We start from the raw sequence: 286,894 nt of genomic DNA on the forward strand, positions 1-286,894 counted from the left end.
GGCCCGGCTCGGCTCTAATGAGACCCAGGGGTGATCAGATATTCACAATACGGTGATCCCTCGCTATAACGCGGTTTACTTTTCACGGTTTCGCTACTTCACGGATTTGCATTGTGCATTGCGTTCTGCATGGCTAAAAAGTCACTCCGCTTCTTCTCTACCTGTGCGTCAATAACGTTGCAGTTTAATGTACTCGTACGTAAAACAGCTTGCCAAATTTACATTACGTACGTGAAAATTCTTTTGGAATTTCGAGTTTCTCTGAAACCCATAATGTTGACGAAACGCTCTGGACCGACAAAAGCACCTGCGGCAGGGCCCAAAAGGCAGCGGAAGATGCTATCTATCGCAGATAAAGTTAAACTTCTGGAGATGCTACGGAAGGTAAAAGCTATGCGGCTGTAGGTCGGCATTACGGAATTAATTAATCTTCCGTTCGTTCCATAAAGAAGGAAGAAAAAAACATAAGGACGACAGCAGCAATACGTTTCGCAGCAGCAAGAAGGTCGCGGTGGGCGGCGCTAATCTCTGCAATTTGAAGCCTTCTGTTCACATTGATGATTAGAATTATTATTTGACAGTACAGTACAGAAGTTATTTGTTGAAAAAAACGCTTCCTAAGTACAATACTTTTATTTGTGAAACAAATGATTGAGCCTGTAAAATGGTTTGTTCTTTCTTTTCAATGTATAATAGAGTATTTAATTTTATAATAATTGTAAAAAAAAACAAAGGTTTCTAATTCACAGATTTTACCTATCACGGGTTCTTTTTGGAACGTAACCCCTGCGAAAAACAAGGGTGTACTGTATAACGCACCTTCAGCGCATTCAGGGGTGAAAACGGCTCTGCCAGAAGAAACTTTCAGAAAGTTCTGCTTCCAGTTGGATTCGGCGCCGGCGGCCAGATCGGTGACGGGATCGATTGCAACAGGGGGGACCGAAGCCTTTCGTGGACACGCTACCACACACACACACACGTGTGTTCCATAGATTACGATTAAAGTGTTGTTAACTGGCTTGAAACCTGCTGGTTCTTGTCTGGCCTTCAGGCAGAGCGAAGATTTGTTTCTTGAAAAACTTCAAATTTCACGGCCCGAGGAACTCGACCTTCAAAACGCCACCCACGTCATTACAAAGGGTGTTTTCTCTGAACGCCGTTTATGAATTTCGGGCTCAGTTTCAGGTTAATTTGACTGATTTTCTGGATGATTTTAAGCAATGATTCTTCCGTTACCGGTTAATTACTCGCCAATTTAATCCCGGAAAGTTTCAATCGTGCTATTTGCCCTGATTCCGAAAAAAACATCGAGAGAATTAGCCGGGGGGAAAAGAAAACACTTTGCTAATTAGCTGATAAAGCAGATAATTTCGAAAAAGGAGAATCAGAGTTTTTGTCTCCAAAAAAAGTATTCATCCGTCAAAAGAGGATGCAGGGGGTCCTTGACTTTTGTCGGAATTCAGTTTGCACACCGCGACAAAAAGAGATTCTCGCAGAAAGTCAGAACTCGCATGCAATACTGTGCCTGAGTTCCTGTCAGTCGCTATCCTTTCCTATCCTATCCTATCCTATCCTACACTATCCTAGAATCACAGAACATGCACAAGGTGCTGGAGATACTGGCAAATGCAAACAAAGCGGTCTTCCTCATACATGACGAAGTGTTTTTCCGATCCTATCGGCAAAAAGAAATTCGCTCTAACAACGCAAATGGTATCCAAACATGCGGGAGATGGCGACATCATTGCGGACGCCCGTGAGGAGTAGCTCGATTTAGATTTTGGGATGTCTGTGGAATCTCCGACCTGCGGGTCGACGGCGGTCGGAGGCCCGACTTTCCCCGCCTGCTTTCCAACCCCCTCGTCCATCATCACGCCGACACGCGGCCGCTTCAGGTAACAAGTCCATGATCGTTGGGGGCATGCAGGGCCACGCAGCCTCTGCGTTATGCTCCCTGTCACACACACACACACACACGCACACATGCACACACACAGTGTACAAGGTTGAAACTGTAAAACCGCATCAGCATGCGGGGACATGCTGCACGTGTGTTGCCTGTAAAGCACTTCGGGACATGTTCTCTGATCCATGACAGAGTGAAGAGCTGAGCGGGAGGCGGGGAGGTTAGGGGGCGTCGGAGGGTCGGGGGGGGGGAGACAAAGAGAGTTTGTGCGTGAAGTACACATGTGTGCCAGACTGTGGCGGAACACGGGCCGAGGCTTTGTGATTCGCCTCGCTTTTTCAATGAAATGCGAGACGCCCCGTCTTGGATTGCATTTCATCTGCTGTGACGGTTTTTCAGGGCAAAACGCGCCGAAAGACGTCAGGTTTTTTTTTTTTTTTTTCCGAATTGAAAAACGCATCCACAACATGCCGCTAGTTCATAGGGGCCCCGAAAAAGGCGAAATTTCCTGCTGTCGGGGTCTTTCTTTGCCTTTTAAGACACAAACATTAACTTTTTCATTTCTACGTCCAACTCAAGGGAACGTCTTAAAAGGTCTGATTGTCTTAAGATGAAGAAGTCAAACGCGTGCATTGACCGTATACTATATTTCTCACAGTTCGTGTCGGTCGTGTTTCCCGCAAAGTGACGGCATCCCGCCATTAGATTGCAGTGTATCCACATCAATGCTGTTTTCAACAAGTGGAGTTAAGAAATACAAATAATCCCTAAATATCCATGCGGGCAGAGAAAAGTTGATGCAGATGGAAGGCTGTTTCAAGAAAGACGGGAAGCCTAGAACGTGTTTTTTACTTGCGTTATGAGGCAGCATCGGTTGTCAGAGTACAATCTACTTCCACATTTTGACACCAAACGCGGAGCTAAGTATGCTAAAGTTAGCCTTCCAGAAAAACAACGAATTGTCCAGGAATTAAAAGCCAAACTATGATGGCGGCAGAAAAGCCGCATCCAAAAAAAACTGCAGCAGTGAAAGCTGGCTTTGCAGCAGAGCAGCTAATAAAAATATGTTTAAATCGATTCAAATGCATATGTAGCATTTTGGATTTGAATGAGTGATACATTCAGAGCTATTTGACATTAAGTAGTAGTGCATTTATTTTACATTCGGTTACATTTGTACTGTTACCATTACATGTGCTGATGTGGCCCTCGCTGCAACCGTCCACCTTCTCATGCACGTATCTGGGCAATCTAGGGTCTCCGATGGACCTCCTCGATGTTTTAAAGGTAATAAAACAGCAGAATGTGAAAGGTCGAATTTCACCGACTCACCGGAACAAGGTTGCGACACATAAAAAGAATCTCTGCATCAACGCTTTTAAGCCAAGGTTGAGAGTTTTATGAAATTAAATAGCGACGTTCTGGGACCAATCGGAGAGCGGGGCTTACGCGTTTCCGTGGGCAGGATCTGAGTGACGGCTGGCCACAAAAGCCGAGAACATTCGACGAGTGGTCTTCAACAGAACGCGGTTCTGGAGCTGTTCCGGTTTTCACGCTCCATGTTCAGTCGAGGAAAAGAGCGGCGAGCGGGAAAAAGGACGTCAAGAGGAATTCACGACACAGGCCAAAGGTTTTCGGAGGCCATCCCGAAAATGAGTGAGTAGGTTCTCGGTGAACACAATCATGTTAAAACCCTTTGTTGAAGATAATTACGGCTGATTTTTTCTATTATTTTTTTTTTGTCGGGGCCGGATGGGGGGGGGGGGCAAAGACGATGTCAATCACCTGAGGAAAACTTTGCAGAAGCGAAACTGAGTTTGTTCAAATAGATGCAAATGTGTTACGGCTCAGAAGTCGAGTTTCTGTTGGTGATGGCACAGGCGCTGCGCATGCATGCGTGTGTGTGTGTGTGTGTGTGTCACAAGGGAAAAATCAGGCAGACCCCTGGAGCAGCTGTTGTCCCGAGTGTGCCCAATGTTAAAAACACACACACAATATTCCACTGCTTGCACACTGCGTGTCGTAGGTGTCTCCTGCCTGCACCAACCTCTGCTTTTCTGTTTTGAGTTTTAACAACGGGCCAGACAACACACACAAAGGCGCGCACACACACACACACACACACACACTCCACGTGAGGTAACACACAATGAGCATTCGTATGCAACAAATAGTCAAGATTCATGGAAGGGTGTGAGCCGGTAGCTGTATGTGTGTGTGTGTGTGTGTGTGTGTGTAAGGGGACCTTTAGCAGCGCCAAATGAAATCAGAGCGGATGTTCTTTCCCGCGGTGGGCTCGCCAAAAATCCCGAAAAGACCTGAACAAAACGCGGTCAAACTCGGCGTCCGCATCCGTCCCCACTGACGTCCGTCCGCACAGTGACGCTCCTCTCCTCCAGCTCATCGTCCCTCGTTCGCTCTCACCCGAAGTCTGATTTCCCCCTGGCTCTCTGTCGTCATCTCATCTCCCCGAGGGTCGGACAGACAGATGTGCCCCCCCCGCCCTACACAACACACACACACACACACACACTAACAAACACACACACACACACAAAACAATCTGACCTGATTTCTCAGAGGAGAGAGCCTGTGAAGAGACAACAGCTGTACAGTTCAGATAAACATAAACCAGGAGATGTTTTTTTAAGAAATGCACACACACACACTCGGCTTGCCAACCACAACTAGAATATTTGGTATAAATTATCATTTGTGAAATCGTACCGCGACGGGTTAAACTTTGGGTTCGATTCTGACAGGGGGAGCCTTCTGTGTGGAGTTTGCATGTTCTTCGCGTGTCTGCATGAGTTTTCTTCAGCTGGTTAATTGAGAAAATATTGTAAAAATAGCCCAGTGAGTGAGTGAGTGATTGGTTGTTTGTCTATAAATGTGGCCCTGCGATTGACTTGCGACCAGCCCAGGATGAACCCCGGCTCTCGCCCGATGATAGCTGAGATAGGCTCCAGCAGCCCCCGCCAGCCACCGTGAGTGCCGGATAAGGATTTCCATAAGAGTTTCTTTCATAAAGTAAAAATACAAATCAGCTTGGAGATTAAAAATAATACAAAAATCTGCCTTGAATTCGTTAAACGATTCCCCATATTTTTCTGTATTTGAACGTGTGTGTGTGTCGGGGGTGCTGGAGAAACATCTCCATAAAAGGCTTCATCTGAATATGGAAAAAGTCTCTGATGTGTTCACCGGTTGAGATGGTTTTACAACCATGAGAAAATATGAGTTTGAATGCCCGTAGAACCTGTACACACCAGGCTGTCCGGCCGCACGACGTGCATTCCGGAGGTCAACCCTCCGGCTTTTTATGCCGCAGTAAATCGGTGATTCAGTGCGATAATTTCCGGACTCACCGGAACTGTGTTTTTTTTTTCCAGGGGAGAGGGATGATTCAATCCAATTCAAATCACTAATACAATTGTTTTCAGAAGCCGGAGAATATTTTTACTTTTCTGAGGCTTACAAGAATGAAAATCCATTCACAAAATAGAAAACCTTCTGTCGCCAGGTTGGTTTCCGAAAAGCCGTGAAGATGAATCATCACCATGACGATCATTACTTTATTTAGCAAATACATTGAACAGATTAGTACAACAATCACATGTTCATCGTTGTGCACATTCAGAGCGAGGTCCCGAAAAGAGGCTTTTTTTTTTCCTTTTTGCTGTTGTGCGAACAACTTCTACATTCCTCCGCATCTCTTTGATGTCAGTCATTTTTTATTTCCTGCACCTGCCAGCCACCGGTGTTTGACGGAGGGGGAGGGGGTGAGAAAGGAGGAGACGGTGTCTTAAGAACGCCAAGAGCCTGGGGCGGGAATTAAATCCTCATTAAGATCCAGCACAAACGCCTTGCTCGTCCTGGGCGCGCGTGTGTGTGTGTGCGTTTAATGCTCAGATGCATACAGATAACACGCCAAAAAATAGCCTGCTGCATCTCAAATAATGTTTTAATATCGCACTTATCAGAAGTTCCAGCTCGGTTTCTGAATTTATATATTTTTTCCCCCGCTGATAAGCTAACAAATAGAAGTCGTCTAGAGTGTTAAGAATATTGCCTTCCTCTGGGAGGTATTTCTCCAAAATGGAGTCAACTGTTCATATTTACTGGCCTGCCGTGACCAAACGCCAGCGTTCAAATGACGAATAACTGAATCACTTGAAAGATATGAACGCTCAGCTCAGCGATAATTAGAAATCCTAACATTCATTAGGGCCGCCTCGCAGTGCTCCCTTATTGTAAATACAAAAATCAATAAGCAATTAAACGTGCGGCTCTTTAATAATTAGCCGCTCGCGCTGTTGCAGTTAAAGTAAATAATCAGACTGTTGACAATTTGGAAAACGGGCAACGAGAAGACCGTCGAAAGAAGCAACACAAGCGAGGTCCGCTAAGTTGGGGAAAAAAAAAAACAAAACAGTCTTTCACCGTCACGATTGGCTGATGAGACAAGAGTGTTGTCATGGATACGGGCAGTGGAGGTTACCCAGAAACAACCAGCAGGTTGAGTGTAAAGTGGTCGGCTACCTGAGCCGGAGGCCGCTGACCACGCTGCCCCCTGGGAGGGAGGGCCGGATCGCTGGCGTGACCCGCAGGCCGCTGGGGTGAAGCCTGCAAGCAGGGCTCAAACCTCCTCACCCTCAGTTTTACCTGTTAGGATTCAGAGGATTCTCCTGACTCACAGGGTTGTCCTCCTCAGAACACTGATCAATGTTTTGGAAGGGACGGCCCGCGCGGGCATACGGCGTGGAAATGATTAAAAGGCCGCGTGAAGGCCTTCCACACATCTGCACATTCCCGCTTTGAGCCAAAACTTGGAGGGGGGGGGCTTGTAGCAGCTACTGCTTGGCGACTGCTGAAAAGCCCCGGAGTGACAGCTTTGACTCACGCCGGCCCCTTTCTACCCGATATACCAGGGGCCGGTTGGAGAAAGAGCGAAAAGCGGCGACCCGGATCAACTCTCCAGCCCGACAGCCCTCCACGGCTAACTGGCAATATTATTAGTCTGACACACACACACATTCAAAAGCACAAATTTAATCAAATGCAAAATTACTGAAAGGCCCCGAGTCCAGGATTAGCCATCAGCCACTTCAAACTTCCAATATTAACCTAATTCACGGATTTGGGTGCAAACACCTGGGACGCAACGCGTGGAAACTGATGGCCACGCAACAGGACACAGAAGTATGGTTGAGAAAGTGAGTTATGGGACAAAATGTCAGATTTGACTCATGTTCTTTTCCAGAGTCATGCCGCGATCCGTGGTCGATGTAGCCCAAGCTGTGACGGCGTGAGGAAGATGCTTGGGACTGACGCGCCCATCGCCCGGACAGGGAAAGTGTGCAAGAACGGGACGGCTCCTGTTAACACATGCAGCACCGGCCACATGCTAGTAAAAGCTCATGTATATTTCAGGATAGAAGTCAACACACAGAATATATCGCTGTTTAGAAAGAACCCGCCTCGCTTTAACCCGACGTGCGTATGCACCTCGGCTGGAAGCAGCCTTCATTATTAATATTCCATTTTCAGGCTGCGAAACTGATTAACTTTACAGTCAAAAGAAAAGGGAAAAAAAAAAAAAACAACACACTTTGGTCTCAAAATATATATGTCCCCCTATCTTTTAGAGGGAATGCACACACTCTTCTTCTTCAATCCATAAATAAATAAATAAAATCACAATTTTCTCCAACTATATTTGATGAATTGGTGGAGCTCCCCCTCCTCCCCAATGTTGCAGTGAGATATATTGTAAATGCTGAGGAGGCGCATGATGCTGAGGAGAACAGACCGGGCGTAATGCAGGCCCCGTTGACGGCTGTTCGGGGCGGATGGCGGCACAAACCTGGTAAATATTTCAAGAATGTAAAAGTACTGGTGTCTTCCCCCATATTCGCTCAGCGGGCGTGGGCAAAAAGGCTGCATGAGGACTGCCCGAAAAAAAAAAAAAAGTGAAAATATTCGTAAAATACGTACTTTTGCTACCTCTGGCCAACCTGCTGCGTACTTCTGCAAACCAAGCAGTGCTTGCACGGAGTTCTGCTGTTTTGCATGCTAACTGGAGGGGGGGGGGGGGTCAGAGACAGAGGGGTTTGTGTATTAAACTATTGTGTGAATGTAACTTGCCAACACCTGGCGTGAAGCAATTAATAGCTGGCGGAGGAAAAATCTCTCCCTGCATCTCACATTTCCATGCTGCTCTCCTACTCGGTTCATATCTGGAAGCTTTCAGGCAGGAGGCACCGCTCTTAAATTATTTGTATTCCTGTGTCATTGTGCTCGCTATGGGCACTTTTGGTTCTCGTATAAGAGCTGCTGATTCGCGCTAAAAAAAAAAAATAAAAAAAAATATGCACAATACAAATGTAACGAAACCAGACAGCCCGGATGTGGAAAAATAATTGCCAGACAGGAGACACTGACGCCTGGGTAAAAAGTCGGGGAAATAACAGGTGGTTTCTACCAGAGCGGCTCCTTTTCACACTTTTTATACAAATTTAGAACCTTAAGTGGTTTTTTTTTTTCCCTTACATTATTACAACACAAAGGATTCAATGTTCACCTAACATGGTTTGGACAGAAAGTTCTGGCAGCCGAGGAGGAAATCCCAGTAAAAACAGAAAAATCAAAAATCTTGAAGCTATAAACTGGTACCTTTGGATCATATCACGGCGTATTTCCCGGAAGGAAAGTCCATAAAACCAAGAGAAACATACAGACTGGGAACATAACATGGTAGCACCAACCTGATGAAACAAGATGACATAAGAGTCTCAGATGTGTGGCGAGGTCTGGCATGCACACGTACACACATGCGCGGGCACGCGTGCACACACACACACGTCCTGAGGCCGACCACTAAGTGAACATATGTTCTTGTGGTTGAGTAGCAACAACCTGTTTGGCGGCGAGATAACCGGCCAGCTCCCGATTTACCGCTTTTCTTCTGACAGACAAGCTTCAAGTCTCTGTGTGTGTTTGTTTAGATAATGCCGGTCCCTCTGAGGAGGAGGTGGTGACCCTGCGTCCGTCTTAATGCCCACCGTCGGATCAGAACAGCTGCAACAGCACGTCGGGTCCCCAGTCCATGGCTGTCTGCGCCACAGCGAACACGGCTGCCCCCAGCGTGGCCGACAGTCCCCACACTGCCATCTTCACCATCTTGTTGCCCCTTCCCCACAGCTGGCCTCCGTCCCGGGGCAAAGCCGCTTCCCGGCCCCTGTGCTGACCGGCTACGTGCACACAACAAGGGAAAGGAGGGGGTTGGTGAGATGGGAGGAGCAGAGACAATGGAGGGCCCGGGAGGCTCCGCGGAGCTCCGAGCAGAAACCAAAGTTTCAAACCGCATTTGGTTACTGGGATGGAAAACAGGAAAAAAAAAAAAAGGGGGGTCAAAGAATGTCAAAACACCGGGAGCAGAGACAATGCGGAAGAAGAGGCATGAATTAAACTGCACCCAAGTATTTGTTGGCTACTTTCAGGGGGCAGAAACACTATGCAGGGGGAAACAAGAAAACGAAACCCTGGGTATTGCTGCACGCAACACTACAACCTGTTGGCTAACAATGCTATGCTATTCCAGCGGTGAGTAGCAGGAGTTAAACCGCAGGAGGCGGACAACGACAATAACACACGGCAGCAATAAAGCGGACTCAAGAGGACATTTTAATAAGAAGCACGGGATCAAGTGTTGTCACATTGTAAATACTTTTATCTTTTCAGGATGTTCCTGCATCATGTACTTCACTCCCTTGTGGGTGAAGCAGAAGTGAGAGGGAGCGGCGCATTAAAAAAAGACGGAGAGCTGTGTCGCTCACTGAGTTCATAAAACATAATTCCAGTGCTCTAAATCATCTTTTGAGGTCTAAATGATTAATGGGGAAAATAAATATTAAAAAACTGCCCCAAATTGTGAAGAGAGCGAGTTAACCAGCGACCGCGGAATGCCTGCAGAGCCGGACTGCGGCTCAGGATGCAGCGCCTTGGGATTTTCGCTGTAAAACAGCCCCGGAAAAGATCTGCTGCGCTGCGAAGAAGCAGCAGATGAGAGATTTAACAGAGGCGTTTTCTTTGACCTCATACCCGATTATCATCGAGACAATCGGGCAGCATTAGGGTTGCTGCTGTTCCCCTGCGCCAGATGATGGATACACAATAGACGCAAACAAGCAGAATTTGCTAGCATTAGCTATTATCTTAACACAGGATAGCGAGCCTCGTGCCAAGGAACTTTAAAACCACCTTGTTCACGTCACCAGCTTATTTACTCGCATGTCATTGGAACAAGCAATCGTAACCGATAGCATTCTACTTCGAATGCTTACGAGATGCTAACGTTAACCTCGATTTTTGACATGAACACAAGAAAATCTATTAAAATGTATGAACATGGGTATTCTTGACACTAACATAACAAATACACAATCACAATTATTAGCCGGCCTTGCAGTGGATTTGTACTCTTATCCCCCTCCTAAGTCAAGCCCTCCGGTTCCGCAGGCTTGAATTGCGTTTTTTGCACTTTAGTCACTCTGCTTTCCGTCCGGACTGTCGGCAGCTGAAACCATTAAAACATGCAAAGCACTAATTTAAATACTGCTGCCGACGCCACGTTTGCACCTGTTGTCATTTACCCAATTATTCCGAGTTAATCCCCTGCAAAGCAAATGCCGACCAAACGTGCAGTCGCTAAGAGTTTTAAACGCATGAATTTCTGCACTTCATTAACGGATGCTTGCAAATAAGGACGTCTCTTTACGAACCGGTATTCACAGTGCGCAGAGTGAAATTGGGGAGTGATGTAGCTCGGCTCGTTCCCTGTTTATGAAGTGCTTCATCTTGGATGCTATTAATTGAATTTTGATGAAACTGCGGGGACTGCCATGCATTACACCACTTGGCCCGAGGGGAAAACATATTTCTGATTGCCTGTATATTGCAGACAATGTGTCAGAAGCCGCCGATCGGATCTGCGCAAAGACCTCCGGGAATAATCCATCTCTTTGTTCTGTTCTGGCATATTTAAAAGTGCACTTGATTGGTCTGAAGAGGGTGCTACAATATTTGTTTACTTGTTATTGATTGGCCCGGTGGAGACAGTGTTTGGGGGCGATAATGTGTTTACTGGCGCCTTGTTTGGAAGGAGGAGGAAAAAAAAAAAAAAAGCAAGGAAGTTTGAATCTTTCTCACGATTTCAGACGCGGCGTTAAGCCCACCCTTCAGTTCTCAGCGATTTGAATTCCCACTTTCACCGACCCGGCGTCTGCGGCAGTGTGCCTTGTGAGAAGCCCCTCCCAACCCCACCGATCGGCACCGGTTGCTCCCCTTACCGTGTTCTTTGGCGTTCTTGGTGAGGCGCTGGAGGACAGAGTCTGGCCTCTGATGGAGGGTGGAGAGCTGAAAGGCCTTGAAGGTGCTGATAGACAGACTGGAGGGGAGGAAAGAGGAGGAGGAGAGGGTGAGTCAGTGATCAGTGGCAGCTCTGGGGTGGAAACAGCTGGAACGATACGACAACACGGGAGAGAGTTTGGAGTAGTTCCTGAGCATTTTCGGACATTGTCTTCCCAAATCAGTCAGTCAAGGGCCTGATGTCGGTGGTGTCACTTCCTTCCCCGGACAGTGACTTAAAAGCCCGACGGACACTCGCACAGAGACGGACCCAGCAGGGGAACCACACTCGGACTAAGCTGCGGGTCGATGTCTGCGACTTCCATAAATCTAGATGCGTCTTTACAGCATCCCCTTTTGGTCGCCGAGGAAATGACATCAGACGCAAACTAAATAATACCAGAATTGGTAAATCTCCTGTCGGCTCACCTCTTGCGGGACTGCAGCGCCGCCCCTTTGGCCAGGAAGGGAGGAGGGTACTGGCTGAACAGGTCCTGGGACTGGCCGATCAGAAGCTCGTACGGAAGATCCTGGGGGATGCGGGAGAGGAGATGGTGGACCATGGCCATGTCGCACTCCGTCCGCTTCACCTCCTTCTCTCTGTGCAGCACAATCTGATGAAGCAAGGAGGAACAGAGTTTTCAGGTTCCACGTTCTCTGTGCTGCACATTTGCTTAATTCTGTGCGACTGTGGAGGAGGAGGAGGAGGAGTAAGGGCTGAAACTGGCAGATGAAGAGTTACCCCCGCCGCCCCACCCATGCTGTGCAGTATGCAGCCTTGGAGGAAACATGAACTATATTTTGCTTTGTTGTTTCACACACTTCAAACAGAACTCCCCCTCTGCCAAGCCCTTGGCGTGCGCGCACACACACGCACACGCGCACACACACACACACACACACACACACACACACACACACACACACACACACACACACACACACACACACACTCAACCCTTCTATTAAATAAAGCCTCCTTACGCGGAGTTAAAAAGAACACGTGTACACATGGAAAAATGCAAATACACACAAAACCGCACAAGTTCCAGCACTAAATGAATCTGAAAATGCAAATGGGAAGCAGCAGTGGAAAAGTGCAAGCTGCTGACCAGGAAGATGCCTTTGAACATTTAAAATATTACTGGACAGGGGTGATGTACCTGACATAAGCCATGCAGCGTATGATACACATTCAAGCCAGGGCACTATTTTCTACCACAGTGAGATGGCAACGGCTTTTGCAACTGTTGTTTAGCTCTGGAACCGTGCAAACAGTAAATTTAGCTGACTGAGACAATGATTCAACAGATAAGCTAAAAATATCCCGGTACTGTGCCGCCACATGTTATACTCAGCAGACAGGGACTACTTTGCGTCAAAAGGTAATTGTGAATTGGACACAAGAAAAATTACGAGGGGTATCCTCAAAATCTCCAGCCTTTCCAAGTTGTATCACCACTCTCCTTCCTGGTCCAGTCATGACTGTAGTGGCTCAGTCAGTGGAAAGCTTTGCTTACAAGTGCTCAATCGGCGGTTTAAAACAAATAGCCCCGTGTGCCAGGGTTTTCTGAGACTGGAAACTACAGCAGGGCTGAAACGATAGTTTTGCCAACAAAGAACTGAGATTAGAAGTCAGTCATTAGAATTCAGACTGGATGGCTGAAGAAAGTAGAACTGGGGCTGTAGTTTCTGGTTTAGCTGTGGACTCGGGCCACAAAAACATCACCGACGTTAAAGCATTTGTGCTTAAACACAATGCAGGAAAACTGGTTCATGCTTTTATTTGGAGTGTATATGTGTGTGTGTGTGTGTGTGTGTGTGTAGGGGAGAGGAGCAACTCTCTGCCAACAGAGCACAATCTGACTAAATACTTGCAATTTCATTGTAAACTCTGTTTATTTTTCCGATGCATTAAAATAGGTAACAAATTTTGGTAACAAATCTTCCGCTGTGCATTTCATTGTTACTGCTTTGGCTCGCACCGTCCCCTGAATGAAATTCTAATCTCTTTGTGGGTTATTGTTCTTAAATGCTGTCTTAACGTTTTATTTTTACTGTCTGCCGGTGGCCTGTGAATCGCCTCCCTCGTCTGAAAGGCGCAATATAAATAAACTTGCCTTGTTATCTGTCTCCCTCCGTCTCCCTCAGACATCTGTCAGGTCTCCCTGTCACTCTGTTTCCTGATGTAGTCTTCATCCTCTCCGCTCTCTTTTCCTCTTTTATCGCGCCGTGCGTCCCTCCGCTCCCCCACACACACTTTCATTCTCTCATCTGTTCATTAGAGGTACCCAATTAACAAGTCCAGTGACTTCACAGTGCTGTGTGTGTGTGTGTGTGTGTGTGTGTGCGCGTGTGTGTGTGTATCAATGCGCAAGAGTCCTGGATTACTGGGGGGAGGAAAAAAAAAAAAGAAAGAAAAAAAAAAAATCTCATTTGCTCTCAGTCATTTTCCTCGCCTTTGAAGCCGTCATACCGTAGCAGCGAGGTAGATGGGCATCATAGGGTGGGAGGCCAGGAAGAAATCATAGAGTCTCAGCGTGTGTTTAAACTCCAACAGGACGTGGCCGTACCATGTGATCAGCCAAGACAGCGCAAAGATGGTTCCCACCTCCGCTCTGAAAGGGGGGACAAAGAAAAAAAAAAAAAAGAAAAAAAAAGAAAACACAATGTCACGAGGTGGGTAAACACAACCAATCTGAGCGCCCCGACTGTGCAAGAAATCTCCCAACGTGTTTCAAACTGCAGCTTGCTTCTGTATCCTGTTGGATTTTTAAAGCCCACCCCCCTTTTGAACGCGGCCCGACAGCAACGAGTTAAGGGCTAACAAGATAAAACACAAAACTCAGTCACGCAATACCGACTAAACGTACCATTTAGAATCACCAAACACAAAAGACCAATTTCCTTCCTGCGCGGGAGCCAGAGATCACCTCACAAAAGAATTACAACTTTCTTGACAGCAATAATCCATCACCCGGGACAAAGTCTCTGCTGGCTGTTTTTTTTTTTTTTTTTTTAAATGCACGATATGAGTTGGAACAAAAGGCCGGGTGGAAAAAAAGTTGGTAGGTCCTTTCGGAAAATAACGACCCATTCTGGAGTGCGGTGTGCAAAACCAAAGAGGATTGGGGAAAAAAAAAAAAAGGTGAAGTTTCAAGCCTGATGGATGAAATATTAATGTAATATTCAATCAAACCCCGCAGCCAAATACAGACTGATGTGAGAGCTGGAAATAAGAGGGGAAAAAAAAGAAAGGGGGGTGGAATCACAATATTCAGAAACCTGTTTTTAAAATAAGTACATAACCAGAGACACAGATATAGCTCTCCCTGCTTGGTGTCTCATTGTATATTTAATGAAACGAAAAGTTGTATCTAAATCTTACATAGCAATTTTACGGCAATTTTGCCATTATCTTGTAGCTATTTCATCATGTCCTGCTCATTTTCATGTCATTTATGATAATTTCTTCCTGTTTTTAAAAGTCACTTACAGCCAGGTTTATTGGCAGCGATGATTTCTGAAAAAAACGTAAATTCCAAAATAAAAAAGAAAATGTCGTGAAAAGCAACGAATCTCCCCTGCCCCGAGTGTTTGATAATCCAAATTTAAAACCATTTCAGAAAGACACATTCAACATATGGGCTGGCCCACCCGGACGCACACACCTAATTAAAATTTCAAGTGGGAAGGGGTCAGTCATCTAAAATGTAAAACCAGCTGTGACAAGAAACCAGCCAGGTCACATGATTCCCCAGCTGAGGCGGGTTTCCCTGCAGGTGAGCATCTTGACAGCCCAGTTAACACACACACACACACGCACGCACACACACGTACACAGGGCCCCAAAGCCAAAAGTGGACGAGCCATTTAACAAAGTGGGTAAACATGCTAAGTGAGATTATCTCAGACTTGAAACACAACTGGAGGTAAATATACATTTTCTTTACCGCCATAATCTCTTTATAAACCCTTGAACAATCCCCTGATGTCTTTATCTGGAAAGTGTCGGCATAAATAGGTAGTTACTTCTGACGTTCTCAAGACACTTGGAGACTCTGAGAGGTGGCTGATAAATATTGGATAGTAACGTTTGGGGAGGGAGACAGACGAGAGCGAGGAGAAGAGGGTGGTGAACCGGGGAGAAATGCTAGAGATCAGGGGAGGCTGGGGGGGTGTGGAGGCACGAGTAACGAGTGGGTCGGAGAGATAAACAAAATTGAAAGCGAAAAATGCAGGAAAAAACAAGTGGGGGCTGGAGAGAGTAGAGAGAAGAAAGAGATAAAAAGGATGGCGAGGGGAAGAGGATGTGCACGCGTGCACACACTGAAGTAACACAGGACAGACGCTTTAAACGCATCGACGTGCTTTGATTTAAAAAAAAAAAGATCGCTGGGTGTGTCTGTTAGTATCCAAATTCTTAATGTCATGGTTTCATAATAGTACTTAAAACACCATGGATAGGAAACACCTCTGATTCATCCACTCGGCCAAATTTACTCAGGATTTACTGTTTCACTGCGGGGTCACGGGGAAAAGTCAGCCCTTTACTGCTCTCTTGTGGTTGCTTTTTGTGTTGCACTAGCAGTGGTTCTATCTGTAAGGGTACCGTATTTTCCGCACTATAAGGCGCATAGAATTATGAGGCGTACCTTCAATGAATGTCCTGTTTTAAAAGTCTTTTCATATATATATGGCGCACAACATCATTGGGCGCATAGAATAGAAACTACTGTTGTGGCTGGGGTTGCGTTCTGCATCCATAAGATGAAGCTGCGCTAAAGGGAATGTCAACAAAACAGTCAAATAAGTCAGTCAGTCAGTCAAACTTCATTAATAGAATACAAACCAACGTCCTGCCGACTACGTTCACTCCCAAAACAAGTTGATGCATTCACAATACGGTACCACAGGTACCGGTAGCTCTTACCGGTTTTTGCGGCGCCTTCGTTGAAAACAATGTTTTTCCAACTCCATTTGTCACAGTTTGAAGCGTTTCATAAAACGAAAGCACCAGAAGGACCGCCTCAAAATTCATTGATGTTGATGTTGCTAGCTAGCGCTGTTGCGTTCATTGGAATAGTGACGGTAGAGACGCTTCTACTTGCCGCTCTCTGTTCAACAACCCACTGTTCCAGTTTGTCTTCCAACTGAGGCCATCTCACTATGTTTCCTCGGAAACTCTGTTTAGACTTCTTTACTTGGTGCAGGTCATCTCATTGCTTCCTCCACGTTGGTACCATCTATTCATTAATGTTGAATTCTCTCGCTGCTGCTCTATTCCCATTTTCTACTGCCTGAGTTTGAACTCTGCGTCGAAAGCTTGTTTCTTGAAAGGTGCCATTTTGGGGTCTTTATACACACACAAGTGTGGGACTAGAATTCCCCTTTACCCTTTTTGCCGCTGCTACTTTGGCGATGCCCCCCTGACAACGGGGGTCATAATTAAACAATACTGATCCATATATTAGGCGCATCGGATTATAAGGCGCACGGTCAGTTTTTGAGAAAATTATAGGCTTTTAGGTGCGCCTTATAGTAAGGAAAATACGATACTCACAGGCAATAAACCTTGAATATGAAGTAAATTCAAGTGAAATATTATGTTGTCACTCTGGTGAAGGACAGCGTCGGCTGGTACCTGGTCATGAAATCATGGAGCTCTTTGTCAACTTGTTCCAGCAAAGGCATCAGGTAGTTGAGAATATGCTTCGTGCTGTCCATGGTCGGATCCATAAAATCCCTGGAGAAATAAAATGCCAGAAATATGCCATGCATTATGACGTGAGTCAACAGGATCCAATTTGATTCATTTTAACGTGTTGAAATGAATTAATTTAACAGAGTAGGGGCATAAATCCGTCACCTGAGGTGATATTTGGACAAAGTATCCAGCATGGCAATGGCCATCCGCTCGCCGACAACCAGCAGCAGAGTGACGGCCACGTCGTGGTATCCCTGGTAGTAGTGCAGCTGAGGGTTGCGTTTCAAGACCTCCAGTATGATATCGATCAGCTGCTCCTGAAGAACGGCCCGCTCTGTGGCCGCCATGCCTGAGAGAAGACAGGACATTTTGAAGAACTGGCGGCGTCAGATTTATTGTAGTGTGTCAAAATAAAAAGGTTTGACCTGAGCACAATAGACTGTTTCATTGGCAGCAACAAGCGAGCTCCAGCAATTCAGCTCAAAATTTATTGAGTGGAAGGCAAAGGGAAACAAAACAACTGACACCCTGTTGACAATTAGGATTTGTTTTCTCCTTGAGACGCTTCAGATTTGTTCATAAAGTTCATGCAGAAACACACCTTTGGGGAACCGCTTCATGGACCTCCTGACATCCAGGAGGACCTGGTTGTAGTCCTTGTGGTTCTTGCGAACATCTCGGCCTGCGACAGAGGAAGGTCGCCATCAGTGCAGGTCAGTTAGGTCATCATCGGGTCTGTCGGCGCTGATGGGTTCAAATACTGACCGGGCTTATAAGGCAGATCATACACGTTGATGTTCAGGAGTTTGGGCCAGACCTTCCTCCTCAGCTCGTTCGTCAGCAGGCCTCCCTGACTGGCTGCCGCCCAGCGAAGGGTCTGGATGTCCACAGGGTCGCTGTCCATGCAGAATTCAACAGTCCACCATTCAGTGTACACAGCAGTAACCCAAACGCTTTTCTCAACAGTCAAAATAAAAAAATACTTAAAACGGTTTAAATCGACAATTTTTTTTCTTAGATGTAAAGAAGCCGTGTGTTTAAATCACTTGAAGCCAATATGCAAACCAATGCTTCAAATAAGGATGTTGCTAAGCCCCCCAAAAATACTCTAAGATATTCTCGTGCAGTAAAATCCATGACAGGAATAAATTGAAACTTGCAAACATCACTCCTTAATATTGTGGAAAATCTGATCACCGCCAAAGTGTTTTCTCTTCGTTTCAGCCCAAACCCTGACGATGCCTCTCCTTGTAAATGAGATGTTTCCACATCTCCGACTTCATAGAGAAGTCTGCCGGCTGCTCTCCTGGCATCATGTGTTCGCCTAAGAAAATATAATTCCCTCTCCAGTACCCTGCGGCAATTACCAGCTAATTACACATTCCTCCCGACACCAGACTCCTGATCCTCGGCATGTTATGTGTGAAATTAGCTAAATAAGGGGTGACGGATGCTCACGGGTCTAAGGATGAATGCAAGTCATCTAATTGTGGAGAGGTTGGATAAGCGTCGGGAGGAGGAATTCCCACCCGGGAAATCCAAATGCCGTGGCCTTTTGCTCTGAGGCTAATGGAGAAATAGTGTGCTTTTTGCAAATTGCTCAAATGATTTTCAACAGGAGCCGGCAGATTAAAAATAAATACATAAATTCAGTGAGTGAAAAGCACAGTCTGTTGAAAAGGGAGCCGGTGCGCTCTGAGCGATGGCGTTCAACGCTTTAAATAACGAAAAGAGTGGGCGATAAAAACCTGTTTAAGGCCTGGTGGATCTCAGCCAGCTTCTGCTTCCTCCCGCAGCTCCGCTCTGCGAGGAAACAAGAGACAAGCCGATGAGAGGACAGAAAAGCATATAAGGGACGGTTACTGGGGAAATTACGTGGAATGTGAGATGAGGAATGGGGAAAATGTTAAATCGCTTCAAGGATACAGCCTTTTTCCACAATCCTCTTAGCTGGAAACATCTGTTTTTGGTTCAATCATAACTCTAAAAATGGTTTACATGTTTGTTTGTTTTTTTTTTTTGTTGTTCTCCACACATAGACGCCCACATTCTGCAGAATGGAGAGCAGTGTGCAAGTTATTTTACTTGAAACACAACTCCTTGTGTCAAGAATCGATGATGAGTTCATAAAAGTAACAGAAAAAGTGAAGGTGAAAATGCATCTCATGTTGCACGACCTCTATCATCCACCATCTGTTAGTGTCCGTGGGACGCGGAGCGGCTGCCACGCAGGCAACCCCGTGGAAAACACTCAAGCTGACTTCAAGATTCTGTGTGTGTGTGTCATGAGCCAGTGTGTGTGTGTCATTAGCCAAGGAAGAATGGGGGAGAGAAACAACGCAATTAGCGGACCAGCTGCGTGAAAAGAAAAAGACCGCTGGTTTTAACAAATATCATTTCGGTGAGACGTCAGTCTGGCGTGCGTCCGAGGTGTAATTTCCATTGAAAAAAAAGTATCATTGTAAGTGTTTAAATACAATTCGTCAAGTATGTTTCTATTTTAGCTTTATTTTAATTTTATCTCCGTGACAGTGGACGCCTCCGGCCGTGGTACCCGAAGTTACACCTAAGCTAGCTTACGGTTGTCGGACTCACCTCTCGCCGCCGAACCGTTCAGATTCGCCGCAACAACCGGGTTCGGTTTCTTCCTCTTGAGCCTCTTCATCCCTCCTTCGACAACCGGCCGTCAAACAACACGCTTTCCGTCCCGCCCGGCGGAGCAGAGAGGGGGACGCGTCCCAGAGTTCATCCCCCCTCGTATCTGCAGCAACGCCGACTCGCCGCTTTTCTTCTTCGGCTTCTATTTTTTGGCGACTAGGTGTCGTTGGCGCCATCTACCGGCAGGTTGTGGTATTGCAGCCACGGACGGTGACGGTTTTAAAACAATATAAGACAGGATAAACTTTATTGATCACCAAAGGATAAATGCTTTTGTCACTGCAGCGTAACAATTATAATGTCAAAAAATAAAGAAGTAAAATAAATATAAAAAAAGAGACAGAAGACAGATGAAAGCAAGACATTCACAAATAAATAGACAGCAGGGAGACCAGCGACAGAGACATCACGAGGGTGAAAGATACACAACCAGAACTAAATGACAATATAAATAAATAGAGGGACAATAGCAATTTTCTGTCTTGTCCGAAGAATGGTGCAATGTTTATCTCCCCTTGGAGCAAATGCAAACCCACCCCAGCTATTTTACTGACCCTGTTAATATTATTGGTACTAAAATCGCTTGACCTGTTTAAAAATTATTTTTCAATAAGCCAGAAGTCAACTTTATTCTCAATACTGCCATACATTCACACATGCAGAGCATTGAAATAGAGTAACTCTAAGACCCACAGTGCAAAAGTATAAAAAAGTATAACATGATTTGTCACAGAGAGCAGCAAACAATGCCAAATTATGCTGAGGCAGCTATGGTTAGGTTCGATTGTTAAAGTGACAGGAGTGCTAAGGCGCAGTTGCAAGAAAATAAGAAAGAAAAGTAACAGCAGTATAAAAGTGCAGTCGCATCAATAGTTTTACAGTGCATTTTTTCATTTAAGTGAATGAGTAAGTGAGTCCATGAAAAAGTTCTTATGGCAGGTGCTTGACGACAGTCCAATGTGTGTGTATTTTAAAAAAAAAAAACACTTCCATTCACAGAGTCACTGAGGAGTCAATAAAAATGACATTTTCTGTCCTGCAGTACAGAAAAACACAGTTCACATATAAAAATGTGCAAACAATTTTATCGGGCTCAGAGAAAAGCGACCCCCCTTTGATAAGTTATCTTGCCAAACATGTTTCTAATCAATCTATCATCTCTGCGGCTGTGGGCATGTTCATCTTGGGACACATAAACAGTGGGTGGGGTCTTGGCAACCTTGTCTGTTCATTTTTTAGCACAATGACTTTGATGGCTGCAAGTGTTCATCATGTGGCCTCTATCTGTCTACCTAATTACATTTTTATAACCATAAGAGGTTTATGTAATGATTTTTGCACCACAATTAGCATGCTAATGCCTCGGGCAGTGTGTGTGTGTTTGCTATCGAAGGTGAATGAATACTGTGCTTGTAATGTTTTTGGCAATGGCTCCCCAATGTATAGGAATTTTAATTCACTTCACTCTTTATTTTTCTTAAACCTGATCGATAGCTCCGACTTGAGTCCTCTATCTATGCAAGAATGTTGTTGAAGCCTTTCCAAAAAAAATCATTAGCTGGCAGACGTGAGCGGGCATTTCCAGCCTGGAAGCAAAAAATAAAATAAAATAAATAAGGCTTGGTCGATGCAACCCATTGCAAGAATAACGTCTTGACGTCACAGAGTCGTTTCACGACAAGAATTCGTAAGGATCAAAGACATTTGAGAAAATTCTATGAACATTATTTTTCCCTGAGCAGGAATGAAAATCAATTTTGAAATCTTTCCAGATTTAAAAAAAAAAAAAAAGATTAGTTGGAAGACGTGTGGACTTTTCCTGCCTGGACGGAGAACAGTAATAAGTTAATAAATAAATTTAAATAATGCAACCCGCCACAAGAAGAAAGTCTCAACTGAATTGAAGACATGTTTTGAAAAATAAATCAACATTATTTTTCCCCTGTTTACGGTCAGTGACGTCACGGCCCGGAAGGCTAATGCTAATGGTTCGAACCCGGAAGTGTCGGACCTCAGTCCGGATCGGGGGATTTCGGCCGGGGAACGCCAACCTGGCAACCCGGTCGCCAACTGCACCTTGAACCGAAGCGGCGCGATGATACCCACGCCTTCCACGGTTATCAGGCGTGGGGGGGACGTCGTTCCCCGGGAGCTTCTCTTCACTGACGAGGTCGGTCCGACCGACGGGGTGCGGGGCTGGGGGCCCCCGGGGAAGGGGGGATTTTACGGAGAGAAGCCGCAGAGATGAGCGACCGTGCGGAGGCGAGAGGGCCGGCAGCCCGCCAGAGGAGGACCACCATCTCCGGCGGAGGAGCCGCCGCCGTCCGGCAGGTGAACGGAGGCAGGGGGAACGGAGGCCGGGAGAAACCGTCGCTCCGCGGAGGCAAGCAGGGGACCGGGGAAGAGGCTGCCGGACACGCCGGGAAGAACGGCAGCGTGACCGGGCGGCAGCGACCGCGGGGCGGCCCCGGGACGCAGGCGAGTGCGGCGGAAGACGTCACCGACGGACTCAGGTACCACCGACGACCGGTCGGCTTTATGGAAACCGGGATACACTTTATCATCTATTTAAGATAAATAAATACAAATACATTAAAACAGAATTTTGAAATGATCACAATCACATTTTCTTTCATTTTTTTTTGTTATTAGTATTTTTTTCATCCAGACGTGTATATTTCTCAACATGCGTGAACACCATTGCATTGCGTGGGTTGATCACGTATTTTCCCATGAGTAAGTTCTCAGTCAGCCTTTCCCCTGAAAGGAAATACAAACATTAAAAAAAATGACACACCAGCACACACCCCTCCGCAACCACTATTATTTTACTGTACTTTCATTTCACCGTGATTTATTTCAAAAGGTCCAGGAAGTGTTTTAATCCTTGGCGTGGTAACCCGTGATTCAAGAAGGTCAGATGAGGAGAGAAATCTGTTTTGTTTTTTTTGCAGCTGCCACGTCCTGCAGGAGTCCCTGCTCAGCTCCGCCAGCGGTTACAGCAACTACCGAGGAATCCTCAACTGGTGCGTGGTCATGCTGGTGAGTTTAGGAACACATATTTTGTAGCTTCAGGCCAGAAAAAGCCAGTCCCTGCATCCACCAATTTAAATCCATCATTACAAATTGAACATTTCCACAAAGTGAACGCGCTCGGGGTGCGGCATCACAGCGGCCCCGTGGTTAGTGCTTCCGCCTCATAGCAATGAGGTCCCTGGTTCGACAGGAAGTTGATGTGGAGTTCGCATGTTCTGCGGTTTCCTCCCGCTAACCAAAAACATGCAGAAGATTCATTAACAGCCCTAAATAGTCCAGTGTGTTGATGTGCATGAGAGGGTGATATGTGACTTGTATGCCTGCCAACTTGTCTGAAGACACCCCTCATGCCAAAGATACTGGGTTAACAGCAATAGTCCTGATCATTTTTAAAACCTGAGCACTGTGTGCAGGTATTTCTCTCTGCTCATGAACACCCAAACCCCCTTTGCACCCGGGGGGGGGGGGGGAGGTCTCAGCAAAGGGATTAAACACTTCCGCTCAGACCACTGGCGCTGTTTGGTGTGTATTTGTGTGTTTATGAATCAGCCTAATTTAGCAGTTCTGTAATAGGATTAATGTTAATCTCTGAAAAGTTGATGTGGCGCCGAGGTCCACGGCCATGACCGCGGCCGCAGCCATCTTGAGGGAACATTCGGGATTAAGCCTTTAGTTAAGTGGAACGTCGGGAACCGTGTGTGTGCTTGCGTATTGACAGCACGCCATGTAGCTTCTTTCTAAAAATCTAGGAAAGACTTAAATTCCTCTAATCCCATGCACATTACCGGAGATGTTGTTTTCTTTTTCAAACTTTATCTTTGTCCTGTGGTTGGTCGGGATCGGAGAGGTTCCTCGAACAGACTGACGCCCGCCGGTCATTGTAGGAAAATACCTCATCTAAATCTTAGAGGGTAAAACAAAACTATCTCTTTTCTCGACCTTCGCCCGGTGACCTTTCGCTGTCCTTTCGCTGTTGATGCCACCAGAGCATTCGGACCTCGGGGCCCTCGGGTCGAAGGCCGAGTTTTCGCATAAGATCATGTTAGTTCAGTTTATAATTGGTCGAGCCGGAGGACTCACCGGTAGAAAATGTCAGAAATCACCCACGCTAAAGCTCCCAATGAGCAGGAGGCTTGACATTTTGTCATGACTGGTTCTTTTTGCGAGCCAGCAGCTGGCAGGAAAGACACTCGGCTTGGCGTCGTCAGCGTTTCCGGACATTTATTTTTTCCTAAAATGTCCAAACTGAGCTGTTTCAATTACTGTGAGTTATCACCATAGGATCCCACGCACCCTTTTTCTTGGCGGGGCTCGTCTGTTAAAGTATTTCGATAAAGATCGACGGTCGGCGTGAGGCGCGCTGTCGGAAGCCGTCAGAACCGGACTATTCCGGTTGTCGGTCTTGACCAGAAGCCTATGCGTGTTCACTAATCTTGGCCAGCCGTAATTGGACGAGACTCCTCTGTGACCAAATCACTGCGTTTCACTGAAGTTATGCAGCAAAAGATGAGGTCAAACACAAAGTTTTGGCCTTGAGCAATTTCCCGGCCGCTCTGTACACATAAGAAACTTTCTTTCCCTGACAAACATTTCAAAACTCCCCTTCGGCGGCCGTCCTCCCTTCTCCGCTCTAGAGGTCACGGAAAGCAAAGGTCAGCGGTGATTTCAGACCCGGCGGCGGCGCTGCGTCAGCAGAGACCCTCCTCCTATCCTTATCCGAACCGCTCCAGAGATCTCATTCGTTGGATATCGCCCTGGAATGTTGTGTTATCGAACAGATCCGTTCCTCCGTATCGATTCTGCAGCGACTTTTATTGCCGTCATCCTTTATCTATGGTGATAAAGCCGGACTTGGACCTTTTAGATACACAATATAACAATAAATTTGCTGTGAGTGAAACTTTTTAAATGTGTAAAAATCAACTAAAGGTAACAAGAAATTCGGCGTTGTACCTGGAGCGGATAGGCGCAAGAAAAGATCTTATTTTTCCGAAAGTGGAAAAACTAATCATATTTAATTCATCATCTTCTTATTTTTTTGAACAGACATTCACTGCTTTCTCTTCTCCAAATTAGAAAGGAAAAAAATGTCTTGCTCCTTGATGTTATTTTTTTTCCTCTTTTAAATTGCTGTCATAAAAAAAAAGGATGAAAAATGGTAGTTTGTCACTTTTCTCAGTCATTATAACCCAAAGAAATGGCCAGATGTGGAGTTTGTCCCCAAAATACCTGCACTTTGGAGATGCCTCTTGTTCGCCACCGGGGGGCGCTGTCGAGGCTGCTCACTGTCTTTCACCTGTCCGCCCGTTCCAGGTGCTGAGCAACGCACGTCTCTTCTTGGAGAACATCATCAAGTAAGCTTGCGCTGCAGAGAAAACCCAAATTCACATTGAGTCAACCCAAAATCAACTTCTAACACGGCGTTTTTAAAACATTTCTCCTCCCTCGAAGGTACGGAATCTTGGTGGACCCTATCCAGGTGGTCTCGCTCTTCCTGAAGGACCCCTACAGTTGGCCCGCCGCTTGTCTCATCATTGGTAGGAAGCATTGATTAATCTTACATGTCTCACAAATGTGAAGTGAAGGACCGATCGATTAGTCATTAATCTTTGCTGTTTTTCAGCCTCTAACGTCTTCGTCCTTGCGGCCTTGTACACGGAAAGGCGTCTGGCCGTGGTGAGTCCCCATAAACGCACATCCGGACATGGAGCGCAAAGCCGATCAGAAAGTGTCCGAAAAAATGGACACATTTCGCAACGTTAGAATCCATGGAGTCAATGAATTCGGTTTCATCATTTAACCCCCAGAGAGAGTGCGGGATTGTGTTGGGTTTCAGTCAGCGCTGACCTTTCACCCTTATCACATTTCTCATTCTAGATTAGCCCATTTATTAGGTACACCTAGGTGAGCCGTACTGGTTTTACTAAAAAGGTGTCCTATGTTGTTTTTTTTTTTTTTTTAATCCTGCTTAAAAGCTCACACTCAGCCACGGCAAAGCAAAGATCAGACCGCTTTTGCGGAGGTTTCGTACCAACCTAGGAGGAATATGCTAATTTTAACCGCAGCTCCTGGTGTATTCCCTGGCGGACCGGTTTGCACCAGTTCACATGACGGGGATGGATGTAATGCAGGAGAGTTTTGTCACCCACTTTAAAAATATCCCGCTTTCACAACCGTTAATGAAGGATTTGCCCTCGCTGGTGTTTCCCCAGACTTCTCCTAAAACTGGGTGAAACCTGACAACTTCTCTATTCTTTCCAGGGGACCATCTCTCAAACCACCGGACTGGTTCTCCACGCTCTGAACCTTGCAGCCCTGTTGATGTTTCCCTCTGCCGCCGTGTTCACCGTCACCTCCATGACCCCCGGTAGGCAACGATCGCCGCGCTCACGTGTCCTAATGCCGCAGGAACGGCATCGCTGAGTGATCATCATACTGTATGTGTGTGTTGGTGCCAGTGGGTGGTGTCCTCTCTTTAGGGATCTACACCGTGCTGTTCCTCAAGATGTACTCTTACCAAGACACCAACAGGTGGTGTCGAGAAATCAGACAAGCCAAAGCCAAGAGACTAACACGGTCCTACTCCTGTAAGTGTGTGGAGGTCCTGCTAGATCCAGTAACAAGGGGCACAGAGACCTTGTGAGACTGAACAGGAATTTTAAAACAAATTATCTATCACGTGTATCACGATGTTCTTTCTATTCGGTCCGTCCAATCCAAGATGAAATAAAAGGAAATGTACTTGTATTGAAATCCACATAAGCTACGATATCTGCGTCTCCTTGGAGACGTCTGGGAACTGTCCAATCACAGGTCTCCGTCCCTTTGTGCATCAACCTGGGGTTATCAGTTGTTCTATGTGTCCATCTAGTAAGATGAGACAGTTGAAGGGTTTGGCTGATAGGTGGGGGGGTTGGATCTACCAGCAGCTCTCAATGTGTGTGTGTGTGTGTGTGTGTGTGTGTGTGTGTGTGTGTGTGTGTGTGTGTGTGTGTGTGTGTGTGTGTGTGTGTGTGTGTGTGTGTGTGTGTGTGTGTGTTTTTAAGGTCCATCGGTGGCCCAGTCCAACGGTTCAACAGTGCACACTCATGTCTCGTACCCAGGCAATCTGACCCACAGAGGTAACCTCGGTGTCTGCAGAGAGAACACACACATATATTTTGCGTGCGTGTCCGTGTGTGTGTGTGCGTGCGTGTCATATATTGCAAGCCCCCCCTCAATTTCATCTTTCATTTCCAGACATGTACTATTTTGTCTTTGCGCCAACTCTCTGCTACCAGCTCAACTTCCCGCGGTCGCCACGGATACGCAAGCGGTTCCTCATGAGACGGCTTTTTGAAATGGTAAACGTCCCCGCGGCGTCTGACGCCACCTGCCGTAACGGACCAGAAAGAGAGGGGTGTTTTAAAGCTTTTCTATTTTCTCTCAGGTTTTCTTTATGCAGCTGTTGGTGGGATTAATCCAGCAGGTAGGTCGAAGGTCGCCGCGGCGGAAACCGGCCCTCGCCATGATAGGCATTTCAAACTAAAGCGCCTCGTGCTCCTGCCTTTCAGTGGATGGTTCCCACCATACAGAACTCCATGAAACCATTCCAGGTGACGACAAGTTTGCACAATATTCTCAGTTATCTTCCAGAAAAAGCAGCAGAGAGCAAGAATAATGGATTTTCTTCTCGTCCGTCAAAGGAAATGGACTTATCCAGGATGGTGGAGCGCCTCCTCAAACTGGCGGTGAGTGCCGAAGACGCGCAGGAAGCGGCGGCGATCCCGGTAACTTACCCCCCCCCCCCCCCCCACGCCTCCTCCAGGTCCCCAACCACCTGATATGGCTGATCTTCTTCTACTGGTTTTTCCACTCCTCGATGAACTTTGTCGCGGAGCTGCTGCAGTTCGGAGACCGGGAGTTCTACAGGGACTGGTGGTAAGAGACCACAGAGGACATGCACACACACACACACACACACACACACATACACTGCGACACGCTATCCAAATATCAACGTCCAGCTGAGCGCCTGCCGGCGAAACACACTGGAAAATTCTCACAGGAGCCAACATTTACATCAAACTGCAGGAGACTGATAACGGCTGTCAGATTGATTCATCTGGTTATGAGGAGTACGGAGTGTTGTTACCATGGTAACAATACACAGTCACATCCAGCTGTCAGGGAGTCGCAGACGTGCACTCGGAAAGTACTTCCATCAGCCCCCCCCCCCCCCTTTTTTTTTTTTTTTTTTTTTTTTTTTTAAAAAGCCCCTTATATTTGTCAAATGAGCGAAACATGTCCTCGTCATTCAAACATCCCGTCAGAACCTTCAACCTCTTTCAGGAACTCCGAGACCGTCACGTATTTCTGGGCCAACTGGAACATCCCGGTTCACAAGTGGTGCCTGAGGTGAGAACCGCGGCCGGCCCGTGTGGGGGGGGGGGAAACCGGGAAGAGAGAATTTTAGGATTTTCTTTTTTTTTTTTGTTGTTGTTGTTTAACGTTTGTGTGGCAGGCACTTCTATAAGCCGATGATGAGGAAAGGGGTCAACAAGTTCTGGGCTCAAACCGCCGTCTTCATGGTGTCGGCCTTCTTCCACGAGGTAATCCCAGCCGCCTCCGTGTGGAAGCGGCGCTCAGGCGTTCTGCTGACGCGACAGAAGGTCTTGCACCGATTTTCCAAGGGGTCTGTCGTTAAGCGATTTAGTCGTTTAAGGAAACACCGTTTCTTCCGTTTTACCCTGCAGTATTTGCGCACATATCGTACCATTTTTACCGTGCTATTTTACCTTTCCTTTTCCTAGAACAGGGGTCAGGAACCTGTGGCTCTTCTGGTGATGCCATATGGCTCCCGGACAATTTTGAGTTGAAAAAGAAAAAAATCAGTTTGGAACTGATTTTAAAATACTTGTGATATTTCTTCATCATAATTTTAGGGTTAGATGGAGAAAGTTGTGGCGACCCCTGAAGGGAAAAGCCGAAAGAAGAGGAAGAAGAAGATTTCTTCATAATACTGTGTCATTTTAAAGTAAACAGAAATTAGTTTCGAAGATAAATTTCACGGGTCACCTGTCGGTCGGGTCGGGAACCGTCGGCTTCCGAGCACGTCTGGGTCATTGTAAAGGTGAAGAAATTAATTTTATCAAATAGCCAACTACTTTATCCGCATCAACCCTCGTAACGGAAAAGATGGCGACAAAGAAAAAAAAAGACGATGATTACCGTGCATTCCAGGCTGCGTGGACAGAGGAATTTGCATTTGGATCTGCGGTATGTCTAATATGCTATGATAAAACTGCATAGATGAAACGGTCAAATATAAAGCAGCACTTTGAGCAAATCCATGCAGCACCAGAGGTTGCATTAAAAGTAAGACGTATTTCATTTTTTGTGCGTTAAAAATACTATATGGCTCTCGATGAAATATAGGGCTTTTGTGGCTCCACCAGTCAAAAAGGTTCCCGACCCCTGTCCTAGAATGTGTGTATTTGCATGAATATTGGCCAATTCTAAGCACGGGTAAGCGCGCACAATACTTACTCACAACACTGCTGCAAGTGCATTCTGCACACATTATGATTAAGTTAGATAAATTTAATTGAGTTATCGTTAAGCAAGGAGCACCTGTAGGCAAGGTTGCTCTATTTTTCCAAGAAATGCACCAAAGATGAGCTTTCTCTTCTTAACCTGCCTGCGTTGTGTAACTGGCCAGTACCTGGTGAGCGTCCCCCTCAAGATGTTCCGGCTCTGGGCCTTCATGGGCATGATGGCTCAGGTGAGGCTCAAACATAAAGTGGGTTTTCTTGCTGCTCCGCGGTGGGAATCTGGGAATCACACATTTCGCCGTCTCTCCCGCGAACCCCCTCCTCTCAGGTTCCTCTGGCTTGGTTCGTGGGTCGCTTCCTGAACGGGAACTACGGCAACGCCGCCGTGTGGATCTCCCTCATCATCGGCCAGCCGGTGGCCGTGCTGATGTACGTCCACGACTACTACGTCATCCACTACGGGAGCAGCACCTAGGATAGCACGAACACACACACACACACACACACATAGGGCCAGGCGAGCAGGGCTGGCGTGGCGTGTCGTTCCTCATGCCTAAAGAAGAACTCGGTGACTGAGCGTACGGAAGGAGGAGCGGTTTAAAACCCGGACGTGATGTGTGACGGTTTTCATTTTCGCACAAAAGAGAAGTGGGCCGACATTTTCCAGGAAGTGGTCTTTCCCGGTGGATTTTTCACCCGACATTCCACGGCCGCCTCACGTCGGCCGCTTTAACGGAACAGCCTGTTTTTAACGTGTTTTTTTTTTAATGTCATCAGATGTTTATAAACGTATAATTACACACCCTTCTACATCTTATCCGCCAGAGGAGGATGAAGCGTGACAGTCGGTTGCGAATTTTATTTTCGGACACAAGGTGGCCGAGCCGGGACGAGGCCGCCGGCTCTGCGGTCGAGGTCATTTGCAAACAACTTTCCGTTTTGAAGCGTTTCAAGTCGTCCTTGAAGAATCCCAGAGGTTTCTAAAGTGAGAGGAGAAATTAAGGGAAACTTCTTTTACTATTTTTGCATCTTTGCGGCCACGTGGCAGGGCCCGATGCTCCCTGCTGAGCCCACTCAGCCCCGAATAGGGAGGAAACGTCAAACCCGTTACCATGGTAACCGAGGCGTCTCCCCCCTCCCCCCAACTCTGCTGCATTTAGGGTCTCACGTTTTATTTGCTGCTTTCGTTCGTCAGCAGCGTGCAGTCTTTAAATCTATAAACTTTCATGCAACCCGCCGGCCCAATAAGTATTGCACTGAACTGAAGCGCATGCTGTGAATGAAAGCAATATATATATAAAAAGATGTATTTCTATCAATATTTTAACCTGCATCGCTGTGATTGTATTATTGGATATACATATTTATCTTTATTTGCTCTGTGGTATTTAAATCATCGCTTCCATTGGGAACCTTTGATTCTGCAGAATTGTCTTCCCAAAGTTTATTTGTCAGTGGGAGTTTATTTTAACATGTCAACCTCAGCGGTAATATTGTATCAATATAATACTGAATGTCAGCAGATGATCAATAGATTTGTTTTCCCAGGCAACGGATGCCAAAAGTCCGTCCAGCGTTCCCTCCTGGTCAGTCAGACTTTGCAGAAATCTCGGATTCTATTACTTTTTTTTTCTTTTTTCCAAAAAAGATGATCAAATAGAAGTCTAAGTGCCTGCTTTTATAAAAAATGAATTACTCCACCGTTATTAAGAACTGAAACAAGGCTAAAACACTTTGTTTGCCACCCCGTGCTGCATTCAAGGACCTGATTCTCACCAGGAGGGAAGTCTCTTTTGCTTTTTTTTTATCCCCCCAAATCATGCAACCCTTTGGATCCACTTTCTTTACCCTAAGCTTTTATTTTGACTGTGAATTGTTTCAGAGGAGGGGTTCTTCTGAGCTGAAGGCAGCTGTGACGGCTTTCACGTTTGTGCCGCTCAAAAGCAAACTTTGCAGGAACACTATGTTTTCGGAGCAATTGGTGTACATACCTCCTCTGCAACTGCCAGGGACCGGCCGTCCGGGTTGATGATTCCCCAAATGAATATTTATCTTCGACGTTTTTTTCATCCAGAAGGACCGGATCCTGGGGAGAAAAAGCCCGAAACCTTGAAGGGCATCATTAACGGCCAAAGAGAAACGTAGCACTGCCCTTATTCTTTCTGGTTTTGAGACGCTGCAGATGTCGAGGACTGAAAACACTTGCAGGGCAAACCGAATGTAGGACTTCACTTCCTCAAACTGTAAAGGGGGAAAGACCCCAGGCAGCAGAATGACTGGGTTTGTGTCTAATAATAAAAGACTGCAGGTTTCTGGGTCAATTTGTCTCCTTTTTTCTGGGATGGGAGTGTTTTATCTGTCTTTTAATCGCAGAAAAAATCCAGCCTTAGCGTTGTCAGCTGTTTTGCCACCATAGAATAAGAACAACTTTATCCCGAAGGAAATTGTTGTGCCAGAGTTTCAAGTAAAACATAACAATATAAATAATAGTTGGAAATTGTATAAACAGTAAAAAAAAAAAAGGGGGAGAGAATAAGAAATACAAATAAAACTATAAAGTGTCAAAGTCAAGGCTATAAAGTTTTTAGGTCTTAAGTGCAAAGATCTGAAGATTCCCTGCAGCTGAAGGAAGAGGAATTAAAAAGTTTGATAGCACTGAATGTACCATAAATAAAGTTATAATATAACTTAAGTCAAGGAGGGCACTGATAAATCTATAAATCGGAAAAAAATCATAATTGCTTCCATTGGGATTCAATTCACCGATATATTTCAGGTTTATTTTAAAGTATATACTTAATTTTTAATGCGTTTATCGATTTGTTTCTCGATTTTGAAAGAATCGGGCAGCAGAGAGATGGCGCTTAACACGAGCCTGTAACCTGAATCATTTCCGGTCCTGACCTCTGACACAAAACACTTATTCTCACATGCACAACGTTTCGAGCAGAAAATAAGCTTTTCCTCTGATACTTACCGGAGTTACGTGTTAAATATATTATTGTGGCGCCATGTTTAAAGAGGGTTTTTTTTTATGCTTAAGAAGAATGCGAGAATAGGTATTTTGGGTTATATATGAATTAATCATCTTTTTTTGGATGGGGGGGGTCATTTTTCGATGTGCGTATTTTTTTTAAAATCCAAAAAGTCAAAACTTTTTTTTAATCCAGCACCCATGCCTAACTGGGCAGCGGACGTGCATGTGTTTTTCTTTTCTGACTCCCCGACCTCTGACCTCTCCGTTTAAATTCAAATTTAACTGTTTACACTTTTCCCGTCCTTAAATCAGATTTCTGTCCCATAAACAACAGAAAAAAAAAAAAAAAAATCATTCCAGTCAAACAAAATCACCTGATTCTTCCAGGTCAGGTTTCTGCCACCATCTGCAAAGCACAGCTTTGCTAGCGATGTTGATATGACCATATTTAATCCCCGACCACAACAACAGTCTCCAGAAATAGGCCTCTGACACACAGCTGGCGGCACATCTCGACTCTCGACCCGTTCACGCGCTAAATCCTCAAGAGGGCCATTGGAGGAGATTCTGTCCGCGGCGGCGACCGGCGGGATATTTCTCCCTGCGATTTCAAATATTTGAACAAGGAGAGAAACACTCGATCAAACACTAGCCAGGCACTTGAAGGCACCGCGTAAATTTCAAATTCCTTATTAAACAGGCAGCTCCGGCCAAAACAACCCCAGAGCGTCGGGCCCCCGGGGGCAGTTTATGTGATATTCTGGCACTTTCTATACACCCTTACACACACACACAACTGGACAATGAGATTAAAAGACACGAACGTCTGCCTCTGTGGTAATTTATGTCGGTGTGTTTTATGAGGAAGGGTCACTTTAAATGGTATTTTTGTGTCGGAATGAACGTTAAAAATACTTTAAATGTCCTGTCTACGTGTGTGTGTGTGTGTGTGTGTGTGACGTAATGCTCTTTGGGCTGGCAGCTCTGTGGAAACATGCACAGAAACTGTTTATATTTCTTTGTGGGCTTCTCTCTATTATTCCCGTCCATCCTCTCCTTCCTCTTCCTCCTCCTCGCTAATGGAGACGGAGACAAACAGGAGGTGGAGGAGCGTCCGACCCCCCACAGGACCACCCAGGGACTGAGATGTTATTTAAAAAAGGCTAACAGAAACAAAGAGTCCCCCTGGACGCTGCCCTCCTCAGTCCGGTCCAAACGGTTGCCCCCGGCAACACAGACAGTCATCACCAGTCTTAATTTCTTTCCTTTTTTTTTAACTTTTTACTTTAAATTATTATTTAATTCCTCCATAATGAATAAGACAAGATAAGATAATTATACTTTATGGATCTCCATCGGTGAAATTTGCTTGTCACAGCAGCTCTACTATGAATATAAATATAAATATAAATACACTGCTCGAAAAAATAAAGGGAACACTTAAAAAACACATCCTAGATCTAAATGAATGAAATATTCTTATGAAATACTTTGCTCTTTACACAGTTGAATGTGCTGACAACAAAATCACACAAAAATGATCAATGGAAATCAACTGTATCAACCCATGGAGGTCTGGATTAGGAATCACACTCAAAATTAAAGTGTAAAAACAAACTCCAGGCTGATCCAACTTTGATGTAATGTCCTTAAAACAAGTCAAAATGAATCTGTGTTGCTTCCTGAGTGGACACTATGATTTCACAGAAGTGTGATTGACTTGGAGTTACATTGTGTTGTTCAAGTGTTCCCTTTATTTTTTTGAGCAGTATATATTGTGGTCATCGCTATTGTCACTGTATTCATATTGCTGTTTAGTTCTGGTTGTCTATTTTTCAGACTTACTGTTCCTTTATGTTCCATTATTATTATTATCCACATGTCCATTATTATCCCTGATGTTGCTGTTGTTGTTCTCCCTGCTGTCTATTTATTCATGATGTCTTTGCTATCTGTCTTCTATTGTCTCTCTATTCATATTTTTATTTATATTTATATTCATATTCCTATTATTTCATATTATATTCATCATAAATGTTACGATAAATTAAGTTTATCTTATCTTATCTAAAAATGTTAAAAAAAAATATATATATGTACATATATATATATGAATATAGATATAAAATATCAATAAAATGTAGAAAATAAATAAAAGAGACACTTAAAGAATGGCCACAACAGGGATAAAAATAAACAGGATGAGAAAATAAAAGAAAAATTTAAAGGATGAAGACGTCAACAAAGATAAAAGTAGTTATTTAGTTTACCTTAAAAAAAACTGGGATTGGGTCTCGGGTGATCCCTCGCCATTTCACGCTCCTCCTCCGCCTCCCCTTCGGTGTTTGCCGTCTCGTCCCGGGCAGGTGGAGACCTGGGGGGGGTCTGGGATGTAAAAAAAAAACAAAAATATAGTCAAGATGGAGGAGGAGGAGGAGGAGGAGGAGATGAGGAGGACCGTCTGGAACCGCCCACAGGGACTCACAGCTGGTTCCTCTCCTCCTCACCAGCGACCGACTTCAGGAGCGCCGGCGAAGACGAAAGCGGGGACCCTCCGGAGCCGGGACTGCGCAGGGAACCAGGGGATCACCCCTTCACCCGTCCCTCGCCGAGGTGAGTCCCTCACTCAGCGAGCCGAAGGAGAGATTCTTCCTTCCATCTTCATCATCCACCATCATGGCCTTCTTACACCTGTCAATCAAAACCCTTTTTTTTAATATCTCCTTCTGATTGCAAATCTGAGATGAAGACAACTTTTTTTTTTTTTTTTTTTTTCCTTTCAAAAATCTGGCCGTGCCTTCTGAACCGTGTTTTCTGGAAGTGTCCATCCGGTGGTGAAGAGTGGAAAGAGCTTCCTCGGCCGGTTTATCCGTCTCTGGTCTTCATAAGGAACCGGCTCTGACAGAACAGGGCTTTTAAACGCTCATCCGTCACTTTAAGAAGCCTCGCTCGCCCCGTCGAGGACGTCTGACAACCCAGACAGGGACCTCTTCTTCTTCACCTTCTTCATCTAACCCTCTCCTCTGCATCTCCTTCCTGTCCTCTTTTCCTCCATCCATAAATTTCCTCCAGGCCTCCAGCCTGGCAGTTCCACCCTGTGGATCTTTCCGCCCAGATCTTCACCGCCCGTCCGCGTCCAAACCATCTCCATCTGACTTTTCCCTCCAGAACATCTCCCGGACTCGTCCCCGATTCCCATCCGAACCCCCTGATTGCTTTCACCCCACTTTTTCCATCCACCCGTTCTTCACGTCTCCTCCACGATCCTCCAACCGGCTCCTTGCTCTCATTCTACCTTAAAAAAACACAATCTCAACACTTTGTACCGTAAGACGATGCGAAATTCAGAGAGTTGATCATGTCGGGCGGGGATTAATAGCGGATTAATAACAGGGATTAGATCTGGATTACCTCAGAGCCCAGTTCCTCTTCTTCTGTTTTTTCTCCCCATCAGGTGACTCATCTAACATTTCATCTTCGGTGATGGTTGCTAATGTCGAGCGTTTCCCGTCCCTTCGCCCGGCCGTGTATTTCGTTTTCCCGCAAATCCACAGGTATAATCCGGGCTCGAGACGCTTTTTTCTCTTTCGGACGCTGAAAAAAAAAAAACAACCTAGATTGTGATGTTATCAGAACAGTTTATATTCTTTAAAAAGTCCACACATGCAAGTGCTAACAGGAAGTGCGAACTAGTTAGCTTTCAATAAATTATCGATTTATTGTTTTATATTTAGTATTTAGTATTTATATTTAAGAAATTATTCATCCAACGCAAATAATGTGTCTTCCTATGTCTATGTGGGCCCATTCGATGGCAACGGGTAGTGAATTAACCTGTGCATCTGTGTATCAGAGTGATTAGTGACGCTTTGAGTGGTACATTTTTAAAATAAAAAGTACTTGTATCTGTGTAAACAAACAGGCAGCATTGTTGAAAACTACCAAGACGAGTGAGAAAGCAGTGAAAGCTTGCTACAAAGTTGCTGAACTCATCTCTAAATCCAAACAGCCACACACCGTAACAAAACATTAATACTACTTGCCGGCAAAATCATTGTAGAAGAAATGCTCGGCTCTGGCGTTGATAAAGAAATAGCCAGAGTTCTTTCAAATAATACCATTTTCAGACATATTGATGACATGTCTTCGGACTTTGCAAAAAAGTGTTCTGGAAAAGTTGCACATCGGTGGGAAATTTGCATTGCAACTTGAGGAAGCTACAGATATTAGATATATCAGATTTCACACGAAGTAAATTTCATTCTAACTCGTTAAAAAATGTTTTTGACATGTTTATTCGGTGGTGTGCCGTGTGATTTTTCCAATGTAAAATATGTGCCGTGGCTCAAAAAAGGTTGGGAAACACTGGTCTAGAAGAAGAACCAACGACGGAGTGACCCTCCCAAACTCTTGTCGAAATCTTTTTGTGGCAACCGGACTTGAATTTCTTCGCTTGAAAAATCAATGAATGAATAAACGGAACTGTCGATTCATCTGGAACGGCCAGTTGCAAATCCAAATTTAAAACCGAAGACGTTTCGGCTGGGGAACGACGCAGTCGTGGGAGCGCAGACTCTGACAAGGCCGTTACGGAAAAACGTTTTTTAAAAAAAAAAACCAAACAAACAAAAAACGATCGGTATCCGAGCGTTATCGCCCGACGGGACGCGTCAATTCATCACAAGAGCCGCCCTTTCACGACAAGACAATCACAACATGTGCTAAACGCCCGCCATTTCACATGTGTTGAAAGCAGCACGCGGGGTCACACGCGTCAGACTGTTTAGAGCGTCACATCCCTCCAGCCTGGTTATGGAGATTGATGGCGTTCGTCTCCGCCGTGTTTATACCTGGAGGATCCCCTGTGTCTGAATATGCCGACTCTAAGATGATTTGTAACCGTGCGTGAGTCCGTAGTTTATCACCCCGGTTTCTTAATTTTTCCCGCTTCAGCCCCCCCCCTGCCCATCTCCCTCCGCCTCCATGAACAACAGCACCGTTGACGCCATTAACTGCAGCGCCTGGGATCAGCGCTGGGGGGCGCCGTACCTGCACCGGCTGGCCCACCTGGACGTGCAGCTGTACCGCGACTTCTACGCCGTGTGGGTTTCCCTCATGGTGAGGAATATGTTTTTTTTTTTATTTTTAGGGGAGGGTTTTGGTCGGCGAGCCCCGACGGCTTCTCCCTCTCGCCGCAGGTGTGCAACTGCCTGATGCTGGTGGTCGGCGTGGCGCTCAACGGCCTGGCCCTCTACGTGTTCTGCGGCGCGGCGGCCCAGGGTTCGGCCTCGGTGGTCTACACCATGAATCTGGCGATCGCCGACCTGCTGGTGGCGCTGTCGCTACCCGCCCGCATCGCCCTGTACCACAGCGGGGGCAGCTGCGTGGCCTGCTCCTACATCCACACCTTCAGCTACTTTGTCAACATGTACTGCAGCATCCTCTTTCTCACCAGGTGTGTGTCGTTGCACGGCTTGTTTATGTCAAGAAAGTGGGGAAAACGTTTGAAATGTAAATAACCAAAAGGAGTCAAACTAAAAGCAGTCAATTACAATTAAATTAAAACTGTATTAATATTTCATTTATAAATACATATATAATATGTATCAAATCTTCAAATATCAAATACTATATTATAAAACATTCTTAATAATAATATAATATATGAATATTATAGTATAATATCAAAGTACATTATATAATATCATATTATAATTTAATTTTATAGTATATCATAAATATATTATATTATAATTTGATATTATAGTTTATTATATAATATAATATGAGATGAGAACAACTTTATTTATCGCAAAGGAAATTGTTGTGCCAGAGGTTCAAGCAAAAACATAACAGTAATAGATAATAGTAGGAAGGAGGGAGAATAAGAAATACAATGAAATTTAAATTGTCAAGGTTAAGGCTATCAAGTGTTTTAAGGTCTTAAGTACAAATTTATATATAATATATATGTAATATATTATATATATAATAATATAATAATATATGTATAATATATAATATTATATATATAATATGATCATATATGATATTATATTATAATTTGATATTATAATTTGATATTAAAGTATATTATATATAAATCTTATAAAATATACACTTAATCTATATTTTTACAATTTATATTATATATATGTCACATTTGGTCCAAAGGTGCTAAAACTGAGATCCAACAGTCCCTGAACGCCCCCTCTGGCCCCTCAGTGCACCCCTTGGGTTCAACAACTTTTTAGGTGTTTTTTGGGGGGGGGGGGTTTGGGTGCGGTGTGACGCCGGAGGTCGAGTGATCATCCTTAAAACCCAACAATTCTGGTTTGATTCGCGTCTCCTCCTAGTGTGTTGGAGTGTTGCAGATAGACGGCAGCCAACTGCTCATGGGTTAAATGCAGGAATTCCCCTATGAAAGTATAAATTGTTATTATTCTATTCTGAAACTCTGACTCAATTACCTTCTGCTCTCCTCCTTTTCTTCTCCTTCTTCTTATGAACTCCTCCCCCGCCACCAGCATCTGCATCGATCGCTACCTGGCTGTGGTGCACGCGTCCAGCACGCTCCACCGCTGGAGGACGGCGGGGGCGGCCAGGTGTATCAGCGCCACCGTCTGGCTGATCGCGGTCGTGGTCACCTACTCCTTCCAGGTGAGGGCCGTCCAACGGCGAACACACCGAGATCCCCGAAGCGTGGATTCGCTGCGAAGAAAAAAAGGAAACCGTGGTGTTTATAACTCAGTAGCTATAGCGGCGCTAGGTCAAGTGTGCGTCTCTTGACCCTCCTCGTCTCCATCTTCAGACCACCGCTCTGGAGTTGGGCACCTCCTGCGTGCTCCTCCCGGCCCTCTTTTACCTCACCATCCTGGAGTTCCTGCTCCCCCTGCTGGCCGTGGTGGGCTTCACGCTGCGGGTGGCGTGCTTCCTGTCCTCCGGCCAGGGTCTGGTGCCCCAGCAGGGCCGCGCGAGGCGGGCCCGCGCCGTCCGCCTGCTCGCCGCCGTCCTGCTGGTCTTCACCGTCTGCTTCACGCCGTTCCACGTGCGGCAGGTTCTCGTCTACTTCAGGGTGAAGCTCAAAGAGGAAGGGCCGTGGCGGGGGGCCGAACACGTGCTGGCTTATCACATCACCGTGTCTTTGAGCAGCCTGAACAGCTGCCTGGACCCGGTGGTGTACTGCTTCGTGACGGACAGCTTCAAGCGAGCCTGGAGGACCAGGAGGAAGGGCGCCAGGGAGGGGGACGGGGAAGCGGCCGTGGAAACCGGCGCGGCGGAGTTGAAGTGCCCGGGGATGGCGTTGGCCGTCGCCCACAGCGTGACCGCGCTCACCCTCAACAGCATCCCCATGGCTGCGGCCAGCGTGCAGCAACCGGCTTAGAGGAGCAGCCCACGCCGGCAGGGGAGGAAAGAGAGAGACGTCAACAAATACCTTCTTTCTCAGAAGAGCAAATCCCTCCGTCCGTCTCTTCGTCGCCGAGGATCGAGCGCCGGATTGTAGAATAACATTGCGGTGCAGAAAATGCACTTCCTCCATCTGTAGGCCTTTCTAACAAAGTGTATAACAGCATTAGACGAGTAGGATTTAAGTAAGTCGAAACCCCGGAGGTCATCGCTATGGTTACCGGGTAAAATGAAGGAGTAGATTTGACGTTTTTGCAATCAATTGAATTGGATTCGCAGTATCACATCTAAAAGTACGAGGTCAGAAGGGCTTCGTGCTGACAAAATATATCGTAAATACACAGGTTATAACATCCTTACTATACACACCTGTTTAATATCACCCGGCACTTTTATCATTATGTGTTATCTTTTGGTTTTGACACTGTTGCTTTAAAACTATCGCTTGGGTGTTGAGTTTGTAAAGAATGTGCAATTTACTCATTTAGTCGTCAGCGGCGGCGGCCCAGCAGAGGACAGTGTTTCCCTGCAGAGCTCGGCGTCGCACCCGTAGAATCTGCAGAAATTATAATTACTGTGCTTGGAGTCGCTTGGAAAAAATGTTTGCATATTTGAACAGAGCAAGAATGCATGTGTGTGTGTAAGAGAAATTCTCAGTGCCGGCTTGTTGCCTAGTGTGAGAAACACACACAAACACACACCTATTTAAATGGTCATCCAGAGTGTATCCATTTCCTGCCGTTGATGCAGCGAGGAATCATGGGAGTTGAAGTCCTGCTCCTAATCACGTCATGTTATATAACAACCCTGAAATCACATCATAACGTTTCCCTTTGTTGTTGTGAAAAACAGCTGAATTTTGTTACGAGCTGCACAGACAACATCACTGCAGTGTGGAAAAACAAGAACTCGTGTTTTATAAGAAATTATGCAAACATAAAGGTATTTGTTACAGCAGGGTTTAATTTAGCGAGATCATAAAAAAAAAAAAAAAAAAAAAAGGCCTCCACGGTGGCTGACTCGCACGTGTAACGGTTTCAAACCCTCCTGCTCCCCCGTCCCGTTAAATACCGTTGACGTTGCGCCACGTATTACCTTTTTGGTCGGGTTGCCGTGGCAACACGCGATATCAAGTTCAATCAACATAGAAATGTCCGATCGGTGGACGGTGACTTCCAAGTTCTGGAGTTAATGTGGATTCTGGGATGTGATGAAAATGGCATGAGTAAGGACTTCCAGGGAATAAACACAACACACACACACACACACACACACACACACGCATGCACACATGCATGCACATGCAGATCAAATTGCTGTTTTTGTAGGACTGTCCAATCAAAATTGCAGGTATTTTTACAGGCTAAGAAAAAGAGGAGCAGCAAATCGACAACAACCCGACTGGATTGGAGGCCCGACGGCTCGCTGACCTTTAGGTTTGAAGGAAACGCGCTTTCCCCGACAGGAAGTGTCCGTCACGGCGGCTGCGGGAGACCTCATTTTAAAAGGCATTCCCCTTTTATTCCTCTTGCAGGTTATTACAGTTCACTTCTGTCATGTTCTGGGCCAATTACTTCATACCTCTGCTAAAGTACATGTCACACACACTCTCTCTCTCTCTCTCTTTCTCTCTCACACACACACACAAACACACACACGGAGTCAGCTGGCCCTTGTAGTCACATGATGAGTCTGGGCTAGACACACTCCAGTTTCAAGTTCCTTCTCTGGTGTCTGTCTGGAAAAAGAGCAGGGCATTGACCCTGACAGAGAGTGTGTGTGTGTGTGTGTGTGTGTGTGTGTGTGTGAAGTCCAATTCTGCACCCGCAGCAGACCCCGTCTCTGAAAGGGAGGACGTTGGAAGCGGCAGGTTTCTTCATCTGCCGTAGCACCCGAAATCTTCAAACGGCACATTTTATTATCATTATTACTTATTATTCTATCATTTCCTCTTCTTTCCTGTTTTATGAAGCTCACAAACCATTTCCCTGGACTGCCTCAAGTCTCAACTCCGCAGGTTCTACCATTCCTGGCAGCAAACGTGACCTAAATCTCCCCGAGAGGAGGGCTCGGCTCCACGGGAAATACGAAGATGTTCTTGTTTTAGTTAAACGGCGGCGCCTCGATCCGACAGCTGTTCCTGATATTTGTTCCGTCCGACCGGCAGCGTCCGCTCATTCTCGCAGCTCCTCCCGATCCGGTCCGCTCAGAGGTCGCCCGGGAACCCCGAGAGCGTCGTGACAAAAGATCGTTTCGACAGATCGGTGCCGGGAAGCCCACGAGCGCGACGTTTTCCCCGCTTTTGGCTCTTGGAACCCGCTTCGGAAGCGTTTATCGGGGTCGTAAAACAAATCCTCCCCTGTCTGAGAACATCTGCCCTCCAACTCTTTGTCTGTTCCCCCTCAAACAAAGTTGTCCGCCTTATTCTAATGCGATTTCGGCCCCCGCGATTTTTGATTTGATTATTCTTAACAGAATTTTTCCACTTTTTCTTGCGAAAGATCCACGTCCATCGTCGTCACGACGGGTTGACGGGCCGGCTGCCGAGGGTTACCTCCCCGTCCGTTCCTTACATTTCAGCGGTGCCGTGACAAAAAAAAAAAAAACTCCCTCGACCGGATTACAAGAGTGAATTTCATTATCCTCTCATGTGAATTCGATTAGCCGTTTTAAATCAATCTGACGCGGATGTTTTCGAGGCCCGTCTAAAACATCGGCGGGAGCAAATTAAAAAGTCCCGTTGACGCTTTTCCACTCGCTGAACGCTGGATGAATCTAACCTGGATTTAACGCTGTTTAACGGCGCGGATCCTGATTGGCCAGCGACAAATGCGGGTTTTTAAACGACAACACTTGGTGATTTAAATCTTCCTCTCCTTCAGGCCGCTCCCCTCAGGGGTCGCCACAGCCAATCGTCTGCCTCCGTCTAAACCCTCTCCTCCGCGTCCTCTCCAGTTTCAGAAACAAAAACCATCTCTGTTTATCTCCTGGACATCGGATGGACTCCTTCCCCATCCGATCCGTCGTCCCCGTTTCCAAAGAGGAACCTCTGCATCTTCATCTGCGCCGCCTCTTTTCCTCAACGTCTATAACCTTGTCGCAAAATCGAGCCAACATAGAGGCGCTGACAGCGGACGACCGACACCGTCGAAGAATGAAAAAGCAGAGTCGGTGTTGGTTTTGCCTCTGAACAGATTTTTTTTTCTTTTTTTTTTTTTTTTTTTAAAGGTGCATTCCATACAGTGTTTCATCCAGAGTCCTGCACGAGGAGGCCCCGGCATTTCAACAGAACGTAAAGAAATATACAGTCTTTGTAAAGAAAAAACAAAACTAACAAAAATAATCATCTTTTTTTTCATAGCAGCAAAAAAAGAAGGAAACTAAAAGAGAAATATGTATATTTACAACTTTTTTTCTTTTTTCCAAAATAACAAGGCATATAATATAGTACACTGCGCATACTTACTTTCCCATTCTTTGAGCGTTTGTCTGATTTAATCTCAGTGAAGATCAGAGTGTGTAGGCATCTTTCACCTCCTTCATCCACACACACACACACACACACACACACACACACACACACACACACACACACACACGGGTCAGCATAGGCAGAGCCACGCATGCACGCGCCCACACACACACATACACACGTGCAGGCCATTTAAATGCGCACGCAGGCGGGCGGGACTGACTGCGTGACCAAAAGGAAGGGAGAAAAAAAAGAAAAAAAAAAAAAAGGAAGAAGGTGAAACGGCATCGTAACATTCAGCGGGACGGTGGAGCCAACATGGCCGCCACTGAAAAAAAAAGTGCAAAGGCTGACTCCGATGTTTGGCTCTGCCTGAGACAGGAGAACAAATTTTTTTTTTTGGGGTGGGGGAGGAGGCAGAGACTGGTAAGTGACCCACCGCCGCCATCGATTCCAGAGATGAATGTAAACCAGGTGATTGCAACAAGCACAGAACCAAACATTGAGATTGTTTTCTTTTTTTAAACACCCTCTCGCCAATTGTTTTTACATGAGAGCAGCTGTAAACCCTTACAAACACACACACACATGCACGTACGGACACACACACATACACACACGTTTCATCGCGGCAGCGTGCGCACATCCCCCCCCCCTCCGTAACAGCAAATAGATTTTTTTTTTTTCAATTTCTCATCTGGAGACTAAGTGAAGACAAGAAAGCTAAAAAAAAAAAAAAAAAACAGAAAAATAAATATCCACAGTTTTGTTATTTTTCCATTTTCGTTGTATTTTTTAAAATTATTATGTGCAAGATTTGTGCAACGTCACCCCGCCCCTGCCGCCACCTCCCGGCTCATCTAACATCAAAACAAGAAGGATTTCAGCTGAAACCCTTTCACATTCTTTTATTTTTTAAGTCACCAGATGGAATCAAAAAATAAGAACTCAATCTCCCAGCAGGCCGAGCGAGAGGCCCTCGCTCGCCCTGGACATTCCACGGTTCCACGGTAAAAAGGCCCAAGGGACATTCAGAACAAAAGCTCCCAAATATCCAAAGATTCCACACTGCATCAGAACAGAAAACACTTCAGTTGCACTTCAAGTATTGAAGCGTCTCTACCAGACACTTCCAACGAGGAAGCGGCGCCCGGGGGGAGCGGCGAGCGGCGAGCGTTTCCACTCCGCCCCGCGACATTTGCGCCAGGCGGTGCCGGAGAAAGAAAAAAAAAAAAAAAAGAAAAAAAAAAAGCCACGGGACGAACGCGCAAAACAGTTCACGGCGGACGTGTATCTAAAAAGCCACGTTTTCTCCACGCCGTTTTCACAAGTTCACGACAGAAAGGACGGGGAGACGCCCGGCCATGCATCGCGGAGAACGTCCCTGACCTGTCGGGAGATGACAGAGGGAAAAAGCTGTATTTTTTTTTTTTTTTGTACAGGGTCAAACTTTGGTGCCTTGGACATGCATAACTGCTGGTGTCACATGCAAAAAAAAAAAAAAAAAAAAAAAAAAAACCCCAACCCCGATTCTAGTTTTCAAATTGAAATCACGGCCGGCCTCGTGGTTGCAGAAGCAATTCAAACAATGTTATGAGTCAGAGCAGTCCTGGCATCTGCAGTGTTTAGTCACCGCCCCATCCCTGCGTCTTCTTCTTCTTGTTTTGTCCAAGCACCATCGGCAGAGTGGAGGGATTCAAAACAAAAAAAAAAAAAAAAAAAAAAAAAAAAAATGGAAGCAAAACATCTTATTTCTCTACTCCGCTCTGGATGTGAATGTACCTGAAATTGTGGAAGGAATCTACTTTTTTTTTAAAAAAAACAAAAGAAAAAAAAAAAACTCTGCATCAGTGCCCACAAAAGTGGAAAAAGAAAAAAAAAAAAAAAAAAAAAAAAAAAAGACAATAAAACGACCATCAGTGCGTAAATTCTCCCCTGAAAACAAGAGTCAAAGCCCACCGGGTGCTTGGGCTCACGCCCGAAACTGAAAGGAAACCCAACCAACCCCGAAATAAAAAAAAAAGACCATCACCTGTCGCCCTGCCAGACACTTTAGACAACAAAAACAACAGACCTCACACGCATTCCCCCCGCAGCTGATCGACGGAGGCTCTTATTGCAACGATCGACCTGATTGATGAAACCCGATCATTTCCTTTTTTTTTTTTTAAATATATTGGTTTATACATTTAAACGTGCAGCATTCTCAGCGAAGGGAACAATAGGCTCTGGTTATTAATGCAACCCACGCTCCCTGCGAGGAGTCACCCGGTAGCAGGTTGGCCTTTAGCGATTCAATGCGCGGAGCCGGACGCTGCTTACGGATGGTGAATCTACGCAAACGGAGCTGAGGTCGGCGGTTTTAGTTCCTCATGTCGCTCGCCATCTCGCTCGCCAGCTACTTGTAGTGGAGGTGAGCGGCTGGCAGGGGCGCGATAGCTAATGATTCCATTGCAACTGTTAGCCGCTCTTAGAGGGGAAATCTGTCGATATCAAGGGAAAGTTCATTGGAGCCAACATGGCCGCCGCTCACAACACAGTTTCTCTGGGTCCGTAAGGGCTTTTAAATGCTATCTTTTTTCTTTCGTAAAACCTGTCTCCGTGAGCTTAGCTTAGTTTAAGACACAACATGCCCAACCGTTCAGACGCGCTTCGGCGGTAAAGGGAAACACCGTCTGCTGAGGACGAGATGAGAAGGTGACAGCGCTCTCATCTAAAGCCAGTTAGCTTAGCATAGAGGACTGGACGTGCATGGGGCGGGGTCTAAATAACACAAATTTGTTGTGTTTATAGCGCAAAGGTAAGCAGATTTAGCCCCGGAAAGAGCTAGCAATCTGTTTTCCAACTTTAAACAACGCTTGTTAAGCTAAGCTATGTTAGCTAGCTAACTGACATGTCATGCCTCAAAAGTTGTTTCTTCTCAAGTTCTCCGACGCTACTCCTCATCCTCCTCTCCAAGGTGAATAAGTACACTACAAATATCAATAATGAATATCTTAAAAATATTCTTACCTTTTTCTACAGACTATACTGTCCCAGTTCCCTGGGGCAAACGCCATCGCCGCTAAAGTAGCAACTAACCTCCGTTAGTTCAGTAACACATTCGCACTGTGTATTTTCAACTCTTTTATATTATACGTTTCTTACCAAAATATCTTGTATAAATTCTAATATTCCTCTTTCCCGTCCAACCATCTCTAGTTCCTGCCGCCGCGGCGTCCGACTTCATCCTCCGCGTCGACGGCTCAGCTAATGTGCAGTTAGTAGCGATCGTGCGAAGAGCTTTTCTTTTGCTAAAAAAAAAACCAAACAAAAAAAAAACACGCAAAGCAAAGGAGGGAAAGAGAGAAAGAGGTGAAGAGGACGTCACTCTTTCTCCCGCGTCCCTCCGGTTTGGTTTAGCCTCTTCTCCGCTCCTCTGACGCGCAGCGTTTTCGGTTTGTCCGAAATAATCCGAGGCAAAGAAACAGACATTTTTCAAGGAAACATTACTCCTGGCCCTCGGCGGGGCGGTCGCTAAGATACCATCTGTGATAATAATGCCCTGTATACTGCATGTACTGCATCCATGCCGATTCTTTCCAGGAATTTTACTTAAAATCAGTATTATTTCCCCCCCCAACTGACAATATACAGGCGGCCTCGTGCTCCTTTCGAGCACGACCTTAAAACATCTGTCGTCGTCCTGGAATGAAGGCTGTTTTTTGAAACCATTTCATGATCACTCAGTCAATTTCGAGGGGCCTCCAACAAGATTACTGTTTCCCCTCCACGCGAAGGGAGGGGGAAAAAAAAAAAGAGAAAAGAAAAGCTTTGGGGTCTCGATTCCAGAAACGCTAATTCTGAAAATCATTAAGAGTCTTAAAGCTACTGCCGCTGCGTGCAGCGTCAATTCTTGAAAGTGGAGTGATTTTCTTTTTTTTTTTTTTTTTTAAAGAAATATTTTGGCGAGGGCGCCTCCTCCATCCAACGTCCGAGAAGCAGGGGTCCGACCCGCTGCGAGGAGGAACGATCTGATTGGATGATTTTCCGGCTTCAAGGACAAGCGTCAGTTATTCATGTGTTCATCCGTCTGCGTCCCTGGATGTTTTTTCGGGGGTGGCAGAAACGGCGGGCGGCTACCAAACGTCCGTGGAGCGACCAATCACAGGGAAACCGCGGAGAATCGGGCGTCTTCCTCCGTCCTCTCCGCGTCCGCGGTTCTTTCCCCGACAGCCATGATGATGATGATGATATTGATGATGTTGTTGATGACGAGGGCGATGCTAACAAATGTATTCCGTTGTCTCGGATGGGAGTAGTGGCCTCCTGGTTGACCAATCACAGCGCGGACTCGCTCTCCATGTGGCAGTCGGTGGTGGTGGTGGTGGCCTTGCCCTCCTTGTTGAGTTTCAGGAAGCTGGGTTTCTCCTTCGCCTCGCCGCTTTGGGAGTTGGTCGGAGCCCTTTTCTCCGAGGCCTTCGCCCCGTCCCTGCAAATCACCACAACCGTCAGGAGGGGGCTCAACGGGGCCAAACCGGGTGACTCAGAAAGTTCAACCCACTGGTTTTATCATTTTGAAACCGTTTGAATCTTCCTCTTCTTCCTTCTTCCTGAAGGAACCCCACGCAGATATGGGGAACCTTCTTGGTGAAGTGCTAACCACCCGGCAGCCATCAGACAAGCATATCTGACAACTCCCGATGCACAAAGATACCTTGCACAAATCCCTGAGTCAGAAGTTACGCTCTTTGGTCCGCCGGACATGGACCTCACTGGTTCCATGTTTACCATGTGACTACGCTACTCCTTAGGTCGCCTCTTCCTCTGTCTTCTTCTCCTTCATATCCTCATAACTCCTTCATAACTTCATATCCTCTCTCACGACATCCAAAAATCTTCTTTGGTTTTCCTCTAGACCTCCTGCCTGGCAGCTCCATCTTCAGCAACATTCTACCCAGATCTTCACCATGGTCTAAATATGAACCGAGGAGTGTCTTTGTCTTGGTCATACATGTCCTGCACCTCTGTGACAAATTCTTCTTCTCCTTTGGGTTTTCCTTTCAGGGGTCGCCACAGCAAATCAACTTTCTCCATCTAGCCCTATTCTCTGTATCCTCCTCTCTCACACCAACTACCTTCAAATCTTCTCTCACTACGTCCATAAATCTTCTCCTCGGTCTTCCTCAAGACCAATTCCATCATCCCTCTACCAATATATTCACTATCCCTCCTCTGTACATGACCACACCATCTCAGTCTGGCTTCTCTAACCTTCTTTCCAAAACATCTAACATGTGTTGTTCCTCTGATACTCCTTCCTGATCCTATCCATCCTGGTCACTCCCAAAGAGAACCTTGACATCTTTATCTCTGCAACCTCTAGCTCTGCCTCCGTATAACATCGCTGGTGGACTAGAAACAGTTACAATGACCAAAAGACAGGAGACAGAGCTAGAGCTTGAAACTGTTTGACTAATGAAGAATATCAATCAATTTCATTTCATTCAAATGACATTGATGCATCTCTGGTTTGATCTTTAATAGCACCTTTATGTGCATTTAAATAAAAAAAAGAGCATATATAGCCTACTGGGTAAAAAATATCTAGAAATCTAGCAGGACCCTGTACAAAAACCCTGTTCAATTTTACATTTCCCTTCCATTTTGGCTTTACGCCCCTGAAAAAAAAGCCCTCTATAGATTGAGTACTAGATTGAAACTATCCGTGGAGCCTCTCACCCGTTGTTTGGCGTGGGGTAAATGACGAAGAAGCAGGCGGTGAAGAACCCCAGGAGGGAACCCCCGGACGCCAGCATCGGTATGACGCGGACGCTCCCCACAGCTTCCACGACGGCGCCCAAAGCCGAGGCCACCAGGATCTGACTGATGTACACCTGCGGGACGGAAGCGAGGAATTTAAGCCGGGGTGGGTCGACGGCTCGGGGCGGCGCGGTTGTGAAGACGCACCTGGCAGGATAAGATGGCGCAGTCGATGCCGAAGCCTCTCCTGGAGTTACCGGGGCTGTGCTGGATGTACTGCAGGATGAGATCACCACTTAGCTTAGCATGAGAGGCTTCAGTATGGATGTGTCATTTGAGCGCTTTGGTGAGTCTCGTAAAATCGAATCGCGCGCGGTGACGTACGACCGTTCAGTCTCGGGTCGATCTGCAAACCCACCCACCTCTTTCATTTCGTGATATTGTCCCAACAGGGCGTACGGGCAGTAGGACATGCTCATGGAGATGATGCCCATGCTGCTGATCATCACCATGGCGACGTACACGTCGGGGAAGATGGCCATGATTGCGGTTCCTTGGCGGAGAGGAAGAAAAAAAAAAGCGGATCAGAGATACATCTCGGCTCGGCGGCTCTTGTTCTCGGAGCGTTGCGGCTCCTACCGATGGAGAAACCCAGCGTGCCCAGGATGTAGATGACCTTGATGCTCAGGTCAAAGTTATCCAGGTACTTCTGAAGAAGAGCTGGACAAGGAGATGGTGGAGAATCAGCATGGGCCCGAGGGAACAAAAGAAGCAGACGTTTATTGTCAAGGAGATGCAAACGTGCTCGTGCCCCGCTGGCGCTCACCTGAGCAGGTGGCGGCCGTCATAGCGTAGATGACCAGGCCCCAACATCCCATCTGAACCCCTCTATGATAGTCTTCCAAGGCTGTGGAGTTAGCAGGGGCCTGCAGAGGAGACATAGGATACATGATCAAGGATACATATAGATCTGCACACATACTTATATCTATATATGTATGTATATGCAGTTTTTTACACAAATATGTGTAAATGCACACACACACACACACACACACAATTACATATATGTGTGGATGTATGCACACATATATAGGTGTGTCCATGTCAACATGGACACATATGTCCATGTTGACATGCGAGCGCACACACGTGTCCATGTTGATGTGCGAGCGCACACACGTGTCCATGTTGATGTGCGCGCGCACACACGTGTCCATGTTGATGTGCGTGCGCACAAACACACACACACATATATGTAACTTCAGGAAGAAGTTATATATGTGTAAATATGCGGATGTGTATTAATACATATATCTGATGGCGTGTGATACACACACACACACATACAAACACACACACATACACATACACACACAAACATATGTAATTCAAGGGAGAAGTTAAATATGTGTAAATATGTGGATGTATATTTATACATATATCTGATGGTGTGTGATACACACACACACACACACACACACACACACACACACATATATATAACTTCAGGGAGAAGTTATATATGTGTAAATATGTGGATGTGTATTTATACATATATCTGATGGCGTGTGACACATACACACACACACACACACACACAAACACACACACATACACATACACAAACAAACATATGTAATTTAAGGGAGAAGTTAAATATGTGTAAATATGTGGATGTATATTTATACATATATCTGATGGTGTGTGATACACACACACACACACACACACACACAGACACACACACACACAGACACACACACACATATGTAACTTCAGGGAGAAGTTACATATGTGTAAATATGTGGATGTGTATTTATACATATATCTGATGGCTTGTGATATACACACACACACACACACACACACACACACACACACACACACACACACACACACACACACACACACACACACACACACACACACACACACATACACCTCCACATATCCACACATTTATAGTTGCATAAAGTCATTCTCTGGCTTCAAAAAAAAATGTATTTTTGTCAATTGTTTGATATTATTCTTTGTTTGGCTTTTCTCAGCAAATTCACTTAAAAATTTATTTATTTATTTATTTATTTATTTATTTCATGGCAACACAAGCCACAAGTAAAAGCCACTTTGTTGTTCACCTTAAAAAAAAGCTAGAAGTCACTTAAAAAAAAAAAAAAAATCCAAATCTCAGGAGGGTAATCTCAGTTGAGAAGCTTGAAATATCTGAAGGTCAGTTGGGTTTTTAAGTTTTAAGCTTTTGACTGGATCTTGAACGCCTCTCGGAGGCAAACCCATTTCCGTTTTGTCTCCACCATGACATAACGATTCATAAAATAAGGGGTCACGTGAGCGTCGGCGTTCGTACGGTGGGGTCTCCGGAGTAGATGACTTGTCCCATGAAGTCGGTGAAGAAAACGGCCTCGGCGATGATGGAGAACCAGGTGAGCAGGTGACAGGCGCACAGGCGCAGCAGCTCCGGCGGCATCTTCAGCATGGAGAGCCACAGCAGCCGTACGGTGGTCTCCGCCTGACGGGGGTCGGAAGGGATCATGACAAACCCGGTGAAACTCTACCCGCCTTGCATTATCCGCCATCGACCCGCCGCCGTTTCCTTCGCGGCCTTATCGTCTCACCTCGCTCTCGACGCTCTCCGCGTCGCCGCTGCTGGAGTTGGTGTTGCCGCTGCGGTGGCGGTTCCTCTGCCGGCTCCTGCGTCGCTGCCGCGCCTCCACCTCGTACAGGTCGTTCATGCTGCGGGACGGCTTGATGAGCAGGGCGGCGTCGGCGCGGCGGTACCGCGAGCGGTGGCTGCCCACGCGGCCGTAGTAGGAGAAAGTGCAGGAGGGTTGGCGGTAGAAAGTGTGCGGGTGACGAGACTGTCGCATCGGCGCTCCCGTACTGGCGGCTGGAACAAGATGGGAATCGATTAGTTATCAATACACACACACGCGTTTATAAGGAGGTGGTCAAATAGGATTTGATTTTCAAAGTCAAAGTAAGTTTTATTCAAATTCGGCCAAAATCGGCAGCCTCGCACCACCTTGCACGACTTGCCATTTTGCACGACACGATCCCGATCTCGCTTTTATTTTCCACTTATTTAATATCTGTTACATGTTGTCTGTTCAGCACCGTCTACCAAAGCAAATTCCTCGTCGTTGCAAAATTACTTTCCCCGAGTAAAGCAAAATTCTGATTCTGAATTTCTCTGCATGTACTGGGCTTACAAAGGAATCCAGACAATGTTTCTCACGGTAACATGAAATTAACAAAATAATATACTGCTCAAAAAAAATAAAGGGAACACTTGAACAACACATTGTAACTCCAAGTCAATCACACTTCTGTGAAATCATAGTGTCCACTCATGAAGCAACACAGATTCATTTTGACTTGTTTTAAGGACATTACATCAAAGTTGAATCAGCCTGGAGTTTGTTTTTACACTTTAATTTTGAGTGTGATTCCTAATCAGACCTCCATGGGTTGATACAGTTGATTTCCATTGATCATTTTTGTGTGATTTTGTTGTCAGCACATTCAACTGTGTAAAGAGCAAAGTATTTCATAAGAATATTTCATTCATTTAGATCTCGGATGTGTTTTTTAAGTGTTCCCTTTATTTTTTTGAGCAGTGTAGTAGAGTGCAAATTAGCAGTAATGTGCAGTAAAAATGAAACTATGAGGTATGAAGTATTGAATTATTTGAGCTGAAGACGCCCGCGCACCGACCTTTGACCATCCCGGCTCGGTGAGCCTGCCCTTTGGTGCTCAGCCTGCCGGCGTTGCCGCAGAGACGGTCGGCGTCAAAACCGGCGAACAGACGCCCGTTCAGCGTGCGCTGCTCGTTCAGCTGGTTATTCAGCAGCGCCTCCTGCCCCTCGTCGTTCTCCATCTCCTGCAGGAACGCCGAGAGTCGGGAGATCCGCGCCGTCGGGGCGTGCGGCTGGTGGTTGCCGCTCTGGAGGCGGAGGAGGTCCTGGCTGCCGGCGCTGCTGCTGTGTCGGACGGCGGCGAAGCGGGGGGGGCTGCTGTGGTCGGAGTGGAAGAGGGAGCCGGTCGGCGGCGGCGAGCCGTGGTAGGGTGAGAGGCGGTCGGTGAAGATGGAGGGTTCGATGTGGCACAGGAACAACGCGTCGTGATCCAGGTGGTCCAGGGTGGCGTCCGCCATGGCGAGAACGCTGTCACTCTTGCCTTAACAAGCAAGGAGAGGAAGCCCCCACACACACACACACACATGAGATAAGATAAGATTACTTTGTCAGAGCAGTGTAACAGTTATGTCAAAAAAAACAGGAAATAAATAGGAAAAAAATAAATATAGAAAGGTAGAAGACAGCAAAACAAAAAAATAAATAAAAATCCATCCAATAAAAATCCAAACATCAGGGATGACAACAGGCAACATCATGGAACAGCGAGGGTGAAAAATACACTAGAATTAGAACTAAACAACAATACAAATCGAGTGACGAAAAATGATATTTTTTCATATATGTTTTTTATAATTTTTTTTATAATATAATTTCTATAAATATATTTTTACTCTCTGCTGACACACACGCACACACACTCAATAAATATAGTAAACCTTCACTGTGTTTTGAAAATATTTCCCTTTTTCCCTTTTTGAACACACAGGTGTGTCACAACTCACTCCTCACGAGCTCCACCTCCAGGAAGTCCATGTCCATTTCGCCGCGCTCCGATTGGTCGTCGTCGTAGGGGTCGTAGAGGTCATAGCTGTCCCTGGTTTCGTCCTCGCCGATCATTTCCAGTTTGGGCGCGAGCAGTCCTGCCCTGCCATTGGCCGAGGGCTGAGGATGGGCGGGATCGGGGCTCTCCTGCAGGAAGGGATGCACATTAGTCTGTCTGCTGACGACAACAAAGTTGCTTTGCTAGTCACACACACACACACACACACACACACACACACGTGCTCTACCTGGTCCAGCCGGTCATGCTGGGGGATGTACTGCTGCTCCTCGATGCTGAGCAGATGCAGCACCACGGACACAGAAAAGAGGATGGCGGCGAAGAAGAAGAGGATCTGCTCCTGGGACCGAAAAGCTTTCCCCAGAAAGGTGTGTGTCCAGTCCAGGCCTCCGAGGGCGTAACCAACGGCGCCGCCGAGACCTGAGCGCACGGCGGGGTGACAAAAAAGAAAAAAAAAAAAAGACCTTTAGGTGACCTTCAACACCTGCACTTCCTGTGTAGGGAAGTCGGGTGTACCTGCTGAGGCGGCGTGGATGTTGAGCGCCATGTCTTGATCCTCGGCGTCCGCCACGTCCAGCAGGTAAGCTCTGATCGGCCCCTCCGTCGCGTCGGCGCAGAAATCCAACACCACCACGCCGAGCACCGTCAGCACGATTCCGATTGGCTGCCTCCCCTGCTCGTCGCCAAGCGACAGACCTGAGAGAGACGAAGGAGAAAAAAAAAAAAACGTGTTTCTTCAAACTACCCCCTGTTGGATGTTTGGAGAAGCTGGTTTGTGTACATTGTGTCATTTAAAACACACACACACACACACACATACACACACACACACACACACACACACACACACACACACAAACCCACACATCAAAAGCCCCTTATCTTATTGTTTGAGGAAATCAACCCATAAATCTTTAAATGTTAGTTTAAAAGTATATTCCTCTCTATCGAGTGTGTTTTTTTTTTACAAACGCAGGAAGACAAACAGGTCACCGCATTTCCCATAATGCTATGCAATTGTGTGTGTGTGTGTGTGTGTGTGTGTGAGAGAGTGTGTGCGTGTCATATCAGTCAGCTTGACGCAGCATGACTTTACAAACTAATATCCATTCATATCAAGGAAACAAATGTTCATAGAGGATCAACTATAAGTGTGTGTGTGTGTGTGTGTGTATGCGACAATAGCGCGACTCACTAGCCGGGCAGACAGGAAGCTGTCTGTGATTGGTGGAAAGGGGGACGCAAACAGGAAGCATTTTCTTGTGAACTGCCTGCTTCAGGGTTCCCATGTCAACACACACATGTGAACATGCGCGTACAAAACACACACACACACACACACACACACACACACACACACCCCTTGTGCCCTTAACAAGTGCCAGCGTCTCAGCAGGAGAATGGAGGTGAAACAAAGTAGAAGTGAATAGAATCTGCTGATAGAGAACCTTTCACAAAGCACTCGCCGTTTCCTTTTTTTCCCTCTCCAAGCCACAATCCGCCGCTCATTTCTCTTTGTGCGGTTGAAGAACGTTCGTCGGGGCCGCCGAGCGGTCGCACGGAGCTGCGTGTCACTGTCCCATTTTCAATCTGCCTGCCGCGTCGATACACTGTCGGGTAATCGGTACCGCGACGAGTAATATTACATAATCATACACGGAAGCCCGCGTGTATTTCACACCTAAACCAGGACGGAAAAGGAACGAAGAGGTGCACTTTTGAACTTTTCCACCAAAGTGTGACCAACTATTGATCATCGGGTGACGATACGTGCTGTTGGACCGATGGCCCCGTTCACGCCGAAAATGCACGCGCGCCGATCGATATCCGTGCGTCACAATCGACGATTTATCAGTTGGTTCGACCGCCGGTGACCTTGAAGCGACCTCGGGCGATGTAATGAAGTCTGCAGGATAGAGCGACGGTAATGGAAAGTTGCTATATGACTTGTGAATGGGAGGCGAATGACTGACTCTAGGATGTTTGAACGGATTGATATTTGATGAATTGTTGTCTCTACATGATGTGTGAATGAGAGGGCGAATGGTTCTGTGCCTCTATAGCAGGTTCGCCCGATACGTCGATAGCAAAGGTCGGTTGTGTCGATCGCATGGCATTAAAAACGTCAGCCTATCAGCCTCACTGTGAAATTTGTCGTTTGACTGACAGTCGGTCTGTCCAACCTGACTTTTTGTGACACAGGCGTCACGGCGCGTTCTAGCAAGCTAGCATGTTAGCCTCCAATTCATGCCTTCTAAACTTACGTGTATGAAAATGAGTGGGGGACCTGGACCGAGTAAAAAGACGAAAACTTATCACTTCCTTACGGAACGGGAGGTGAACTTTTTTTTCTTCTATGTCATTTTCAAAGTGCGTTCGCCTCATCTGCCGGTCTGCCATCGCTATACCGCAAAAAAGAAACGTGGAGCGGCATTTTCAGACCGTTCGTAAAAACTACAGCACCGACTTCCCTCCGAAAAGTGAGCCGAGAAGGAGAAAGGTGAAGGAACTAAAATCCCGGCTAACAAAGCTAACTTCAACTATGCTGCCGACTCCATTCAAGTCATCAGGATAAAGTATTTTTCCCAAATAAGTACTCCGTTGTAGTGAGCCATAAGGGTTCATGCAGTTATGCAAGATCCACAAACATTTATTGTGTTAAGTATACTCATAGATATAGATGTATAAATATAAATCACTCACCTATCAGCGATCCATTGAGGAACAGAGCAACGCCGATCAGAGTTCCGATGCAGAGAGCCAGGATGAAGGGTCTCCTCCGGCCCCAGCGAAGGGTGCAGCGGTCGCTGGCCGAGCCGATCAGCGGGGTGAACATGAGGCCGAGGACGGGGCTGAGGAACCACGTCAGGCTGTAGTAGTGATCCGGAAGACCTGCCGCGCAGACGGGAGGACGCCGGGTCAAACGGGACGGCAAAATGACATTTCATCGTGAAGTTCTCGTGACGGCCATCGGAGGAAGATAACGTCCTCATACAGGTTAATTCCAGCATTTCCTGCAGAGAATACGACTGGATTCACCATCGCAAAGATCAACGTGGATGACCTTTTCAGATCGGAGCGGCGTGTTCACGAGTGTTTTGGAGGCACCTCATTCAAAGCTCGAGCTGCGACCTGGACCTTGAGTCCCTTCATCCGAAAACCGGGTGTCACTTTTCTTCCGTCGGTGCGCCGACAGACACTTCCCGTCCTGGCTGTACTTTGGTTTTTAGTCATAGCTGTTGACATTGTTACACAAGAGCCCGGCTCCAGAACGGATTATAACTCCGTCATGACTGTCAGATTGGGAACCCGGCTGCCCGGTTGTTGTTGCCACCGCAGTTCCTTTTTGAGATGACCCAAGGCGAAGTTTGTCAACGGCAAAGCACGAAATGGCGCAGGGGAGGGGGAGAAACCCAAAGCGCCAAAATGTTTAAAACTACATGAATGGGTGTAAAAGATGGATACGGAAAAGCCCTTCCTTCCTGTAAACCTTAAACTCTGGAAAATGAGGCGAAAGCTCTGCAAGGACAAACAAGGGTTTCTCTTCTCCGTTGCAATTTGAGACGTAGGTTTTACCGTCTACAAAAATCTGTCCAATGGCTTGAAGTGAGACGTCTGTATGGAAATCCTTCAGCAGTTATGTGGAGCATCAGGGTACCCAGAAATACCCGACGAGACGTCACAGCGATATTTAAGTCGATCAAACACGTACAAAAAGTCTACCGTCTTGCACAAAGTCTCCGAGTTCTCACATTTATGATCAATATTTGTTTTTTCTGATAATGTATCTCCTCTCATACAACCTGGGTTCAGTGAACAACTGTATTATTATTACAACTACCTACAACCAGGACCAAAAATAATAACAACAATAAGAACAATAATAATAACAATAAAAACAATAATAATTATTACTAATTAATTAATTAATTATATGTATTATTATTATCATTGTTATTATTATAACAATGATAATAATAATGAAATAATAAAAAATAATGACAAAAAATACTATTATTGATTAATTATAATACTGTATCAATATTATAATGTATCAATAATAGTATTTTTACTATTTTTTATTTTATTTTTATTTTATTTTTGATACAAAATTAATATTAATATTAAATCCATGCCAAATCCACATTCAATGAAGTTCCTTGGCCAAAGCCCAGCTTTCAGAAACCAGGTGGAAATTATGATGGCATGACTGGTTTCCATGTTAGGAAGGGTCAGTGGAAATGTCGTCTTTAGCTAAACGCACACACACACACACACACACACGGGATCCAGCAGCCCGGTGGAAACACTTGTTGTGCAAAGGAAAGAGAACGAGTGCTTTCAATACCTGCTAATAACATCAGACGACACCTTGCAAACCGTCTCCCGGCCGACCAAAGCAGCTCTCACCCACCCCATCGGGGATGACGCATCCTAAAAACGGAAAACTTGTGTATCGGTTTAACGCTAGCATACCGACAGCGTGACCTGCGGCAGCTGGGATGACAGCTGGGAAATGTGAGCCATGTCGAAATTTGAACTTAAAACAAAAATGATAAAAAAATTAAAAAAAACAATAAAAGTGACAATACTGAAAAATTCACGACAGTGTTCCGACGTCGCGGAATCCAGATCGATGGCTGGCATTCTTGGACGTTTGTGTGTTTAAGCTCATGATATGTTGTTAAGATGTGATAGATGTTACATCTGTCCACTGGTTGAGCTATCACGAGGGTACATTTCTTAAATTCTGGACATTTGAGTGTATTTTGACACATGGCTTGTTATATTGAACCATTCCAAAGAGCAGGATTCAAACCCATCCCACCTACGCTGCGGCAAATACACCGGAAAGGGACGATGCGGTAATCATTCAGCCGAAATGAAAATAATTCAATCAGAACCGCATTATCTTCTCACTGTCTCGACGTCGATGAAGCGGAACTGAAAATACATTTAAACGCTATTTGGCCGCCGCGTCGTCCTCACAGGGCAGGGCAGACGCCGCCCTTCGGGATGAGAGAACGTCTGGTGATCTCAAATGGCGGCCGTGAGGCGAAGGTTCGGGGGAGGGGGGAGGAGAGGGATGACTGGACATTTTAGCATTAATTCTCTTTTCTTGGCTCGATTTCTTAATCTCAATTTCTTTCTTAACGTTTCTGATAAAACCGTGAGGGGAGCTGACAAGGACTGCAGGCCGCCGATTGCCAAAAAGGACATTAGTCACCGTTGCCAGGGATGGAGATTTAACAAAAAAAAAAAAAAAAAAAAAAAAAGCAATGAAGTTTAAATGGAAAACCTGCCTCCCTTCGCTTTTGGCTTTCTCTCTCCGTCTCATCGATAATTATCGCAGAAGATTAGACGATAGAACGGCTGACTTTGCAAAAACAAAAAAAAAAAAAGTCAACTCAAAGTCGACTGACCTTTAAGAACTTTATACGTTTAAATGCAGTCAGGTTGATGGAGAGTTTCACAAACGGGTGCAGCAACATTTTCATTAAATCGTAGTTTTAACAAGAAAAATACCGTCACTGTAACTGTTCGGACCCTCTGGCGGCGCCACTAGGAGGCGTTCGGCGCCGTTCGGCCGCACCAACTTCGGACAAACTGTTTTGCAAGAAGGCAGGAAGTGTCCTTTCCGCGTCATTTAATCTCTCACGCCGATAAGTATGTAGACTTCTGCTAAACCTGATACGCGAACGCTCGCGAGCGGCGGGGAGATGGTGGCTGCTAATTCCATCGAGAGGATATCGGGGTCTCGTTGTTACGTAATATGAAACAGAGCTCCTCGGTGAGAAGGGCATCGACGGGTGAGAGGATTCCGGATCCCCTTCGGACTCTCCCGTGATTGACAGGTGGCGGGTCGGCGTTAAACCCCGCCTCTCGCCCACTCGCCTGTCAATCACAGGGACACACACGGACAAGACCGTTCACGACCGGGGTAATCTAGGATCGCCGATGATGCATTTGGACTTCGGGAAGAACCCCACGCAGACACGGAGAGAACATGGAGACTCCGGGAAAGGCTCCCTCTCAGAATCCAACCGCGGCCGTGAGACGGAAACGCGCGGAAAAAAAATCTTACCGGTCCGACTTGGGCGCTAAAAATGTTGAGAGTTAAATACAATGAACCGACAGTTATAACTTAACAGACCGCCTTCCTGTGCCATTCACGGCCTATGGGTTTCTCATGAGAGAGCCGTAAACAGGGCTCGACCTCCCGTCGTCATGGCGACCAGGTCTTGGGAACCCCGCCGACGCGGCGGCTCCGTCACCTTGGCTTCCTAACTCACACGCCGCTTCCTGTTGTGGGGTTCGATCGGGCCGAGAGGTACAGTTTCACTGGGTTATCTCACATTTATTTATTTATTTTTCCGCCTTTCTATCTTTGTCTCTCTCTGTCTCACACACACACACACACACACACACACACACACACACAGGGTAGTACCTTCTAGGTCACAAACAGTGGCAAGGCTCCGAGGCAGGAGCGGGAGCAGCAGATAGCGATCTGTCCCTCTGTAGGTTTGTCAACATCAAAACAGGAAAACTTCTTCTAATAAACAGTTCTCTCTCTCTCTCTCACACACACACACACACACACACAAGAAAAGCACAGTAAACACCTTGTAAATAAAAGATAAAGACGTCTGTGTTCCCACCCCGCCACAGAGACCCACCAAGTGAAAAGGGAAAAAAAAAAAGAAACGGCGAGTTCCCACACAGACTTGTAGGTACAGTCACACACACTCACACACACACACACACACACAAAACAATACTGAGAGAATTGCGAGGCAGGAAGTTTTTGAGAAAGACAGAAACAGACGAGAGCGGTAAGAGACGAGGAGGGAGGAAGCGGGGAGAGAAGCAGTGTGAGAAGCGATTAAGGTCAAAGACATTGAGACGTCGGCGTGGGGAGGTGGAGGTCAGAAAAGGTGAGCAGACAAAGATAACTGGAATTACGGAGGGCGACGGAGGAGTTCGGACCGGCCTGTCAGGACGGCCGAGTTGTTGATTGATCGTGGGAAACATGTACAATCTGTTCCATCTATCATCAAAGCAATCATTTTACTATGCACATTTCCTCCAAACACACACACACACACATCCTAAAAATGGAGTTCAATGTGTGACTGCCGGAGAACAGACTGCCCATTCATCACGACCTCTACAAAGAGTGTGTGTGCATGCGTGCTCCTTGACATGTTCCCCCGGCCCGAACGCTCGCAGACGGGGGAAAAAAAAAAACTGGAAAAAACGAAGGGATACGACCGCGAACGGCGGACGTCAGATGTCGAGACGTCGCTCGTGCCGGGGCTTCACCTGGGCTCGATTCGAAACGAATAAAACCGCCGCGTTTCTTTCGAAAAAGATCCCCGTCGATCCTTTTTAATTTAATTTTTAATTTATGAGGACGGACTTTTTATGTTGCCGTTTTCATCAGCTGTCACGTCTGCAACGTGAAAGAAACTTATTTTGTATAAACGTTTTTTTATTTTTTTTTCCGCTTTTAATTTGAAATGACATGAAAACCCGCGAGCCAATCACAGGTGACCTCACCGAGAAGGAGGCGGGTGACGTCACCTGTCAATCACGATTTAGTCTTCAGAAAAAGGTCGTAGGGTCATCGGAATAGAACCGGCACCCCTTTTGTTGTGCCGCCTGCATCAACACACACTTCCACACACACATTTTGACAGCTCTAAAGCGACTTATCGCTTGTTCTCGAGAACTTTAAGGGTCCGGGGAAAAAAAAACAACACAAAAAACGGGACAATAGAACTGTTAACTTTACGCCGCATTGTTGAAATTCATGAATTCGTTATGAGCAATTCGTTCCCGCATTAAATAAAAACGTCACCCAGATCATTCTTAAAAACCAAAACAATGTCTTTGTGGATGTTTTTGAAAGATTTGGAGCTTTGTGTTTGTGAGAGCCACGTAACTGGTAACTGCCCTCCGGGGCGGGGGAAGAGGGAGGCAAGTTCCTCGCCTTCCCCTTGCTTCCTTTCATTCTCCCACTGCCGTCACCTGAGCGGCTAATAGAAAAATATCCTCCGCCGCCGAGGAAGCCCCGCGTCGCCTCCGGGCTCTATGAACACCGAGGCTGAAATCAAACAATTTTACTTTTCTCTTTTCCTCTTTTGGAATGAACGGCCTCATTCTGCCCCTTTTGCTTTTCTTCCTCAGCGCGCCGTTTCTCCGCCGAACATGAACAAATCCTTTCATATCCTTCGCCTGCCGTGAGAAACCCACGAGACGAGCGCCCTGATAAAAAAGAAAGGGGGCGGAGAAGAAAAAAAAAAAAAAAAAAAGGAAAACGGTGTGAAAGTGAGAGCAGGGGTCATGGAGGGAGAAAGCAGGAAGGAAAAAGGGGGGGGGTGACAGTGAGAGGATGGAGAGAAAAATAGAAGGCAGGTGCTCTGGTGGGAGAAACAGTTAAATGAGCTGTGTGGACGTTAGGAGAGAGGAAGGAAACGCCGTTTGACAGATGGTCTTTGAGAGCAGATTTACAATATTAACGTCAAGCTTTTATTATTGATAAGTCTGGTTTTCGGGCCAATGCTGCAGGAGGCAGGGGTGTGTGTGTGTGTTTGTGTGTGTGTGTGGGGCAAGGGGGGATTCGCGACAATACACACTTTTAAAAAAAAGGTAGCGAGGGGGCATCCCGGGAGACGGTGTTTTAAAAAGCTCTTATGTTTTTGTTATGATTTCACAATTCGTGATTGCACGAGTTGTGGTTTCACGATGTGATTTGTACGCGATTGTAATTATTTTGGGAATTTTCACATCACCGTCTTCTCGATTCCTCTGTATGTCTAGCACATGCGGAGAAATTGACAACAACGCTGACTTTGACTTGTCGATAAACGGCTTGCTCAGTCCGCGATACCTCGACCTTTGTGGGCCTTCTTGGCCGAATCATCGTAACAATGTCAAAAAAAGTCAAAAATGATCCTGCAAAGTTATCTAAATGTAGTGTTTGGCCACTTGGTGGAGCTGAAACAAAACACACACGCTCATCAACCCGCTGTGTATATCACAATATATGGTTGTGATTGACAGGTGGCCAGTGCAGGTCAAACCCCGCCTCTCGCCCCGGGGATGGCTTTTGATTGGCTCTGGTTTCCAGGATAAAATCAAGATAAATGTTATAAGAAAAAAAAAGAAAAAAAAAAAGACGCTCACATGCGCAGGACTTATCTGGCGTTGCTCAGGAGGAAAACCACTGTCAGTGACCTCACCACGCTGAGTGTGGCGCAACATCGAACACACCAGGGTGACACACACACGAGTGTGTGTCATGTGGCAAGAGATTGTGAGGACATCCACCAAACAACAATGTATGGGTAAACACACACTCACACACACTTTCATGCCAGTGGATGCTGACGATAGCAAACTGCTAATCCAGCTGCAGCAGAGCCGCTGACGCCAGATTCAAGACGACTGCAGAAGATGTGAGAAAAACTATAAAAGGAGCACATGTACGCAGGCATGAACACACACACACACACACACACACACACACACGCAGCTGCTTCCAGTCGACAGTTATGTAACACCACTGCAGTGAACCAGCAACCTCCCGCTGAGAGGCAGACAGAGGGAATCACTGATGCTGAGAAAGCAAATTTAAGTTCAACAGAAACAGCGAATCTATTTCTTCTGTGCTACCGAGTCGTTGCTGTGTTTCGCTTTGGGGAGAAATAAAAACGTGGGAATGTGAGAGACGGAAAGGAGGGCGGGCCTCCGACTTGGAGCGTCCAATCACGTGCAAGATGCTGACAACGGGGTGATCAATAAAGCGATCGGTTGGCGCCGTTAGCGCAGCACAAGCAAAGCTGGGCTAACAGATACTCGCCGGGATGATGCGTTCAAGTGACACACGTTATTTTGCGCACTAGGAAAAATAATTGGTGATTATACTCGTTCCTAATGAACATTAACTCATCATAAATTGAAAAAAAAAAAAACATGTAAATGTTATTAAATAATACTTATTATAAAGGCTGATATTTGTATTAATATTTTTATATAATAATATGAAGACGTAAACAACACTTTCCTATATTCATTAAGCCATCATATATTCATTTAAAATGGTAACTAAAATGGGGAATAAAAATTTTATCTTAATATACGAGTGGATTAGTGAGACATCCAAAGCACATTATTCCAAAAAATGTGTCAAAATAACAAAAATCCTATTTTTCTATTCTAAATTATGGCGAAACCTTCCAGTGCCTGCGCTTATTTAATCCCCCCCCACACACACACACACAAACAGACACACACACACACATTTAAAAGAATTATATTGACTTTTGTCTCTGTTCTGCAGAGGGTAAAAATTTGAAGTCACCGGTGATTTGGCCCGCGGACAAAATAAATTGCTCTGTGAAATCAAATGAAATGAGGCCGTCTGAGCACCTTTTGCAGTGTCACAGTGACGCAGGATGTGTGTACAAAGGTCACCGCTTTTGAATCAGACCTGGCACCGCCTGAAAAGTCATCCCCAGGCGTCTTTCCGAGGCGTTGGCGCTCGACAGAACGTGACTCATTAACCACAACATGTTGATTTATGTTCGTTGTGCCTCATATCATTGGCATTGGTCACAAATTAATAAAACAATTTCACACCCGAGGACGATTCGGCTTCCCTGATGTTATCGCGATCGCGAGCCACGACCTGCGGGTCGACCGTGACGGTCGAGTATGTACGATAACCTCACGTGACCTCGCCGCCGGAATCAAGTTACTTTCTAGTTACTTCAGCTGTTTTTGAACCATCTTTACCGATAAGTAAACAATTTACGTTCCAGCGTCGTTTGTTTTGAATCAGATGTTCAACCACTACAACGGTGATCAAATCAAATAATCAGCATTTAAGTACCGTCGTTTCTACGCTATAAGCCACTACTTTTTTCACAAGCTTTGAACACTCGAACCAATGTAATTACAGTCAAATTGTGAGGCTGTTCAATTCAAGACAAAGAAGCTTAAGGTTTTAGTGCGCAAGAGGAAGACCAAGATAGCGATCGGCTGGGGTGGGACAAAACGGGGATAGAAAATGGATGGATGGAAGGACTTTTCCATGAGTTATTCATCTTTTTCCTTGAGTTATTCATCTTTTTCAGCAACCATGTTACAGAAAAAAAGCAATTCCAGCAAGCCTTTGTGGAAGTTACTGGTATGTATTTAAATGAAAGTTTAATTTTTTTTTTTTCTGTGTCAATATCTCATGTCATAAGTGCGGTCTGTGTATGTTCGTGTATATTTATTGGGTTATTTTTAGCTTGTGTGGCTAATATTCAGATGCGCTCACAAGTCTAGAAATTACGGTACTTGAATGTTAACCACAAATTTAGTATATAATCACTCGGCACAGGTTAGAGATTTGTGAATTCGCCACTTCTCACACGAGACGTTCATGTGGATTTTAAACTTGTCGCCTTCACGGTTCCAAAGGCAACGTAAAAAAAAACAGACAACACGCGTGTCCATCCATCAGTTTCACGCTGTCAGAGTCAATGAGTGCCAATGAGGGACAGCAGATGTTTTCCCATTGCACTTTTAAAACATGCACACACACACACACACACACACACACACACACACACACACACACACACACACACACACACACACACACACACACACACACACACACACACACACACACAAAATAACCCCAAGGCCAGCCATTAGTGCTTCACATGCTGGCTGCTGTTAGGCCTGTTATGTGTGTGTGTGTGTGCGGTTGTGTTTGTGAGTATGTGTGTGTGTGTGGGTGTGTGTGTGTGTGTGTGCACGCATGCCGTGAGGTTTAAAGATTTTCATTCGATCAGTGCACTCCAGTCCAATTCACGCTGCTTTCTATGAAAAATAAACTGGAGGGGAGGGAACAAAAAAAAAAAACAGGAAATGTAATGCAAAATGTAAATTTGACACTTTTGAGAGAAATTCAGAATTTTTTAAGAGTATTTGTTCCGTCCTTCAAATTTCGAGTTACAAAAGAAAAACTTTTTCGGAAGGAACTGAGCAATGACAACATGAGTTCCAGCTGCAAAAGATAAATTTTGACACTTTTGAGACGGATTGAGAATTTTTAAGAGTATTTGTTCCGTCCTTCAAATTTCCAGTTACAAAAGAAAAACCTTTTGGAAGGACCTGAGCAATGACAACATGAGCTCCGGCAGAGTCTGCCTGTCCCGTCGGCCTTTAGGTGAGAACTTCTGACGAGTGTTGCTGCACTGCCGGTGTCACATTCGCGTGTAATCTATTTCCATGCCGGGACTTCTGACAGCTTTATCACCTTATTACAGCATCGCGGCTGTGACGGGGATGAGTCATTAAGAAAAAGAAGAAATCCTCTGGTCTCGCTCTCGAAAGTACTATCCGGGCTTATCGTTGTGTAATTTCTGCTTTACGAGCATCGCGCCTCGACACCGGTTTATGTTTGATTCGTCTGCGATGTTTACGGCATCTTAAATCTCTGAGCTAAACGAGATATTCGGTTAATGACACAATAAACCGTAGCTCGTACACTTCCCGTAGTTAGGATCGTTTTGTCTGCTTGTTCTTCCGTGTGTTTTACTGCTGCGTGACCGAATCCACTTTCGAGCCAGGTGATCTAACACGCTGTTTGAAGTGGAATTTGTAAAAATAACAGCAAAGACTCAAAATAACGATATTTATTTTGAGCTCCGGCTTAAAGGAATTTGCTTCGCCCTGAGCTTTCTTTGTCCTTGGTCATCACCTGAGAGCTCGGTGGGAGTTTATTTTTGATGACTTCACCTTCCTGGGCGGGGAGGGGTCGGAGCAATGTGCTGACAAACAAATACACAAACACACACACACGGACGCGCGCGCGCACAATCACTCATCCAGTCCCGCATTCCTCGCATATCTAACACTAATAGCATACCTAGCTTATGGCCTGTTGCACGAAACAACATGGGCCACCATATGAACACACATAATATGGCTTTGACTGAAGTATCTGTCGACTCAGCGCTCGCTCGCGCCGCAAACATGAGCGCTCATCGCCTCCGCGGTCTTTATGACTTCATGGCCCGCGGACCACGTTTGGCATCGACCATCACATGCCAGTGTTGCTGTTTGCACACACACACACACACACACACACTATCGAGGCTTAATCCTCGCCCCCCCTCCAGGACGTGATGTCACCGACGGCCCCCTCTGAATCCCCGTGGGGTTTGGATAAAGATAGCATTAATAAATGAAGAAAGTTACCGCCGGGGTTACATAATGCGCTATAAATAGCGGAGCTTTAAATAACACCGCCAGACTGATTTGGTCTCGCAGTAACGGAGACGAGCCGAGGTGCAAAATTACGAGATCGCTGCGAGGAGGGTTCGGAACTGCGACGGCAGAGCACACCTCTCGCCGCCAGAGGGTCCCGACGCTAAACTTCACGCCCTCATATTTCATCTCAACCCCGATGAGAGTCTCGAGGCTGCTGCTCTCCTTCTTTCCCCCCTGCTGGGCCCTGTTACTGGGTCAGATTATCACGATTAGTCACTGAGTGACATCAAGACGGGTCATTTATGCAATCCGGCGTAACGGTGCCTGCAAGGTCATTCGGTGAGATTATACCCGCTGACAGGATTGGATCATTTGGGCAGATTACGGCTACCTGGTGCGCTAGCGTGAACAATGCAAGATCAACCCGACTCACCTCCCGGTTGGCGGGTGTAGCGCCAGCAGGAGTTTACATAACAGCTAGACCTTGACCCGATGAGGACAACCAAAACAATGCTAGTTTCGGTGAGCGGAAAGTGTAGTATTTGCAAGGTGTAATGCAGAAGCTACATGCTATCACGCTACAATAAGCCTCTATAATGCACTTGTTTTTGGATCACCCCGGGAAGGCGTTCTGGGATCCAGGGTCGGGCCGAGCGCCCTCTCCCTGACCTTCAGGTGGTGCAGGAAAACAAAGTCTAAATGAGCGTTAGCTTGGAGCGAAGAGAAAGACAAATTCCCTCTGTTGGCCTTTCAACTGTAGCTTCGCTTTTGCACAAACAGAGGCCGGCATGTCGGCTAACCCGCGGCAAAACGGGTTTATTTTGAACTTCGGGACTGGTGTCGCCAAACTGGTTTGAAGGAACTATGGTTTCACACAAGGAACCAGTAAAAAAAAAAAAAAAAAAAAACCTGAATGACTAGACATGTCATCTTAAAAAGTATAATAAGATAAAATACAGTATAAAAATGGAAGCCCAAGAGCTGCACCGTTTCTATTTTTTTTCAATGTTTTTTTTTTTTTCACAGCGTCGAGAAAAAACAGATACAGTAATTTCCGGACTATTGAGCGGGCCTAAATATAAGCTGCACCAGCTAGCCGATCGCTATCTCGTCTTCCTCCTGCGCACCAAAACCGCCAAAATCGTCTTCTTTGGTGTCGGAGTTGAACAGACTCAGAATTTCCCTGTCATTTCATCTGTCCGATGTGACGAGGATAAATGTTTTTATATATATACGTATTTTTTATATTACCCGCATCGTTGTTTAAATGAAAAAAGTCGCGGCTTATCGTCCGGAAATAACTGTAAATAAAAAAGAAAGATTAAGCCGCAGACACTGTAGGTTTCAGCCCGGGTACCTGAACAAGTGGAAGGGTATTTCAAGTTGGATTGTAATAATCTGCTTTGGTAAAGCCAGGACGGCCCGCAAAGACGGATAACAATGTCGTGGAGCTGCCATCCCCCGTCGTCCCTGGGGTTTTCTCAAGATCACCCTGCCGGAGCTGCCGCCGGCTGAACAACAAGCGAATAAAAAGATTAAAAATAAACAAGACTGTTGGTGAAAAGGCGCCCTTTGGTTCACTTTCAGACTCAGGCTGCACACAGACGCACACACACACACACACACGAAGAGATTTACAACAACTTGGCAGCCAGAGAGCCATTTCTAAGTATTTCTCCCATTTATAAATGGCACTCCAAATGATCGCCGACGACGCGGTCTGGGGTGAAACAGATATGAAACAAGGATCTGCTGAGAAAATGTGCGGATGCAGTGAAAACGGTTGCGGGTCTGATGCGAATCAGACAGCGAGTGGGTAAATCATAACGAATGATATTAAAAGAGAAAAAATAGCAAAATGGAGAGTCATCGCTAATATCAAACAGTGATAAACAAGCAACCATTAAAAAAAAAATGAGCACATTTCAATGTGAATATTCATTGGTTCATTATTTATACCGCCTATCCTGCACTAAGGGTTGCGGAGAAACAACCATTCACCCTCTTATTCACATGTCAGAGACATATAACCATTCAGATGTCTGGAAAATGGAACGTCTCTATGAAACTGCCTGCATGTTTTCAAATCCAGACTCATCCATATTTTAAATGGTGTCATATTATTATTTCATCTAATGCATGGGTGCCCACCCTTTTTTAGACTTGCAAGCCGCTGTAACAATGATCAATTCAAAATGATGTTCTAGCAATAAAAATGATACATATATATCTACACCAAGTATAGTTAATATTTAAAATACATATTGTTTCCTCTTGCATAACAGCATGAACATGCACGGCGCAATACATTAAATTACACACAATACATTTTCGCAGGTTCAAACACACTTCCAAATGTCTGTCATTCATGGCGGATCGAGATATCTGATTGGCTGTACTGTATGTCAATCAAGCGTGTCAATGTCAATGGATGATAGGCTAACGGTTATTTTACTCCAACGTGTTATGAGTCTAACCTCGGGTGTACTTCTTCCTACTCGGAGGAGGTTTCACGTGAGAGATCGAAGCGTTGTTTGGGCGATCTCGGTTCTGGGAGGGGATTATGAAACAACCCTCGTTCTCCTTCCAGGAAAGCCGCAGCGGTGCCTTCTGCTCTGGTCGCCGCCTGATCAGACGTTTTCTTCCTCCCCCTCGTCCTCCCGCATCCGTTCCCCTCCTTCCATTTTCTCCCCCTCATTAACTCGCTGCCTCCTTATCTCACTTTCAGGCTGCATTAAGTCATTAGGTGATACGATTACACCCGCGGACCTCCAGCAAGCTGCCGAGGACGGAGGGAACAACTCCAGGCCCAATCGCGGGAACACATCTCTTCCTTCCTTTCAAAAGTGTAAAAAGGCTGCAGTTCATTCACATATTAAGTCACAACCGGTTTTGTTTTCCAGAACTGAAAAGGAGCATGCGAAATATCCATTGCATTGGCCATAATAGCAAATTATTTTCTTCACATTCACAGCGGAAACCTTTGACCCTAATTTTCTTTAACGGGGTTGCAGTGAGGAGTCTTCGGTTCCCTTCTATACTTCAACTGGAACAGTAAAGTACCGGACGGTAAATTACACACAGTATTTCCTCTAAGAAGGAAAAAAAAGAAAAAAAAAATCTATTTTTTTCCATGTAACAGCCAAGTCTGTGGTTCTCCTGCCGTCTAATGAGCAAAAACCAAAGCAGCCCCAGAGGGAGGGTTTGGGGCTGGCGTGGCGTGTAAATCTTCTGGAATATTTCACTGAAACCCAAGTTGTATTTTTGTTTCTTTGTTTGTTTGTTTTACACTGAATCAAATCACACAGCGTGCGATTTGCGTAGCGTGACGGACCTACAACGGGCGCCACCAAGGTGCCAGAAAGGGAACCATGATTGGGGAAACTCCTCCTGTTAGCAACAAGAAACTGGAACGCAGATGTAATACATTTTTTTCCCCTCCAGGAGAAAATTATTTAAGGCTGTTGAAAAGAAATAGGATGAGAGTTGGACCTGCGTCCCATTTAGGAGCCATTTTTCCCAGCGCAGGTGGATCCCGACATTTGGAAGCGGCTAATATGAGAGCGTGACCTCCCTTTTTGGGTTAGCATAAGTTAGCTTTGTGGCTAAAAGAGAGGGGCGTCAGCGAACCGGGTGTTTAGACTTCGCCTTCCGGAGAGATATGAAGACGGGGACGGGGAAGAGGAAGGACAAGGAAGGCATAACCTAGGCGGGTATGGGACTGCGGCTAGCTTCGTTTAGCTCACCCAGGACTTGCATGCCACTGGGATTTTCCACTGCAACAGATTACGCAACTCTCCAAATGTAGCTATTGGTGTATGTTCAAGCGGCCCACGCTTCACAAAACGGCCTACTATCAATCAATGCTCATCTGGTGCGGTTGAGCGGTGGCAGCGGCGGGGGGGGGGCAAAGAATTTTGTGCTCACCAACAACAACAACAACAAACACATTCTACGCCGTTGTGCCTTTTAACAGAAAAAATACCCATCGGTCGGCAAAACGCCCAGATGTCCTGTTTCACTGCTTCGTCATTTTGGCAAGAAACACTACAGTCTGATACGATTTCAAAAACCCAGAGGGGGTGGAACTTCCTTCTTCTCTCTGCAGACTGCAGAGCGTGACTGACCTGGCTCAAAAGCCTTGGCACACACAAAAAAAAAAAAAAAAGTCTAACAATAGTAATTTATGCACAGCAGAAAGAAACCCTGCATGCACTGTACACCGTACCTTGTAAGGTAGTCATGTCTTATCTTTGAGTTGTGTAAATACAGGCTCCTTTGCCATGGTGTGAGTGTGTGTGTGTGTGTGCCCTGCACGTCACGCTCACTTTCACTGACCCCAGTGTTGTAGAGTTACACACACACACACACAGCGGTGTCAGCGCCAGGCCAGACAGCTCACTAGCATCTAGCTAACTCCAGCATTCCACATGCCAGTGACTTGAGAGATCTGCAGCGCGGCCGCGTGCCTGGCGTCTCTAAATTTTTTGTTTGTTTGCAAGCAAGCTGCCGCAAAACAGGGAAGCTGCCTCGCGGGCCAAACCAGCGCTTTGTGATAAATGTGGCGAGGGGGGGGGGGGTGAGAGGTCAGGCGGGGGGTTCCAGACACTTGGATCCCCTTGGATGACAAAATAATTGGAGGAGACAAATAAATAAATACAACCATTAAGAAACAGAGGATGAAGTTTCCACAAAAATACCGAAGCCACTTAAACGGCTCCTGTTTGAAATAGTTAAAAACACACTTCTTTGACAAGGGTTGTCCTGGCAGTAGGGAGGAGGACTCACCGATCATGAGAAATATCTGACAGCCTCTCCACACACCCACTCGGCCTGCAGCGGTTTCCTCCCGCTGTGCTTCCGCCTCATCTGGCTTTCGTTAATATCCGATCAACACGTTTTCACCGCTGTTCACAATGATCCTGTCATCGCATGTACAATGGTGTTTTGTGAAACCTCAAAGGAGGATTTTTTCTTTTAATTTTTTAATGCAATGCTGCTGTTGACTGAGGGGAAACAATGTGCCATTCTATATTAGTGTCAAGCAAACACGGGGAAACGGGACATTGTCTGTAACAGGTCGTGTATCGGCCACGGAGGGCAAACTGGAATTAATTTCCAGTTTGCACTTCGGGACAGCTCCTTTTCTTTCCAGCGTAGGATGATTAAGCCGGCACGACAAGGACTTGTCATCGTCCTGCCCTTGGGAGCCACTGATCAGACGGAACAGCTGCTCAGCTAAGAGTTCAACAAACATAAGCGTCCAAAAATACAAAAAAAAAAACAAAAGGGATTCCGCGCAAACTACCAAGTGACTGGATGAAGCATTCATCTGCGATGCATCCTCACAGGCTAACTTCTGCCCGACAGAAGCTGCGGCCGGTGACGGGAAGAATCAGGACGAGCATACAAGTGCTGCTCTGTCAGCTCCTGGCGGCGTAGAGAGTCTCTCCAGGTCCAACTGATGCAACCGTTGTCATCGTTCAGGTTGCTTTTCACTGTTGCCCCTACCTTAAATTGTACAGAATGGCTGGAACGCTCTATAATTCGCCGGAGGCCCGACTGAGAGGGTTCTCACGCGATCCTGGGAATGCAGCTGCTTTGCCAGGTCCCGTCTGTTACATCCATTTTTCAAAACCCCGTAAAATATTAATAACCACTCAGTGTTGGAACATTATAAAGCCCCTTTTCATTCTAAGTAGGGAATTTCATTTCGAGAAAGAGAGACGCTGACAATTCAAGACCCGCTGTTGACCTGGGAGTCTGCGGTTCTGCACGTATACGAGGCGTCTCAAAACGCCCGACTTTTTCAGATATTTCCAAATTGACCCAATCAAAAATATTTCGATTGGAAATTTGTGCATATCCCGGAAAAAGCTGTACGATATATCGCTGCGATACTTCATATTTTTGATAGACTCATCTTTTGTATGCACAAAAAAGTGTCATTTAAATCTGTGTCACCGAAATGGAGCATATTGGTGCTAAAGTTCAACGTACTACATTACACGGTTTTGACAAACTATTTAATCTCTCAAAAATTTCATCCGATCCCCTACCTGAGGTGAATACACAGGGGGGGACAGGGGCAGATTAGCCCGACATACAAGTCTTATCTGACGGGATTAACTCTCCACGTCGACGATGAATTTCAGCTCGACACTAGAGTCACTGTGCCGCTCCGCCTCGGTTTTTATTCATTTCAGCTGACTAATCTGTGCGGCCGCGCCGCCCCGCGGCTCCCAAATCTACTAAGAGGAGCTCAGACACATCCTGATCTAAAAAAGAGGTTAGGGCCACTAAACCGGGAGGGGGAGGACGCTAAAATTAGAGCAAACTGGAGTTGCCGCCTCGGGTTTGTTTGCCTTTGACAACCAGTCTAGTGACACTCCGAATTCATGTCTGTCCAAATCCCATGAGATTTACAGGGGGGCGTTTCATCAGACCAGTAAGAAGATGCACGATACTTCGTTATGGGAACACTTACAAGTTCAATTGCCAGAAGTCTTTTAAATTACCGTAATTTCCGGACTATTGAGCACACCTCAATGTGAGCCGCACCGGCTAGCCCAGGCTCTTTCATCTTTACACTGCGGCTCTGAGTGGCTTGGGAAAATAAATTATTAATATTTAATTGAAGTGTAATTCCTTTTTTTTGACTTTTAGTTCTAAGTTGGAAGATTATTGTGACCTTGAAATATTACATAAAATTATATTTATTATTTTTCGCCGCTCAATATAACGTCATACTCGCGGAAGCCGGTATACCCTCCAGCCGGTAAAGTCCCGATTTGCAGATGCTGTGCGCAGAAGTTCAGGAGCAGAAGTCCCATAAACCAGGTAAAATAAATATTTCTGAAGATATTTTGCAAATATTTATCTTTTATTGTTTACGGACACTGTGATTTTTTTTCCCCGATTTATTTTTGAAATTCAGGTCAAGGCTCCTCCAAATGGCTCTTTAAGTGCTAGGGGTTGCCGACCCCTGGGCTAGCCGATCGCTATCTCGGGCTTCCGCCTGCGTACTAAAACCGTCAAAGTCGTCATCTTCGGTGTCGGAGTTGAACGGACTCAGAATTTGCCTGTCATTTCATCGGTCCAATGTGACGCGGATAAATGTTTTAGCGGCGTGAAGCTCGTTAGTGTCCCCCACCCAAAAAAGTCCATATATTAGCCGCATCGTTGTTTACGTGAAAAAGTCGCAGAAATTACGGTAACCTTTTTTTTCCCGACGATTGTCGAAGTTGGATGCCAGATCTAAGACTGGTTTGCCTTCCGGCCGCCACTGTCTTTCTTCACCTCGGCTTCCGGTGTAGCTCCGATGTACCTACTGGCCTGTCGCAACGTTGAACCCGCCCCGCTCGAGATCAACGACTTTGGGGAAAGCAGACGGAATCCGGGGGTTTTACGTGAGACCCCGTCTGGCGGCGGGTCACTTTGTGACTTTTCTACTCCGCCTGCTGGAATCAAATCGACGGAGAACGCAGGCCAGCGTTTCCCCTGACAGTTTCCCGGTGACGCCTCACCCAGGGGTTTCAGCCAAGAGGCCAGGCTGAGGGTGAGTAACCGGGTTATGTAACGGAGGTGAACGCGTCGCGTCACCGAGGGGAGAGCAGGATATCCGGTACGAGAGGGTGAAGTGGGGGAGGGGCGACTTTAAATTATGAATCAGTCATCGGCTGCTTCTCAACGCTCTCCCTGGATGCTCCGGAGCATCCAGACCACATTGGACTTGGCTCGGCATCAACGGCTTGGAGCAAGACATCGGATGCAAGCAGCAACACGCTCGTGGTGACTGTAGCTCTGACGTGCATGGGGCCAGGTGTGTGTGTGTGCGTGTGTGTGTGTGTGTGCCTGTGCCAAGGGTGCAAGCGAGCTAATCTGCAAGTAGATCCCTCTGATTTATATCCAAACATTAAGTCTCCTCTTAAATGTCACCGTGACATGCAACACGTCTCTGATGGCTTTAGGCCATCTGTGACACTCCTGTGTGCCGAAAAAAGGAAAATCCGTCCTTATCGAAAAATACAGGGATGGTGAGGTTTTAAAACCTGACCCTCAACAGCGGGGGGGGAAACCGATTTCATTTTTCATAGAGATGAATTCTACGCCATGCAGAAAAATACCTTCAAGTCAGTTGATTCATTACAGAAAAATGATGCATTAATAAAATGAACGCATTTTAATCACACATTAATGCCCACGGCAGAACGTTTCTCAGAGCTCCAGTTCCAGGGGACGGATTACATTGACGCGCCTTTGCGGATGGAAAAGGCCGATGAGACCACACTGGCTGAATTTAAATCCAAGTACCTTCAAGTTAGAAGGTACTTGGAGGATCTCTGGCCGCTAATGCTAACTAAAATGCTAACAATTTACAGTTCAGATTCACAAGTCGACGTCGGACAAACGGAGCGATCCGCTGGCGGGAAGGATCGCTGTGGACTGTAGATCACCCCGCAGATCGATTCAGCTGATGGGGATTTAAAACGCAATTCGAAACAAATCCAGCAGCCGTACGAGGATGACAGGGAAATAACAAAAGGTCATATCGAAGAGAGGCTCGTCCATTGGTCTGACAGATGGACCGATCCTTAAGTTTAAGCTAACGAATATGGATTCAAACATCAAACTCACTGAAAGGTCTTTTTCCTCATGTGGAATCTAATTATTCTAGATTAATCGATTAATCTACTTTTTTAATCGAGCCCATTCCTGAAAAAAAAAAAACAACTAAAAATGGCCTGCAACCTTAAATCCTGTTTTAATTTTGAGATGTTTAAAGCTGCAAGTCATAGGTGTCAATGCACCCAACATCTTCAGGTTTTTTTAGACAAAAAAAAAAACAAAACAAAAAAAGCAGGTTAACATTGAAGTCGCTGACGTGCTCTCATGTACTCACGCGATATCAGTGTATAAATCGGTGATAGAGCTGTGAAACTCACACGGCTTGGAGTTGAGTAACGTGAAAGCAGTTTGCCTTAAAGGCATCAGCAGTTAAAGCGTAAATCTGTGTTTCTACTTTGTTTCCCCTTTTAATCGCCGCCCTTTGTGGAACCGGCCGCGGCTAAGAGACGCGGCAGACATTTGGGAAAAGATCTCCGGACTATCTGTGAGAAAAAAATCGTAGTCGCATCCCTGACGTGTCGTTGCAAGCAGCAGAAAGGGGGCAAAAAAAAAAAAACAATAAAGAAAAAGTTGTGTGTGTCGTTTCCCCCTCACCTATCTGCAGCAGCACGGGCGTCACCAGCGCCGTCTCCATGGCGTAGCAGAACTCCCTGCCGAACATCACCGCGCCGTGCATCACCCATCTCTTCACAGAAATGCCTTCGATGGACCCCTCGCTCGCCGACTCCTCCCCTCCTCGGCCGACCGATCCATCCGTCTCGCCTCCCGTTCCTCCTCCTTTCTCCTCGTCGGAGCCGGACGCCGTGGAGTTTTTGGCGTTGACCTCGCCCACCAGAGATCCGACCTGCATGGCGTCAGCCTCCGTGTTCTGCGGGGGCATGGTGGATGGCATGCACGCGGCCAGGTGACAGGTACGTTCCCTTCTAGAGCTCGGATTAAATCTGCGGCGCCGGAGAAAAAAGTAATCCGGCGTCTTACAGCGTCTCGTGTCAAATTCCTCGAAATTAGACTTCCCAGAAGTAATGTGGTTACGATTAATTAAATCTATAAATTAAAACCCCTCTTTTCTGGTACCCGGGCGGTTACAGTCTCGTCAAAACGATGATAGTACAACAAAAAATATATATATTTTCAAAGTTAGTCCCACTCTAAAACTAAAAAGACAGCCGATACGGAAATGTATCTACTCGCTAAAGATCCAGCGTTGATCAATATATTCCAGATCTGTACGTGTCGGATTGTGGAAATTTGAAAAAAAAAAAAAAGAAAAAAATCGTCGGCTAAAAACGTCGAAATTTCAGCGCGCTCTAATCCTCCCCGTGCCTTCTTGTTTTTCACCCGGAGTTGAAAAAGAAAAAAAAAAAAAAAAAAAAAGGAAAACCCCCCCCAAAAAAAAACAAAATCAGCTTTTCTGTAAAAAAAATCCTCAAAACAAGAGAAAGCAGCTGAATTTTCTTTTTTTTTTTTTTTTTTAGAGGAAGAGCACGAGCGACATTCAAAGAGTGACGATTCTGTGCATTTTGCAATGAGGTGTTAGATTCCCCTCGTTTGCGTGCGATGCGGCGTGTTTGTCTGCGTGAGTGTGTGTGAGTGTACGTATGTATGTGTGTGTGTGTATGTGTGTGTGTGTGTGTGTGTGTGTGCGCGGTGTGTTTATGGCTTATTTGTCATTGAGGTGTCTCCCCCTCTTCTTCACTGTCTATTACATGCAGTAAAAATCCATATAGAGGACCATTCGGTAAATTCCAGAGTCATTTTGTGTATGGAGGGCTGGATGGAGGGCTGGATGTCGGAGTGGGCGGGGCTGAGGCCTTGGCTGCGGGCAGAAGGGGGAGGTGGTGGGCAGGTGGCAAAGGTGGGCGGAGCTCCTCGTAAAATCCCCATCGATTGGCTGATAATCTGAAGAGGATCCATAAAAAAATCCATAACGGTGCGGTGAGACAGGGTACGGATTCCGGGCGGACAGCAGTAGAGGAGACCGGGAGATGAAAAAAGAAAAGAGAGAGAGAGAAAATGAAGTTAGATACAACAATTCCATGATGCGTGATGACATGCAGAAAACATGACCGGGCCGCTGAATGTGAAAACCATCATGGGGTTTTGCTGCTGTACACACACACACACACACACACGCACACACACACACAGGCCTGAAGGGCAGGTTCAGCAGACCTCAATATAGGCTGGTCCGGTACGGCCCTGCGCAACAAGTCAGATTAGCATCTGTCGCTCCGCTGTTTTTCACACGGGCTGCGTGCAAATCTTTTTAAACGCTTCGGAACACGACGTCATCCCCTGCATCAGGTCCTCGCCAACAACACCTCAGGATGAATTTCCGAAATACTTCAACTTTAAAAAAAAAATAAATAAACAAAATGAAAAAAAACAACCTGCGTTTAAAGTCAAAGTCTTTTCAAAGCGGCCAATTCCGTCTGACACCAACTGCTCGGTCTCTTTCATTTTATGACCCCTTTTCACTTGTTTTTATTTTCATTTTATTCTTATTTATTTTTTATTCTAAATATATATATTTCTTTTATGTTATTTTGTGTATATATTTGTGTGGGTATGAAAATAATGAAGTATGAAAATAATAAGGTCCTTAAAGTGTCAAGTAAAGCACCTTTATTAAAAATGTATTATTATTATTACTATTATTATTGTTATCATTATTATTATTTTCAGCAAATCTGTCATCGCAGTTAACTCTTTGAAGCTCTTCTAATCTAGATCAAAATTCCATTCTAGAAAATATTACGCTAACAGCTTTGCTTTAGCCAGATGCATTAGTTAGCCGTACGCCGACGCGGCATGTTCTCATAAACGCTGAGTCGCTGTCTCAGAAAAGTAGAATACTGTGATAAATGCAATGCTGTAATGCAATTAAAAAAGCAAAAATTACTTTTTCATGATATTCTAATATTGTGAGATAGGATTTTTAAGTTTTCTTAAGATGTAATCCATAATAAGCAATATTAAAATAATGCAATATTTCAGTTGATTTGTAATGAATCCAGAATGTATGACATTTTTGTTTTTGTAATTGCATTACAGAAGATAAAGAACTTTATCACAATATTCTAATTTTCTAGACAGTCCTGCAGCTGCGTGCAGCGATGATAGCTGCTCGTCTCACCGCTGTTCGTCGTGGAAGAATCTGTGAATGTCATTTCACGCCGTTTGTTGCCGGGTTGCAGTCAAGTGTTTATCCAGAATGGATGGGAACATTTCACGTCAAGACATGTCGGGTATTTACAGGTTTGCAATTTGCAAAATAACAGTGAACCTGTGGAATTTCTGAAACATCAAACCAGTCGTATTCTGAGATTCTACGGGGATCCAGTCACTGTGGATTTGAAGGCACAAAAGAATCGACATCATGGTGGAGCTCCGTGAGGGCGTTCCACCGCAGGGGTACAAGTACGGGGACTTCTCCGATAGTCACGGTTCACTATTTACAAACGCGGTGATGATGCAGATCCAGCGGCGTTGATGAAAGAGCTCTTATCTTCGTCTGTTTGGGAAAAAAATAAATAAAATAAAACGGTTTGGGGCGAATCCAAGAGTGGCTAGAAAAGGCGAGGGTTTCACGCCGCCCTTCCGAAAAAGGAGCCACGTGACTGCGCATGGAGGAACAGAATTAGTGGCGTAAAAAAACGGCGAGGGAAAAAAAAAAATAATTTGAAAAAATAACAGAGGGAAAAAAATAAATAAATCAGCATTAATTAAGTCTAATGCTCATATTACTGGATTGTGGGACCCTGTTGACCCACTTTATGATGTGTGTGTGTGTGTGTGTGCGTGTCAAAAGCTGTTCAACCATCTGACAGTCATTTCTTTGAAGTCCGCCGAGATGAATTTCCTCTGTGCACTGTCAACGAGTCACAAGCGGCATCTTATTTTTCAGGAACGCATTCTTATTTTTAGGTATCAGATGTTTTTCGAGGGCAGAGCTCAATGAGGAGAAGGAATTTTTTTGTTGTTGTTTTTAATTTTTTTTTATTTTTATTTTTTTTATCTCCAGTGGAAGCGCATTCTTTCAAAATAACATCTCCGGACAATTCTGCAAGCGCAACTACGACCCCTGGATTTCACAAATTCGGCCACTCGGATTACTGGTTTTCGGCCGCAAACACACGCCTTTGTTTGGGAAAAAAAAAAAAAAAAGGATGTAATTGGTTGGAGCGCATGATTCAGCGCAGGCAGACACTCGGACAGTCTTTAAAAATTGGACGGGGGGAGAGATTAAACACGATTTTCCTTTTTTTTTTCATCCAGAACTATGCTACTGTTGCACGGGAAACAAAAAGAGCTCTTGTCTGCATGTGCGTGTCTGCATGTAAGGAAATGATAGATATGCAGATACAGCATGTGGGGAAACAAAGAGCGGTCGGCGGAGCGATGGCCTTCAGTGGAGGAAGCCTCAGAACGAGAGCGAGAGGGATGGCGTCTTTGCGGACCCTCATCGCGGCCCGCAGACGGATACACACTCGAGGTGTGTTTGCGTTGGCGTGTTTTTTTTCGTCACACGTGAAAACGGCAGACGAGGTCGGAATGGTGGGCATCGGACGTGTTCCCGTCTTTTTTTTTTTTTTTTTTCCTCCTGTTTTCTGAGCGCTCACGTGCCGCCATTAACATTTAACATGCTCTCGGGACGGTCATGAATATTTCATGCACTCGTGTGCGCACACACACTCGGCCCCTCCTCACCTGACTCCACAGACTGCAGTAGATTACATAACAAACCCCCCGCTCCTTTACAGCATGAACATGTACACACACACACACACAAACGTGCACTCAAAGATTAAAACAGAACCCGGGTGGCACGCGGTCAACATCCTCATCATCCCGAGGCGGTGACCCCTGGTTGGAACGGGGGGGAGGGGGGGCAGAGGTGGCTCGACGATGTGTGAAGCATATTTCTCTCCATAGCGCGGCATTATGCACGGAGCATTAATCCCTTGCTGGTTGTTCCACTCTGCGTGAAAATCCTTCAATCCGGGAGGGTGTTGTGGTTTTATTCGCTCAGGATTCTCCGCCAACGTTAAACAAACACGGACCTTCTAGCGCCCGGTTCTGCACCTCGGCTGCTGGAAGGCGTCTTCGGTCGGGCCTCCTGCAACCTACGTCTGCGCGGTTCCTCTTTTAAAAGCTCACATGGCATGGCTGAAACTGTCGCTTCCCACTTCCTTTACCGCACATTGTGTTTTACAAAATTTTGTGTAATTGCATACCGTACTTAAAATGATTTTTTTTTTTTTTTTTTTAATTTCTAAGATATTTTTCCTATGATTTTCTTGAATTTCCACATAATCACGAGCAGGAGCAGACAGGAATCCATTTGAGAGCGTTCAGCGTTTGGGGGTCTGTGTCAGGCGTGTGCTTTCAGAACATGCTGTGCATACCTGTGTGTGTGTGTGTGTGTGTTTTTCGACAAAAGAATGTAATGGCTTGAATTAAACCCTGAAGGATGGAAACATGTGAGTGGAGGTGTTGCCACCTGTCTATTCAACTCTTCCTCTAGTTGACAGCACTATCTGCCCTGTATCTGTAACTAGGTGTCCTGCAGAATACACACACACACACACACACAAGCAAATTGAAGGCTATCTGATTTTACTGCCTACACAGCGCAGTCACCTGCCCTTTTGACACTGCGTGTTTGTGCATGTATGTGTGTGTAACTCGAGCTCATCTTATACGGAGTAACACCTCACTCGGCAACAACAAAGCACGGCCTCGAAGCGGCAGGGAGGTGAGGAGACGAGGAGGAGAGGAAAGGAGGAAAGAAGGAAAGGAGAGGAAAGAGGAGGGATTTGTACATATGGACAGAATGAAGGAGAAGAGAGGAACGCGGATTCAGGATGAAGAAATGAGATGCCTGCAAAGTTCAAGGCCGCAGACAAATAAAGACCAAGCCTTCTACTGTGTGTCACAAGCCCACACACACACACTTTCGGAATCTGCAAACACACACACACACACGTAACCCGGGTCTATTTTGGGGAGTGTTTATTCTTACGCTGCAGACCAGATTACCTGGGACATGAGCATGAAACCAGGACAAGGTGGCTCTTTCCCCCCCCCCCCCCCCCCCCCCGACTTCAGCCGCCGTCTTAACCGCTCCACTAGGTTTCTCTCAATTAAAAAAAAATAAACAAAAAAAATAAAACCAAAAAAAAAAAAACAACCTTTCACTGCTCCTTGTTGCTGCAGCAAAGGAAACAGCACTTTCAGGACCTCATTTCCAGGGGGCACTTTTTTTTTCTTCTTTCTTTTTTTACATGCAGTTGTTGTAATATAATGTAACCAAGGAGGGAAAGCAAATTCATTTGACTGCAGCCCTGAAACTTCTGCCAGTCCGTCACTGCTGCCAGTGATATACTGTGTGTATTCAAGGACTGTTGATGCAACAGGGTTTCTGTCCAGCACACACACTTCTTTTGTACTCATTTCAGAATTTCTACCTTTCGTTCTGTGTTTGATTGCACTGCCTCTTGAGGCAACTTTGCATGAAATAAACATTTTTTTTTTTTTTTTTTGGTTTGAGACTCCTTATTTATCCCTGAGGTGGAATTCAAACCCAAACAGACAGAGGATTTCTACTCACTGGCTGACCCACGCATGGACACCCTGCCCCCTCGACCTTGACCTGGACGTCTAGAGTAACATTTTACCACATCAAGACCTACAAAACATCCCCACAGAGAGGACTGGACATGACAGAGTCATGTTATGAAAAGTGGCCGGGGAGATTTTCCATCTTCCTGCGGGCACGTCACCTGGCAGGAAAACCCCGGCGTTTGAAATGCAACCTCTTTTAGGAGGTCGTCCAGCGCGCGCTTGTCTCGGCGTATCGCTGTCAGCCGGGTTCCCACCAGGTCGAACCGAGACACGAATCTGTCGTATATGTGTGTGTGTGTGGGGGCACGTGAGCGAAACGCTGACCCATATAGAGGCGGGTATGGATTACAAAGCTGAAGACCCTGGGATCAAGTTAACATTCTGACGAGCGGGTGTTTGTATGTTTCCGCGTGTGCTTCACATTTCAGAAAGAAAGACGACAGGCGTAAACAGACTTATTAGCGGTGTTTGTTACCCAGGAAGAAACAAAACTACAATTTAGCAGAAAAAGAAAAACCCATTTGGTCCCAATGGGCTATAAACTCCAAATTGACCCTCTCCGGTGGAAAGGTCTACATCGGAGGCAGGATCATGTAATCAGGCTTAATAAACAGCCGCTGGGAGCTGTTGGATGTCAGTGTCACAATTTGACATCGCTCTATTAACAGTCGGGGCCGGAGGCCAGTTCTTCTCTCAGAGTGCACGGAGCCACTCTCGCCGGCGGATTGGAAAGTATCGGGCACACGGACTGCGCCCGGACGTCTAAGGCACCGGAGCGACTCCAGACATGCCGTTTGACAGGTTTTTTTTTTTTTTTTTTAAATGACAAACCGTCTGTTTGCGTGACAAAAATGGGCAAAAACGCTGGACCTTAACGCAACCTCTCTCCGAGAGGACTGTTCGGGTGCACCCTTGGACAAGTAGAAGCACATTCTTGTGAATTTCATTTGCCTCGCTTGGAAACACACGTGTGAAAACGCGACGGCCGATCGCACGCGTGCGCGCGTTGCGACCCTGACCCCGAGCCCCGACGGTGTCAACGGTATTCCCGGAAAGCATCCGTATTCCCAGCAGCGGGAAGCAGATGGCGGTGATGAATACGGCAGAGAGGGAGAGAGGGTCTGCGCGCGATACGGCGCAGTGCTGCTGCACTGCAGCAAGTGGAGGTGGAGGCACATGTGTAACAACGTGCAACAGCGTCAATGACAAATCCCTTACTCATAACACAGGGCTTATAGCAGCATACAGGCTGGTATAAATATGATGTAATATACCCGCTGTTCTCTCACATCCATTATGAGAACCGCCCACCGACTTGCGCTGTGCAAACTTAAAGGTAAAAGGGGCGACGGGAGAACAGGTTGTCCTCGGGCATGACGGAAACGAGCAGCATCGTCAGCATCCCCTTCAACAGACTCTCCAGCGTCAAAAAAAACAAAAAAACAAAACAGATCGCTGAGCGTGAAGTGCAAAGTCAGTTGGCAAAGGCGCAAAGAGATTTGGGCGTCCCGGGAATGGCCTTCAGTGAAGTGAAGAGGACTGTGCGTCCCTGATTAGGGCTTTAAAAAAAAAAAAAAAAAAAAAGACCCAAACTGAAAATAAATAAAACCATTTAGGTAATAATAATAATAATAACAATAATAATAAATAAAAAAATACATTAAAAAAAAAAGGACCTTGCTACCTTGCTGGGTTTCTACAGCCCAACCACGGTTTCATGTTTGCATTAGATAGACTGAAATATCGCTTCTACTCCTTGGAATGGGAGCTGTGTTGCTCAAACAAAGACCTGGTTATACTGCGTTCACTTCAACAGTGTTTAATATAAAAGGGGGGGGCCGAGGGTGGGAGAGGCAGTTCGTGTTTGGATTCTGTTGCACCAGAAAACCAACTAGAGCACTGACCTAAAAACCAATGTACACACGCAACCAAACGGCTTGCGAGGATCCTTGGATCCTTTAAAAAACAAACAAAAAAAAATAAAAACGGGAAAATACCATCCCAATAAAAAAGTAAGATACTATCAATTTGTGAAAAATAAAAACACATGGAAATTGAAACCAGCAGAAATGGATCTGTGCCCAATGTCCCTTATTCACTGCATTTGACAAACAGGGAGGTCAAAAAGGTTAAGTTTATGTTCCATTAAAAATGGAATTTTATTTCTGTTCTCAACTTATCCAGCAGCGGAGGGGGAAAGGGTATTGACCGGTTGCATAAATGGCGTGGCCTTTGGTTCCAATATGAGGTTTTGGTACCAGCCAGCATGACAGAAAATACACTCTTTGCTCACTGTAATATTTTACTATCGCCGAGATAAGACGGGATCGGGACATTTTCCCGTGCCTGTCGAGTTGAGATATGTTCCATAACCACAGAATTGATAATGAAATTAAAAAAAAAAAAATTCCAATCTATCCACAAACAGCACCATGATGGCAATTTACTTAAATCTGCCCTAATTTTTAGATGCAACCTGCACACTACGCCTCTTTGTGCAGAGCAAAGACAGTAAATTCGCCACACTGTTGTGACGCATTGATTACATAGTAGAATAGAGAAGGGCTTCATTCCCAAATTAATATAGGCTCTGTCCAACCTCATCAACACGACTTAGAGGCCACTCAAATCATTCCTCCATGCATGCTTGCAGTCATAAGATCTATAAGAATGGGCGGCTGCAAAAAAAAAAAAAAAGGTTAATGCAAGGGCAACGGAAAAAAATGCAATGACCAAGGTTGTCCTGAAAAAGTAATAAATAAATAAACAAATAATCGAATAAATATACAAGAAAGAAAATTTGCCAAAGGCCGAGATGTAGCTAGCAGTTAAACGTACATATGGTCTCTATTCATCAAACTGGATTACGCAATACTGTTCTGGTTGAGTGCCAAAAAAAACTACGCTGATTTTTTTTTTTTAGATTTATATGCTGTGACGAAAAGATTAATAATGGTGGTAACCCTCTTTGCGTACTGTATAAAATGCCCCAAGTTGGAAATAAGGTTACGTCTCGCTCTAATTTCCACTCCGATGAAACGGCGTTGCACGTCCAACACCAACTACATTAACAGCAACTGCAGTGTGACCGAGTTTTGTTTCGATTTCGCTTAGCGTGGAACTGTTACGGTAACCGGCGTGACATTCGCAAAAGTATCGCAGCGGAGGATGAGAGGATTTCACTGTGCCTTCAATGGCTAGCCTAGTGACCAAGATTAGTCCAGACTCTTACTTTTTTTATTGCCCCTAACAGGTTGGGTGGCAAGCATTTGCTGAGACACTGCTAACTTAGCGCAGCCGTGGCTAGCGGCACACCAAGTTAGCTAGTGCCTATGCGATGAGGCAGCTCTTGCTCAAGATGACCCAGATCTTTTCTTAAAACATTTGTTTTCATGTGAGACGCCAAGACGGCAACAGCCGGTTTCGAAAAAGGACTCCACTGTCTTCAACGGCGAGCTTAGCGGCTGATAATAGTCCAGACTCCTTGTTTTATTTTTTGTTTTTTTTTGTACACCAAACAGGGTGGATGCCAAGCATTCGCTGAGGCACTGCTAACTTAGCACAACCGCGGCTAGCAGCTCACCGAGTAAACTAGCGTCTCTGTGGTGAAGTAGCTCCTGCTCAGGGTGGCCAGGAGCTTTTCATGAAACCTAAGTTTTTGACACAGCTGGTGTCAAAAGGGATTCCACTGTGTCTTCAATGGCTAGCTCAGTGGCCTATAATAGTCCAGACTCCTTCTTCTTTTTTTAATGCACCTAACAGGGTGGTTGGTAAGCATTCGCTGAGGCACTGCTAACTTAGCACAGCGGTGGCTAGCGGCACACCGAGTAAGCTAGCTCCTGCTCAGGGCAGCCTAGAACTTTTCTTAAAACATTTGTTTTCAGGTGAGAAGCCAAGACTGCAACACACTGTCTCGAAAAGGACTCCACTGTGTCTTCAGCGGCTAGCTTAGCAGCTAATACTAGTCCAGACTGCTTGTTTTTATTTTTAGCACACCTAGCAGGGTGGATGCCAAGCATTCGCTGAGGCACTGCTAGGTGCTAACTGTGGCTAGTGGCACACCAAGTTAGCTAGCGCCTATGTGATGAACCAGCTCCACCTCAGGGCGGCCCAGAGCTTTTCTTAAAACATTCATTTTCATGTGAGAAGCCAAGATGGCAAAAATGCGAGCCCAACAGTCGTTCTGTCTAGAAGCTAGGTGACATCTCAATATGCAGCCTGGTGGGTATTTCACAAAGCAGGTCCTGGAGGAAGACGGTCGGCCAGCTAGTCTGAAACTGCTCAGACAGAGACGGGACACACCCTTGACACAACAATAACAATAACAACAACATGCTTTCATCACAGCAAATAGCTTTCTGTGGGTGTGTGACGTTTACTGCTCCACTCAACTTCACTGAACCCATTAGGGAAACCAAATCGTTTTCACAAGTGGAACAGCAGCATTCCTGTATCGTGAGAAGACGGATGGGAGACGGTTGCTGTCTGCAGCCAAGTCAATTTACGGGACAGTGCATCATCGTGAGACCAAATGTATATACACACACACACACACACACACACACACACACACACACACACACACACACACACACACACACACATATACACACACAAAAGTATCACTCATCCCACCTGCACCCCGCCTCTCAAGTAGATATCAACATTCATTCATAATGGAAACTATTGGCCTCATAAATAGATCATTGTAACCCCTGCTGAATACATGTGGTGTGTGTTACTGTGTTGGGTTGTTGTTTTTGTTTCTCTACTTGCTGCAATGCTAACTGCCCCTCATGGGGGTAATTAAGCTTGGAAGTAAAGTCGTAAAGTCTCCGACCCACTGTACATGCAGCCCATCTGCTGTTTTTTTTTTGTTTTGTTTTGTTTTTAATTCATTTCCTTCCCAGCCATCAGCATGGCCTCTGTATCTGCGAGACAGCTATACCGGCCACCGCACTGCATTCGAAGCAACCAAAACCTCAATAACAACAACAACACCCATCTCAACCACGTTAGCCGATCGCTGCACACAATGCACAGCGGTGCTTTGTTTTTGCGTTCAGGTTTTTTTTTTTTTTAAACTTCTTCATGTGGCAAATAATAAAGTGTTTCATGCCAGACAGCTTAAATACATGTCAAAAGAATCCACACCGCCTGTACAGACCTGCTCAGGATCAGGCCACAAGACTGCAGGTTATACTCACCCACACGTACAATGGAATATTCCATTGGGCAACACACACACACACACACACACACACACACACACACACTAATGTTTCTATGGCTGTAAGGGCGCTTATAGAATGCAATTAGGACACTATAATTTTAACCTAGAAGCAGTGAAGTCTTCAGAGAGGGTTTCAAGCTACAATGAAGAATAGAAAATACACACACACACACACACACAAACACACACACACACACACACACCCTCCCTGAATGCACATGCTGGGTGCAGATAAGGCCAGCTTCATCGACAGCACCCAGCTGCTTGAGCCGTCACGCTCAAACACACAGGTTTTTTTTTTTTTTGCTCATGAAAAGCAACCTTGACAATCGTAACTAACACGTGCGCGGAGTGTCAGTCTGGCACCAGTGAGAAAAGCTCACCGCCAGACTTCGGCGTCTGCGCCGATACACTCTGCTGTCGACAACAAACATGTTGTTCTGCCGTCAAGAAGGGGAAGGAATTAGCTTTGGCACATGGTAAAAAAAAGGTTTTTGTTTTTTGTTTTTCTTTAAAAGGGAGTTTCGGTCATGCAGGAACAAACCAAGCGTTGTTCAGATGTTTCCCTAAACCTGTGGCTTCACGCTGCCAGCGCAGACCTTAACTCTACACACACACACACGCACCTTTGTTATGCCACTCCCTTCGCTTGAAATAATTACATGTATGATTTCATGATGATGACATGCCGCTGCCGTGGTAGCGGGATTTGAACCTAAGTCAGCAGATTGAGAAAACAAACAGACACACACACACACACACGCGCGCACGCACGCAAAAGCTCTGAAGAGCTAGGCTTGTTGGTGAACAACAGCGACAGTGCAACCTCCCCTTCGGGAAGTGCGCCCACACACTTCACCCGCACCTGCGCCTCCCATGTGGGTAAGTTAGCCAACAGACTTGCAAAAGAACTTGCATGAAAAAAAAAAAAAAAGGGCTTGCAGTTCCTCGTCCTCTGCAGCAAAAAAAGACAATATTATGATCACATTTGTCACCGTGTGGTCGAGTTATCAGTTTCTCTGCTTCACCGGGAACCGGAGAGAATCATTTTCACCGAGACACGAAAAATCCGCCGCGCAAACAAAAAGGGCCGGATTACCGCGGCCATTAGAAACCCGGCTGTTTGAAGCAACACAACGTGTTCGTACATCATAAACATTTCAGTCTCTGGAGACTAAAATAAACAACCACCGAAAAGAGGGAGAAAAAAAAAAAATGTGCAAGACAGATGGTGATGTTAAATCAACGGCGCTGACACAAGCGACTGGTGCCAATTAAAGAGTCGCATTCTTTTATGCGATAACGGCGGACAAATGCTGCGCCCGTTCGGACGAAAGCAGACGCTGACTCGTGATGCAAATCTACACTTTATAGACTTTGCATCTTCGTCGTAAGGCGCGCTTCGGAGAAAGAAAACAGAGGAAAAGGTTTCTTTCGACGTAGCAGGAAAGGAAAGATGTAATTGTGTGCGCGCACATTTTGTTTGCATCCGATATGAAACGGCCACATTGTCCAAACCAATGGGAGTATTTGACCGGTCCTGATGAGAGACTTGAGATATATCCGGGAAATCAGCACAACATCCAACCGGTAAAAGTGTGTGTGTGCATATGTTCCTCCATGCAGCTTTCCAATTAATGCTAATGACATCTCCGGCACACGGCCAGCTTTCCTTTTTCCTCCCAGACACCTGACCGCCCTTCCGTTTGAATACCGCCACTCGTCTTCACCCCGCTCGATTTGATGCAGAGTCGAAAAACATGGCTTTCGTTGCCGTGACGCCCTGACCCCAACTTCCTGTTTCTGACCTGGGTGAACTGCGGTGAATTGCACAAGGGTCAGCGAGGCGTTGGGGAGGGCGAGACTTATCATATCATCGCAATCCGTTATACTTTCTTACACATCGAAGTCAAACTCAAATCAAGGGACTGTAAGAGGTTTGGGGGGGAGAGAAAAAAAAAAAAATGTTTTTGGCAGATCTTGGCTTATTTGTAACCACACTGTTATTCAACTGTTTGAAATTTAGAAATAAATGCTTTTTACCCCCTTTACCCCCCCACCTCTTTTAAAAGAGGTGGTTATACATTCCTAAATATGCCGGCGTGACGTTCGGTGACGACCAGTTCTGCCGAAAGTTATTTACGGTACCTTCGCACGACATGGGAACACACACAATGTGTGTGTGTGAGTGTCTGTGAGATCGCCATATAACATAAGCAACAAAGCAGAATCAACGAGGGCAAGTCAGAAAAGCACGTGATCTCGTTTCTTTCGGGGTCGGAATATCGACGAGTCTGTAGAAATACGAGCCGGGTTGAAATGTGGATGAAACATATCCAAGTTTGGAGGAGATGGTGGTGAACCTTTGGAACAGGTTTGGATTTTGGTTAAAAAAAGAGGGAAAACAACATGCATCAGCCGCTGTCGGCGTGAGGAGTCAGATGTTTGCCGGCAGTGGGGCTGAGAAGCCTCACCGATCCGTTGCGGAACAAAAGCTCTCGGATGATGAAATATTACTAGCGGCGCCTCTCGGCTCGGAGACGCTCCGTGGCGATGCAGGTTCGCCGGCGGAGATTTCCCGCAGCTCGGAGGTAAAACGCCGACATGGGAGAATCGGGCCTCGCTAAGTCTGCGTCCCGCAACGGGATGGAAGGAGCTCGGCGGAGCCACGTGGCTTGGCGTGTGGACAAACTGTCAATCAACGGTGAAAACTGTCGTGGGGAGTTGACGTACAAACGTCCCGGCGAATTTGTTGCAGGACTCCAGGTTACATCACGGTCCCGTGTCCCGCCGTGCAAACCGGGGAGTAATAGATTACCTTTATTGGATTGCTTACTCTCGCTCTTATGTCATCCGTTTAAATCCATTTAACCGTGAAAGTGTTTGTTAGACGTGTTTCAAACTTCGGGGGCTTTTGCTTCGACCCGCTTTTATTTTCAAATGACTTCTAGTCTTTTTTTTTTTTTTTTGGTCGACATTTTTGTTCCTTGCCGTCGCCGCAGACATCTCCTCTAAATTTGGTAACAGCCCGGTCCCGCCTGGCAGACCTTTCGGCTCATTTCACGCCAACTTTACAGATAACTACTGAAAATCGATTTTTAGACTATTTCTGCTGAATTTGCCGCCGATTCCTCGCCGCTGTCTCAGTTGTTTTTCTTTTTTAATGTAACAGAGGTTAAATGATTCTCGGCAATTTTTCCCATGATTTCGTAAAATTGTTTCCAGCCTGCGGATCGGCAAGAGGGCAGCTAAAAACCAGCGATGATTCTTGAATAGGAGATGGTTTCAACGCAGCTTTAAGTGTTACTTTTAAAATGATTCAGTGATGATCTACTTGCCTTTTGCTGAAAATGTATTTATTTTACTCTCATTTATGCACGGAGGGACCCGGTCTTGTTTCTCATCCGCGTCCAAAGTGTATTATTTTTTTGTTTTTATGGGACAATGGGATTTTTCTGGCCACTTTAAAATGACAGCTTTAAAAAAATTAAAAAAATAGTCGCAACAGGAACACGAGAGGCCGAACGCGTCCTTGCAAAGACGGAGAGAAGGGCTTGAGGATTATGAACAGAGACCGGCAGAAGGAGAGCCAAAAATCGCAGCACAAAGTCTCTTTTCCTGGAAGACTAGTTGTATTATTGACAATCTCGGTCTGTGCACGGCCGGCACTCCATCCAGTGCGGCAAACTGTTCGAAAATGGCCTCCCACGACAAAAAACATGGCAAATTTTACGTAGCACCCTGGTTAGCATCTCACGGCGAGAGGATGCCCAACGACGGGCCCTTTCAGTGACGGGTCTCCATGTTTGAACCGGGAAAGTTCGGTTCCGACGGTCACTCTTACTCCCTGAATAGTGAATGTTTTTTTTCCACACCTCCGCATGACACGGACACGCCAAACACCCGACCGTCAGAAAGTCAAATCTGCATCCACTCTATGTTCGAGCCTCTTGGTCGCCGCGGTCAAACCGGCAAAAAGACAGCATTCAGGCACATTGGAGCAGCAGCACATCAGGATTTCCCAGGGTTGGAGAAGAAAACAGACCAGCAACCTGTTTTTCCCTCAACTGCTCAACACTGGGACTCCAGCTGCTTTTAAGTAGCAGCATTTCTGCCTGTGACTGTGTGTGTGTGTGTGTGTGTGTATAAGATGTAGGAGAGATGGGGGGGGGGGGGGGGACTATTGGCGGCATTGATGTAAGTGATACAACCAAAACACACACACACACACACACACACACACACGTGCATGCAAAGGGGCTCGGCTTTTGCTGTGATCAGAGGTGGGAAAACATTCACTCACTTTTTCTCGTGCACTCTCGGGCGATTCTCACCGGGAGGAAAGGGGCTATCTCCACGCAGGATCAGGGAGTACAATGATAGATCCGCCTGTGTGTGTGTGTGTGTGTGTGTGTGTGGCTAGCTTCTGTAGGCATGTCCGGCCTTCAAATAAGAAATTATCAATCGAATCTTCTTAGCATTAAAATAATAATCTTAATAGAATCCATAATAACTCCTTGGATTTTTTTTCTTTTGCAGCCTTTTTTTGGACCTTTTCACACGTATTCTGCTAAAACTGCCGATAAGAAGAACTCCATCATCACACTGCTTCACTATTTCAACTTAAACAAGATGAATATCGGAACAGAGCTGCACAGCATGACCTCTTTGTTATGTTAACACACACACACACACACACACACACACGGTAACCAGCCTTCCTTCTGCAGACGGAGGTGCAACTGGTAAACACAACCTCCTCTAAAAGCTACCAGCCCAGAGACTTCGGAGGAGGTTTCAGGTTTCCAGGCTCATCAAGAAAGACAGGAAGAAAGAAAACACAAGGGCTGACAGCGTCTCAGGTGTAAAAGCCACCGAGAACTTTGGCCTCCATCCGCCGAGCCAAGACTTTAGTATCTATTCACATTGGAAACAAGAAGGCATTTCAGAAAAAAGGCTACTTATTGCTTCTCAGAAGAAAATGGAATTTTCAAGGACAACCTCATATCTGATAAAGGGAGAAAAAAAAAAAAAAAGAAGCTGCGGCAGAAAGACGGCACTCTTTACATGACTTTTTTTTTTTTTAATTAAATAAAAAAAAAATTCAAATACAGATTGGAGCTCCAAGTACTATCTTCCTCAATACGCTATTATGATCCTGATAAAAAAAGCTGTGTTGTGAGATGAAGGGCTTCTGTCCATACGAACGCTGGGGGGGGTGAAGGGTGGGGGGGGGGCTTTTTAATTTGGAACAGTAGCAGGGAATGTCTAATTCCAACAAAGAAAAAAAAAAAAAAACACACACACCTCCTCCCTTGTGACACCTACTGATAAAGACGTTCAAACAAACGCAGTTAAATATGCAGTGTTGCTTCTATGGTGGCAGCTCGACCACATTCAGATCATTCTTCCGAGCTCGTACGGGGAGGTGGAGCGCGGTCAGACCAACACGAACTGCAACAAAAAATTTTTAGAAATGAAAAACGCCGTCGGGGTTTCGAGAGCACGATCCCTCTGACGAGGGGAGAGACATCTCTCCGATTAATTAATGCCACGCTGCCAGTCTGAGGAATGGGCTTGTTTACCGCTGATGGATCCACCTGCGCTTTCTATTCGCAGGATGTCAGCTTATCGCAGGCTCAGCGTTTTGTTTTTTTTTAGGCAGGGATGAAAAACATTCTGTTCGTTTGAGGGTTCATTGCTCGCCGGACGCTTGACATTTGGTTGAATGTCGATGGTCGAGGTTGATAATCCGACCGACAGCGGTTTGATTGACACGCGTGTGATTCCCAGCGCCAAAGTGACCTTGCTCCGGTGTCGAATGATTGCCTGGTAACGGTAATGGTCTCCGCTTATAGGACATTTTCACACCTTGACGTTTTCAAACTAGATTTCACACACACACACACACACACACGAATGCACGCACATGGCAACAACGCACCGATGCAAGGATCCAAACAATCCTAAATTAGCATGGAAATTGAACCACCAACCTTCCAGTTGCCACCAACTGAGCCGCTCTGGAAAAAATATAAACCTGAATATAAAAATAACTAAACACCTATGTGTAAATTTTGGCTGCACTTTGTCTGTAAGCCACAGGTGTCCACAGTGTAACATGGGATATATACACAGAAAGATGTTACACAGAAACATTTTTTTACTGTTAGCTAATCGCTAACTTTTTTCCATCTCAAAATTTTACAGCTAAATGTTTTGGCTGCATGAAGCTCATTAACCCCCCCCCTCAAAAAAAACATAAATTAGCTGCATCGTTGTTTTAGCCGCGGTATTCAAAGAAGTGGCCTATACAGTAACATTACAGCTGGTTGCAACATTCATGCAAAAAAAAAAAAAAAAAAACTAGCATAGTGTCACTCAAATGGCATCATGTGCTTTTTTTTTTTATTTTTATTTTTATAAATTGCAATTAAACGCGAAATATCTCCAGATCATTTCTGGGCTGTGAAGAGAGTCTGGGGAAGACGGGGCGACCACGCAGCGGCGTGTCGGCCTTCATTTGCATAACATCTGTGCGCTTTGTGTTCAGGAGTGTGCGCTCATGTGACCGGCCTCTCATGACAACTGGTGTCTGTCTGCATTAGACTGGGCAACTGTGTGTGTGTGTGCGTGTGTGTGCATGACAAACAAGCGCTGACTCGGCAACAGTCGACAGTCAGCAAATATACCATCAAGAGGAAGTCAATCGCTCTCACTTCAGCTGAAACGGGTTCGTGCAAGTGATCGGACCGCATTTCAGGTGCGTGGAGGATCGTCTCGGGCGTGTTGTGTTTCTGTGGTATCATATAGGCACATACATGTGTGAGTGTGTGTGTGTTTGTGTGTGTGTCCTACTCACCAAAAAGGCTCTGAAAGCTTCATAAATATTGCCAGGGCGTGGGTTCCAGTCTGCACTGCAGTCTCACCTGGAAACAAACAAATATTTAATTTTTGCACAGCAATAGTGCTCAGACTGCACATTCAACAACAAAAGGTAGGATTCTGCAGGTGATGATACACTTGGGACACCTTCTGATGAGAGGTCAGGACGTGGGAAAACACACCACATATAAGACCGGCAGCTGCAGAGGTACAAGTACCACCAGTGTGTATGATATATTTTTTTTTTTTTCTAAATGATAGCCAGGGTTCCCGGGGGTAAACAGCAGCCTGATCCCCCCGCATCCACAAGGTCAGATTAGTAATCTGATCACAGAGAGCCGGACCCTCCTTGCATGCCGCTGAGTGATAACCGGCCGCCGGCTCTTTTGTTTTTCTTCCCACGACCGTGTAATCCGTCCCTCCCTCCCCCCACCTTGTGCTCCAACACCGATGCATTCGTCGTGGAAATTAAGCTTATTTTTGACCCCCCCCCCCCTCCCCTTTTTTTTTTGTTTGTTTTTTTTGTTGCACCCCCTCCTTCCCGGCGGTCCGCTCGCCTTCTGCCGTCAACAGACGCCGCTTCCGCGGACACTTCAAGACGAGAGAACCGGACGGTTTACATTTTAAAATGTAAATGAAATGCATTTTCTGTGTGTGTATGTGTGTGTGTGTGTTTTTAAACACACAAAGTACCGGAACCCCCACCTCCTTCTCCTCCTCCTCCTCCGCGCTGCAGCAGCAGCAACCTGAGATGCTGTGCGCTCCGCCGGCCAGGAGCTTCAAGCCGCGGCCACAAAAACGTTGCGTTTACGGTCCCGGCGGTCGCCGGTGATGCGGCGGTGCTCCGGTGCTTACCTCCCCGGGTCGTGTCTGCCGCTGCCTCGGCGTAATGTCGTCCGCTGGGACCCTCACCCGGCTCGGCAGGGTTTTTTTTGTTGCACGGGTCGTCCGCCGCGACTGGAACTGACGGCCGGGTCTTTAAATACGCCTTTAAACGAATGTCGGAAGGGGGGGACGTAGCGCTGGCTTCCGGTGACGTCACGCCTCATTTACATATGTGGGCGGAGCCTCCGCGGCGGTTTACAAACAAAACGAAAACCCAAACAAGAGATTTTAACCCTTTTTTACTGAGGGACCGAAGATTGATTTTAATTTGACGATCACTTATATATATGAATATGTTCAATATTTGGTTTTCATTGTGTGTATATGAAACGATCTGCTAAACGTATTTGCGAAATACTAATGATGATTACAATAACAAAACGAAAGAGCATTTCTTTGAGTGGTGATATTACCATTTATTTTTTGCATTCCCCTGCAACATCCATCTCTACTTGCCCCTCTCATCAATGCAATACTCATATTCAAATTGTATCTATAAATTCTCCAGAATAGTTTATATATTATCATTTCATTTTTACTACCCATATCTCTGACCGTAGACTTGCTATTTTTATAACCATTCCCTGCACAAGGCATTTATTAAAAACTCTCTCCATATTTTTGAATTCTTTTGTACATATTGTACATAGTCTTTATATATTTTGATCAATATCCTTTATCTGCATATTCTTTGTATTATTTCTATTTACATACATTTCTATCATGTAATCCTGCTGTGATAATTGTGTTTTAAAGTCTACATTATGTTGTGCTATGTCATGTCATGTCATGTCATGTTATGTTAAAAGCCAAATCACACCTATATCAACCAAATAACATAAACATACAAAGAAATATGAATCCATCAAATGTATTCAAGATGAGGCATTTGAAAAGAAGTAAGAAACATGGGTTTTGGGGGGAGAATCCATCAATATTACTTTAAAATACTCGGATTTTCACATATGTAAAATGAAAATCAAATATTCTTCTATAAAATGCATTGAATGTGATATACTGTAGCATGGATCTTTTGAAAAATCATCATTGGACTGAATTTCCTCAAACGAATCTTCAGCACTTGGCTTTTTTAAAAGCTAACAAATGGGTATTAGGTATTAGCAAGTAGCCAATAACTTCATTTGGATGATCAAAATTAGATTTGAGTATCTTTTATTTTCATCATAGTACTGTGTGTTCAGCTTGCATGTGTCTGCAGAGGCTGCTGAGCAAATGTACATCCTGGTCCATTAAAGCAGCATTAGGAAGCCGTTTTTTCTGATTTACTGCCTCGTTGCACACACTAATCATTCAATATGTGCTGCAACATGCACTAAATATGCACCGCACTCCGGTCTTCACCCAACACAAATAGCTATTAATGCATTAAATTTGTTTTTGTCCAAGGCTTAGAATAGCAGGTCAGGAAAGAGGTATTCCCATCTGTTTCGGAATCATTTGACAAGATACCGTCTGTACACCTGAGAGGCAGAGCCAAAAACTCCACCTGCATGTTGTCTCACTTGTTCATATCTGCACGCATCAACGTAATATTGCAATAAAATATCTTGAAAAAACAAAAATGAAAAAAGATACCCATTCTTTTTGCAGAAAGTTATTTTTTCATATTTCATGTTATATCTTCTTGCCTGAACAGCTTAAAGTCCTAGCATTTAACAGTAACCGCACACACAGAATGCTACCAGGCTTCGGGTGAATTCCTTCATGAATATCTGATGTCGTGCTGGCAGCTGCCTCCCTTTGCATGTTGTATTTTGCTTCTGTTCACGCACAGAAGTGGATCTGTACATTTCTGAAGCCGCAGCCACACGGGGAGAGAGAGAGAGAGAGAGAAACACATTCCTTCTTCCGAATCCCGCGGCTATGAGCAATGCGCTGCAGAGCACGCTGACTATTGTTCCAGCCTTTTTCAAGTGAGGTTTTATGTCGCTGCACAAACACGTCTATTGTTTTTTTCCCCCCTTTTCACCCTCTTTTAAACTGTATCCCCCTCTTCATGTGAGTAATGGTTGGTGGATTAAAGGAAACTGATTAAGAGCTGCAGGGGAGAGGTAGAAAACATTTTTATCTTCCGCTGGAGCCGGGGCATGAGTGGACCTGCACGGCTAGAGATTAACAGCTGCTTATGGATTTATATAACAAAACAATGTCCAGAACGCACACACGTACACGTGGACACTTGCAAGAAATACAGCAACGATACTGTTACTACCGGCCATACCCGAGGAGCTAAAAAAGAATATCAGCTTGATCAGTTCCCCATGGAGGTCAGAGGTCATCTACAAAGCGACAGTCCTGCAAGAGGAATGCTTGAGGGCTGACTGGGCTGACTTTTCTAACCTCTAATCCTCACGGCGGCCTGTCTATCACAGAGGGGAAGCAAGAGTTTCCAGGACTGCATGAGTCACAACGTTGTTCATTTATCTACCGTTGTTGTTTTGAAAATTCATCCGACTTTGGCTTTTCGAAACAGCTGTTAGTGATAGACAGCGCCCTCTAGTGGTAAGATAGAGTAAGTGCACGTCCTTGCACATGTGGCCAAGCTCAACCGCATATCTTAAATCTCCACTAACAAATGAACTCCATAATATTGTAAAACATCAATCTATTTACATAAAGTAATGCCTCCTACTGGTTTAACACCCTTTCAGAGATGTTCTGCAGAGGACATTTCCTCAAACTTTCCACTTTAAGCAGGCACTTTCCTGCAAAGCAACACCTGAACTACCCTGCAACGCAAACAGGTGACGACAACACAGGTGCGTCAAACAAGTACTAAAAGGACACCATTGCCAACAAAAGCGAGCCTTGTCGTTTTTAATGATAGACTCCTGCGAGGTGTCTGTGAAATATTACGAGGGCCCTGCAAAAGAAAGGAGTCCAGCAATTTAATTTGACACGGCTGGCTAATATCCGGACTTCTCTCATCCACAAACGTTAATGTTTGGACATCAAAACAACTCAACCTCCGCCACCGCTGATGGGAAAAGAAAGGCGATGTTTACGTAACTTCCGAGACTAAAAAGAATATTATGGTTTTGAGGTTTTGCAGGCTGTTCTGAGGATGGAAGGATGCGGCGGCGCAGACAGCGTGAAGCGATTCAAATCCCGATGAGGGAACTGGATGTGTGAAGCTGAGCAACTGGGAGGATACTGAGAGATGAAAAGAAAGTTAGGGACAAAATACACACTTTGCACATTATTGGTTTAATAGTAAAAATAGTAAAAATCTTGTTAGCAGTCTGTTATTTCAATATAAAGTCTGATAAAATAGTTTTTCTAAACACTCAATGATAAACTTCGATTACAATGAGGAATATGAATCTTCTCGCTCCACACGTTTCATAAATACGTCAATGTTTTATTGCATACATTTTAACTTCATAAAGCTTAAAAATAAAGGCATTCCTTCATCTTATCTTTAGATTTCTAGAGTCCTCTCGTCCTCCTGGAGTCGGAGAGGCTGTGAGATATTGAAATAAAGTTTATATAAAGTGATTTCAGTCTGTGCTTTTCCCGCTTGGTTACTTCTCAGCGAGTGTTAGCAATAACACAATATAAAGGATGAAGATTAAAAACAGATATAAATAGATTTAAAAAAAAAAAAAAAACACTGCTGGCACCTCTGAGAACATATGACGTGTAACATTCAAGCAGGTAATAGAAACATTCACACATCTGGCTGATTCAGAGTTTCCAATGAACCTCCTGCATGCTTTTGGATAGTGGGAATAAACCCACGCAGACACGGGGAGAACTCAGAAAAGCACAGATACTTAATGAATATATATATAAAAATGCAAAAACTATTGCCCTTCAAATGCCTGTAAATATAGACAAAAATGCTCCTTTGAGGAAATAAATAGAGTATATGTATAATAACGAGGTCATCTCATTCTAGTTGCTGCAGAGCCAGGTTTTCCACGGGAGTCTTTCAGTCACTCTCGGCACGGACGGTTCGCATTCAGGGGAATACGGTTTCAGGCAAATTTGAGAAAAAAAGAAATTAAAAAAGTAAATCTACTGGCGTGCCTTCAACTCACTGCCGGTTGGAAAATTCAAATGGCGGATAAAATTCCCAGAAAAACAAATCATACACGTCGGTTTCCATGTTTCCTTCATATCTTAGCATTATTAGCTCCAAGCTAATACAGAACAGGAAGATCCAGATACAGTTTCGCCGGTTGCGTCCCGAAATGCTCCGTTTCCGTCCCTACTCCACCTTCCAGATGGCGATCTTCCCATCTTGTTTGGCGGCGCCGCTGAGGACGTAGCGATCCTCCGCCGAGCAAAGCGCCAGCACCTTGTCGTTGTGTCCGTGGAGTTCTTTCAGGACCTGACGGGTCTCCGTATCCAGGATATACACCTTCCCTTTGGTGGAGCTGCGGCCGGAGGCGCCCACCCACACCTGAGAGAAGAGACATGGCCACCGTTGTTGGAATTAAAATCTAATTATAAGTAATTACATTTGAAATTTGCACATAGTGATTGCTAGACGGATGCTGGAGTTTGCACCGCCAGGCAGAAGGTCGACAGGAAGACCAAAGAGAAGATTTATAGACGTAGTGAGACATCGATAAGAAGGCATCGAGATGGCAGTTTAGGAAACTCAAGGTATAAACAAGCAGATTGAAAAATAGTTTTTACCCCAGAGCCGTCATCATGCTGGAACCTCACATACAGGACAGTGCAAATAAACCCTTTTTTCCACTTTTTTTACTTTTTTCTTTCTACATATTCATCGATTTATTCTTCACATTCGTTAAAGATATGTATATTTTTTAATATTTCTGATCTTTTATTTTTTTCTGTCTTATATCTCCAACCCAGAGATCCTCCAATCGCTGTGCTGTTATGCTGTATCCTGCTTTTTAAGGTTGTTTTTGTCTGTTTTTGATTCCCCTGAGCCTGACAGCTACTATCTCTGAATTTTACTGCACTCCATGAAATAACAATAAAAGTCTTGAATTCTTGGAAAGAGGATATGAAGTTAGTTGACGTGAGAGAGGAAGATACAGAGAATAGGGTTAGATCAGGAGTGGCCAGTTATTTTGATACAAGGTATCAAGTAAATTGAATAAAATGAAAATTCTAATTTAAATGTTTTGGCATTTTATTTCAATTTTAAAATCATTCATGATCATATAAATGTACGGACAAAATGTTGTATGTAATCATCCATACAAAATTAAACAAATAAGGAGTTTGTACATTCAATATTGATGGAAAATACTTAAATATTAAAATATTTAAAGAAAATTTGGCAGGCCAGATGAAAAAGAGAAACAGGTCAGTAAAATGCCTTGGTCTGGGTTGGATGGAGAAGTTGATTTGTTGTGGCGACCCCTGAAGGGAAAAGTGTGTGTGTGTGTGTGTGTGTGAGCACAGATTGCATCACCTGGTTTTTCACTTTAATCATACAATGGCATCCGGTGCAGTCCTGCAGCGCCAGTCGCTGGAGCGGTTTGCCCGTGTCCTGGGTGTCCCACACACACACCTCTCTGGAGTCCGTGCACACACTCCACAGCTCCTCCCTCTGTGACACACAAACACACACATAAATTAAAAGATAAAAACGGCCTGAGATGTGAACGTCATAGCCCTGCGGAGAAGACGAAGCGCGTCCGTCACCTCGGGCAGGAGCAGCATGGAGCAGAAAGCGGCGGCGGCGGCTCCCCTTTGCTCCGGCAGGTTGGTGCGATGTTTCAGCAGGCCGTTCCTCCACACCTCCATGATGCTGTCCCTGGAGCCTGGAGACCGGGAGGACACACCGTCTCAACACAAAGACCTGGATGATCATCCGTCATACTGTCTTATGCATATTATATTATATATCATAATCTATAATATTTTGCATATTCACGATCACGAAACCTACAGCACCACAGTGTCCCGTTGCAGGAGTGGATGGAAAGCAGGCGGTCACAGGACAGGCGGAAGCTCCTCTTCGCCTGAGTGGGTCGACAGGTTCAAAAGGTTGAAAAATGAAAAATATGATAGGAAGGCGTTCCCCATCCCCGGTTGCGAGAGCTGACCTGCAGCGTTGACACGTCCCACGCCATGACGGCTCCCTCAGCGCTGCAGGAGTACGCCACCTTCTGGCTAAAGAAGCAAAACACACCCGAAAAAAAACAAAACCAACATAAAGAAGCTGTAATTCAAAGTCTTACCAAATGCTGTTAAGCACTTGGAATAATGCACGTATACTATGTTTAAATGCTCTTCTACACTTCTGCTGTAGCTGGTTGCTATGGTAACCTGGACGAAACGCCACAGGACCCTTTCGAGACGCTTACTTGAGTTTGTCGAGGTCCAGCGCCAGCCCTGTCACCTCCGACCTGTGCTCCGTCAGCTGCCTGTTACACACCATGGCCACCTTGCTGATGATGTAGATGACGGAGTCCTCGGAGCCCATCCAGACCTGGTCCTTGTCGACCGCCAGCATGCAATTCTGAGCGAACGGGAAGAGTTTACATTTCGGGAGAGGAGGACGGCCTCGGACAGCCTCCAGGACGGCGTTTTTGGTTTGCTGCCGGTGGATAATCTACCTTCAGCTTTTCTTTTTTTCATACATACAAGAAGGACTCAAATAGAAATGGAGTATTTTGCTGAAAAGTAACCTTCAATCCCCAATATTTTTTTTTTTGTTTGGTTCAGAAATGTAATTCCATTTTCTTGCAGGTGTTCATTGATTGAAAAAAAATGCAACACATATTTTATATATACATGGCATAAAAGCAAAAAAAAAAAAAAAAAAACATTATATGCCAATTTCTGCAGTTGTGCGCTTCAAGGGGCCATGATCTCCATTAACGTTCTTTTTCTAAAATTATAATACGTCAAGGTTTGATGGGACCTTTTCCACACAGGATGTTGCATCACTGCTTCTATTACATTTTTAGAAATGTCCCACTCAGATCAAATTTCAGATTTCCCTGTTTTGTGCTTTTTTTTTTTTTTTTTTTTTTTTTTTTTTTAAAGTATCAAAGCGTTGCTCTTTCAGGACATCATTTACATGAAAACAGCATCATATAATATTTAAAAAAAAAAAAAAACTATCTATGTTCGGTTTCAACACAAGTGCATAAAATCAAGTTGGCGAGCTTTATTTTGGCCTTTGGTTCATTTGGATCCGATGCCACTTGATGACGCACTTTACCTTCTTTAAAAGTGATTTTGAATTATATAAAAACACTTTAAATCTTATGGAAAAATCCCAAAACCAAAAAATATACTGATTTATGAATAATACTCCCCATTAAGCTGTAAATAAGAGTCTTTTTAAACATCATTAATGTCCGATTGAATTCAGCCATGTTTGTTTGTTTACATGCTTTGTTAGTTTATACTTTGTGAGTTCAATAAAGGTTGAAAAAAAATAAAAATTAAAAAAAACTTGACTCACTTACTAAATGCAACCACTAGGGGACGTGAGTGAACCGGCACAACCAGTCACAGGAACCCGTTAGTGAACACATGATCTTACCGCCGAATTCAAAACTCATATCAAAACTATTAAAGTCACATCTCCAGTTTTTCAGCTGAATTGCTCAGTTCTTAAATAATTTGTAAGAGTTTTAAACCACAATGGTTGGACTTTAAGAGCCTATATTAACGCGTTGTGCAAGAGTACGGCCTGAAGTGTTTAATATATCACCAATACACAGCCAGTCTGCAAATACCATAAACACACACACACACGCACACGCACACATATAGATAAGTTATTTCATGTGACTGGGACCTGGACTCCAGGTCAGCAAAACAGCACAGTCCCCAACTCTTAACTCGATTTACCTCAGAACGAATCAGTGCCGTTTTTTTACCGATTGAGCTCTGACAGTCCCTTTGCACAGGAGGTTATTTTTGTTTTTTTTTTTTTTTCTTTTTTTTTTTTTTTTTTTTTATGAAGGCATGCAGAAATACTGTATCCTGCACCGGAACGTGAGGCCTGCAGATAAGAACACACGGGAGCAAAAAGAAGCCAAACCTGAGGAAAAGGGTGTTATCTGTATCTGATGTGTGTGGCATGCATGTGTGTTTTTCTTTTTCTGTATCTGCGGATTCAGACCAACAGTGGGAAAGTGAGCTCAGAAACGTCAACAACTCCCAGACAACATCGCGCGCGTGTGTGTGTGTGTGTGTGTGTGTGTGTGTGTGTGTGAGTGTTTTACCAGTCTTGCATTCCCGACGTGACAAGTGTGTGTTAGAGACCAGCTGGAGGCATCAAAGATCATCACCTTCCCACCGCTCACGGCCACCCACAACTGACCTGAAACACACCAAAACACACACACACACACACACACATGCACAAACACGCACACACACACAGGATCAATTATTTCACAATAATCGCAACCAAAGAAAGCGTGTGTTTACTCTTCGAGGAGGTCAAACAGGAAATGTAAATAACACTATGCCGGGAAAATCACCGATTTAAAAGATATAACATCGTCAGCCTGAACAATATCTCGGGAATGTGCCCTCCGACTCCACCCGAGCTTCGCCCAACGGTCAGATTTCCTGTTACAAGAGGAGAAGGTCAGCAGGGAGAATGATGGAAGGTAGAAAGAGCGGAGCGGGAGGGAGAGAAAGAGGCGGGGGTTTGTCTGGCCTTTAGCCAGCGATTCAATTCAGTGACCTATATTCAAACCGAGGGGGAGCGAGGAGACGTAACGGCTGAGAGACGGGAGGATCTGAATAGCCGGAGTTGTTCTTTTGAGTTGGAGAGCGACTGAAAAGGCTGGCTCTGTGTATGAAAGTCAAGTATGACTGTAGAAGTGTGTAAAAGCAGGGGTGTGGGGTGTAAGTGTGCCCAGATGTCCGCTGAAGGACGTGGATTCGTTTTGTTTATTCTTCTGAACGCTTTTTACGTGGGGTTCGGGGGAAAGGTCGCTTCGAGAAAACTCGGCTCGTTCAAAGATAAGGCGGGTTAAAATAGTGTGCGCGTTCTCTTTTTTTTTTTTTTTTTTTATAGCTGATACCATCCTTCTGGTAAATCGCATTGCAAGGTGGTGTTTAGCGCTTTGGCCTCACAGCACGAAGGAACTTCTGCGTGGGTTTCCTCCCACAGTCCAAAAACAGGCAGCAGGTTAACGGGGAAAATATTGGGGAAAAATTGCCCTGAATCCGAAATGGTTCGGCCCAGAATAACTGACGTGATCCCTCTCGAGTTCTTCTTATCCATCCGGATCCTCGCCGTGGCAGGAATTCCTCCAGATCAGATGTAGAAAGTGCTCACTCTCTTAAACACAGCAAAACAGAGCGGGATTTCCCTTGGTTTGCCTAAATGCTAAGATGCTGAATGCCAAGAACCTCAAGGAAATGTGTCTTTCCAGGAGAAGATCACCCATACGCTCAGTGGGTTTGCTTTACATCATATGAACATAGACGTATGCACAAAAACATTCAGGATGGATGACTAGCAGACACACAAAATTTGAGATTTGTCACAAACTGTGGGAAAACCCTTCCACAGTCCAATAACGTGCAATTGGAAAAAAATTGGGAAAATTTGCCCTGAATGGTTGTCTATCTGCGATTCCTGCCTGCCGCCCAATGACAGCTGGGATAGATGCCAGCATCCCCGATGGATGAATGGATGGACGGATGGATGGATGGATGGATGGATGGATGGATGGATGGTGGCACGATGTGCAGCTCATGCACTTCCGGTCACGGCCACCAGGGGATTTTCGTTAACCCCATGGCTCCACGTGACCTGCGCTTGTTTGAAGCGAAGATTACCAAAAAAGACTAATCCCTTCATGGTATAAACACGTCAGAATCATGCTTTAATTCCCTAAAATCTCCTTCGCGCTTTCTATCATTTTCAAACAAAACATCTCGGACACTTTGCCTCCTTGGTGATGAGCATTGACGACTAAAAAAATATACCGGAATCTGACACGGACTCGGTTTTCTGGATGAGGAAGCAGCGGTGATGACAGAGGACACCTGTGTGTGAGTGAATTTGTGGGGGGAGAAAAAAAAAATGGATTTGTGCCACTGGCGTGTTACCTGGTGTGTACAGAAGCACGTCCACCGCTTGAGGCGCCGTGAGCTCCAGCGACGGGTTGATTTTGTGCTTCAGCGTTTCCGCCGTTGTCTTGGGAACCATCATGGGGACTGAAAAACATAAACCACTATTGAGAGACCGATTCATACGGACGGCCTCGGCGCCAAGAGGTTTCCAATACGTCTACACAGATCTCTGCAAGCTTTACGTCCGGGCTCCTCCCGCCTATCTGGAAATCTCATCCTTGAAAAAGGCAGCCGTGGTGTTTCCTTACTCAAGGGTGTGATGCAATTGTTCACTGTGTGTTGAAGGCGGAGCAGCACTCTTGCATGCATGTGTGTGTGTGTGTGTGTGTGTGAGTGTGTCAATTCTTACCTTCCATTTTGATGCGGTCAAAATGAGCCAGCTTGGAGGCAGAGTAGATGGCTTTGCTGCTCTGTAGGCTGCCCACGACCGCATCCATTAACAGGGCGTTTGTCAAGGCCTGCTGCATGTACTGGGGGTCCTGGAGGGGGCAGAGAACCATTTTTCAGCATTTAAAATAAAAAAATATACAGTTTGTGTGGAAGAGATCAAATCATGGGTCTATCAGCTGTGGACCGACGGGAAAAGTAATCATGCAAAATCTGCTAGCATGCAAACGCAAAGGTGTAAAAAAAAAAAAAAGACAATAAATGTTGCCGTTTGATCGACGAAATCAATCATCTCCGTCTCCGCCGCGACAACAGGAAGACGAAAAAAAGAGAAGTCGATTATGGATTACAGAAGTAACGGGAATGCAGACGTGAGAATGAAAGTCGGCGATTTCAATGTCATCGTTTCAGAAAATGTTTATCTGAGCGTGTGCACGCTTCTGCCCGTGAAAGGTCACGGAGGTCAAACATACACACACTCGCTCGCATTGCATTCGTTTTACCTTGTGCTGATCGGCCATGATGCGACCGGCCCACATCTCTTTGACCATCAGGTTCCAGAGCTCCGTCTCCGTTTTTAAATTGGCCTCGAAGGCCTCCTTCCGCCCGTGAACACGCAGCTTCAGGCTGGGGATGCGCAGGAGCAGGAAGGGAGCGGAGGACACCTTCACTTCCTGGAGGAGAAGGTTAGGATTACCCTTTGCTAGCGACTCTTTGGCGAGGTTGACCGTGAGGGTTTTCCTGCTGCCCGACCTCCAGGTCCCGATACTGCGCCACCTCCACGTATCCCGGCCGTCCGTCCGTCAACAGGAAAAGCCGCCGCTGAGTCATGGCGATCTTTCCGACGCCGCGGCTCGTTTTGACCGAGGAGGAGAGCTTGAAGACGCACTCTCCGGGTTCCATGTGCTCCAGCACCGACGCGGGCAAGCACACCTGAGGAGACATGTGTGTGAAAACACACATTTCTAACAGAATTTTTTTTTTTTTTTTTTTTAATTTATTAATTGTTTTGATTATTCTGACACCCGGTTAGGGGGCGGAGTTTCGCCTCGACTGGACACCTGTCAATCAACATAGAGCGACATGCACACCTACAGGGAACCCGGGCAGGAGAACAGAAAGAATTACAAAGCTTCTGACTGCAGTTTCCTGGAGATGCATGAGGATTTTTGAGATAGAACCCCCCCCAAGCCAAAACGTCTTTGAATATCTTCTCGATCTGATGGTTCGGCCCAAAATAACTGACATGTTTCCTCTCGAGTTCTTCTTATCCATCCGGATTATCGCCCTGGTGGGAATTCCTCCAAAATCGGATGCAGAAACTGCACACCGTTTCTTAAATACAGCAAAACAAAGCAGGATTTCCCTATTTCATTATTTTGACTGGCCGGCCGCATTTCTTGTTTAATTTTTATGCACAGGCCAAGAAATGAAAATTGCAGGTTGAATATTTACATTTTTTGGCATTTTATTTCAACTTTAAAATCATGAATGATCATATAAATGTGCCGGCATTATTTTGTATGTGATCATCCATATAAAATGAAACAAAAGGAAAAAATAAGGAGTTTCTAAATTCAATATTTATTGAAAATACTTATTAAAATATTCAAAGAAAATAGTTTTGCGGGCCTTAAACGCCCGGGTCTGCTTTAGATAATGATATGAAAAAAACATAAAGGATGGATGGCAAACGGACGCACAGAATTGAACATTTTAGATTTGTCACAAACTGTGGGAAAATGCCTGTTGTGATTACGCTGACACACACACACACACACACACACACACACACACACACACACACACACTATCCAGCTGTTTGTTGTGGCTCGGCTGCATCAGTAAACAGAATTCTTTTCAGCAGATTTGTGTGAGCGTTACAAAAGATGCTCATGGAGAAACATTCAACCACCCACCTCCTGCGCTTCCGCCTCAGTCTCCTTCCAGATTGTGTAGAAAACTCTAAACAGCTCTGGGCCGACCTGCTTCTGATGACCTACAACACACACACACACACACACACATGCTTTTAAGAATATCTAATAAACAATAATTTCATTTAATGGATAACAACGCGTGTACAATATTCCACTTTGTGTCTATAAATGGCCAACGAATAGAATGGGATCATGCAAATCCTGGATACGTGAGTTTAAGTTTATTTCAACCAATGGGACGTTATGAAGATTTTATCAGTGATTCATATGTTTGAATCAAAATAGAGATCAGAATCAGCCAAATTGGCAGTCACACGTTAAACATCACCATATGAAGGATTCTACAAAACAACTGGAGTGGTACTCGTGACGTGCGTGGAAAGAAAATCACTTTTTTTTTGAGTTCCGAGGAAATCATTAACTCGAGGTGCTAAATGTTTGCCAGGAAGATGTTTGCACAGGCAGCGGAAGCCCACATGCTTGGGATTTTTGTGAGGAAGGTTAGAAGAAAAAAAATTGAGAATGCAGGTTTGGCCTTCTTTGCAGCACTGCATCGATGTCCATCGTTTGTTTCACCGATTCCTGCCGAAAGGAAGGTTTCGATTGTGTTTTGGCAAAAATGACCACTTTAAATATGAATTTTTTAAGATACGAATCAAAATTCCTATCTCTTGTATGGCATAATGTTGTATATTTGTGCTGACTTTGTGTTTTTTTTTTTTTATAATCATCATGCACGTCATAATGCACGTGGTGACCCAAGACAGAAGATGCTTTCTTTGGAAATCAAGCGCAAAATAATAGCGAAAAACCAACGTGGCGTACATGTGACCGATATTGCACGTGAATATAATCGCAATCTGTCCACGATAAGTGTTTTGGGGGTGGGATTGGAACAAATTAATTTTTTTTCTGTTATTTTAAATGGGGAAAATTCATTTAAGCTAAAAAAATAAAAACATTAAAATAAAAAAAATCAACATACGAACCCATTTCTGGAACTAATTAAATTCATATGTTAAGGGACCACTTAGTTCCTAATTCAGGGTTTCTGCTGGTATCAGCTAATCAAATTTAATCCTTTTTAATGCCCTTTTTTAACACCCCTTTATACATATTTAATTCCCATGTCCAACTGCAGATTTATTGATCATAATGTCCTTTATTTGCATCTGAAATAGATTTTGCACGGTAGCAAATATGTAATACGACCCTCTGAGTGACAATGAAGCAAAAGAAGCACATGGAATTAACTTTGTGTACGATTATTAGTGCGCATTTCTTAGCTTGTTTCCTTTTTGCGCCGACTCTGACGTTTTTAATTTTAAGGCTTTTGTCCTTGTAGCTCCTGGACGAGGTGATTATTTCATCATTTCAGCTTCCTCTGCAAGTTTGCCAGCTTCCCTCTGAACACACACACACACCTCATGCTTTTTTTTTTGTAACTCCTCACTTCCTCCTATTCTGATATTCTGATCGAAATTACTAAATGTTTATATAACAAAATTACAAAACAACAACGCTTTGTCCACATCAAGTGTATTTAATTTTTTCCTTTTTTGCTTTCATCTTTGTGGTTTTTCTAGAAATAAGAAAAGATCGTTTCAACAATGTCACTACATATTTTTTCATTAAAAAAATCATTAAGTTTTCAAATTTTGAAGCAAAAAATACATTGCAAATACACTTTTTCATTTTTTCCTCGCCGTTTTTTTTTTTTTTTAAAACCCACCGTATAAAACCCCCGGATGCATATAAGAAAAACACGCAGGCTGTACAATCAGAAAGATTCAATTTCAGGCAGGGGGCCACAAAATATTGTTCCGAGGGCAGCGAGTCTGCCACCCCTGCTCTAGACATTGAATTTAATGCTATTTAATTAAATTTCCAGCAAAAAACCCTGTAAAATACTGCACCGCAAGCAGGCCTTTTCGAAGTACTTACCGACAGTGAGGGCGTCAAACAGTCTCTGGATGGTCCCCTGCTCTTTGACGATGCCCGATTCTTGGACACATTTCACAAATTCCTCCGGCTGCATGTATGTTTTCGGCAGCTTGAAGCGTTTTACGGTGCCCTCTTCCATCCCTTTGCCGTGCCGTGCGCGTTCCCGTTCCTGGTCTTGCTTGACTCGACTGATGAGGCGTTTGAGCTCCGGTCGTCTGTCGGCCTGTCATTTATAGGACGACAGGGTGAGATTTCGACGAGGACGACGACAACAATAACTGGTCCTTCTGCCACTAGGAGGGTCTCTATTATATTTTTACCAAATCTTGACCCCCGCATAGCAACGATTTCAGAGAATCCGACCACCAAGTCAGATCTCTACCCTACCTGTGGCCCCTGGAGAGCCAAACATTCAGTTAGCGAACTTCCCTTCTTGGGAAACCATCTTTGAATGTCGATCCAACCCCATTCTTTCTTTAAAAATAGGCTTAAAACCTTCTTTTTTGAGAAAGTTTATAGTTAGCATTAGGCTAAGGCAGGGGGCGGCAACCCGCGGCTCCCTCTGGCGTTTGAAAATAATCGAGTATTTAATTAAAATGTATATTTATTTTAGTTGGTTCATTTTTAAAATGTAAATTTCAATTTGAAGATTATGCAGATCTTGTAACATGAAAATAAAATGTGTTGGATTATTTTTGTCGCTCTTAATAAACGACTGCACACGCCAGTAAAAGGATGACAGCACAGAGAGAGGACGCCATTTTTGGTTTGCTGCCGGTGGGTCATTTAAGTTCGGCATTTTTATCATAAATACAAGAAGGACGTAAATAGACATTGATTATTTTTCTTAAAAGTAACCTTCAACCAAACGTCTTTTTCTTCCGAGCTCAAAATGTTTTGTTGCATGCATGCAGAAATGTAATTTCGCTTTCTCTGCAGTTATTCATTGCAACACATTTTGTTTCTATATTCAAAGCGTTTATTGCCTTATGCACAGAGTAGAAACATGTTTCTCTGGACAGTGAAATTCCTAATTTGCTGTCCACAGTGCATTTAGATACATAGCATAAAGGCAAAAAAAAAAAAAAAAAACGTTATACGCTATGTTCATTCATTTTAAATCTCAAAAGGGTTGTGTGGCTCCCGTTGTCTTCTTCACTGTGGGGAAACGGCTCCAAATAGCTCCACCATAAGTATACTAAGGGGTATCCCATAATGCACTTTTCTCGTTCCTCCCACTGTCCCTATCCTGTCTGCATTCAAGTACCCGACACCCGTGCAGGATAATAATCTCATATTTTCTCCCGAGTCCTTGAGCTTCCTCAATTTGTAGGTTCCCGGGAGGTCTGGCTTGATCAGCTGGTCTCACCAGGCGTTCTTTCTTTTAAGAATATCAGAGGTTTTATTGCATCATCTCAGCTATTACCGTGTAACTGTTAGCGCTGCTGCTATTTGGAGGAAGAGATCATGCGTCCCTGTCTTGTTCCTAGCATGCCAGTCAAGTATTCCTCTTCACTTTGGAGTTTCGCGGAGATTCTCCCAGAAACCATCTGAAGGACGCTCTGTGCGGTCCGCAACCAAACCATTTTCTTAGCAACTCGCGGTGTGAAATCCCAATTTCCCCTCACCCCCGAAAAAAAACATAAACAGTTTGACAGCCTTGAGCTTGACCTTTACCCTCCACTTGGCCAAAAAAGGAAAAGAATAATACTCAATGCGTCGTTTGAATTCTCTACCTGCATGAAGCCGTCTTTTTCGACTTTACATCGAACCTGGACTGGAACGCCTCATACATATTTGGGGTTGTGTACTTTAAAAGCGAGCACGTGGCCCTGTTTGAACTTTGTCATCTTGAGTCGACGGGTGGAAACCCGTTCGAACGCGAGTAAAATCTTGCCGCCACAAGGCTAGCATTGCTACCGCTACGTGGTGCACAAACGGCAATATTGAAGAATGGGGTATCTTTAGCATTCACGTTAGCCTGGCGGGTAAAGAGAAAATGACCTGCGCGCGTTCGGCCTCCATCAGCGAGTCCACCAGCGATTTCACCATTTGCAAAGGGAAGATGTCGGAGTCGGTCTTGTAAAGGCTCTGGAAGTCATCCAGCGCGTCCAGGCGCCTGTTGGACACGGTGTTGACAAGCCCACGCAGGTAGTGGTACCTAGAGGGCGGGTGGGAAGTCGGGATTCCAGAATCAACAAAATTCATAACCGATGGTATCGATATGCTCTTTTTGCACTTCTCTCCGCGTACCTGGCCAGCAGAGCGGATTCTTCGGGCGGGGTGGCGGTGATGGCTCGGCCCAGGGAGGCGAGCATGTCGGAGTAATAGTTCTGAACGTACTGGTAGGCTAAAGGGGGAGGGAAGTCCGGGAGTCGGAAAACCTTCACCGCTTTCTGAGGCGACTTCAGGCCTGGAATGAAACGCAGGGTTTTAAAAAGAAACCGTCGACCCTCCACGTAATCCGCTCGGCGGCACCCACCGATATCGGGCGTCAGCTTCCTGAGGGACGCCGGCCTGTTGGGGCTGATGGCGAACATGGAGTCGGCGGTGGTTTGCTCCAGGTTGGGCATGCTGGCCCCCAGCCTCTTATTCAGCCTGTTCTCCGGGCTGCCGTAGCTGCTGTAGCCGTTCCTGGAGAGCTCGAACATGTGAGGCCGGCGCGGTGATTCTGTCATTGCGCGATTCCTGCGGGAAAAGAAGAGCGGGAGCTCATCCGTTACTTATTCGGCTTATCCTGCACACAGGAGACGCCGGGTCCGGCTGACACTGAGCGAGAAAGGGTCGGCCGTCAATCGCACCTGCGGATCGGGAGGCCGTGCAAGCTGCAGGCAGAAATCAGCCACGTGCAAGGTATTTGTCAATATTGCGCAACTTTAAGCACCACCACCTGCCGGGAGGTTTGAAGCTGGAGGACACAACTTATCACAAAACAAATATTTTAGACTTGAACTGAGTGAGCTGGCCTGGCCGGACATGCTCTGTCACAAAACCCCGCTCTGGATCCGTAAAGAAAACCTCAGCTAGCTGTACCGCGGGACTTGGGAATACAGAATACCCTTATTTTTCGCAGGGGTTACGTTCCAAAAACAACCCGTGATAGGCAAAATCCGTGAAGCAGAAACCTTTATTTTTTTTTACAATTATGATACAATTAATGCAGTCATTAATCCACAGAGCTAATGCAGACTCCATCCTTACCACGGTCTTGTTGCAGACAGTTGCAACCTTTTTTGCATCCTTATTAAAACTTATTGCTGCTGTCTGCCTTATGTTTTTTTCTTCCTTCTTTATGGAACGAACGGAAGATTCATTAATTCCGTAATGCCAACCTACAGCCGCATAGCTTTTACCTTCCCTTAGCATGTCCAGAAGTTTAACTTTATCTGCGATAGATAGCATCTTCCGCTGCCTTTTGGGCCCTGCAAGGTGCTTTTGTCGGTCCAGAGCGTTTCGTCGACATCATGGGTTTTTGAGAAACTCGAAATTGCAAGAGAATTTGCACGTACGTGATGTAAATTTGCCAAGCTGTTTTATGTACGTGTACATATTAAACTCCAACGTTATTGACGCACAGGTAGAGAAGAAGCGGAGTGACTTTTTAGCCAATCAGAATGCAGAACACAATGCACGATGCAAATCCGTGAAGTAGCGAAACCGTGAAAAGTAAACCCCGTTATAGCGAGGGATCACTGTAACTCAACAGCCGCCCACAATCATGGCATTATTCATGCGCATACCTGTATGCATGGTTACGCGTGTTCTGCTCCATGCGGCTGAAGCCGTCCTGTTTCCTGTTGAGCCTGTCTCGCAGGAACGAGTGGAAGATATGTGTGTCTAAAACCTAGGGAAAGCCACAACACAGAACAGCCCGGGTGTTGAGTATGAGTGAACACCAGTGACGTGCGCTGAGGTTCATGGCTGATTTTTACCGTAGCTTGCTATTGCTAATTCTATTATTCTGTAGGCGAGTATTAAGAAGGATCCCATCTCACCAGTGCCCCCTACCGCGAGGCACCGTAACTGCGTGCCTCACTTAATGTCTCTTCGCAGTCGTTTTTTTGCTCAGCACAATAAACACGTTACAGATGTTGACGAAAACATTATACGCATTGGCTAAACTATGGAAATTTAGTTCATATATTAAAAGTGTTTGAAAATTTTAGTGGCATACACAGAGACAGCAATACAGCACAGTTAGCAGAATCATAGTCATCGCACGTCTCTTTTTCATATTTGAACGGTGAATGTGATTTTTTTTCAGCGATTTTGGAAAAAACAAATTAAAAATAGTTAAGTTAAAATAACTTTATAGCACAAATCACTTAATAAATATAACCATTTAATTTATTTTTTTTTATTTTACTTTTTTTTCTTTGCAGGATGACTGGTGAGGCCCGGCCTCCCCTGCCTCTAGTGACTGCACGTCACTGGTGAACACACACACACTTGATGTAGGTCTGTGTGTGTGTGTGTGTGTGTGTGTGTGTGTGTTTACAGGTACCTTCTTGTAGAAGGACTGGTCCGCTGGCTCCCTGGTCCTCAGAAATTCCTCACTGTTGAAAACTCTGTGTTCATAGTTTAGAAAGTCCTGGACTCCTCTGAGAGTGTAAGAATAACCAAAAAGCGAAGGATGTTGCAATACTGACCACTTTGTTTGGAGAATGAAAATACACACACACACACACTCAGCCCAACCTGAAGATATTGACCACGAGCTCCAGGCAGATGTTCTGTATCTGAGCGTTCAGTCGCCTCTGCCAATCTCTGCGTTGGCATCGCAGGGCGTTGGCGTCGGTGCTGGCCCCGAGGTGACACAGCTCCAGGTCGTAGTGGAGCTGGAGACACTCGGCTCTGGGGAGAGCGGCGGTACGTTTATAATCGCAGTGTCACTTCAATGTAATTCAAACTGCAGTGCCGAACAACTGGTTTTGCGTATTCAGGGAAATTGACGCCACCGTGAAATGAAACACTCCGCCGCAGCCGGGGGAACGACCGGCAGGTCGACGCTTTCGGACCACGACCACTGAATGCTGCCGTCGTCGACGTTCACCAAGATCAGGTCCTCCGTCTCCTGAGCGAAAACACAAGCACATTCAAGCGGGGTGCCGGGACGGCGCCGTGCCGAGCCGACCCCCACAGACCGACGCTCTCGGTGACACTGAGGAAAACATTGTTTGGCTCAGTCTTACGACGCGGTTTATTCAGCGCGGAGAAAATAAAGCCGGTGGCTTGAAGCGCACTGGTCAGCTCTTTCGTCGCTCTCCGGGCCAATCGGGGGCAGAATGAAAGATCGTACGAGTCGAGTTGATCAAAATCAGTATGGCGATAAATCATCTGTTGGGTCTTGCTCAAAGGGCATTGCGCAAAATATAAATCTTTCTCCCTGGGAATGTTTTATCTGTGATCATATATCAAATTTCTTGCGTGCTGCAGGCAGGATTTAGAGCCGCCTAGTTTGGTGATCAAAGTATTATTTTTCACTGGCATTTGTGAAACAAATTTTCATAACGGGGGCGGGACACAATTCTTACTTGATTTTTATGCACGGGCCAACTAGGTATCATATAAAGTAAACAAAATAAAAATTGCAATCTAAATATTTACATTTTTTTTTGTTTTATATTATTTCAACATTAAAATCATTAATGATCATATAAATGTACCAAGATTATTTTGTATGTAATCATCCATACAAAATGAAACAAAGGGAAAAAAATAAGGAGTTTCTAAATTCAATATTGATTGAAAATACTTGTTAAAATTTTGCAAAAATTGTTTTGCGAGCTGGATGTGGCCCGCAGGCCGTAAAATGCCCGGGTCAGAGCTATAACAAGAGAGATTGCTTAGTCGGCCTCTGGTTCTAACGAGAAACAACCACTTGGATATAAAAGAAACCCGAAGGCAAGACGTTTCACGGCGTTCTGTGTTTGGATCCCGATTGATGAAGGTTTAAGGATGGAATGCGTGACAGACAATGAGAGGCTGTACTCACTGCAGCAACCTCTTCAAAGTGACTGATGTGGCAGCCCATGAGAAAGGCAGTGGGAGCCATGAGGAAGTCCAGCATTCCTCTCGCCAGAACAGGAACGTAGGGCTGCTGCCAGCAGAGGGGCTGATCCAGACGGGGGGGGAAAAAATAAAAAATAAAATCCAAAACGGTTGGTTTCGCTTTGTTTTAAAAAAATATTTCAATGATACCCGATACGCACCTGCAGATACAGCAACAGACTCTCGGCGACCAGGGTGAGTCGGGCCCAGTCGGAGGAGAAGAAGACGAGCCTCTGCTCTTGGAGGAGGCAGGACAACACCTTTAGAAAGAAGAGACACGCTGCTTAAATGCGCTCCTTTCGCCGATGGTTAAATGTCCGCACCTGAAGCAGCGTGGTGTGGGTGAAGCAGAGCAAAGGCAGGTGAAGGTCGACGTCAATGACGGGGCTGTCCTGATCCTCCTTGGCAGGAAGGACCACTTGCAGAGGACGGAGGCTGAAGGACTGGCGAACAAACGGGGAGAAACGTTTTTTTAGAATCTGGAGGGACAGAGCGAGGACGGGGAGACGAGCGAGCGGCTTCTGACCACGTGCAGCTGTCCAGGAGGGGGCAGAGGGACGAGGGACAGCTTCGCCGAAAACTCCTTCATCATTTCCTCAAAGTCAGCTTGTCTGGACGGGCGCAGCTGAGCCAGGAGACTGAGAACCCGGGCAGAGAACATTCAACCTCAAGACGTCCGCTTTCCCAGTGCGTCGCCGAGCCGACGTAATAGGTTTTTACCAGGACAAGCAGTCTTTCAAGGCATTGTAGTACGGGAACTTGGAGATGACGCACACGGCGAAGGGTGAAAAAAGACGGGATCTTGACGAATTCCATCTGTGGCCGTTCGGCAGGGCGCCTTCCAAGCAGGACTGAGAGGATTCGCGAGCCAATAATCAAGCGAATGTTTCAATTTGCAAGACAATCGTTCAGTGTGTGTGTGTGTGTGTGTTTGTGTGTGTCCGGACCTGCACAGATCTGTGGTACTGGGCAACAACTCCGTGGGTGCGGTTCCCGAACAGATCGGTAAAAACCAGGAAGTGATAGCTGTCCTCTCGGTGTTCGCTGGCCAACTGAAGACCACCTGATCGGCATAAATTGGAAAAACGCCACAGGCCTGTTACTGGGCTGTGCACGTTCGGCACAGTTTAATACATAGCCAGACAATGAGCAAGGTTTGTACCATAATTTCCAGATTATAAGCTGTTGCTTTTGCACATGATGCGGCTGATTTATTCATTTTTTTGGGCTAACGAGCTTCAAAACATTTAGCCTCATTGCATCGGACCAATCAAATAACTGTGAAATTCTGAGGCTGTTCAATTCTGACATTGAAGAAGATGACTTTACTGGTTTCAGTGCGCAGGAGGAAGACAAAGACAGAGATCAGCTGGCCAGTGCGGCTTATATTCATGTACAATCAATAGTCCGGAAATTACAGTATATATATATATATATATCTACATAAAAGATATTTATATGAGCAAGAGGGAGACCAAGATATCAATCAGCTAGAGTAGGACAAAGCAGGGATATAAAATGGATGGATGGATTTTTTCTAATGTTATTATTACCATTAATATATTATATAACAATTATTATTATTATTATTATTATTATATATTATTTTTAGATATTTTTATATATTATATATTATTATTAATCTTTTTCAACAGCCTAATGGAGGCACAGTTCAGAAAGAAAGTGGATGTTACCATTATGTATTCAATTAAAACTTGAAAAAAATATATCTCATGTTACAACGTGGACACCTGCGGCTTATAGACAAATGCGGCCTAAATATGTACACATATATTTATTTTCTTATTTTTAGCTGGTGCGGCTTGTATTCAGATGCGCTCTACAGTACAAAAATTACAGTAATTACAGGTGGAAATTACTCTCATGGTAATGAGAATTAAGAATCTGGATATCACATTTAGTGCTCTTGTGGATTCCATCATTTGATATACATTAACAACATGATACAGCGCAAAACTAAATATAACATAGCGATCTGTCGAAAAAAGGCATTAGCAAGTAGGAATACACGAGAACACTAGGTGTGTATTTTGAAATAAAATATGAACAAAGCAAAGCAGCTGAGAGTAAACAACTAGGGACAGAGGGTGTGAATGGATGAACGTATTACCGGGGAAGCATAGCTGCGGTAGGGCGATGAGGTCCAGATCCTTGGGTACGCTGATGTCCTCTGTGGCCGGAGACGCCTCGGCGCGACCGGCCGTCTCTCCGTTCTGCTGCGCGTCCGCGGCGCGATCTCGTCTCTTCTGCAAACGACAACGTTCCCGTTGGCCACATTGGCATCTCAAGACACACACCCCTGAAATGTCCTCTAAAGCTACAAGTGAACAAAGCAGCCGTTCGATCGGCTCTCGCGCACAACCTCGTCTGCAGCGACGACCAAAACCTGAGGTAAAAGTGTTTCCCAAAGCGCAAACTGCACGATTTGCATGTATAACAGTTGAAAATAAATCGTGCATCATACCTTTTTAATGAAGCTTCTCCTCCTCTGCACGCGGCTGAACGCCGGGCCAATCGCCTGATTGGAATTGGTCTCCTTGGAGACGAAGGGCGGGATGTGGACCTGAAGGACCTCGGCTTCCAGCAGAGGAAGTTCGGCTGGCTTACCTTGCGGGGGAAGATGCTTAAAAAAAAAAAAAAGAAATTAAGATAACATTAGAAAAGATCAACTTGACAGTAGCTTAACAGTTATAGTGTCAATAATATGAATAGAAATATAAATAGAGAGACAAGTAGAAGATAGCAGAATACATCCACAAATAAATAGACAGCAGAGAGAACAACAACAACAAAAACAAGGATAAGAATGGACAACAGAATGGGAAAAAAAAAGACAAACAAAACATCAACAACAACAACAGGGATAGGAACACAAACAGTGTCAATCGCATTGAAGAAATTAAACAAAAATAAGCAGGACGCGAATGGACTTAGCCCAAAAAGGATATAAATTGAGGAAAGGGTTAAATAATATTCTAGAAACCATAGGAGAGCAGCACGTGTGTGCGTACATACGTGGAATATATCCCGGAGTTTATCGCCGGACGCTCCGACCACCACACAGGCCTCCAACAGTCCAGACGGGAGCTCTGCCATGACGTCAAACGCACCCTGCGAGAAAACATTCATCAACTGACACACATTTACGGAGTCCCAGTTACAATGACATGGATGAATACGGTCCAAAAACATGCAGGAGGTTCTTGGAGACACGAAATTGCCCAGATTAGAGGATGATGGTTGCATGTGTCTTTATAACATTTCAATCAGGGGTTGAGTGATTGTATGTCTATGTATCAGCGGTATCCAACGCCCGGGCCGCAGACCGATACCGGTCCGTGGGTCGCTTGGTACAGGGCCGCACGGAAAGAATGAATAACTTTATTATTTCTTATCCGAGTCCGAACAATATTTCAGTTTGAAAAATGACCGAATTCTCTCTGTTACATCCGTCTATGACTCACGTCGAGATGCTTGTTTCGGTCACGTGTTACACGAACGCTAATGTTAAAAACACAAGCAAGCAAAATGAGTAAAAAAAACGGAAAGTTTCTTTGCAAAGGGGAAAAGGCCCAGTAGGGAGACAGAGGAAGAGCCTTTGACCGTGAAGAAAAAGAAAGCTGCATTTAACAGACAATATACCAGGAGACCTACTTCAGAATATGGATTTATCGCGACAGGCGATTCCCACGCACCAAGCCCGCTCTGCAGAGACACAAACTCGGGGCTCTCATTGATTTAGCATTATGGTGAGTTGTATTTTTCATGTACTTTATATTTGTTTCCTGGTGTATCTTATTTTGAAGGCATGTTTCAGCGTAACTATAGTGACCAGAGAGCATTGTATATGTTGTTGGTGCATGTCAAGAGGACGCCGCTTATAAAGTTGCATACAAGCTCACAGTGGATTCACATTTATTATGATATTTACAAAATACCACAATTTTTGTCTTGGTCGTATCATTTTATTTTGTTGTATTTGTCCGCCACGCCTCAAAGGCCGGTTTGTGAAGATATTGTCTGACATTAAACAAGTCCAAAAAAAGTTTACGTCTTAAGACCTGTGAGTGGGAGCATGAACAGTTGGATGTCCAGCGCTTCTGACTGCAGGATAAGCGGTACAAATAATAAAAGAATGAATGATGAATGAGTGTTTGCATGAACAGGCTGGTCTCTTCTCTATTCTCACTTCAATTTCAGCTAAATGTGGTTTAATTTCCTATGGAATCGATTTTGAGGTAATTTTACAGTTAGCTGTAATGCAGGTAACTAGTTTCCATATTTCCTTTAATTTAGATCAAATGAAAAATTTTACAGTAAAGTTTTACCCAGAAAACACAATTATGAACATTACTCATGAAATATCGCAATATGTGATTCTGCCACCCAATGCTTATTATTTTATTTTTCTTCAGCTTCTTCACTCTGTTGCTATCGGGAAGGAGACTGCAGAGTCTCTTTCACACCCACACACTATGACCTCTGAGCCACACACACACACACACACACACACACACACACATGCATTCCAAGCTCTGCCCCCCATCGACTGACCCACTCACACACACACACACACACACACACACACACACACACACATTGGACTGTCATCAAGTGCCTGCCATAAGAGCTTTTTCATGGACTCACTCACACATTCACTTAAATGCAAAAAAAAAAAATGCTATCACTTTTCTTTTTTTCATGCAACTACACCTTAGTGCTACTGTCACTTTAAAAACAAATCAAAAGAAAATTGCAGTTTAACTATAACTATGTCAGCATAACTCATCTTTGTTTTCTGCTCTAAATTATTTAATATTTTTTTGTACTTTTGCAAATTGGGTCTTAGAGTGATGCTACTTCAATGCTCTGTATGTGTGAACGTATGGCAGTATTTAGCATAAAGTTGACTTTGACCTGACATTTTAAATGACATTACATTGTGACCATGCTACACACATACATACACACACACTGTAATTTCATGTGAATTTGCATTTTTTATTATCAATCAGGCAACTCACCAGCCTGTGGTCTGGTACATTTGTGTGTGTGTGTATCCAATGTTCAGACAGATGCGCCGCCTAAACATCTGACTTGCATTAGTTGCAGCTAAAGGCAAATGTTTGCACACACACACACACACCATTTCAACTCTATGTCTCAACCTCTCCCAAGTCTGAAGTCTTTCACCTCCCTCCCCCTCCTTCAGCGCTCTCTCTCTTTTTCTTTCTTCGCTCTCAGTCTGGCGTCCAGCTGAGTCACGGAAACACACACTGATGTCATTTGTTCCCAGAGAAGCCACAGTCCTGTAAAAGTATTTGTGTGTGTGTGTGTGTTGGTGTTAAAAAACAAAAAAACAGGTGGTGAAAAACCATTCGATCTTTGTAGATTTCACACACATGTGAACTAACTTGACGAGTATGTATGTATATATTATATGTGTGTGTGTGCTAGCGAGGGAAGGGATAGCCCATAGGTGACATTATAAGCGGCGTTTGGGCTATTTCATGATCCAACGCAACAAAAAAAACTTTGCTGGCATTGTTTTCTGAGCTGCACTGGCGAGAGAATTCAGCGAGGAGAGTTAAGACATTGTGTCACGATGAAAGCAATTTTTGGGGCGTTCTGCTGAGCACGCTTCTAGGCCCACCGGCTGTTCAGACCTCCAGTTATCCTTTCCAGAAAACCATGACGCATGAGACGGTATTTTAATTTGTTTTGCTTTTTTTCCCCAAGGAGAAAACAACGATTGAAATGGTGTCGGGCAGAGCAGTCGGCTCGGACAGCATTGTTGACATTCTCGACGCTACCTGCAGTCCATGAAGGGGTGGGGTGAGAATCACAGCTGATCTCATGCTGATGTTTTTTTTTCCGGTGTTTGGATAAACAAGGCTGAGAATATTAGTAAAGAAAGCCAACCTTTGTGTGCAGGAGCAGGTGTTATCGGTGAATGTCTGGTGATAAATTACTTCTGTTTGATATGCTTTAATTAACCGAGCTTGCAAAGCAGCCTGTGAGTGCAAACTCATGCAAAATCTAATTTTAAATACATTTTTGGTCAATTCTCCCCAGAGGCGTGGTCGGTATTGACCTCCAAACACCTCCACGGCCGCCGGGTCGCAGGGATGGAACTGTTGCGTTCACGGTCCCTCGAAGCGGTCGGAGATATTCGGGCTCCCAGTCCGACCCGGACCCCGGAAAGGGGGTCGGTTAAAACTGGTTCACACGAGTAACTTAACGGGCACTAGATAGCGGTTTGGAGGAATTACGAGCAGGGGGGATGACACTCATGTGGCCCGAATTTCTTTATTTTAGTTTTTTTTATGGGTGGGAAAGAGATTTCACAATCACAGCATGGAGACTTTGAACGCGGCATCGCACTTTTTTTTTTTTTTTCAAAAAACCCACATTTTTAAAGCAATAAAGGCTTACTATGAAGATTTTTTTTCTCAGTGTCTCTCTTTCTATTCCTCTTTTGAAAGTAAATCACAGCAGCAACGGAAAAATCACGGAAATACTACGGCAACACTTGAATCGACGCAGAAAAACTTTACCTTTATTTTGTTCGTGTCATTTCCACGCTGCTGCGTGGCGGTGGGTGGGGGGCTGTCGGTGGCCCCTGGAGGGCCGGTTGCGATGGGAAAAGTCCGAGGTGATCCGGACGGAGGTGTTTGCCGGCCGTTTCTGTCAAAACCGAGGAGCCGCGGCGCCACGTTGAATGTGTCTTCCTGCAGCGGGTTTTTCAAAATAAAAGTGAAATCGCCGCGGAACGGTGGCTCGGTGGTGCCACCCACTGCTTCTCTGAGTGGAAATGAAAAAAAAAAAAAACAAACCAGAATGAATGCAGGTTACGTATGAATACAAATCAAATCACCTAAAATGAAAAGTGACTTCAATAGAAAGACTGTCCGATCATGGAACTCTCCCCTGACGTCACCGGGTTAACTAAAATCAAGTGGAGTCCAAAGAGAAATGGGGCTTGGTATTTTTTTTTAGTATGTCTTTAATATTCATTCAATATCAATTTAATATTATTTATGTATTTATGTGTGTGTGTCTGTTTATTTATTATGTCATATTTGTTTATTAATATTTTATTTATTGTGAAATGGCACTACTGGTGTTATTGAGCAATTTTGTCTGGTGCTTGTTTTTGTCCACGGTCGTGCATGTGGCCGTGATCGTATAGTGGTTAGTACTCTGCGTTGTGGCCGCAGCAACCCCGGTTCGAATCCGGGTCACGGCAATTCGTGTCACCTCTGATTTGTTTATTTTGCTTCAGAGAGATTTCCAAATTCATGGATTCATTCAAACACAACAAAGGGGAAAGTTTTTAATCAACTGGAAAATTATTTCATAAAAAACAAAACAAAACAAATAGAAGTGTTATTTTCATATGCACAGCCTGGAAACGTGTTTGTCTGTACATTGTTTTTTTCTTACAACTTTTTTTGGGCGAATTAAAATTACTGATTCTGATTCAAAACAGCTAAATTCAGATTGTCTATTATCATATGTACAGTCTGGAAACACGTTTCCCCGTTTAGCTGAAATCTTATTTTGCTGTCTACAATGAAGCAAGGTAGGGAGCTAAAAAGTAAAAAAAATAATATTAAGTAGATATATGATGGCAACGAGAAGTTAACAGTGGACAGAACTGTAAACAGTACACATGGATAGTCAGTGTTTACATGAAACTACAGGTTTAATTAATTCTCACCAAAATCTAATTCTATCGATCTCTTTGCTTGGATTATGAAGGATTTAAAGACATAATATTTAATTTTGTGTCACGTTTCCGTCGTGTTAAATTGAGGTGTGACTCACCTGTGGACACGTCATCGTAATGACGTCACACTTAACGTCACATCTGGGATTACAGTCTCTCGGTTCTTTGTCGTGAGTGGGTTGTCGCGCTACCCCACGGCCAGCCGTGATCGTATAGTGGTTAGTACTCTGCGTTGTGGCCGCAGCAACCCCGGTTCGAATCCGGGTCACGGCAGCAGATGTATTTTGAAATCAAATGATCAGAACGCAGCGAAATCTACAGTGATCTTCTTAATTAGAGACTTGATAATGTGTTCAGTGGCGAGATAAACAACAAAATGTGATCCATTCAAGTCATAAACAACGTACTGAAAGACAAAGTCAAAATCACACGAAGTACATTGCTCCAAAAAAATAAAGGTAACACTAAAATAACAAATCCTACATCTGAATGAATTAAATACTTGTTTCTTTACAAAGTAGAATGTGCTAATGTACAAAGTACATTGTAAAGAAACAAGTATTTAATAAGAGTATTTGATTCATTCAGATGTAGGATTTGTTATTTTAGTGTTACCTTTATTTTTTTGGAGCAAAGTAGAATGTGCTAACAACAAATTATCAGTAGAAATCAAACTTATGAGCCCATGGAGGACTGGATTTGAAGTCACACTCCAAATTAAAGTGGAAAAACACACAGCTTGAATGCAATGTCCTTAAAACAAGCCAAAATGAATCAGTGTTGTTTCCTAAGTGGACAGCTTGATTTCACAGAAGTGCAATTGACTTGGAGTTACATTGTGTTATTTAAGTGTTCCCCTTTTTTTGTTGTTTTATTTTATTTATTTATTTATTTTTTAGTTATTTAATGAAAAGCGCGGCATGTCTGAGACATGAGCCGCAGGGAATCTTCAATCTTTGTCGTTACAGTTAATAGGTAAGACAATTCATATTTCATTGTATTCTTATTCTTCCTCCTTTCTACTATTATCTATTAATGTTATGTTTTTTACTTGAAACTCTGGCACAACAATTTCTCATCTCATCTCATCTCATCTCATCTCATCTCATCTCATCTCATCTCATCTCATCTCATCTCATCTCATGAGGATTTTAACAATGCAACGACATGTTCTGACCACCAGGGGGCATCATTACATTACCAAAAATTGGGGGTGGCGCAGCAGATGAGTTCCTGCTCCTGGTTCCACTTTAGGAACTCTCCTGGGTGGAAAAAAAAGAAAAAGAAAAGAAAAAACAAACAAGTCTTTGACTCAACATGCAAGAGCTTTGATCATTGCACTTTGTGATTACAATCTCAGCAAAAGCAACGGAGGGCACCATTTAACCTACTTGCCCTTTAAATCATCCCAGAGGCAAAATGTAGGAAGAAATCATTTGAGTCCAAGGTGTCATTACAAATATATTCACATATCAACAGATACTTACAAAAAAATATTGAAGCACCTCGGAAGAAATCCATGGCCTAATTACTTGCAAAGGTACACTCGCTGATCCAATTCGATTCACCTTCTCACCGAAAAATCCTACACACCGAAAATCGAATCCAGGCCTTTTAACATGATTTGGGAGCTGGTCACTTTCTCGGACGCCATTCCGATCCAGTTGAAACAAGGATTATATTCACACTTATGCCAAATTTACTTTAGGAATGATACATTTTTGCATATTTAGGATTACTGGAACGCTGAATGAGGGTTTCAATCTGACTTGCTATGACAGGATTAGTGTTTCTTACTTGCCTACCTCCAGGAAATCCCTTTTTTTCCTCTTTGAATCACTTTCCCTTGCCAATAAGTCAACCTTAAAGGATTTGTCGTGGCCTGTTGGTGCACATCGATAGACAGCATAAGTACGGAAGAGTATGGAAGAGTAAGACAGATGAGTACGGCGTGATGGCACAGCGATCTGTTAGCGCCGCCGCCTCACAGCAAGGTCAATTCTGATGGGGGGGCTTTCTCTTTTGAATGTTCTCCCAGTGTCTGCATTGGTTTCCACAGTCCAAAAACATGCAGCCTTTATTGCCCGGATGTGTGAAAAAGAAAGACAAAGAATTAACAAATAGAATTTTTAAAATTGTACATAAAAGTTTGCAACGAGGAGCAACAGATAATCTACACAAGGAAGAAAATTGAACTGGAAAAGCGAAGGAAATCCTTTTCGAAAATAGGATTCAGAAGTTAGAAATTAGAATAACTCTCTTGGAAAATCAGAACAATGGATATATTTAAATTATGTATTTTGATATTCGGTCGAAATGTTGTGGTGCCACAGAAGGGTTCCTCTCGGATGCAAATGGACAAATCATAGTTGAAGTTGACTGACAGTTGAATGGGATTTTGTTGTTGTCTCGTGCAGAAACTGTCACAAAAAACATGAAAATCAGAACAATGGACATGTTTAAATGATGCATTTTGATATTTGTTTAAAACATCATGGCGTCCCAGAGGGGTTCCTTTCGGATGCAAATGGCCAAACCATACTTGAAGTTGATGACCAGTTGAATAGGATTTTGCTGTTCTCCTGTGTAGAAACTGCCACAAAAAACATGAATATCAGAACAATTGATATATTTTAATGATGCATTTTTAGATTTGGTTGAAATCTCATGGTGCCCCAGGGGGGTTCCTCTCAAATATGATGGCCAAACCATAGTCGAAGTTGTCAGAAAGGTTTTTCTACTGTTATCCTGTGCAGAAACTACCACAAAACACATGAAAATTGAACAACTGACACATTTAAATGACGCATGTTGAAGTTGATGGCCAGTTGAATCGGAGTCTGCTGTTTACCCGTGTAGAGGTCTGACTGGGCCACACTCATATCCCATCAGGTCTGCAGAGCAAAACACACATCTCACTGCAACACTCCTGGTTTGTTCCTCATGCGGGAGTGGGGGTGGGGAAGAGGTCAGATGTTTGCTTTTAAACTCTATGTTTACTTCAGGGGGATTAGCAAAACTTTCTCGCCGTGCTGACAGTAAACAGCAGCGGGAGAAGCCAGAGCAGCCGTCTATGTCACATTTGTCGGACCCCGGCTACATCTGTGCTGGTGACCAATACAATGCAAATATGATCCCCCAATTTTACTTTCTTTAAAAACAATTCTCAGTTATAAAAAAATGTTGAAACTTATGGAAAAAAAACAAAAAATATATAGATTTATGAATGATATTCCATTAGATCCATTATGCTGTATTTCCAATGTGAACTTTAGGATAAACGGACGACCGGTTCAAACCCCATCTCCATCAGCGGGACAGGTGTGGACATTGTGGATGAGTACAAGTACCTGAAAATAAACCGAAAATAAACTAGACTGGACTAAAACACAGTTGCCTGTTCTTTCTCATGAAACTCCGGTCTTTAAACGTCTGCAGAGCCATGCTGTGGATGTTTTATCACACAGTAGTGTCCAGCGCCGTCAACGCTACAGTGTGCTGGGGCAGACAGACTTAATAAGCTCATCAGGAAGGCCGGCTCCATCTTGGGAGTTGAACTGGAGGTGTCTGAGAGGAGGATGCTGAAGATGCTACGCAGTGTCAGGGACAATGCCTCTCACCCCTTGCATGCTGTACTGAGGTCCTGCAGGAGCACCTTCAGTCATAGACTGAGACAGACGAGGAGTACCACAGAGCGCCACAGATGGTCTTTCTTAACTGTGGCTATCAAACTTGACAACTCCTCCCCTTTCTGCAAGAAGGAAACCTGACAGCAATAAAATCAATACCATGTTTCAAGTGACTGCGCTGCGGTTAGCGCTTCGGCCTCACAACGCGAAAGACCCAGGTTCGATTCAGACAAGGGGACCTTTCTGTGTGGAGTTTGCATGTTCTCCCCATGTCTGTGTGGGGCCCACAGTTCAAAAACATGCCGCAGGTTAGTTGGGGAAAATTGCCCCGAATGAGTGAGTAAATGTTGTCTGTCTTTGTATGTGGCCCTGCGATTGACCGGCGACAAGTCCAGGGTGTGGCCGATGACAGCGACCTTAAATGCAGGATAAGCGATGAGATGATAAAAATAAGAATAAGAGCAACTTTATTTATTCCGAAGGAAATTGTTGTGCCAGAGTTACAAGAAAAATATAACAATAATAAATAATAGAACAAAATTGTATGAACGAGGATATGAAGGTAGTTGGTGTGAGAAAGGAGGATACGGAGAATAAGGTTAGATAGAAAAAGTTGAATCGCTGTGGCGACCACTGAAAGTAAAAGCCGAAAAAAGAAGAAGAAAATTATTTGTATAAACATTAAAAAAATGGATAGATGGATGGATGTTTCAAGTGAATGGATGTCATGTTTGAGCCTTCTGGCAAAATAGTTTCCTTTGGGATTAATAAAGTTTTATTCTATTCCCTTTGCCATTTCTTTTTTGTGGTTGCTTCTCAAGTTGTTTTCCACACTACTCTTGTTACTCTTATAGTTAAGTCTATGTTTTCCTCATGTTAGTTAAATAGAATGTAGCCATGTTTGTTTGTTTATAATTTACGAGTTCAATAAAGGTTGAAAAAAAAAACTTAAAAAAAAATCTGTGCGCGCGAGCCCCCCCCTCCTAGTTACCTATCAGTCGACGCACCTACGCGAGCGCGTGAGCCAGCCGGCCAACCAGCGTGCTTGTGTGCGTGCGCGCGCGGGGGAAAGAGACCGAGGGAGAGAGGGCGCGCGCGCCTCAGGAGCAGCAGCCATATTGGAATGCTGGATGTGGAGAGAGAGCGAGAGAGAGAGAGAGAGAGAGAGAGAGAGAGAGAGAGAGAGAGAGAGAGAGAGAGAGAAGGAAGGATAGAGGCGGGGAAGACACCAACGAAAAACACTTCGTAACTACCTCCAGCTCTCTGAAGTGAAAATAACGGATTACTCGCCGACTATTCACCCGCTACCCCGCCGGTAAAAGTCAACGTAACCCCCTCCCCACCGCGACCCCCTCGGAAACAAGTCACGGTAAGCAGCGGTGAGAGTGTGTTTTTTTTCATTCTGTGGGGTGGAGTGGGGGGAACTTCAAGAGCTCAAAGGGATTAGGAGATGCGTGTGTGTGTGTGTTTGTCCCACCCTCTCTTCATCAATATTTGTACCGTTTTCTGGGTCACCCGGTCGGTAAGTGTCGGTAAACTCCAGCCGCGCCGTTGGCTCGGACTCTCGGCGAAGTTCTGGAGAGTTGAGAGGAGTGGGTGACACCGAACTCGTCACCGCCGTCACATGGAGTGAATCTGTGTGTGTGTGTGTGTGTGTGTGTGTGTGTGTGTGTGGCGCCCCCCCCCCCCCCCCCAAACCTAGACTTTTAACAAATATACCAGACTAGCCCACATTTGGGTAAACCTCTGGCTGAGGGTGTTATTTGTTTATGTTTATGGCGTGTTTCTCCCGAGGGTCACCTATTGGAAGTTACTGCTGGTGTGTTTATTAACTAGGTGTGTTCAATAGTCAGGTGTGTTCGTTAGCTATGCGTGTGTCACTTTACATCACATTGTTATGTGAATTCTTGTCAAAATCTTCTTGTCTTGGCAACTGGACTTGACTTTTTTCAGCTCTGAACTGAGGAAGGCTTCATGTCTTCAAGTGAAGATATTCAAGTCCAGTTACCATGACAAGAATTCACCATGACCTGGATGATTGAGATCCTCCACAAATTTGTTATTTGAAGAATACCAGGCTGTGAGAAATACACACCTTCAACTCTCTTTGTTGGCGTTCCCTCTTCTTTTATCCTTCAGGTATGAAATCAAAATCAAATTGTTAGAAGCTGGCCCCTTTTGGTAATTGGTGTAACGCCTATACAGCACTTTATGCTAGATTGATTCATGATTCAGAGTGTTTATTGTCGTATGTACAGTGTGGAAATTTGTTTCCCTGTGCAATGAAATTCTTACTTCGCTGTCCGCAATGGATTTAGATTGCATGCACACACCAATGGCGCCATGCAGGGCGCCCCCCCTGCCAGCACGGGATTCCTTGTCTCACCCAAGGGCACCTCGACATGCAGACAGGAAGAGCTCGGGATCGAACTGCCAGCCTTCAAATTGCGGGGACACCCCGCCCCGCCAACTGAGCCTCAGCCGTCTGCACCCCTCAGTATTACAGCGTCTCCATCAGGAGCGTTTACTGCTTTTCCCTGACATAAATAATTCAAAAATCAGTATAAATTGAATCATGGTTTTAACATTTAAACACAAAACACAATAGTGAGTGGCAGGGGATGTTTAAGAGTTATTTCACGAGCCAAGAAAGGCAGTGTTTTGTCTGCCTGAATATATAAAAGTTGAATGTACCTGTCAAATAACACTGAGACATCACACAACAGGGTACTCTGCAGCTCCACCTGGCTGGCCTCTGCTTCATCTTCCAACATGCAAGAAAATGCTAATGAAGTGCGGTATCCCAGGGCCACAGAGGCTAAGACGTTCTGTGTACTAATTGGGTTGAAGTAACATTTGCAATTCAGAGGATGAGCTGAGGCAAAATCACTGCTGTGCATGGCAATGTTCGCGGGCCATAGCTGGTGCAAAGTTGACTGAAGGTGCTGTTTTAGGTTCATCTGCACCACCAAGGCCGTTTAATGCTGTGCTGGGGTTTGGGGAAGCAAATAAATACCTGCAATATTCAGAAGCATTTATTCCACATACGCATGTGTTTATACTTGTATAGCACCGCCAATAGAATTTCTACATAGCTCTGTGCATCTTGTGTGTTTTTTTGCTATTTTTCTAGACAATGTGGTATTATTGAGTTTACTGCATTTTTTTATTCTCTAGGGATATTGGCAATTGTGCCTTTTTCGTTTATTTATTAAACGTAATCAAAAACTTAGTCATGACATTTTTTCATCTTTGTATAAAACACAACAAACTTGCAAATAACTGGAATAAACCAAGTACAACCCACAAAAACAAACCTATATCATCATTGAATTTTTAAAAATAGAAAATTAAAAATGACCAGTGATCCTCATCATGATGTCAACAGTAAATTAACATGTCCAACTTTTCGTGTATAAATACCTATAATGGAATATCACATTTACGTGTTACAAGATTTGTGTGGCAATAACATTTTTAGTTTCCTTGTTCAATGTTTTTTCAACTGAGGTCCTGTAACCATCACAGCACCTCGATGCTTTTTTTTGTCATACTACTAAATCCACCAAGTGTCATCATATCTGAATGGAGATAGTGTTTTTTCAGTCTATTATGTTTAATGCCCTTGAAAATGTGAAATTCGCAAGCCCTTTAGACATACTCAAAGTCTGAGCTGTGACCAACACACTACCTTTCTGACTTGACTCTAGTGCTAGTTGACTGCAGGCTAATACAGGCGTGGCAGTTGTGTGTGTGTCTGTGTGTGTAAATTGCAGAGCAGTGCAGGAGGCCTGTATTTATAGAAACACTTGACGACACTCAAAGATCTAACAGAAGTTCACTACCAAGGAAGACTCTGTGTGTATTATCATTTCTTCTTCCCTGTTTTGGATTGTGTCCCTTGTTTTGGTCAATTTTATTGAAGCAATGTACTCTAAACTCTGTGCAGTATTCTTGTATGTATTTTCCTGATGCTAGCTGTTTTCTGGAAGAGGCAGACAATTACAGAAGGACTGAGAATTACAAGAGAGTAACAAAGCTAGTAGTCAAGTTTCATTAGACTGCATTATGTGACGTGACTCAAAATGACTTGAGCCGGTGGCAGCAATCACCGGACACTGACACTTTGTGTATGAGGAGGTATGCAGGATTTCCCTGAATAAGCGAATGTGTCTTTAACATATGAGTGTCAGGAGGAATTCCTGATTTAAATTGAAGTCAATACTCTGGGGAGACAAAACCAACTCCTGTCTGTTTAGCTTTGTGCATTTTTTGAGGAATTTTTCTGGCCAGAACACCAGCAATTTGTTTTCCCCAGTGAATGAAGTGTGTAAATACACGCCACAAAGTGGAAGGAGCATCTGTTTTTTTCACCTATTGCACAATTGAATGATTACTGATTGCAAACCAACATTAGGAAAGAAAAAAAATCATGAATGAACATTTGACCTGAGCAACTGGGTGTTTGTTTTGTGCTAGTAACTAACTTGAGACCACAAGTGTGTGTGTGCGTGTGTGTGTAAAAGTGCTGGTATGTATAGGTCTATATAAATCCTAATTCTGTAGTTTCAATATCTATCTTTCAGTGGAACGTATTCCCCTACATCCTCCCGGCTGTGGTTTCAGCTGGGAAGGAAAAAGAAGTGGGTGTGTGTGGCTGCGCATTTGTCTGCGTGTGGCAAAATGAAGGCCCATTCCTTTTTGCTTCTGGATTAGTTTCATTCAGGAAGTAAATCCCACACCCCTCTGTGTGACACGCACGCACACAAACACACACAGAGCACTTACTGTACATCCTATAACATGCTATGTCCCTGAGGAGCTAAGAGGAAGATGCTTTCTTTTTTCCCTCAACAGAAGCAACATGGCTCAGATCTCATCTGTGTGTACATGCATGCATGTTTGTTTGTGCGCTGGTGCACTTTGATAATGACTGTTTATCCAAGATAACTTGTGTTTGTTAGTTGAAAATGTCTTCTTACAAATTTGTTTAGCTGTGTGTGTGATACTTTACATGTGTTTGCATGTGAATGGAATTTTACAGAAATGTGCAACCATTATCATACACCAGCCCAGTGAATAATACATCTCTTTAAGCTCCAATATTATGCATCTTATCATGAGAAAGGCCACAAGCTTTAACAGTCTTTGATCGGTGTGCAGAATTAATCATCCATTAATCACCAAAAGCAAGGCTGTTTGAACCAATCTGTTCATTAACTGGAGTTGAAGAAGAAAAAAACCTTCATCAATGTTAATTAGATTTGGTCGTGTTAAATTATATATTTAAAGTTGCAGAAATCCAGACCCAAATGCTATTTGTCATTAAAACGAGATCAGTTGGTTGGGTTTTTTTTTCTTTACTTCATATCAATCAGTGCCCCTTCTTGAGGTTCTGGAATCAGTGTTGGATGAAAAATTGTCAAATTTGAATCATATCTTTCCCGTTCTGTTTTTTTGTTTTGTTTCCTTTTTCTCTACCAGACCTTCACATTGTGTTCTTTGAAAACACTGAGCACCATAGTAAGTAAACAGATTGAAGGCTGGAGCTTTTCGATACATCTGACATATTACGCTGGTGTTATTGTTAAAGCCTTCCAAATGTCTGCTGAGTTATAGCACACGGTCAGGAGTGTTTCTAGTCAAATGTTTTGACACATCCAACAAGTAGTGCTTGAGTCCATGAGTGATTTTCATTCCAACTGTCATGCAGATCCATTAATTATGGTCTTTTCTTATTTTAGTAGGCTCTAATAACTCAGGCATAGGCTACTGTTGGCTTTACAATCACAATTTTACTGGCATTCCTGCAGGGACAAGCACAATTTTCTCCTGCAGTTGCAGTCATCACCAGGCTGCCCTCCTATTTCAGTTTCTGTGATTCCATACATTCTCATGAAACACACGTCATTCTGACAACAGCTCGCACAACTCTAATATACTATGGCTGAGACTCTGTTTGTTTTCTATATTGTCTTCGACAATAAGCTGTTATAGATATCACAAGTCTCCTGGGAGTTTAGCAGCAGTCATTGAAACCAAAAATGTGATGCCCCGAAATCGATCTCCCCCTTTCCAGCAATCAGTCTTCTGCATTGTATAGTGAAACGTTGGGTGCATATTAATATTGCAGTTGTCAATTGCTTTGACACAAACTGCTATCTTGGATTTGGTGCATCAGTATAGAGGAAAAGTGGACGAAACCTAGCACTATATAGATATTTTGTCGCCCCCCCCCCCCCACTGCTTGTCATTGTGTTAAGGCAGGTGGCCACACTGTTCTTTCCCTTCCCTTTTTCCATTTTAACCTGCGAGTGTTCATAGTGTAAAAGTGGTGAACTTGGTTTCTACAAGCATGTTTAGTACGAAGAAGAACTACTGTGTGTAATGAAATCTGCTACAATGGCAGGAAATGAGATCATAGTTAATGACTTGTCCCTCCTTGGGGCATGCATACACACATGGTAAGCAGCTAACACACACACACACACACACACACACACACACACGCACAGATGTTTCTATAGTTGTGAGGAACCACAAAAAGGGCTTTCCTGCCAAAGTAACGTAAATATTGGTCTCAGTCTTGAAATCAAGCGGTAACCCTGAAGCAGTCTGCAGGTCTGTTCCAAAGCCTGGAAGTATGTTCAATATATGAAGCTGAAAGGGGTCCTCACGGAGATATGGATAAAGCATGTGCGTGCGTACACACACACACACACACACACACTCACACAACTGGAGTGAACCACCTTTTTGGTCATGAAAGTCACTCGTGCAGCATGTCAACTGATGATGAATGGAGTTGAACCTCAGTGATTCCCTCCAGTGTGTACGCCTGTGTGGGTGTAAGAGAAAATGTGAACAGGCAGATTTGAAACTGTGTCCTCTTTTGCGCAAGCAAAATGATTCACTAGTCTAGTGACTGTTCTCCCCCCCTATTTTCTTTCCTTTGGCACTGACCGAAGTTCACTTGCATATTATAAATAAGCCTGTGTGTGTCTGGTGTTTGAGAGGACAGTCGGTGTAATTACACTGCAATGAGTCAGAGAGAGAGAAAGAAGTAATTGTTGGGCTTCGTCACATAGAGAGACAGAGGTGGGAGGGGAAAGCTGATGAATGAAAAGCATAAAAAGTTTGCAAGAAATATGCCAATACTTGTATGTGAAAGCACTTCGTCAGCTTCATTAAGGAAATGTCATTCCTTATGCGACAAACTCAGCTGGCCTATTATTGACTTCTCGGACAGGATGTTTGAGTTTTTTCTTTTCCTTTCTCTCTTTTTTTGTCCCTATTGTTTGGTGAAACCCTCTGTGTTGGCTCATCTTGCCCCCCTGCCGTTCCTGTTATTGTTTGGCTGCCCACAAAGTGTGAACTCTCAGGATATGTCTCAGACACACCACTTCTCTTACCTTAGCATAGCACCTCAAAAAATCAGAAAGCATTTAATATTTCTGCAAAGTTAAAAAGCAAGGGCTTCTTGTGCAGACATATAGTCTTGCTCAAATGCAAAGATTATCTGGTTATAAAATAAAATCCACTTATGTATTAATTTTGTTTCCACGTATCCATGCATCATGTCTACAAAATGTGCAATGTTGTTTGTTTCCAGAATGGTTTTTGGTGGAATTTAATGCATCTCAGTTGAGCAAGTAACTTTGAGTCTGCCATGGTTATCCAAATAACACCTGCTTGGAATTTTTTTGAACATTTGGAGGAGAAAGGAAGGTTCTGGCTGGATGAAGCGGTCATGTGAATATTGTAACATGACTGCATCACATGATGTCTCACTTGTGTTTACTTAAGCTGGTAGTGTTATACTTATTCTTTAGAAGTATATATATATTTTTTAGGCAGTACTCACTACATACTCAACACTTAAAATACCCAAATCTAACAATTACAATTATGAACATCTTTGAATTTTCGAGAGAGCACAGACTGTCATTTTCAACTTTATTAGTAAAACCACAGTGTGACTGTCAGCAAATTAATTAAAGATGGAAAGATTGTCAACAAGCTAACCACTTGGGCAGGGCATTGTTAAAGTAAAACTTAAAGCTAAATGGGATTGAAGATTTAACTGTAGTTTCAAAATGATACAGGGATATGCGAAAAGACCTCTGTTGTGTTTTGTGTTGTTACAAATAAACACCCCAGTAAAACAGAAATATCCTGAGGCTACATCAATGCAAAAGCACATTGGAGTATAATCTAAAATATTTTATGTATTATAAAATATTCTACTGTATCCCGCACAGGATACATTTTTGCAATTTATCACAGTCAAGCCAAATCTGGGCATTATTGTGAGTGATTTATGACTGGGAGCAAAATTGTCTAATAGTCATTGAAATCCAACACATTCTGGTGTTGAGACACTGCCATGCAAATCAAATTTTCAACCTACAAATACAGATGAAAGATAAGGTTTTGTGTGTTAGGGTTGTCTTACTGATGATTCCTCCCCTGGTACATGAGATGGACAGTTAAATTCACACAGATACTGACAGGAAAAATGGACATAGAACCCCATATGGGTTGAGGTTGTACTTTAAATGTGAATATGTGGAAAGATTTTCACTTTTTTTTTTTCATTTTTGCAGTGCCATGAGGGGGTTTGTTTTAAAGTGGTTGGGTTTTAAATACAGGACAAGAACCTGTAAGGCTCATAAGACAGGTACTTTACATGGAGAGAGAAGAGGGAGAGTCACGAACCAAGGCAGGCATCAGTGTCTGCTTGGCCAATTACATGACCTCATCTCTCCATTCATGCTGCCACAGACACAGCAATACTGTGCACCCACACACCCACAAAAACACACAGTCATAATAGATCACAGGGAAACACTGATAAATCACCAGTGAAACACCTGGATACAAGCCAAAGGTATGACTTCATTCTGTCATCCACACACACACACACACACTGACACAGACACACACACACACACTGATAAAGCTATGTGAGGCCAGTGTTACTGCTGAGGTCAGATGTGTGTGTGGCTGTCTGTCTGTGTGATGAGCCACCAGCAGAGACTATCCCTTTAACAAAGGTTCATTCAAGAATATTGTTGAGTCCTGCCTTTCTATCTCTTCTCTTAAACATGTTTTGATATAAACACAGACTTATTCAATAATGAACACATTTTACCTTACAAACCAAGCATTTGGCGGATTTTGCGAGTCTCTTATTATTTACTGAGTATAATTTTTGTAAAGAGAGTTGTCGTTACATCCATGGGAATGGTGTTTCTGCACACACAAACTGAAGTAACCATAAGGTTAATGTGGAGAGTGGAATTAATAGCGGTAGATCATGTGTACCTGATATTCGCTGAAAATGCACTGCCACTAGAGGGCAATGCAAATGCATCACGGTACCAAGCAGAGATGCACTGATGAGGCAGTTTGATATCCACCTGCTTAGTGTGTGTGTTTTGTGTGTGTGTGTGTGGCTTCTTGGCCTACTAATCCACTGGCCGAGTAATCTTCTTTATTCCTGAGCAACTCAGCTGACTGCTGGCCTGTTTGCTTATAATGTGCTTGTAATTTTCTGTGTGTTGGAGAGAGGAAGAGAGGAAAGGATTGCCTCTGTCAAAGTGCATTTGTTTAGGGTCGAGAGTGTCTGATCCACTGTGACAGACTGTATCTACAATCAGTGATAGCACACATTTTATGTCACTTGAACATATTTCGCAGCTCATCTCTGTTTGCTGTGGAAAATCTTAGTAACTTCAGATTTCTACCATTAAAATAACGATCTTCATGGTCCAAAGTAGTGAGTGATGTCTCTGTGAACCTAGACAAGAAAGCAAGGTGACGTCTCCGAGGTCTCACATTCACGCTCTGCCATTTCTGCATGTTTGATTTTAAGATGAATAACATTTCGTGGCTGATTTCTCCGAAACTCGATGAAGGGGTGAACCGGGGGCCAGTGAAGATCCTATTAAAAATTTGAGCCGATCTACACGCATGGGATGCGTGTCTTAGGTATCCAGTCCAGTAAGGACTAAACTCTTTATATCACAGTGTCTAACTGTAATTGCTGTGGAAGCCTCGCAGCAGATCCCAGTCAGCTTATTAGGTTGTTTCCCCGCAGGGTTTAACAATTTCTGCACTGACTCTCATGTCAATTCAATGACTGCTTAAGCTCATGTATGGTTGTAAACATGTTGCAACAAATGCAGACCTTTTTATATGCATAGGCTTTAGCTTTCATGAGCTTATGCATATATTAGTCGCAATAAAAGATGGATGTGGATATTTTTTTCATGGATGTGTATGTATCTTAGAAGACCTAAATGGACTGATTCAGTCGGTTGGGGCCCATTTCTTTTGCGTTGGATGTGGTTGAGCAGAGGGTATCATCAAATGACTAATTGAGCAGCTCCTCAGGGTGTGTATCTGTTAGCAAGGCAGAATAGCCAGAGGCAACACACACACACACACACACACACACACTCACACACACACTGTTTTAATAACCCATATATTCCTCAGCTCTCCCTTAGCCTATTCATTATTTGTTTCTCATCTTTTTCTTCCTCACTTCTGCTCTAGTAGTTGTTGCATCATTGCTCTTCCCTTGTCTTTTCTTCCTGACTCGCTTTCTCATTTACACTCTGTCTTGTACATCTGGCTCCCTCTCTCCCACTCATCCCTCTCCTGGGACAAAAAAGGACCCCCTCCTCCCCCTTTCTCCCTCCTTCCTCTCTCTATGAGGCATCTCCCTCCCCCTTCTGCTCCTCTCTGCCTTTCTGTCCACTCAGGCTCTTCTCTATGTGTCAGTGTAGCAGCAGCAGCAGTAGAAGTAGTCGTAGTGGGATTAAGAGGGGAACTCTGGCTTGATTGTAAGCTGACATTAGGCATCATTACAAAGTGAGCTGGCTGGTTCATCGCAACGCTAACCCAAGGACCACAGAAGCCTGGGATTTTGGCTTTCCCAATTTAGCTGCCTGTCAGTTGTGGAGGATTATCTTCTCTTCTCTCCACTCGCTTCTCTTCTCAACATTAAATGGAGGGACTATACCATGGTAAGGGTCTGATCGGACACTCGTGGGTTTGCAGTGGAAATGTTATTTATGCATATTTTTAAAATTGCGTTTGCTTGGGGTTTAAATTGTTTTTTTTGTTTTTTTTTTGTTTTACCAGCTATTAATGCTGGCTGAAAGGTGACCAGAAAAAACTAAGTGCATGAACTGAAAGGTTTTGCAATGAATTTATATTCTTAAATAGTTGCTAATGATGATGATGATGTTGTGGAATCGTGTAAGAATGATAATAGAGAAAAAAAAAAACAATAATTCACAGCCCACACTTCAATTTGTTTAAAGAACATCTGAGCGGATTGACCAGTGTTATTAACTGAAGCGCTAACTTGTCAGTTACAGAAAGTCACACTTTTGCTTCTCATGTGTGAGAAGTAAGGGGCTGTTGTTTGTTGGTCAACAGAACCAAAACATCTGACACTGGTTATAGCAGCTGCAAGAATGATATCAATCAGTATTCTCAAGTTACAGCATGAATGTCTTCTGCCATCCTGATGATGAAAAAACACACTTGAAGTCAAAACGTAAAAAAAGGAGATGAAAATGTAGTAGGCTTGTGTGTGTGTGTGTGTGTGTGTGTGTGTGTGTGAGTGTGTGTGTGTGTGTGTGTGTGTGTGTGTGTGTGTGTGCGTGTGTGTGGGAGGAAGGGATGATCTGTATGTCAAATTAGTGGGTTGTATTTAAATACAAGTGTGCATCCTTTTGTAGCGTATTTCCCACATGGCTTGGTGCGGATGTTTATTTTTATAAGAGCCTGTTCATGGCATGAAATAACAATCCTTGCATATTCTTCCTTGGCTAGATCTTGTTTTAAAAGTGGTAGAGATTTGCTGAGCAGTAAACTCACATTGACATTACCGATGCAGATTTTGAACTGCATACGCTGGTATTTCAGGCTCTTTTATTTTGCATAAAATATCGAAATACCAGGGTACCATCAAATTGGTTTTGGCTATAAGTAACATGACCAGGCTGTCTGCAAAGAATAGCTGATTCAAAAAAAGCAACACTAAATCCTGTCCATCATCAACAATACCCATTAGGTTTGCTATAAATCTGAATTTGAATTGGACACAAAATCAAAGTTACAGCCAGAGTGCAAACACTAATACCCAGAGGATGAGTACAAAATATGATACCTCAGTATGATTCTTTGAACAACGCAGAACATGTTGAGGCAGCACAGCTTAACACATACACACACATAAACACACACACACCCACAAGCTCTGACCATCCTGCATCCAGAGGGACCATATCACAGGTGGATAGCTTTAAGTGTACAGGTACACCTGGCATCTAAAGTGGATCACCACAGGCATCTGCAGTGATTACTTGTAATAGATTGCTACGTCCCTGCTTTGTGTGCAATTAAACCCAACATCATTTTTCAAGTTGAAAGACTGAATATGTTTATGGTTACACACAGCAGTGTCTGTTTGCTACAAGCAACATACTCTGATATTTTATTCACATTAAGTGAAAAGGTGACACAAAAACACACATTTAACACATATGTTATTGTACGAATCCCAATTTTGGTTTATAGTTGGTTTTGCTGATTGTTAAACCTTAGGTGGTTGTCTGTTTTTTTTATGTAAATACATGACTAAAAAAAACAATGACACCTGAGTGTTAGACATTGGGGTTTGTCATATTTCTGTAAAAGATTTTCTCAATTTAAAGTATTTAAAAAGTAAATACTCCTGTCCGTGCTCATGCGACTACATATCCAGGCAACTGAGCCATCCTTCGGTTTGCCTCAGATGTCCAGAGAAGGTCAGAAGGAGCTGTATTGTGCCTTTGCAGATCTAGGAAAAAAAAACCCGACTGGGTTGCAGAGAGAGGAACTGTACTACTGCATCAAGACGTCTGGAGTGGCAGGGAAGTATGTTAGAGTGGTGCAGGACATTTATGAGAAGATGCAGAGGAGAGGGTTGGATGAGGTGGATGATTTGCTGAGAGCAACAGCAAAAAGGAAAAGAAAAATATTAACATAGAGAAGTTCATGTCGATTGATAGTGTTGCTAAAACCAGAATACTGAATTGAATGACTGATTATAACAACTCAGTAGCATTTATTAATACAATGTAAACTGAGACATTGCATTTAATATGAAATCCATCTTGAAAATGTAAGCAGGCTTTTGCAAAACAGTCATTCAGTGAAAAAAAAGCATGATGATATTTTTGTCACAGATCATTTGCTTGAGTCACCGCAATATTGAAACCCATTTTTTCACCACTTTAAAATAATAATGAGTAAAATAAATAAAGGGATGAGTTGAAGACGTAGCCTTCAGCTGTAAAAACAAGGAAGCTGTTGTGGTCTTTTATTTATAGAAAAGAGATTGACCACCTCTGGCTTGCTCTGGTTTCGGCAGATGTACAGTAACAATGTCACACTGGAGGCCAGTCGAGAGGAGTAAAAATAAACACTTTAGTGGGTATCCATTTATTTATTTATTGCAACTGTCTGTTGGAGCACTCGTACAGAGAGGCTAATAGCCCAACATTTAAAAATATACTAAAAGAGAGGATTTAACTGCTGGTACCCTTAGCTTGTTTTATTTGTTTGTTCTACAAAAACAACCGAAGTGAACAAGCCATTGTTAGCTTGTCCTTTCATTTCTACTGGTACAAGATTTGAATTTGCACTGACACAAGGTTTTTGTTAAATACATTTAAAAGGAGACTTTCCAAGAGATTGGAATGACCAGTTCATTTATCCCAAACGTGTCGTGTTGTGTCTCTGGTCCTGCATATGTTCTGCTCCTGCAAACCACTGAGCTTTATTAGTGCACCTGAACTGCACACTTCAGTGAATGTGTGCTTTTTGCAGATAAACATGTATGAGCACTCATGCGTTGACATGACCTTATTATGTTGCATGGATGTAGGATTTATCTAGACCAGCCAGTGTGTGTGTGTGTGTGTGTGTGTGTGTGTGTGTGTGTGTGTGTGTGTGTGTGTGTGTGTGTGTGTGTGTGTGTGTGTGTGTGTGTGTGTGTGTGTGTGTGTGTGTGTGTGTGTGTGTGTGTGTGTGTGTGTGTGTGTGTGTGTGTGTGTGTGTGTGTGTGTGTGTGTCCATCCGCACTGGTGCATTTTATTTGATGTCAGATTGACTGTCTTTGAATAATTGCTCTCCTTGTTCAGTGAATCTCTCCAAATGTGAGAATTGAAATGAATAAGCAGAGGCCAGATCAACAAAAGAGTGTTTTGGTGTTTGTGTCTTCCTCTAATCTGAGTCATGATAAGATTTCCCTTGACTGGCTGAAATGAAATGACAAGGCTGGGTATTTTGATTAAATCTTAAGCCTTCTGAACAATAATTTGTCGCACATGCACAGTCTCTTTCTTTCTTTCAGTCTTTCTCTGTCTTGCCGCCCCTCTCTTATGCACACACTCCTGTGACTGGCAGGTGTGATTTGTGCCTCAGGGCTGTTGCGCCAAACACTGCATGCTTTGGAAACACCCCCTTTTGACCAGAGGGTCAGAGAAAGGCACAGAGCCCCCTTGTGAAGCTTCAGGATTAGACAGACAGAGCGATCATGCAATAACAAATGACTGCTCACCTGAAATTAGCTCGGTAAAAATCTCCTGGATTACTGCTTTTATTTTTGGCATCTTGTTCAGTTGAAAATCTATATCTATATTCCAACTGACCAACTTTTATCTCACTGGAAAGAAAGCTTTATATTGACATTCAGTGGGTATCATTGTGGGGTGGCAAAATGAAAAGGAGTAATTCAGGGAGTAAAAATAGTAAAAATAGGAGTAAAATAGGAGTAATTCACATTATATAAAAAAAAATAATAATACACAGACATTACCCCTATTTATCAAGAAGAAAATAGCCTAGGAAAATAACATGGAACAACAATGCACAAGAAATAGCAATTGTTAAAATTATATGTTGGAAAAAAAAACCCAAATGTGAATATACTGTAAAGAAAGTAATCGATGCTGCTCGGGGATTGTTGTTACCCTGTTTTCCAGCAGCTGGTCTCATATTACTAATGGTTTATCAATACGATACTTCCTTTCAGTTTAAGCATCACATCATCTTTGGTGTTGACCTCTGATGTCATTTCTACCCTTTGGTGTGTGTGTGTGTGTGTACGTACCTGATGTGTGTGTCTGTGTGTGTAAACCAGAGTGTCTAACACCCTTAGGCACTCCCCCACCTGACCTATGCCTCCAGAGCTCAATCACTGCGACGCCTCTACCGAGTATCAAGTGCATAAAAGGGCTCTCGTGGGCTTCCTGTGGGAGGTTGGGAGCTGTGGCATGTGTTTAGTGTAATACAACAATGTCTTGCTGATTGGTTGAACCAAAAGGAGTTGGAATTCACTTTCATAATCAGGATTTTTTTTTTTATTTTATCAAGAGCGTACTTCTCTGCAACTGTATAAACACTTGATAGTCTGGATGTCAGATCACTGGAAGCGTGAGGAGCTCAGTTATCTTGTTCTTCAAAGAGGGAAGAAAAATAGAACCTGTATCTGGGTAGTATTATCAAATAAATATTCTTTATAGACATCAGTATTGTTTCTAATGAGGGAACACTTGTTTTTCTACACAAAATATTAGTAATATAAAATGTGACGTTTATGTGAAATTACAATGCAGGTCAAATTCATTTAAATTTTATGATTTTGAAACGCTTATCCTTTGTGCACAAATGAATATTGAGCTTCTCTTAATTATTGTTATTTTTCAGGATGTTTAGGATTTACAGAGTTGATTAATGAACGTTTCTGTCTGTTTTTCCAGATATTTCACGGATTGCTTTCTACACAGGTGAGTGGGCTGACGTGTCCTGAAACAGCTGCTACAACATCTGCCAACTTTTATTCACACACAAGTTGTCGCAGCGACCAACAGGGGCCACCAATGTAGAAAAGATGAACAACAACTTTCCTCATATCCACTCCACTCATCCGCAATTGACAGTTTACTGTCGTTCTCACTGACTCAACTTGTTTAGGAGGAATAGAGGTGAAAAATATATAGTATGGTTAGCTTAGCTTAAAAGAAAATGTATTTCTCCTTTCATTATGTTCGTCTAAGCACACAGCATACAGACATGTCCCATCGGTATCTAATGATGGGTGTATAAAACCATGAATGTTTAAAATAATTCGAGAAATCAATTAACAGAGGGGAAAAATGCACCTTGATGTTTTCTTTATGCATGCAGTATTTTAGATTTTATAAGGCAGACAGAGAGAGAAATTTTGAGTGGTGTATTTGTGTATGCGTTCAAGTCTAATTTGAAAATATGTTTCTTTTGAGAAAGTCCCAGTTAATTCTCAAGGACCCGAGGGTGTAAACAATGTTACTGAAATGAATAAAGCAGAGGAACATATTTACTTCTCTTGGCATCTTGTTGCAAAAGTGGGTCTTGCTGTCCAGCTATAACAAATGAGGGTAACACATTGTGCCCCGAGTGGTTGGGTAACATATGACACATTGTCTTCATTTCTTAAGCCAAAATATCCTTCAGCGGGGAACGTAGTGCCAATAAAGAATCCGACAAATATCTAAATATTTTAAGAATGTATCTGAGTTTTATTTTTTTAAAATGTTTCCATCGCCTTTTATCCATCTTTCTATTATTCATTGTGCACATTTCCTGCTGGTGCAGCTGCTTGGAAGTGGTGTGTGTGTCAGTAGAGACATAGTTCAACTTTTTTTTTTTTTTTTTGTAGGCAACAAGTTGGTTAGGTGGCATCTGTCTGTCCTGTTTTTGTTGTTTTGGAATTTCTGTTTTCAGCTTGTATGACTCTGCTATGTTGCTGAAGATTGTGGGTATGACTAGCACCAGCGCTGTTCCACTATTGGTTTTAAAATCTGAATTTTCATCGATGCTCATAGCTCTGACATGGTCAGCTGTGAAGACTAGCATAATAAAATGTAACATGGTTAGTATCACACATAAGATGAATAGTGTTTATCTTTTTTTTTTTTTTAGGTCAAATTCATTTGTTATTCAAAAGGCATTTGTTTTAACGTCGAGGCTTTGATAAAACCGATGCAAGGACGTGTCTCTCCTGTGTGCTTATGAACATATCATTATTCAAACAAAGCGAGATGGGGAGAGAGACTGGCTCAGTCCCAAAAGAGCTCTTCCCATTCATGGCAACATCCGGCCCTCTGACACAAAGGATCTCACTACTGCACACACACACACACACACACACACACACTAACACACACACACACGAAACACAAGGCTAAAACCCTTTGCTCCCCCAGGTTTTGTAACAATGGCCGAGGCCTGAGATGGAGGACAAAATTACGTAAAGGAACCCCCCCCCATCACTTACACACACACACACCAAAATTAGTTGTTTTTTTTTTTTTTTTGTTCTGTCTTGCATTTTCAAGTAAGTAACTTATTTATGCGTGTTAGCGACTGTGTGCAGTAGGCGGTCGATCTCGGTGATGAGGAGGTGTTGATCCACATAAATGTCTATGTGATTTATAGAGGCTGGCATCTGGTCAGTGGCAACACCATTAGCAGTCGGTGCACCCTGCATGTAGGATACTCTATCCTTGCTGACATGGCGATCAGGCTTTGTGGCAGGCTCCTGAGTACTGTGACAGAATATCATGATCTCTCCAGAACTATGAAGTTGATTAGTTGGGATAATTCCATTGTAGTTGGGAAATTAACTTGTTTCTTATTTGCTCAGCTGGGAAAAGAAAGCTGGGAAAAAAAAGTAATATCACCCTAAATGCCATGTCACTTTGATACTAGTTATCAAGTTACCAAGTTATATGACCTCGTTCACGCCCTGCTATCAGCCTGCAGTATCTATCAACTTCCAGCACATGACATTTTTCCTGTACATGTTTTGTTTCAGTGTCGGTGGCTCTTATCCCACCTCTGTATGTGCGAGCTAATACGCACACTATGATTGTGGAGCTGTGACTATTTTTCTCAACCCCAACAGTATTTCAAAATGATGAAATTAGTTGTTCTGAAGTGAAATAATGTCCTGCAGTTAAGGCATGCGTAACCCTCAGTATATCAATTTAATAATGTTTAATGTGTGAGATGTTCGCCTTCAAAATACTGGCTGCTCTGAGGGGAAATTTATGAAAAAAAAAAATGGAAAAAAAAAATTAAAGTGGGAAGGGATTTTCATTGAATATGCGATTAGCATATTAATAGGTTCTAGCTCCTCCTGCTCCTCCAAAAGCTGCTCTTGATCTCTCTTGTTGCCCATTCAACTTTCCTCTCATTCATCCTGAGACAGTCGCTGCCTTTTCCAGTCTGTCCGCATCTCTCTGCCTCTCTCTGCCTCTCCCTGCCTCTCTCTTCTCCCTGCCTCTTTTGTTTTGTTTTTTCTGGCTCGTTCTCCCAAACATTCTCTTTGTTTCCTCACTGGGCATACTAATTGTCTCTTCTTCCCTGCCACTGCTGAAGTTGCACAATCTGGATTTCTCTATGAACCTCAACCAGAGGGAAAGACTTCCCTCCATCACGGAAAAGTCTGAGTGAAAAACTCGACGATGGCAGCTCTGCACTTCCACGGCAACTGTGTAACTATGGAGTGCAGGCACGGGGCAGAAATCTCCCGATAGACAAACAGCATGCTGTAATCAGAAAGAGGCCACTGAAGAGGAAAAGAAGTGGACAGAAGAGGAGGGGGCAGTTTTGTGGATTAAAGGGACTTTGCATCTCTGGGGATTTTTCAGGAAAGATTCAAGATCAGATTTAGTGGAGCAGCAAGGCTTTGCGCAAGGATTTTTTTCCAAGTTTGGACTATATTTAGCTGTTTGTGAGCATCTGAGAATGAGGGATTTCTCGCTCCAGCTTTGAACAGGATCTCTAGCATCTTCAGACTCTACAAGTGGAAAAATACTTTTCTGAGGATCCCATTTCTGCTTATCCTTTCGGAGATGAAGTCTTGGCGTGCCAGCCCGTGGACAGACTTGGATGTTGTAGAGACAGAGCGTGTGTTTTGAGTTCTGCCTCAGTTGTGTGACGGTTTTTCATTTAGTTCTGTATGAATCCCAGCACTGCTTCATTTCTGTAATGCCTGCAAGGGAGAAGTGTGCGAGTGCGTGATTGTGAGATGCGAGGTTGTGAAGCCACCAGCTGCCTGTCTATCCTAAGACACAGGCAGGGACAGACATGTGTCTCTATGGCAACAAGTGGCTGCAGCCCCTTCCCCATGTGTTGGGACAGAGGTACGAATGAAATCTCTTGACACGAACACACAAGTAGCACGAAGCCCCTCAGGAGGGCACGCGGGGTGACATCCGACTCCATGGGAAATGACTTAGTGCACCACCAAAGCCACTGTTGACCTGCAAAGTGAGAGGGAGAGAGAGTTGCAGCAATGAAAGCCAGGGCTGTGAATTGAGAATACAAAAGTCATCATTCAAAGTAGTAAAGTAACCTGAGAGCACGGGTTAGGATATATCCTTCAACAAATTTGTGGTATGTGGACTTGTTAGCGTTCTATGGTGTAATTACCTGCTACTACATATCAGTTCACCCCTAATGGAGGAGAAGAACGGGAAGGGAGGAAAAGGGATCTGAATATCTTCCTGTGTAGTGTTTCCATCATATGAGCACAATCGCACACAATCGTTCACATGTCATACACACACACACACACACACACACCTGGAAGAGGCAGTTACTGTTTGATGTACTCTGATCTTACACTGCAAGTCCAGGAAGTATGTTTATGACAGGACCCAATGAAAAATGGCTACCCGAGGTGCATTGTTTTTTTTCTTTTGTAGTTTCAGAGGCTTAAACACGAAGCCTTGACCGAAGATGCACCTCTCAATTTTTCTCTATGTTGTTCAGTGTTTATATGTACATACATGTATATTTTTTCTTCAGGGCATTGACTTTCAGTTAATCGGAAAAGTTGGGGCTTAATGTGCTTCAAGCTTTAACCAACAGAAGAGAAGAAAAAGAAAATGCAATGTCATTTTTTTGTCACGCTATTCAAACACCAAGGATAAATTAGGCTGCATTTTGACAGAAATACGAAAAAAAGCAAACTTAAACTGGCCATTGTTTGTTTACCCTATGAGTCATTTTTTTGACTTTGGAAAATGTACTTGCCGCCTTCAGATTTTGAAATTTACTGAAACATCTTTTTGTTTGAAGAGTTATTGGCCTGTACTTTAGACTATTGATAGACATTCTAGAATCCGCCACAGGCATTTTGTTACCTTTTTCATATGCTGCATTTATTGAATATTCCACTGAAAAAGTGGATTGATTCTTCTAAATTTGTGTTTATTTGCCAACAAAGACAACTAGCATCAAAAAAAAAAAATTTTTGCATCTTGTCTGCAATGGTTCTCTGTTTCTATATCTCTCTTAGTCAGTCCCTGTCTTTCTCTGCCCCTCTCCTCAGAATATGACAGACACATAGCAGCAGCAGTATCAGCAGGGAAAACCATGGCAACCCCTTACCTGGACCCCAACCTGAACCACACCCTCCTGGAAGGCGCCAAGTCAAGGCTGAGCGCCGGGGGTTCAGACCGAACCATGGCCGGCTCCATGGACAGAGTTCTGAAAGTTTTCCATCACTTTGAGACCAACATTGAACAGAGCTGCTGGTCTTCAAACATCAGATACGGAGACGCAACAGATGTCAGAGTAAGAGCACACACGCACACACGCACGCACACACACACACAGCTCTGGTGGTTGGACGCCTAACACCCAGAAGCAACAGAAGGATAGGGCTGGCGCTGTTCTATATTTGCCTTATTGTCTACAAATCCCATGAAAAGCTCAGGAGGAACAATGACTTAGTCAGTCTCCCAGTATTTCCTCCCCCCCCGTTTGTGGCACACAGCCACCAAACCCAGGTTAGCTCCTGTTGAAATCTTTCAAAATGACTTTTTCCCCCTCCCCCATCAAAACGATCAAACAACAAAAAAAACTCAAAACACCTTGGATTGAAATTTTAGCAAGCTTTCCTAAAACAGCATTTCTGAAACTTTCATGCAAGTTTAGTCAGTGGTACTCATAACTATTCTGATGTGGCTTAATACAAATGGTAGTATCTCATATTTTAAGTGTATTGTATGTTATAATAAGATTGTTTAGGCACCTGGAGTAAAGCACGTGACGTAGATTGGTATAAGTTATGGTACTGTTATTTATTGTCAGGAATAATTCTTTATGATATCGTGCTTCCTCTTAAACCAACAGTTCACATTATAATCTTTGCCAGACTAATATTTAGAATGAAACATTTGCTTTTGGTTTTGCTGCTTTATACCAGGGTGTCCATGATGTTGTCTCCACCTTCGACATTGCATTTTGCAGTTTGCCCATAGCAGAAGTTCTCAATATGGACTTTTGCTGTTTGTCCTCAGTTCAAGGTCCCGGCTGTCTGCTCTGATAAAAGGCACACAGAATATTTTTCTCGCAAATACAAGTACCCCTGGCCCTCCCACTGAAACAGTGTACTTCGCAGTATTCCTTTGGATCCGCTGCCATGACACAGAGCCTACTTAGCGTTGCTCAAAAATACATGGTCGTACAAGATCCTGCAAATCTCTCATCCCCTCTGTCACTATCTAGGTCAGACCCCCCCAGTGTTTTTCATAGCAACACGCACAGCTCCGTGAGCAATATTGTGCATGAGTGCATGACGTCTGCTTGTTTGGGTGGAAATGTCATGCTTAATATTCGGAAGTCACCTACACACCCGCATAAAACCATCTTGCCCCTGTTGTCGACCTGAAGTAAAACACAAAAAATAAAACCATTCACATTTCACCAAACTCCTCCAAACACGATGGAAGTATCTTTTTCCACTTGGATTCTTGTTTTATTTAATTTGAAACACTACACTGAATTACATGTGTTAGTCGTCAAGGCCAGTGTAGTTAAGCTGAGTGTGATCTGTCTCTGCCAAGTACAATACTTAAAGAATTGATCTTCGTTCTTAGAAAAATATTAGTTTTGAGTCCAGTAACTGTTTTTTACCTCATTGACTCTGTCTGCAGGGAATCATCCAGAAGATCCTGGACATCCACAAAGTGCGCTGGACGTCTTGTTTTGGTCTGCGTCTCAGCAACAGCCAATCCAAAGACCAAGTGCATTGGCTTCATCCAGATTTGGGCGTCTCCCATGTTCGAGAGAAATATGAACAGACGCGGGCAAACGAGGAGTGGAGGTGAGCAAAGAGTGTCTTAGAGTCCGCCATGCAAATGTTTCATTGTTCAGATGTAACAAGGTCATTAAGTAGACTAGTTGACTAGTTTTATCATGGCAGTATTTAACCCATTCTTGCTACATTTCGGGCAATTACTGTCCATCGCTCCATTTACTCTATTATTCAATTCAACTTTGTAATAGAGTGCGTTTTAAATTGAATATTTCACATTTCTTCCTCTCTATATCTCTGCAGGGTGACACTCGCATGACTTGGTTATTGTTGATTCAAAATTGAATGTTCAGCAGTAATTTCTTTTACTGCCTTGCGATGCAGTACTACTTTGTCATTATAAAACACCACTGCAACTACTTAGCTATATTGTGGATTTAAGTGAAAATAAGCTGATTACATTCACTGTTAGGTCCTTTAAAAACATTAAGGGACAGCTGTGAGGCTTGACTGTACAAGCAGCTTTTTAGATCTTAAAAGTGACTTATTATGGCCTGTGTAGTTACTCAAACACTTTGAGTTCCCTAAATACTAGCTTCAGCAGTCTGTCATGTTGAAAAGTAGCCCATCAGAAAGGATTTATTGCAAACTACTGAGGACCTTCTGCCGTGTGGTGATAGGAGGCCCAGTGTGTGATACGTTATGGTTGGACTGGTTTGGCAGTTCAGATATACAACCTCTATTGTGGCGCTCCTGTTGCTAATGCTATTATATGTTTAGGACCTTTCGCACTGAGGATATATAAAGACAGGGAACCAGATGCCTGCTTTGTTTGACTAAGTCAACAACTCTCCTGTCTTTCCCTCTCCGTCCACCATGCACTGATCGCGTACCCCCTTTTCTTTTATATATGAACATCCCAAGCCTCAGATGCGCCTTTTTCATTCCTGAGATTTATATAAACACTCACAATAGTGGCTTTGACATGTCAGATAGAACAAAAAAATGGCTGATCGTGTCCCTGCCATAATGGGTTTTTAATCCAAAATTAATGAAAATGCTTGTGGAAGACCTTTTAATATCTTGTAGGGTGGGGGGTTATTTAGGTTGCTTCATTTTCTTCTTTTTAAATGTCACTTCTAAGCTGTTCCCAAAGTGAAGAACTGCCAGAACTAAATGTATTCACCTGAAAATGATCCATGGTGGGATGCAGACTGTGTAATTATATATCATACTTTTGTCTATTCAAAACTATTGTAAAAGAATAATGGATATTTTTGTAGTGGGAGACAGCCTACATCGAGGCATCGATTTTTGCTCCACTCCTTTCTCACATACTCTTCTTAATTCTGTCTTATCTTCAAACTTACACATCTGCCTGATCCTTAACTCATGCATAATTTTCGTTGCGGGTGTGAAATGAAATGCAGTGAGCTCAGAGCAGCAAAACGCACTCACCCTTATCTTCTTCTTAGGTATGAATTAAGGATCCGATACCTCCCAAAAGGCTTTGTGCAGCAGTTCAAGGAAGACATACCTACGCTCAATTTCTTCTATCATCAGGTACTTACAAATATTTTTGGTTTCTTCTCTGGAGTGAACACTGAGGCATACGGCATTGCAAGAACGCTCTGCCGCAGAGTCTTCTTGGTCCACGGGGCTTTGTATTCATGTGTCATATAGATGGCCTGCCATTTCTTGCACACAGATCTAAATAGTTCAGTGTCTTGAATAATATGTCAGTATGTATATGATATATATGAATGATATGTCTGTATGTATATAATATATGTGAGATGTATATGGGTTTCCTCTAGGTGAAAAATGACTACATGACAGAAATTGGGGAACAAGTGGAGCAAGATATTGCACTTAAACTTGGCTGTTTGGAAATCAGGTAAGACAATGTCGGGGACCCCGATCACACTGAATCAGTTTCCAATTCACTGGATCCATTTCGATGTATGTGATTGTTTACATTGCGTCAGTGTCACACTTTGATTCCAAAACACAGCTTATACTATAACATGTGAGGAGGAGAAGGGATGGACTTTATATATCTTAAAACTAGGGTCATCTTATTATCCAACTCTGGATCCAAAACCAACATAAACTGTTTTGAAAGACATCCATTGTTGTCAGAACACTATTAAAAACATACAGGTGTTCATCAGTGTTCTCAGTCAGTGGTTGAAACTGAATGCGCTGAGGTGGAAGTCAAAACCTTCATAAAACCAGAAATCATTGTTTCAATAAGGCTGGTGTCCAGCCAGGAGCCTGTATGCAAAGAAGACACAACAAACCGATTAGACGTTGTACATTGAAATATTGATCTGACTTCTTTGAGACCAGCGTAAAAGCCGATGCCTCAAAGTTTGATGTTGGCTGATTGGTATGTTGGTTTGTCTCTACTTTTTTGGTAAATTTCAATGATTCCTGCAGATGAAAGGTCTCGTTTAATTAGATGTTGTGTCTGAACATCTGAACTTTCCTTTGGCTGCACTAAATATTCTTGCCAACATATGTCAGCATTCGTCATAGTAAGTTTTGCAGTGTGTGCAAACATGGAATAAAATTGAAGCCTAAACAGTTTTGATTTGGACAATTGACCTTTTACAACTAATGAAGGTGTAACTGCAGTCAGTGGTCCTGACCTTGCTCTCTTTCTGTGTCCCGCCGGTGATAAATTCCAGGAGGTTCTTCAAAGAAATGAGAGGAAACGCCCTGGACAAGAAATCCAACTATGAACTACTTGAGTAAGTATTTTCTCCAAAAGCCAAACACTGCAGCAGTACACACCACTGAGAATTCTCCCTCGTAGCCAACATTTCCCCTCTATCAGATCCTTTCCCAGACGAAAAGATGTTTTCAGCCCCGCTTAAGCATTCAGAAAAACAAAACCTCTCTCCTCATAGCCGTTGGTTGAATCCTTTTGTTAGGAGGAATCTGGATATGTGGATACACTCATAAAATATGTACATCCTTCATGTTGCAGAACATGGATAATAATAGCTTGTTCACATTCAGCGGCTGCCCAAACCGGTTTCATGTTTTTACTGTTAATTCACACACTCATACGTTACATGTATTTCTTGTGTCGATTGAGCTGGTTTGAGCTGTCTGGCTGATTAACCATCAGTGTGCTGGTCGCCGGATGTCGACAAGCTATTACTGTAACAAGGCTTGGCTCAAACCTGCCCAAGTCTAATGAGCTGCTCTCCTCCACTAAAGTCTTTCTTTCTGTCCGTCCGACTAATGAGCTCTGCAATTATCCGAGAAGAATGTCCACTCGTTCTTTCTCTGCTCGCAACTCTTTGTCCGCCTCTCAATCTTCACTGTGCTCCCGTCCTCTATTTCTTTCTGCTTTCATCCTGTGTTCTTGCTCTCTTTGTTTAGCATCTCTCTTTTGATTGGGAAAAGAACTTGTGTCATGCATATTTTAAACAAAGTAGATGGAGAGGGAACACGTTTTTTGCACCCTGGTTCACCAAGCTGCCAGCTTCGCTCAGAGTAATGCTTATGTTACAGATCAGTGCTTACTCAATAATTTCTAAACCATTTGCTCCAAATTTCCCTTCTACAGCATTGTTCTGTTTCAAAATTTGAAAGTGTTTGGCTTTCGTGAATGTTAGGCGGGTAGGAGTAGATCAATTTCATTTTGTTATCTTTACTACTACTCAATTTTTCTCTATTCTTTTACACACCTGCCCTGTTGGAGGGACCTGTTGTCGATAACTCAAAAATTATTAATAATTTCAATCACTTAGGCTACCATTTTCCAATGGATTCAAGAAAATACAGCATACTAACCCATTCAACTTGGTTTCTGCAAAACGACTCACTTATTAACATAACGAACCACCTACTCATCGAGCAACGGCCACCATAAGAGCCCAACCTATCATATTTGGAATATGTTGGGATCCGAAATATTTGATATATTTTAACACATTTTCAGAAAAATGGGCAGAAGTTTAATGCGGTCAATATCACATCATTACAAATTTGACTTTTTCCATCAACGCGTCTAACTACATCAAGATTGTTGGATAGAAACATTCGCGACTACCTTAATAATCCAAATGAATTATTATCAGAGTTCTAAAAATGTTCTTTTTCTTTCTTTTGGGTTTCTGCAAGTGTTTGACAACCACATGGCAGCATTTAAGAGTGTGTCGTGATTTAACTTGCAAGAGTGAAGTAGAGGTTGCTGTGTCAACCAGAAAAATAAAATGATCAGAATAAAGGTTTGGGTGAAAGTAGGAGGAGATTTTTCGGCGTTCTCAGACTCTAGTTTCTTTTCCTGGAGGAGTTTGAGGCATTAGCTCATTCGTTATCTTGGAGCTTTATTGCTGCTTGTTGTTCTTTGTCTCTGAAGCATCTCTCATTGTCCTCCTTCCTGCCTTCCTCTACCTCTATCTGTGCTCTATTTTCATTTAGTACAGTTTGCCTGGAAAAGATTCGTCACAGCTTACTCAGCATTTTTTTCCTGCCTTCACCTGTTCACCCAACTTTATCTTTTCGTAGCCTGATTTCACCAAGGAAGAAAAACAGACAAAAGTGTAATTATTGACTCATAAAAACCTTTACTCTCTCCGTCCTGCATCCCTCCTTTGTCCAGGAAAGATGTCGGTTTGAGGCGTTTTTTCCCCAAAGACCTGCTGGACTCTGTCAAGGTGAGAACACTTTTCTAACTGTCTGAAGATTAAAACAGAGGTGGATAACATGTCAGCTGAAGCAGAGCTACTCAATTTTTCCCCTCAACTTTTTTTTTTTTTTTTGTGGAGGAAATGATTCAGTAAGCGGGTTCATGATCAAACTCCCGCTCCAGAGGGGTCAATCTTCCCGCAGACATTTTGCAAAGTTGCCAAAAGAAACTAAAGGTTTATAGGAAACACTTCTCTATGAGCCGTTTTCAGTGTTGTTAATATGATGCTAAAATTTTGCTGAATGAATAGAGGCTACTATGAAAAGAAAACTTACCCAAGCACACTTCAGGATGACCATTTCTGTTGGTCAAACACAGTTACACAAACAAAGCTGACTCGTGTCAGATGTATCTATAAACACACACACACACACACACACACACACACACACACAGCAGGTAGAAAAAAGTAATCATTTCATGCCTAGACATATCCTCTGTTACACCAGCACTACCATATTTCAGTTCTTTCCCATTTCAAATCATAAACGGTTTCCGGCTGCTCAAAAACCATTTCTTCATAATTCGGGGAGGGAAAGTCTGTACGAGTTTTTAGCTCAGCTGGAAGCATATGCACAAATAATGTCTGATGGTTATGAATGAAAAAGCAGATTGTGTCAGGGAAGTGGGCCACAGACGGACGTTGAGACCAGATGGAGCTGTTTTTTTAAAAGTGAACATCAGGTTCTCTACAAATTGCTAACAGGATTACACTGTTGTTTTACTTTAAAGAAAAGCATCAACGTCCTTTAGCTGATTGTTGTTATAGTTTACAATGAAATTTACTAACCGTTGCCAGTGTATTGAAATTTGGTATCTCCGGGGGTGACGACCCCCGGAGATACCTGAGGCCTTTTTGAAAGACAAAATTCTGATAATTTGTAGCCTGGTGGAGTGTGTCTGTGATAAATTTATGGCACGCGTTTGCAGAGAGTGTGTGTTTGTGTGTGCGAGTGTCTTCGAGCGAATGAATGAAAGAATGGCTCAGTGACCCAAAAGGTCCTGACGTCGGCAGGCGGGCAGACAGATGCTCTGCAGAGGGAGAGGAAGTGTTTGTGTGCGTGACCCTCAGGTCATCTTAAAACCCACTTTCTCTTTGTAACAATGAGGTGGGAGGGGGAGGTGTCAATGTAAGTCTCCTTCTGCCCCCCCCGCCTCCCCCATCTGCCATTCACAGCCTGCTGAGCCTCCCCACATCAGCTGCCTATCTTCTGACTTTACCTCCTGTCCCTTTCCCCCTGTTATTTTGGCAAACAACTTAACATACGCTCCCATGGGGCTTCTTTTCATATACACATGTATGCACGAACACACACACATACTCAGTCAGACATCCATAAATCGGCAGATCTGACTTTCCTGTCTGTGTCCAGATGTGGTGGTATTTCAGTCAATTTTATTTCGTTGATCCCCCCCCCCCCTCCCCATGTTATATGACTAGGCAAGTAAATGGAAAACATTTGTATCTTGGGGTTCTGCCCAAATAAGCAAAACGATTGAAGCAAAATGATGTGGAGTGATAAAGACTTTCACACAAAATACAGTTAATTTGTGAATTGAAAATGTATTGTGATGGATTAGTTGGTAATAGAAGAAGTTAAAGTTGTGTTTGTCAGTTTATTGTTTGATAGTAGATTTAAATACAATTTATGCAATTTTACATATGTTTTCTTTGGCTTGCGAGCATTTGGTGTGGGTGTGGATATGCGGGTGACAAAGACAGAGGGAGCACAGCTGTCATTTATTTGGCTGTCATTAGCTTTGGTGGAAAAGAATGGTCGTGAGTTAATGGGATTATTCTCTTGACCCCCAAACAGTCACTTAAAGTTGCAGGGGCCCAGATTTTTTTTTTTTTTTTCATTAGCTCCCACAAGCATAGTATACGGACCCCACAAATGTTGTTAAATGACAACACACAGCTGAGCAGATGGCTGCGGTAGTAAACAGCGACCGGCCAAAGCTGTACGTGGAGTGTCTTCATTAACAAGCCGGCCAGCAGGTTCATGAAAGCTGACCTTTGGAGGCTTCAGAGATCATGGTTTTTCTTGAGCCGATCGGGTGTGATTGAAAAGATGCTGAATTACTTCTCTGCTTTGGAAAAGCAAAGCTTGGGACCATATGTTTGAAGGATACCACAGTGAGCGACACAAGGCATGTATTAAATTTAACATGTGGTTGATGAAATATTTAAGAGGGAAAATAAAAACAGACAACTATACCACATAAATTGGCATAAGAATATAGTGTACATGCTGTGAAAGAAACTATCTTGTATAACTAACTAATATTTGGATTAAATCCCAGTGGATTATTAGTGAAATTTTCCATTCCTTGTTTATTTCTCTTTATGAATGAGTGAACTGGAAAAATGAGATAAGAAGCATGACGGCTTGTTTATGACTTTAATACAGATGGAAAAGCTCACTTAAGCATGATGTACTTTATTTATTACAGGGGGGTCAGGGTTCAGGATTGACCTTGTATGTGATACCAATATGCTGGTTGAAGAAAGCAGACAAATGTCCAAACTACTTGTAACCATGTCTGACGCAAAAGGAACTGTGTGAATGGCACACATTAAAACTCGTTGCCACCTCCATCACCTTCTGCCATTGACAGAAAATTTTGGATAAATAAATTCAAAAGCTGATGAATAACTGGTCAGCAGAGTGAAATACGTGTTGAGCATGTTGCCATAGTGACGTCAGCCTGATATGCGTGTGATAACTCTTTGTAGCGCTTCCTCTCAGGAAGGGTGTACGCTTCAAATCTTGGTGTGTTTATTCGTGTGTTTGTGTGTGTTAACGTGACGTGGAGGAATTCTTGGAATTACAACGGTGATTCTATCAAGCGAACAGACAAAGACAGATTCTTTAAATATATCTGTCGGGAAAACATGAGCACACATGAACACTGATGTGCTGTTGATTTCCCATGTTTTCCCAAAGGCTTAACAGTTGCAATTCTAATGTGAAGTATCTTTAAATGCACAATTTGAATTTACACTTTGGATGAAATATATACATACATACATGCAGTTCAGGCTTATTGATGAATATATAATTCACACATCAAATTCGACTTGTATTTGTAACTTTATGGAGAACTCTGTAAATCTTCATCCTACTGATACAGCAGATGTTTATTTTCATTGGCCCTGATGAGATATATTCTCCTTTCTGTAAAGTATTTTATTTAATTTAACATCCTGAACCATTCTACTGTGAATTTGTGCTTGTTTTTTTAAGCTGGGCTTGCACCAAACTAAATCTCTACTAATCTTCATCTTAATCTATATAGGGAAGCTATTTATAGTTCAGGATTTTCTGAATGCCATGTGTGCCAGTGTAAATGCACACTTTTACATTAGACCCTGACTGTGTGGATTATTGGGCCATGTACATTAATTTTAATGGTTCTACATCACATAAAGAACTTTGAACCACACATGTGTTCAAGATAAAGGCAAAGAGGATTAAAACACACACACATTTGAAAGCGGAATTCCTTCTCATTAAACCTTTTTATAAGTCATGTTGGTGTAAGATTAACATCACCTAGAAGAGAATATATTTCTGATAACCTGTATGTATATGTATGTGTGTGTATGTGTATGTGTGTGGAGGGGGCGTGACATCTTTATTGCTAGAGGGACGAAGTATACAGCGGACTGTGAATAGCAGGGTTCAGTTCCTGGATAGATCTTTTTTCCATTTGCCGACAATTAGGGGATACCAAAGGAAGTGACAATCTCATGTTGATTGCAATGCCAGCAGTGGAAAATGTTGCTCTGAAAGTCCGTGTGTTTATTTGTTGGCCATGAGATGAATGTGTGAGTGTCTAATTGAGTGATGAGCTTTTAAATGGGTCTTTGACACGATATTGATCTGAATGAACAGTTCCCCTGAAATTAAGTGGTTAGGTCAGTTTGAATTGAAGCAGAGTCAATCAATGTTTTACTCTCTCAGGGTCTATCAACTATCGTCCCCAAACCCCTCCAGCCGCCCCTGTTCGCTTGCCCTTACTAAACACACAAATATCACATCAAGCCTCCACGTTTTCCTCTGTTTAGTTCTTCTGTTATTTGTATTACATTACATTACATTTGGCAGACGCTTTTATCCAAAGCGACTTACAATAGAGGACATAGGGACTGCAAATAACACTTGCAAATACAAGATGCACAGGAAATATACAGAACAGTAAGCTTGGGTTTTTTTTTTTTTTTTCTTTTTTTTTTGACAAAGACATACACAAACGTACACACACTGCATAGCCTAAGATTGAACAACAAATCGGGATCTGTTTGTGCTAATCATAGCCGTCCACCTCTCTTGTCTTTAGGCTAAACCTCTTCGTAAGTTGATCCAGCAGACTTTCAAGCAGGTGGCCAATCTGAATGATGAACAGTGCATCCTCAAGTTCCTGGAGACACTTGCACCGATCTACCGCTACGACAAGGAATGCTTCAAATGTGCACTGGGGGTGGGTTCCTCTCACTTTGACTCGGCCCTCATGCTGAAAACGCTGCTTAGTGAGTTTAGGTTGACCCCTTTTGGTGGAATCGAGTGTTGCAACCTGCGCACATGATAAATTCTACTGTTGTGTGTATATGTACAGTATATAGCTTCCTTTTAAACATGTGTGTGTTTTCAAACAGTCCAGCTGGGTGATCCAGGTGGAGCTGGCTATTGGGCCCGAGGAGGGGATCAGCTACCTGACAGACAAAGGATCCACGGTGAGTTCCCCAGAACACATACCACACACCCACCTCAGTTTCTCCTTGCAGCTGCAGTTTTTTTGTTTTTAAACAGTTGTCTGCTTCTGCCCGCAGCCCACCCATCTGGCAACTTTTACACAAGTTCAGTCCATCCAGTATTCTGCAATGGAAGAGAAGGACAGAAAAGGCATGCTACAGCTCAATGTAGCTGGGGCCGCTGAGGTAAAACACCTCCGTCAATTAAGATATTTTCACAGATAGAATAAAACATTTCGCATATGTGAAGTATAAAAGTTGCCATGATTCCCGGGGTCGTACCTGCTGAGGTGTGATGGCCAAAAATCCCATTTATCAGACCAAATGTTTTGCTGTATCCTTCAAACAAGGCTGGATTACAAGTGTGCATCTGATGACAAAGTAGCTCTCTATAAATAGATTAAACTTATTCGCTCTACTCTAGAAGGATCACCCATTATTTCATGACTGTGGTTTTGTTTCAAGTGACTTTAAATAGAATTGGATTTATTAATGCTCTCACACACACAGAAATAAGACAGTGGGGTTTCACCGACTGTGAAAGGCAGCTGGAAACCCCCACTGTGCTCTCATATGTAAATATGTGCTTCACCACAAATAAAGGTTTCTTGTGTGACCTCTCACTGTCTGCGCTTGTGCGTTCAGCCTCTCACTGTAACAACAGCGTCACTGACGATGGCAGAGAACCTCGCTGACCTGATTGATGGTTACTGTCGGCTTGTCTCCATGGAAACCCATTCCTTCATTGTTCGAATTCAGAAAGGTACCCTCACCCTGTAGTTCCATCCTTTTGGGTTCTGTCAAAAGAGAGTACACAATAATTGCAGATGATTCAGTTGCCCACATAACACTGCAACTTTTTCCTATATTTTTCTACCAATTTTAAATTTTGAATAACATTATCAGGTGTTTCTATATGTTGTCCTAGTAGTACATTTGATAAAATGTTGCCCAAGACATTCCCTGCAAAAATCTCCTTCTGGTCATAATGTGTGTGTGCTTGTTTGTCCTCTAGAGGGAGAAAGAGCACTTCCTTCCATTCCAAAGTAAGTGTTGTTCTCGTCTCAGCGTCTGTTACTTTGACTTTTACTTCCCTGTGGGAGCTTTAAGTCCATCTGTTTTACCGTCCTGCTCGCACATTTGTATTTTGGCTGGTTTGAACGGATCCACCTTGTTGTTTACCAGTAAGAGGCTAGCAATAAGCAAAAAATAAACAGAATCATTATTTTTAGTGTGTTTTCTATTGCCAACAGCCCCCTTATAATTGTAACTAATGCACCAATATTTTAATGAATGACCATTGATGTTAAATGTTCAGCTTTGAGCCTGTGTCTCCTTACCTGCAGTTTTTTTCTCCAAAGAGTGGAATGTTATTTCTCTGCGGTTCTACAGTATCTCTCGGTCATAAACCTCCCGAGAACCTTCTAGTATGAGAGCATGAGTATAGCATAAATATGGTCCAAATACAACAAATGGAGTTGTCTTCTGATGAAAGATCTCATTCCTACATTTTGTTTGTCATATTTTTAAATACATCAAGCTAGTCACTTTAAAAATACTTTATACTGCGAAATGATTATCCCAGTATTTTTCTACTTGGAGCTGTTGACATTCTTACTGAATAGCCTGATGAGACCACTGAAGACAGAGCATTTCTCTGCACCGTGCGGTCTATCCTCCCTTTCCCCTTAGGTTTTTCTCAAACATTTCCAAGATCGTGGGAAAATGTCATGGGTAAATTGGCAATGGATCTAAAATCTGGAGACCTTTCCCGAATCCGCTCTCAAATCTTTCAGTCTGTGACTTTATTAGTATTAGAACGTCATCAGTTCAAATCCAAACCCATTTTTCTTACCTACCTGTGCTCCTCCCCCCCCCCCCCCCCACAGCCCCCTCTCCCGCACTGTCTCTTTAGGTCTCGCTCTCTCTCTGGTCAAATAAGGAGATACGCTTATGAACCAAATATTTTCCACTCGGGGTTTTCAAACACTTGTGTCGTCTCCTCCTCTTTTTCTTAATCTCTTTACTCGAAGTCGCTCTTCCCTAGCTGTCTCGCTCTCTCTTTCTCCCGGCCTGTTGTGGTCGATGATGTAAAGATAGTAGTAGAGTTACACCGAGTGGAAAGAGAGACCACAGTGAAGGCAGAGTGATAGTTGGAACGGTCAGAGTTCGGTCACAGGTGACTGTTTTCTCTCCCGTTTCATGTACGCGGGGGAGTCTCTCTGTTTCAGATCAGCCTTTTTCATTCCTTGACGTGTCAGGGGTGTTTATTTTGTTTGAGTTACTCCTGTTTAACTCCATATGTGTCTCCACTTGTTCATCCAGACTGTCTAACAATGAGAAAAAGTTGGAAGCCGTCAGAAGTGGAGTAAGAGCGATCTCTGTTTCAGGTAAGGTGAAACCAAATGCCAGAGTAGCGGCTAGTATTGGGAGATAAATGCAGTCTGTTGGTTTCCGCGGGTTCCAACTCTTCCTTCCCGGTCACACCATTTCCTCAGACATCTGTTTTTTTACTTAATTTGTTTTTCCCTCTGTTGGGATGCCCTACCCTCTGTCTGCCCCAGTTCCCTACCTCCTCCTCTGTTTACATCCACCTTCCCACATCTCCTCGCTCACTCACTCTCATGTTTTCTCTCTCTGGCTCTGCTTTTCTTTCTTGCCCGACCGGGCGAAGACTTAGTGACAGTGACGCCGTCTAAGCCGACCAAGGCACGGCGTTTCCTCCTCCCGTTTGTCTTCTGTTCAGATTCACCGCCCAATGGTACACTTGGATCATTCTGGACATTTTGGAAAAGGGGAATGTACATAGCTGTGATGTAGGAGCACCTGGATCACAGTTACAATAAGCTTTTAGTTACTTGAAATATTTCTATAAAGCAGAGTGGCAGAGCCGAGCAGAATTAGACAATATCAACAATGTTTTTGGGGGCATCAAAACTTTTTAATGGTGAATTCTGGTACACCCTCTTTTTCAAAACCGCCTCTGCTCTCACTGCCTGTTTGATCGCACTAAACACGGTTCAGCCTCAAACAACTGGCTTTGCCTGGCTGTAAATAACCCAGCCTGTTCTCTCCAAGACAGACTACGACTTGAAAATAAACAAACGTTTTTTGAATGGCACTCTTTGAAAGTTAGCAGGTTTCCTGTCTAGGATGCAGTGTAGTTTTTCATGCCAGTACCCACTTTAACATTTTTATGTATTTATATGGAATAGTCTGCACCGTCACCAGCATGTCTCAGCTCAGCACATGCCTTTCTGTTGAGGTCAGTTTCACTATTTTTGATTTTTTTTTTTTTTTCTTTCTTTTTCTTCAGTATTTTTATGTTGGTTTAAAGCGTAATTCATGGCAAGGGTGAGGAGGTTCTTCTGTCCTACAGTGACCTTAGGTTTAAGGTCTAAGCATCTGCCCTGAGAACGTGTCCTCCGTCAAGCCTCCATCAGCGGGCTGGACAGCAGCTGCTCTGTTGTTGACATTTTAACAAGTGATCCCAACTTTTCCGCTCGCCGTCACAAGCAGACACACAAATGTCGTGCACATCCGGGGAAGCATTTCTCAGTCATGTTCACAATAGACTTTGTTCTGTCGGATGCATATCAGGGTTTGGTGGTTCTAGTATTTGTTAAGATGATTAACAAGATTTTCTTTTTGTGAATATGCTGGAGTTTCTTATTAAATCTGGAAGTCCACAATAGACAAGCTTTGCCAGCCTTTGCTTTTCAATCAATTTAAACATGTCAGTAATCGATAAAATCAAATGACGGTCGTACTGGTTGGGATCTAATAAAAGTTCTCTGTTACTTGAGGAAAAAGGAAGAGTTTATTTGATCGATGAACGCATGTCTAACAAGAGTAAATCTCCATTTTAAAAGACACTCTGATACTCAGTTGAAGTCCCTGAGCACACAAGCCCTTCTGTATTTCGACCCTTAGGAATCTGACGTAATCACTGCAGCAACGTTATTAAGACTTTTAAAGTTCCTCGGTTCAAGAGGAGTGAAGCGGTAATCGTGAGAAAAGAGTGAAAGCATTGAAAACGCCCTTGAGATGACCCTTTCTCGAGCAAGCTTTTCTTGCCGGGGATGACCGACCCTGCGAACTGTTTAAACTCCATGACTGGAATTCATGTGTTCAACTGAGCTGCGTCCTCTGCCGCTAATCCCTCTCACAAATATTTACAGCTTGACACAGACTGCTTACTTATACAGGCTTGAAACCACAGTGGAGTGTAAACATTGTCCACGCATGTTGTCACTCCGGCCTTACACATGCTCATTTTTAATCCATGTGTCCACGCAGCATTAAGTTGTGTTTGTTCAGCGGAGATATTTTGGATCTTAACTTGCTTGCTGGGTGTTTGGCTTTTCAGATTCTGCAACATTATGTTGTTTCAAGGCTTTTCATGCTTTAACCTCGTCTCTCTCCTCTCCCTCTCTTCCTCCCTCCCTCTGCTCTGCCTCCCGCTTTTCTCTCTCTCCTGCTTTTCTGTCTTTCTCCATTCTGCCCCTCCTCCTCCGCCCTCTCCTCCTCCTCCTTCGCTGCTGTCCCGTTTCCTGCATGCTCTCCTGGACCCTGCAGAAGATCTAAGTGGGGATGGTAAAGTTATGCTGTTGTTTATCTCTCTGTTGCTGCTTCTTTGTTGTGTCCACCAATATACTGCACCCTCCTTGGAGTGTCGTATGTGCGTTGGTGTTGGTGTGTGTCTGTGTGTGTGTGTGTGTGTGTGTGTGTGTGTGTGTGTGGACGATTACGCATGCGTTTCTCTTTTTTCCGTCCATAAAGTAGACTGAAAGCTTTTCAAAAGGTTAGAATGCAGGTGTGATGTAGCTGAATGTGTTGTATCACATGCTTCAGGGATCTGAAACAACAAAATATCAATAAATACATCAGTGATTCTGATTAATTTGCTGCTGTCTCTACCTAATGGATAAAGGATTTTGAAGTGTTCATGGGATGTCAACACTTTCAAAGTGAGTCAATGCAGTATTTTAAATACATCCTTCTTTTAACAGAAAGAGCAACCCCAAAAAGCCAACTTTGTAAATGATGTACTGTTTCTCTTTAAGGGAACTTCTCCAAAAGTTTCTCTCGACAACTCACAGACACACACACACACACGCACACACGCACGCAGGCACCCACATGCACATGCAAAATCATGCACACGTGGAATCACATATATTCATGCATACTCGAGCAGACAGAGTAAAGTAGGGAGAGGTTTACTGGATTCAGGAGAGGGTGCATTCCTGGCTATAATGGGCAGAGTGGATCTCTCTCTCTCTCTTTCTTTCTCTCTATCTCTCTCTTACTCTCTCTCTCTCTCTCTCTCTGAGTCTCTCACACACACATTTTAACCACTGAAAGCACAGAGAGTCAGGACTTCGACCAGTCAAACTTAGAAACAGCTGAGTCTTCTGCCTAAATCCCAGACCGCATTGCAGTGGATCTCCAGTGTTGTGAACATGGATTTCCACGGTTCAAACTAACAAATCTGTGTCAAATTCTTGCCGTAAAACACACAATTAATTTTCTTCAAGTCACTAGAAAGTTTTTTTGTGTTTTTTTCGGTTGAACATACTGGAACTGTGGTAAACCCAACTTTCTCTAGAATGACATTTAAATGGTTTATTTACTGCTTCCTTGTTAAATCTAAAAACATTGATATAAAAAGCTAGAAAATTTCTTACTTTTCAAATTTAGCACAGTTTAGGAGAAGAAACAAAGTCAACAGAGCTGAATCTGTTATTTCGGCTTACGCTGATGTGTGTTTGGACTCCTGTTGAAGGCTTTTCAATGAAAACTCCTATTTGCTAAAAAACGATGTCTTAGCAGGGATTATGGATAATGTTTAACATATGTATTCTTCTCCGATGGGCTGTCAGTGTGTATAAATAGGAACAAGAGCTTTTCAAGTGGTGAAAGGTTTGTATATTACGGTTGAGCCGCATGAGCCAACAATTACTTCAGGCACTAATGTACCGGTTACTGCAAACATCCAGTTTTACTGACCCTCCTTGAATTCGCCACAAAAATGCTAGCACTATCCAGGTGTCAGCAAATGTTTCTTGATAAATTCAGGACATCTTCCATCAGTGCCTGAAACCTTAGCTGTGAGGGCAGTGTTCAGGAGAGCAGATGTTTGGCTCTTGTTGCTAACAGCTGAGTTTGCACACTGATTTTATTTTAGACACCACCATCTGGCTAGGATAGTCTCGCTCCATCCTGTCCTTTCTTTTTTTTTTTTTTTTTTTTCCTGTTCGCTGTTTCTCTACTGCTCACAGCCTGTCTGTCTGATTCTGCAAAGATTTCAAGTTAAACATCGGCATCTGTTTACATTACCGTCAGACACACTTTCTGTTTTTCACATCCCTCACCTCTCTGTTTAACCCTGCGATCTTTCTGACCGGCTTTCCTGTTCTCTCATTGTTTGCTCGTCTCCTCTCAAACCCGCTCTCTCTGCCTCGTTCCTCTTCTCTTTTGCTTTCCTTCGGCTCCCCCACCACTGCGACTCCCTGCAAGCCAGCTGCTCTCCCACAGACACATATTCACAGCTCATGCTCAGCTGACACTCTGAGCCGCCGTGTGTGTGTGTGTGTGTGTGTGTGTGTGTGTGTGTGTGTGTGTGTGTGTGTGTGTGTGTGTGTGTGTGTGTGTGCGTGTGTGTGTGTGTGTGTGTGTAAGGGGCAGTTAGAGAGAGAGAGAGAGACAGGGAAAGACAGAAAGAGCAGCTACATGAGCCCAACTTTACACCCGCGTTATCGAAACAGTGAGGTTGTTGAGTCTTTTTCCCATTTTTTTTTCTTGGTTTTGTTGGAATTTCTGTTTCTATATATGTGTGTGTGTGTGTGTTTGTGAGAAATGCTACATGCCATTGTAGACATGCGTTAAGAACATCAGTATATGCATGAACGACCTGTTTGTTGTTGTTGTTGTTGTCATCCTTTTTAAAATGACAGAAGGTTTATGTCCATGACGTTCTTGCCAGGGGTCTAATAGTTGTGTGTTCCTAATGTTGCAGAGACTGATGACTATGCTGAGATAGTTGATGAAGAGGACACCTACACCATGCCCTCCAGTAAGTAACTCACCCTGATGACCTACTCTATAGCTTGTGTTGCACTGGTAAAAGAGAAACAGACAGTTTTTACCCCTGAACTGTCATTGCATTAAATTCTGCACAAACCCTGACTTCTGAACATTAAATCCAGCACTGTGCAATAACTCTGAGACGCCACTGACCTTACCTACTGTTTTTTATATATTATGTTAGCTGTTTTCTTATATTTTTAACTTGCTACTATTTTTGTGTTTTGCCTTTTTAATGTTGTTTATAGTTGTTGCTATTATTGTGTTCTGCCTCTTAAATTCTGCCCTGAAAAACTTGATCTAAAGCTGCTATCCCTCAATATCATTGCACTTTGTGTCATGACACTAAAGTGACTGAATGGAATTGAACGAAGGAATAATCTTATCAGTTAGAGGACATGCATTGCTTCTTGAACTAGTCCAAGCAGAGGGTTGTGTGAAAAACGCCGACAGCAGTAACATTAAGACTACTTAAACTAGGTTAGGTGAATGAGAGGTTAATCCAAGTCTGGCCAGTTTCACTCTCTGTCATAAGCACTTGGGACACTGGCTGGACACTCTACATCTGTGTAATCCATTTGTAATGTGCGACAAACCCTTACAGTTGCAGTGTATCAGTATTTCAGCGCGGATGTGTTGGCCAGTTCGAAGTCTTTTTCCATTTGTGTGGCCAGCTTCAAAAATGAACTGTGCTTCTCCCCTGTCTTTTTCTTTTACTGTCCCGACATGTACGTTTCTCAGTGTCTCTCCTTTGTTTTTTGTTTTTTATTTTTGTCTTTCCCTTTTTCTGTCTGCTTTCTGAAACTTCCTCTTAAGGGACTTTTTGCAAACTTCATAAAATGACATTTTCCTTCCTGACTGAGTTTGTATGCATGCTCACGTTAATATCACGCCGTCTGTTGTCTATATAAATTTGTATCTGTGCATGTGGTGTTCGGTCATGTCTGGGGAAAAATGGCTAAAGTGTCCGTGTCTGTATGAAGGTCTCTGTGTTTTTCTACGGTCGGTCTTAAATCAGCTGTCTGGCTCTTTGCCTCTTTTCATCTCTCTCTTTCTTCCTCTTTTTTTTTCCCCCCATTGCCAACACAGTGAGCTATGGAATAGTTGAAGGTAAAACTCTCCGTCTTTCCCTCTCTGCCAGACTGAAATGCCTTGAGAGTTTACATTTTGGTGAGCATTTTTTTTTGCCGGACACTTGTGGGAACTGTTGCTAAGGGCTTTTTGCATTCGTACTGCAACTACAGCAGGAACAGTTTATCTCCCTTGTCAGGATTCCTAGTGTGGCTTGCTGCAGGCTGTTTTGTGAGCAGAAACCGTTCTATACTCTGTGATTCTATCCATATAATGATTTTTTTTTTTTTTGTGAAGCATTCCAAATGTAGGAAATAGTTTTTCACCACGGGTACCTGGCAAAGAAAAATGCAAGAATCAAATAATGCTCAATGCATTTTATTTTGTTTCTATCTTTGAGTACTGTTATTTTGGAGCCCATAATTAATGTGCCGTTGAAACTAAAAATACAACTTCTGGAGCGAATCAGCATCACAGCTGCAGAATATGGCCTATAAATGATATAAACTTTTAAGGCTGTGTTATTTAATATCACATGCATTGAGATGAATTTGAACCTCTAATTCATACAGACACCAAGATGATGTTTCTAAATGTCAAAGTGAGTCACACTGCAAATGTGGTTTGAATTCAACAAACTTCATGCTGCTCAACTGCAGATTTTCTCATCAAGAGAAAGAACAAGGGAAAGCCGTCTTTGCACCTGCAGAAAATAAATTCTGCCTGTGTAGTAAAGGTAGTGTTTTTTTAATGTGGGGCTATTTTAAATTATGTGAAATTAGGTGGTAGTAGTACATTTTTCCCTAAGGTTCTGTCCCGGAGTCATTTCTTTGTGCAGGTGAATTTTAGATGGCACTTTTGGCATTTCTGGTAATGGAATGTGTTAATACCATTATCTGTCATTGTTTACATTTTTTGTGTCAAATAACCGAACAATCCTCAGAAGATTTCTGGAAAATTAATGATATCTAAGAAACCAAGTTGATCTAGAGTTCTAGAACTGTGAAAGGTTTACTTTTTTTATTTTTTAAGTTTTTTTTTTTTGTTTGTTTTAACATTTCATTCTTAAAATCTTAATCTTGGAAAAAATTGGAAAAGTGTTCGCATGTGTGTATGAGAGAGTGAATGATTGTCTATCTGCGACCATTCCAGGGTGTATCCTGCCTCTCGTCCGAAGGCAGCTGAGCTAGACCCCGGTAACCCCCCGCGACCCTGAGTAGGATAAAGTGGTAGATAATGGATGGATGGATGGATCTTAAGATGACAATTGCAGGCTAAAGACAGCAGTGAATTCATCACTGGCTTTCCTTTCGGGTCCAACTATCAAAAGTGTGGGTGTGTTTGGGTGGGTGTTAGTTATCCCCTTCAGTCAGCACCGGAATAGGATGGGACTTTGGGGTATGCATGTGGACACTGACAATAACAATACATTTGTTAAATTAGTTTGGGTTCTTTTCTGTTTGTTGTGGTGTGTTTTTCATGTGTATGATGCCCATTGGAGTTAGAATCCGCTGTGGATTTTATTTTCAACAAGTGAAGAAGGTCATTTTGAATACGCTGATAGAATTTTATCTCCAAATCTCCCAGTAACGATCCAGGAAATTCCTCAATTTTGACCTTTTACCAATTAGTCCCATCCCAGTGAGCTCCATCCATGCAGTCATTGCATAGCTCAGCGAACGTGATGGATCCTTCAGGTGCTTGTGTGAAATGTCAAATCAGACTCGCTCGCGGTCTGTCTCCTCAGTTTTCTTCTAGTCCTTCACGCTTTTTTTTCTCCTCGCAGCACGGGACTACGAGATCCAGAGGGACAGGATAGAGTTGGGTCGCTGCATAGGCGAGGGTCAGTTCGGAGACGTCCACCAAGGGGTCTACAATACCCCGGTATGTAAATCCACACGCACACACAAAATCACACCGAAAGGAATGACAACGACGGCAGAGTGTATTTCATTTTATTCATATTTGGCGACATGTGACTTGAATGCTGGTTGTTGTGCAGGACAAACCATCTCTTCCAGTTGCCATTAAGACCTGTAAGAACTGCACTTCGGACAGTGTCAGAGAAAAGTTTCTACAAGAAGCATGTAAGCACAGTTCATGATTCGGTTTTCTTATAACATCACCGAACGACGCATTTTATATGTACGGCACGTGTATGAGAGTGTGTTTTATTGTCCTCACAGTGACCATGCGTCAGTTTGACCACCCACACATCGTGAAACTGATCGGAGTGATAACAGAGAATCCAGTGTGGATCATCATGGAGTTGTGTACTCTAGGAGAGGTATATCCAGGAGTGTGTGTGTGTGTGTGTGTCTTTGATTTAGTAACATTTGATGATGTCATCACCCTGTCTTTGTATGTCTTTTCTCTTTCTGTAGTTGCGTTCGTTTCTTCAGGTGAGGAAGTACAGTCTGGACTTGGCTTCTCTCATCCTTTTTGCCTACCAGCTTAGCACAGCGCTGGCATATCTGGAGAGCAAGCGCTTTGTGCACAGGTAGACCACCAGGAAAAACACACACGCTTTTCGTAACAAACAACAATGGGATCAATTATTATGTTGCTTGCGGTTACTTAATTATTCCCATTGCTCTGTCGAAGTTATAATGGCATTCAGGAAAAAAACACAAAACAAATTTCATTTCTGGCATGCATTTTGTTGTTTATACTTTACAAAAATTCCCACATATATTCAGGACTCTAGACCTGTTATTTATTTTATGGCGCTTCATTGTGTTGCGTGTGTACATGTGTTGTTTTTAGGGACATAGCAGCTCGTAACGTCTTGGTCTCGTCGGTTGACTGCGTGATGCTGGGAGACTTTGGTCTTTCGCGATACATGGAAGACAGTTCCTACTATAAAGGTACAGGGACAAACAACACCTGCGTGAAATAAACACAAACATGTGACTGTAAAAACTGTCTGAGACCCATTAATGCCCCCATTGAGCAACACAGATCTCTGATCTTGTGCCATCTCCCTCTGCTGACTACCCTCCTTATGTGAGTGCTGATGAATCCACACCAGACTTTTTCCAGAAAAATCCCATGAGTTTGCCAACGGCTTTTTAAATTTATGTGACTTCAGCACCATCTACTGGCAGCAAAAGGCTAGTACTTTGAATCCGTTCAAGAAGCGATCACTCCTGTAGTGGGTGGAAGGACGATGACCTACAGTTGACTGAATATAGCGATGAAGAGCTGTTCTCAGTGGGAGTCTTGATTCTACTGATGATTAATGTGTTATGTGTCTCAGCCTCTAAAGGTAAACTTCCCATTAAATGGATGGCTCCTGAATCCATCAACTTTAGGAGATTCACCTCTGCCAGTGATGTGTGGATGTTTGGTGAGTTTTACTGGGTTCTACTTTTTTTGTTGTCAATCACGGTATCTAGGTCACTGTGGCTCATTTCTCCTTTTTCTCCATTTTTGTCCCAGGTGTCTGTATGTGGGAGATCTTGATGTATGGAATCAAACCATTCCAAGGGGTGAAAAACAATGATGTGATAGGCAGGATAGAGAACGGCGAGCGACTGGCCATGCCCCCCCAGTGCCCACCTACCCTTTATAGCTTAATGACAAAATGTTGGTCCTACGACCCCAGCAAACGGCCCCGTTTTACCGAACTCAAGACGCAACTCAGGTAATTTCATGGTTTCGCGCACACACCTGCATGTACGCCATGCAATGCCGGGCGAAGGCAGGCGAACGTCATTCTCTGAGGTGGTTTTTCTGCATCCAAAGAAGACTGTCCCTGCCTATTCAGTTCATTTCCACTCAGAAGGGAAGTTTCAATGCAAGTTAAGTTTCATAAAGCCACGTTTAAGTGTTTGAAATATTCATAGGCATATTCAGTGAGGTTTGAAACAAGGCAGAAGAACAAACCAAACAGAGATCCGAGAGAAGTGGAGTCAAAGAGTGACTGTTAGTTTTGTTTTTTTTATAGGAGGAAAGCAACAATGGAAATTACATTGTGATGATGCGTGTCAGATTTAGGTTTAAGTTGTGCAAAGGGAGAATTAGCCTGTCTATCATGATCTGTTTGAAGGTCTGGCAAAAAAATCAATGTCAGCGGTTTATGTTGTAGTGAGCTAATGGGCAGGAATCAGTTGTCGGACTGCCTCTTTGGTATATTGAGCTGCAAGTTTAATCTTGTCCTTTTTATTCTTCAAAAGCGACCAAAATTTACAAGCGGTTTGCTAAAGAAAGAGATGGCCTGTTGAGTCCTTTGCATCTGTCTTGTTCAGCACCATACTGGAGGAGGAGAAGCTCCAGCAAGAAGAGAGACTTCGAATGGAAATGAGAAGACAAGTAACAGTTTCCTGGGACTCCGGAGGGTCTGACGAAGCTCCGCCTAAAGTAAGACTGAGTGATCTTTTTATCGACTTTCTTTGTTTCACCCTATTTCTCTAACCTGAGTCAAAACGCTTGCGTTTCTGTTTCCAGCCCAGTCGTCCTGGTTACCCCAGTCCTCGTTCCAGCGAAGGCTTCCTCGCCAGCCCCCAACACAACCACTTCCAGGTGAAACAAACACACTTTTTTTTTTATCCGCGTGAGACACAGAACCAGGCTTTCTTGTCCCGAGACACTGGTTTCGCAGTGCATGGCGATACAGGACTCTTAAACAGCCGGTCTCACTTTTTAAAGTAACTTCACTTGTATCACTTGAGTGTAGTTATTGCATTGTGATGCCTCCTGGCGTCAAAATGTCCAAAACATGTACAGGTGAACAGAGCAACTCTGAAAGGTTTCCTATCCGCCTTTATCCTTAACATTAAGAGATCTTGATGATAATATCTGCGTCATGAGATGTCTGGAAGTCATCCTAGTACATTCCACAAATTAAGAAAAAAAATCAGCAGCTTCGATCAATCCTACATTTACCGCTTGTCTCTGAAATGTCCCACGTCTGTTGGAGTCTGGATTAACTCAGACCGCCGAAGGTCTAAAGAAAAATAGGAGCGACGTTGACGGCTCTTATCCCTCTTCCTTGCAACCGGAGCAGACAGGAGGCATTTCCTGTGGTGCTAAGAGCCACTCACTCACTCTTTCTCTCTCTCCCTCTCTCTCTCTAACACACACACACACACACACCCACACAAACACACATCAAGACCTGCATGCTCCATCTCTCCTGTCCTTATATGGAGTGCGTGATTTTGACTTCTGTTTGAGTGCAAACTAGATCATGTTGAAATAGTGTCTGTATGTTTTGGGTTGCAGAAGTGAGCAAAATGTTGCTGGACTCTTCTATTTTTCCATCTTCAATCCTTTTTATTTCTTCATTGATTATTACCAAATCTGCTAATTCTCACCAGGAGTGATGGACACAAAGTCATCAAATATTTTTTTCTGCAAAAAAATGTGAATTTCCTGCACTAGCCAACAATATTTCTGAACAAATCAAGCATTTTGGATGAGATTGATTTGACTGATGTGCTTTCCATAAGTTTGTTTCTGCCTCATAATGAACATGAAGAAAACCTGACTAAGACAAAGTTAACAAAATAGTTAAAACTGCAAAAGAATACATTTAATGACACGTCACATTTACCCAGTGGCCGATGTTCTAATACAACCTTTGTATACAAGCTCACAATACATGCTTCTTATGCACACCATAAACCAAGCCCTTTTTGTCTTCTGTCTGTCTGATCTTCTTTTGCTTCCAGCCTTCAGCCCACAGTGGAGGTGGTAGTGGAGTAGGAAGCAGCTTCTCTGGTCCGGATATCTGGAATCAGCACAGGCCTGAACACACTGCACTGTGGAGCCCCACCATTGAGGTACACACACACACACACATCAGTGTCTCATATTTTTCTCATGAAGGAAAGAGAGCAGACGTATATTGTCGGAGACATATCTCCAGTGTGAATCAAACCCACGTCCATTAGCGGACCGCACGTGGACCAAAGAGGGCTTTCAGTCCACTGAAGGCTGCACCGAGGTCTTCTAGAGTAAACATGGCTTTCTAAAATACACTGAAAGAATCTCAGTTCCGTATCTAAATGTAGCCAAGATTTCAGGTAAGAAGGTTCTACTGCCAGAAATGAAAGAATATTTGTCCAGCTGTCCCTGTCAACAAACTGGCTCTCTGATTCATCGCCATGTGTTTAATTGTCATAACGTCCAATAACCTTGTTAGGTTACTTCACAGCATCGAGCTCTTGGCTCTTCAAACGTACGGTGAGGTTCTCTAAACAGAGGATTAAAGGGAACGCAGTCAGAAAATATTTGATGGCAACTCGATCCCTGCAATTATTTTCTCGGGGCCCGTGTATTTCAAATCGTCTCCCTCCAAGAGCGTCACACTTAAAAACAATTTGTGGTAACAAAGCCTGATGAAGTCAACCTGTTGCTTCCAAATCCTCTTCCTACGATATCTAATGCAGAATGACTACTTGCTGAAATGGCACAATTCAGACCTGCCATGTGAAGTTTGTCTTTGCGTGCTCACATAACACACACACACACACACACATTGTATCAACACAATTACCTTATTTTTTAGGTAATACATTGGGTTGGATGAAACCTTCTGCAAAAATAAAAAAAAAACAACTTGATTTTATTATTTTTTTGAAAGGCGCCAGTCATTCAATCTCTTGTTTGTGATAGGAGTCAGGATGTGTGGGCCAGGCTCTGATGGAGGAGAGGCTGATGATGCAGCAACAACAGATGGAGGACGACCAGCGATGGCTGGAGAAGGAGGAGAGTTTCATGGTAACGCATGACGTCCACTTGGTATGAAAACCGTCATAATGTAATTTAACCCTTGTCAGGCAATAAACTTGTCTCCTTCATGTTAAGTTCACCTGCTCCCTGTGCTGATTGGATAAAAGTCTTCTGTTGCTCAACCCATCAGAAGGAATTATCGTGCTTTTTTTTTTTTCTTTGCTTAAGCCATTATGAAAGACTAAAATGTCAATTTTTGATTTTAGTTTGTACTTTTCCACTTACTACAGCCTTGTTGTTGCCAGGAGAGCAGCAGAAATATCTTTTTCAGATCCCCAACCTGGCTCAGTCATGTTTGACACTGAAACATCCCCAAATATTAGAACAATCACTGCTGTCCCAAAACACGTCTGTTTTTCCTTCTGCTTGGGTCATGTTGTTTTTCCTCTCCCTGTGGTGTGTTTTTTTTTTTCATTTTGGAACCAGGTGGATGAGAGCTGAGATGCAGATACAGAGGAAAAAAAATAAAAAGGGGGTCGGGGGTTGGAAATATTTGATAAGCCCCGTCTCCACGCGCAGCATATTTTGATCTGGTCAAAGTGCTTTTTTTGAATCCGTTAGGAATTCTGTGCAAGTGATTTCAACTCATCCTTCCGAACTTTTGCTTTATCGTCCTCGTTGCTCATCAACCGGCCTCTGATACTGACCTTGAATCCCTTCTGAAAGAGGTGACAATGAAGTGTGTGTGGCACCTCCCTTCGACACTTCGCCGACACATGTTGAAGAAACTCGTATGCATCTGCTGCTTGAATTTTTCTCTCTTTCCGCTCTATTTCTCCTCTTTCACCACCTCCCTAAGCTGCCGGAGCAGCTGATATAAACAGGAATGTGTTGGTGGGGAACTCAGGCATTCTCTGCCGACAGGGTCTAATCCCCTCTGATCACTATGATAATGTTTATGCTGTTAGTTCACAGCAAATTATTGAATAAAAGTGACGGAAAACTTCCCGCAACAGTTATGGTATCATCGGCGACCTCAGAGCTGCAACCTCGTATTCAGTTGATTTTCTTTTCCAGCTGTTCCTCCGTCTGTTTTTCTTTCTTTCTCTTAATATTTTGAGATTCTATCAAGCTGTTTGGTCAGAGACGTGTAATCTTGACCTCAAGACTTAATATTTTTTCCCCCGCCGTCTCTTTCTGCTGCGAGCTGCCTTGGCAGGCCCTGCCCGATGAATGCATATCGCCCAGCTTCAGTTTATGGAATTGTGCCTCTTTATTATATTCTCCCCCCGTTTGCATTCTTCAACTACGCAGCGTGAAAATCAGCCAAAGTCTAAGCACAATTATTTTACCTTCAGCAATTCTTTGGCATCGAACTCCGAACTGCTTACAGTAGACATAGCTTGGATTTGTCAGTCTATTAAAAACGAAATGAACTAAATCATAAAAAAAAAAAAAAAAAAAGGGAAAAATATTAAAAAAGAAGTCCCAGGCTATGGCTTTATAAATTACCAATTGTAAACTTGACATGTACTGATCGGCAGATAGATTTAAAAAAAAAAAAAAAATTTCAAGGTGGTATTTCAGTTTATTCCAAATGTAGGTACCGATCCCTAAGACGACCAATCATTGCACACTGCAAGCAAACAAAGTAAAAGAAGAGAAGGACATCAACTGGAGGAAACAAAAAGCAAATGAGCAAAATGTTTTTCATCTTCCTTCTAAGAGTTTCAGGGTAGTTGGAGAATAAATCATGAAGCTCTTGGATGCCTGTTAAACTGTCATGTCTGAGCTGAAGGAAACATTTCTCTGAGCTGTTTGCTCGACACCACATTTTTCAAATTAATTCGTCCGAATCAACATCTCTACCTCTGAAAGGGGAGGCTACATCTTGCCAACAGCTAAATCTATTGTATTAATGTTAAGACTTCAAGTTTTCGCTTGTATACTGAAGCAATGACCTTATTTAAAAAAATATGAAGTGTGTGCAGATAACCTCACTGGAAATAATAGGGAAACTTGTGCTGGACTGGATACTGTGAGATTAAATTTGATTGATTATGTGATCACTTGAATTGCAAAAAAGTTTTTTTTTTTTTTTTTTGTTTCCCAAATGTCCTGTTAGTGACCCTTAAAAAACTGTAGTTTGCACTTTTCACAAAGAGTAGTCCCCAGATATGTAATAAACACAGTCTTAGCTGATACTTAACGTAATGACTCTATTCTTCATTTCGATAAACAGGTGAAAGCTTTTCTCTCTCGATTTAAAACAGACTTCCTGGGGAGAAAGAAAAGCGGGATGAAAGGCGAATAAAAAAATAAGCGAATTAGTGAACTTGGTGAAAGGAAGATCAGCTGGACAGCGAAACGAAAAGAAGTAGAGTAAGACCTGAAAAGTAAAGAAAGTAATGGAAGTTTTGTGGGGAGGAATAAGAGCGGAGGATAGAAGGAGGGAGAGAGGAAGTGGGATTGGCAGGAGCAATGATGAGGGTGGAACGAGAACGAAGTCAGAGAGAGAGAGAGAGAGAGAGAGAGATGGAAAGAGTGGGAGGGAGAAACGGACAGAGGGAGAGAAACAAAGAAGAGCAAGGCGACTGAATCTTTTCTCTGCAGGATTTTGTCTCTGGCTCATTTGAGCTTTTCCTCCTCTGGAGGAGAAACTTTCTCCTCCTCCATCCTCTCTTCTTTATCCCTCTTCAGATCAGTCCACATTCCTCCACTCCATCTTCAAGTGTTCTCTCTCAAAGTCTGTCATTCCTCTCTGTTCACATTCATCCCCCTCTCTCTCTCGCTCTCTCTGCGTGACTTGAGTTTTCCTTCACTCCCATCTCTTTCGATGGCCTCCATTCTCTGCCTTCGTCCTCCGGTCTTCTTCACTCACTGCTCTCCCAGGATGCATCTCTTCAAGGCGTGCTTCACCAAAACGGTACTGAAACAGAAGGTGGTTGCACGCGGCGGCAGATTCTTCTTTCGTTGCTTTTTCTTAGGACTGGAAGGACTTTGCAGGCATCCCAGGTTTTCTGGTTTTTAAATGGAATGTGCTTATTTCCCCCCTGACTTATAACTGATGTGTTTTGGTCGGTTGCGACTGCAGGTGGTAGCGGAAGGGGGGGGGGGGGGGATAATGTCATACCTCGTGTAGTCGCTGCAGCGACCTGTGTCTGCCGAAAGTTTGTACTTTCAGCATTCTTGTCAAAATCTTCTGTCCTGGCAACCGGACTTAAATTTAAGTCGGGTTGCCACGACAAGAATTCACTATGACCTGGATGACTGAAAACTTCCACAGCCATGTCGGTTCAATTTTTGCATTTTTCACTTGCTGTGCTTAGTTTTCATTTTTTGTCTTCCCTGCAGAAGGCAGAGTCAAGAAACAGCAGAGGAAGCATCGAGCGGGAGGACGGCACGTTACAAACTCCGGTCTGTATTGACAATCCCTGTCTTGCAAGTGATCTTCTCTTCACACACGTTTGGTAAAACAGTGGGACAAGGTCATTTAAAGAACAGCTAAACGGGAGTGAAAGCGGAGGGCAGAAAAGAGGAGTGATGCAATTAAGGAACTTCAGGAGGGGAAGCTCTTCTTCTCCAAAGCACCTTTGTTTTCTTTGAGTCTGCCTGCGCTCATGACCACATAGGGCTCACAGCAGCATTAAACCCACTGGCCGGAACCCAGAGGATAATGTTGCTTCTGTTTGACCTGCTGTGTCTTTTTTTTTTTTGTTTTTCTTTCTGCGCAGGGTGGAAGCCAACACATCTACCAGCCCGTCGGGAAGCCAGGTGAGAGAACACTTTTGTCCACGGTTTCAGGCAAAAAGTGAAAGTAGCTATTTTAAATGTCTGAATTGTTAGCATTGTATGTTTTTTTCCTGATATAAAATATCTGTATAGTGTGACAGTCGATATTATGTTTTAAAATGTCATAATATTGACTATGTTTGCTGGTCTGCATCATAACAGAAAACTGCTGTTTCGTGTTTCACCTTGGGATTTAGACAAAATATGAACAATCCAATGAGCTCCAAACTGTTGGATGCATAAGAATAGATAATAGAAAGTCATATGGTCTGAATTTGTTTTTTTTTTTTCTTTAGCTCACTCTTCATCTCCTTATGCTGACATTAGGATTATTTGCTTTTCAGAGCATGTGGCTCCTCCTAAAAAGCCACCACGCCCGGGGGCCCCCTGTCACCTGGGAACCCTGTCCAATCTCACCCCTGTGGACAGCTACAATGAGGGGGTCAAGGTATACAGAGCTCTCACTTTTAAAAGGCGATCCGACAACAATCTCATAAACCTGTTTCAGAGGGCAGAATTCCTCCAAGATGTCATTTGATTACATGCATGTCGAGTTTTGGCGGTTTTTAATGGGTTATGACGACGACGCCCGGCTATCAGAATCTTCGCTATGCCGATGGGTTGCATGTTGTGCCATATCATGCACTTCTCTGGTTGGCTTTGGCCTAATGTGCTGTCCCTCTTGTCTCCCCTTCTGCCTCCTACTCCTCCCCCAAACATCTATTTTCATTTTGTAACCGTCCTGCTGCTTGTCCACCAAACTCCTTTGCCTTTCCACCACTCACACTCTATATTTATCTCCAACCTGTCCGCTACACAACCCTACCTCGCTCTCCTCACCACGACCTCCCCCATAGCCGTGGAGGGTAAGCTGATTTTTGTGTGCCCGTCATCATCGGTACGATCGTAATAGTCCTCCATTAGTGGCCGAGAATCTTCATCCGTAAATTATTTTTCTTCACCAGAGGCGGAACTGAAAAGTTCTGTCAGCATTTTTGAAACATGAGACGTGAATACAATGTTCACACTGTTCCAACATTTAATACCTGAAGACTTATGATGAGCAAAAACATCTCTGGTGAGGAAAAATGTAAATGTTTAAAATCTGTAGTATTTTAGTCAACTGGATTCATGAGCTTCTATTGTTTACTAAATAAGGGTGTGGTGCAGCAGAAACATGCTCAACTGGCCGTCATATCGACTTTGTAATAACGTCATTGTCTATTCTTTCTGTTTATGTTAAATTTTCCATTGTTATTTTTTATTTTAGTCTTTGATTCAATTTTTTTATTTATAATGCTATGCAAGGAAAATTAATTCAATTTTTAAAATCTTTCTCAAGTGTCATATTTTTTTTTTGTTTTTTGGCCGTGTTTGATAGCCACTGCACCACATAGGTTTTAAAAGTCTGGTAGCTTCAATCCGCTAGATAGTTCAACATTAACACAACTCGTATTGAGCGATTTTTATGACGTCCACTTGGCAGTAGATTCTTATAAATCTGACATTACACACCATCAGCTTTGCTGAAGGCTTTTTTGGGCATGCTTGAAAAATGCCATTTTCTTGCTTGCCCCACGCTACGGATAGTTCATGTCTGATTTGTCATTTGGACGGAAACTATCGCTAATTGCGGGTTGAAATTGTTGTTTTGTCACTAAACAGCTGGCTCACAATCCTGTCATCCCACTGAACTAACTCATCATAGCGCCTGGAACTACAACAATTCCATTATATTTAGAGGGGTGTGTGTTCTTGTGTGTGCGCAAACATAGTTGTCCTGTTATCGTTTTGTGTTATGAAATACAACCACCTAGTGTCGTCTGTATGTAATTACAGCCACATAATTCCAACACTAGTTATGCCCCTCTGTAGATCGTTACAGATGTTATTCGTCGTGTTTCATTGTCAATATTTACAGCTGAAATTTAGTTTCTTGATGACCAATGCTGATTTTGGTCCTTCACCTCCTCACCGTTCCAGTTACAACCCCAAGAGATCAGTCCGCCGCCCACTGCCAATCTGGACCGCTCCAACGACAAAGTGTATGAAAACGTGACGGGGCTGGTTAAATGTGTCATTGAGATGTCCAATAGGATTCAGCCTGCTGCTCCAGAGGAGTACATCCCGTTGGTCAAGGTGGGCCATGCCGATAACAGCTCCAACCGTGTCGAGCGAAAAAGATGGTTCGATTTAGAGAGAGAGATGCGATGACGCGTGTTATCCGTGTGTCCGGCAGGAGGTGGGTCTGGCACTGAGGACGCTTCTGGCGACAGTTGATGAAACGATCCCTGTGTTACCAGCCAGCACGCACAGAGAGGTGAACTCATAAATACACAGACGCACACATAGTTGGCCTCCTAAGCTGCCCTCTCCAGGTACACAGGTCATGTTACTACCTATTTTGAGACACTTTAAAAACCAGTGTGAAGGAAACCTCCTGGCTGTAGCATTAACAAGCTCCATGTTGCAGGACTAAACATGGATATTTTATAATTTAGGTAATAATAAGTATGTTTTAAGTAAGAAATGTGTTCAAAATATCAAAGGAATTTCTTTGTACTTAGGCCAAAATTCTCTTGCATCTCCTTACTGTTGAATTTCCAATTTACAGTCTTATAAACCATATGTCTTTGAAGAAACATTTTGTTTCAAAATCTAAAAATATGATCTCTCTGCCCCAGGGCTTTTCACAGTATGTTTAACTACGTATTTTCAAGGCCCAAAGGCTGATTATATCATGTTAAGTTGTTTTTAGAAGGTTAAATATCAGTTTCCAGTGACATCTGGTGGACTTTTTTGGAAATTGCAGCCCCTTGTCCCCCAAAGTAGCCTGCATTGTCAGACATATTCTGAAAATATTTCTAACAGAAGTTAATCAAAGCTCCAGCACATATTTAGATTTAGAATATATGATCAAAAAGCATCATTGATACCAACAAGGAATGAATGGAAAAAAAACATCAAGGGTTGTGTTAAATTTGGTTAAGAGATAACCCTTGTCACTTTTCCCCCTGGGTTTAATTCTGCCTTTCCAAACCTGACAGCAGGAGGAATTTCTCTGGACGGCTGCCCTTTGTCATCCCCATGTTGACACTTTTAACGTAGTTGCTGATCAGTGTGGTTACTTCTAACCTGAAGTCACTACCAAATATATATATATAAAAAAAAAGACACTTAACAAGTAGGTGAAAGAAATGAAAGAATGAGCAATCTGCAAACAACAGATGTGTTTGTCTCCCCCATTTTGGTTCAACCTGCAGATATGATACATTTTTACACACTAAACCTTTTAAGTTTGGATTGTTATGAAGTATGTGTGATGGAAGTGTGATGTTTTTCTTCCGTCTGAAAGATCGAGATGGCCCAGAAGCTGCTGAATTCCGATCTGGCAGAGCTGATAACCAAGATGAAACTGGCCCAGCAATACGTGATGACCAGGTGAGAGGAGCCGCACCCTGCTTTGGTTGGGGGGACCAGAAGAAACAAATAATTCATATTCTGTTAACTTTTAGAGGGATCTGAGTGAGACAAATAAGGATTTACTTTGTACTTAAGACCTGAAAACACTTGATAGCCTTAACCTTGACAATTTATATTTTATTGCATTTCTTATTCTCCCCCCATCCTACTATTATCTATTATTGTTATGTTTTTGCTTGAAACTGGCACAACAATGTCCTTCGGAATAAATAAAGTTGTTCTCATCTCTCATCTCATTAATTTAACAAAAAACATTCCAAATGGGCCTTAAGATATGCAAATTGTGACCAGAACTTGGAGTGAAAAAATTGTATTGCTCAAATTTTAACTAATATAATAGCATCATATTAAAAAAATATATAAAAACTAAAAAAACACATATTGCAAACACTACCAGTATCAATTTACAATGAGAAACATATTAGAAATAGAATTATCTTAAAACGTTTCAAATAAATTGATCAAATACATTTTGGCCTGTAAAAGGGGAAAAAAAAAAAACTATCAAAATAAAAAATTCCCCGAGAGTAACTTCATGAATGACTCAAGTACAAACTCTCTGTTTAAAGATGTATAAATTCATTTTTGCAAATCATCATATAATGTTCATCCTGTGCTCAGTTTACAGAAGGACTACAAGAAACAGATGCTAATGGCAGCTCACGCCCTCGCCGTTGATGCCAAGAACCTGCTGGACGTCATCGACCAATCGCGGCTCAAGATGATCACCAACGCCTGCTCACATTAGTTAGGGATTAAAATGAAAGCCAGGGGTTTCTTCAGCAAGCAATGGGACAAAAAGGGGGATCTGTTGCCATGGGGACAGAGTCCCCCTCATCCAATTAGAGGAGAGAGTGCGGCGATGATGATGGACAGCAGATGTGACTGACTGAAACAATCAACTTCCTCAAACACTCCTGCATCTTTGTCTCTCCAGTGAGTCACGTTTGGGTTAATATTGTATGATTTTGTACTTCGGTCGTATTATTTACTTTTGTATTCAGTTAAAGTTCTCCTTTCTGATGCCACATATCCTCAACAAATGCCCTTTCTTTAACCTTTGGGAGGCAAAAAAGGACTGTTTCAAAAACCCACCGGCCACATGAAGGACTGCAAGGACATTTTGGTGACTAGCCACACCAAAATAATGCCAAAAACACAAACACAGATACATCAACTGGAACCTGAAGAGCCAGAACAAAGAGGAGAATGAAGATATGTGATCTTGTTTTAAATGCGCCTTTATATCTTGACTATCTTCTAGCTCTGTATCTCCACAGTTCGTCTTGCCTGTATGTATGTCTTTCTCTTCAAGTGTTTAGACAACACACACACACAAACACACAGCTAAAAACTCTTGTATTTTTGTGTCATCTTCTTTCATCCCGTCTCCAGATGGTTCACAGGTGACTGGAGCCGCTGCCTGAAAGTGTTAACTATGGAGACTACATGTCGAAGAACGAAGTTTTATTTTTTTTTTATGGAATAGAAAATATAAAGAGAAGCCACAGGTTGCTCTGTAAGTTATCTACACAGTAAATATACAAAGATGCTATATTTTAACACGTCTCAGATGCAGGAGGTAGTGAAACTGCAGACAAATTCATATTACCGTACAAGAAGTCGCCCCATGCCAAAAGAAGTAGTCTACTAGAAGGGGAACATGTTGTGACAGTGCTTTCTATCTGATAAACCAGATTATTTCCTATTTTCCACAGCGTAAAAAAAGAAAAATCCCGAAGGCTTTTGTTTGCTTTATGTTGAATCTGAACATTTTGAACTCGTTACGATTCTAGGTTTTGTTCATTTCTTTGCTTCACTCAAATACATCATGTGAGTCAGCTAACTGCAAAGCGCAGAGTATTGTCAAAGCATTAACACATTATTTATGAGCCGACTTCTTTGATGGAACCGCTGGATGGGTTTAACAATTTATAATTGGGAAACCTCTCAAAGCTTCGAATTCTAGACTTCAGGCAGAAATGGGTAAGAACTGTTTCACTAGACCTGGAAGTTGGGCTGATCTGAATATTTAAGTCATTGTGTTCTCCACTATTTATAGCACTGTATTTTCTACCTTTTAGTCCCCCTCAACACTGACACATTTACCCCCCACCCTGAGGTGAGCAGTGCTCTCAGGAAAGCATCACATGTACAGTTGCTTAAACCAGGCAAATAAAATACTGCCGCCATTTTTTTCCAAGGTCTTATTTTTGATCCTGATGTATTTCAAAGCTGTTTTCCCAATCTGACTAAACCGGTCACTGAGACTGCTGTTTGTTTAATGCTTTAAATTATTGTTCCTGTTGGAACTGGTCTTCATGACTTCAGTTTTACAGTCCAGTTGAGCTTCAGTCAAACGAATGACTTTAGATACAAACCAGGCAGCAAATGCAGTTTTTTTCCTCTTTTTAATTGCCATTTACACAGAACTGCAGTTGACTGTGAAAATAACGTTTTTTAAAAACAGTTTAGTCAAAGAGACCGAAGCCCATGTCATCATCGGACTCCTCGGACTCTTCCTTCTTCTCCTCTTTCTTCTCTTCCTCCTTGGCTGCAAGGGAAAAAGACATTTGAGATTTAAGTCAATGTAGAATTCACATGCAATTCATCTTTATCCCTTTAGAGTATTAAGATTTACTGGAGTTGAGTCTGAGGTGCCCCCCCCCCCCCCCCCCCCCGCCAAGACCCAAAGGACTGAGCAGGACTAGTAAATGGGTACGACCGTGAGATGGATCCTGTCAGAAGTCTGTGTAGGTAAACCTCCAGTGCTGAATCTGATCAAAACTAGGCGATTGCTGAAAAATAAGATGCAGCCTCTACTTGGTGCAGTTGTGTTCATTTACCTGGGGCGTCTCCGGCCGCAGATGCTCCTGCAGCGGCGGCCCCGGCTGGGGCCGCACCACCACCAGCTCCAACGTTGCAGATCAGGCTGCCGATGTCGATGCTGGAGAGGGCCTGACAACACAACAGTTACATCTGTTACATCGACATTTCAAACAGATTCAACGAGCACGGTTTGATATTTGATGACACTGGCCCATCTGAAGTATTCCACCACAGGCAATAATAATTACAATAGATTTGAGTGATGTTTGTAAAATAAAGTGGGGCTTCATTCCATTCTGTCAACTGAGAATGCTCAGAGAACACTCGTTTCATGATTCAGTGTTAACATTTTATTATTGAATAGGAGCAGACAATTCACAATGACAAGACACTATTCGAAGGGTGCACCTCAACGCAAAAGAAAAATATAATTTGACATCTTTAATGTAAACAATCCAGTCAAGTTCATCTCTTCCCTGTAATGAGGCTCTCTCGGTTTTGGAACATAATGCAGGGTGTTTACGTTTAGAAATCAGTCTTAGACCACTAGACCCCCTTCACCACTTCTGGGATCCAGACATTTTTATATTCAGTCTTCAACATAAAGCAAGATTCAACTATAGCCCCAGAATGCACTGTTAATTCAATTCAAATGAGCCTGAAAGTGACAATGTGACCATCTTGTGGGTCAGAGCAGGAATGGCTGTTGAAAAGTCACAGATCCAGAAAACGGGCTACCTAAATGATGCAAAAACATGCCCAGCATCTACTTGGTACACCACCTTGGAGGTATGTGTCAATTCTCTTGTGTCTTGACATTAAAATTACAGGTTAGACTATGTGATGGGGGCTCCGGATGCAAAACAACCTTTTTTGGTTCCATCATCCTATTTCAGGTAAAAAAAAATCCCGACAGATTAACAGACTCACCACCCACATCTTTTCCCCTTTTCCCTTCAGGGATCGCCACTGCAGATCAACCTTCTCCATCTAACCCTATTCTCTGTATCCTCCTTTCTCACAACATCCACAGATCTTCTCTTTGGTCTTCCTCTAGACCTCCTGCCTGGTAGCTCTAATTCTAGCATCCACCAATCAATATATTCACTATTCCTCCACTGTACATCTCAGTCCTGCATCTCTGACCTTCTCTTCAAACATGTGCTGTCCCTCTGATGGATTCTTCCTGGTCACTCCCAAAGGTAACCTCAACATCTTTTCATCGTCTCGACCATACAACATCGCTGGTCATCACTGTCTTGTACACCTTTCCTTCTGGTGGATACCCCTGACACTTTTCTCCAGATTGACCGACAGGGCGTTAATTGTCTATGTTCTTGTCGAAGGAATCAGGTTGAGGTAATTAACGACATTAAGGCATTTAGTGTTTGAGTCTATATTGTAACTCACCTTAGCGAACAGGCTGGGCCAGAAAGGCTCTACAGTCACTCCTGCAGCCTTGATCAGAGCGTTCAGCTTGTCCTCCTACAAGAAAAAAAATGTTTAACTTTACTTTTCTCATATTTAAACAAATGCGCAGGCTAAATGAATGTTAGCTATAACGGCTTAAAGCTATAACCAGTTGGTTCACTCAATAGTATAGCTTGACCATGTGATAACCAATGATGAATGTTTTTGTTTATAGAAAATCTTAGAGGAATAACAAAAACATTTCTTTTCAGATACGGTGTTCAGTTCTGTTATGGATCAATATCAGCTGTACTTTGGTCCTCAGACTGACATTTGCAGACGACGTAATGAAAAACTTTGCTGTGGAGCATCCACGTGGACGCAAACGTCAGAAAACGAAACGTTTTCAAGTAAATATGTGGCATCAATATCCCGATCAGGGAGGGCTGAGGAAATAACGATTGATAACTTTCCTCGCTGTTTTACGTTTTTAGTAAAATCGGATTTCGAGGTTACATTACAAGCACATGCTAGCACCTGTCACAAGTAGAGCTGTAAATGACAGAATCTTGAGACTTCAGTAATACTGGACCTTATTTAAAAGCAAGTATCCGATTGAGACTTCAATGATTAGTTTAATCCAAAATATGGTCCAGCTATAAGGTCTTCACACTTCCTGGTGAGTAAAGCTAGCCTAGCATTAGCATGGCGTCCCGTTGGCCGGTAACGTGGGTCTGATCAGACTCCAAACTTAAACTAACAGTATTTACACGGTAGTAAATCATTTACGGGCTACATCAACGCATTACTGTTTATTTCTTCAATAGATTTCCAGCTTCAAGTTTATATTCCGGGTCACCCTGTGAACCGAGTGGGGGGGGGAGGGGGTCTGAACCGCGGACTTACGGTGACGGTGACTTCATCGTCGTGGAGGATCAGAGCGGAGTAAATGCAGGCGAGTTCAGACACAGAGGCCATTGCGAAGGAGAGATTTTGTGTTTGCGGAGTCGGATGCCTAAAAATGACGGTGCTAGTCGCCGGATTACGGGCCTTAGCTTCAGCTGAAGAACCAAGCACCTTAGGCACGTTGACTTGCTAGAGCGGAAAGGGAGAGAGTAGGCGGGAGCTTGGTCTTTATACTTTACGTCAAATGCGTGCTGGTGACGACATGACGCTCAGGAAGTGACGACAGACGTAATCGGGCGCGAAAACCTTCCCCTCTGGCACTTAAAATGAAATCCCAAACCAGAAACACATGGTAATATATTGGCAAAGTAAGAGCTATCAAAATAAAGGAAAAAAAAAGAGGAAAGAAAAAAAGAAGAAAGATTTGATAGAGATTACCAAAACAATTACTGTATATGAGGAATTTGTTCTGTAATTTCTAATATCAAAATAAATGACTTGTGTTCGGTCAGTCAGTTTTATTACATGGCAATCATTTAAACACAAATGACAACAATCAAAACCGTTTCCCGTCAAATCCCTGCAGGCCGCTTTCGCAAAGCAGCGGAGGCTCTTCTTGGACAAGCATTACCCCGAAATCTTTTCTGTTTTGAAAAACCTGTGAGGTCCCCGGGCACGGCAGGAGGAACAGAAAGGTGACAACTGAGTGAGTTCTGATAAAGTAATACTTTCTTCACGTCATTACCTTGGGCAGTCACCGTCCTCCGGGGCATGTCAATTACTTACTTGAAAACAAGTGGACTGTCGGTGGTGACCGCACAAAACTTCCCATTTGGCACCAAAAACATTTTATTGGCCCTGATATAAAGGAAAAAAATATACTAAAAATGAAAAAAATACTCCAGACGATTAAAACTACCAAGCTGAAAAAGTGAAAGAAAAATTGTATTTCAGTTGTGCATTCCTGCGTAAAACCAAGGGGAAAAAACTGCAACTGGCCTGAACATTATTGAGATTGTGACCTTTGCTAGCAACGTCTCCATGGCAACAAATCCTTAATTGGCAAATTGAATTTTAAAGCGTCTGATTTAGAATTTCACACAATCGTTCTATACTATTCTATCCTATTTCAGGGCCACTTTTAAAAGACAAAACAAACCGTATTTCTACTTTCCAAAAGCTTGACAAGCACCTCCTAATCCACCTTGATTTTGTTCCAGAAATAATGTTATATTTTTTTTGATAATTTAGTATTGAAAGAAAGTCCTCTTTTTCACAATTATTAAACAAATTAAGGACTTGGTTTGCGTCACTGCAATAATCTCATAAAGTCAAATCTCATTCGTCACTGCACAGAATTTCTCGCCCTCAGCAGTAAAAACAACCATCCTGAGAAATCAGCTGACATGAACGCCTGCTGTTGTGGCCCCAAGCTGCTTACTGAACTCACTCTCACTTATTTGGAATTTCTACACACACGAAAAAAAGCCAAAAAAAAAAAAAAAAAAAGGTGGAAAGTGATCACCCCCCCTTTTTCACATTGCAATTAAAATTCTGAAAATATAACATTTACAGTGATACTTAATAGACGATTTCACACTAAAAACAGTGATTGACTGATTTGATTTGTTGTTGTTTTGGGGGGTAAAGATAAGCTTTTTCGACATGAGTGACATATATGGTTTAGAGGGTTTTTGAGTTCCCACAACTGTCAATGTGAGAGGTGAGTAGTTGCGGTCTGACCTCTGTCCTTCCCAGACCGACCTGTGGTGAACTTTCTGCATCCACATTACACCCCGCCTGTTTCAAACCAATTACAAGCTCATGTGTCAAGGATGCTGTCAGTTTGGAATCAAGAAAAAAAAAAAAAAAAAAAAAAAATCCAGCTTACTCCTACTGGGTTTGCTTGTCCCTTTCACAAATACACATAACAAAAATACAAAAAGAAGCTTTGCAGAGGCTGACGCTGTGCAACATGGGACGGGATGAGTCCAAAACACAGACAAAAAAAAAAAGATTTCTAAAAAAAAAAAAAAAAGAAAAATCACAACTATGCTGATTCACCCTGTTCATTCACGATGAAGTGAGCGGAAGCAACATTTGTTTCCTGGTTTGTTTGGACCGGGTAACCAGCTCAGCCAATATTGGGTGAGAGAGGTGAACACCAGGGGGGGGCAGAGCTTGTCTTTCCTCTCTAGTCCTTGTGAGTCTTCCCTTTGGGTTTTTCGTCGTAAGATACACCGTACTCATTGACTCGGCTCTTGTCCACAGGGTACAGCCTGCGGGGAGGGGGAAGCAGCGTCAGTCCGAGTACGGTGCGTTGCGAAATATTAGATAAGTGTGTGTGTTGGTGTGCGTACCATCTCTGGTAGAGGTAAATAAGGAACACCACGTCATCTCTGAAACAGGCCAGTCTGTGGGAGGTCGGCATGGTGATGATGAAGGCAAACACATCGTCAATAAAGGTATTGAATGCCTGAGGAATGGGAGGGAAAAAAACAAAAAAATCAGAAATAAATTTGTTTCATACAAAGATTTATTTGACAGTAATCAGAATTCCAATGGAATTCAAAACATTTAAACTGAATTTCTGCTTTGTTTATACCTTGTACATAAACGCTTTCCAGGGAAGGTGGGCCACAGACTTCAGCTGGATGAAGAGCAGAGAAGAGAAGGTGAGTTAAATGCTGAAGTTATGAAAAACATGCTGGGACAGAAGCAAAATATATCATTCAAACAGGAAACCTTTTGCGTTACAATTCAGAAACACTACGTCAAGACAGATGTCCTCCTCTGCATCTGTATGCATGGGAGTGTTTCTGCACATGTTTGGGGATGGACAAGTGATCCATCCCCAATCCAACATGATTTCCCTGGAAGCCTTGTCAGTGGAGGCGTCGCAGGAATTGTTTTTCTCTGATTTTAACGAGATCTGAATGAGGCCGAGGGGAAAAAAACTCAAGAGGCCGATATTCTCACAACACGACTTCCTGTTTTCAGATCTGGATGCAGGACAAATACATATCATCTGAAATTGATTTTTTTCTGAAGGGCGTTCAGGTCTAAATGAGCTTCACTTGCTTTTCCGTAGTCTTTGTGAGATCAATCTAAAACAAATTTCACATTATTTCATAATGTGGAAAAACCGTTGGTCCCAAACATACAAGCACAGACAGGAGTGTCTGTTCTACTCCTCCGACAGGAATCAGGAGATGTTTCGCCCAAAGCCTTCTCTGTATCATGTACCATAAATTCCAGACTATAAGCCCCTACTTTTTTCGCATGTTTTGAATGCAGCGGCTTAAACAATGACGCGGCTAATTTATGGATTTTTTGGTGCTATCACGCTTCATGCCACCAAAACATTGAGCATCGTCGCACTGAAATTACCGTGAATTTAGTTTGCAGGGAGAAGACAAAGGTAGCGATCAGCTAACCGGTGCGGCTTCTATTCAGATGCGTTCAATAGTCTGTAAATTACAGTATATATACACTTTTTTTTTAATCTGTAAAAAAAAAAAAAAAAAAAAAGAAAGAAGCGAGCATTTGTGAACTTGCCTTGTAGTTGACAAACAACTGGGGAAGCATGAAGAGGAAGCCAAATGCATAAACACCTGCGATGGATGAGAGAGGACCTTACTGACCTTATTCATCTCTTAGGGCTACAAAAGGGGCTGAACGATGTGGACAAGTCAGGAAAAAGTAAAAGCCTGGAACCCACCGTTCACCAGACTGTTGATTAACCACGAGTACCAGCTGAGGAAGACAAGAGAGGTAGGCGATGAATGTGTGTGTTTGGTGTCGGACAAAGAACAATTGTGTCGTAGATCTTTGCGATCCCCACCTTTTGTATCGGAGGAATATTAGCGCGTACAGAGCACCCCCGATACACAGGGGGTACAGGAGGTATGACAGGTACTTCATGGCCTATGGAGACACACAGGTTCAGTGTTTGGTTATTATTCCCACAAAATACAGCATTTGATTTGAAGTTTCAACTTCAGCTTTATAGCTATGTGTCTAGACTGCTGCCGCTCAAGGTGAAATTATTGATTGGATTGAAATATTTCCAAGAAGAAGCACCATTAGTTCATTTTGTAGCTGAATTCTTATTTTCTTGTCAACTAAGAGTATCGTGGCCTCTGGTGTAGCGTCAGGACTCACCAGGGTGTCGTACTCCTCCGTCCTCCTCTCAGACTCATCCAGTTTGCCGAACTATGACACAGAAAAAAGGAGCGTGTGTGGATTACGTCGTTTTTTTTTTTTTTTTAGGGACACCGATAGTGTTCGGAGGTTAGGGAGCAAGGATAAGCCCTGTGGCCATATTATTAGAAACCCCTGGTCATCAATGGCGGATACCCTTTTAAGCAGGGGCTCCAGGAGACAAAGACATGGGTGGAGGGGGTGAGATGATGAGAGGAAAATGTCACCTGATGCCATTTTATACATTTTTCTTTGTCTGCTTTATAAATCTACTTTGTGCAAGCGGTTTGGGACAGAGTTACAGGCCAAAAAAATCAGCGAGTTTATTCCGAAGTATGAAGTCTATGTGTCGATACGGTTGGCGCTATACACACAGTTATATACACACGTACCAGGAATGTTGGTTTGCCTGCTTTCCAGAAAACCTGAATCTTGAAGGCCTTCTTCACTTTCCACACCTGCAACAACAATCCGCCGAGAAACATAAAACAACAAGTCACTCCAGGGAAGTTTCATTTGTTCTGGCAGAAGTGAGAGGTCTCAAAATATCCTTTGGTGATAATAATGTTCTGAATGCACGGCGGTCTGAGAGTTTGATGCGTTCGCTTACTTCGATGATGGAGCCGATGCCCGCCGGGATGAGTACGAGCAGGCTGGTCTGCTCGTCCAGTAAATAGAGGAAAATCACGATGGTGCTGAAACATCGCCACAGCACTGGAAGACAGAAGGTGTGCACCGGATGAATGCGCGTCGGGATCAAATGACGACCAGATTTACTAAACCGCTGAGACGCGGTAAAATGATCCGTCTCTCCCCTCAAATTCCTGTGCATTTGCGGGATTTCGGTGAATCATACAGCCCGCTCTGATGCTCGCCTAATCTCCTAATCCACTGATCATGTTGCTCGGATTTGGCAAATTGGGGATAGTGAAAAAATCAAAGAGAAGAATCCGTGACTCCATCTCTTGCTTGGCCGACCAGGAAGGGATCCGCATCATTCCTCCCCCGGGATGAAAATAGGGCCGAGGCCTCCTTTGAGGAACCTGCTTCCCCCCTGTTCAAGAGGGGAAACGCCTCTCGGCCCTGCAGGCCTTGTCCCCGAACGCCACGAGTCACCGAGCGGTAGGAGAAGGTAAAAGACGCTCTGCGATGTGACTCACCCGCTTTGCTCGACATTCCCACCATGCTCTTCTTCTGTTTCCAGAAGCTGATGTCGTTCTTAAAAGCCAGGAAGTCGAATAAAAGCTGGGAAAGAAGAACGTGATCCAGGTCAGTCATTTGGAGGAAATAAAAAACCCACGGCTCTGTTTTATGATAATTCCTAACTGAAGGAAACGTAACACCGCAAAATACTGATGTATGAGGGTGAAAGGGCGGATAAAATCAAGAAGAAATACATTTTCAAACAGGGGTTTCTGAGTTTTCTGATATTCACTCGCAACATGGAATATATTATCCTCTGTGCGGTCATGCTGGACGTGCCTTTAAAAGTTTTGCTTGGGATACAAGAATGACAAATCCGTCTTTCACATATCCTTGCGTTCTGCTGCGTGGAGCTCGAACTTACGTGGAAGGCTGCAACGAAGAAGGTCAGAGCCAAAAAGTACAGGTTGGTGTCGACGAAGATCCCTTTAATCTCGTCCGCATCCTTCTCTGTGAAACCTGCAACACACACGGTGCGTCAGAGGGGCGGGAACTCGTAATGTGTACTTCTGTGCGTGTGTGTGTGTGTGTGACGTCCTACCAAACTGCTGCAGAGAGTAAACTGCATCTTGCATGTGGATCCAGAATCTCAGTCTTCCCAGAGAGATTGAATCGTAGGAGATGGTCAGAGGAAGCTCCTTGGAGGTGCCGTTTATCTCCTACAAGACCACGAAAAAAAAGCGTACGTCATTCAATCCCAAAACCGAAGTTTCTTTTCCCAATGATGAGCTTCTGCGGGTTATATACAGGTCAGTCATGGCTGCTTATAATCTCATCCTGTCGTGTCACTTCTGGCCCTTTAGCTTTAATAACTTTTTAATTCCTTTTATTAAACTCCTCTATTTTAATTCTGAGATATTCAGCCCAGACACGTATTTGAATTAAATTAATCGAGGTCAGAAAGAGGCGCTGAATCTCAAGAAAACGAATCCGCCAGGACAGAGATATATATCGGCTCTGACTCTTCCTCTTGAAAATTTTCCGCCGTAAAATGACGTGACAGTTTATAACACCACGTGTTATTTTCTTTATTTGAAAGTCTGCGCTTACCACGAGATCCTTGACACGGTTGCTCAGCTCGTCGACAAAAAGCAGAGGTAGATACACCATCTTCTTACCGTTCTGGAACCTGAGACACAGAGAACACGAAGGAAAGGCGATTTCAGCATCAATCATCGAAAACAGGAAAGGCCTGATAAAAAATAAGTGAGAAATAGTCTTAAAATTTGCAAGGAGACAATAATGTATCGACTAGGGAAGCTTTATTGTCATTGCATAAAGCATCACACACAAGAAGAGATTACCCAGTACGCGTGTGTGTTATCTTACACTCTGAGGTATCTGTGTATGTCACTTGGAAGGTATTCTCTGTCAAACAGGAAGTGATCGCCGACGATGTTGAGCGTCAGACGGGAGCGCCAGTGGGCCACCGGGTGTTCGGAGGTGGAGGCTGCTTTATTTGCCGGCCCCCGACCGGCTCCGGCCTTTCCATCGCGTTGCTTCTTCTGCTGGGCTTCGTCTTCCTGACCCTGCGACGGAACAAAGATGAGAACTTACCGCTGTCTTTTCCCGCCAAACCACCAGGTAAGTGTGTGCCGGGCGGTATCGTTCTAAATAACTCCCATGTGGGTCATACCTGCATCTGATCCTCCCCGGATATGAGAGAGATTTCAGGTGGTTTGGGGACCATGTATGTGGTCAGCTGGGCCACCAAGTGGACCTGCCGTTCGTCCTGCCAGGGGTTGATGCCCGCCTGGTGCACAAACACCAGAGCGAACAAAGTTCCGTTGTTCCTGGTCTTCTTAGGGAGCGAGACGTTCACTATCCTGAGAAGAAAAAAATATACTTTTGTTCTTGCAAAATGCAACAAGGAGGTCCGGGCGAGGTTTTCCAACCATCCATCTTCTACCGCTTATCGGGGTTGCGGGGAAGCTGGAGCCTGTCCTCGCTGCCATTGGGTGAGAGGTACAACCCTCGCAGGGCCACAAATACAGACAGAGAACAATTCGCTCTTTCATTCGCAGGCTCGAGGAAATTTTCCCCGTTTTCCAATTAATAAGCTGCATGTTTTTGGACCGTGGGAGGAAAAATGGAGAACCAGACGGAAACCCACGGAGAGCATGCAAACGCCACACAGAAAGAACCCCGTCTTGGAATCGGACCACGGTCCGGGGTGAGGTTTAAATAAGATTTTCCTGTCTAATAAACCGAATCGTCCTTCATGCCTACAAATCCTACCAACCTCTCAAACTTGTTGTTGATGTCAAAGTTCTCCTCCTTGTGGATCAGAGTGTGTCCTCCGTCTGCGTTCGGCCGTTGCGCGGCGTAGATGCTCAGCTGGTCGTCGGAAAGGGAAAAAAAATAAAAAAATAAATGGTGTGTTTCTACAGTGGGGAGTTATGGATGTGTAACACAATCTTTGACGGTTGTTGAACGCCGCCTGATGAACTGTGACTGATTTTGCCCACAGGGAGAGCGTGCACCGCCGCTGACCTGCAGTTTTGGCTTCCCTGCCAGGAACGGTGTGATGCAGGTTTCCCGCTTGGGGTTGTCACAGGGCTTGGTGTAAACAATGCCGTACATCACCCAGCAGGTATGAAGCACGTACACCACAAACACCCCCACGATCAGGGTGGTGAAGGATGTCTTCAGGAACATTGCGGCGCGGTGGTCTAGCTGCTTTCGTCGCCCGTCTTAGCTGAGGAGCTGAGCCATGCGTCTGCAGACGGTCAAAGATGGAGAGGTCGGTCTGGTCATTTTGTATTACACCGACATTACGGATCAATACTTCATACCGAAAATATTTGATCAAGGTTTTTGTACAAACCTTCGATATAGGATTTGTGACGGCAATAACTTATTGCAACTGTGCTCACATATGAAAATATTTAAAAAGCCACGTCAATATGAATGGAGTCAAAATGATATATCATTGATACATTTTGCTGATTGGACTTTGCTATATATCGAAAAATATCAGACAATGCATCCATGATGTTTCTTTTTTAAAAATGGGGACCGATAGATTCGATGCAAGAAGCGGTGCCAAATCTCTACCGGGAAACACATTTCTGTTGGTGCAGGTAAATACTGCCCGGCTTTAGCGCGAAGCTTATCTTGAATTTCTTGTCGGCCTGATGGAGCTTGATGGAGCGTCTCATATTAGTCTGGATTCAGAGACACACAACGCCATGACAACAAGAGATCTCCCTTGCAGATAAGAGGCATGAGTCGGTCTCTCTTTTTCTGTTGGGCTCACCTCGATATAGCAGTGACAACCGGATACGTTTGCTCGGAGCTCAGCTGAGCTTAAGATCTCAGGGCTCTTCAAGCTCTTTTTCAATCCAAACTTCTAAAAGGCCTTTTACAGCTTTGTGCATGGCCACACACTGACGCTTGAACTCGCAGAGAGATTCACTCCCATCCTGTTGAAACACAGACAGGGACGCGAAAATACAAGAGCGAGGGTTAAGTGCCTTAAATGATTTTACACCCATTATTTCTGTCATTTATCAAGCAAAAGTTGAGAAAAGTGTTGTTGGTTTCTGACAGCCAAATGTGAGGTTTAAGCCGAGTTTCCTTCCTTTAAAAGAGCAAATTTGTCAGCGACTATCATTTGGAATGTTGTCCTCATTCCAAAACAAGTTCAACAACCCAGGCCATGGCACACATACTCAACAACTATGTTTCCGAGATATATCAAGTTAATTCTGTTAATTTGATGAGCCTTTCAAAGGATAGCAGGAAACGGGTAACAGGGGAGGCATCGCTGTTGGAGCCTGCTTATCTGTTTTCTGTCATTGTTAAGTATCAATTTCACTGACAATAGCTGTGGGGCTGGTACTGAGACATTATATTAGATGGCAGCCGAGGTGAAAAATGACATAATGTGTATCTGGACTTGTATCAGTGTGGTGGCATGTTAACATAACAAACTCAAAATGAGATTTGGTGGAATTTCTCTTAAAAGCGCAATGATGTTTTCACCGTGATTAAAAATGGCACAAAAAAAGTCCCAAACTTTGACAGTTGTTAAATTTCAGTTAGAATCTGAAATCTGGTTGACTTTATAACCCGACATTGGACTCAAAACCAACAAACAAATCAATGTCAGACAGTCTGGTTGTGTGAATGTTTACATTTGGGGGATGAATTTGGTCAATCACAGATACAACTCGGGACAGCACTGTCACAACCAGTATCAGGCTTCAGGATTCCAAGTGACACGACTGATCCCAAAAGCTGATGTGAGCATTACAAAATAAATGTCATTATTCTAACACACCCTCCTGAAACAATGTGCACCACAAACCCACTGCATCTGGTCCACATCATCCCATCAAACTTACTTTCCCTTTCCCGCCTCGTGCTTTCTGCATCAACTCCCACTCCTGTCAGAGGCCTCGATCAACCTTTCAGTGTTTTTATTCAGCGTTGTTCAATACTAATTAATTTCAAACACAAAGACAAAGCTCTCTGTGACAGCCACTATTGTTTATATTATATAAAGGATCTCACACATGGGCCTTCATTGGCCCCTTCAAGGTCCAAATTGTCTGCACTGTTGGCGCGGTCTTCGGCGCAGGGTCAGTTTGAAGCCAAAGCAAACGGAGAAACAAGCGTCAACAACACTGGGTGTCTGCTGTGCGGTGACAAATGCAGAATCACCCTGTTAATGATTCAGTTTTTCTAACATAATCGTGGATATAAATGCCGATAGAGACTTGTAAACCACCGCGACTGGCATATCCGGTCAGCTCTGCATTAGCTTATGTTACGCCACAACACTGAGCGATGGCTAGTTACACGTTTAGATATCAAACATTAAACACTCACACATCCACATGGTGTTTTCCAAAATACTTCCACATTTCGGATTGCTGAATATGTCGTTTTTTTCAGGATTATCTGTCGTCTGGCTGTCTTCGGGTTACCCGAAGCCCCCTTTTCTGCCTGCACTGGGATAAACTTCATGAAGTTGTCCGTATTTGCATAGTCACGGGCGAAACTCTTCCTGTGTGGAAGGCAGCTTTAGTCTATTCTGTGGTTTCCGCGTATGTATTAGTCTCAGTTGTAGAGGCATGAAATGGCATGTGTGATCAAAACAAATAATACGCAAACGTTAGAATGAAACACACCGGCGTTAACTAGCGGACTGTCACCAACCGGAGGCTGTCAGCTGGCTCATCCGCCCGGTCGCTCACCGATCGCCCCCGGTAATTGCTGCAAACCACATCGCTTCTTCGAAATCGTCCTCCGTGTTTTTAGCCGGAGACATCAACCGAGTTCTCCATACAGCGAAACGATGGCCAGAAAAAAATAGAAACGAATCAAGGGGGGGAAAAAGTCAACTGAAAGCGTGAGGTGGAATAAACGCTACTTCCGTCATTCACTTCCTGGTTTACTTCGCGAACGAGATTTGGGGTTACACTTATATCGCGAGACTGGTGTCAATGGTCCTTACACATACAGCTCTGCTTGCAACTTTGAGATTTACTTCAACTAATTTTTATTCAACAAATTCTCGCACAATTATTTTGCTGAAAGGAATCTAAAAACTGATGATACGCCAAATTATTTACAACATTTACAAACTCTAGTCAAAAATAACAACCAAAACTTTTATCAACAATCATTTTAGTAGTAAAATGAAATATCACAATATTTCAGATTAAAAAACATGATTAAAGTCTCAGTTAGACGATAGTCAACATATATTGTTGTATTGTCAAATTCCAGGAACACACATTTGGACCTTTAACAATGCAGTCTAATACGACTGCCCTAATGAGATTGATACTCCGATGATACTCCTACTCCCATGTCCACAATGAACCCAGATGGATGATAATAAAGAAATAGTAAACATACTGTTGCATGGGATGAGATGTGCATGAGATGCCCTGGTACATTTTTTTTCCATTTGACTGTCTGACTGAAGTTTATTTGCACAATATTTTATGCTGGGGTGTCGTCTCCAATGAAATGTGGACTTGAAGCTTTTTCTGATCCTGATTTAAATGCATGTAATGAATGAATCCTGAACAAACCTTGTTTTAAACATCTTCCATGGGATCTGTGGAATGATGACTAACAGAGGAAGTGGAAATCCAACCCCTGGTCATTTTTCCACCCGGGAGTGGTTAACCATGGCTTTTAATCACATTAACCCGTGCCTGATTAGTTCTATTTGTTAATTGTGTCTCGCTGTGGTTTAAAGTAGCCACAGATCTAAACAACACTTTGCACCTTCTGCTTTTAATCTACCCCACAGATGTTCTTCCATCACATTACTCATATCACCTGAATCTCTTGACATTTCCAGGTCTACTCTACCCACCCATGAGGTAAGACTCTGACATTTCTCCTTCGCTTTCCTGCACACACTCTCTAATGTGCACTGACTCGACAAACGCATTGTTATCCGGCTCTCTGTGTTAGTTTTACAATCGCATTCTCTCCGCAGTCTGTGTGGGAAATGCACAAAACTGCAGCATAACCTGGTCGTGGTTCAGGCTGCAGGTCTGGAGGGATTTCCAGAAGTTGAAGTCCAGTCACTGCGCAGCCTCTTTGCTGCCCCCTTGGGGGAAAAGTGGAAAATATATTCGGAACGCCGGGTAAGGTAAGCTGCTAAAGAAGGTGCTCTCAAATTACGATCTAATCGTTAAACTTACCAAACTAACCTATCTATTATCATCTTATCATAATTATTGAAAATAAGAAAAATCATAATCATGTTAGCCCGTTAGCTAACACTCCTAGCTTGGCAGGGTGGATCCACTAGCCGGCGAGCGGCAAAATTTTTCCCACGTAAACACATATCAAGCTAACGCAATATTTATAGACTTCCTCGGTAGTCATACATCTCACACAGTTTTTGTGCCTCTCTTGTGTTTTTGCTTGGACGTATGATGCATTTTATCAGAAAATTAAACTTTATCAGATATATCGCATTTCTAGCCGAAAACCGACCCTCAAATCGGATTTCTCCCATTTACTGGTCACATGACCTCCACGATCCAATCAGCGGCATCTGTGTCAACCATATGGTTTGATTTGTACGAAGTTTACATTTTTTAAAATTTCTCCTCATGGAGCCGCCGGATGCCTCCATCCCAGATCAGCCGTCGGGAGCGGACACCAACCGCCGAAGCATTCGGAGAGAACGGCCAGTTCGCACAGCTTCTGTTACCGAAATGTCTGAAACGTTACTGGGGTCAAAACGATCCAGCGATGGAAAGGTCAAGTTCCAGGCCTGCCGACGGGACGAGGTCAGCTAGCCACAGCTATCCAAGACTCAGACGAAATAAAGTATAATATCTATTTCAACACTGTTAAACTTTGTATGTGTTTACCTGGTTTATTACGTGGCAATTGCCACTTTAAAATACTGGACCTGCATGACATCGTATTTAGACGATAACCCCAAGAAGTGTTGATGCATTTCGCTATTCATCTTAAGCCATGAGTGCTATATTGGCGGCCTGCACGAAAAAAAATTATTATTATCGTTGCGCAAGCAGAATGTCGTGTTTTCATTTAAAATTTCAAGGAAAACAAAACGTGCTCAAATGTTCTGCCCAAGTCTTGGGACATGTAACTGATGAAGGTCAACAGTTGGAGAGGCAGCGGCCAAGAAAAAAAGGTGGAACCTCTTCTAAAGCCCCAAAAGCACACATTTTTTACATCTATTAACATATATAGTAAATCTACAGTGTGTTTTTTTTGTCATTTTGTTTTCACTTCTTTTGAAACTTGAAATGGGCCCAGTTCATCCATGAAAATAACCAGAGCTCCCCCCGTGGCACTGGAATAAAAGCTGATTGTTTTTGTAATTTTTAACTGCCGGGAGTATTTTCTTTTAAGGTGTTTAAGCGAGAACATTGATTTCTCAAATGTACATGTTCTTGTAGGATCCTATGGCTGGCTCGAGGGAGACTCTCAGCGTGTCCTGGCAGGTCGCAGACTTTCTGCAGGGCTTGGATTACTTCTTATACCAACAGCGATTCTTCATGGCAGGTGCAAGTGCCGGACTCGCTGACTATAGATTTTCAAAGTCGTGTGAGGTAAGTCCCTTTTCCACGCCACTGTAAAAACAACTTTCTAGTTTGGCATTCATGTTGACCAATCTCTAAATTCACACTGTATGTGAGGTCAATATTAATACAGACAGATCTCTTAAACACTAAATGTCATCTTGCACATTTATTTTTTGTTTAACCCACCTTTTGTAAACATGCCCTGCAATCAAAAAGAATATACTGCTGTAGTCAGTGGGACCTTGATGCACACCAGGTTCCCGCATTTGACTTTAAAATGCTTTTAGTTTCATGGCTATATTATTACTAATGAGCATCTGTCACAGCTTCTAATATAAAACATTTGTGAGTGTCTGCAGTTTTTTCATTGTGCAAACAGTTTTATCTCCTGTCTGCAGCAATTACAAAAGCATCTCTTGGAGCTTCAGGCATGGGAGGAAACCCAGAAGCGGGCAAAACTCAACAGGTCAGCTAATCTTCTGGGGGAGCCTCAAGCCTAGAGCTAGGTACAGCTGCAGAGGCTGCAAGCAGAGCTGCAGATGCAGCTGGAAGCCCAGAAACAGGTAGCGATGCGGATGGAGCTGGAAGCCTGCAGACAGGCAGGCAGGCAGGCAGGCAGGCAGAACTTCGGAGGCCGCGGGAAGCCCAGAGACAGGCAGGGGTGCCGATGCAGCTGGTGGTCCAAATGTAGGAACACATCCAGATACAGCTGGATGTCCAGATGCAGGAAGAGGTACAGATGCAGCTGGATATCCAGATGCAGGGTAAAGACTCAGCTGAAGAGACAGGCCAGATTACAGGTTGGAAAAGCATTATGGACAGTAACAAGAAGAATTGTGTTTACAACTGCCAGACATCTGTTACTGTAGAGGAGACTAAAAACAAGTCAAGACATCCCTGATTGCTCATTAGTTTCACAATGTTTGACCACATCTGTCTGTCTGTGAACAGGGCTGCTGAGCAAAGCCGATGACAGCATACTGAGCTGGTACAAGGAGCTGCAGGCAGCAGCTGCCCAGTGCGCTCAGTCCTTCCAGCAGCTCAGGTCTTCATCAGGCTAGTTTGTGTATCTCTTTCAATGGTTTCAGCTCTATCAGCTGTGTTAAAATTTAGAGCAGGGCTTTCTCTGTATGTGAATTTGATTTAGCTATAAAACTGGCTAAATTATTCTGTAATTACCTCAGGTGGTTTATTATTTATTCATTGTTGTAAGCTCAGTTGACAGTCTTCTTATTGCGCTGCTATGGCGATGAAGAATAGCAGTAATAATAGTTCTTGCTTCATTGTATCTAGATTTACATCTTTTCTTTTTCCTACTTCGACCAAGATGCTAATGAATGAGCTTCAGAAAGCAGTCCCCATCCCTGTCAGACGGATCCGCGGGTCTTCTGGTCGCCTCCTAGTCATCCTTCACCAGCTGGACAAGCTGCTGTCGGGACAGGTGGTATAGGTGATGAGGAAGCCTGTCTCCATCATTCAGCATCCACAGAGCCTAGACTTTGTATGCCACAAGCTGGCAGAGACTTTTGTGGTAAATCTACAATTGATACATCCCGACCGGTGTGAGGCTACGATTATCCCCCCTTTTCTTTTTTTGATAGAGAGAAGGAGAGGTGGTGGTGTCTTGTAACCCAGAGGCCACCTTCCCTCTTCCTTTCCAACTTTCCAACTGATCTCTCAAGTCCATGAACCCGCTGTTGAAACAAAACATGTCTGGACGTAGACAGTTATAATATTTCAAGTCAAAAAAAATAAGAGACTAACAGTTTCAGAGTATTTTTGATATGGATTAATGTGTGTTGCTTTGCCCCAAGACAATTTTTTTTTTTTTTTTTTTTTAAATCTGATGTTGATGACACTGGCTGCTGCTTCTGCCGTGTATCCTTGTTGACTTTCACCGTTGTCTGTGTTCCAGTCTGCATTGCCCAACCTGAGCCACGGCTGGCGCTGGCTGACTCAGACGCTCGACATGAAGCCTCTGCCTGAAATCACTCCGACGCTGCTGCAAGAATTTCTGGAAGTGAGTTATTTTCCGTCTTGTTCTTAGTTACTTAAATGCTCTTTCTCAACAAGGCTCTGGAAAGCAAATGTTTCATGACAGGAGAACCAGATCGTGATGACACTTGTATTACATGTATAATCTTGGCATCTATTATCAGATTACCATCCTGTGATCTCTGTCAAAATATGGAAAAACACTAATAGGACATGTTCTCGTATAGTTATTACATGAAAACTTGATCATACCCTTGGTCTTTATTTAGGATGAAAAGTTTATCATGGCTGGCTGAAGGCTGCCCCTGTTTTCTAAATGTCTATGTTTAAATGCCTAAATTTTTTTTTAGTGGGGTTAGATGTAGCCTGTGTTTTTTTTTCCCTCTCCTTTTTTGTCATAGTGCTGCAGCTCAGGCTGAAAACTTGAAGAGTGACTTTGTAGACAGGCCTAAATGCCTTGACCTGTGAATGTGAGTGACCGATGGCCTCTGTCTTTCTGTCAAGGTGTGTGGTCATGCCCTATGGGAGCACTATAAAGGCCAGTTTGAGAAACTTGGTGCTCCCCTGACGGACAATTACATAATCAGGTCCTTGCTCTTTTCCAGCTGTGAAAAATACAAATGTCCAGTCACCAAGTTGAGTTTTATGTACTGGTCCTTTCTCTGCAGCGCCACCAGGGTCGTGTGCAGCACAGATGGGCCCGGGGTACCGACTCTGCCATTTTGCAGAGGTAAGAAGCACAAAGGAGAGCCACAACATTCTCGTAGATAATGATTCTGACACGTTTTTGATAAAATCCAGACTTCTGTTATGCACAGAGCCAGTACAGCTGCACACGTGACAGCTTTACAGATGTGGAATCAGCAAAACATTTTCCTATAGAATCACACGAACCTTATTATTCCCTTCAGAGAAAAGCTCTATTTAGAAATGGAAATAATAGACAAAACTTTATCGCTTACCTGAGCTTTTGTTTCTGCCTCATAGGCATCACTGCGTAATGGGGGATATCAGCCCACCCAAAGGCCATCTGACCCACACCTTCTGGCGCACATGTAATCCTGAAAATAAAAGTCATTTTGAATCACAACAGATGGATTCTTCCTCTGTCTTCTTGCAAAGTATGATGGCGGCATTCAGCACCCGGTACGTACTTTTTACCAACAGAAGTTTTTGATTTCAGTGAGTCAAACAAATCAAGAGGGACAAGAGAGAAATATGTTTTGCATTTTTCAAGCATTCAGTAACTAGAGATAGATAGTCAAAAAAAACACACACACATAATGAAATAAAGACTTGGAATACATTTTTCATAAAGTAAAATGTTTCAACCCTCTGCAGGGAGTTGAAACAGCATCCCGGTCAAGATGACTGACAGTCTCATTTGCTGCTTTTCAGTTTCATTCAGACAATTGTTTTTGAGATCCACCAAAAATGGTCATCTCAGTGTAAGTGGTTGAAATGATTACAGCAAATTACATTGAAATACACAGGTGAAGAGTTGAACATACCCAACACCATTTTTCCGGTCATTTAAATTACATCACGATAAACCTGCTGCACTCACACTTTACTGCTACATCAGGCTAAAACCTTTTCATCATTAGGCTATCGATCACGTCGTCATCTGATTAACAAACTGCTGTAATGCATCGATCAGCTGCTCAGAGAGTCAAATGAAACCATCAATTAACAGAACAATTTCTCCCCTCCAGTGGCTCCTGGGGATCCGCAGGCCAAGATGACATGGTTTCTCCCTGCTTGCCAGGCAGCATCATAAATAGCACTCACTCCTCCTTTATCTTATCTTTATCTTATCTTATCTTTATATTTGAGTAATATTTTAATTTACCGTTTGTAACGTGAGTCAGTCAGAAACAGCTTCAAACTTTTGCCTCATTTGTACTGTGTATATGAATTAAAACCATCACATCTTTTTCAAAACTTCATATTATATTAATGTAAAGTCATAACCAAAAACTTCATGTTGCATTTCAGAGTTTTATTTCAGAGGCTTGGATGCTATCACAAGATTTATATGTTGCATAACATAAGCTTTATTGTTGACATACAATAGATCGAAGTGGACGGCTTCTAGTTTAGATGTCAATCTCACTGATACACACAGCGTTCTGTTTCAAGGTTAGACGCTTTAGGAAAACTTACAGATAAATCAGCAGACACCTTACTAAAACGCTCCACGGAAAAGCAAAGGTCAGAGAATGAAGGTATTACCATGCAATCAGATGAATCAGAGGACCAAGGTCTGAACATACTGCCGTGACATGTCGTGCTCGACGTCAAAGCAGCCTGCTGGCTGTGGTGCCGACAGACACGCTAGTCTTAAACGTGTGATGTCTGCAGAGTCCATCACCAGGTCTGCTTGACCCATTAGTTCGATTAAACCTCCTGCAAAAGCTGTCAGTTGTCTCCTGAGAGAAAATCCACAGCACAAGTTAAGAACGTGTTATTTTTACCAACATTTAGCTGCCAGGACCAAATAAAAATTAAACACACGATGGATAAAAACAGAAATGGAAATACCAGTAGTATTGACATGGAATAACTGACATTAAGTTATAAAACAGCTCGATCGGGAAAGCCAATCTTGGTGTGACTGAGATGTGAATTCCCATGTAACATCTGCTGTGATTTACTTTGTGTGGAAAAAATAAATGCATCTTCAATTTTGTGGATTTTTTTTTTGTTTTTTTGAGGGACGTGGGAGTATTTTCTTATAACAGTTAGTCGATGCTTTACATCAGGATTTATAAGGATTTCTGTTTGACTTGAGAATATCAAATAATAACATTTCCCCCTTATGGCGTCTCAGAAAAGCAGAATTTGTTTCATGTAATGAGGCGGAACACGGATATTTGTTGTCTCAATATAGATCAGAAATTTTCTACAACTCAGTAAGTACATATGGTGGAAAACATGTAAATGCGATGTAATATACCAGCACGGTTGGCGATAAAATATCAGATTGGGTGTGAGAAAATTGAAATTGCTGCATATAAAAACATTTAAATTAATAACTCTTGATTATATGAATCGGTTTATTTATTATTTCATGCTAAAATAGAGTGGAGGATAAAGTACTACAAAAAGTACAAAAATAATTCTGCATCATATATTATGTATTTACCATCGTATATGGTTTTGTTTTGATGTTACACTTTCACGACAAAATAAAACAATTGAAACCATATAAACACATGCATTTAATGCATACTGTTTATCTTTAATCTTTACTTTAAAATGAATAAGAAATGAAATAATTAATAAATAATGCTGGAGAATAGTGTGCATATGAGTGCACAATAAAATGTCTCATATTGGATCATAGGGAAGTGGATGTGTAAAGTTCTATCAGGCGGAAATGGAAAGTTAGTACAGGTACATCTTGAAAAGATGCAACATGAAAAGCTCGATATTTTTTTGTCATTCTTCAGAAAGTGAAACCCATATATTACAAAGATTCATTCCATTTTGAGTTTCAACATTTCAAGATATAAGGGCCTGAAATACTGAACTATGTATGATGAATATATATAATAAATGGGTTTCACTTCTTGAAAGAGTGACAACTTTTATAAGGTTTTTCTTATTTATGTAGTGAAATGTACTCGTAGTTTACAGCATTGATGAGCGTTCTTTCGGAGGTCTCAATAATAAACAAGTGCGTTTGACTTCCGGTCAGGTGACCACTGCCGTGACCCGGATTCGAACCGGGGTTGCTGCGGCCACAACGCAGAGTACTAACCACTATACGATCACGGCCGGTGGGCAGGGAGAGGAAATACAACCCTCATAAAGTAAACACAATTTCAAATTTTCCACAAAGACGATTTGAAGGGAAAGTGTGGCCACAGAGACAGGTAGTTGAATTTGTTATTATTATGTTTGTCGTGTTTTTAATTTGCTAGCTCCGGTGTCACGGGGAGCAAAATAAAAAAATGCCGTGACCCGGATTCGAACCGGGGTTGCTGCGGCCACAACGCAGAGTACTAACCACTATACGATCACGGCTGGCTGAATTTTGGCTTCAACGACCCTCAGACTTCGTTGACTTATCCCAAAAGTGCGTGCGGGGGGCGTTGGTTGGCGATGACGTCATCACACACAGGTGAGATTTATGACCTGATGACGTGCTCACGTGACCCAGCTGGTGCAATCAGAGCACCAGAGTAAACAAACCCAGGTAAGTGAAGTTCTCATATGTACGTAATTGTCCTAAATTGCTGCTTTTAAATTACTATTATTGTTATTATTGAACTATTGTTGTAAAATAAAAAATTTTGTTTGTATTATTTTACAATAAAGTTGAATTTGCCTTCAATTGTCAATGGATAAATTTAAGTTATTATTCTGAATTGGTATCATTATTTCAAAAAACATATTTGGAGATGGGGACGAGTAGGATGCCGTGACCCGGATTCGAACCGGGGTTGCTGCGGCCACAACGCAGAGTACTAACCACTATACGATCACGGCGGGATGTAGTGGTGTGGATTATAGCGATGCTGAAATGGTAAAACACAACGAAGAACAGGCACTCCAGATCAGTTAACTTAGATTAATTATATTTATGCAGTATATAAAATAAGATTAGGAATTAATGTCAACTTTCCCATGCCAAAAAGTACATTCAGTAGCATATTATTGAAATATTTCATAATTGAGGAAAGTCTGGTAAACTGGTGAAGTCTGGTCAATTTAAGCAGACAACCTAAATTAGTCTGTTCAAGAGGAAAGTAAAGCTGCAAAGTCAATATTTATGTAGAGGGAACTTTTTCATGTTTCCCCCGTTAGTATTTGTGAGGCTTTTTTTTCCAGGTCACAATTGTGCCGGACCAGTATGGGCTTCGAAAGTTTCACACCCTTAAATCATGCTCCACACTATGAGTGATGAAAGAGGAGACGTGGGAAACTCCGCACGTCCATTGATCTCCACAGTGAAGCTCAACCAGTTCCAGTTTGAAAAACAGGGTGGAAAAATAGATTTTTTGACTGGAGGGAGACTTTAACATCAGCTTGACCCCTGATGGAGAGTGTTTGTTCCCAGCTGACATCCTGGCCTCCTTAACTGTAGACCATGAATCACTAGTGTTCGAGAAGGTCGCCTGGCTTTGCCGGCTCCGGCCAGCAGCTCTGACCTCCGTCTTAATGAAGTCCTTGCAGCCTTGTCATTTCACGTGTATCACACCCTCGGTCCTTGACCCTCCGCTGCCAGCCCGCAGGATGGAGTGGCCACCATGTCAACACCGACCCGGTACTCTTGTGAGAACTCCAATGACCCCTGATGCCGCAGCCATCGGGAAACTGCATGACGAATAATTCTGAAGCAGAGTAGAGCGCCGGCGCCCCGGAGGAGATCCCGGCTGACTGTTGCTCATTTCATAAATCTAACAGCGAACATTATTATATTTCTTTAATCATCTGTGACCCCACCTGTCATTGGCAGCCCTCCCTGAGCGCCGGGAATTGCGCCGCTCGACTCCTGCCTGTCAGATGACCGGCGTTCGAGGACGACATGACCCCTTTGGGTTTCATCATCCCGGAGCTGCTGCAGCGTGAAGCTGGAAAGTAAGATTTGAGGACTTGATCTGAAAGGAAAATGTCAGCAATGAAAGAAGGGTCGAGCGGGTCCCCGGACTTTTGCATTTTTTTTTTGTCTGTTTTGCAAAAGCCATCATGTCAGCACTGCAAATCAGATGGGAGGTAAATGGGGAAAAATATATATATTATGAACTAAATGAATGAATGAACTAAAAAGTCAACAGTGTGCTACTAATATAAAAAAATATATAATAAAAAAAAAAAAAATGTAATCAGTAACAGGGGGTGAGAACTTGAAGCCTATATAGCAATAATCCAAAAAGGCCAATTTGCCCAGTAGCTTGGTAATATTTATTTTTGTAGTAAAAAGTATTATTCAAAATGAATAGCTATTTATTTGAACATGAATGTTTCGTATTCCTAATTTACTTTGACGGATTTTTAAAAAAATTCAGCTCCCTTCTCGTGAAAGCATTGGTGCTTTCAGACAGCGGTCATCATTTTTCATCATTTTTCCATATTTATTCTCAACGTACTGCTGCCTGAGAGGACGACTATTATTTGGAAATGCGGTTTAGTTTTGAACTAATGTATGCAGAATTAACTTAACTTTGCCACGACATTTCAAGGTGGCCTGATTTCATCTCGGTCCCCACGAGCGAACATTTCAAATCTCACGAGACAAATATTTATCACGAAAACTAAGAAATGAAATTCTCCGAGCCGTGTAGAGAAAGGCTTAATGTGTTAAAATGGCTCTGCGCTGAGTTTTCCAAACTAATAAAACACTGCTTCGTAGCCTTTGGGCAGAACAGTGTGAGACCGAAAGTCGAGCGAGAGAGAGAGAGAGAGAGAGAGAGAGGGAGCGAGTGCGAGAGAAAGAAAAAAAAAATGCAAAGAAAAATGGCACCATTTAAAATATATGACCACGAGAAAGCCAGAACTTTCCCCGAAGCATTCCCCGCCCATTTACTTGTCAGAAGTGATTAAAAGGCTTCATACTGGTGATGTACTTGTTCCCTTCCCTCAGGAAACCTGACTCACATACATTAGCTAAATTGCCGAATTTCTAGTCTCCCCTGAGCCAGGAGGCAGGCGGAGGACCTCGGGCAGGTTCTTGTAACTGTTTCCCAGCCCCAGTTTGAGGAGAGAGGTGACCAGGCTTGGCTGATGGGCTCTCTCAACTCTGAAACTCTCAATTCTGCAGATCTTATTGTCTTTCAATGTGCGTCTACTTTTAAATCCCCCTTTGTTCCAGTTAAATTTATTCATTCATCTTCTGGAAAGAACACCTTTGGCCATAATTCTTGTAACTTTATATCTTTAATAGAGTGTGCAGTTTCTCACATTTTGCATGAAGTAAAATTAGTGTATTTCATTTTTCTACTATTTCACGTAGAAATATGTCGTTTTTTTTTTTGTTTGTTTTTTTTTCCATCAATTGCATTGCCTACGACTAATCAACTACTCTTAAAAAGTAAAAGAGATTGTGGATACAACAGGTAAAATTGGTCCATTGTATAAAGCCTCACTTGTGATTTGAACATTTTTTTCTGGTTTATCATATAATGTTTTGGACACGTTGGCGGCGCAGTGGTGCAGGACGGTACAAGGTACCCTGGTTTGATTCCCTCTGCGGACCTTCCAGTGTGGAATTTGGATGTTGTCTAAGCGTGTTTCCTCCGTGTTTCCCCCACAGTCCAAAAAGCATGTTAATTGGGGAAAAATTGCCCATTTTTGCAAATGATAAAAGTGAATGGTTATCAGTCTGTATACGTGGCCCCGCAGTTGACCGGCAACCAGTCCAGGGTGAACCCTGCCTCTCGCCTGATGGCAGCAGATAAAGCATCCCTGCGACCCAGAGTAGGATAAGCGGTAGACGATGGATGGATTTTGGAAATGCGGCAGTTGAAATGAGAAGCTAATGTTATATATTTTATAGCAAGAGTAGAAGCGGTGTGTTTTGGACTGAATGCACACCGTTTATTTATCCCTTGTTTTTTTTTGCAAATGCGGTGTTATTCATTTTTCTCCCTTACAATATGGACCGACGGAATCATGGCCGTTAATGTATCAGTGGTCCTTCAGGCTGCCTCTGTGAGAGCTGATCCTCTGAGCCCAGAAGGGGCCGAAGCTTCCGTCCCGCCCGAAAGAACGAATCGTTTTTTTTTTTAAATGTGCCCGGAAAAAATACACGCAGGTTTGGGTTCGAGCTGAGCGGTCGTTTATAATAACCTCGGTGGCGCCGGTTTGACATTTCACCACTCAGTGGCGCAACAGCTCCATCTTCGACCCACAGATGGATCCAATTCTTCCATCAACCATTCCGAGCCAGCAATTGTATCGCTCTTTCTCAGTTTCCATCCGTCTGTCTCTGTCCCTCCACATTACTGCGCGATGATCCATAATCACCATTCTGCACGTCTCCATCAACATTCATCACTCTTTGGGGAGGTTCGCAGTCACGAGAGCAGCGGGGATGTGGGGGTGGAGAGAAATGGAGGGAGGAAAAAGGCAGCCTTGTGCAAGGGCAGAGAGGAGGCGACTCAGCATTCAATTTCCCTGGTGACCTCAAAGATGAAACAATGTCCACATTTTTCAAAGTATTAACCGGACAGGTTGAAGGCAGGTCCTGCCGAACTGATCAGTTTATTGTAATATATTCTCCCTTTTTTTTTTTTTTTTTTTTTAAATGCAGTTTTTTTTTTTTATGTGGTCATCCAGGTCAGAGACGGCAGCAAAAGCAGCAGTTCGTAAAAAATGAGGAGGGTTTGGCAGGTGCCGCGGACAGTAAAACGAAAAGGTACCACCTCCCAGGCGGTGCATTCACTTACACCACGGGGCCCTGAACTTGAAAAGGCTATATACCAGCCCGACTGGCCGGGTGGTTGAGTGAAGGTCAGACCCACCGGCGGGGGAGCCCTGACCCTGTGCCGCAGCATAAAACTCTCTCCGGATGGAGCATCATGAAACGGCGAAAAAGAGGCTCCCCAACCCCTCAAAAACACAAAAGACAGAAAAGACGAGAAGAACCCGGTCCTGCTGTTTGGATTGGATTAGTCTCTAATTCATATCATTCTACATGGCAAATGCTGATGTGAAAATAATGATGAATAATGATGAGCTGCATGAGAGTGTTTTTCAAAGCATGTGATTGATCCCCCCCCCCCTCCGGTGTGCACACACACACACACACATACACACATGCAAAGGTTGGCATGCATTCCGGTGAATGTTTGTGACACTGTTCTGGGAGAGACGGGTTCGAAGCGTGACAGCGGGGGGCTCGGCTGTGTAATCCCCAAATTGCTCAGATACTCAATTTGAGGGAAACAGAAATGTCTTCTGAGCTGGATTGGTGACAACGCCGGGTTTCGTCTGTCTGTGGAAGTCAGTGTTTACAGAAAGTCAGCAAATCCGAAGAGACTCTTCTCCGTTTTTTATCCGGCGCTGCTAGCAGACGGAGATTGTCTGAGGGGACGGAGGGTGTGTGAGCTGGCTGCTGTACTTCATCAGACTGAATTGAAAAAGAGACAGAGGGAGAGTAGAAGTAGACAATTTATTCATGATCATTAGATATTTTATGGGACTTTAATAAATAAAATTCGATGAGATAATTTGACGGAAAATGACCGGAAAAACGACTAAATTAGCTCCATTCTGTCTCGCGGAAGATAAGCACTTCCACCTAACACTGGAAGGTCGCTGGTTCAATTCCAGCCTCGCCGCGTTCTCTCCGTGTCCGCAGGGGTTTCGTCCGGGCTCACAGTCGTACGTCCCCGACAGCCCCAAGACATCGGAGAAATCGCCCAGACATGTGAATGAGGGCGCGCACGTCTCAGTGTGACGTGTCCCGGAGACCCCGAGCGCAGGATGAGCCGTAAAGATAATGAATGACTTCATTCCCAAGAAAGCAGAGCAACGCAGGTTCCAAACCGAGCAAGAATTTGAATGTTCGGCCAGACAAGGCGGATCCCAGTGGCGCGTCCGGCAGGCAGGTCGGGTTATTACACCTGTCTTTGACTAGCGTGTCAATATATTTGGTCGAGGGTGAAACCGAAGAATCGGCAAACCGAACGAAAGTCGAGGTCGAAAGGTCGGCGCGGGAGTCAAAACATGAAACCACACAGGAATCCACAAGATAGAAAGAAAAGGCTGGGAGGGACAAGAGGGCGGAAAAAAAATGAACTGTTCAAAAATCCTGAGGAAAATAATGGGGAAACTGCCTGAAAGGAAAACAAAAAAAACTTACCAGGAAATCCAGAGGAGTTCACCTGAAAGGCCGTCACGTTCTCTGGAAATCTAATTATTCTCAGGTTAGGACCTGAAAGTTTGAGAACGCTCGCTCTAGAGGACACCTCATCATGGTTCGACCACTGCTCGGGCCCCCGGGGGCCGCTTTATCACATTATCTTGCACCTTGGGGCTTCCTAACAGGCCAATGTCGTATTTAATCTACCCTGTCAGATGCCCCTCGAGAGGGCAGTTTCGGAGCGGCTTCTTGAACATCGGGGCGCGAGTGTCACGCTCGGTCATGTGACTTTTTTGACTGACGTAAAGCTCTTCGATCGTTTAAAGTATGAGGGACTTCTAAAATCCCCTCCCGCCCTCTCCAAATAGAACGCCGTTTCATTTTCAACAGAACTTGTCTCCGCTAGGGTTTTTTATTTCAATATAAAACAGATGAAATGCCGGGAAAATTACGCCGTCCCGCTTTTCAGACGGAGCTTCAACATTCCGCGAGAGCGAGAATGTGAACGCAGCCCCTCCGAAGAGATACAGAGAGCCCTGCCAAGTGCATTATGGAATCTGTCTGTGACACGCACGCCGTTAAGATAAGGCTGGAAATCATCGGGGTGGTCCTTTAGGCGAGGCGGCTCGTATCAGTCAAGCTGCTCGGTGCCAAACGTCGGAGACCGCCGCGTAGCCGAGGCGAGCGAGTGACCGAGTGCTTCTTTGTGAGTGAGATGTGAGATGCGGGGCGGCGGCGGAAAAAAAATAAATAAAAAAATGAACGTGTTCACTCAACCTCTCCTGGGTCAATAACGCCGAAAAAAAAAAAAGAAAAAAAAAAATCCACCCCCCTGGACTCCCCCATCTCAATCAAAAGCTACTGCATCAGTCATTTAGAGCAGACATAAACGGAAAATAACTTGGCTCATTTAAATGCTAATTTGTCTTCGGCTGAAGATTCAGCACAATGGCAACAGGTTAACGGAATACAAAATATAGTACGTGCGCGCCCATAGATCAGACACAAAGACAGTTCTCCAACCGCGTTTCCCCATAAAAATCTTTTATATCTTCATGCATCTCTTTAGCCAAACATTGCCGCATAAATACACAGGAATTAGTGGCCTGCGCTGGCAGAAAATCATTACGGATGCTTTTATATGCAATCACAGCTTCTCCGTCAGCGGCGCCACGCCTTTTGTTATCGTGACCCCGTCCTTTTTTCCGCGGGCGATCCGCGCGCGCGCACGTCCTTCATCGTGAAAACCACACACGATATCCGTGTTCTGCGGCTGATATCGGGGATACGGGGTAAATCACAAACACCCGGGAATGAGCGAAAAAGCCCGCGTGCCTGCACGATAGCTCTTAACCACAGATTTTTTTTTTTTTTTTTTTTCTTTTGGTTCCGGTCTGATCAGAAAAACTCGCCCCAAATATATAGAACTCTCTCCCGGCAGTTTCATCTGTCCTCGTGTTATCAGCCCTTGAGTACATGTGATGTGGGCTGAGCCTCTTTAGTTCCTTCAGCCTGTCAGAAGTACTTAGCGCTGATGAAGTGGCCGTCGACGGCCGCCTGCAGTGGCTCGCTTCACACATACGGGGGGGGGGGAGGAGGTGTCGCTACGGCGCCGTTAGCCCGAGGCCCGCGCGCCCCGTCATGATCCGCCGATGACTTTTCGATTCCGAGGCTACTAATGTGCTGAAGTGAGTTTCCTAGCCTGAGACAAAAAAAAAAAAAAAAATCCCCAAATATCTTTGTTCTTTTTTAGCTGACTTTCCAGCGGATGTTTTTAAAAAACAGCAACAGACGGTGGGCACGATCGTCCACACCCGCAACCAATCGCAGCGAAGGAACATGTGACGCGTCGGCCAATCGGAGACCGGATGCGTGACAGGGCGACTTATCGGAGCGACCGCGTCTTGTGTTTTCTATTTCCATCTCGTGTTTTCCATCTCGTGTTTACAACAACGCCATGGCGTTATTGTAAACACGAGATGGCTAATCGTTTTATTCAACCCAGGAGCCGCCACGCGATTGGCCGGTCGGTGCGCAGCCGCCGCTGATCGGAGCAGGTCGGGTTGCGAAGGGTGAAACGACACCGGGATCCGGAGCCCGGTCTGGTCGCCAGGCTGAGTTTGCAGACTTGGAGTGTTTATCGCTGCCGTTGGATTGGACAGCTAAGTGCTTCTTTGCTATTGATCCAAACATTCCAAGCAGCTGCCGTCTGTCTGTTCAGACTTTCCTCGATAGGAATCTCTTTGTTCGGTCCTCTAATCATTTTCTTCTTGACTCTTTCCTCCCCTCGCTCTTGTTGTTGGTTGTTTGTTTCTTATCTTTCCGCCATCTCTATTTAGTCTCCCATCCTCATGTCAAGCTCCTCAGTTCCATCATCTTTTTCATTATGCTGTTTTAAGTCATCCCTCCATTCACTTGCTTTTTCACTTCCATCCTTATGGTCTCTCATGGACCCTTTTTTTTTTTGCTTTCTTTTTATCGTCGCCCATCCTTGCCCGACTTTCTCACAGCCGTATCTGAATCTTTAACCTCTTTCAATCCGTCTCTCCGTGTCACCCTCCGTCTCTGTCACCATTTCTCTCTTTCCGTCACTGCCTCTGTCCATCTTTCTCATTCTCCCCCTCGGTCTGCAGCCGCCCCGGCTCTGTCTCCCCGTGATTGAGGGAGCTGAAAAGTTAGTTGGATACCCTTCCACTGTCCTCCAAGGTTAGCCGCACACCGGTGTCAGACACACGTGCGCACACACACATGCACAGATGCACGCCGCTGTTGCTGCTGTTTGGAAACCTCGGTTAATTCGAGGTGACAATCTGTTACAATGTAATAACCTCCGAGTGCCTGATGCATGTTTTGTACCTGTGTGTTTGCACACGTGTGTGTGTGTGTGTGTGTGTGTGTGTGTGTGTGTGTGTGCGCACCATCGCTCATTTGGATCCAAAACCTTATGAATTTCAATTACATGAGGCTGACAGGGAAATGGCCCAATTTTTAATTGGGGGGGGGATTTATGTGCGACACAAGGTTATTCGTCGATAACATATCAGTCACATTGTTCAGAGCTGAGAAAGAGTAAGAGAAAGAAAGAGAGAGAGATTATGGAAAGGAGAGAATGAAGGAAAGAAAGGATGATCATTACCTCATTTGACTTGTCAGCTATTGGTCTTGGTAGTCAATCAAGAAACTAAAACCATCCCTTGTGTGTGAACACACACACACACACACACACACACGCAGACCCACATGCATCCACCGGGCAAAGTCACCTTAACAGCAGGAACCCTTCAACACGTCAATCAGCTGTTCGTCCGGGTTCTTTCCTTGTCACAACTGGTCCGGGCTCGAGACCTTCTGTTCCTTTTGTGTCTGATGATCTTAAGCCGTGGCATCAAATGTCACTGCAGCTTCTCGTGGCTGCCGTCTTAAAAAATGGTTTCATTCAGTTGATTTCTAAATTGAGAATTCATTGAGAATAAATATGAAACAGTTAAAAAAAAAACTGTAAAAAAAAGTTTTTTAAATTTATGTTAATATATATACACACACATACACACATATATATATATATATATATATATGTGTGTATGTGTGTGTGTGTGTGTGTGTGTGTGTGTGTGTGTGTGTGTGTGAGCCAACCCAAGTTGGCCAAAAGCCGGGTTTAACCAGAACTAGTCACGTGTCAATCACAGGGCCACATGCAATCGCGCACACGCACACACACACACACACAGACACATATATATGTATTTGTACATATATATACACATGTGTGTGAGCCAACCCAAGCTGACATAGGGCCAAAAGCTGGGTTTAATCTGAACTAGTCAAGTGTCAATCACAGGGCCACACGCACGCAGGCACGCACACACACACACACAAAAACAGAAGTCTCTCAAAGTTTAACACTGAAACACAAAGAACTCAATCTGAGTTTGAGTTTCTGGAAAGAAAGAGCGACTTTGACTTTACCTCCGTCAGTCGTTCTCGCAGCGCAGGTCGTCCTCTGCGTCCCAGCCTCGGTGGATGAGATGAACCTCGGAGCGGTCGGGGGTTCAACATCAGTCGAGGAGAAGCTCGGACCGGGAACTTTTGGTTCCAAGACGACGGCTCCTAACCACCTGGGACGCCTCTGTCATAGTTTACACCCAAAACATTGCACGGCACAGCTCGGGCCTCTGGGTGACCCGCTTCGTCGATAACGCCGGCCCGCGCCGATTTCATGAACGCATCATATCCCCCGATGATATCTCATCGTATTTTCACGCACGCCGAGGGACGTGCATACTTTCCCATCCTATTTATATGAATTAGAAACACCTCTCAGCGTAACCAGGTACACTTTAACAGCGCCACAAATTACATCCATCAAAATGACCATTAAAATAAATCCACAGCTCTCTCACACCGACCCAATAAAATCAGAACACTATAATCCTCATGAGGGGAGGATTTATTCCAGGCCGGCTGTATAACACTCAATACTAAACCTGTCAGTGCGTCAATGTTTTGGCTGATTGGTTTGTACTGCTATCTCAGCCAGAGGCTTCATGCTGCATTTGGAGGAGAATACACCTTCGAGTACTGTTTATTAGTTGTTAACATTCAAATGTATTGAACCGAGACTGATATTCATTTTGAAGACAAAAGTGTTTTGCATCAAGTTTTTTGTACATAAATGTACCACGGGTTATGCTTAAAAGTTACTCGATAACAACGCTGGTTTTAAAAACGCTCTCTTTTTGAGTTCATGATGCCTTCGGGGAGAATTTCTATCTCAACTGCACGGAGTTCTACAGAAGGCGATTTTAAGGAATAAATAGGGTAATCGTCGTTTCCTCTCCAGCCTCGCTGTTTTTCTGTCGAGATTTCCCAATTTATATGACACATGGTTTGCACAGTGAAGCTCCTGCACCGCAGAAGAACAGGTTGAAGGATCATAAAGGTACAGTTCACTTTAACTAGGCTGTACATCAATTGCACAATTAATTTCATCATGTTAACTATCCATAGTGTACATTAACCCTCATATTATGTTAAGGGTCAATTCGACCCATTTCACCCATTGACCCAGTGGGTCAAATTGACCCTTAACATAATATGAGGGTTAAACACCAGCTTTTTTTTTTTAAATCGCAATAAGATTTGGTTTTATTTAGCCGTCCATTAAATGTTGCAGCTGGCCGCAGCTTTCAAACAGCCAAACCTCCATTTATCCGTCGAAAAGATCGAACCGGGAGTCTTTCGTGCTGTGAGGCCGAAGCGCTAACCACCGCGATGCCGTAATATCGAAATAAAGTTAGATCGCAAGACTCGCACCCTTAAATGAAAGCCTCCCGCTGTTCAGTTTGGCTGCAGATGAGTGTTGCCGTGGTTACATGACACCAACTGCACGCGTATTCCGGTTTTAACGGAATTGTGCGATTGATAATTGCACATTCTAAAAATATTTTGGTACAAATCTCCCCCTTGACACAAAAATGTGTATTATTACTGTATATATAGTGTGTATCTGTAATATATTTTTAGACACTGTGGGTCCCTATGGCGACCCGCACCCTCTGGGCCCATTCCCATTTATCCTGCGTCCCCGTCTTTGTTTTTTGCTCTGCTGAGCCGTCACTCAGTGACTTTATTGCTTTTACAGACCACTGGAGTTCATACTGTGTCTGTATGTTTATCAAGCTTTTGTGGATTTTCTCCCCCTCGGCCCACCATTTTTGCTTCCATCCTCAGCCATTTTTTTTTTTTTTTTTTTTTTGCTTTTTTGCCCTTTTACTCAACACCTTGTTTCTCTACATTTATCAGCAGCACCCTCCCTCCGTCACCCCCTCCGCCCCGACTTTCCAGTCTGTTCATCTCCACATGCAGTTGTGGATGGAGAGGCACGGGCGATGCATAAACGGGCGGCTTGCGGAGGTGAAGAGGAGACAGATGCACAGAGCAGGAGATAGCAGAGGAAGCATCTGACGTTCTGTCCGCCAGGGCGGCCATGAGTGTCGTTACAATCTGTAACACACACACACACACACATAGGACCGGTTGGGGGAAATGTGCATCCTCTCAAACAACACTGAAATTAACACAACAGGAAATTGGTTTCTGCTTTTTTCTCAAATCGCAAATCCGGCAGTTTATCAAGCGATAAACGATAAGTAAATGGAATGTGTAATTTACCCGGCAACGTGGATTGATGGAGGGATGGCTCTGATAGATAGTGACTGATCGAATAAAAAAAAAAAAAAAAAGAAACAAAATAAATAAACAGAACAGTACAATTACGATCGCTATAGCTTTTAGCTGGAATGAAAACATCACACTCTGGCGTCGCCCGTAACACATTATATGATGAAGTCTTGGAAAAAAAAAAAAAAATCAATGTTCCTTTGAGTTCAAAATGTTTACAGAAACCTGTTTTGTGTTTCAGTTCAGCCGGGAATCCTGGGGTGTCGTGTTATCAAGCGTCTCGTCCTGACATACGTTTTATTTTTCTGTCCCTTTCCTGCGAAGGTTATATCTCAGTCAGAAACAACAACAACAACAAAAAAAAAAAATCATTTCCCAAAGGTCAAAGGCCATCTGTCCGCCGTGCTGCGCTCTTTTCCAGCGCTCGCGGTCGGAGCGCCGCGCGTTGCTACGTGCACGTGTCCGACCGAGAATGAGTATTTCGGACCGATAAACAAAAATGTAACTTCCCTCGAGCCGAAGAGTGCGGGGCAGCCGATCACCTGCGACCGAAGCCGGGTTCCGATCGAACGCGGCCGACCTGATCGGACGTCTCACATCGCCGCGGTTACGGGGAGGCGGCTGAGCGAGCGTTAGCCGCAGCGGCGCTTTGTTTAAATACGGAAATGTCAAAGTCTGTGAGACGATACTGAGTGTGTGTGTGTGTGTCCACATGTGTGACCGACTGCGGCTGAGTGTGTGTCCCCAGGCTCTTTTCTGATAGACCACTACTGGGCGTTGTGGAGATGAAAGGGATGCTGGGAACTCATCTCATGCTATGAATCCTGGGTAAGTAGCGTGTGATGTGAGCACAACCTCATCACTCAGTGAAAGAAGGCTTTCATCCCTTATCCGCTCCCTCTATCAATATTCCTCTTTCTCTCTCCCCCCCCTTGTCCTTGCCCCCGTTTCTTTCTTCTCTCCCTCGTCCTCGGTTTCTTCTTCATCCTTTTGTTTTTTTTTTTTTCTCATTCCCTTCCCTCATTTCCACACTTATTTCCTACCGCTATCGTTTCAAGCGGGCCCTTCTTACCTTTTCCTTCCTGTGTGTTTTTTTTTTTTTTTTTTTTCCCCCCTTCATTTCCAATCCTTCCAATTTTCTCTTCCCCTTTTTCATTTCCTGTGTTTTACTTCTTTCTCCTCTTGGTTTTACTTCCTCCCGCCTCGCTTCTCCCGTCAGCGTTTTCCCCCTCAGTTCTTCTCGAAATCCTCCTCCTGTCCTACTGTGAACATAAAATGATCAAAGTGCCCATTCTGGCCATGACAGTTCAATTTAACCAGGGCACACGTGTCCAGACACACACACACACACACACACCTCGCGGTCGGACACGTCGAGATGTCAGGCTCGAGGATTTTGTTCACATATACTCGCGCAAGTTGGACGAGTCGGATTTCAAAATCAATCGGATCCACCGCCGATGAACCGCAAACTTTCCCCCCCAGACGGAATCTGGAGTTGAAAACTTTTTCTTTTTTTTTTTTTTACGAAGCGCTCCGAGGTTCAAGGAGTGCGGGATCAACAAAGCAGAATGCTAGCTTTGTGTGTGTGTGTGTGTGTGTGTGTGTGTGATACACAGTGTCCTCCCATAAACCGTAATGACAAAGCTGAAGAGTTTGACTCGTAACTTAATGACCGCAGTTTTATTTTCTTCCGGGCTCCCGGTGCTGCGCTCCTGTCAAACGGCGGCGGACAAGCCGCGCCGGCATGGCGGAGGCGCCGCAGACAGCGACGCCGGAGAGACTTGACCGCCGAGTTGCGTCGCAAACTACCACGGGCGCCCGGAGGAAGGAGCCGGTGTACAATAATAATGAGTCATGCAACATTTATGTCTAATTAAAATATGTCTTGGTGTGAGAAGTTAAATTGCATCTGAGTACTGCACATTAGGAACCGGCTTTATATCTGCTGGCTATTTATTAAATCCACGAATGCTGCCCGTTAGGAAAATAATGACGGAGAAAGTCTCATTCGATAGAACATCATTTACGTAAGGTGGCGGCCGAGCGGCCCTCATGTCTGAGCTGCGGGATGAACTCCGGCTTAAGATGTACCGACATCTCTGTCTTCGGGACTGAACAATATGTTGCATTTTAGAGGCCGGGGGCAGGTGGCCTTCTGAGGGTTCAAATGATGAGCGGTTCAGTCGACGGTTCGAAAGTGTTTCCCGAAACAGTGACCGGCGGGGTCGAACAAGTACAGGTGGCTCAACTTGCCGTGTGCGACATTGGGCGATGACGGATCTTTAAAAAAAAAGCTAGAAAAAGGAAAAAAAAACGCACATCCGCTGTTCCGGATGGGTGCTGAATCACAAAAAGCCGACCGTATAGAGGTTTGAAAAAAATCTGCTCACCAAAAGTGCCCCAAAAATATAATTTTTTCTACATACAGTACAAAAAACGTTCTCTCGCATGACATTTTGAGCAAATATAGGCTCTTCCTCAGACGCTTACCAGAGCTATGTGTTAACAAACATGTTATTTTGACGCCATTTTTAAGGGAATGATCATGTGATTGATTTAAAAAAAAGCATATGACACGGTGCAGACAGAGAAACTCTGGTATTGTATGAGGAATTCTGGAGTAGCCGAGAAGTAGGCTAGACTGGTGCAGGACATGTATGCTAGCTGTAAGACAGTGGTGCGGTGTGCTGTAGGTGCAGGACATGTATGCTAGCTGTAAGACAGTGGTGCGGTGTGCTGTAGGTGCAGGACATGTATGCTAACTGTAAGACAGTGGTGCGGTGTGCTGTAGGGGTAACAGAGGAGTTCAAGGTGGAGTTGGGACTTCATCAGGGATCAGGGAGCCCCTTCTGGACAGGCTGACAGATAGACAGGAATCTCCATGGACCATGATGTTTGCAGATGACATTGTGATCTGTAGTGCGAGTAGGGAACAGGTTGAGAAAAATCTAGAGGTGGAGGTATGAAGGATATGAAGTCAGTTGGTGTGAGAGAGGAGGATACAGAGAATCGGGGTAGATGGAGACGGTTGATTCACTGTGGTGACCCCTGAAGGGAAAAGCTGAAAGGAGAAGAAAAAGAAGATCATGTGATTGATTCCCCCCTTTTTTTGCGCCTCTTGTTAGATATATCATTTTGTATTTACATTTTAATATTATAACATTATCTTCACCGTTTTTCGATACCAGACCGGAGAAACGGATACTTTTTTATGGAAACTAACACCTCGATCGAAGGGTTTCAGCATAAAATATAAAATATCAAGTATATACATGGGAAGAAGAATTAGACCAACAAAGCCAAATAATACAGACAGAAATCATGGTATGGACATGATGACAAATCCTTACCAAACAGGTATAACTACGGAAAAAGTATTTGCCGCTTCTGCACTGTAGGAACTTTTTGCAGCTCCGTGGACCTTTTCTGGTTCCTTCGTATATCCAGACGGGAGAGGAACCAGGTTCCATGGAACCCCTGTTTGCGCTCCTTCTCTGATGCGGGGTCTTTTCATAGCTCCGTAGGAACTCATCTCAAAATCCGCGTCCATTACCAGATACTTGACAGAGCGGCATTTATAAAAACCATTGCGGTCCTTGTTCAGCTGTTTTCTCACGACATAATGGACAGAAGCAGCGAGGAAGAGGTCCGAGGTCTTCTGGGCGCAGAGGGGTTTCCAGGGCTCGCAGTGGAACATCAACATTTTGGGCAAAATAATTACAGAGTTAACTGACAGAGGGTTTTGTTTTTCTCATGGCGCAGGGAGGAAATAAAAACACTTCAACCCATCTGATAGCCCATGGATATTAATCCCGACATGCAGAACACGAACGCCACGGCAACTTTGCCCTCCATGATGTCCTCGACCTCCTCCGCTTCTTCACGGTGCTTCGTTTTCAACTTCAGAGGCTGGATTGTAAAAATTAACTGCACGGTAGCGCAGCAGTTAGTGATCGTGCTTCACAGCTGGCAGGTCCCGGGTTCGAATCCCAGGCTTGACGGGGCCTTTCTGTGTGGAGTTTGCATTTTCCCCATGTCTGCGAAGGGGTACTCCGGTTTTGCCTACCACTAAAAACATGCACAATAGGTCAGATTGAATGGACAACGGGACAACGGATGCAAATTAGCCCATAGCTACAATCGGGAGTGGTGTGTTTACATGCGTGTCTCATGTGGGTTCATTAACATGCACCGTCCCAACCAAATAAACAAATAAAAATGAAGAAGGATGGGACTTCCTGGATAGAAAGTCAAGCGGCCGATGGGAAATGGAGTCCCAGAGATACAGGTGCGGCGATTGCACGGAAGGCCGTCAAGGAGAAACAGGTGTGACTGAAGCGACGCAGAGACGAAGGGAACTCCGAACAGAACTGGAAACGGAGGCCGGACGCCGATATCGTAGGAATATTGGCGAAATCGACCGCCACGGTTGGATTCTTGTCAGCTCGCTGCTTTCCTGGGCTTTTTTTCGATAACCCTCCGAGCGACCGACCTCATGGACCCGGACCCGCACCCGAAGCCGAGGAGCACTCCGAGGTAAACAGTCCGCGTGGTTGCTTTTGTTAAATTCTGCTCGATGAAGAAAACACATCTTTTTCTTTCTGCCTCGGCTTCCGTGATTTCTGCTTGTTTCAGTGAACCGGGTCCGCTGGCAGAATCTGGCAGGGATTTAAGCGGGTTCGTATCCGAGTCCAACAGTTTGTCATTTACCGACACGAGCTGCTGTCACAGGACTGTCGATTCTCAATTTTGGACTTTTCAGTTTGGATGTAATGGAGTTGAGTTGCTTATTGTGTCACTTCTGCGAGTTTCGTTCCAACGGTTTTTAACCCCGTGTTTCCTTTTGTTTTTTTGCTATAAATTTTTGATTCTCATCGGTTCATTGTGCTTCCCCTGGAAACTGGTGAACCTCCTGCCTTTTTAGGTCCTCTTTTCGCCCATCTGCCAAATATCAGCCGTGCCCTAGATACAAAAAACACACACGGATCTGTCATCCGATCGTCAAACTGGTGAATTTTCGAGGCGGTCGACTTGGAAGGGGACGGTCCGATGAAGGTTTGTCACGTCCCAGTTTTGAGTTTGTCCTCACGGTTGGCTTCGCACCGAACTGCCGAACCCACGTCACTGCTTCCGGACACGTTGCTTCTCGACTCCTCCTTACGCAAGATAAGATGTTTTTTTTTTTTTAAGTATTCCTGGTAGTTTGCGAACGTCAAGATCATCTGTGGTGACGCGAATCCATTCGGGACCAACCGATTCACTAATCCTTTCATATTTCAAAAGTAAACCGTCGACCTCCCTTTGAAAAAAAAAAATCCGAATTCAAATCGGAAATAAGATAATGCGTAAATCTGATGAGGCGACCGTAGCGCGTCGCTCTCCTGAGCCACCCTTTGAGTTCTTTTACACGCCTGTGGAATGCAATGCCCTTCAACGCGGCGTCGGCGGATTCGGGGCCGCGATTCTGTTCACTCTTCTGCATCATCACCTGCGGCGTGTGAATCCTGCCGCCGAGATACTCCTGCGCTCGCGTGATTTACGGGCCGGCGGTGTTTCGGTTGGGGACGGTTACGTGACCGAATCCCGTTCCAGGATTTGATTTATCTCCGTTTTTCCATCCTCGCCCGTAGTCGATCCCTCCTCCGAGCCCCCTCGGGAGCGGATTCGGCGTCCTCGCTCCGAAAACGCGCGAACGGCCGTGGCGGTTTTTAACCGGCGCACATATTTTTCCTCCAGGAACCCAACTTTTCTCCAGGTTGTGTGTTTCTTTCCTCATCTGTCTCCTCCTCCTGTGTGTCTGCACAAACTTTTCCTCTCTCTTTACACCTCTCTTTCATCCTGCCATCCTCGCCTTCCGCCTCTGTTCCTCTGCGTCACTCCCTCTATACTGATCTATGATGCAATGAAACAAAACAAGACTTCTCCTCCTCTCTCCACCCACCCCTCCTTCCCAACCTGTCTCCCCTTTCTTCTTTCTTCACCTACGTCATATCCTTTCATTTGCTTTTTATTCCCTTTTCTCTCCCTCACCTTCCCGTCTACTTTACCTCCCCTCCTTCCTTCCATTTTCTTTTCCGCCCTTACATCTCCTCTTCTGGCTCCTCCTTTTCCCTCTCCAGAGTTCTCTGCTTTCCGTCTGTTTCATTAACAAGATTTATCTTCTCTAATAATTACACTGTGCACGCACACACTCTGGATGAGAGCGCACACACACACACACACACTCACACACACACACATTCAGGATGTCAGTCACGCCGCTGAGCTCTGCAGTGCCGCTTTTCCACCAGTCAGGGTCACTGTGGCACTGGAAAGGAAGAACGGTGGAGGTTGGGGGGCCGAACAGAACAAAGCGGGACAGAACATGAAGATGGGTGTGTGTGTGTGTGTGTGTGTGTGTGTGTGGCTACCTGTGTATGTTTCCATGACACTGTTGAGACTGCAGCCTGGCACCGCCGCGGCACCTTGACGCGTCCACGTTGACATCATTTGAACTGAAAGCAAACCGCATTGAATGGTAACTTTATTTTCCAATTCATTTACGTTTGAATCAACGCTCTCATACTGGCTTCATGCCCCGCTGAAGGTCATACGTATGTGTGTGTGTGTGTGTTTGAGATTTAAAAAAAAAAAAAAAAAGACACCAAGGTCTCTTTCTTGTTGCATGGAAGTACTTTTTAATTCACAAAGTCTTTACGCTTGTAAATATTAACTCTGCGAGATGAGCCGGATGACTTTAACGGAGGTGCTTTTCAAACATGTTCTCCCGAAGTGCCCCCAGATCTCTTGATATCATAATCCTGTGGGTGCAGCGGAGCCACGGCTGCAGACGGAGCCTGATTGACGCCCGCTCGCCGTCTGACATCCATGGAGAGACATTGATGGCGCGATTTGGCGTTTTTCGGAACCGACGGAGAGACTCGCTGGGGGTCTTATTCCGAGCGCCGTTTTCCAAAAATGAAAAGTTTGAAACGCAGCAGGATGATTTTGGGGGAAGCAAAGAGAATTCCAGAGGCCCTTTATCAGCATCAAACAATGGGTTTTTATGTCATGACAGCAAATAAATGTTTTTAATTTCATTTTTACTTTAACGTTTCAAGATGCAGCCTTGCGTTTTACTCGTATTCAAAGCGATTAAATGGCAATTTTTTTGTGACAAATGATTAATGATAACATATTTAAAGATGTTTATTAGACGATGAAAAACAGCGGTATGTGGAGGGGAAAGTCAAGTCACAATATAAGTATAAATGTTATATATCATGTGTGACGAGCAATTCAGATAATGAATAAATGAATGAATGTTTAATAACAGCAGCGAGTTGAAAGTGTGAGCAGATTAGCCAACTGCAGTTTCATCACAATACATTTCCAATGATTTATGGTTATTTAGTGCATTTAGACAAACCCAGAAATTGCAGAGACCAACAGGATTATTGTGTTTTTTTTAAAATAAAGCCCAAGGAGGTCCTTTTTTCATCCAGAGGGTTCCATCAAATCCTCCCATCCCGCACCCACCCAACATCCCGTCCTATTTTACGGGTGATAATCTTTTCAAACAGAGTTCCACCGCCGTCGACACGTGAAAACAAATCACTCTGATATTCTATTCATTTCAAGACGATGAGACGGAGATGGAAACGTCAATAAATTACCGTTTCGGTTTATCGATCGATGAACCCTTTCTCTCGTTAGATGACGTTTTCCAGTATTACGATGTCCGTTTTCCCACCCGTTACCTCCTGCCCTTGGAAACGGCAGTTGATGAAAAACAATCCCGCCGCAAAGTCCGCTTAATGGTCGCGTCGGAGTTTTTTACGCAGTTTTTTCCCCCTCGGCGTACGAGGCCCTCCGGGAGACGGGAAAATTGAAGCTTAAAGTTCACCAGCTCTGCGATAATTAGGCAAACTAAAATGTGTAATCCAATTTAAAAATCTGGGAAAGCGGGGTAAAAAAAAAAAAAAATGAACGTTGCGGTGAGATTGTTTGTGACCGAACATTCAGAATACAGAAAGCAACTGTGTTCGTTCCAAGCAGTGATTTTTTTTTTTTTTTTTTTTTTTTTTTTGAAAGCCATCAATTCCTTGCACTTCAGTTTTCCTCCTTGTTTTTGAAAACCCTATGACAGACACGACATCCAAAAAAAATAAAACGATATTTCTCTATTTGGAAGCGATTCACCTCCAACCAGGCTTTGCGTTCTCCCTCCCGTGAGGATGGAGCTGCAGACACACACACACACACACACACACACACACACCTCAAAGGCTAGTGGACATGGTGGTGGATGTTCCTGGTGTTTGCACAGTTTTGGTCACCGAGTACGCCATGTTGTGCATAAGCAGCGATAATGGAAGGATCCACAGAGTGAATGTTCCAATGTGGCGACCACGTGTGTGTGTGTGAGTGTGTGTCTGTGTGTGAGTGTGTGTGTGTGCCGTTGGTAGTCAAGTGTATTATTGTCACTTCAGGCTTTCCAAGCAACCCCCCCCACCCACACACACACACACACTTGTGCACAGGTGTCCACTCTTGTTACTAGAGCACAGCAAGGAGGGTGTGTGTGTGTGTGTGTGTGTATGTGTGTGTGGTTGTGGACAAACTGAGGTGTGTGTCGGTTGATAAAGTTTATCAGCTCAGGGCATGTTGCCGTCAACAACCAGTGTTGTGAAGAGAAAAGGCCACAGACAAAGTGTGTGTGTGTGTGCGTGTGTGTGTGTGTGTGTGTGTGTGTGTGTGTGTCTTCAGAGTCTTAAGGCACTCCTGCTGATGACCCTCTGTTCTTCACAGGGACACACACACACACACACACACACACGTTTGTTGCCGTCCATTCACGATCATTAAATCGCAAGTTCATTTGCATGACAGAATATTTGGTTATTGAGAATTTGATATTGTTATGATAAGATAAATGTGTTAGATTAAAACACACACACACACACACACCTGTAGTTTGAGAGTTGTCACTGACACACTGCATTGTGAAGTCTGAAAGATTAACCATCACAACTAATCCTCTAATCCAGACTGAGCCTAAATCCAAGTCTAACTGTAATCCTAAAATCAAATCTGAACCCTTTGAGTTCCCCTTAAAAGGTGTCCCAGAAATACTTTGCCCCCGCAGATTTAGCCGTACACACACACACACACACACACACGCAGAAGACCTGAATCCACGATGAAGAGGAAAAGCTATCAGCATATTTATAAGATGGTATTTCAAACACGCCGCCGACTGCAGAGCCTCAAAACCCCAAAACCCAGCTGAGCAAGTGGCACAACAACAGGATAAACAATTGCTTTTTTTTTTTTTTTTTTAGGGAGGGGAGGATCTCTCAGAATGTCATCGCGCACTTCAAATCCCCCGCTTCAGACCGTAAACACCGTCTCCGAATGTCCCGTCTAAAAACTCGAACGTTAACGGCAGACTCTCAAAACTACGCTCTTCATCCGAGCAAAACATTGTTTTCTTCTCTTGCGTTGTCTTGACAACAGCGAGCGTGTGTGTGTGTGTGTGATGTCACACAGTGTTGATACGTTATCGGCGGATATAATGTCGATTTTGATTTCGCCGTCTGCCGCAGGCGTGAACGGATGTGACGGTGTTTCCGCTAAATCAAACTTGGAACTTTTTAATTTCCAAACAAACTAGTTACCGGGTCCGTCTGACTCAGCCGCTCGATCTGGAAAGCCAACTTTTTGGCCAGACTGTTTGAAAATCTGTCCGAAACGGCGCCAGAAGGGCCCCGGCGCCCCCCTTTCAACTCCGACTGAAGGGCCCCCGGGCCGCGGAAGGCGCTTGGCCTTCACGCGCCGCAGCTGCTCGTCGGCCGGGCGAAGGGGACGGCTTCCCGCCGAGCCTCCGTGAAGCTGAGATTCTGCACCCGTGCTGGGAACGAGGACATCTCTTGGCGGGCGGCCCGGTTTGAACGGCTGCTGACCGGAGGGGGGAGAACGAGTTGCGGTGTGAATCCGTTCGCAGACGACGAAACCTTGAGTTTATAGGTTTCTCGTTTCTGTTGTTTTTTTTTTTTTTTTTTTTTTTTACCCCAAAACACCAGAGCTGTCGGGCTGATTTTTGATTCAGGACAGAGGCGTGTGTGTCGTTGCTATGCAGTATGTGTGTGTGTGTACGTTTGTGTATGTGTTTGTCAAAAAAAAAAAAAAAATCTCACTAACCCAAGCTTACTGTTCTGTATATTTCCTGTGCATCTTGTATTTGCAAGTGTTATTTGCAGTCCCTATGTCCTCTATTGTAAGTCGCTTTGGATAAAAGCGTCTGCCAAATGCAATGTAATGTAATGTTGCCACAGCCGGTGAATTTTTAGACGCTTCTTGTAAACAAGAGATCGGGTTTTTGTCACATGGAAATGTATTTATCAACCATTCGTATGTCTTGGATGTTCAGGGTCTCCGGTGACCTTCCTGCATGTTTTTGGACTGTGGGAGGAAATTGGAGCACCTTGAAGACTTCCCGCCCGCACACAGAAAGGCCCTTTAAATCGAACCGATGACTTTCTTGCTGTGAGGCCGAAGCGCTAAAGTTCAATTTAGATTTTTTTTTTCCTCTTATATTTCTATTTTTATCATGTATGACACAAGGATGGTTTTGTCTACGATCACTCCTCAGGTCCACTTATTTATTCAGGGACCGAAGGGACTATTGAATTACCACAAATCCAAAAAAAAAAAAGCCCCGGTTACATCTCCAATCAATATTAATATATTGACATAATAAGAGGGGTAAAAAAAAAAATCCCGTAAAAAGTACCTGGTCTCAGGGTTCGCCTTTTTTGGATGACCTTGAATTCTTCGAGGGGCGGAGGAGTCACCGCAAGTTCCAGTTGTAGCATTTCTGCATCCGAAAGCCGATTATTTCATTGACAAAATCACCCAAAAATACGGTGGTGACGCTGCTGGCGTTCTTTCGCCGATGATGTGATCGTCTCGGCGGTTCTAATTAAAGCGTGCGAGGACACTAATCCCGGCCTCGCAGCTGAAATATACATCATTCCGTTGGAGGCGGCTGCTGCCGCTTCTGTTGTTCAGAACCGACAGCGCCGTTCAATCAATCGGTTTAATTAAACTCCCCCACCAGATCCATCCCAGATAGCCCGGCAACCTGCCGCCGTCATGCAAATGAGCGGCGTGAAGGTTAAGCTCTCGTCCTGTCGTGACCCGACGGGCGAGGAGAAACTCAAATATCCACCCAGACGGAAGGAGGAAGCTTTTGTTTTGGTACCAACTAATAGAAAGAATTGCTCAAACAAGTATCGCACGGATCCTCGCTGACCGCTAAGCATCTTTCCTTCAGAATTGTATTCCAAACGGTGCGGGAACGATTATACCGCGCCGAACTTTAAAAATAATTTTTCAAGGGCACGCGGGGTTCGCGGCGAAACAAGAGCAGCAACTGGCGTGAAACGGTGGCGACAGTGATTAAACTCACGGCTCCTCCGTCTTAATCGGAGCTGGCCATCGCACTTGGACGCCTTCCACTGGAGACTGCTTTTTTTTGTTTTTTTTAATCCGCTATTTCTTGCCTGTGAAGGGCAAATCGATCTTAAATTACATTTGCGAGGTATGAAGTGAAACCGAAAACCCAATTCTTAAGCACGGAATGCGATTGTCCTCCGTGGTTATCGTCGTAATAATCTGTAATATTGCGATGCTATCCGGCCGCATCGATTCATCTTTCCAATGCTGTTTAAACGTCGGTGTGCGAAACAAACCCACTAATGAAGACGTTGTTTGTTTTCCACGTCGCTTTTATAATCGCCATCTGGTTCAGCTGGATCAGCCTTGTATTATTGATTCATAAAAGGTGGGAAAAAAAAAGGCGACTCCTCATTTCCATCAAAAGGAAGCCATTAGTGTTTCAGCTTTGAATTTTTTCATAGTTTAAAAACACCCAATTCTGCACAAACCCCGCCCACTTCATTTTTTGGACCAATCAGAACAGTTCTTGCTCCTGGTCTTTGCTTTTGCTTTAAGTGAAATGTTTATTTGTGACACGTGTGTTTATGTCTGTGCAGATTCCGACATCATTGGGGTTTGAAAAAAAAAAAAATTTTTTGCATATAGTTAACAAACATGTTATTGTGGTGCCATTTTTAAAGGGATCATGTGATTTGATTCCCTCCTCTTTTGTGCCTCTTGTTAGATATCGTCACCCTCTTAAAATAATCGCCTTAGTATTTTTTTTACATTAATGTTTTTTTTGCCCTAAATCATCTCATGATGTTGATCTCTGGCAAAATTGCCTAAATCCTCAGTTAAACAGATTGTGCCATTTTACCCCTTTAGTAGAAATTGCCTATGTCAAGAGTGTGTCAAATGGTTCAGTTTTTTGTGTTTCCTGAAAAATCTGAAAAAATGACTTCGTCGATTATTTTAAGAGGGTGACGATATATAATGTCATTGACATTTTACATTACATTTTACATTTTCAAGACCAGACCAGAGATACTTTTTCACATATGTACAGATAAGATAAACTTTATTGATCCCCATAGGGGAAATGCCTTTGTCACAGCAGCGTTACAGTTATAATGTCAAAAAAGTAAAAAAGTAAAATAAATATGAAATATAAATAGAGAGACAGATGATAACAAGGCGTCCGCGAATAAATAGGCAGCGGCAACAACAACTACAGCAACAAAGTCGGGGATAAGAATGGAAAACATACAGGGTGAGAAATACACAACCAGAGCAAAACAACACTATAAATTGCGACCATAACAATGAATAAGGAGGAAGAATTAGACAAACAGAGCAAACAAAACAGACAAGAAACAGACATACCTCTAAACAAGGTTTAATATCAAATTCCTCATTTAATTCTCGTGCGGTTAGTGTTCTCAGCGTGTATATCAAGAGCCGTTCCCGTTTGAAAAGGATGGATCTAACATCCGATTCCAACATCAACCTTTAAAGAAATGAAACAAAAAATGCAAAAAGCTAAAAATATTTTTGCGCCTTTTTGCCTTGACCATCATGCAGATCCCCGCATTCATCCAATGGAATCGACACGCACGTCGCCACACTAAGGAAAGTTCATTTCATGGAAACGCAGTCGGCGGATCACAAGCTGAGGACAGCTAGCGCGGCGTATGTTTTTCCAGAGTTAGCATCGGTGACCGCTAACCGGTGGCTGTCACTTCTGTTTAACCTCACCGGTAGTAACTGTCCCGTTCGGTAAGCCTCCTAACCCGCGTCCTCCGTGTCCACAAACAAACAAACATCCGAAAATGAATTCGCATTTCCGAGCTCTCTTTATTTTTCCACGTGGTGTGCATTTTTAAATATTTGGTTTACGTCTTTTTCCCGTCAGTAACCCTTCTGCCGGCTTCGGTGTCAATTTGCATCCGTTTCCGAAACATCCGGCTCCTAAATCCAGCCCGGGGTGGGGCGGTGTCGGGACGGGGGGGCCCGTGCGGGGACACGTGCACGGGGCGACGGCTGTTTTTGTAACCTTGAGCGGCAGCTGGACTCGAACCTGCCGGGCCCCGCCTCCGCCAAAAGCGATGCGGCCAACGGGTCTCCTTGGAGGAATCACTGGCGGCCATGGTAACGGCTTGGCATCCGTAGCGTTCGCTCTTCTCTGATCTTGAAGTTTGAGCGAGTGAAGTTTAGGATACGCTGCTGCCCCTCTTCAAAGGATATGGCGTGCTGGGTCCACGCCGTTTTAGGTCAGACGTCCTGACCGAGGTGACGCAACGGTTTGAAAACCGCACCAGTGGTAGTGTTTTTTTTTTAATTTTTTTTCGTATTTTTTTTTTTTTAAACGTTATAATTTTGAAAAAAAAATTGAAATAATAATTTCAAGGCACCCCTTAAAGGCAGCACCCGCACCACATAAAGAAAACCCTATCATATATCAATAACAGCCCTGACTATTGGCATGATCTGCACAGATTGAAAAGGCACGGAGGAAAGTTTTCACCCTGTTCGGGGTTAAAAATACTCACTTTGGTCAAGGTCACGCATGTGCCTCTCCCACTGCAGCGGGGAAATAACTTTGAGCGACGCAGCCCGGCCCAATGTATACTTGGTTGTGATTAAAATGACCAGATCCGTTTACTATAACAGATGCAGTTGGGAGCACGGCGGAATACAAGCGGTCCGAGTTTGTCCTGCTCGCAGCCGGCGTATAATTACGTTCATTTCGAAGGTACTTTTTTACCTTTTGAGCGACCGTTCATCCCGTTTCATGCTCCGTAATTTGCATGAATGTCGAGCTCCCGCTCCGAGCTCCGTCGTTGACTGACCGACCGACTGCTACGATCCTGCAGACGGTGTTTGACTCACGAGGGTTCTTTCTTGCTGCACAACCTCCCGTCACCGGGGTACATTTCTTTCCCCTTACAATTTTTTTTTCTGAATCATGATACAATTATCTCTATCTCAGGATAGCAAAGATTTTTTTTGCTGAGCGATGGCTAAATGCTAACTCAGAAGGATGGAAAGCATAATGAAAACACAAAATAGCCGTAGATAATGCTATTAAAATGGTTATTCTAAGAATGGCTGAAATAATTATTTCAGCTTATCCTGTACGCGGGAACTTATAATAATTTTTTAACAAAGCTTTGCGCTGCCTGGAATTCGTCAAACTTTTGTTTTACTACTCGGATGTATAAAGACCAGATTAGAAACTGGGGTGTTTTGAAAAAATGAATAAAATATAATGGGCCGGAGTGTGGGGTCTCTCGCAGGAGAGAGTACGGTGGCCGGCAGCCACAGATCCATCTGAGGGCCCTTGACTTTCCCCCGGCTGACGGGGCTCAGGGCTGCGTAGCCGAGCAACAATAATGTCACTTTGACCAAAAAAAAAAAAAAAAAAGAGGCTGATTAAATGTCGCGGTGATGGATCACCCATCCCGAGCAAGTTTGGAGTATCTGCGGCTTCATCTGCCAAGCGCTCCACATCCGAAGGCCGTGTTTTTTTTGTTTTTTTTTTTGTCGCCGCCCGAAAGACAAAATCAGTCATTAGTAAAATGAGCACACACTCTCTCCTCGGATAGTTGAGGTGGACTTGAATCTGGTTCCAGATGATTATCACTGGGTGATCATTCCTGCGCGTCCACCGCGTTGGCGTTTCTCAGCTGATCTTCTTGTTTGCACTAGATGGCACTGTTGCCATGTTCCACCCCAAGTCAGTCAGACGCTGGCGTGCACACACACACACACACACACACACACACACACGAGCAGAGATTGGCAAACTCGACGCAATATGAGGCTCGAGAGATGTCGATCTATCTCTTTTTTTTGACACACACACACACACACACACACACACACATGTAGCCTCCTTCCAACTCAGCTGTTTTCCCACTCCTTCCTTTACACACACACAACCCTGTCAATTCATCCACCGTAATGTAGCATTATCACAAAAACAGGCACACCTTAAAGCAAGGCTATTGCTACTGCAGCTGGATAATGTAAAAATAAAAATTGATATACTGTGCGTATGCACGGCCTCCATGTGAGTCACGGAATCGTGAAATGCTGGTTTACCGCTCGGGGACAGAGTGCAAACTGCTTTTTTGACTTCTTGGTTATGCTAATGGTGTCATAACAGAGTTATGGAGGGGTGAGAGTTTGACGTAAGCGCCGCAAACAACGTTCTTCCCAACTTGGTCTCGAGCACACATGCAAACAAGATGGTGCCCTTTCCAGAAAAACGACTCATTTGTCCCAAAACAAGCCGTGTTTACTTTCCCGAACAAGTCACTTCTTGTTGCCATGCCAATAACGATGGCCCCCTCGCAGAAGTAAAAGTGGAAGTAGCGTCATGTCGCAGCGCCACAAAACCTCATGGAAAGGCGGTTGGCATGACGGCCGGGGGGTTTGATTTTTGACACCGTAGACTGCGGTTTGCGTCTCGTCTCCGACCGACAGCCAATGTGTGGCGGGAGATCAGGAAACTCACAAATATGTTGTTTTCGTTGGCAGCCGGCGTTTTTCTGTTGATCCTCCAGGACTTGTTGCACACCGCGCCGAACCCATGAGGCGGGTCGCTTGACTGACACGGCGGCATGAGAAAGTTGTCAAAGAAGAATATAAAATAACCATTTCAGCTATTTAGTTCACAAACAGCTACTTGTTTGCCAAACACGGAGGTTAAAAACCTTCTTGTAAATGACGTGCACGGAAAATCTAGTTTCTTTGTGTATATTAGCTCGGAGATTTGCGAGATCTCTCGAAGCCCAACGCGCTTGCAGTAAAAAAAACGTGATTTAATGCGAAACTTGCAATGTGCTGACGACTACAACACAACGTAACACACTTGTGCAAACTAACGCTGTGTAGACCGCTAGATTATGTAAGAAAACATTAGATGTTCTGTAAACTGGGATGTAACACAAAACAGACCACAGCAAACTTTAACGCGATGTGACACGATAAAGCGTAATCTGCTTTTGCACGATGGTGGTCAAACTGGTCCGACGGCCATGGACCACCTGCGCTGATGTTTACCTGCCGGCTCACACACTCTCTATTTGCACTTTTAATTAGCAAGCGCTGAACTGCAAACTTTACATTTCCACTCTCACTCACTTTATTGTGCCGTTAGTGTTTTTTTTTTTTTTTTTTGCATCATGTCCTTATGAAGCTGCCCTCCGTGTTACTAACATGTTGTGCAAGGGAACATGTTTCCTCACTGTGGATCTGGCAATAAATACTGTGTTACCTTAAATCTGTGAAATAAAAAGCTGCAGGAAAACACATTTCAGTGTGACATGCTTGCAAACCCCAAGACAATATGGCCCAATTGGAAGACAATAGAAAACAACATAATACCGTGCAACACATGGTAGACAACTGTAAAGTTCAGTGTGTGATAACATAAAAAAAAAAAAAAAATCTTTCTGTTATAATTCGAGCCTCAGTTTATAGTTTTCATGATTAGTTTTCTGGTGCACAAACATTTTTGGATACGATACAAATGGGGCCTGAAAGATCTCCACGGTGTGCACGGTAAAAGTCTAAATGCTGTTCACTTTGTTGAAGGTTAAAGGTGCAATTCATGATGCAAAGTTAAAAAAAAAAACAACCTCTTTTTCTCTTATTCAGCAAACTTCTCATCGAGACCCGCAGCCCCGACTTGAACCGGTTGACCTCGAAAGAGATGAGGCAGAAGAAGCGAGGGACTCCACGGTGACCCCTCCCCCCTTCCACGACCACCGCGTCGCATGACGTAAACACAGCTGAGATGCTAAGCTAACGTGAGTAAATGCCTTCTCAACTTCTAAAAGAGGGATTTTTTTTTTTTTTGTTGCAAATCAGCTTTTGCAAAGGGAGACGACCCAGCTTTTCAAAGTGATGTTGCATTTTCTAATAGACATTTTGCGAAGCGATTCCGGTCCCACACGCATAAGAGCCATAAAGCTGTTGTTTTCGATGCGATCTGGGAAATAGCTCAAGTTGTCGGGCGTGCACGTGCAAAGGGGGATCTGGATGGAGACGCGGTCTGGGCCGGGGAGACCGGCACAGTTTAAAAAATTTACACTACCGTGAAAACAACCTGCCAGTGTGTGCAGATGCATCATGTTACACAGCTGTAAGAACAGGGAGGGGGAAAAAAAAAAAACACATTTCTGACTGGAGGGAAAATAGTACCAGTTGTACATTGATTACAGTCGTGGGAGGGAAAGATATCCGACACCTGCAAAACTCCGCAGAACTCTCTTTTCGGTTTTCAATGGATTTTTCAAAATCGGCTACAGGACCTTGAGTTCGCAATACTGCAAGTCAGCCCTCTTTTCAAGAGCGAGAGCGCGCTCCTTCCAACTGTTCGTACCGAAGCGTCGCACAAAACCTTACTAACCGCAGCGGATGAGTGAAATGAGAGCATTTGTCACGCTCCCCGGTACCGAGCTAAGCACTTTTTTTTTCTTTTCCTGCGACCGGTTAACCTGAACATAAAGAAGACCTTGAATCATCTTGGAAACGTGACACAAAAGGTGCGCCCCCGCTCTCCGCCCGGCGTCTTCGTGTTTCAGCTCCTACATTTAGATGCTAGGAACTCCCCCGCTGCGCGAAAAGATTGCAGGATTACATAATATCTCTTAAGCACCTCTAAGTGTAGGTATTTAAGCTCGCCCATAATGTGCAGCAAACTCCTGCGGAGACTCCATTTGAATACATACGTTCGGGGTCGGGATGAAACCCATTTTCATGTGGTTGGATGTGGCTCCCTATGGAGGCGTAAAGAAGATTGGAGGGCGGCGGATGAGGGGGAGCGCGGAGAGGAAAGGAAACGGCTAAGGGAGGAAGACTGTGTGTTTCAACGTGTCAACACGTAGATATTTCCTCTGCAGAACTTCTGTCTCTCTCCATATCTCACCCAAGTGTTCAGGGGAGTGGGAGTCAGTCCGTGTCTGGAGAGAGACCACACACACACACACACACACACACACGCACACTGGAGAAAAGCTAACCTGGCAGGGCTGGTCGGTTGCAGGGGCGGCCGAGTCTGCTGGCCAGTCTGGCTGTCGCTTCACCTCTGCAGCCCGAGATGAAGAATCTCTGCAAAGTATTTCAGGAATTTCCATGACATCGTGCAAAGATCGGCGCCGCCCGGACGAGACGACGCGCGTTCACATTTTGTCGGCTGAACTTCCCATGAGCAGAAGAACCGGGGTAACGTTTTCGGTGTTTATCGGTCCGACCGGCTCGGGCGGATTATCGTGGATGTTTTGAAAGGACTAATATCTTGTAGATGCTCAACATTTGGATGCAAAACTCCAAGTTAGCAATGTTTGCTAATGGAATTTTAATGGACATGTATTCTGAGAGATGCTAGATGACCATTTATCTACAAGGTTTTCATGATTAATTTGAGTATTAAGTTGTTTTCCAAGACTTTCCACTTTGGTGGCTAACTTGCTCTATTAGCGTGCTGACGTGGCATTTAGCAACCTAAGAAATGTTAGCGTTAGCCGAGTCTGCGCATTATTTCTTGATGAAGAGTTTCTTTTATCCCTGTGGTATCTGATAAAGTTCACTGGTTTACAGAGGAGACACTTGAATTTAATATGAAAAATGTGGCTTTATTTTCTTTTTGATGGCTTTTGGTTTGGAAAATACTCAAAAAGAAAGGCGCTGGAGCGACAACGCTGTAAATCATGACATTGCCGGGAATGAAAATTAGATCGAATTAATCACAACCAGGAACTGAGGGTTTGTTAACACTGTTTGAATTCAGATTATGAGCGCGGCCTGAATGAAAACTGCAGCAGCGGTGGGAAATCTATAAACAGCATTCGCTAGTAATTTGATGCTCTCTCTCTTTTTGAAACCTCCTTGCCGGCGTTTGAGTCGCAGCGGTGGAGGAATCTTGCCTCTGACGCAGCAACCCTCCCGGTCGAGCCTTTCTAAAGAGCAAAAAATTCGTCACGATGGAGACCTGGAGACGCCACAGCGGAAAGGTATAAATTGATTATTGGAATAAGGAGAGCTCCGTCATTAAGACCTGTAATGAGGTGATTCAGGTATCGGTGGAAGTCCGGTGCGCTGCAACACGGCGCCAAGTGTCCATGTGGGTCCATTCCACTGCCCGACATTGATTCTTTGCTTTCTACCATTCGATGGTTCCTCTGATGCTCCCAAGACACGGTCAATTTCGGCTCCTGTCGTTCTCAAGCAAGTTACTTAGCACTGATGGTACGTTTCTAATGGCGCCCCAGTATTTGTTGTTGTTGCTTATCCTGGAGTCTATGACAGCCGTCATTGGGCGAGAGGAGTTCACCCCGGATCGATCGCAGGGCCGGATATAGAAACATGCAAGCATTCACTCCCTCATTGACACAGATCATCCTCTCATTCAAACGTCAAACTGAGGCATACAACTTTTGCTCATCATATAGAGACCTACAACCATTCACTCTCTGGGGGTAACAACGTATCTCCTGCATGTTGAAACCGGAGAACCCGTGAAAAACTCGTGCTGACTCACATAGAAGTCGGAATCCAACCGGGGATCGTCTTCCTGCGGCGCGGAAGCGCTAACCGCTACGCTACCGCGGATCGTTGCTCTCTTTCGGAATATTTGTCTTGACTCAGACAATCGATTTAGATGATAAACAGGGGTGGTTGCGTTCCCAAAGCCTGAAGAATGAAAGACTGAATCCGCAGTGCTGGTGTCAGCAGTCTCAACGCTTTGTTGTTCTTTCTGTGTCAGATGTACCTCAGAAGTGTATGACAACGGTACGCCCCTCCACTGGTGCAACATGTTGGAAAAATAAAACACGGTCTAAGCAGACATGAACTCATGCATCATAGATCCAGAAGGGGGGAAAAAAAAAGCAAACATCTAAAAGTTTACAGGACCTCATGTGTTCCTTCTGATGAAAGGAGACCATCATACAGCGGATACACTCCTCTTAGCTTCATCTTAGCTAACTATAAGTAGCTTCAGACAAGGAAATGCAAACACCACAGGCCGAACAGCAGTCGTGTCGTGCAGTCTTTGGGGATCCGTTCTCTACCAGGGTTTGATGTTTCTCACTTCCAAGATGTACCTTGGTGACATTTCCATGCGCAAAGTACGTCAGATGTCAGTTTTATTGCTACTAAGATGAAGGCGCGAGACGCAGCCCGTTGGAACGCTCGCATACGGCACCCGTAACACAAAATACTTGTAGGATACTGCGGTATTATTCTTTAGATGTCACAGAAACAAGATGACAAAATTCACAGAACCTTGGATTTGAAATGTAATTGTTTCAACTCAAGGAGATGGTCAGCACCGAACAAGGTGAAGGTAGACTTGAGCGGGTTCACGACTTGATCGTTTTATTTCTTCCTCCACATGAGGTTTTATTCACACATTTACTGGAGCCTATCCCAGCTGTCATTGGGCGAGAGGTTGGGTTCGCCCTGGACCAGCTGCCAATCACATTGATTGATTGCCACATACAATCATTCTCTCTATCATTCACACATCTGGACAATTTTAGGTCTCCAATGAACCCAACATGTTCTTGGACTATGAGAGGAAAATCCCTGTCTTGACGCGGAAGCGCTAACTGCTGCGCCGGGTTCTTGAATATCCGCTACGTTTTAATGCGTCGTACTTCATAGTTCAATCTAAAACCGCGGAATACAGGCGGTGGCGTCGAGAGACGACCGTCTGCCATCTTTTACCGAACGCGTCGACCTTTCATCGGTCAGAAACGCTCAGACGTCGTCACGTAACGCGCGGAAACCGTGCTCGCTGCTGCGGATCTCTGCCGCTAACGGCGGAAAATGGATTTATGAATTGTCAGCTTTCCTGTTGTGACATGTAAATGGATTTCCTCAAACCCCAGCATGTTGAAAAGTGATAAAGCCGCGTTTATTAATTGGCTATCCATCTGCAACCGCTCTTCCCCGGAGGCTTGGCGACGGCGAGCGACGAACCAGCAGCGCGTGACTCGCCATCCGTCAGCGACGGCGTCTCGGCGAAGCAAAGAGCGCGTCACGAATGACTTCAGGTTGTTTCACTTTCCTCCGCCGCCGCCGCCGCGCTCTGTTGAGGGTTCCCGTTTTTAATTGCTGTTCATACGGCTACTAATGGCTGCAGGTGGAGAAACCATATGCCGAGGTGCCTTTCATTATTCCAGAACTCCATTTCCGCCCCGCGCTGTTGTGCTGCGGTACATTTAGAGAAAACTCACTTGTACTCGAAGGAGAAAACACGGAAAAATGTCCCTTTGCACGCACAGAAGCGGAGGAACTTCCGAGAAACGCACGGGTTGCTCGAGAAGGAGCGGTAGATCTTTTGTTTTATTTAAATGTTAGGTGAGGGCATCCAGCTGTGAGCCCTGGATCGTCTATGAATCGTTAAAACTGTAATTTGTCGGTGTCGTCACACCCCAGAACTAAAGAGCAGCTTTCACTATTTCTTCTAGCATTTTAATAGCTGATTTTTTTTTTTTTTTTTTTCCCCCCCTTGGCTTGATTTTCATTTTTTTTTTTTAACCTCCCTTGGCTTGATTTTCAATTTTTTTTTTTTTTTTTTTTTTTTTACCCCCCTTGGCTTGATTTTCAATTTTTTTTTTCCCCACCTTGGCTTGATTTTCATCCCCTGCCCCCCCTTGGCTTGATTTTCATTTTTTTCTTTTTTTTTCCGCCCAGCTGGAATAGAAATTTCTCAATATTAAAAGACAAAAAAAAAAAAAGATGCTCAGTAGCGCTTTCTGTTTGAGCCGACGGACGGACAGAAACACCCGACTCGCTTGGATGTGAACTAACTCCGAACCCGACGAGAATCTCTCCGAACTCTCGCAACGTTGCGATCATTTAGCAAACGCCGACACAAACCTGCTGGCGTCAAACATTCGTCAATTTCGTGTCACCGCGTTGACAAATAATCTTTCTGATTCGCCCGCTTTAATTTCCAGTCCTTACGAGAAGAAAAATGCCGCACTGTGGGCAATCTTATTTCATACTCCATTTCACACACGCCTTTGTCATATTCCAGGAGATACTCCTAACGTTCACACACACCGTGATAATCTGTCACGGTTGTTTTTTTTCGACTCCTCGGCGGATATCGGCTGTCCGGAAGGCTCCCGCTAAACGGCGGGGAGGTAAAAGACGACGGCGGGATCGGGGCCGACGCAGAATTCAAGAGGTCAACTCCAAGGACTTTGCGCGGCGAAAGTCGGCCAAGTGTCGCAGGAAGTCCATTTTCCACTCCAGGTATTGCAGCCGATTGGACCGGGACTTACCTGCCACCAATTACCAATCGGTGCACAGGCTGTTTGACCCGCCACTCTCTCTGGAGACCGAGGAAGCTCTGGGAGCGAGAGATTGCTCTCCTCTCCCACGCCGCTGGTTCAAAGGTCGTTGGCAGTCGCCGGCGTCCGCCCTCTAAAACTTTCGCTCCTTCTCGCCCGGCGCCCGACCCGAAGTCACTTTTCGTTTGTCAGTCGACCGAGAACGTAACCGGATCCCGATGTCCTGGGTAGATTTCACCAACGGCGTTTCGGCTTTTTGTGCAAAATCAGCTGTTGACCGTTCAGACGGGAAGGGATGATGACAAAGAAGAATCCCGGGTCGGGACGGGGAGTGGACAGGAAAATATTCTCTGAAGATATAGGGATATTTTTGCAGCGACGCAGATCAGGTGCAGTTTTGGTCGTGTTTGGCTTTAAAAAAAAAGGCAAAACCTTGAGTCGGCAGGCGGATCAGAATAATAACCATCTGCACCTTTTTTTGGCAAAAATGTTGATGTTCTGCTGCGAGCCCCGGATACCTCTCTGTGGCGTTGCACACCGGAAGAGCTTGGGACTCTTCGTCGGTCCATTTTTCGCCGATTCCGTCCATTTTGTCGGCGTGGCACTGGGGGGAGGAGCGACCGTCATCGGAACCGAACACTCCCGGTTCGTCGACACTGAACCCCTATCCGCTTCCTCGGCGCCGCTAGATGGCAGCTAGCTGCTCACGGCTCATCCACGATGGGTTAAACGCAGAAAAGGAATTTCCCGTAAGGGATTAATAAAGTATAAATTAAAAAAAAAAACAGCTCACCGGGGACCCAAGTAGATTTTAAAAACGGCCCAGCTGAAGAAGTAATGGTCGTGGCAAGAACAAGAACCCTGAGCTCAAATGGTTCTAGGAATTGAGGTTTAAGGTTCCTGTGGTTCTCTAAACGCACCAAGCAACGGCAGAGTTCCTGAAAAAGTTCCTATCGGGCCAAAGGCGGCTGATGTGCCGAGGGTCTGTGTTTGTGGCACAATGGATTTCTTCCATTTCTATAATAATACAGAGCTTAAGTGGCTTTCCACTTTCTTTTTTGAGTGCTTCACTTCACTTTCTATTTTCTGCGATCCGAAAATGTGAAAGCAGGCAAAGAAAAACGAGAGTTTACCGAAACTTAGTGTGTCACCGACTCCCCCGGAGAGGAAGGACTAACGTAAATTCCGGCCTATAAGCCGCTACTTTTTTGCTTTGAGAACGGCAGCTTTTACAAGGATGCGGCTGATTTATGGATTTCTGCAGGGTAATTTCACTGTCGCAGTGGACAAAGTGTTTCGGCAAACCCGCTCGCTTTTACGCTAATTCTTCAAAACCCTGTCATGAAAAAGACGCGTAGAAATCCATTTGATGCGTCTTTCAGATTGAAAGCGTTCACTTTGACCGTCAAAAAAGAAAATAGAGCTGCCGCACGTACGGGAAGTTGTAAGTTCGGCATCTGTTGAAGATGTTACCGTCATTTATTTAATTAAGTTTCCCAAAAAAATCTTTCCCGCGACATCTTGCTACACTAAAACCTCACATTTGACCGGGAACACGTGCGCTCCATTTATATACAATTTTTTTTTTTCTTTTAAAAATAAGTAAAGTGACGCTATTCACAAGCCTGGTCACCGAACGGTTTAAAAAAAAACAAATCAGCAGCGTTGATGGCGTTAAAGTGGAAGCAGGCTAGAAGTGCTTCCTAGAACCGTGATGTTCTATGAACAGCAAAAACCCTCCAGCAGATGGGTTATAGCTATTTTTTTTTAAATTGCGCACAGAGTCCCGAGACGCGGGGCCTGTTGCCGGGCGCCATCTCAGGTCCCGAAACTGGGCCGACGGCGAGGAAGCCGCGGTGGTCGGCGGCGGGCCGGGCAGCCGGCATGAGGTTGTTTTTACTTTTTTTTTTTTTTTTGAAGAGAAATCCAGAATTCGGCGAAAGCCAGCGCTGAGTCAGTGTGTGTGATATGTGACCATCTGTTCGGAGCCTCCCGGCGGCACTTTGGGCATTTTTTTTTTTTTTATTTTGTCTACTGCAGCCTCATTAAGGCAGGGCGGGGGGGAAAAAAAAAAGACTGTAGCGTAGATATAAAGTTGTGAATCGGATTTAATTCTTGGATGCAGTCACAGGAGTCCGGCCCGTGTCGGTAGCCTCATGAGAACTCACGGTTCGGGTAAAAAAAATAGGTGTTAAGGCGTGATCGCGATCCGCCTTTCGATCCCCGTTCAAGACGCAGGTGAAAGACTTCTACATGCCAAATGGGGGGGAAACTAGAGCGCTGCGGTGACCCCTGGGGGCCGACCCGGCGCCCGCCTCTCCCGGCAGGGGAAGAGGAATCAGGAGGCGTGTCGGAGTTTCTCGGTGCCCTGCGTTCTCCGGCAATTTCCCATCATCGGCCCGCGGTGCTTTTCCATTCCAGCGTCCTGTGCAAGTTCCAGGTGTCTCATCGACGTTGACACCCTCCAGTCGTTTCTCCCACCTCTCCAACCGCCTTGTCATGGCCTCGTTGTTTTTTTTTTTTAATTTTTTTATTTTCCTCCTCTCCTATCTGCATCCCTTCTTTTTTTTTTTTTTTTTTTTTTTTTTTTCCACGGCTGGACCCACTCCCCGCCCCCCCCCACCGGGTTCTTGGCAGTGCTTGGCAGTCACCCACCTTGTCTAACTAGCAGGTTGCTGTATGTCTGTGTGTATTTGCACACTCACTGTGTCTCTGTCCACTGTGTGTGCATGAAATTGTGTGTGTGTGTGTGTGTGTGTCAGTAGTCTAGACGTGGTTTCCTCTCCTGTGTTTGTCTTTCTCCTCGGGCCAGCTGATCTATTCAGACAGGAATGTTACTGCTATTGCTACCATACTGGTAATACACACACACACACACACACACACACACACACGTAGAACACTTTCTGATTCTCTGCAGCTCTTTTGCTCCCCACTTTATCTTTCCACCCATTAAATCTCTTTCTCTCTTTCTTTATCTCCCTTTATCAGCCATTTATCCGTCCTTCCAGCTCTCCGCACCTCTACCCCAGTTCAACACCTCCTGCTTCTCCACCTCCTTACTTTCCTCGCAACAAAAACCCTCTTCATTGTCTTACCGTTGTGTTCTTCATCGTCATCTTCTCTCTCTCGCTCTCTCTCTTTCTCTCTCTTTCTCTTTTTCTCTCCATCGTTGACTTCTACTCCAAGAGAATCCCCGCAGAAGATCTCTGTTAATAGATAGAACAATGGGAATGATGGAAAAAAACTGGCACCTTGTTTGTGCCTGTTTCAGAATGACCAGCTCTGTGCGTGTGTGTGTGTGTGTGTGTGTGTGTGTGTGTGTGTGTGTGTGTGTGTGTGTGTGTGTGAGTTTAAAAATGCCAGATTCTGCAGAAGATCTCTGGTAATAGACAGAAAAATGGGAATGGTGGAAAAAAACTGGCACCTTGTGTGTGCCTGCTTCAGAATTACCAGCTCTGTGCACGTGTGTGTGTGTGTTTGTGTGTGTGTGTGTGTGTGTGTGTGTGTGTTTAAAAATGCCAGATTCAGTCACCAGTGTTAAAGTCTCTTCTCTTAAATTAATCGAGTGTTAATGCAATCGGCAATTAAACTGGCGTCATGCTGGCACACCTCGAAAATACTGGAAGCAGATTTAGGAAATGTGCCCACACACACACACACACACACACACACACACACACACACACACACACACACACATACTGACGTCCTGTTTTTTCTTTTTCTTTTTCACGTCTTTCACATCTCTAAACTCATTTTTACTTCATAATTCCATCGATCAGTGTGACCGTTAATACAATTCACGCATTTCTTTTTTTTTTTTCGTTCAAAGAACCTTTTCTGCCGACAGAAAGATAGAAATTTGGGATTTTAGTTCTCAATGTCACGCTTTTTTTTTTGTTTGTTGAAGCCGAGGCCTCCGTCCTCTGCAGGTTTGCAGAGTGAGCACCCGCGGGCATTTCGTCCCCCCCCTTGTTTGCCCTCATCTCACATTCTAGCCTTTTCTCGGGGATCATTTCCCCCCTTCGTCCTCACCCTCCTCTGTCTTTGCGTCCGTTAACTCCCGAGTCGCAGGCGTCGGACCAGTAAATGTTAAGCGATGTCACCTTCACGCCTCCGGCCTCCGGCCTCTCGTCCCCGAATCCGAACCGGCGTCGTTTTGAGATGCCGCGCAACCCTCGCCGCCCAGCTTCTCCGCTCAAAATACGACGCACAAGTTGAGACGACCGCTATATACTGTACCTTTTTGGAACGACAGGGGTGATTTCGCAGAACTTATATTCATCAACCTCTCCGTGTGGCGTTCACGTTTGGCAGCCGGGTTGCCAAACGGCTGCTATTCCTGGAACAGAAGTCCAGAAAAATCTTCTATTTTTCTCTCCAGATATTACAATTTGAACTTTTGCCATCTCCCTCGAAACAAAGGCGCACTTTGGACCGCTCCTTCCTCTCGGCGGCGGGATCCTCCTCGTGGCGCGTCTCCAGCCGCATAAATGTATGAAGTTTTGAGAAAAACCATACAGACGTCAACGGGAGAAATGAATACTCTTTCGGAGACATACCGTTCTGATGAAGCCGACATCCTGGATCCGGTTCCCGACTGGAACCGTCTCTTCGTTCCCATCTTTATTCCGCGTCGGTCTCTTTCTGGGTTTTTTCGCCGGACCCGGCGGGAGATCCCGAATGCCACTCTGAATGACACTTGGGTTTTTCTGAAACTCACGTGACTGAATCAACCTGTGTGTGTGTGTGTGTGCGCAGGTTTTTTTTTTTTCACCCCGCTGCGGTCCCATAGTCAAATTTCCCAGAGTGCAGTAAACGTCCCGGGTGTCTGTATCAAGATGGATTTTATGATTTAAAAAAAAAAAAAAAGCAATATTGGCTTTTATATCATTATTATATTTGAACAGATGTCAACCCCGAAAGCCAATTTGATTCATGTTTCCCTCCCCCTCGCCCTCGCCTTTTTTTTTTTTTTATTTTCCCACTTCCTCTAAGTTTACTTTAGTATTTCCACGTTTTTAAACACAGTCAGATGACAAAGATCGGGGCCGAGGGTTGAATAGTCCGGGGCTGGAGGAGGGAGGGAAAACCCAACGGGACGATTTTGAGAGCCACAAATCAGCGAGGTGAAGTCGGAGGGTCTGGATGGCCCCCGGGCCGGGTCGGGTTGCAGACGGAGTGTCGCGGGATGATTCTCAGAATCCGTATCGGATAGCCGAATGATGAGAGATAGATTTTCGGGGCTAAATTTAAACCAACTGCTGATTATCCAAACAATACCACGACCGCCACTGACGCTCCACCTCCTACGATTTATGGTAGTAAATGCGATAACAATATGAATCATGAGTATTTCTGTTTGTGTGCATGCAGGAGGATAGCGGGGAAATGTCATTTAAAGGATTTTTTATTGACATGAACCTCTCATAAAAATACATTGATCAATCAATCGGTCAATCGCACCTCTGTGAAATCAAACTGTCCTCTTAAGGAAGCAACATTTGACTCGTTTTGACTTATTTTAAGGACATCACATCCAAGTCGGATCAGCCTGGAGTGTGTTATTCCACTTTAATTTGGAGTGTGACTCCGAATCCAGACCTCCGCGGGTTCCTACATCAATTTCCATTGATCATTTTTGTGGGATTTTCTTGTCAGCACATCCATAAGAATATTTCATAAGAATATTTCATTCATCCATATCGAGGATGGGTTATTTTAGTGTTCCCTTTATTTTTTGGAGCAGTACATATATATATATATATATATATATATATATATATAAAAGTATAAAATGCAAGTGCAGCAATAGAGAAGTGAAATGGGCTTTTAAGCATCTGTGGTGACTTTTTTTTACAGAAGAACCATTTTTTTTTTCCAGGCAGTTTCGAGCTGCTTTGCATCTCGGCGCCCTGCCGGCGGGTCGGAGGAGGGGCTGGTAGTGTGTGGACGGGGGCGAGCTTTCCTTTTTTTTTTTTTTTTTTTTTCTTCTTTTAGATAAACACACACATTAAAATAACGTCTAATAATAGAACCAAGTATCTTGTTTTGGTGGAACAGATGATCCGGCCCTTTTCCTTCACACCGACTGGGTTTTCCACCCTCTAAAAAAACTTTGTTAAAGTGGAAAAAGTTCCGGTTCTTTCACACATTTCTCATTAAGTTGATAAAATTCTCCTAGTTGTTCTTTACAATCACCTCCACTTTGGAAACGGGTGCACACACACACACACACACACACACACACACACACATGCTTGCAGCGGCCGCAGAGCTGACATAAATCAGCAATTGTGGTGAAAGAGAGAGAGAGAGAGAGAAAGGGAGACAAATGGAGGATGGAGAAATGTTAGAAAGTTAAAAAAAACAAAACAAAAAGGAGGCGTTCTTTTGCCCCCTCCGGAGTTCCTCACCTGTTATCCAGCAGAATGAAGAAATGAATTCATAAAAGATTCACCAGTCAGTCGACACCGCAGCCTCCTGACGGCCCAGATAACACACACACACACACACACACACACACACACACACGCAGGGGAACACACACACAGCTCTCATAGTCCCTGACCATATGTTTAACTTATCAGCCATCTCTTTCTCAGTCGCCATGGCAACCTCTGCAAACAGCGACCTGGGGCTACCGCACAGCACAAGGCCTCTCTGTTTCTCTTTCCTCCTTCTTCTCCCTCTCTCTCTCTTTTTCTCTCTTTCTCCCGCTCCCTTAATCCCTCCATCCCCCCCTTCGCCTCCTCCTCGGCCCATCGCTTCCTCCCCGCATCATTTCTTCTCCCTCTCTCGTCTTTCCTCCCTCATTTCCTTCATCCTTCCATCAACCGTCTCCTCTCTTGCCTTCGCGTTTCCACTACTTCAGTTTTCTCCTGCCTCCCTTCCCTCTTTCTATTTTTCTCCGTCTTTTCCCCCCGCCGAGGGCGACTTCACCAACCCGACGAGCAAATTGAATTTTTGGTTTCGGAAACAGGACCTGCGTTCACGTGGATCTTTTTTTTTTTTTTTTTTTTTTTTAACGTGTCGGATTGATCACGTTGCCGCCGCCGGCTCGTCAAACGTGGCAGCTCGGGTCAATCGCCCGGCGTCGGTGCGACTGCGGCGTCTTCTCGGACGAGCCGAGGAGACCCGGTGATGTCTTCACACGGAGAAGGCTGTCAAAGAACGGAGCGCGAATCGAGAAAACCAATCCTAAATTTGACATTTTTGAAAACAACATCTGGTACACAAGCTCCTTCCTCACCGTAGGAACTTTTTGCAATTCCTAGAACTTTTTCAGGAACCAGACTGCTAGAACTACTTCTCTGCAGGATTTTTTTTATGCTTCGACGGGAACTCGTGACGTAAACGATTGGTGGAACTCACAAACCCGGCCCGCGACCTTTCGGACGGCTGTTTTCTCGCGGCAAAATAGGAGAATGTACCAATGAAGAGGTTCGAAGGTCTTCCGGCCTGCTAAACATGGCTTCCCATGGCTTGCGGCGGCAACAAATGTCCGCGGCTAGCTAAGTTCGCTTCACAGGGAGAAAATACAAACACGTCAACCCATCTGACGCTCCATGGTTGTTGTGGTACTACTTCCTGGAACCAAATCCGAGCATTGTTGTTTTTTGGTACGGCTGAGTTTTATCAGGAAAAAAAGTGACGCGTTTGGGTTTGGAAACATTTGGTAACGTCCTGATCCGCGGCCCCCGAGGACGATGTCACATCTCCCGCATCTCAGCGAAGCTTTGATTCTTATCTTCCCGAGATTATCGGCCATCTGCGTTGGTTTTTATGACTTGCAAATTGTCATAAGAACATCCCCAAACCATACGTGAGGTGCAGCTCGGGGGCGGTAAAACATTTGCTTAAACATGGTGCACCGGTTAGCGCTCACAGCAAGAAGCAAGAAGGTTCTTGGTTTGATTCCTGACGAAAAAAGGCGGCTTTTCTTGCACGTTCTCCCCTCGACTGGATGGGTCAGCAGGTTCATCGGAGACCCGGATGTGTGAATGAGTGGGTGAACGGTCGCGTGCGTCTATAAACTCAAGGCCCGCGGGCCAAATGTGGCCCGCGACGTCATTTTATGCGGCCCGAAATGTCCAGGAAGAGATAAGTTGATGCAGATGGAAGGCTGTTTCTAGAGAGATGGGACCGTTCAGTCGGGGGAAAACAAGCCCACTGACTATATTTTGATTCTAAAAGGTCTGATTGTCTTAAAATCGATAAGTCAAACGCGTGCATTGACCATAAACTACATTTCCGATCACGTTTCCCTTGAAGTGACTGCCGATGTGCTTTTCAACCAGTGGAAATGAGAAAAAAATACAAAAGATCCCTAAAAGTCCAGTAAAAGAAAAGCTGATGCAGATGGAAGGCTGTTTCAAAAAAGATAAAGAAATGCATACATTACATTTTGGATTTGAATGAGTAGTAAATTTTAGAACGTTAAGGGTTAGTTACATTTATCTTACTTTACAATTGGTGACATTTAGTTACATTTATACTGTTACAGTTACACATGAGCCATTGGGGGCAACCGTTATACTGATTGGTGGAAATGAGTTTGTAATTTGTGCGGGATTAGCAGTACATATCATGAAAAAAGAATAAATTAATAACTTGCACAGCTTTAGAATATATTTCTACAACGGGTGCGAGCGTTTTCGGACTGATTTAGATATTTTTTTGTTGTTTAATGAAAGAAGAGCAGCAACGAGTTATTTCCACGATCAAACAGCACACCTGGGCGTGTTTGTCCGCTCATCTCCCTCCGTAATGAGAAAAATAAGATGTTTTGAGAACTTCTGAGAGGTTCTTTGACTCCCACGGATAATTTTGTTTTATTTCTGATTATCGTAGAGTCGCGGTGAGAAATCTGCCGAACACGTGACAGGTGAAATCTGGAGGGGGGGGGGAGGTGGGGGTCAGGAGAGCTGGAAGGGAGATCATATCGTTAGCTTTTCCTTTCGAATAAATAAAAATAAAAAATATAAAACCCGACATCAAATCCGAATCACCGTGTGTGACAACCTGTGCGGGAATCAGAGCCTGGGAGGAAGGGAAGGCTCTTCCGTTTCAAGTAATTATGAAATCATTTTGTTTCATGAGGGTGGACATGTGTGTGTGTGTGTGTGTGTGTGTGTGTGCGCGCCTGCACTGCAGCACACTGCTCAACATATTTGCACACGTGTGTGTGTGTGTGTGTGTGTGTGTGTGTGCACTGCTTCCCTACCCGAGCTACCCTTGCTTGAGGCGGTGCAGGGATATATGTGTGTGTGTGTGGGTGTGTGTGTGTGTGTGTGTGTGGGTGATGGATGTGTAAGGTGAGCAGGTTAATCTCTTACTAATGTAGATGAATTGTCCGCAGCCCATGTTACACAAAATGTGAGAAGGCGCCCACACCCACACCCACACCCACCCTCACACACAAATGCTTCATCCCATTCACGAAAAAGAAAAAAAAAAAAGGATCAGACACACTCCCCCCCACACACACACGCGCAGTGCAGATTAATTCTTGCCGTAGGATTTTAAGAGAGGAGCAGACGCAGGATGACGGCAACATTCGAAGGGGTGTTTTCACCAAAACGACGCCTGTCAGAATCTTTCATTTCTCTTTCTTTTTGTTTATACTTTACCTGTTCACTTCAATGCAGCCGGCTGTCATTCCTTCTCTTTATAATTCTGCAAGTGGGCGCAGACACACACACACACACACACACACACACACACACACACACACACACACATCCTGTGAGTCACTGCTCCAAGTTCTTGCTGTCACCCACTCTCAGGTCTGTGTGTGTGTGTGTGTGTGTGTGTGTGTGTGCACGTGGGTGTGTGACAGTGTGTCACGGGTTTCAGGATTAAGACTTCATTTAGACACCTAGCAGAGACCTCAGTCTCCCTTCTGTCTCATGGGAGAAAAAAAAAAGAGGAGGAGGTTGAGTGTCTGTGCTACACACACACACACACACACACACACACACACACACACCTGCTACCAGTTGATCATTTCATAAAAAAACTCCTTCACTTCAGTCCCTGCTGGTGGAAAACGGTTGGACGCCGCGTCGGTGTTTTCCCGACAACAGCCGGTCGTGTTTCCACGCCGACTGAAGGTCACGGCGTGAATATTTTCATTGGTTCTCGTCGGAGCGACTGGTTTCCCGCCTCGGCGGGAGGCCTTTGCACGCCGATTTTAGTTTATTTCTTTTTTTTCTTGTCATTACTATTGTCTTATTTATTTTGTCGTTTAGTTCTGGTTGTCTATTTCTCCCCCTTCCTCTTCCTTAATGTTGTCCATTCTTATCCCTGATGTTATTGTTATTGTTGCTCTCCCTGTCTCTCTATTTATATTTCCCTTCACTATATTATATTATAATAACTGTTACGCTACAGTGACAAAGGAATTTCCAAAAAGTTTATCTTTTATCTCAAACGTGTCCCGCCATGTCATTTTATGTGGCCCGAAATGTCCGGGAAGAGAAAAGTCGATGCAGATGGAAGGGTTTTTCAAGAAAGATGGGAATGCATTTGTAAAATTTTAAATTTGAATACGTAGTAGGTTCTCCCTGTGTCTGCGTGGTCCGCAAAAAAAATTTTTTTCCATTCGACCTTCCGGCTCTTATTTTGGAAAAACGAACGTTTCCGCTTTCACCTTTACTCCCGCACTTAATTTCAAACATCATCTACCAGCCCTTGAAAAAAAAAAGATAATAATGCGAGTTGTGAGTATGTATTGTGCGTGGCTATAATTGGCCCTGTATTCATGCGAAATAAAATAGTGCGGCACAAATGGCCGATATTTATGCCATTACTGTAAATTTACTGTACAGAAAATGCGTAAATCCAGTAATTAAAAAAAAAAAAAAAAAAAAAATCAGAATTTGGTGAAGAAATTAAAAGTACGTTTATCTTGCACATTGATAAATATAACTATTTAATTCTTTTTTTTTCATTTGACACTTTAAGTGAGGCACGGCCTCTCCTGCCTCCCCTGACCGCACATCACAGATCCATCGTCCTCGGAACTGAATGTTCGATTCCCAAATCTTGTTGAATAAGACACTGACCCCATAACTGCTCCTCCGGCGCCGCTAGATGGCAGCCAACCGCTCATGGTTCGTCCATGACGGGAAGGAATTTCCCAAAACGGATTAATAAAGTAGACATTTTTATAATATGATTTGTGCATGAGAGGGTGAATGAGTGAATGCTTATCTTTTTATTTGACCTTGTGATTGATCGGCGTTGCGTCCGGGGCGATCTCCTCCACGCAACCCTAAGTGCGGTAATGAATAAATGATTAAACCTGGAATTTATCTTCACTGATAGGAAACAACACGGTGCATTTTAACCGACGACCAGTTTCCCAAGTTACCATAGAGAGCGCATTTGTTTGTTTATGATAAACGCTTCTATTTGTATTCCCGTCATGGATGTAGATCATCAGTTCCTATTCATCTGGGTCATTGTATGTCTGTGTTGGAACGCTGTATTATTGATCGAGCGTGGGATTACGCTGTTGATGAGATTTTCCTTTTACTTGAGGTAAATATTTAGGCCCGTGCCGACTTGTAGTTTGCGTCGGGCAGTTTTGTGAGCAACCGCGCATCCCAAAATACGCCACAAATCATGTCGATTTGATTCGGCGGTGAAGAGAATCCACAACGAAGTCTTGAATTTATTAGAGGGTCAAATGAGAGGGGCTCGGACTTGCCCGGTAATCGCCGAAAAAAACGCGGAGAAAACGAAAACGATAACCAAGACGTATTTCGCCTCTGAAAAAATGTGCTCGGGGGTTGATTAGCGAACGACATCTCGGCTTCGGAGCCGGATGAACCCGCGTTCGGCGAACGCATCAACATTCAAAAGTCGAGGTGAACCGTCTTTTTGAACTCATGCAAATGAGCTCATGAAATATTGAAGGCGGCGCCTGAAACACGCGATTGCCCGAGACTGTTTCCTTTTTTTTTTTTTCTTTTTAAAGAATTTGGCGAAGGCCGGCCAAATATCTGGAATCTATCGCGCATCTAGAGACGGAGAAAACGCACTTGATATGCAAGAACTGAACACCCACAAACGCATCCCGGGGAAAGAGAGGAAGAGATCACGGCGCCATCAAAGCTTTGCAGATCTCTACTCATTCATAATTCCTCCTCCCCTCCGACTTCGTCGTGCATCTCGTCCTCCCGTGTCTGTGGATCCTCTTTCCGCTCCCACGCCGACGTTTTCTCTCTTTCACCGTCGCCTCATGCAGATTTTTTACATTTGAGGGTGGGTATGTTTAATCCATCCGCACCGGCGCTAATCGTAAATGCGCGGAGGTTGCGGTCGTCGCCAGCCGAAATAAAAACCCCGCCGACTCGTAACCTGGGACGACGGACGAAGCGTGCGAAGGTTGCAGCCTCGTCCAGACACATTGAAACTTAAAATGAACTGTATTCCGACAAATTCTTTTCACATTGCAATTCATTTTTACCGAGAACGTCTCACGACCCCGGAAATGCGCATTTTGGTGAGACGTATCTTGTGGTGAAAGCGCGAGTAGGAACGATTAGATGCTTAAATGTAGTAACGGCAAGTTTCTTACACAAATTTTGAGTGCGAAGGAAATAATAAGTGTCAGCTGCGCCATAGGCCCGGCACTGGATGCCGGTTTGGGCTCATCGAAGAGACTCATTGCCGTCTTTTTCTTCCTGGAACCTTACGGGTGTTGATATTGCGTATTGTTTTTCCAGGTTTTGTGTTTTGTAAATCAGGCATGCGAGGCCTTCACAGCCGGATGGAGATGGAAATGGAGCCGTGGACGGTAGTGAAGGATCCGGAGCGAGGGGGTCGGGGGGCTCGGATCAGAATCCCGGATCCCACAAGAGAAACAGAAGCGAATAAACAAGGGAGCTTTTTGCAGCTCGGGACCAACGATGGGCTATGTCGGAGGGATCGGGACAAACGGAAAACAAGACGGACCGAGCTTCTCGTAGAGATCTCATTCTCGTGCAACCTCAATCGGAGAAAGGCGTTTCTGAATTAAACTAATTTCTGGGGTTTTGAGGGCATTTAAAAATAAGCCGCACCGGCTAAAAAATAGCTACCGTATTTTCTGCACTATAAGGCGCACCTAAAAGCCTTTATTCTTCTCAAAAACCGACAGTGCGCCCTATAATCCAGTGCGCCTTATAATCCAGTGCGCCTTATATATGGATCAATATTGACCCGCAAGAGGTCTCGCAACTACGGGAAGTAGCCTCCGACTCCATTTTCTCCGGTAGAAGAAGTAGTGCGCGGTGCGTGCTGGGATATATGACTGCGCGAAGCGTGCGTTTTCATTTCCATTTGTGTGTGTGTGTGTAAAGACCCCAAAATGGCACCTTTCAAGAGACATGCTTACGACGCAGAATTCAAACTCAACGCAGTAGAACACAGGAATAGAGCAGCAGCGAGAGAATTCAACATTAATGAATCAATGGTACGGAAGTGGAGGAAGTAATGAGATGACCTGCGCCGAGTAAAGAAGACCAAACAGAGTTCCAGATGGAACAAAGTGAGATGGCCTCAGTTGGAGGACAAACTGGAACAGTGGGTTGTTGAACAGAGAGCGACAAGTAGACGTGTCTCTACAGTCACTATTCCAATGAACGCATCAGCGCTAGCTGGCGACATCAACATCAATGAATTTAGAGGCAGTCCTTTTTGGTGCTTTTGTTTGATAAAAAGCTTTGCACTGTGACAAATGGAGTTGGAAATATATTGTTTGAATGAAGGCGGTGCAAATACAGGATGAGCTACCGGTACGTACGGAACCGCCTTGTGAATGCACTAACTTGTTTTGGGAGGGAACGGAGTTGTCAGAACGTTGGTTTGTATTCTATTAATGAAGTTTGACTGATTATCTGACTGTTTTGTTGACATTCCCTTTAGCGCAGCCCCATTTAGTAGATCCATTACGCAACCTCAGCCACTACAGTAACTTCTATTCTACAAGCCTTATAATGCGGTGCGCCTTATATATGATTTTTTTTTTTAAAATAGGCCATTCATTGAAGGTGCGCCTTATAATCTGGTGCGTCTTATAGTACCGAAAATACGGTAAGTAAATATATGTGCACATACTGTAGCGAGTCACGAATGTTGGGGTTTATGTTGTTTTCTGTGTGATTTTGGGGTTGCTGGGAATATTGTTGGTGTGGTTTGGGGGTGCAAGGAATTCTGTTTTTTCTTTTTTTACCTGGAATTGAGCGGGATCAGTTAGTTGGATTGCAGATTTGTGTGGCGTAGCTGTAGCCAACAACAGCTATTGCTTATTAAACGGATGTTTTACCAAAACACTACAATATATAGGGCTCACTTGTCAATAAGCTGCAGGGGGCCACATTCTAACTTGAGATATTTACACAGAAACATTTTTTAAAAACCTTAATCCGTACTGGAAATGCTTTTTTCCGAACAGCGCCTGTAACACGGCTGATGAAAAATAAATAAAAATAAAAAACACAAGGAAAAGTCCATTTTCTATCCTACTCCAGCTGATCGCTATCTTGGTCTTCCTCTCGCGCACTAAAAGCAATAAAATCATCTTTTTTTTGGTGTCGGAATCGAAGGGCCTCAGAATTTCACGGCCATTTCATTGGTCAGATGTAACGCGGCAAAATGTTTTCGCGCGTGATTGTTTAAGCCGCAGTGTTCACAGTGTGTGGGCGGGAAAATGGAGAATAGTCGGGAATCTACAGTTATATGAAAAAACTTCAAAACAGAAAACAGAGGCGGAGACGTAACGAGTAGACTTCACAACCAGGCTGAGATAATCTGACCAGGACTCAAGGCTGCAGAAAATAGTTTTAAAAAACATCACCTGCACAGCGGCGCCGCTGTCAGGAAGATTAAATGAATATATTAACTTTTCGGCTTCTCGCTGTCTTCTCGATGGAAGAGAGCATCTAGTTTTTGTTTGTTGTTTTATGTCCTCTGGTTACGCAAGAACTTACGAGTTTCTTTGCTTTTTATTTCCCGTAGTTTCAACCCGATATCATCACATTCATAATCCCCGCTCCGTCGTCTTTAGATCTTTTTTTTTTTTATGGTGATCTTTACTTCTCTCCTAGTCTTTTATGAAGATTTGCAGGGCGTTGGACCACGTTAATTAGCCCGGGTACTTCCAGAGATAATGTGGGTCATAACTTAAACCCAGAGGAACACGGGCTCTGCGGTGTTTGCAGTTTAAGAACATTAATTTTAAATGAATTTATATCTTCGATTTTGGTGAATTAGACGCGGTCTCTCTCGGACGACCCGACACGCACCCCCCGAAAACCCCGTCTGTAAACGGGCGACAGGAGTCCGAGACGGTCGGTTGACGAAAAAACGAAACAGTTAACGAAAAAAATACAAAAAAAAAAAAACGAAATGGTTAACGGAAAAAAAAATGGCATCAACGAAGTTTTCTACTTTGAAGCGCAAGACAGGAAGTGACAGGAAGTCAACGCTGGGACCGCTTGATGCGGGAAGATTTCCTGAGTGGTGTGTATATGTGTGTGTGTGTGTGTGTGTTCTCCTGCAGCATCAGTTGAATGCATTTGTCTGTGCATGCAAACACACCCATACTGAATCTCAAACGTGTGTGACGCGCTCACTTGAGATATAAACACACGATAAATGTAAACACGACAACCTTGGCAGAGGTTCGCCTTCCCAACTGCCCTCATAGATAATAATTGATTTAATGCCGACTAATCAACTAATGGCTTCGACTATTAGTCGACCGGGGAGGGGGCGGAGTCCCGCTGAATAAAAACAAAGAACAGGGGATGTGAGCGTGGAAGATTGTGCACCGAGGAGAAAAAAAAAAAGGAAATTAGCAGGAAGTCGCCGTTTAAGCAACATTTATCAGGAATCGCAAGCATCTGTCTGTCTCAGAATGTCCTTTTCGTCATTTTCCGTTCGCTCGTTTATTTACCTGAGCATCCGGCGAGATTTATCGACGGTCAGGCTTTTGAGCGTGAAATCGCCCCAAACTTTCACCCCTTAGACGGCTCTTATTCCTGCACGTACGTAAGATCTGGGTATTTCACCGCGTCCTCCGGAATTCATCCGTTACCCCCAGTTGAGCTGTGTCTGTGGAGCCAACAGGTTGCGAATCTAAAAAAAAAAAAAAAAAAAAAACCTGTGTCACCGGGACCACAAATTCTGCCTCCTCTTCCCCGCCACTGAAGCGGTTTAAAGATTTATATCCGGGTGACAAAATAAAAAAGATAGCCCTCGTTCCACAGTCCCCAAGGTTAAGCAGAGACTGTTTTTTTTTTTTTTTTTTTTTTCACTAACAACTCCAGAATGAGCAAAGATCCCGGCGACTCTCCTCATGTCGTCCAACGCATGACGAAGGTCAGGGATTCTCGACAGAAGGGAGGGGGAGGCGGCGGAGCCGTCTCGGCGCTGGATGCTGATTTATCCGTACATGCAACATTTGGTCTTGACGGGGGATGACAAGGATCATTACGTCCGGCTCGGGCCAAAGGGGCCTCCGAGCCCGGATTTCGGTTCCGGAGGCCGTTTGCCGAGAGCCTCCCGCAGATCGGACGGTTGTCTTCGAGGCGTGGAGGGCGGCGAGACTTTGTTATCGGGCGAAAACGGGCTTTATCGCTCGGAGAGACAGGGGGTTGCTAAGTGGACCATTACGCCTCTAAGTGATACATAGGAACACGCCGACGGACACTCGCTGAGCGAAAACTACATCGGGGGCGGGGGGAAAGAAAAGATTCAACATCTGCTTACTGAGTATTTAGAGGTCTTAATGACCGCATAAATCAAATGCATCCCCAAAAAAAAACCCAACTTGGATTTTAACAATCCTCCATTCACCTCCTTTTGCACCCAGGCCTGGCCATTAGTTGATCAGTCTGCTGCTTTATCACCTCCCCAGACTGCCGCTAAACGCGTCTTCCTCTGCAATTTCCCCGGTTCTATTGTCTCTGCACCTATAAAGTTCCGGTATAAACCTTTTTTGCCAGATGTTGAGAGATAAAAAAAAAAACGGGAACCCGAAGCAAATGCTATTTTGAAAAACAGGAAAGTAACAGGCCGCTAACACATTTAGCGCTGCGTGTCATTAAAACCAATCCGCGCCGTTTCCTTCATTCTGCTCACGACACGTTCGTCCTCAAGGCCGGATCTGGAATGAGACGGGTTTGGATTGGTTTATACTTCTGATTATTTTGTTAATAATCACAGCGGAGACACGCTTAAAGAAGCTCTGCTTGTGCGCAACAATCATGCGAAGGGAACTCGGGTGATCGGTTGTCAAAAAACGTTCTGCTGAACGAAACTGGTTGGATTATTATAAAGATAAGGTTCTGTTTCAGAACCCTGGATGTGCCTGCAGGACGGCAGAGGAGATGGTGAAGGTGAACGGCAGGGTGTGAAAAGATGATGGGTGAATACCGGCGGGGAGGCGGAAAGGGGCAGAAATCAGACAAAGACAGACGGAAGGGGTTTGGAAACAATAGGGGTCCGAACAATGCTAACAGCCCGCGGTTTCCCACGTGGTCGTTCCCCACAGCCGGGCGCAAATGGAGAGAAGAGGCAGGGGGCGTCCATTCTTTTTTTTATATATATATAATCAGTATTGTGTCCCTGGACAGGGATGGGAGGAAAACGGTAGTGAAGTCAAATCTGCCGAAGCCGAAAACTTGCCAAGATTTTTGTTATTGAGAAGAAGGACGCAAAGCAGCTCAGCAGATCAGGACTTGTTGTGAACCAGATCTTGAAAAGTTGGGTTTTCTGAGATCCAGATCGGATTGGCGCCACTCTGATAGGACGGTCGGCACGAGATGAGACGTAGCCTAATGGTCCCATTGGATCAAGCTTGGGAAATTGTTTTGCAGCAGCAGCAGCAGCAAGACATACAAAGACAAGACAGGCTAAAAATGAACACAATCCATCCGAAGAAGCGCCAGGTGGGACGTGTTTTACAAGACTCCCCGAATCCATTTCTATCCGCTGGTTCCCGAACAGACGGCGGAGCCCGGATTAACCTCGAGGAGCCGGGATGAGCAAGAGGACGTCCCGAAATGGAGGCAAATCGTGGGCGAGCAATCTGGTGACACCTTGCCGAGGTTTCCAGGTGAGAGAGAGGAGGGGAAGGGAAACGGGACGAGGGGGAAAGGAGGGCGGCGCCGTGGACGGCGTGGGGTTCCCCGTCCAGGGAAACACGTTTCTACTCCGTGCACGTCACAATAAACGCTTTTAATTTTGCAACTAAATATGTTGCAATGAACGACCGCAGAGAAAAATATTACATGCATGTAGCAAAACATTTCAAAAAAAAAAAAAAAAAAGGCATTTGGTATAAAGTTCCTTTTAAGTAAAATACTCAATGTCTATTTAAGTCCTTCTTGCTGTCGTTTATTAAGAGCGACAAAAATATGTCAACGTGCTTTATTTAGCTGTTACGAGTTTGCCATTATCTTCAAATTTGACAAGAAATTTTTCAAATGAATGTCCAAAATTAAAGTACATTTTAATCACATTAAATTAATTTACTTGATTATTTCCCGCTTCCCACCTGATGAGATTGGGATAGTTGTTTGATTAACCACAATCGCCCTGATTTCACTATTCATTTATTCAATGCCTGCTATATATTGTCTGTTTAATTAACACTGTCAGTCAAAGCTTATTTATTGTATTAGTTAAATTACTTGGGCGAATAAAGCAATTCTGATTCTGACAAGATGGATGGATGGATGGATGGATAATTTTTATTGAATATAACAGTTCACTGTGCTTCCTTGACTCGAACAACTACAACAACAATAGTAATAATAATAATAACAATAACATCATTCCTTTATCAGTATTATTGTATAACAATAATATTAATTATTGTTATTATTATTATTATCCTGAGTGCAGGATAAGCGGCAGATGATGGATGGATGAATGACTAGTGATGTCAGCTCATGTGGAAAAAAAAAAAGTAAAATTCCAAAAGTTTCAAGTTTAAAATCGTGATAAGGCCGCAACCCCCCTCCAAATCCCCCTCCAAAGCGGGATTTAATGGGAATGAGTCCCAGTTACATACATTCCTAGGAAGTAAAAAAAAAAAAGAAAGTTTTCAGTCAACTTCAGAAGAAAATAAGTTAAAATAGAGACGGAGAGAGAAGATTCCTTGAGCAAACCGGCCTTGTTTCAAATCTCTAGAATAAAACCACTCTGTCTCAGACGCGAATTACTAATGTCCGTTTGAATTATTGATAGCGGGGATGAATCTGCTCCTTTTGATCAATCGAGAACAATCACATTTGGAATTCACAATCTACACACGGCCGCGCTTTTTCTGTCTGCTCGGCGAGGACGGAGGGGGACGGGAATTTTTTTTTTTTTTTTTTTTTTTTTAGCATTCCCCAATTGTTGATTTTGAACAAAACTCAAAGAAGGTCCAGGTGCTTCCTGTGTAGAAACCTAACCAGACTTTACCTGCAGAAGAAACGATTGTCCGGCGATACTTTTCAGATTGAATCGCGACATCTCTGCTGCGGCTATGCTAATCCCTGGGACGGAAAACAGGAATTGAAGGCCTGTAGAATCATATTTACACAATCAGCATGTATCCAAATGCACTGCGGACAGCAAAGTAGGAATTTCACCGAACATATAAACATGTTTCTGTGCTACACATGTGACAATCTTGGATCTTGCATCCCCCCCCTGAAATCGGTCTTTTCTGCGACTTTGTTCATCCGTGGCATTTCTTTTGCGAATGTCGTTGTTTGAATCGACGCCCCGACGAACCGGTGCTTCCCAAGGACGAGTGAAGGGGGTTGAAACTCGGTACGTACGAGCGTCGGTCAAATTCATCACCAGCCAATTAGGATGATGGAGATGAAAGTTGTGCCACGGGTGCTTCGAGGAAATTGAGGCGTCAATCACCGGAGAGCTGAGCTCAAATCAATAAATCATAAAATATTCCATTATTTTATCATTTTATAACAGAGTCTAATAATGAAATGCCAGCCTGTGGATGATATTCCCCAATAAAGGGCTCTAAATATATTGATAAGCATTAAAAAAAACTGAAGGAAAAGCCAAGTAGGTTGAAAAAATAAGGAAAATTCTGTGTTCTGGAGTGCAGGATGCATAATGAATAAAGAAAAAATACCTATGTTTTCTCAATATATAATCACCGCATTTCGCTCTCGTTGCCTGACGATCTCGATACGATACGATGAAAACCGGTCTAATTTTTTTGTTTTCAGTATTTTCATTAGATCATTTTATCATCACTGTCGGTTAAAAAAAAGAAAAAAAAATTTTTTTCAATGATGTTTTCATTTCTCCAAACAGCTTGTTGGTAAACTGTTTCTGTATCATCAAGTACGATGATACGATGTTCATGAAAAGATGTTTTCAGAATTTTTATTAGATCGTTTTAAAATCATTGCCAGCTCTAAAAATTTAGTTAATTTAAATTGAATTAAATCTGATTTAATTTAATTTAATTATGCATTCAATTATTTTTTTTATATCTCCAAACAGCTTTTTTTTCCAAAGGTTTTCATCATGTTCTCATCATTTTTTCAGCAAATCGGAAACTTTTTCTGAACTAAAGGAAAACAAAAGAAACTTGAAACTTGTTCCTGTTTTGTAAACACACACCAAGTGTGTTAAACACGTCTCACAGCTGCTACAAAACAGTAAATGACAAAGGGGATGAACACGGATAAAGTAAACTGATAATGAGATTTTTAATCAGTTAATATAGAGAGGAGAGAGAGTGTGTGTGTATAAATATCCCGCTGCCACAGACAGGGTGTGTGGTTAGACATAAAATATGGTTATAGCAGAGTGTGTGTGTGTGTGTGTGTGTGTCTGTATGCGTCTGTGTGTGTGTGTTTGTGTTTGACAATATGAATTACTGACAAACAGTATTTATGGTTAGAGGGGCAGGTGAGCTGAGGACACACACACGCACACGCACACAGACACACACACACAAACACACAGAAAGACAGACAAAGTTCACAGAACTATTGCTGCACAAACCACATGAAAACACACACACACACTCTGACACACACACACACGCACACGCACACACACACACACACACTCTGACACACACATTCTGCACAGAATATTTTACAGCTGACAGTCAGCCATCTATTGTTGCCACAAAGCACTGATCAATACCGCCTCGATTGAACACATTAATCAGCGGCAATGAGCTGCACCAGGAGTGTGTGTGTGTGTGCGCGTGTTGGTGTTTATTTGGCTTTGTGCATGTTTTCCTTTGCATCAAAAACAACAACGCTTGTGTAGCTCTTGTATCGTTACCATGACGCATCAACGTCATACAAAAGCTGAACAGAAATAATATAGTAGGATCTATGTGGTGCAGTGGTTTGCTTCCATCTCAAAGCAAGAGGGTTCCTGCTTGGATTCCAACATTCCCTCCCTGCATGTTTTTTCCTGTCCAAAAACATGCAGGAGCTTCTTTGGAGACCCTAAACTGCCCAGATGTGCAAATGGTTGAATGTCTATTTATGTAGATGAACACTTTTAAACTTTTAGATTTATTCTCCTGCACCCTTTAGATCAGGGCTGTCGAACTCATTTCCACATCAGCATGACGGACAAATAAATGTTACCAAATGTGGTGTACAATAAATGTCACTACTCTTTAATGTTAAATAACTTTTAATCCAAAATGTTACATATGCATTTGCATGGATATTTGCAAAATGTTTACTAGTTGCTCTGTTACAACATAAACCCTTTTATGTTGTCACCCACATTAAGAAACCCACATGACTCCATCATTCAATGATCAAACTATCCAAGTGAATGAAGAATCATATCATTTTATAACAATTTGTTGTTTTTCTGGAAGGTCGACTTCGCGTTTGGTGTTAAAATGCCGACGCAGATCGTACTTTTTGACAACCAACGCTGTCATAACGCAAAAGAAGCACTACTTTTTCCCCAAACATGTTTTCGCCTTCCTGTCTTTCTCGAAACGGCCTCCATCTGCATCGACTTGTTTGGCCTGAATTGTGGGAAATGTAGTTTATGGTCAATGCATGCGTTTGATTTATTTATTTTAAGACAATCGGACCTTTTAAGACGTTCTTGCGGCATGAGTTTGACACGTGCTTTAGATTAAAAAACTGAATATGCAAAAAAATAAGCATGCACATATCTACTTTCAAAAGTCCATAAATCACTTTTAATATGTGCAATAACTTTATTTTTGCAGTGTATTCCCCACACCGATGTGTTGATTTTTTTTTAAAGATCCCATCCATTTGATTTATTTAAAAAAAGCATCACCCTGCGCGGCAGGTGTCGTTGTCGAGGGCAACTGGTGCGAGCGCACGTGGCAAATGCCGCCAATGCGGGTTGACGGGTGCTCGGGAATCTTTACGAACCGGAGATTACCGTTTAATTTCGCGTGTTCCCCCGTTTTACAGCGCGCCTGTCAAGAGAGCGTGGAGATAGAATAAGCTACAATTCCCAAATCAATATCGGCGGCGAGAGCTTTCGAAAATCCTCCTGCGGCGATTCCAGGGGAAGATGGGAAAAAAAAAAAAAAAATCAACAATCAACACACAAGGGATGTTTTTTATCACGCAAAAAAACAAAAAAGGCCGACCCTGTAAAGTCCAATACAGGTTGTCATGTCTGCCGCTTCCTGTTAAAACACCTTTCTTTTTTTTTTTTTTTAGTTTTCTGGAACAAGCGCATTGATCCGTCTGGTTTTTAATGAGTGAGCGGAGATCCTTCGCAGCTCGGATACAACCTCCGATCGATGGCTCCCTCCAAGATATGACGATGGGCGAACGGATAAAAATGCTTCTCATTTGCGTATTTTCATTGAATCATTTGCCAAGTAAAGCAAAATGACTATAACGGGTGTATGAGCAGATAGAAACGTATAAAATATGTTATGGTCCGCCGACCGGGCAGCTGGGAACGAGAAATGTCCCGGCGCCCCTCGCCGATTACGGCCCGCCGCCGTGGCGTTGACGTGATGTGGCATTTACCTTTTTGTATTTTCACACAGGGTGATTTTGAAAATGGGTTGGAGCCTTTTTTTTTTTTTTTTTTTCCCCCGGGCCGTTTACGTCTCTCTTATCCCTCGAATCCACGGCCGAGAAGAGAGGAGAAACATATCGATCCTCCAAATGTCACACAATATCTCCATTCTTTACAAGCCACGGCGACAACCATGTAATATTATAAGGCTGTATCAGTGGCAACGTACGGCATGAGATTGCTTTTTGTAACGTCACGGAATAATAATCCCCTCGGTTTTTCGCGAGTCTCGGCTAATCGGCCCGGTTTCTCCGGTCGGCAGTGGTCGGCTGCGGCAAACAGTAATTTTTTGCTCATGAATCCTACCTGGTTGGCCTATTTCTGCAACCGACGCCGCATTTTCCAGATTTGAAGCAGCTGAGCAGAGCCTCTGTTGAAATCAAATGTGAAATTATTGTTAGTTCATCTGTGACTTCATGCCTATATTTGGTCATTAATATGAGTATAATATAAGTATATTTGTACACCTTATCTTTATTTCCAACGGTCTGATATATAATGTCACAGTTTATTGTTGGATTTTATCTTTATACCTTGACCTTATAATTAATTATTTTTCAAATTGCTGTTTTCCGGGGTTAATTCACGCATCCATTTGTTCACTGGTAATTATTCACCTTAAAATATGATAAATATATTTGTGCATAGAAACCGTCACTACATGCAGTAATATAAACTTGTATGTAATTTTGGGTGGATTTTTTTGGGAATTGAATGCCTTTATGAGATCTGATCTATTATCTTTCAATCCATTTTATTTTAATTCACCGGCCCCTAAAAAAAATTATAAAAATTTAAAACTATATACACTGATATCAGTGTGTGTGCATGTGTATTTGGGGGTTGTTTAAACTTGAATACCTATTATGAAAAGTGTTTCATTTAGCTTGCTTTGTCTGTGACTTCCTTCAAATCTGTTATGAAATCTAAGCACTTTATCAATCGTCATTAATACACATTATTTTCTCCAACAGTCTGATGTATAATATTATCATTTACCATTTATCTTTGTGACATTTAAGGAATTATAACCCCATAACCTTGACCTTTTAATTAGGTTTACAAATTGCTCTTTTCTGGGGTTAATTGATGTGGCTGCGTTCAAGATTGTGGAACAATCTGTTTGTTCACCGGCAATTATTCACTACTTGCACTAATATAAATGTGTATGCAATTTTGGGGGGATTTTTTTTTGATTGATATGCCTTTTATGAAAAGTGTTCCTCGTCTGATTTCTTTTATTTGGATCCTTTTTATTCTAATGAATTCATTAGTTTGGGATTAATTCATGCGGTTGCGTTTGAGTTTACAATCCGTTTGTTCACAGGCAATTATTCACCTTAAAAAAATGATAAATACATTTGTACATATAAACCGTCACTACATGCACTAATATAAACATGTATGCAATTTATTTATTTATTTTTTTATTTAAATGCCTTTTATGAAAAGTGTTCCCTGTCTGATTTCTTTTACTTGGATCCTTTTTATTTTATTTCTTTGCTAGTTTCCAAATGGCTCTTTTCTGGGGTTATTTCATGTAGTTGCGTCCAAGTTTTTGGGACAATCCATTTGACAACTGGCAATTATTCACCTAAAAAAAAATAAAAAATTCTAAATATATTTGTGCATAGAAAGACAATAATATTAACATGTTTTTTGATTATTTGTATGATTTTAAATATTTTTTTCTGTGTCCATATCAAGCATCACAAATATGCTTGCATTTACCGAGCCGCTGTTCTGCATTAGCCGAATGCTACATGTTAGCACCCCGGCTGCAAGAGTGGCAGGAGTCTCAGGTCCTTCTTTTCTCTCTGAGAAATATAAAAACGTGGCAGGAGCTTCGTGACTTATCATCTTGAATTATCAGGCGCGGGATCAGATGCGCGGAGCCGAGGGGGAGGAACGAGGACGGCGCCGCTCTCCCCCCTCGCGCTGGCCGGCGTGCCATCGAAGATGTTAGCTTAGGCTAAAAGCGCCACACAATTTACATCATCCTGTTTTCTCTCTAAAGGTCCCCGTCTTTTATTGACGTTTTCTTTACTACAACTGACAGCTGACATTGTTTCCCATGCGTGTTGGGTGATTCATCTGACCCTGGCACTGCCGAACATTCGTCATACCCAACTGTGCAATATTAAAACACATTTGTGTCAGAAGGAGGCCGTTTGTTTTTTTTTTTTTTTTTTTTTTGTGAGTGTGATTTTTTTTTTTTTTTTTTTGCCTTACCACAAATCATTGTGATGGTGGAAGCTGCATGTGGTAAACAGTGTCAAGCTGTAAAAATGAAAAAAAAACAAAAAAAAACAACCAGAGGTGGTGTTTTTTTTTTTTTTTTTTTCTACTGGAATGTGGATTACATGAGTAATAGTTCCAAATCTATCTGTCTCGCCATAACAACCTTATATATATCCGGTCTGCTCGCCTCCACAACAGCAATAATAAATTCAATATTCCAGCCAGACACACAAACCACCATTATTCACTACGTGTGTGTGTGTGTGTGTGTGTGTGGTGGAGTGAGAGCGATGAAGAGGCGCTGGGAGAGAATAGGTGTGTGTGTGTGTCTATTGCACGTCCAAACATATGTGAATATATGTGTGTATCGCTCTCTAACTGCTGTTTCTGATTGTAATGTAAGGCCCGCTCTATATTTGAAACACATGTGTTACATGCCTGCTGCTCTAGCTTTACATTAATGCACCGTGTGTGTGTGTGTGTGTGTGTGTGTATGTGCTCCCGCTACGGTGTGTTTTAATAATACAATCATCGCACAGCCTCGTGGTTTCTGACATTTAACCAGAAAGGACAACAGGCTAGGAGGAGAGGAGAGGAGAGAAAACATCCTGGGGGAAACATTCCCCTGTGGTTTAAGGGTTTCCATTTGGAGTGATTATTCCTGATGTGATGGCAGGTTTATTTTCATACTAATTTCCAAGACTCACCCCGTGAATCACGGGGTTTCTGTCTGCGGACGAAAAGCGCGGGCGTCGCGCCCGCGGCTGCGACGGGAGGCCGGAAAACGGCGGCGGCACATCTGAGCGTCTTTTCAAATAGATCGATTCCATCATCGAGGGCGGAAACGTTATCGCCGCGTGGGGACGACGGGGAAAATACGAGATTTGAATCTCCACGGGATAAAAGAGCGGGTTCTCGCTAATTGAAATTAAAAAAAAAAAAAAAGTCGGAGGAGAAACTCCGTTACATCGCGTCGTGGCATTTCCAGCTTTAAACGGCGTAATGACATAATTGAGTTGGCTAACCACCCCCCTCCCCCACCAACCCCCTCCCGGCGTAATAGTCGGTTATTACTGTCGATTAAAGTCAACAACAATAAAGAAATAATTCGTTCGGGAGCAGAAACGCGGGACGAGTTTCCCCGCCCGTGGCCCCGTAATGCACCGCGACTCGGAGCGACGGAGCGTGACTCCCTTTATGTTTGACGGGAGCGAATCTCGCCACCTACGCGGACCCGGGAAAAGTTCATCTCGGATCTGAGCGGATTCGCTTTGAGTCATTACGGGTTCGTTAACGGCGGCGGGAGGAGGACGAGCGACGGGGGGGGGGGGGCCACGTCGTAGAAATAAATTGCAACACTTAATCACACGATGGCCGGGTTCCTCCGAGCATCGCCCTGTTGATATCCAAACAGGAGCCGGGACCTCAGGGTGGAATTTTCCTCTCCCTGCTTTCAGCGTCCACTGACTCACAGCTCTGACACCGTGTCACCGGGACCCAATTTGTATGTGTGTGTGTGTGTGTGTGTGTGTGTGTGTGTGTGTGTGTGGAAACAAACCGTGCACCTCCGAGTCGCTGCAGACTTTTTCGGTGGCAAAAATTAACGGCGCCGGCTTGAAAGAGAAATGAATTATTCAGCTGCTCGGGAGGCTCGGGGCCCATTTAGAGATTACTGATTTTTTTTTTTTTTTTTGCACAGAACAAAAATCACAGGATCTGAACTTATTGAACTTGTAAATAAATCCGGCGTTTGCAATTTTTACAGACGCGTCCGACGAATTCACTCCAGTCTTTCTGGTCAGCCGCTTATTCGAGACACCCGTGGCGGCCTGTCTGCCGTCGACGAAAAAATGAAATAGGGAACGTCCGGTCCGAGCGCCGCGTCCATTAGTCATCGGACGTCAAAACAAATGCCAAACGCGCCGCGTAATTCATGGCCCCCGCGGAGATGAGATGCGCCGCTCAAATCCAATCTGGCTGATAGTTTTCACCAACTCTGTTGGTCGCGTTTGAAAGGTAAACGCCATATTAAACAAATGAAGACAGAAAAAAGGTTTAGCTCGTTCAAAAACGTCATCTCGCCGACGGCTCTGTTTTTTTCCTCTTGTAACGACGCTCGGTCATATCATTATTTAGACCTCAGTCTCGCTCCTTTTTCCAGGGGCGCCTCCGCTTTCTTCTCACCAATCCGGGAATAAACGCTGTATTTACGGCTTTTGTCCCATTTTAGAAAAATAGCAATTCGGTCATTTCCACATCCCCCCGGGGTGTGACGCGCAAGGGTCTCTGCAAAGACCCCAGTGATCTACCAGAGACGCAGGGCGTCCAAATCCAGCCTCGGGAATCCCTCCCTTCACGTTCATCGACACCTAGCTTTAGCCGAGACGCCTGCGAGAAGGCCTCCACTGCACGGAGGTGCAGCTTCTCCAGTCAAAGGAAAAGTCATATAAATAGTTTACAGTTTATTCTCACTCTTTCGCGGGAGCTCCATTCCAAGATTCCCTCCCCGACGAAACGTGAATTTCCACGAAGCAGAGGCATGATCATTTTGATGGTATTTACAGGTATATCAACCCTCAACAAACCTCGCTAGACCCTTTACGAACCTCCCGGCAACTGTTATTGTTAAAGTTCAATCTTTTTACAGTCTTCTTGCTATGCCTGGGATCTACATATCAGACTTTTTGATGGATGCTCGTAGGACGTGGGGTATCGCCAAAAAACGAAATACCCTTTCACAAACTAAATAACAAATAGTGGACAGTATTCACGCTTATGCTAAGTGGACCAGGACACTGAGTGCTGGGCACAACCTACAAGATCAGGTGCTTCTCTACGTGAACCAATCAACATGACGAACAGGAACGACATGTTCCGACATCAGCCAATAGCGTGCCAAGTATGGATCTTCTTAGCCAATGTTATTCCGTACAATTTGTACAATGGTAGGAGCTCAAGTTTGTGATGGTGGTTATCTTTGTTTAGCAAAACTGGAGGAAATCTTTTCTTTTATTTATTTTATAGAATGAATTTTAGTTTAATTTTACTATATTTTTTACAGTTTTTTTCTTGTGGTGATCTGTCAAATTCTTAAAAGTCAACGCGGCCCCCAAGTCCAAAAAGTTTACCCAGAATATGACTATTTCATCACGAAAAAATGTTCAAATCCGTGAAGTAGCGAGGGTCCGCTGTTTGTCCTGATTTGGCTGCAGTAGAAACCCTTATAACAAAGTTGTGTTTTTTTCCATCGAGATTTAACGCCGACCTTCAAGAACGTAATCTAAATGATATTTCATTGTGAGGGAGTTACAGTTGGCATCGTCATGACAACAGCACAGCCATTTAGAATGGAAAACCAGCTTTGTCTGGACGGCCGGTGCGGAGGATGCTGTTCTCCTGCATCCGAAGGCTCTCCGAAGTAACTGATGAGGAGACGCCGATTGTCGGATGGTCGATTGTCGGATCCGTGTGATTGACGGCCGGCGGGACAAAAACTTCGGAGTGGCTCGGCAGTATCTGAGTCAGAGAGTCCCCGAAAGGCCGGGGCGGGGAGGGGAGGGGAGGCAAGGAAGACACTGATAACATGGATCAATAAGGAAAAGGACTGGCGACTTGAGGCAGTTACAAAATGTGCCTGACTGAAAATACTGGAAACACAAAAAGCAAAGAGGTCATTGTAAATGACTAAATTTAACATTTTATCGGCCGAGGCTGAACCCCGCCTCCATTAAATGACCGAAGAAATTGTAAATTCCATGTTTTTCATCATTTTTTTTTTAAATGTATTTATTTCCGTAACGCCAGCGCTCCCGTGTTGTTATTTTCTAGTGAGCCGCGTCTCAAAAAACAAAACAAACAAAAACAAAAACCGCCTCATCGGTTTATTTCGCACAAAAAAAAAAAAACAAAAAAAAAAAACGCCTTCGCTCGTCACGCTAAAACCGTTTATCATCTCCGACAAAAATGGTTGTTAGAACAACAAACCTTCATTGTCCGCAGCTCGGAGGGGCTGATGACTTTGCCATGTGTGCAGCGCATGTCTGCGTTCTACATGAGTAATATTGTAGTATAGATGAATTATTGGCGCTCATCCATGACTACACTCTGCTGTGCCATGAGAGCCTTAAATGCCTGTGTGTGTGTGTGTGTGTGTGTGTGTGTGTGTGCAAACCCGTAGCCTTTATGTACTGGCTGGTGGACAAAAACAACAACCCCGAAGGTACAGGAGACAAATCTAATCACACAAAACAGGGGGTTTGGCGGGGGGGGGGGGATAATCAAATACACAGTTACACACACTCAGACGCATATTCAGAAAACACAGGCCCTCTTTCTCTTTCCCCGGCATTTTACGCGTACATGCGTACTCACAGACCTGGACGTACGACAACTGTGGAAAGTCTGGCTACTTTTTAAAGAAAGTGTCAGTTCAGTGGACTGTTACCGCAGTTCAGCGGCATTTGGCGGCGGCTCCTGTCCCTTTTCCCCGAGAAACGCACCAAGATAAATAAATACGCCTATGTGTAGGCCTATTCTGTTTTTTTTTTTTTTTTTTTCTTGCACAGGGTCAGACCTTCGCATCTCGGGGACCGACGGGGGGGGCCTCGAAATGGGACGGACGGTGGAAACGCGGCGGGGAGCAGGTTTACCCGAAAGATAATCGCACGGGCCTGAAAAATAAAAACACCTTTTGATGAAGGCTGGGGGAGACAAAGCAGTTAGCGGAGAGAAAGCAATGGAAGGAAATATGAACTGACATGCGTAAACAGCTAAAGGGATAATGATTTCGGAGGAGGGGGTCGGAGGGAGCGGAAAGGGCAAGGTGGCGAACTCATGTCGAGATGATGGCGATGATGCTCTGATAGAAGTCAGAGGAAGGTGGAAAGCTGGGGTGCGAGCGAGCGAGCGGGGAGGGAGCGGGGATCATAGTTTCCATTTTCCTTTGCGTCACTTGCAAATAGCCTATTCATTACAGCATCAAAGCTAATACCACCGTAATGACCACTTCGGAGAAACGCGGGGGTTACAAACATACACGGAGCCGAGGAGGACACCTTCGCTACGGGGACAAAATCGCAGCGTTGGACAAGCGTGGGTTGCAAATAACCGTTTTTGTGCATTATTCAATATTCACCTCCATGCACGCGCGTTAATGGCTGCAGAGCTGGGAGAAGCCGCTCCCGTGATTATCGCATCTCCTCAAAATAACACATTCACGATTTGTCTTTTCGAATTATCGCCCCGACACCCGAGGCTTTAATCAAGAACATTTTATAACTCATCGTCCCGAGCAAGACGGATCGATCGTCCGGCTTGTTTTTTGTTTTTTTTTCCCCGTTTCTTCTTCAGTTGGGGTTGAGTTTTTAACGGAACCAAAGAGAGCTGCTTAAAAAAAAAAATGAAAAAAAAAAACAAAAAAAAAAAAAACAACAACAACGAGATTTTAATAGGAAGCGACGGCGACACGGATTTGGATTTCGCTCGTTCTCATGAAGACCAAAGCGTCGGGCCGTTTTGTTCGATTTCCAGGAGGAGGGACGGAAAGAGGCTGCAGAGAGAGGGCGCCGTCTCCCTGCGGGGAGAATCCTCCGACGCCGTTCCTGCCTCCTCCTGTGGTTTTCCTGCAGAAGGGAAAACGCAGGAGGAGATCGAGTTGAATCTCAGGCTTGGGCTGACGGTGACGAGGACGATTTATTTAATCTTAATACCCCGGAGGAATTCGTCGTATCTGAATTGTGACAAGGCCGCGGTGAAAATTGATTATTTGATATTCCCGATGATGTTATTGATTACCGGGGCTGAATGAATTATGTTCGTGCACTTTGATTAATGAACTGACCGCGAGCAACTGGCGTCCGCGAGAAACATATCGCCTCCGATAACCGGAATTAAAACACACTCCAATTTATTTGGCCATAAATATGCATCAATATATTCTTTATGTAGAAATACCGATGTGATGTGAATTTACAAATACCTTTAAGATACATTTTGATCCTGGAATACTATTGGATGAGAACGCTCGGTTCACGTTTTCATTTATTGTGCAGGCACGTCAATAGAATAATCGCAAACTACATAAAAAAAACACAAAATATCATAGTTTGGTTAAAAGAATATTGATGACCTGCTCAAACTGTGACCCCTGGTACATTTTAATACAAATTCTTCCATTCATCATGAGCTCTTTTCACTCCAAAATCATCTTTTATTTCAAACGCCATCTTTTTCTGCATGGAGGCGGGGTTTAACACACCTGTCAATCATTTCCACTCACAATTCACACTTCAAGACAATTTAGCCATCGGTTTATCCGGAGGGAGTAAAATAAGCCGTCGACGGTATGTATTGTTGGAATGATGTTGCCGAAATACGCTGGCGCAAAATTTCGAGACAATAAAATATGAATATGAGGCAAAGCTGTAAATGTATTCAAGTGGAATTTACATTATTTGTCTCTGCATCTGAGAGGAGAGGAACTCCGAAGCGATGTCTTGTTAAAATACTGATGTGAAGGAGCTCGAAACTTTACTTCGGCGCAGCGCCTGAGAAAATGCACCCAAAGACTTTCCATCACTAGTAAAAAGTTATTATGTTGATATTACGCCAAAATGGCAGACGGCTGTGGACGTTTTATTTCTTTGGTTCTGTCGGGTGACTGCTCACACGTAGCCGTCGTCCTCCAGGCTCCCCTTAAAAAGTCTTTATAGAAACGGTGAACCTGAAAGTCTGCGCGCTCAGGAGCCAGCGGGGGGGCAATGCGGCGTCCAGATCCCGAGCCTGGCCAGCTCTAATGGGATGACCTATTGCAGCAATGCTAATGCTAATGCTAATGCTAATTCTAATGCTAATTCTAATGCTCACATCCATCGCTGCAGAACACAGACCTCAAAAAGAAATAGCAAAAATTCAGGAAAAGTCTGAAAGGATGTTTTTTTGGGGGGGAGGGGGGGGGTGAGCTACAATGAGAAGTGATTTTAAATAATTTTGGTTCAAAGAAAAGGGATAAATTCTCATCTCTGAAATGTTTCGTATAAATAATGTAAGAAAAAGTTGTGCAGTCGAGAACCATTTACAAGAGGGCTGTGAAAAGGGACGACACAAATCAAACTGTTTATTTCCCCTCGCAAAAATGTACTTTATTTACTTTCAAAATTTCCAGCACTTATTCCAATCCTTTTGAAAGTATTTCTTTTTTTCAATAATATTCCCGAGCGAGAGGTCAGACTTCGGCGGTGACTCAGCGTCGAGAGCTTGTACCGTCGTGATAAACAATCCGAATTACATTCCCCCTGCTAAAAAAACTTGAACATTGATTGGATTACCTTGAAAATTTGTTATTTAGTCATTGTCTCTGTCGCTCATCCTGCAGACGGGGTTGCGCTGGGGTTCATAGCTGTAGTTTTGCAGTATTGCTTCAACTGACATGTGATTTTTTTTGTCCAATCGGAGTCACTCTGGTTTCTGGTTCCATTTCTTTCACCTTTGAGCAGATACTCCAATATAGCGCTTTTCTGCTCATATTTTTCAATATAGTTCTCCACCTCAGTTCTTTGTCCTTCTTCTCCTTTCTTTATCCTTTGTAAATGTTCCTTGAAAATCTACTTCCTCACCGAATACTTGGCAAGTAGTTGTACGGTTGTGCCTCAAGATGGATGAGTGTGAGAGAAAGTAGAGGGGGGAGGAAAAAAAAAAAAAAAAGTCTGGACCTGAATAGAGCAGGAAGGAAACACCAATATCAGTTGATTATTTCTTTCGTGGACTTGTTTCCCCTCGACGATCCGATCCGCGGTAGATAACAATTATTGATTAGTCGGGTAATTTCGGAAACCTTTGCATCGCTTCATCTCGGTCACGGCGCAGGTTCGCTGAAAATGAAGGCTTCGCCGGTAAAGACGGCCTCTCAAACTCAAAAGACCCTTCCACGTTCTCAAAAAAATAGATCCTGGATCCACGGTTTGGATCGGGGGCCCCTTCGAGAGCCGGGCTCCTCCTGGCTTGTCATCCGCCGTATTTATGGGCCGGAGCTCCACCCAAGATTTGGGCTCTTGTTGAATGATATTTCAAACCCTGTTCACAACAGTGATATTTCAAGTTATAAATGAAAAAGCACAACTACAGAACCAACACCAGGGCCAAAGAGTGTGGGAAGAGACTTTTACAAGTACTGGTCAGCTAGCGATCAGAATCAGAAAAAACGTTTTCTTGTCCGGGGCAAATTGGAGGCCACATGGGGTAGCAGCATCAAATAAATAATAATAATAAATAAAATAATGATAATTATAATAATAATAATAATAATAATAATAAAATGAAAAATAAAGAAATAAAAATTACAAAAATAATAATATATATATATATATATATATATATATATATATATACATATATAGAGATATGTAGAACAAAATTACTGTACAAAATTGTGCAAATTGTAAGTAAGCTCGGTTCTGACCGGCATTACACTTGGCGCTCGGGGGGCGGATAAAGCCGGGAGGGGTTTGCAGGGTTGCTGAGAATTGCGGAATTGGACGTCTCTGAGGACAAAGGATGACCTTCTCCTTTGGGTTTAGCAGACTCAACTCAAAACCGAGGGCGAGTGACTATGCTTTTATCCCAGATGGACTCTTGGACCAACGCATAGTGGAAAATGCAAAAGTTACAGGGACTTTTGTGGATCAGAATCCAACCAGGATTATGAGAATAATTTCATTCTCAAAGATGGGGAAAAATGTGCTCCGGAGGTTACACCACCATAACCCGCCGTATCATAAGGCAAGATGCTGATGTTAATCCACCATATTTCATATTTAGTGCACTGCCTTGGTGCTAAAGAGATGATGTCTCCTCATACATGGATGTTTGCATGCCTGGTCGCATTGTAAAGCTGTATAAATACACACACACACACACACACACTCTCAGCGCGAGTCAGATGGAGACAGCGTTGCTATGTCACACATGGGCTCGATTGATGGGGAAGCAGCGTCTGCACCGAGGAGCCGGTTGATTAAACAGCGTTTAATGTCCGATGTGATTTATTGTGACATTTCCTTTTATACGTACGGCCCATCTGGGTAAAGCCTTGATAATTTAAGGTTGGCACTGCAGGTGTGAAAGGGGCTTCTAGTTAAAAGAATCGCTTAAAGCGTCCAAGATGTCTGCCTTGAGTTTTAATAACCGACCTATGATAGATCGGAGAATTTATCCTCGCCGAATGTCACCTGCGAAATGACCCGACCTTCCAGTCGCGGCGTAAAGGTATTTACAGGAAGTCACGGAATAAATCATGATAGAGAGACCAAAACTTTTTAAAAACTGAGTCATTGCACCTCATCTGTGGTTATATTTGTATGTTTGCTGTATCCAAAGAGAGAGGCGTCCACCATTGTTATTTCTTTTATGAATATCAAAGCGATTATAGCATCATTTTAGCTAATAGCATGTAAATGCTAGCTATTATTTGTGCTTCTCAACAAAGAGAATTTTATATTCTGGAAATCATTTTAAAATAGTGTGGTTTGGACCTGCTCCGCACAGAAAGAGTTATCCGACAGCTCTGGAAATAAAATGGAAATAAAATAAAGTTTTGGTCAAGTGTGGTAACGTGGTATTAGCTCCCAAACGTGCATGTCCTGTCAGTGTTCCTGGCATAAGATAAACTTCGCCATAGGGGAAGTTCTTCCGTCACAGCAGCGTAACTGTTATAGTATCAATAAAAATGAATTTAAATATAAATAGAGAGACAATTAGAAGATAGCAAAAGACATCTTCAAATGAACAGCTGAGAGAACAACAACAACATCAAGGATGAATTGGGAAAAAAAAAAAAAAGAAACCGTATGGGTGAAAATACACAACGAAAACGACGACAACAAGGATGGGAACATAAAAAAAATAGACAAAAATGGTCAGGATGTGAATGGGCTGAGAGCAATAAGGATACAATAGAGAGTCGGGCATACGTGTTGTCGCATTTTTATGTTGGGTTTGAATTTTGACCTTCTTCTTGTTACCTCAAGCCGTGCAATTGATGTGCCGTCACCGACGCCCCGCTAAGCCCCGTGCACCCCGTGCACCCCGTGCACCCCGTGCACCCCGTGCACCCCACGCGCCCTGAGCTCGGACCTGCGCTCCCGCGTAGCTCGAGATTAATGACAGCGCCTTCCCACGGCCGTGGGGTCGGGAATACGGCGAGCCGTTTGAAGCACCTCCAAGCATCTTGATCTTTGTTCCATTAATCTTGCATTGTTTTCTCACATGAACACACGGAGAAAGACATAATCGTCCTGTCCTACACACACACACACACACACACACACACATATGCATTTAACCACTGCAGCACGAAGAAAGTACAGCCTAACAAACAAAAGGAAAAAAAAAAAAAAAAAACAACAACTCCAGTCCATTTAAACCTAAATTAAACATTCTATCATGCTTTAAGCAAATATGTTCAGAAATATTTTCCCTTTCTGAAACGTTGCAACGATTATCGGATTATCGTTCCATGTTTTGTTTTGGTGGATCTGGACTGGAGATTTAAAATTCCAAACAGATCGGATAAAAGGATGCTTTGAAGTTGGATGAATGTTTCACTTTGTTTCTCCTTTACTCCGTCTTTCCCTCACGAGTTTCTTCCCCCTTTTCTCTCTTTTTTTTTTTTTTGTTTTGCTTCATATCAGCCCTCATGCTGGTCTCAGCGTTTTTTTTTTTTTTAGTTGGGCAGCATTTGGTCCAGATACTGTATCTTTCCAAATGGGTGTGGGGTGTTCTTGCACAGAACTGGCAACCTCAGATGGGAAAAGAGATCCCATCAGATCCTCAGTCTCTTGTTTTGCACGTTTTCTGTCAGTTTTTAAAACGACGAGACCGAAAAAAAACCCGTCCGATTTGGTGATTTTTAATCTTTGGAAGCAACACGTTCCCTTTTTTTTTTTTTCTTTTTCTTCCTCCAGTGATTTTCCCAGCAGATTTCACCGTGGGCGTGCCTGAATGGCAACAAATTCTAGCATCCTCGCGATGATTACGTTCAATTAAAAAAAGGATTTTGGAAACGAAGATCACCAGAAAGATATCGTCAGAAAACAAGTCATGCGGACTTCTTTTGTTCCCTTCGCTCCTCCGTCGCCATACCACCTGATTTTCTCGCGCATGTGTTGCGGTACTGACGCTAATTGACCGTTCTTCAAACATCCCATAACCTAAATCTTGTCTCTAAGACGACATAATTGAATTCCACAGTTAGATTACTTAACAAAATGCCGCCTGGAATGAAGTATACATGCAAACGTAAACATCGCCCATGCAAGCGCTCACATCTGCTTAGTCACTTTTCCAGTTGGCATGTTTCTCCAGATGAAGTAAATAATAAGGAACACCAACGTAGAAACAAAGTAACGTTCGTGCACGTGTGTTTATATGTGTGTGTGTGTGTGGGTGTACCAGCTAGCGTTGATTGTTTCTGCAGTTAATGATGGAACTATTAAATTAATTAAAAGACACATTCGGCAGTCATGCTTTGCTGAGACGGATGCAAACATATGAAGTGCATGCTACTACAAAATGCACACACACACACACACGCACACACACACACACACACACACACCCACTACGTAATTTGTTAAGAATGCTCACATTAGCAAAAGAAAAATGCTTGTATTTGCTTCCAAATTTATTGCCCTTTGCTTCTGACCCACCCGCCCCCTCCACACACACACACACACACACACACACACACACACACACACACCTCCCCACTTCCCTCGAGAGAATCATTACTCTTTAATTGTATTTGCGGAGGCTGATGTACTGTTCATGGGATGGAAAAGTTCCTATTCTGCGTGTGTGGTCCCGAGCTACAGAAGATGACAGATATACCGAGGGTCCGGTCCGGTGCCAGCAGCTTTTTACTTGAAGGCTCGGCTTGTTTCCACGGTAACACCTGATGAGAGGTGATGAATGAATGAACGCGCCGGTGTTGTTCATTAACACTGATAACACCCGTCATGATGGAACTTGCGTTTAAGGATCAGCTGGGATTTGAATTATGATGCTAATGATATTAGTCTGAAAGGCTGAGTCCGCCATCCGAGACCCCACGGATGTGTGTGAGTGTGTGTGTGTGTGTGTGTGTGTGTGTGTGTGAGTGTGTGTGTGACGGGGGTTTACATGCATGCAGCCCTTAAAAAGCTAAGCTCATTCTATCAGAAGAGTACATTAAATGCAATTTTACCCCATAAAGAATTCAGAGTCTGCAAATGTAAGACTAATGTATTTAATAAACCATCTGAATTATGGTGGACACACACACACACACACACACACACACACACACACACACACACACAGTACTTCCTTATTGAGCTTCAAAGCACTGTCATTGTAATATTTCAATCAATATCGGAAACACGATCGGTGCGTCTGAGTCGACGCAGACTTGGGGATTCGGGATCAAACAGCCGACCCGACGGCGAGATGTAAATAAAAGGCCCGTGAGCAATAAATAGAAAAAAAAAAATCAGAATAAAGTTCCCCGGGTAGACATTGCACGAGAACGTCGGATCATGGGGAAATCAGAGAAAAGCAGTCACGTCACCGAAAACGGGCCAGAGAGTCGAATGTTTTTCATTTTGACTTGGAAGGGTGACTTTTTTTTTGTTCGCCCTCCTCCTCCCCCCTTCAAAAAGACAAGTGCCTGGAAGATTTATCGTTGAGCCCCGATATTAGTTATCCTGACAGTCATAAGAAGAGGGAGTCCTCCTCTTCGTGTGTCGCGCGGCGAGAAAGCAGAAATAAAAAAAAAAAAAAAGAAACAAAACGGCGTAGCCATAAACCTCAGAAGAAAAGCCCGAATCCATTTTCGAGCTCAAAGGTTTTCGGGCCACGAAGTAGCAGTAATGGTAGATTTAAACAATGATTCATGGCGTGGTAATGATTCATTTATCCTTCCCAACACACACGCGAGTAAAATGTTGAGCCCTAATAAATCCCGGGGGGTGCGCGTGCGTGCCAGCCGGCAGTCACGCCACGCACCCACACGTAAACGCTTTCGAAAAGTATAATAAATGGAGCTCTTTGGTGCACCTTTAAATTAAACACACACACACACACACACACATACCGGTTTGTGTTTGCACTCTCTCCCGGCGCGTATCGCTGATTATCATTCACGTCCGCGTTTCCCCGTCTGTAATTTGCACGAGGGCAGGCCGCTAAAAGCCTGCACGGAGCGCGCTGACCTGCAACCCCGTTAATGACAGGCGGCGGCGAAACGTAATGGCGGTCGGAGACGTCGGGGATAAGCTGAAAAAAAAAAAAAGAAACTTCTGGAAAAACGTCGGACGCCTTTAAGGTCGGGGTTGTTTGCCGAGGGTCCGAAAGGTCAGTGACTTCTGCATGGTAAAGAAAGTGTGTTTGTGTGTGTGTGTGTGCCTGTATGAGTCATTTAAACTCATGGCCATTTTAGTGTAACGGTCTAAATCAGGAGTGGGCAATTATTTTGGCTGTTGCGCCACAATTCTTATTCAATTTTTATGCGCTGGCCAGCAAGGTATCATGTAAAATGAACAAAATAAAAACAGCAAATTAAATATTTAAATGTTTTATTTCAACTTTAAAATCATTAATTATGATAGAATTGTACCGACATATGTATGTTATCATCCATGCAAATTAAACTGAAAGGGAAAAAAAAAATCTAAATTCGATATGGATTGGAAATACTGATCAAAATATTCAAAGAAAATAGTTAAGAAAGCAAAAGGGGCCGTTCCGGTCCTGGTCTGGTCTGAACGGGTCCCCTCCTGGACCCCCTCCCTCTGATCAGAACACATTTGAAATGCGTGAAAAGGAAAAACGGCCTCCGAACACCTTCAAATTACCGCCGCTCTGCCTCATTTGTCCTGTTGTACCTTTTCGTCCGTCTCCGGTCGCCATGGCGATATACATTATCGCTGACCTTTTCACACAAAGCATCCTTTTACAAAGGCGGACGCTTCTTCCCGCAAATCCGACCCGCGGTTTGTCATCGTTCCCCCGTTAATGTAGCATCGCAACATGAATTTCCACGCAGATGAGCTCGTCGCACCGAATCAGATGAGCGCCGGGGATCAAACTAAATCTAAACCCAGGTTCGATCGACATATCCATCGATCGATTGACCTATTGATCTATCGATGCGTCGAGCTGCAGGAGATTCGCATTCCCCCACCATTTGAATTCTTAATTTGCTGCAAATGATAGAGTGTAGCTTATGCACATGCAGCACATAGTACACACACACACACACACACACACACACACACACACACACACACACACACACACGTGCATGTGCACGTGGCAGAGCTGCTCCTCGGTTAAATTTAACTGTTAAGGATCTGTCCTCTGTCAGCCTCTTAATTCTGTCCCTCTCATTCTTTCTCTCAAGAAATATCAGTAATTATTCTGGCTGCTCCCCCAAATACTCAGCCTGGAATTGAATTTAGCTATCTGTGTGTGTGTGTGTGTGTGTGTGTGTGTGTGTCAGTTGTCTAGAGTGTGTATTTCTTCCACAGTGTAACTGCTTGTTAAACCATTTCAAAAGCAGGTGCAGTTTGTCTGAATGACTTCTCTGTTCTGAGAAGCTAACTGCCTTAACCTGCCAACCTACATGTGTGTATTTTTTGTGCGAGCTGGTGTGTGTGTGTGTGTGTGCGCGTGTGTGGGTGCCTGCATAATGAGGGTGACGTCAGTCATCATGCCTGACAGCTCGCTTCCTGAAAACACACCTAAGAAAACACACTGCCATGCACATGTGTGCACACAGCTCCTTACTCACCCTCTGTGTGTGTGTGTGTGTGTGTGTTTTCACTGGGAACATAAGCACACGTAGCAGAAACAGCCAGCTCTTTTTTTTTTTTTTCCGAAAAACAACACACACACCTCATGGCGACGGCCGACGAAATGCTGATGTCCCCGGAGAGTCGACGACTTGGTCAACAAACAGGGGAAGATCTAAAGTTCCAGACTTCATGATAGTCATAATAAACTCAGTCATGATAAGTATGAGCCTCGCAGCCTCTGGAACAACCCAATACTAAAGCAACAAATAATCACGTGTGTTATTTAACACGCTTTCCTTGTACGTGTCCATGCGATACCACCTGCCAGCGTGTGTCGCTTTCAAGTTTCCCTCAGTGGAAGACCTACCGGGAAGACTTTGGGAAGTTTAATTCCCCCCGAGTAGGAAGGGTTTATGAGAAGATGCCCGGATGAGGGCGAGCTGAGCGCTCCCGCTGAGGAAGGGTGACGGTGTGTGTGAAAGCGGAAAGGGGGGTCCCGAGTTTCACAAAAAAATACATGAAATCTTTCTGACCTCATGCCATAATCCTGAAAATTAACTTACTCTAATCAGATACCGCGGTACTTCCCTTTGCTGCTTTTCTCACTATTTATTCCTGTATATTGGTAAACAAGAGAGATAATACTCTTACATATCAGAGTTCATTTATTTTATTTATTTTTTACATGCATTTTTAGCTTGTCTTGTCCTTGCATGTCTTGCTGCCGCAATGAAAAATTTTCCCAAGTGTGGGATCATTAAATTACATCTCATCTCATTTTAAAAACTGAATTGTTCATTCATTCTTATTACCGCTTATACCGGAGAGGCAGGGCTCCACCAGTTGATCACATAGAGCTGCCTGACCATTCACCCTCTCATTCAGGTTATATAGCAGAGGTGTCAAACTGTGGCCCGCGGGCCAAATTTGGCCCGCAGTGTAATAATATTTGGCCCCGAAGCCATACCAAATGACTTTTAGAGCCGGCCCGACGGGATAGTCTACAGTGCATGTATCGCTAATTCTACAAATCCCAGAATTTTCCGCTGGTGCTTTGGCCCAAAAACCACAACAGGACCCATAAACACCCTCTCCTCTGTGTACAGTAGTCATAGCGACCTTATGCTAATACTAGCACCCTGCTACTTTGGCAGAAAACAGGATTTTGCATGTGTGCAATATGAAGTTATATATTGTATAGTATTAACCCTTGTGTTGCCTTGCGGGTCAAAAGTGACCCACTACCATGTTTAGCTGTAGAAAAAACACTTTAACTTATTTTTTTCCAACTTGAAATTTTATGACTTTTCCTAAAGAGACCCCATAATTAGAAAAAGTGATACTTCTTTTTTGTTTATGCTTCCATGTGGGCTGTACAACACTAGGGTACAAAGATTGTCTTATGGGTCATTTTTGACCCGTAGGACAAGGGGAGTAAACACAATGTTAAGATCGCACAAGGGTTAAGCTATGTTTGTTCCATACTTAGTTTTTAGGCAAAACTTGTTTCATTGTTATATCGGGAGGAAGATTTTTTTTCCATAAATATCAATGTTGGCCCACAGCTTTGTCCCAGTTTTGAATTTTGGCCCACTGTGTATTTGAGTTTGACACAGCTGTTATATAGCATTATGCAACCATTCACCCTGTCATTCACACACCGTACAGAGAGGTACAACCAGTCATCCATTCACACAGCTGGGCGATCAAGGGCACACACTTTTTTGCGAGCTTTCGAGCTACTCTTAAAATGTCCTAATCAAAAAGGCCATACCCTCTCTCCCTCTATATATATATTGTATATATATATTTTTATATATACACGCACACACACCAAGTATCGTATCTAAACTATGTTTTATTTTCCTTGCATAACAGCATGAACATGCATGGCACATTACAGTTGTGTACATTTTTGGCCATTTCCGTACTCTGATGACGTCTTGCACTGAATGGACTCGGTCATCTAACAGGTGGCCGAGCTCCACACACACTTCTAAATGTCCATCAATCGCGTGTTGGGATCGAGATCTTGGATTGGCTGCACCGTATGTCAATCGAGCGCGTCGACACCGCAGTGGGGATGGATGATAGGCTAACAGCTATTTTTAATGACATATCTACCCACGCTAATTGTACTGCAGTGTATTCTGTGGCTCGCCGTGGAGTTATTTTTTGTACGTTACGTACAAAAATCCACCCGTGTTGCCTCTGCGATCGACCGGTAGATCAAGATCGAACCCGCAGACACGTGGAAAAACGTGGATGCACCGCACAGAAAAAGACCTCCTTGTGGGAATCCAACCGGAGACCTTCTCTCTGTGCACCACTGGGAAATGTTTTTTTTTTTTTTGGAAAAAGGAAAAAAAAAGGCTCTGAACAGAGAGACGGGTGGGTGCACGGCGACACTGTCAGACGCATTCGAGGCGTAATGGGTACAAGAGCTGTGGAGAAGAGGAAGAGGAAGAGGGGGAGGAGGAAGAACCCGTGCTGGGGGTTCCCTGCGCCTCGGCTGCTCTCATTGTAAATACCCTTGTTTTAAAGAAAAAGAAAGTGAAATTCATTTCTCACACGGATGGGAACAGGCAAGTCGGATTTCATTAAAATACCCCGTGTGTGTGTGTGTGTGTGTGTGTGTGTGTGTACGTGACAAAGAGCGAGAGAGACGGTGAATGAGAGAAAAAGAGAACGAGGGCAAAACAAACAAAAAATTCTCATAACCTGAAATAATTTCTTCCACTCCCATAGTGTGTGTGTGTGCGTGTGTGTGTGCGCGCGCGTGTGTGTGTGTGTGTGTGTGTGTGCGTGTGTGTGTGTGTGTGTGTGCATGGCGGTGTACTGATGGAAGCTGAATTTGAGCAGACAGGCTGCCACTGCTTTGACAGCCGGCCGGACGGAGAGGGAAAACAGGAATATGTATAAGAAATGGGAGATAGGCGAAGGGGAGGGATGGAGAAACTGAAATTTGCAACTGGAAAGAAAGAGAGAGAGAGAGAGAGAAAGAAAGAGTGAGAGAGGAGACATCCAAGCCTTGTGTTCATTCTCAGCCAGATGCATTTCAAAGCATCCACTTCTCTCGAGCTGCAGAACCCGAATGTCCTTCGCCAAACTTTTCCCCTCCTGTGATTTTGAAACAAAAGTAAAGCGCTGCAATAAGTCCTCCCCTCCGTCCCTCCCCGACCCGCCCCGTCCCGACGATGATAATCTTCGGTTTAATTGAACCTGTGCGAGAGCGGTGTTGATTTATCCTAATGGTCATTTAGGAGGCTGTAATTTGCGACGAGTTCCACCGGCAGGGCCGGATAATTACACGGCTGCAGTAACTGATGTGGGATGCGGGGGTACGAAGACAATCACCGACGGTTGATGGGGCCTGACATTATGGGCTGTCACCGAGTCCCGAATCCCCAGCTGTTTTGTCAACGCTTAGAAAAAGGATGTAGAGAGTTGTCACGGTTGAATCCGGCAAAAAAACCTGCGGCTACTTTGCGGTGAGAAAACAATCACGCTGCTGTTGTCTCTAAACAATGAGATAACTGACCTCTGAACTAAACTGGAAACACATAAAAAATAAAATAAAAAAAAAAAGTGAAACGTGAGAAATATCTTTTTGATTCTTCTGCATGTCCAGAACATATGGAGATATTGTTTTTTGGATGTCTCCATATGTGGCCCTGTGATGGACAGCTGCCAGGCTGAAGGATGAGTAGCATGAATGAATAAATGAATGAACGAATGAATGATGCTCAACCCGAGCTTTTCTAAAGAAAGCTAAATTAATCCTTAGGGTTGAGTTTTGCCTGCGTTCTACTTTCATAGTTGGCAATTTTGCCTTGGCGCTAAAGCATCACAAACGATTTAATATGAAATCATCAAATATGTGGATGCTTTTTAAATCGTCCAACAACAGAAACAGGCCTAAGCCTAACCCTAGACCAGCCGGCAGGAACCTTTTTGAATGGGAGAGCCTGAAAAGCTAAATATGTCTAAATATATTTTACCGAGAGCCATATAGTACTTTTTATGTATATTAAATTTAATATGTCTTACTTTTAATGCAACCTCCGGTGCTGCATGGATTTGTTTTGGATTTCGACGTGCCGCTTTATATCCGACCGTTTCATTGATGCAATTTTATCATTGCATGTTAGACGAACCGCAGATCCAAATGCAAATTCCTTTGTCCACGCACCCCGGAATGCACGGTAATGCATTTTCATTTTTTTCTTTTCGACAAAGTTCCATCATCCGTCCTGCAGGAAGCGAAGGGAAGGTACGACAGCGGGGCGTCAGCGCTGCTTTCGGAGTGATTCAGTAGCTATTTCCTCCATGTGCCCGGGGGGGGGGGGGGGGGGGTGTTAGATGTTTAAGCGATATTAGCGTGTTTGATTGATGATCAACAACGCAGCAGCAGAAATCGAGATATACGCGCGATTCTTTACCCCGTGTTTCCATGCTAATTATTCAAGCGCAGCCAAAGCTGTCCCGGCGTAGCGGTTAGCTGTAGCAGCAGGTCGTAGCACTTCAACTGTTTCTCGGATATCATACAGTTTTGCATAATCGGTGTCCGGATATCTGCTATAAATACCGCATTTTTTATCACATTGCAGATGATCATAGGACAACTGAAGACGAGGATAGATAAATAAATCCCTCCAATAGGACGTTGAGTTTGAATCTGAGGAAATTATGTTTTTTACTCTGACAAAACACACACACGGATGACGATGATGTCTTTCCGCGTTTTGTTTCCTCACTCAGGGAACCATGCCATGCAGGGAACGCAGAATGTATCTCGCACACACACCCGGATTGCACTTTAAATGGTAAATGATAAATGGTCTCCACTTATAAAGCACTTCACAGTAGACGGCGTCCACGCATCCGCACGCCCGAAGCGGCAGAACTACCTTGCAAGGCGCTAATCGGGACTCGTTTGGGGAGGACGAGCCGACGTTTTGAGCCGGCGTTTTGAACCGTCAACCTTGCGATCGGAGCGACGTCTGCCCCGCTAACTGAGCCGCACATGCCTGAAAAATACCTTAAATAAAAGAAAAAAAAAAAATGTATGCAGTGTGATGCGGAAGCTAATTCAATAATCGTTTGATGGATGAGTTGTAGGTGTGTGTGTGTGTGTGTGTGTGTGTGATGCAAACAGATAGAATACAGATAGAATGTGTGTTAATTTTCAAATGCGTGGAGTTTTATTGAAGCCCGTTTCGGTGTGTGGGTTGCAGAGAGAGGCCGGGCCGTCCTGGGGGGGCGTTAGCGCGCCGGGGTCCGCCTGTGATCGATGTTTCCGTGGGCGCGGGGCGAGGCGGGGTCAGCCTGTTGGATAATTCATCGCATACTCTTTTTATTGCATTGGACCAACACGGTCTCTCCACAGTGGTGATAACGTTTATTCTCTAAAAAGGCGTAAAGAGAGAACGTGATCACGAGGCGGTCGGGGCTCGGCGGCGATGAACCTTCGGTCGTACCGGTACAATTGTTCAACAAAGATCTTGTTACATCTCCAGGCCTACGATCGGAATCACAAAGAGAGGAACGGGTATCATTTTAAAGACCAGGAACTTGGTGGCAATGACACGTGTTGATGGGATGAACCTGAATTTGGCAGAATTGAAGCGCTGTGGCAGCAAACACCCGTTAAGTGGACGCGTTGTCAAGAAGAGCCGCTGCGATATTGTGAGGTTTTAATGCAGGGGTGGGCAAACTACGGCCCGCGGGCCACATCCGGCGCGTTGGGCTTTTAAATCCGGCCCGCAAAAGATTGGTACAAAATTTGATGTGAATGACTTAATGATTGGATCAATGAATGCAGGAGCTCAAACAGGAGATTATTTCACTTTTTGGAGCTACTTGAGAACACTTTAGAATTTTCCTGAGCTGAATGACACAGATTTGCTTTGCGATTTAGCCTTTACTGTGGACACACTGACACAGGTTGATGAGCTGGACGTGAAGCTACAAGGGAAAATCCAAAATGCAAGCAAACGTCAGAGCCTTCAAAACCAATTCTTTTTCAAAACAAATGTCAGACAACGTTGAGACAAATACAACTACTGCTAACAAATGCATTTTTTAAAAATTTTTTTTATATATATCGCATCTTGTGCTGACCCGGCCTATCAGTCAAATTTTAACAGTAAATGCGGCCTTTGAGCCAAAAAATTTGCCCACCTCTGTTTTAATGAAAAATCTGTCGGTAATCATTGCGGCTGCTGCGCTGTTTGACAGAGTACTTTTCTCAAGTCCAACTTTAGATTGCTTAAGTTTGGATTAGTGATAAGGAGAGGAGGGAGTGGCTTCTTCTACATCTTTGAGACTCTTCTCACTTCCACCCTGGCTAAAATAACAGCGCTAGATTCGGACATGGGTGGACAAACAGTCTCAACTTACCGTACACCGATGCATTCATCGCGCTAACCAGGCCATCGGATGCCGCTTAGGCTCCGCGTTGACAGGAGAATTCGGGAATCGAATCGACAACCTTCGGATCGGAGGAGCCGAGCGCCTATCGCGCTACCTCAGAGTAGACGGGAACCCATTCTGACAGTCCCGTCAAACTACGCTATCGCCGTTTTTATGGTTCCCGTGACGATTTCAGTCATTTTCACTTGCCATTCGCCAGATATCTCCTTTTTTTTTTTCCCACCTCAGATCCCTGCCGGATTTCCTTTTAATATTCAGTAAATGCATTGAATCGTTTTGTGTATTTACTTATTCTTCACATTTTTTTCCAAAGGTTTTACTCCTTGTTGTCATTCGCTGCTGCGGAAACACCGTCGTACCTTGCAAAATATA

The 286,894-nt window shown here is 44.0% G+C and overlaps 10 protein-coding genes, 2 long non-coding RNA genes and 5 other non-coding genes across 32 annotated transcripts; 7 read left to right on the top strand and 10 right to left on the bottom strand.

The window, feature by feature from the left end:
* Positions 1-5,467: 5,467 nt before the first annotated feature.
* LOC147216146 (TBC1 domain family member 20) lies at positions 5,468-19,961 on the bottom strand. 2 transcript variants are annotated; one of them, XM_086178381.1, is made up of 10 exons: positions 19,617-19,961; positions 18,770-18,824; positions 17,787-17,917; positions 17,623-17,703; positions 17,184-17,370; positions 16,959-17,060; positions 13,791-13,932; positions 11,744-11,928; positions 11,257-11,354; positions 5,468-9,159 (listed from the first exon to the last, which is right to left on the bottom strand). In XM_086178381.1, the coding sequence occupies exons 1-10, from the start codon at positions 19,684-19,686 to the stop codon at positions 8,978-8,980; spliced, it is 1,233 nt and encodes a 410-aa protein (XP_086034507.1). In that variant the 5' UTR covers positions 19,687-19,961; the 3' UTR covers positions 5,468-8,977. The 2 variants fall into 2 exon arrangements, with proteins under 2 accessions (XP_086034507.1, XP_086034506.1); XM_086178380.1 differs by having other exon boundaries at positions 5,468-9,282.
* A 1,962-nt stretch (positions 19,962-21,923) lies between these two features.
* On the top strand, positions 21,924-31,734 carry dgat1a (diacylglycerol O-acyltransferase 1a). The gene is made up of 17 exons (XM_086178379.1): positions 21,924-22,192; positions 22,634-22,721; positions 25,029-25,069; positions 25,167-25,252; positions 25,339-25,391; positions 25,977-26,082; positions 26,174-26,302; positions 26,762-26,836; positions 26,955-27,058; positions 27,145-27,183; positions 27,269-27,310; positions 27,401-27,445; positions 27,523-27,635; positions 28,047-28,112; positions 28,219-28,306; positions 29,416-29,478; positions 29,577-31,734. The coding sequence occupies exons 1-17, from the start codon at positions 21,924-21,926 to the stop codon at positions 29,721-29,723; spliced, it is 1,554 nt and encodes a 517-aa protein (XP_086034505.1). The 3' UTR covers positions 29,724-31,734.
* Positions 31,735-37,208: 5,474 nt separating this feature from the next.
* LOC147216148 (G protein-coupled receptor 20) lies at positions 37,209-39,609 on the top strand. The gene is made up of 4 exons (XM_086177586.1): positions 37,209-37,343; positions 37,424-37,680; positions 38,753-38,894; positions 39,052-39,609. The coding sequence occupies exons 1-4, from the start codon at positions 37,209-37,211 to the stop codon at positions 39,607-39,609; spliced, it is 1,092 nt and encodes a 363-aa protein (XP_086033712.1).
* A 149-nt stretch (positions 39,610-39,758) lies between these two features.
* Positions 39,759-40,425, bottom strand: LOC147216149 (uncharacterized). The gene is made up of 3 exons (XR_015109182.1): positions 40,334-40,425; positions 40,113-40,188; positions 39,759-39,777 (listed from the first exon to the last, which is right to left on the bottom strand). It is a non-coding gene; the product is annotated as an uncharacterized LOC147216149 (long non-coding RNA).
* A 5,152-nt stretch (positions 40,426-45,577) lies between these two features.
* slc45a4a (solute carrier family 45 member 4a) lies at positions 45,578-95,184 on the bottom strand. 2 transcript variants are annotated; one of them, XM_086178382.1, is made up of 16 exons: positions 95,072-95,184; positions 94,194-94,260; positions 76,066-77,370; positions 56,269-56,457; positions 54,082-54,261; positions 53,795-53,985; positions 53,507-53,693; positions 52,582-53,043; positions 51,483-51,754; positions 51,215-51,376; positions 49,673-49,772; positions 49,486-49,566; positions 49,269-49,399; positions 49,054-49,122; positions 48,826-48,980; positions 45,578-47,575 (listed from the first exon to the last, which is right to left on the bottom strand). In XM_086178382.1, the coding sequence occupies exons 3-16, from the start codon at positions 76,361-76,363 to the stop codon at positions 47,425-47,427; spliced, it is 2,628 nt and encodes an 875-aa protein (XP_086034508.1). In that variant the 5' UTR covers positions 76,364-77,370; positions 94,194-94,260; positions 95,072-95,184; the 3' UTR covers positions 45,578-47,424. The 2 variants fall into 2 exon arrangements, with proteins under 2 accessions (XP_086034508.1, XP_086034509.1); XM_086178383.1 differs by lacking the exons at positions 94,194-94,260; positions 95,072-95,184 and having other exon boundaries at positions 76,066-79,009.
* A 3,132-nt stretch (positions 95,185-98,316) lies between these two features.
* Positions 98,317-122,437, bottom strand: dennd3a (DENN/MADD domain containing 3a). The gene is made up of 30 exons (XM_086178384.1): positions 122,070-122,437; positions 118,528-118,623; positions 117,977-118,135; positions 117,623-117,758; positions 116,439-116,554; positions 116,212-116,342; positions 116,018-116,129; positions 115,815-115,934; positions 115,653-115,751; positions 115,436-115,555; positions 114,399-114,514; positions 114,139-114,294; positions 113,945-114,041; positions 113,181-113,284; positions 111,923-112,128; positions 111,694-111,853; positions 111,445-111,601; positions 109,441-109,663; positions 107,476-107,555; positions 106,310-106,489; positions 106,060-106,230; positions 105,519-105,648; positions 105,146-105,253; positions 103,297-103,394; positions 101,419-101,573; positions 101,158-101,224; positions 101,001-101,073; positions 100,754-100,872; positions 100,521-100,658; positions 98,317-99,530 (listed from the first exon to the last, which is right to left on the bottom strand). Exons 2-30 carry the CDS (start codon positions 118,606-118,608, stop codon positions 99,336-99,338), a joined length of 3,807 nt encoding a protein of 1,268 aa, XP_086034510.1. The 5' UTR covers positions 118,609-118,623; positions 122,070-122,437; the 3' UTR covers positions 98,317-99,335.
* A 252-nt stretch (positions 122,438-122,689) lies between these two features.
* On the top strand, positions 122,690-122,761 carry trnah-gug (transfer RNA histidin (anticodon GUG)). Its single transcript has one exon. It is a non-coding gene; the product is annotated as a tRNA-His (tRNA).
* A 684-nt stretch (positions 122,762-123,445) lies between these two features.
* On the top strand, positions 123,446-123,517 carry trnah-gug (transfer RNA histidin (anticodon GUG)). Its single transcript has one exon. It is a non-coding gene; the product is annotated as a tRNA-His (tRNA).
* A 4,560-nt stretch (positions 123,518-128,077) lies between these two features.
* On the top strand, positions 128,078-182,801 carry ptk2aa (protein tyrosine kinase 2aa). Of its 11 annotated transcripts, none has more exons than XM_086178393.1 (36): positions 128,078-128,242; positions 142,701-142,727; positions 147,323-147,567; positions 148,932-149,101; positions 150,508-150,595; positions 150,850-150,929; positions 151,726-151,788; positions 153,654-153,708; positions 158,085-158,225; positions 158,401-158,478; positions 158,575-158,682; positions 159,142-159,259; positions 159,512-159,542; positions 160,822-160,886; positions 161,171-161,257; positions 163,075-163,092; positions 165,518-165,574; positions 166,675-166,755; positions 168,443-168,540; positions 168,659-168,743; positions 168,843-168,943; positions 169,041-169,156; positions 169,423-169,523; positions 169,916-170,005; positions 170,098-170,302; positions 170,907-171,018; positions 171,106-171,180; positions 172,332-172,442; positions 173,278-173,403; positions 176,689-176,751; positions 177,069-177,108; positions 177,471-177,574; positions 179,110-179,265; positions 179,366-179,446; positions 180,482-180,567; positions 181,231-182,801. In XM_086178393.1, the coding sequence occupies exons 3-36, from the start codon at positions 147,367-147,369 to the stop codon at positions 181,355-181,357; spliced, it is 3,318 nt and encodes a 1,105-aa protein (XP_086034519.1). In that variant the 5' UTR covers positions 128,078-128,242; positions 142,701-142,727; positions 147,323-147,366; the 3' UTR covers positions 181,358-182,801. The 11 variants fall into 11 exon arrangements, with proteins under 11 accessions (XP_086034519.1, XP_086034514.1, XP_086034522.1 ...); XM_086178388.1 differs by lacking the exon at positions 128,078-128,242 and adding an exon at positions 137,678-137,909; XM_086178396.1 differs by lacking the exons at positions 128,078-128,242; positions 161,171-161,257 and adding an exon at positions 137,678-137,909 and having other exon boundaries at positions 166,675-166,695.
* Positions 182,802-183,001: 200 nt separating this feature from the next.
* rplp1 (ribosomal protein lateral stalk subunit P1) lies at positions 183,002-185,968 on the bottom strand. The gene is made up of 4 exons (XM_086178397.1): positions 185,755-185,968; positions 184,849-184,923; positions 183,456-183,567; positions 183,002-183,163 (listed from the first exon to the last, which is right to left on the bottom strand). The coding sequence occupies exons 1-4, from the start codon at positions 185,824-185,826 to the stop codon at positions 183,081-183,083; spliced, it is 342 nt and encodes a 113-aa protein (XP_086034523.1). The 5' UTR covers positions 185,827-185,968; the 3' UTR covers positions 183,002-183,080.
* A 289-nt stretch (positions 185,969-186,257) lies between these two features.
* clptm1l (CLPTM1 like) lies at positions 186,258-196,681 on the bottom strand. Of its 4 annotated transcripts, XM_086178402.1 has the most exons (20): positions 196,365-196,681; positions 195,997-196,113; positions 194,420-194,585; positions 193,654-193,879; positions 193,403-193,497; positions 192,797-192,986; positions 192,490-192,689; positions 192,211-192,289; positions 191,702-191,819; positions 191,525-191,619; positions 191,118-191,202; positions 190,568-190,671; positions 190,350-190,415; positions 189,919-189,969; positions 189,599-189,681; positions 189,476-189,510; positions 189,313-189,368; positions 188,360-188,404; positions 188,115-188,230; positions 186,258-188,033 (listed from the first exon to the last, which is right to left on the bottom strand). In XM_086178402.1, exons 4-20 carry the CDS (start codon positions 193,816-193,818, stop codon positions 187,949-187,951), a joined length of 1,668 nt encoding a protein of 555 aa, XP_086034528.1. In that variant the 5' UTR covers positions 193,819-193,879; positions 194,420-194,585; positions 195,997-196,113; positions 196,365-196,681; the 3' UTR covers positions 186,258-187,948. The 4 variants fall into 4 exon arrangements, with proteins under 4 accessions (XP_086034528.1, XP_086034527.1, XP_086034525.1 ...); XM_086178401.1 differs by lacking the exon at positions 195,997-196,113; XM_086178399.1 differs by lacking the exon at positions 195,997-196,113 and having other exon boundaries at positions 196,327-196,681.
* Positions 196,682-197,368: 687 nt separating this feature from the next.
* Positions 197,369-200,260, top strand: LOC147216157 (uncharacterized). Its single transcript, XM_086177587.1, has 6 exons — positions 197,369-197,507; positions 197,627-197,782; positions 198,258-198,431; positions 199,074-199,226; positions 199,598-199,665; positions 200,151-200,260. The coding sequence occupies exons 1-6, from the start codon at positions 197,503-197,505 to the stop codon at positions 200,258-200,260; spliced, it is 666 nt and encodes a 221-aa protein (XP_086033713.1). The 5' UTR covers positions 197,369-197,502.
* Positions 200,261-200,540: 280 nt separating this feature from the next.
* On the top strand, positions 200,541-203,636 carry LOC147216158 (mRNA export factor GLE1-like). The gene is made up of 6 exons (XM_086178224.1): positions 200,541-200,730; positions 201,115-201,219; positions 201,699-201,781; positions 201,863-201,924; positions 202,182-202,340; positions 202,910-203,636. Exons 1-5 carry the CDS (start codon positions 200,653-200,655, stop codon positions 202,193-202,195), a joined length of 342 nt encoding a protein of 113 aa, XP_086034350.1. The 5' UTR covers positions 200,541-200,652; the 3' UTR covers positions 202,196-202,340; positions 202,910-203,636.
* Positions 203,637-204,905: 1,269 nt separating this feature from the next.
* On the bottom strand, positions 204,906-204,977 carry trnah-gug (transfer RNA histidin (anticodon GUG)). Its single transcript has one exon. It is a non-coding gene; the product is annotated as a tRNA-His (tRNA).
* A 177-nt stretch (positions 204,978-205,154) lies between these two features.
* trnah-gug (transfer RNA histidin (anticodon GUG)) lies at positions 205,155-205,226 on the bottom strand. The gene has a single exon. It is a non-coding gene; the product is annotated as a tRNA-His (tRNA).
* Positions 205,227-205,619: 393 nt separating this feature from the next.
* On the bottom strand, positions 205,620-205,691 carry trnah-gug (transfer RNA histidin (anticodon GUG)). Its single transcript has one exon. It is a non-coding gene; the product is annotated as a tRNA-His (tRNA).
* A 17,756-nt stretch (positions 205,692-223,447) lies between these two features.
* Positions 223,448-235,669, bottom strand: LOC147216162 (uncharacterized). Its single transcript, XR_015109157.1, has 3 exons — positions 235,647-235,669; positions 223,602-223,685; positions 223,448-223,498 (listed from the first exon to the last, which is right to left on the bottom strand). It is a non-coding gene; the product is annotated as an uncharacterized LOC147216162 (long non-coding RNA).
* Positions 235,670-286,894: the final 51,225 nt, after the last annotated feature.

Source organism: Fistularia commersonii, chromosome 30, assembly GCF_037954325.1.
Source record: "Fistularia commersonii isolate RoL2024-O1a breed Wild chromosome 30, RoL_Fcom_v1.0, whole genome shotgun sequence".
Lineage (NCBI taxonomy): Eukaryota > Metazoa > Chordata > Actinopteri > Syngnathiformes > Fistulariidae > Fistularia > Fistularia commersonii.

Bases quoted from the DNA above. Each gene is read 5' to 3' on its own strand.
- LOC147216146 (XM_086178380.1), bottom strand. From the start codon at position 19,686: ATGAAGAGGCTCAAGAGGAAGAAACCGAACCCGGTTGTTGCGGCGAAT. The intron at 17,704-17,786 runs GTCAGTATTTGA...CCTCTGTCGCAG, and splicing joins TGATCTGCCTTATAAGCCCG to GCCGAGATGTTCGCAAGAAC. The intron at 11,355-11,743 runs GTGAGCCGACAG...CCTCCCCTCCAG, and splicing joins GCGCTGCAGTCCCGCAAGAG to TCTGTCTATCAGCACCTTCA.
- rplp1 (XM_086178397.1), bottom strand. From the start codon at position 185,826: ATGGCCTCTGTGTCTGAACTCGCCTGCATTTACTCCGCTCTGATCCTC. The intron at 183,568-184,848 runs GTGAGTTACAAT...TTGTGTTGTCAG, and splicing joins GGCCCAGCCTGTTCGCTAAG to GCCCTCTCCAGCATCGACAT. The intron at 183,164-183,455 runs GTAAATGAACAC...TTTCCCTTGCAG, and splicing joins TGCGGCCGGAGACGCCCCAG to CCAAGGAGGAAGAGAAGAAA.
- ptk2aa (XM_086178386.1), top strand. From the start codon at position 146,015: ATGCGAGGTTGTGAAGCCACCAGCTGCCTGTCTATCCTAAGACACAGG. The intron at 150,596-150,849 runs GTACTTACAAAT...GGTTTCCTCTAG, and splicing joins TCAATTTCTTCTATCATCAG to GTGAAAAATGACTACATGAC. The intron at 179,447-180,481 runs GTGAACTCATAA...TCCGTCTGAAAG, and splicing joins CAGCCAGCACGCACAGAGAG to ATCGAGATGGCCCAGAAGCT.
- dgat1a (XM_086178379.1), top strand. From the start codon at position 21,924: ATGAGCGACCGTGCGGAGGCGAGAGGGCCGGCAGCCCGCCAGAGGAGG. The intron at 25,253-25,338 runs GTAGGAAGCATT...GCTGTTTTTCAG, and splicing joins CGCCGCTTGTCTCATCATTG to CCTCTAACGTCTTCGTCCTT. The intron at 28,113-28,218 runs GTGAGAACCGCG...TTTGTGTGGCAG, and splicing joins GTTCACAAGTGGTGCCTGAG to GCACTTCTATAAGCCGATGA.
- LOC147216157 (XM_086177587.1), top strand. The intron at 197,783-198,257 runs GTAAGCTGCTAA...CTCCTCATGGAG, and splicing joins TATTCGGAACGCCGGGTAAG to CCGCCGGATGCCTCCATCCC. The intron at 198,432-199,073 runs GTCAGCTAGCCA...ATGTTCTTGTAG, and splicing joins AGGCCTGCCGACGGGACGAG to GATCCTATGGCTGGCTCGAG.
- LOC147216158 (XM_086178224.1), top strand. From the start codon at position 200,653: ATGAGGAAGCCTGTCTCCATCATTCAGCATCCACAGAGCCTAGACTTT. The intron at 200,731-201,114 runs GTAAATCTACAA...TCTGTGTTCCAG, and splicing joins AGCTGGCAGAGACTTTTGTG to TCTGCATTGCCCAACCTGAG. The intron at 201,220-201,698 runs GTGAGTTATTTT...CTTTCTGTCAAG, and splicing joins TGCTGCAAGAATTTCTGGAA to GTGTGTGGTCATGCCCTATG.
- clptm1l (XM_086178401.1), bottom strand. From the start codon at position 193,818: ATGTTCCTGAAGACATCCTTCACCACCCTGATCGTGGGGGTGTTTGTG. The intron at 191,203-191,524 runs GTAAGTTCGAGC...CTTCTTTCCCAG, and splicing joins TCTTCGTTGCAGCCTTCCAC to CTTTTATTCGACTTCCTGGC. The intron at 188,231-188,359 runs GTATAAACAAAG...CCCATTCCTCAG, and splicing joins GGAAAGCGTTTATGTACAAG to GCATTCAATACCTTTATTGA.
- slc45a4a (XM_086178382.1), bottom strand. From the start codon at position 76,363: ATGCCATCCACCATGCCCCCGCAGAACACGGAGGCTGACGCCATGCAG. The intron at 53,986-54,081 runs GTACACCCGACT...CCGTGCGCTCAG, and splicing joins CATCCACGCCGCCTCAGCAG to GTCTCGGCGGCGCCGTTGGT. The intron at 49,567-49,672 runs GTGAGCGCCAGC...CTCCTTGTCCAG, and splicing joins GACGGCCGCCACCTGCTCAG to CTCTTCTTCAGAAGTACCTG.
- dennd3a (XM_086178384.1), bottom strand. From the start codon at position 118,608: ATGGCAGAGCTCCCGTCTGGACTGTTGGAGGCCTGTGTGGTGGTCGGA. The intron at 111,602-111,693 runs GTACGCGGAGAG...CCCGCCCTCTAG, and splicing joins GAATCCGCTCTGCTGGCCAG to GTACCACTACCTGCGTGGGC. The intron at 101,074-101,157 runs GTCAGCTCTCGC...CGACCCACTCAG, and splicing joins GGGACGTGTCAACGCTGCAG to GCGAAGAGGAGCTTCCGCCT.
- LOC147216148 (XM_086177586.1), top strand. From the start codon at position 37,209: ATGAACAACAGCACCGTTGACGCCATTAACTGCAGCGCCTGGGATCAG. The intron at 37,344-37,423 runs GTGAGGAATATG...CTCTCGCCGCAG, and splicing joins CCGTGTGGGTTTCCCTCATG to GTGTGCAACTGCCTGATGCT. The intron at 38,895-39,051 runs GTCCAACGGCGA...ACCGCTCTGGAG, and splicing joins ACTCCTTCCAGGTGAGGGCC to TTGGGCACCTCCTGCGTGCT.